The 204,607-nt window shown below is 39.6% G+C and overlaps 6 protein-coding genes across 19 annotated transcripts; all 6 read right to left on the minus strand.

The window, feature by feature from the left end:
• Positions 1 to 2,246: 2,246 nt before the first annotated feature.
• Positions 2,247 to 7,263, minus strand: isl2b (ISL LIM homeobox 2b). Of its 5 annotated transcripts, none has more exons than XM_067593076.1 (6): positions 7,117 to 7,263; positions 6,529 to 6,718; positions 5,840 to 6,102; positions 4,289 to 4,572; positions 3,366 to 3,533; positions 2,247 to 2,990 (listed from the first exon to the last, which is right to left on the minus strand). In XM_067593076.1, the coding sequence occupies exons 1-6, from the start codon at positions 7,172 to 7,174 to the stop codon at positions 2,874 to 2,876; spliced, it is 1,080 nt and encodes a 359-aa protein (XP_067449177.1). In that variant the 5' UTR covers positions 7,175 to 7,263; the 3' UTR covers positions 2,247 to 2,873. The 5 variants fall into 5 exon arrangements, with proteins under 5 accessions (XP_067449177.1, XP_067449162.1, XP_067449169.1 ...); XM_067593061.1 differs by having other exon boundaries at positions 4,277 to 4,572; XM_067593068.1 differs by having other exon boundaries at positions 4,289 to 4,575.
• Positions 7,264 to 21,184: 13,921 nt separating this feature from the next.
• Positions 21,185 to 74,254, minus strand: LOC137184950 (transmembrane protein 266-like). The gene is made up of 11 exons (XM_067593097.1): positions 73,585 to 74,254; positions 72,427 to 72,591; positions 60,540 to 60,731; positions 41,077 to 41,231; positions 39,604 to 39,677; positions 37,739 to 37,795; positions 37,359 to 37,497; positions 29,640 to 29,755; positions 26,930 to 27,125; positions 23,287 to 23,349; positions 21,185 to 22,805 (listed from the first exon to the last, which is right to left on the minus strand). The coding sequence occupies exons 2-11, from the start codon at positions 72,438 to 72,440 to the stop codon at positions 22,168 to 22,170; spliced, it is 1,644 nt and encodes a 547-aa protein (XP_067449198.1). The 5' UTR covers positions 72,441 to 72,591; positions 73,585 to 74,254; the 3' UTR covers positions 21,185 to 22,167.
• A 580-nt stretch (positions 74,255 to 74,834) lies between these two features.
• On the minus strand, positions 74,835 to 81,542 carry fbxo22 (F-box protein 22). The gene is made up of 7 exons (XM_067593112.1): positions 81,332 to 81,542; positions 80,944 to 81,076; positions 80,328 to 80,412; positions 79,226 to 79,321; positions 77,583 to 77,735; positions 77,314 to 77,473; positions 74,835 to 76,828 (listed from the first exon to the last, which is right to left on the minus strand). The coding sequence occupies exons 1-7, from the start codon at positions 81,460 to 81,462 to the stop codon at positions 76,435 to 76,437; spliced, it is 1,152 nt and encodes a 383-aa protein (XP_067449213.1). The 5' UTR covers positions 81,463 to 81,542; the 3' UTR covers positions 74,835 to 76,434.
• Positions 81,543 to 82,231: 689 nt separating this feature from the next.
• LOC137184960 (tropomyosin alpha-1 chain-like) lies at positions 82,232 to 91,678 on the minus strand. 8 transcript variants are annotated; one of them, XM_067593149.1, is made up of 10 exons: positions 91,373 to 91,666; positions 90,795 to 90,920; positions 88,483 to 88,616; positions 87,638 to 87,755; positions 87,463 to 87,533; positions 87,230 to 87,305; positions 87,053 to 87,115; positions 86,722 to 86,791; positions 85,978 to 86,056; positions 85,313 to 85,549 (listed from the first exon to the last, which is right to left on the minus strand). In XM_067593149.1, exons 1-10 carry the CDS (start codon positions 91,484 to 91,486, stop codon positions 85,546 to 85,548), a joined length of 855 nt encoding a protein of 284 aa, XP_067449250.1. In that variant the 5' UTR covers positions 91,487 to 91,666; the 3' UTR covers positions 85,313 to 85,545. The 8 variants fall into 8 exon arrangements, with proteins under 8 accessions (XP_067449241.1, XP_067449263.1, XP_067449258.1 ...); XM_067593140.1 differs by lacking the exons at positions 85,313 to 85,549; positions 85,978 to 86,056 and adding an exon at positions 82,232 to 82,936 and having other exon boundaries at positions 91,373 to 91,663; XM_067593157.1 differs by lacking the exons at positions 85,313 to 85,549; positions 85,978 to 86,056 and adding an exon at positions 82,945 to 84,523 and having other exon boundaries at positions 91,373 to 91,671.
• A 4,424-nt stretch (positions 91,679 to 96,102) lies between these two features.
• On the minus strand, positions 96,103 to 192,379 carry tln2a (talin 2a). 3 transcript variants are annotated; one of them, XM_067593196.1, is made up of 58 exons: positions 192,189 to 192,379; positions 168,006 to 168,053; positions 150,243 to 150,414; positions 148,925 to 149,022; positions 147,661 to 147,790; positions 147,372 to 147,524; positions 146,395 to 146,537; positions 145,210 to 145,337; positions 144,683 to 144,746; positions 144,444 to 144,548; positions 141,002 to 141,157; positions 140,065 to 140,166; positions 139,242 to 139,318; positions 136,141 to 136,321; positions 135,774 to 135,887; positions 135,516 to 135,624; positions 134,612 to 134,820; positions 133,273 to 133,371; positions 132,727 to 132,894; positions 131,485 to 131,619; positions 130,046 to 130,205; positions 127,521 to 127,687; positions 124,830 to 124,958; positions 123,741 to 123,854; positions 123,404 to 123,517; positions 122,782 to 122,916; positions 122,337 to 122,465; positions 122,085 to 122,187; positions 121,013 to 121,221; positions 119,682 to 119,801; positions 119,326 to 119,523; positions 118,981 to 119,120; positions 118,256 to 118,349; positions 117,949 to 118,038; positions 117,717 to 117,839; positions 117,465 to 117,608; positions 116,586 to 116,747; positions 116,153 to 116,293; positions 115,803 to 115,984; positions 114,476 to 114,608; positions 113,876 to 113,977; positions 113,392 to 113,562; positions 113,016 to 113,162; positions 110,174 to 110,275; positions 109,202 to 109,321; positions 108,765 to 108,911; positions 107,477 to 107,643; positions 106,309 to 106,492; positions 105,858 to 105,983; positions 104,364 to 104,480; positions 103,925 to 104,110; positions 103,623 to 103,730; positions 103,222 to 103,327; positions 102,335 to 102,459; positions 100,103 to 100,291; positions 99,834 to 100,016; positions 99,513 to 99,638; positions 96,103 to 99,109 (listed from the first exon to the last, which is right to left on the minus strand). In XM_067593196.1, exons 3-58 carry the CDS (start codon positions 150,376 to 150,378, stop codon positions 98,981 to 98,983), a joined length of 7,629 nt encoding a protein of 2,542 aa, XP_067449297.1. In that variant the 5' UTR covers positions 150,379 to 150,414; positions 168,006 to 168,053; positions 192,189 to 192,379; the 3' UTR covers positions 96,103 to 98,980. The 3 variants fall into 3 exon arrangements, with proteins under 3 accessions (XP_067449297.1, XP_067449307.1, XP_067449316.1); XM_067593206.1 differs by lacking the exon at positions 192,189 to 192,379 and adding an exon at positions 191,767 to 191,928; XM_067593215.1 differs by lacking the exon at positions 192,189 to 192,379 and adding an exon at positions 181,655 to 181,728.
• Positions 192,380 to 195,398: 3,019 nt separating this feature from the next.
• Positions 195,399 to 197,994, minus strand: ddx28 (DEAD (Asp-Glu-Ala-Asp) box polypeptide 28). Its single transcript, XM_067593224.1, has one exon. The coding sequence runs from the start codon at positions 197,765 to 197,767 to the stop codon at positions 196,082 to 196,084; it is 1,686 nt and encodes a 561-aa protein (XP_067449325.1). The 5' UTR covers positions 197,768 to 197,994; the 3' UTR covers positions 195,399 to 196,081.
• Between the last annotated feature and the right edge of the window lie 6,613 nt (positions 197,995 to 204,607).

A 204,607-nucleotide genomic window follows, 5' to 3' on the forward strand; every position in this document is an offset into this window, starting at 1 on the left:
ATCACTAATTGTCCTCCTTCTTTCTCTCTGATGGGGATGACTTTCCTGTTCTAAATATAGTAAAGAAGACACCACCAAATATGTGTATATATATATGTATGTGTGTTTGTGCTCTCTGGGATCACCTCTGTTTATTTTGGTTCTTGTTTAACGCACTGAGGGGAAACGCCCATGATAGACTTGATAGGTCATATGGCCTACAGGTAGTCAAACATCAGTTTCTGGGCGTCAGAGGACGTGATCTTTGGCCTGTGTGAGCTACCCAGACAAATAGGAATGACTGGAGCAGAAAATATTAGATGGAAAATAAACTTCACCTTATATAAATGTTGTTTGTGGTTTTATTTGAAATAGCTGTGAATGTTAGAGCGCATTTTTGAGAACTCCTGTTGTTAAAACGGTTTTTTTCCCATCATATTTTATCTTGCTGTAATTTCCTGTATAGACTGTAAATTAGATTTTTCAAAAGACAAACCTTTTTTGAAATAGCTTTTTTATTTTTTTTTATTTATTTTTTTTTTGTGCACGAAATTGAGAACCAAAGCGGCAACTTGAGGTAATTTTATCATAGTGAAAACGACATATTTTAGTTCATTTTGATTTGATCTCTTATGTGAGCCTTTTGGGGGATGAATTATATACAGTAAATTAGCTGTTTTGGAAACATACTGTATATGGCCTCGTAATGATTTTCTGCTAGAGGAGAGTTAATAGACCTGCATTCTTGTCTGTAAACGCCATTGTTATTCTGTCGTTATCTCTGTTATCTTAATCTACCCGCATTGTTTACTTATCTTATTTGAAATAGCTCAATTACAAATCTATTATCTGTCTCTTGTCATTCAAACTTCCGATTAACACACTGTCAGTGCACTAAAAACGAAAAAGAATGATTTTTTTTCTCACAGTAAAGGACGCGCACAGTGTAACTACTAACTAATAAATCATTTTGTGTATTAATGAGTGTATTTTGTTAATTACAGTAAACTGGGGAAATCAGTGCAACGGGATAATTCAATTTGTTTCCTGTGAGAATCGGTCGTTTTAAGAATTAAATATAAAGAAATATAATTGTCTTGACACTAACGACATGTTTTACTTGTTTTGCTTTTTTATTTGAAATTCCTCAAAACTAGTAAAGCTGCACTGAAGACAAGTGAAATGATCTCACCTGATTGTGAAACTTTCACTCGTGGATTCATTAAAAAAATATCAGAGCAGATTTCAAAGCATAAAAAATACAGTTTTGCAGCTTCATGTGTGAGCAAAATAGTGTGTATTCCAATAGCAGAAATTAAAATAAATTATACCTTCCTATCTACACCTGAATAATAAAACAGGTTTAGATTTGGCAGCTCTGTTTGTCCTACACAGTGTAAATGGGGTCAGTTCATTTGGTCCGAGCTGTTATCTCGGCTGATCCGTGCGCAATAACGCAATTCACTGAAGGAAAATAAACCGAGGAGGAGAAGTGACCCTTTACGAGCTGCTCTCTGCTCTCTGCTCCCCTCACTTACAAGGGGCTTTGGGGAGGGTATGTGTAAGTGTGTGTGTGTGTGTGTGTGTGTGGGAGGGGAGGAGGGGGGTGTTTAGTTAGTTTGTTGTGGCTTCAGTCAGTGTATCGCTTGCAGGTGATGCCAGCACTAGATAAGAGGTCGCCGATCCCTGCGCGCTGTCTAGACCACGCTTGTGACTCAACCAGAGTAACTGGACGGAGCACAATTTACAGCACATTTTTGCCCCCAAGATAGTAAATGACCACTGGCCGAGTCCTGCTACATTACCAGAGGGGGAAAACACTGCAGATGAAGGGGCTGATAAGACAACAGCAGAGCCTTTAGGTTTCAATTCAGACAGGCCAATTTGATATAAGCTGAACAGGACAAACAACATTCAGTGTGTAACCTGTTTTATTTCTTAACGCTGTGAATCTATTCCTCAAATTGCCCTGCTTTGCGTTTCTTGCACGTTTCCCAAATCAGAAATGACTTGCTGTCGTGCGCAGTAAAGATCTGGTGACTGTGTATTTGGATTTGGATAATGAATTTGACTTAAATCACCATAAATGCGATTTTAAAACATCTGCTTTTTACTTTTGCAGTGAGAGGACTTTTTTTTTTTAATTTGCTCGTTTCGAAGCTGAATTTTGAAATAAATTAAATTATCTACACACTTCTGAAAACAAAATTGGCTGAACAGGGCGATATAAGAACTACGCCTGTACAAAGACTGGTCATCAAGACACGTTCTGTATTCAGCTTTTTATTATTTTTTTATCAGTTAATAATCCCTTATGAATCGCTTTCCTAACAATAAATAATATAACAATAATTTACTTTTTTGTCCGAGAAGCTCAAACAACCTGTATCCTGCCCTTAAGATAAAGTATTTTACAACACGAATTAATTTCAGATTATCATGCTCTGACCTTAAGACAAAGACAAGAGTCAACCGGACTCCACAACGCAACAGCCTAAATGTATCAAAAAAAAATTCTCATGTTGAAGAAACAAGACACAATATGATCACAATGAAATCGAAGAATGTCCATCTGTCTCGACGTGGAAATGTTTCCAATTCGTTTCTGAGGGAAGGTTTGTTGTAGTATATCCATCGGGGGTTCATCTGTACATCTCTCCATATCGAGTCATCATGCAACAACATCTGTCCTGCTTGTCACTGAAATCTCCAGAAACTCGGAGTCAATCTATCGGTTCTTTCTTCGATCAATCTCCTCCATGTCAGGGAATAAAAACACTCTCCTCTCTGTATTTTTGGGCGATGTGATGAGCTGGTCACATGCAGGGGACCGGGATCATGCTGCAATTGTACTTGCAGGGGATGAGGGGACCGACAGGTCTGAGGGCCCCGTTTCACGTCTCCACCGGGCTGGGTACCATACTGTTGGGGGTGTCCGGTAACTGAGAGGACAAAGAAGTCACGTCGCTGCCCGAGGAGTTCCCGAGAGAGCCCGATTCAGAGAAAGACACCTGAGAAGACAGAAACAAAGTGTCAGAAAATACAACAAATGTAGGGTTTTTTTGTTTTGTTTTGTTTGGGTTTTTTTTGGAAACTTGGTTATAAAGACATTCATCATCATCCCTTTCTTGGCTGTTGGTAATTATAGTGTGTGTGTTTGTGTGTATGCGAGGTATTCACAAACACAACTAAACTCAAATTATTTTTGTGATAGATAGATAGATAGATAGATAGATAGATAGATAGATAGATAGATAGATAGATAGATAGATAAAGCTTTGTGGCTTTGTGTGTGTGTGTGTGTGTGTGTGTGTGTGTGTGTGTGTGTGTGTGTGTGTGTGTGTGTGTGTGTGTATGTGTAAGTCAGTCTGTCTGAACACACACACCAGTTGTTGGAAGGCTGGCTGGTCCAGGTCACTCTGCAGGGCAAATTCACTCAGGGCCTTCCATGGAGGCTGGTAGGTCTGAACCTCCACTGGGTTTCCCTGCACCGTGCTCTCATGTCGGATAGGACTCCCAGCTACAAGAGGCGTCCCTGTGAGGCCCTGCAGGTTCTGACAAAATGTATAAAAAAAACAGCATGAGTGTTTGTCTGTGTCCCAGAAGAAAGCATCTGTCAGCTTCAAAAGAACTGATGCACACATGTGCACACATATGCACATTCTTTCAAAACAGTTTTCTTTGTGGGTTACTAGTACATTATCCAAAAAGCTCCTCTTGGAGCAAAGACTATGTTCAATTATGTTCACAGAGCAAGAGGTGTTTCAGAGATGCAGATCAAAGCTGGTTGCAGAGGATGTTTTTTTTATCTTGCATTCAAAGCAACTGAAGCCAAAGCAGTAGATTCATTATTCACTGAACTAAAGTTTGAATAAAGCATTTGAGCCAACTGGAAAGTTTCCTTCTGTTTCTCAGTGTTAGGAAAGTCAAAACTTCACTTTAGAAGGGAATAAGAAAATTATAGGATTAATCACTGCCAGGGATTTACAATGGTAGGAGGAAAAAGGGGGAGTGACCTATGATCTGCAACTAGTGATAATACCCATCAGTATAAACAAAAAATCATGATATTTTCATCAAAAACATCATTAAGCCACATGTTCATAAGGTTTGCATCTGTTTGCCACTTTTTTACAACACTCTCCTGCATTTCATTAATACAGATGCTAGCCTCAAATAGAAATAAAACTGGGTAAATTGGGTTCACATTCATGGTCATGATTCTAAATAAGCAAACAGGGTTAAAAAGAATTAATGAAAAAATAGTCGTTTGAAGTAATCAAGTGGTCAAACTTACGAAGATGCTTACAGTCTTATCACTGTGTTGCTGCTGCTGGAGCTGCTTTATGAGGATAGATTTCTTTTTGTCTTTGCAGCGCTTGTTCTGGAACCAGACCCGGATCACCCTGGGGCTCAGGCCGGTCATCTCTACCAGCTGCTCTTTCATCAGCGCGTCGGGCCTCGGGTTGGCGTTGTAGCAAGTCCGCAACGTGTGGAGCTGCTTCTCGTTCAGCACCGTCCTGACCCGCGTTGTCTTCTCCGACTGCTTGTGGACGTGGTTCCGATGCGGGGCCTGCCGCACTGTCACCGGGTCTGCTGAGGGCGGAGGGAGGGAAAAAAATCTGTCAGAAACTTTATACGAAGGCCTGAAAGAGCCTGTACAATTTCTGATACAGTTTCTTAGCAGCAGCCTATTAATCTTAATCTGTACTGTTTTGCATTGTATGCTATCTTGGATTGTTTTGTTTCATGCAGGAAAGATAATTATATTAACAATTATTAATCTGTCATGATTTTTTATGAGGTAAATGTCAACAATAGCTTAAAAATAATAGGCTCAGGAAAATTAATCCTTAGGGAGGAAAAAAAGAAATTAATATTTTTCTGAGGGTGCTTTCGTTTACTGCTGGTTATTATAGGGTTTCTAGGTGTTTAAGATTATATTTGATTGAAATGACATTTGAAAAATTACATTGGCTACATGCAGCAGCCTGCATGGGAATAAAAACGAAATTTTAGCCCATTAATTGGACTATACAGAGGTGCATGTAGGACAGATATTTGCACTTTACAACGTGTCTCTCTTCTTGCATTATTGTCTACTTTCAGCCTGTAATAATCATTAACCGTGTTGCCGTAAAATAGGAGGCTATTTCCCACCATATCTCTTCTAAAAATCCAAAGACATAAAAAAAGGCAACTGCAATATGAAATTTTGTGTGTCACCAGGCCTGTGTCAGTGCACTGAGCTGTGTAAATTATTTTCAATTGAGCGTTTTAAGTAGGAAGTTGTTGAACATTATTCACACATTTGCTTTGTTCTCGTTGTTGGCAGGCGCCGTTAGGATGACAGCTCTGCACACACACACACACACATACACACACACACACACACACACACACACACACGGCCGCGACTAAAATACCAGATTATTCAGATAATGGCAACAGAGCAGGTTAGAGCTAATGAGATCAATTATGAAATTAGCCTGAAGAAAGGTCGCTGCAGCACACACTCACTCACACACACACACACACACACACACACACACACACACACACACTCACACTCAAAGCCTGACAACCCCAAAAACACAAGAAAATACAAAAAAACGTGAAAATCTTTTCTTCTTTTTTTCACAGCCTATTTTTTGTTTCCTTTTTGAGTGTAATTAGTTGTAAAATATGAGATTTTCTTTGCAATCAGTTAATAATATAATGATAATATTAATTTAAACAGTTGAGATTCAATGGTCTTCTGGTGTTGTTTTAACCAGTCCATTGGCTAAAGTATAAAATAAATGTTTATTAATAATTACAACAAGAGCTATAATGGCAATAATAGTAATAATGATCTGACCTGCCAGGTGCAGCGGTCTGTTGGAGTGGATGTGTCCGGGGCTGATGGGGCTTCCTGCGGAGCTTCTCTCCAGCAGCAGGCTGTGGTCCGCCCGGCACAGCAGCTCGTCTTCCCGCAGAGAGAACTCGTCTCCCGGCAGGAGCTGCCTGCTGCACACCGAGCACCGAAAGCACTCGATGTGGTACACGTTATCCCGAGCTCTCATCACCAAATCGCTGCTGCTGAATCCCAGGTTGCATTTTGCGCATTTAATTCCAAACAGCCTGGAAAATTGAAAATTGGTGGAGGAATTAAAAATGTTAAAAGACACAGTGAACAAAAAAATGATCAGGTCAGATATGAATTGTAGGCTGATTTTTTGTAATGCTAATAAAAAAGAAATTTAATTTTGAATGGATAATAAAATTGTAATGTGTGTTTTTTTTATTTTGTGCAAACTGCTAACTAGTGCGATCCGATGAACTGTGTGAGTATAAATATTATAATAATAACGTTTAATAATAACGTTATTCTGCTTTTCGTGCATTTTTTCCCTTTTTATGTCCAAATGTGTCATTTTTTAATTAGGCCTATGCTATAAGCTTCTAATGGATATAACTTCCAATTGTGTTTTGTTTAATTTAACTTTAGGTACAAAAATTAATAACTTTGCTTCAGCCTATATATGGGAAATATCTCCAAACGCCTACCTTACATAATCTCTTTTGCAATAGGTTTTGCCGTCCCGGACGAAACAAGTGCAGGTCTCATCCAGGTACTGGCTGCACTCTGCACACTTCAGGCAGGCTGCATGCCACTCCAGGTCGGGAGAGACTCTCAGTATGTACTGGTCATGGATCTGACTTCCACATCCTACACACATCGCGAATCCTGGCTTCTCTGCAAAGAACCCACGGCATTGTAACCACAGACTGAAATACAGCCAAAAAAACACACTATCACAAACAACTGCAGCATTTATTGTATTTTTTACAGTCCAGCCAGTATGTCTCAGTTTTACAGTTAACTCCTCTTTTTTACAGGCTGGACAACTCTGAATGTTATGTAAGAGATGGAGACTTCTGCCAGTATTCGCAAAGTAAAACACGGAATTGTTGCAATTCTAAAAGCGCCCTTAAAATGCACGCACAGTCTCTGAGTAAATCTACGCATTACTGCATAATTTAGAAAATGACTTTATCGCTGCACAGCTGAATATATCATGTAGCCCATAATGTAGCTACGACGAGAACAAAATCTGTCACTTAAAACTCCAGCGAGCTGTTTGGCTTACTTACTTTTGGAATGATCCCCCATATCACCCAAGAAAGAAGAGCTGAAAATAATATCCACCATACAGGACGGATAGATGGGACTGTGGTAGATGCAGAAAAGATGTGAAGAGATGACTGGCCCTTCGGTTGCCTCCCTGATAACTTGTGTCTCTCCGGACAGGAGGAGGAGGAGGAGGGGGGGCGGAGGGGGGGTAAGGAGACTGCAGGGTCCCACACGCTGCTCCTCTGACGTCATGACGTCTCTCCAATGGCGCTACTGCATCCCTTTCTCAACCTGTAAAAGAATTAATTCGGTCTATATTTATGTATGACAAAGGACCAATAATAAAGATATCTATATTTTGTTTTCTTTCTCTCTCAAAGATTCAAGAGAAGGAAAAAATAACATATTTAATCTTTTTCGTTCAAGTGTTGTCTATGCACTCACATTCTGTCTCCTCCATCATCCTGATTATCATCATCGTCTGTACACTAAAAATGGTGTCAAAGCTCCTGCATCTAACAATATTTACCACCACCACCAAAAAACACAAAAAAACAGAATGAAAAGAGCAAAAATAAACCCCAAATTTGTTAACGTCAACCAATGGCTTCATTTCTTGGAGAAAGGAATAACTGATGATTGACAAGAAATACATTATTAGGGTATTTGGTCCATGTGATAAATTATTAGACGCCAGTTATCAAACTGTCAAACTGATTCAACGTTTGACTGTTGTAGCATTTTCATATTGCCATAAAACAAATGTCTATATATTTTGATTCTATCTCTCATGTTATTGTTGAAAACATTTTTTTTTTTTTTTTTTTTTTTTTAAATCCCATTTCATGCTGGGGAAATTATTTTTGGTTAGAATCCAAGCATCTCAGTGCTAGTTCTTTGACATGCAGGCAAAACAGTGCAGATTATTGTCTTGATGATATTAAAAAAGCCTTTACACACCAAAACGATAAATTCTTGCAGTAATTTGTTTTGGGGCATAAATTGAGAAGGATCTGAAGACAGTTGACAAGCCTCCACCGCTCATCTGTTGGAGAAGGCCATCTACTGGACACAAAGCAGAACTACACTTTATCTGAGAAAAGTGTGAGGGAGATTTTCACTTGGAAAAACTGAACATTGACTGAATTGTTGTTTGGTTTTTTTCATGAAAATCTGTGTTGTGCATTACATAAAAAGCCAGTGCAAAACGAATAAAATCTATATTTTAATTCTACCTATATGGAGTAGGAACGTAGTCAAATATTCAAAAAATAGAGTTCTAAGAGACATTTTTCTGCACATTTTCTTCCTCTGGCCACCACAGGTTAAACCAGTATACTCAGAAAAGAGGAGAACTGCGATAAAATGTATGGACCTATTCCCATTTCTATATCTTTAAAACAATTTCTTTGCCTGGTTCGGGACTGGTCCTGACTCAGGAGTTGACCTGATTGCCTTCAGCAGTCAGACGAGTTTGGGAAGGTTGGTAAGAAGAAATAGTATGTAAATGTAATTCAGTCATTGGTGTGTCTATTAATGTGGTAATTTTGCTTCAAGGACAATGTGTAGTTAACTATCAGCTGTATTTTTATAGGGTCAAACCATGGTAAAATCAGGATATGCATTTGGGGTTTCATCCCTCAATGCTCTCTTACAGATGAGTTTAGGTTGTTTTGAGTTTCGCCCATTAGCAGAAAATTGAATGTACTGCATTCATGCCAACCAAAAAATACATTAGTCTGCCACCTGCCTCTAGTGTCAGGCATAAATTTGAAAATAAAAACCCTCTTCAATTAATTAGCTTCCTAGTTAATTATATAAAATGTTCTCAGTTTGAATCAGAAGATATCACAGATTCATAGTCTCATATCCAACAACATGCATTTTGTCACTTTGTTTGGCTTTGGCACAGCTGGGTTTATTGGCATTATTGTTGATTAAACCAGTTTTTACTGCCATGATAGACGCATGTCCAAAGACCTCGATGTAGGTTGTTGCCTTTCACACCAACCTGTGTACTGCAGGGTAAAATGCTGTCACAGTATAGTCATAGAGGTAGTATTATCATGCAGCCTTTGCTAAAAGATAATTGGAAATTTATGGTATTCTGTGAAAGTTCTCTGAAGCAACGCAGTGAATTCAACTTGTTAAATGGGCAATACTCTTTCATTCATCTTAATCAGCTCTTGTGCCATGCATTAAACTAGTTAGCAGTTTTTAAGCAAGATGGGAGGAGAGTTATACTGTTCCTGATTGCTGGTAGAAGCTGTGTAAATGTGGACCCGCAGTATGATCAGGGCCTAAAACTAACCGCAGCTGGTTCAGCTTTATTCAAGTGCACTGGTGATTTACACAGATACACTGTGCATTCTGTATCGCTTGTCTGTGTCACCATTGGCTCCTGTGTCTTGTGTTTTGTTCCTAATGACATCAAAAATAGCTTGCAGAGACACATTACGTCATTTCAAAAAAGCAATGTAGAAGACAATAAGAATATACAAACAGATGTTTTTACTTTAGCTATAATTAGACCAAAGATGACATGAAGGCAGTGAGTTCAGTTAGGATGCATGGCATCACTTCAGTGAGGTCAAGTGGATGAAAAAAATACAAGTGACACAAGATTATTCATACCAAGGCTTTTTACCAGCTAATTTAGTCATCTCTATGTGCTGTTTTTTGTTATCAGATTATATTTAGAAAATGATTAATCTTTCTGTTGGCTATAAGTTCCGTTTGTTCTAATGAGTTTTACATAAATATGAGATACCAGAATAGAAACTATATTGCTATAGTTCATTAAGCATGCTGTTATAGTATATGATATGGTATATCATTTGTTATTATCATTTGGTATATGGTCGACTATCTCCGGGCCTCTCTGCCCTGTAAAAATTTGAATCTGTTTTTGGTCCACGGAGGACTTAATGCCACAGATTTTGGTGATTCAAATTTAGTTTAACATCATACACATCTGTTCTGGAACCTCTGCTTTTGGAAAGATGAGTTAGATCATGAGTAAAAGCTGTACTCCTGTCGGTGGCAAAAAGTGATTCATTTAGTGATGCAGTTCTCTCATTTTCATGATACACATGTCATGAATTAGCTGTTTTTCAGGCCTTAAAACTAGATATTATAATTTGTATAAGTGTTATAGACCTGACATTTTTTGAAGTGTAACGTCAGGGTTAGCTGTTGACAGCTCTTAACCTATGTCCTGGCCTGAATAATTTACGACACATAAATCAATTTAAATTTTGTCTTGTTATTATTAGTATTAGTATTAAAATGTAACATTTTAAATATACTTATGAATATCAAAAAAGTCGCTATATACTGTAGTTTTACAAAGAAAGTTTTTGAAAGTTTTAGTCAAATTTTATAAATCCAGACTGACTCTCAGTACACAAACAATTCTGTGTAATTCTGATGCATTTATATGAAGTGCCTGGGCATGCATAAAAAATCAGATCAGTATTATGCATATTGGATTTTGCATCTAAGTGACCTCATTTTTTGATCTGTGTGTTCAGTAGAACTGTCAGCTCACAGATCTAATGGCATTTCAATTGAATTAAGATGCATTAAACAAAATCTTAGGTATTTTATCCAGCTTATATTGACTGAAGCTGAGTGATCTTTATTTCTACTTTTATGTCTTACTATAAAAGTGGTTTCAATATAACAGAAATCTGTTGCCGAGATCTTTCAAACTGGTCTGTAAGCATGTGCTGTCACATGACCTTTTCACTCTGCCCTCATAGAGCTCATTACAACCATTACTTCAACTTTTATAGCCGCAGTCACAGTCTCAGTCACTGTCACTTAGAGTCTGTAGCTTTCTAAGCCTAAAATGTTGTGCTTCCTTGTACAGAATCTTCTCCCCAGAGTGTCTGCTAAGCTGGATGTGGCTACTGTCTCAGACATCACTGAGGTCAAACCCTAAGACACTTTTGTCAGGACCCCTGTATGCAGGTGAGGCTCTTGTTGTGATAAATGCAGTAAATGGCATAAGCAACACTGAAAATGTAAAGAGGACTTAGGAAAGGCTCACACCACACTAATGGGTGAACTGATGCCTTTTTAACACCATCCAACCATTTACTCAAAGGGTCTTTGTGGCAAAGTCCTACTCACAAGGTTGCTTCTTTGTGTTTTCTACCTTTCTTTCAATGGTGAGTTAGAACCCATCATACCCATAATAAAGTATAGACTGAGCAGGTTTATTTAGTTTCATACTTCCACAGTATTGTAACTATATAAGTACTGTATGCATTAAGTATCATGCATTTAATGATCCATTAAAGCTTTTGGCAAAGTTTTGGTTCATGATGGTTTATTACCTGCAGCGTGTAGCCTGTGCAGCATACAGAGCAAAATACTAGATATAGACTACATTATTATAACTGATTGCACTGTTTGACTAATACAATAGGTCAAGGTTTAAGTGTACGGTTTAAGCGGGTGTTTCATACATAAAGATTGAATATACAGTGACAGAAAATATCACATGCAGCATTATTGTTTGTGACCCTGTTAATGAGTACTAGATCCAGCCCAGCCATCCTAGCTGTCACTCCAACATAAAAGCCTCCCAGAAGAATCTCTAATCACAGTTTGATGGGGCCCATTAACCTCATGAAATATATATGTGTGACTGAAATCATCCACTTAAACTTTGGCAAGAGCCAAATGTTCTTGTTTGGAATTCGGGGAGCAGGGGGATGGGGGTTTTCCTGGGCTGCATTACTGAACTTTTCACAGTGACTTATTTTCTCTTGAATGTTTTAGAGTTCTATGGCGCTTTGCCTCTATTGTCAGACCTATAAGTAATTTACAATGGTCGTCCCTTCGAACTCCCCAGGCTTGATTCAGTTGAAGTTGTGCCAGTTTGTTTATGTCTGTTGGAACCTCTTTTTTTAACATTAAAAAACACAATCCGACCCTTGCCAATACACTGAATACATGTCTTAAGTGCCTACTTATTAACTGGCTTGCTGTAATTAGGGTGAGGGAGATGTGTGAGATCTTGTTGCTGCCTTGTGCACAGTGAAGTGCACCGAGAGGTTCAAGGTTTTCACAGCATTTGAAGCTGCACCTGTAAAAGGAGGAAGTGCTGCCATTGAACAGGGTAATAAACCTAAATTTATTCATTCATTGAACCTTTTTAAAGTTGTACAGTTTTGCAATATGTAATTTGTACAAGCAATTTTGTTAAGCATTCATATAATTTATATGTCTAATTAGGGTTAATTTAAGAAGTAAAACAATTTATGATAAATTTAGATACATGATAAATGACTTGATAAATTAAAGAAATTGAAAGAAACCAAGAGAGAATAGCCAGCTGTATGACTATGATAAATTACAACTTCAATAAAAGAATACTCTTCCTTTTAAGAAGACATTTGTGTGTAATTAAGATATCAAAAGCCATACTTCACTTTATTCTTATTAATTTATTTACAGTTTCCTCACCTTGTCCTGTGGGGCATTTCCAGTGGCTCAAGCAGATCCTGACAAGAAACTACAGACCAAAGCTGAGGCAGAAATTTTTTACTTACATTTTCTGAGAATGACAGCCTTTCTTTATTTTTGTTTTACAGCATTAAATACGTGTTCAGTTTTGGATGTGCCACATACAGTTCATAAAAGGCAGGAAACATTTGGAACTTTATATTTCTTTTCAATCTTGAGCAAACAACCATTTTTGTTACTGTTACATATTGTATCTATTATATCTATTTATATTATAGTTGACCTTTCTAAAGCCAAATCTGTAACACACATTCAGCAGGCTGAGAGATGTCATCACTGCACAAGTGTGATTTGTTTATTTATGGCCTATTTAGGCCCATTGATGTTTTTTAAAAAAGCAAGTTTGCAGCAGCAGTGCTAGTATATGCAGCGTTAGTACACATGGTCTCAGTGGGTATCAACGCTCAAACCTCGCTTCAGCTGACCTTTATGTTTTTATATTTATTCAAGATGAGGCCTGAAGAGCAGTGACAACTTAAAGCTGCTGTATGAGCTGGCTGATAAACTGTTTTTGTGCTTTTATCTGTGACCAGTAAATTTCTTCTTGTGTGTGTACGACAGTTTTATTATCCCATCTCCATTGAAATGCATTGGGAGCTTCTAGAGCTTCTGTAGATGCTGGCTTCATCCCCAATGACACGCAGGTCAGCCAGACGGGGAAGATTGTTGCGTCTATAAGTCATTAATCACATAAACGCTTTGTTTGTTATTCTCTCACCAAGGGATCCATAAATATTATATTTTGATAACCTAAAAGACTGAATTGCTGAATTTTTGTTTTAATCATTATATATTTTGTCATTTGTATCAAGTTTTATGTTAACTTATTGTCGACCTTTTGTTTGTAGATAAGACAATACAGGCATTATATATAATGTATACTATACTATAACTGAGGCAAACTGGTAGAAACACAGGGGAAAAAATGATGACACTGATTGTAATACTCATAAAAATGAAAAAATTGTTAAACATAAATATTTTTATTAAAGGTTTTCTTCAATTGTCTTGATTTGGCACATTTTGTTAGATTATAGCACTGTTTATACTGGTCTTTATTACAATGATCAGCAGGTGTTCGTAACACAACAGGCTGGTTCCTGCAGGCATTAGCATCATTTAGAACAATTCTAAAACCATTTAGTATGTGACTGTGCAGTATGATATGGTTTAATTGTTTAAATTTGAATGTTTAAATAAGTTCATGCAGACAATTTAGTTTACACTAGCTGTCAACAAAGATATGAGCCCACTGAAATGTAGTTAATGGCTGGTTTAAAGCTCTAAATGATTTACCAGAACCAATAGTGTGTTGGCTTAAAGTGCTTTGAGTCCGCTCTTATGCCCAGAGTCAGCCAAAAGTGAAATTAATATAAGCACTCGGGGTATAAGATATTAAAATGTGTAAACAGATATCTCCCCAAATCATTTTGTAATAACATAAAGACAAAAAGATCAAGTATTACTTTAAAGACATAATTATTGTTCAGTATATTGCACAGTAAATAGTTTTTATATATCACAACAGTGATGGTATGTCTGTGCACAGTTATTTATTTTGTGACAGGTCCTCAAAAATGCCTCAGCAAGAAAAAAAAAATCACATCCTCATGCAAGCAAGGCCATTCAGAGAGCTGAACCATGTTGCAGATTTATAATTCATAATTCTTCAGAGTTAATGCAGTATTCACATGATAATTAGTATTAATTTTTGATTGGTGCCCCAGGGCAGCTCTGCATTGTTAGGCTGAAGAACCTGTGCCATTATTACCTTATCAGTGTAACTGTCAGCCGCCTGTTTTATTTTACAAATGCACATCTTGTATTTTATTATCAGCCGCTCTCATCAGCACAGAGCAGCAGTCTTGTTGCTTATCAATGGCTTTAACAAGAAGCTGTGTCACTTAAATGAGGAAAGAGGCTTCTCTATTTGGATGAGTCAAAACAATGCTATCACTTAGTGTGTGACGCCTCTCCACGCACTGAAACATGTTTTTCCATTAAAACTACTACAGATAGAGACAGAACTGAAATATTAAAAAATGTAGTCTTTTTATAATAATAATTAACTATTAACAGATTCATGTTCATACAGTAAGTTAGTAATAAGTGTTTTTGCTACAGCAGGCCCTAGGCTATTATTGTTATTATTATTGTTATTATTTAAATTTGGTAAGATGGTTTCAAGCATGAGTAATACAAAAAATAATACATTTATTGACATGGAAAATTCTCCTTATTTGTCTTAATTTTTGAAGACAAAGCATTGCATACATTTTTGGCTGCACAACACAACCATAAGTGCTTCTGGGTAATTTAACATAATTTGTATAGAGTCAAGGCTTTAGTCTTCTGCCATGTGCTCTACAGTGTTCTGCTTACTGACCAGCTGATTAACTCAGTTGTGTCACAATCTGCATGTTTTGTAAAGCACTCATGTTCTCACACCTGAGGGAAGCTTTGCTGTGTGAAGAAAGAGGTTTCAGCATCACTTTGGGGTATTTTATTAACAAGACAGCAGGTGCACGACTCCCTGACCTGCTCTTTCCACCAGCTGTGTGTGTGTGTGAGTGTGTGAGCATGTGGAGACCAAATGGCTAACAGCCAGAGCTCTGGGAAAACTGACCAAGCTTGGCAAATTGACTGGTGATTCTGGTCTTTTCGCACCAAAAGCTGCCTGCTGCCTCAGTCGGCTACTTTTCAGAGGAAACTTTGAAAAGCTGTTTGTATGCTGCTGGATACTGAAGGCTAAGGGGCGTGCTTTTCTTTTTTTTTCTGTCTCTCAAGTGAAAAAAGGCCCTCTAGATTGACAGCGCCTTTCATACTGTATTATCCGGCCTGGCTTTTAACTCCAGGAGAACTGTGTTCACAAATTGATGCTCTGCTCCTCTGGGGCTGTAGCTGAAACATTAAATTGTACTGAAATATTCATATGTGAGTGCATTTAGCTGAGAGCAATTGATGTGCGACTCCCCAGAGGCGAGATGGAAATGTTGCAGGGCCCCAGCACCCGCTGGCAGACACCCTGAGCTCTGGCCGGGACAGTGATTGTGATTTAGCCGAGGGTATCTAGTCAAACTAAGTTTAAGGCTACCAGATTCAGGAAGGCTGATGTTAGTGTCTGCCCTGGTGGCCATAGACACTGTGAGATACAGTACCTGGCGTATTGTGCTGCAAACCAGTCAGCAATTTGGAGGCTTTCTAGGATTTTAGGACAAAATAAAAATATATATGGAAAAAAAGAGAAGTTTATGACCACCCCTCTCCTCAGTTAGAACAAATCACTCACTGGTACAAAAATCAAAATTTAAATAATCAAATAGACTCTGTGGAAACTTTTGAACATTTCAGTGTGTTGTTGCTTGTCAACTAGCATTAGATTGTTCTTCCTAATTTGAGATTATATTTGGATACAGTGAACATTTTTTACTTAACACACACATATTTTGAAATTATAACTATAAATGAAAATGTTCATGTAGTTACTATTTCTATTGATGCTATTATTTTCTATGAATATTTCTCCATGTTTGTTTGTTTACATGCAGGAGCTCAGTTGCAGTTTCCATCTCAAAAGCAATGCAGCATCTGACTGGAATAAAAGACAGTACAATATATATTGTATAAATATATTCATACAGCACTGTGTATTCCACTATTAATATAGCATAAACTCCAAACTCAAAATTCTTATTTAATTCAAAAAGTTTGTTTAACTTAGTGCATGGAACAATAAAAAAAACCCATGTGAGTTGGAGGTTGAGAAAAATTGTGAACATATTTGTTCACATTTGGAATAAGAATTAGTTTGTACAAACTCAGATCTCTCAAAACAATGTTGCAATAAATGTATGTACATTAGAGTAAATGTTTGGTCAGGGTGTTTATTATGCATTGTTGCAGAAGTAAGACATGTTCATGGCTTCCGGAGGATTTTTTGAAAAATGTTGAATATGTGGCAACAATCTCCCTGAAGAGTTATGCTTTTTACTGAAAAATGTTTGCTAATTTACCCTTCACGCAGCAAGCCATGCATAACTACATACTTACACGTCAGATTGCTGAATTAATTTTGATGTTCTGTAGATTATTTTATTCAGTTCTTTGGAGCACAGAGTAATGTAGCGTCCCCTCTCCCAGAGGACCATGTCAGTTGTGTCCTCATGTTTATCAAATGACTTACTACGATTCTTCTTCTTCTGATTGCTTATAACATATGCAGGAGCAACAAGAGAAATTATCAGCATTTTTTTTCTCCTTTTTTTTTCTTTGGAAGAAAATACAAAAAACATACAGCAAAGAACTTCACATTAGACAAATCTGAATCGAGAATTTGCTTTTGATTCTATTTGTGTTTATAGTTTATTGGCATTCACATTATTCTAAGATGATTAAATAAATTAGCAAATTCAACATCTTCTGTTAATTTGCTACAAACTGATTTAATAATTATATATCTGAAGAGGAATTATGTGATTGAGCTTGGTCACTCAGTGGGTCTTATTTTCAGTTCTCTTTTTTTTTTCTGTTGTTGACCCACTTTTACCTTGAGAAGCGTAACAAGCATCTGAGGGAAGGGTACCAGAAGAAAACTGTTTTATGTAAATGCAAAAGAAAAAAAACTTCTGTAGCCATGACAACAGTCTCCTGAGTGGATTTCTTCCACCAAGCGAACTTCTCGATCCTGTGCACTTAAGAAGTATGTTTCAAAAAGAGAACCTGAGAAGCTTTTTAAAGACTGATGTATAATTTATTTGTATTTTTCTCCTGCTTCGGAGCTCCTTGAAAGAGTGTCCTGTGTGCGACGTGTTCTGAATCTGTCAGACCATAGCAGTAATGCAGTCATACTCCCACATCTATTTGTTCTCTCTCAATGAGATTGACCCTTTTAAACATGCACCCAGCTGTTCAGTGCCATACGACTGTATTCTAAATCTGTTCCACGCACTTGAAAGGAAAATGCCTCATAGGCATCTTTAATGTCAATCAGTAAAAATTCTGTCCCAATATTTCGGTTTCCATCACATGGCTTAGTTATTTAGATGATATAGGCAGACTCATTGTACTAACAAAGCAAAACAAGTCAAAATTTGAGGTTTTAGCCTCTACTGCATCACTCCAGTAATATTTATTATTTTATTTGGTTAGATTTCTTCACTAGACATTTGTCAGATATTGGTCATGATCAGATGGAGATGTTGACTCTTTACAGACAAATTATGATAATAAGAAATCTTCTCTAGGTGAGGAGGTGTGATAAATCTGTCTGTTGACAAGGAGCTACTGAAATTAGCCAGAAGTATAAAGTGATAATTAACTTTGCAATAATGTTTCCAGTTTTCAGTTTGCTTCAGTAGCAATGCAAGGAGAATTTTTTAATAGATCCAGTTGCAACTGAACTATCAAAAGCAGTTATTTGAAGGTCTAAATGAGGGCAACATTAAAACTTAATACAATGTTTACAGTCTTTTGTATTGCAGAGCTACTTCAGATGTCAACCTGTAGGTTGACCTAGATGACCTTACTAAGTTCTGTAGTCAAACACGTCACGCTTTTATTTCAGTTTGACATAGGGTGACATCACTAGTGCTTTTAAGGTGTCATACAGAATAAGAGGTCAAGGAATTGGCTTAAATCAAATGTAGTAAGTGTTTTTGTGGTTAAAACGACAATATCAAAACAACAATATATGATTCTGTTGTAAACTTGTTTCCAGCAGGATAGTCATATTCACTATCTGTAAAATGACAGGGATGAGAAAAATATTATCTTAACCCATAGCTATATTGGCTAAAAATACAATAAGATCCAGATTTTAAAATAAACTCATATTTCATCCATAATGTCTGTGTTGACGTCTTTTTTGATCTGAATGGTCCTGACAGCTAGATGGGGCTCAGAAAATTATAGCACATAATCCTAACATGACCCACCAAACTAGGTGTGCTTTTCTAATAGTCATGTTTCAATGGTTGTTTGTTTTTATAATTTGTAAATCGAAAGAATACCTAAATTAAGTCAGCCTTTAAATATTAAGGTTCTCCTCCTATAGGATCTTCTAGCAGTAATTTCTTGTGCTCTGAGTTTAAAGAAATATCATCTTAATGGTAATGAAAGCTTTTAGATTAGCTGCATATGTGACACTGTTATTACAGACCAATTTTATGAAGAATTTAAGTAGACTGGCATGAGGGAAGTTGTATTTTATTGTACCTAAGACTTTGCAGATGTAATCTTATCTCCGAAGCCATCGGTTTCCTCTGTTAATGAGAATGAAAACAATGATCATGTAATGTTAATGCAGTTAAAGTGACTCCCTCTGTGCCATTATTAAAACATTTCAATTATTAAGTGTCTAATGGTCACTGTTAATTCACTTAGCTTCCTGTGAGTGTGACAGGGACCGTACCTCTTGGTTCATCGGAGACGTCCCAAAAGCAATTTACTTCTTAGCATGTCTCCTGAAGACCTGCTCTGTGCCCCTGCCTGTCAAAATTTAACACTTTACTCAGACTGCTCTGGTATGATACATATTGACAAATTGGGTTCATATGAATCATTTAGGCACATCTTTCATTTGTCCTTAATGACAAGCACAGACATCACATTTTTCTTACAATTATTAGCAAAATGTACATTCCCACAGATACTTTTAGTACAAATAAAGAGCTTGATCAATGAGTGGTTTTGCTCAGAGAGGAGTTGGAAGTTGAAGCTCATCAGTTATCTCTTCTTTTACACGGCTGGTTGAGCTGGAAGGGGTTCAGATTAGAGGCACAGCATCTCCACTTGAGACATTAATACCGAGGCAGCCTTGACAGAGCCAGGGTTTGGCACCCATATTCGACAGGATTCCTTTGTGTGTTTCAAGAGCCAAGCAGATCATTATTTATTTACTTGTTCCATGGCATGCGATAGGCATTGTTGTTGTTTTTATAAACTAGATTGATGTGATGGGTGGACTAATAGCTAGTAGGTTGCAGATCCAGGATATCAGCTTACATGTTGCTTACAAAGCAGCTGAAGGAAATTAGGTTTTGGAACCTCTTTCTGTCTTTCTTCTTTATTTTTACAAATTTGTTTTTACAAATTTGATTTTACTTCAAGCAGTGACAGAGACATGTTTGCTGTTTCAAGCTTTTGGTTTTACTTTAAAATCACTAATTCTTTTTTTTCAGTGCAGTTCCTGATGTTGGTTTTAGAGTATACAGAAAGCTTGAAAATCAAACATGACTATGTCATTGTTAGGAGTAACTTTATTCAGCAGAACTCCTTGGTTTTGAAATAAATAATTTTATTTGAATATATCCTGTTGTAGCCCGCTCCAGGGATGAATGAAGCACGATCACTAGTCAATTGAATCCATAATTTGACTCAAATTCACTAACTTAATATTTGAAATATCAAACAATAACTTCCCATTAGTGACTAGTAAATCTCCCAAAAAGAAATGCTTTTCATGTATTTTAATTTTTACGGTGCATTTGAAAAAGGTGCTTAATTTTTAGATGCATTATCTGTCATTTTATATTTTGGAATTCCATTTTTTTAAATGAAGTAATTGTTTGTAAGTAAGCAGCCTCTTTACACAGGACGTTTCCAGTGTTGACTATTGGTCATCAGCATTTACCTGTGAAAATGGAAACTATGCTGGACATGGGTTTAATGTTGCTTAAATACACATCCCAAGACTAGTATGCAGAAGTTCAGACAAAAATCTAGTGTAAAACTCTGAATTTGGATTTTAAATATCCCATATGTCATCACTAATTTGGTCTCAGTTGGACACATTTCTGACTCACACACCCATAAATGGGAGAAAAGGTTGTTACACAGGATGAGTCTTCAGTTTTGTTTCTCCAAAAATAGCTACAGACAGCAATCTTGTGAACTAATACTGATATTTATCACAGTTACTTGCGATATTCCTGTTAAGTCATCCCCATATGTACTGCATCTTTTACAAATGAATTACAAAAACAGTCTACAAACCCTGTTCTGTAAATTAAGTACCTAATTCTCAAATCTTAAAACACTTGCTGAGAGCTTAATTGCAGCCATAATAGTTATTAACAATTAAAACATTCTCTGGATACTTGTAAACATTTGACAAGCAACAAAATGGTACAGCAGTTTATCTTCTGAATTAATGATATGAGAGAGTAATTATGGGGGTTGATTCTTCTCGCTACACAGTTACAATGACTTGACCAATTAGCAGTTGCCGTGACAGGTCTTCCAATCTTAATAACCTTGAATAATTTAGATTTCTTTTTAATCATATGCAAATAAGGAGATGAAGCCAATGAATTAATGTTGTACAGTGCAGTGTATAACAATGAGCCGACTCACTCTACCAACAGGATCACATGTTTTGAGGCTTGTGTCACTGTTTGCTCTGTAAAACTGTTTTATCCTGCTATGGTATCTTTAGTACAGTTTTAAATCACTTAACATGACATATATTTATAAGAGTCAGTAAACTGAGAGCGGTTAAGGAAATACTAACTTTTATTTTTGCTATTTTCATTCAAATGACAACACCTGCATTTGGCAATTTCTTCCTCCATATCAAGTTTACAAAAGTGTCTGTAAACATTAAAGTGCAAAGAATTTGCTTGCCATTTAGGGCACATATCTTTTAAAGGTTCATGCTACAAGCACACCAGTCTAGTTTCATTTGAAGAATCCAGTCACTTACCTTTTCATTTCATCCACACAAATATACCCTACTAACTTTTTTTATGAACAAGTAAAACAAAAATGCTATTCAATAGATTTTGAAGATGGTTTCCAATCAAACAAACAGGTGACAGAGAGGCAAAGGTAAAAAATTGGCTGTTTGTATAGTTAATCCAGTCTTGTGTACCCTGTGGCTGTTAGAACAAAGAACAGCATGATTAATGTCTAAAGTTGATAATACAAATTAAAAGAAACAAAATAACAAGAAAAATGCAATAGAAAACACTCCTTTTAACTGCTTGAAACTCCAAGAATAGAGAACAGTGTCTTGGTTTGCAATACTGTTCAGCATTAAAGTTTTTGTTCAGTATATAGGCTTGAATGGCCCCTTGCTGGTTTTAATTCATGTAAAGTTCAGTGCATTTAGGACCTATTCAAAGTGAGAATTCCTGATGAAGAATGTGCTCAAGAACACATTAGAGTCCCCCTATCTGGGATGTTATTGTCTTTGTTGTGCTATATCAGGGCATTTCTGATTTCCAACATCCATCAAGGAGGAACAGGGGAGGTTGGACAGTATGAAAAAGGGCCTAAGAGATTTTATTGTCATTTCAACCATTGATGACTGAACATGTCATGTTAAGGAGCATCAGTGTTAGCTGGAGGCTAAGGCTCAAGCTTGCTCTGAATTGGCTAAGATTGGATTTACACAGCAACAGAAAAAATCCAATTTTTAAATCCTGCACAGTCGCTCTCACAAAGTTTGACCTGCCACAAGAGTGCATATATGTGCCAAACATGGTAGCAGTGAAAGAGGAACGTCTTTCATTCTGTTTCTGTGTAAATGCAGCTTATGTGTCAGGCATGTGGCCCAGAGGTGTGTCAGCTGGTCCCAGGAGCCGGTACTTCTCCTCCAGAGAGGGCTCAGTTGTGCTGCCCTGCAGGTGGATCAATGGCTTGGTCTGCAACAGCACACAACCTCTTCCACGGCCTCGCCTCTCCTCTTGGTTCCTGCGATTGAAGATGTTTATTCTGTTGTCCAGCTCAGGGCTGGCTTTTTCTGAGCCAGTAGGACTGGGAAGCTTAAGGTTGACAGGGTCCACTGCCAGGCCCTTTTGAGCAAGACAGGAGTCCTCAGAGAGAGAGGAGAGTAGCTCCTGTACAACCATGCTGGGGTCCCTGCAGGGGTCCTGGCCTGAGAAGGAAGGCGGGCAGCAGCGATGGGAGCTGTAGCTCAAACTGAGGTCCTGGGCTGTGCTGCTGCTGCAGTCTGTCATAGATGAACCCGGTGTGTGGCTACTCAGGCTTTGGGGGCGGGCTGTCAGGCTTCCACTGGACCGTGATATGCTGGTGGAGACATCACTTATGGCACTGCCCACTCGCTCCATAGCAAGCATCGGGTTTGACTGGATGGGATTTGGATTGGTGGGGAGGTGAATATCAATGGCTGCCGTGGTGATGACCCGGGCACCTAAACCAGACGCCCCAGCTTCATGAAAGACATTTTATACATTTAGAAAAAGTCAAACAAAACAGACTAATTATGTAATTGTATGACTTGTGCTGCCGAGTGAACGTCTGAGACATTTATTCAGAGTGAAGTTCCTAATTTTGGCGAAAGATAATAGTAAATTTGAGGGTTTGAGTAATGTTATACAAAGGACATCATGAGTAAAGAATTAAGGTTTTTGTCTACCAAATGTCAGGGTAAATGAGATTTGATTTTACATTTAAATATTTATCAAGATTTCCAGCTCTCTGCTGGTCCAACAGCAAACTACTTGCTGCCTCACCAATTTTTTTGCTTTATATACAGCCAGACCAAAACTATGACTTATTGGCATCTTAACCAGTTAAAACACTTGGAGTATCTCCTCCTCTAAACTTTATTTTCTTGTATAAAATGTGCTATAATGTATAAGTGCATAATAATGTATATATAATAATGTGTGTGTGTGTAAGTCACTTACCACTACTTGCCTCACTATAGTACTGGCTGATGTAGTTGTTCATGTCATCACGTACAACTGGATCTGATTTAAAAGAAGAAGAAAGAAGTAAATAAAATTATTATTATTTAAGTTAAAAGAAGTGCTTAATCATAATATCTGAATATGTGGATGAAAAAATATCATGGATGATTTTTTTTTTTTTTTTAGTATTTTCGCATTTCTGGCTTTGTTTTACTTCCTAAACATCCACTCAAGTCCATGCATATTCAAAAACTCATCTCTGAAGCAAGCATGTATTTTCTGTTTTTTCTGTCTACAACCTTTCCCTACATAAACCCTTGCTGAACAGTGGGTAATGCATCATTTACTAAAGTACCAAATCCATGGTGCAACCAGTGACACAAGATCATGGAATAGAGTTCAGAGCAATCAGTAAAAAACAGATCTTAAACCACCTACAGTAGATAAAAGATTGTTTATTATGCACTATTAATAGACCTAACCATTCTTCATCTCTACTTGCTAAATGTCACAATATGGATTGATAGATATCTCGAGAGTAAACAATCACAGCAATAATGATATTCATAATATTCACTATACCATTAATTTTCCCTTAATATACTAAAAAGTTAAAGGATGCCCATTATCCCCATAACTGTTTCCACTCTTCTTTGAACATATGGCTGTAGTAATCATACTGCTGTAAAATAAACTTGTATGCAGATGATATTCTATTATACATCACAGACTCTCTACTGTTTCCTCTAACTGACCATAAAATTCAAAATACTTCCAGCTCTGATTCCTCCTTTTCAGCAATCCACAAAGCCACACAATACATGCATAAACAGACACACTGGAAGTGTTGTTGGGTTTACTCACATCTGTTCTGTGCTACCCTGTAATATTCTGCTCTGCTATCCATTTCCTGTACTGTATCAAATCTGCCTGATGTGCAAAATATGTATTTTGTCCCTGTTATTACTATTAATACATTGTTATCACCGTTTTGATTGCACTGTATGGTTGTTTAAATTTTGGACAGGACATAAAAAGTTAAATTTTTAATATAGTGTGACTATAGAATGCACCAAAAATTGTAATAATATAGCAGGAAGTCACACCTCAAATTAGAGTTAAATATAATGTGACGGATAAATGTTCCTTAAATTCTGAGTGGCAGTGACTGTACTTGGTGTATGTGGACTTCACACCTTTTATCTGTAGGTACTTTGGTCTATTCCAATACTAACTGCACAAACTAGTCCAAATGGAAAATATCTCTTATGTTAACAACATAATATTGACAGAAAGGACCTCTGCCCCAGGCCACAGGTGCTTTATAGGCAAGTTGTAAGGATCCTGCACTGCTTCGCTGTGCATTAGCTGCACCCTAGTGCACCAGGAATAAACTGCGACAGGGACAGGGTGGGGTTGGTTTCAAGGATGAGAGAAATGGGCGAGAATGAGAGAGATAGTGGGAGCTCTTTGTTCAGGCAGCCATCCCTCCAGTGTAGCAGGCCTCAGTGTGCATGGTGAATGGCTGCGATCTGTTATGCTCTTCTGCTCGCTTGATTGGTCTTGAGCTCACTGTCCACCGGCTGAGTGCGAACCCAGAGTACCCTGAGTGCTAGCCCCTGTCCCCCGGGACATGCTGCAGACTCTGATGGGTAATTTCATTTATTTTTCAGTCTAAAATATTAATCCCTGAGCCACCCCTGGAGAGGAAGCATTGCACTCACTAAAACAAGACTGAGACAATCACTCCACAATTAATAACACATGAGTCTTATAGGAAAAAAGAATGGGCTGTCCAGCATACATAAAAGGCTTTCCTCCTCGTTCTGTGACAGCCAAGTTACCAGGCTGTCATCTCTCTGTGTAAAAGGAGAGGTGACATGCTGAGGTCCTTTTAGTTCAAATCTAAACTATAATTTTTATGGGTGAAGTATCAGTTTTACACCACTACACGGTCAAGTAGTATGAGAGTAGACCCCAGGAAGATTAGCAACCACTGCAGCTAATGCTAATGCAGATACATTTACTGAACAGTTACCGATTATTTAAAAGTAAAAAGAAACAGACTTTGATTTTATGACATATTTATCTCTTGGTTTGCAAGATTCATATATGCTCCAAATAGGCTCCTTAATATCTTAAAACATATGTTTACAGGGTGTTTTGCTTGGACAATTTGGTAGATATAGTAGTGTAATTTGAAATGTTCCTTTAAAACCAAACCTACCTATATTTCCTGGCTGCAATAAAACTGTTCTACTGTTAACTGTTCTGTCACTACAATCCTCTTTCCGCATCTGAGAGAAAACTCCACTGGCTCATTGATTAATTGTCACTGGATGTTCTTAAAAATCTACATGGTTTGGTACTTTGAAGGTGGCATAACCCTTTAATCCCCTGAGACATTAATTCTTATGAAGGCCACTACCTTGATAAGAGTTCTTGATAGTTTGATGGCACCCTGTAGGTGAGAGCGAGAGTCCATTGAGGCAGTGTGTGCAATATTTGGCAATACAACCAAACTTGACTTGATTTGAGGTGACCAGACTTGAGCTGAGCCCCATGGCCTAGGCCTAAGTGCTCATCCCAGTGACCATGTTTCTGTAAAAAGCCCCACTTTTTTCTGAGAGGCAGATTTCCCACTATGCCCTTGGGGTAATATTGTGGCCACTGTGGAGCCTCCTGGTGCCCCATTGTGGTTTGCAGGTGAAGGGGGAACAGATGTTGACAGAGGCCCACTCTCTCCTAACAAGGCCCAATGCACAGAGCACTCTGTACCTGAAATAGCCCATGTGGTCTGGGCTGGCTAGGTTGGCTTCGCTGTGAGGGGGGTGGTAAGAGAGATAGTTGGGGCATGACAGAAGCCCATCCAGGCTGACGTAGTGTCAGAAAACATGCTTGTTTTCTCCAGAATTCACCAGATCCTAAAAGCCTTTTTGCCCTCATATTGATCCCACAGTGCCTGCGGTCAGATGGGTGTCGTGTGTGAGGCTAAGAGCTTGGCCTCGAAGATGCTCCAGGGCTACTGCTCCAGATTAACTGTACACTGCTCTGCATCCAGTTCACCTGATGTTACACTGTTAGGGACTTTTTGTTCCACATAATTATGTACATGCTTTATGCTGCTCTTCTCTCCTGGTTTGTCATGCTGCTTTCTCAAGCAAACACAGCATCTGACATAATGTATATTCAAATAAGCAATATTTTTGAGGCTTAGACAATTTGGTAGATATGGCAATTTAAAATTTTCCTTTCAACCAAATCAATCTTTATTTTCTGGTTGCAATAAATCCCTTCTAATGTTGACTGTACTGTTGTAGTACTGTGTACTCTGTCACATCAGAGAGAAAGCTCCTACTTCATTAACCAGCTTGCTGCAGGTAATTTTGGAACTTGGGAGAAATTTTGGAGCCACAATTTGTAGCAGAGGGCATTAAAGACATGTTTTAGTTTGTATATTCTTCATGGCATAACTGTAAGTATGTCTTACTTCAATTGCTTTACATTTAAGTTCATTTAGCCTCAAAATGCATCACAAACTCATATGATATCCGCAGTTTCACCAAAACAGTTTAAGAGCCCATTTCTAATATCCCACAACTCAGTCCTTAAAAACAGTGCTTTAGAAACTATACCATACCTGCAGTAGCATGGGGCTCCCTGGGGTTTCTCTGGCCGCCCTCGTCATCAGACTCCCCGGGAGTCAAGCCTTCTACAACTTGAAAACTCCTGCCCTGTTTGCCCCATACATGGTGGATCTGCATGGCTGCTTCACGCTCCGCCGCGAGGTCCAGGTCCTGCTGGGCCAGATGGGCCCTCAGCTGCCTGATCTCAAACTGGAGATGTTTGGTGTGTGTGATTGTGCATGTGCATAGAATAAGAGAGAAATAAGGAATGAAAGGAGTGTGAAAGAACAATCAATGTAAAAAGGGATTTTAAAAAAGGATGAGTGACGAATTTGAGAATGGAGATGAAAAAAGTAAAAGAGCAGAGGGAATGCCAGTGAAAGAAGATGGAGAACAAGAAAGGATGGAGTGACAAAAACACAGGATGAGGTGAAGGGGGAGAGAATAAGTGATCTGCATATCTTTCGACACTAAGAACATCACAAACACTGACAGTAATATACATTTTTAAAATAAACATAAATTATATTTTACACAATCTGTGGAGTAATGTAGAGTAAGTAAATAACTTTATTTATATAGCACCTTTCAAGATCAGAGGTGTCACAAAGTGCTGCACGGAAGAAATAAAGCATAAACATACATACAGACATAAAACAATAAAAAAAAAACAATAAATAGAAAATAGAAAAATTACACAAGGGCAAGTCTGAACAAATGGGTCTTGAGCTGATTTTTAAAGGTGTCCACAGTGTCCACAGATCTTAAATCCTAAGGGAGAGAGTTCCAAAGTTTAGGAGCCACAACCTCAAAAGCACAGTCTCCTTTAGTTTTAAGCTTAGATTGAGAAACAACCAGCAAACCCTGATCAGAGGACCTTAGAGACCTGCTGGTGACATACAGTAGGGCTGCATTAGATCTCTAATGCAGGCAGGTGCCTGACTGTGCAGAGCTCTATGTGATCACAAGAACTTTGAATTCTGCATTCTGCATTTAATGGGGAGCCAGTGAAGAGCAATCAGAATCACATGAGACCTTTTGGAGGACCTGGTCAAGAGTTTAGTAGCAACATTTTGGACCTGTAAATGATCCTGGGATGTTTTGCGGAGGCAGGTGAAAAGGAAGTTACAATAGTCTAGACGGGATGATATAAATGCATGAATTCACATTTCTATCTCTGCTTAAGACGCAATGAGCCTGAGCTTTGAGGTGTTTCTCAGCTGGAAAAAACAAGAACGAATCAGACACTTGACATGTTGGTCCAGAGTCAGAGTCTGGTCCATAGTGACACCTAGATTTCTTATTGAGGATTTAACTGACAACGTAAGAGACCCAAGACCATCGTCTGTCTTAGGGACAACACTAGGAGGGGCAGAAATAAAGATTACAGTTTTTTCTGCATTTAACTATAAGAAATTATCAGCCATCCAGTTTTTTGCAGAATTTTGGGAGTTATTTAAAACTGTCAATTTAGCTACATTTATTTAACTAATTATTTAATTTAGCATAGTGAAAAACAAGGTTTATTGCTGGTGAACGTTTTTCAATATTACTCCGAGTACTAATTATTTACAGGGTCATTTGCATAATAATGATGATTCTCTGTCTTTATTTCAAGATTTCACATCAAAGCATTAATAAGAAACCACTGCAGCAGTAAACCTATTCAAATGAAGCAAATACAAAGTAAAAAAAAAAATAACACTGTAGTAACAACTTTTACAAATTATACACATTTATAGAGAACTTTGGTTGACAAGAATCTGTGGAAGGATCTGATCATTTTCTTATGATACTTTATTTCTTTATTTTATTTATGTTTTGTCATTTGAGAGTGAAATCTTTATCAATATTTATTAAAGTCTGCATTTTCCAGGTAGTTAGAGGGTGCTCTGAGGATTCATGATAAAATGTGGGGAAAGAATGGATCAGTTTGTTAGGTATTGCTGCCCTCCTCTGGTTGTAGATGGATTGACAGTTTCTTACTTGGCCAAGTAAATATGTGTTTGTGTGGCCTTGATCAGACTGTTAGTGTAGGAAATCATTTCATGATAAATCTACAGACTGCTTTTATCAAACAATTAATTGCTATATGACTATAAATTCATTATAGATGGGCCATAAAGCAGTTAGAAACTTTACAATTAAAATGGAATTATTTTAATATTGACATGCACGTATATAGGTTGTGTGAATACTATATGTGCAAACTGATTTTAAAGATGTATTCTACTCAAAAACCATCTTTTGAGTATTAAACATACCCTGTAATCAGGTTGTTAAAGTTTGTAGTTTCGTCCATCAAGGAGAACATTGGTTACAAATGGATTCCAATGGTGTCCAAATTTCAAAGCTTAAAAAAGTGTTAAATAGTCCATAGAAACTTTTCAAACTACTCCTTCAGCATACTCCACTTACCCTCTCTCTACCCACATGCTGTATGTTGCAAACCCATATTTTTGCCAAAATACAGCAAAAAGCTCAACTTCTCTTTCAGTCCTCTCACAGAATCATGTCAATGTTTTTAGTAGTCACACATGTTGTTTGTGCATGAGGGCCCACCTCCTGCTCTTGTTATAGTATATAACCTCAGTTTGGACAGGCTATGCTTTATATTTTCTTCTCTTTATGTTACCTTACAAGCTAATGTTGTGGGTAAATCTGATGTGTATGAAGAACTGCAGCCTGGCAGAAAGGCTAAATGAAAGGGGCCTAGGTACTTACAGCCTGTTCCTGGCAGATCTGAGTGAGACGTTCCAGCTGCTCCTCTCTCACAGCCTTGGTCTTCTCACACTGCTGTATTTCCAATTCCATCTCAACTTTGACTTGTAGCACATAAGCTAAGATGGAAGCAAAGAGAGGAAAAAGACAGGGAGACATGGGCCATTAAAATACATGAGTGAATGGTCTGAAAATGATAACCAGGTATTAAGATTTACAGAGACATAAAATATTTTTAGGTGAGGAAACTGTGGTTAAGATACTTATGGTAAAATACATAAATTTCTGTCATCATATATGCAAATCTCATTAAATTCTAGTAACCAGTAACTCTATACCCATACTGAATGAATTCAGCAAGGGGCCAAAAAATGTTCCACAGGGAATTTGGTTTGTGCCGACACGAAAATGTCACATGGTTTCAGTAGATGTTCAGTCCAAGTTTGCACTGTGAACACCATATTCCACGTCATCCAAAATGTCTCTACTGAGGTAACATCTGTGGCCTGTGTACAACATCTAGAAAAACTAAAGTCACAGTCCTGGAACACTTGATGATTGAAAAGATGGACAGGGCTCAAATTTTTGACTTTCATTTTTCAAAACAAAAAAAGGTTGCCTGTTTATTTTATGTCATTTATTTTTTATTTTTCATTTTAAAAAAGCAACAAAAATCTATTATGCAAAAATCAGATACAATATACAGAAATTATTATTAAAATTTTAAAAATATATATTATTATTTAATTACTTATTATTAATTTATTACTAATTTTTATTATTTATTTAAATTATTATTAATTATTATTATAGCACAAATTCTGCTTATTGTTGTTTTAGTTACTTTAAGCAGTTCATCTGCAGGTTCTGTAAATTGGTATCTTAACTTTTGGTGACCAGAAGCATCTTCTAAGCTGTCACAGGGCAGCTAATTTACCATAAAACACAATCACAATGTCTTCTAGGAGCAGTACGCAACAAATTTTGGATGTTTCTGACTGACATACTGTAAAATCCATGGAAAATCATGTTAACTGTTCTGCACTTTTATTTTTTAAGTTATTTTCAAGAAGAATCCTTAAAAAAGCAAAAACAATGAGCCTTATGCACCATGGACATCAAGATATCTAACTGTGCACCGTCAGCGATAACATGTAGCCACAGTATCCTGTACTCAAATGATACTCAAATGCTAGTTTGCATACCAATATGGATATCCTTCTACTCGTACAGTTTTTGTCGTCACATGGCCATCTGAGCTTCATCCTCGTGTTGCTGGTTGAACCACTCTTCACCTTTCAGTGATAAACAATAGTGTGATCTGACATGACCTTCTTCCTACTAAAGTGTTGAACTGAAGTGTTGCCAGCATACTTTGACCAGCCTTGAATCAATTTCATCAACTCTCACCATCACTCACCAATATTTTTTTCACACAAAGATGCAGCTGATTGGTTGTTTTTGTTGTTGCTGCTGTTTCTTTTAATAAATGTATTTGATAAATGATAGAAAATATAATGTGTCAAAATATCTAAAGGGCAGACAGGCTGGAACTGATACATTTCGCACAAAATATCCCATATCTTGTCTTGGTCAATTAGTAAATGCACTTACAATCTGTCTGCATGTTTTATTTATACATGACACACTTTCTGGAGTAGGATGAGAAGGTGTACCTAAAAAAGGATACTGAGAGTAAATTTGGATACTTGTTGTCGTCACAATTGGCAGACTATCAGTCCCTCACACCTCTCAGCCATCACATTTGTAAGACAGCCACATGCTGTCTCACATGGTAACATTATGTATCCTGGTGGAATAAAGATAAAGAGGTGAAACAAACAGTTATTATACTAGTCCTATCTGTAAATCACTGTTACCGTTGCTGTGATTGTGGATCTGAACTTTTATGAGACTCTTCTTCTGGCTTTGTTAAAACACTGACAAGAAAATGAATCAGCCTTCCCTGTACAAAGGGGGGCAGCAAAGCACACAACCATCACCGCATGCTCCTTGTATCTATTTATAGTCTTGTTGGCAATCACACATCACAAATGGGGGGACAGCAGATTAAATCAGTCCAGTCAGAATTCAAACAAGCATGAAGCGTTCAATCAGAAATGTATTATTTTGCTATAAAATGTGTTGTAATAATGCATTTATGTTCCTGTATCTTATATCTTCGTCAGTGTGTGTTTGCAAGCATAGTTTCCCTGTATTTCAATACTGATGTATTGCAAAGACCAACTGACCAATTAGGCACTGGTGTCTCATCTAGCTATGTTTATTGTCCCATTTTGTATAATATATCACAGTTCTTATCAACATGTATATATACTGCACAACTTTTACTTGCATGGCAAATACAGCTGACTTTCGTGTGATGGCTTTGTGCAAAGCATCACCATTATTACAGCTAGCAAAAGTTTTTTTTTTAATGTATTCATGCTTATTTATACAAAATGAACATAAACAAATACACCACAGATGGGTTCTGAAATCAGTGCAGAAGATGGAAAAGAAGATGTCCAAGGCATTTACAAAATGATTTAAAAATAAACATTTAAAATCCTTCATCTACTGTATTTAAAAGAGGAAGTGGTCGCATGTCGCAGCTTCCCCTGCTGCTGAATGGTGCCCATTGCAGCCACAGGTTGTACAACCTCTGGACACAGCCGCGTTGGTCACTCTGTCTGACCGGGCGGATCATTCTGACCTCCTTCCCACCTCTAATCTTGCTGTGTAGAGCAACTACAGAGACCCTGAGTTCCTTTTAATTGGGGATTCAATAATCGGGTTTGTGGAATTACTGAGGGGAATTACCTACTGTTTTTCCGGTGCCAAGACTTTAGATATTATTGAAACCATCCCTCCTGTCCTAGACCATCATCCCACTGTCTGTGCTGTTATTGTTCATATAGGTACAAATGACATTAAGCTCAGACAATCTATAAAGCTTCAGCAGAACTTTGAGCTCCTTGCAGAAACAATTGAAAGTCTGGGTAAACAGTATATCTTCTCCGGACCAATTCCCATACTGAAGAAAGGCTGTCAGTGGTTCAGTGGTCTTTATGGCGCTAACCAGTGGCTGCAGAATGTTTGCGTTGCCACTGGTTACAGCTTCATCAGTCATTTTGATTCCTTTTGGGCAAGGAGAGATCTTTTCAGAAATGATAACCTTCACTCCAATAGGAGGGGCACAAGCCTGTTGGAATCTAGACTTATCTCTCACATTAGTAGTCCATCAACTGACTTACTATCCCCACATAGACCACCTAATCCTGGCCCTGTATCTGACATCCCAGTACTCCTCAATAACAGGCCACACACTCATCTACCTCATAGATCTGTTAACATGGATAACCTCTCCCTTGTTCACTGCAGCCGCACTGTCACGGCTAATAATCAATTAGAGCACATTAGCTTTGCTTTGCTCAGTGTCAGGTCACTATGGCTAACAAATCTTTTATATGCAATGATCTCATTACTCCTTACAATATTGACCTTTTCCTGCTAACAGAAACGTGGCTGTATGATGGTGACAATGTTCCTCTTGTTGAATACTCCCCACCAGGTTATACTTTCTTAAATGAACCCAAAATAACCAGACGTGGGGGTGGTTTAGGGGTGTTATATAAATATAGCTTTAAGGGTTCTAGATCTGATCTTGGTTTATTCTCTTCCTTTGAAATTTTTTCTTCTGCTTTGAAAGGGTCAACACAAATTCTCTGTATTTTAGTATATAGGTCACTCAAGTCCACTGTAGGTTTTAAAGAAGAATTTTCTAAACCTCTGTCTATTGTTATGCCTTAATATGATAATGTTCTGATTCTATGAGACTTTAATGTACACGTATGCTGCCCTGAGAATCCCCTAGCTTCAGACTGTTTAAGTGTGATAGATTATTTTAATCTTGTTCAGGCTCCAACTGAAGCTACACACAATAAGGGCCACATCCTGGACCTGGTTTTATCTTCTAGTTGTTTACTGAATAACGTGCTATGCAGGGAAATTGGGGTTTCTGACCATAAACTTATTTTGTTTAATACCTCATTTTCCAGTACCATGAGCTGTGATGCAGAACCCACTTGCTCTCATTTTTTCAATTCATCCTCAGCAGGTAAATTTTGCCAATCCCTGGCCTCTGACCTCCAGCTCTGCTCCTCAATGAACACCTCGGCTATTTTAAATTCTTTTAATTCCACTTGTGTAAATATCTTAGATAATATTGCTACTGTTAGGCTTGAAAAGCCTAAAATACCATCTCAGCCCTGGCTTAACAATTAAATCTGTTTAAGGAAGAGAACTTGCCGTAATGTTGCCAGAATGGAAATGGAGGGCTATAAAACTTTCCACCCACCTTGAAAGGCTAGGGATCTCATGAAAATTTTTAACATGGAAGTTAAAATTGCACATACTAATTATTTTTTGGATCTTATAACATAAACGATTCTTTGATATTATCAGCCACCCCACAAACCCTCCCCTTCTGTTTATTGAGCCCTCAGTTGATAAATCTGAGGAGTTTTATCATTTTTCTCTAATAAGGTTCAAGCTGTTTGAAATGCAATTATCCTCCTTTCTCAAACGCTCCCTAACCTCTGCTATAAAACACTTTGTACCCTGCTACCATTTAAGTCAGTCACTACTAACTATCTAACCAATGTTAGTACTAAAATGAAATCATCCTCTTGTTTCATTCTTCCAACTCACTTCTTTAAAGAAATATTTCATTCAGTCTCCACATTTGTCCAGCCATTATAAATTCCTCAATTTTAATTGGTCAAGTGCCTGATTATTTTAAATCCGCTACAGTTGCACCACCACTTCAAAAAGCCATCTCTTGATCCATCCTTTTTAAACAACTTCCGCCCAATATCTAAACTTCCCATTCTGGTTAAGCTCTTGGAAAAAATAGTTGCTAGGCAGCTCATCGAACATATAAATAGCAATGGGCTCTTTGATGAATTTCAGTCAGGGTTTAGGGCGGGTCATAGCACTGAGTCAGTGCTTCTTAGAATTCTTAATGATATTCTTTGAGCAGCTAACAATGGCCAAACATCTGTGTTATTGCTTTTAGATCTTACTGCAGCTTTTCATACAGTTGAGCATGTGATTTTAATTGAACATCTTAAGCATTGGGTTGGCATATCAGGTACAGTTTTAGATTGGTTTGATTCCTATCTTTCTAATAGGAAATTCTGTGTGGCCATTGGTGACTTTAAATCCTCCACCTCCCACTTCTCCTATGGAGTGCCTCAAGGGTCAGTCCTTGGCCCTTTATTATTCTCCCTTTATATGTCACCTCTAGGTCAAATCTGTCTGAAGTACAACTTCAGTTTCCATTTTTATGCAGACGACTCACAGATTTATTTCTCGTTTGACTCCAACAACACAACACAATTGTTCAAAATACAATCCTGTCTTACAGATGTTAAAAACTGGCTCACTCAAAACTTTTTTTCAGTTAAACTCGGATCAGAAGCCTTTATCATAGTTTCAGACCCCTCTAACAAGCACTTCTCCTCTTACTTATTCTCTCTATCCTGTTGCATCAAAACCCAGTGCAGAAATCTGGGTGTTATCTTTGATAACAAACTAAACTTTGACCAGCAGATGAAGTTAGTGGTTCAATCATGCTTTCTGTAACTTCATAATATCTCGAAAATTAGATCTTTTTTATCCACTGGGAATCTGGAAACTGTCATCCACACTTTCATTACATCCTGCCTAGACTACTGTAACTCACTTTAGTCCTTTCTCACTCAATATAACCTCTCCAAACTTCAACTAGTTCAAAATGTTGCAGCAAGACTACTCACAAAATCCATTAGAAGATTCCACATAACGCCTATTTTAGCATCCCTACACTGGCTACCCATACATTTTAGAATTGATTTTAAAATGTTAATGATTACTTTTAAAGCATGTTTGATGTTGGCCCCTGACTATATCAATGACTTACTAACCCCTTACGAGCCTGAATGCAGCCTGAGATCTGAACCTGAGAGGTCTGTTAGTAATTCCTAGGTCAAGGCTAAAAACCAGAGGAGACAGAGCCTTTGGAGTCAGGACCCCACGACCTGCCAGAGGAGATCAGGCAGGCTAGACTGTGTTTCTTCTTTTAAATCTCTTAAAAATGCACTTTTTCAGAATTGCTTTCTCTTGAATTGGTTATTCTTCCATTTTTACTTTACTTGATTTACTTTTACTCTGTTTTGTTAATTCACATCTCACTTGTCATTATTACTGTAGCAATTCTACTTTTTTTAAATTTTTATCTGGCCATTTCTCTTGTTTTATGTCTTTGTCAAGCACTTAGTAACTTATTTTTGAAAAGTTCTACATAAATAAAGTTATTATTATAATGATTACTATTATTACTGTATTTCTCTTGGAAGATACAGTGCATTTTGGTCAAGCTACAAGAATAGCAAACCAAGCTACCTAATTCATTGTGCAGCAAATTGTTTTGAAATACACTCACAGAAATACCAATTAAGCCACCTATTTCCTTTTTCTTCTTCTTAGAGATTGATATTTCCTACCTGATGTATCACTTTGCAAATAAATTCAACTCAGTTTTTCCACACCTCATAAATTGTGCTGCAGTTCACTCCCTTTGTATTCTACTCCCACTGGACTGACACAAACATTGCCACTATATACATCAAGCTAATTCTGTGAGAGACTCAATCTCTCTCCTACAATAACAGAGCCGGTCCCTCAGCCGTGCATTTATTGTTTTCAGTGTGATTTTTTTCCTCTGAGGTGTGTTGCTGCCAGCCTAACAAGAAAACTCAATCACTCACAAATATCAAACCCAACAGGTCGAGGTGTGCGGCAGGAAAATCAAGAGTTCATGCAATGGAAACCAGCACTGCAGCTGCATGTTAAGAAGCACACCGCTCCAAGGAGTTGTGCTCCTGCTCAGTGTGTTTCACCAGAGTAAATCAACCACACTGAATGCTGTATTGTATTACTAACCTGAAATGTTGTTATGAAGTGTTCAATATATTTGGTCCGTCAAAGAATTTATTCAGGTATGACTAAGAGACTGCATTAAAGCCATCCTGAATATTTCTATTTCAGATCTTCTGTGTGTACAAAAAGAAGTATATAAAATTTGTATTCCTCATTGAGGCTGAATGAGTAGAACTTTTTTGTCTATTAGGAAATATGGAATTGCAGGTAATTGTTTAGTACAGATTTAAGGGGACATATTCTGGAAAACAAGCCTTTGCTCCTCCACTTTGTCTCACTGAACATGAACACATTGCGCACTGAGTTCCTGTGTGGTTTGTGTGCAGCTGATCCTGTATGCAGTCAGAGGGCCGTGGTGAGGGTGACCTCCGAACAAATATCGAACCGGTCTGCATTAGCATAGAGGAGAACAACCACTATATTCATTATGGCCTCTCTGAATCTACTTAACCAGACCCTTTCAATCGATACAAGTTAGAGTAGCAGAGTGGCAGCAATTTACTCTGAGGGATGATCAATAGCTATATTGCTCTGAATAGTAAATCATTTGTATAATCATGGAGAGAACAGGGTCACTTGGCTCTTTCGAGAGCAGCTGATTTTTATGCATCTGTGTGATCCTATTAAGTTACGAAAGATTGAGTATTTCCCTGAGTTGGTCAACAAAATTAATTTGTCCCATATTATACCCTCTTGATAAGACAACGTTGGTGGACACAAGGTTTTTGCCTGCCTCACCATCAATGATCCTCTTGACCCTCCAGATGCGTAGTGTGATGATGAGGCTGATGGCATCCCAGGGGCTGCTGGGCCCGTTAGCCACCGTGGAGGCCACCATGGGGGCCAGGGACAGCACGATGACAGCACCATCAAACACCTGAGGAGACATACACACAAGTGCTAACAAAATTCAAACACTACCCCTGATGGATTTGGATGGATTGAAGTTTATTAATGTATACATGTATACTATATAATGTACAGTAGGTTGTTTTACATGTAAACCTAAGTATATAATATAGAAACAGGTATCCAAATTAAAAATAATATCTGACATTGGCAAAAATTCAAAACTTGGCATGAAGATCTGCCAATAAACACAGAATGCCAGCACAAACCTCAACTTTGTTCTCTATGTAGTCCCAGATCCCGAGCACTACAATTCTGAAGACAGTCTAAGACAGACAGAGGGAGGGATAAATGAAGGCATTAAAATAGATAGGTGAGAGAGTATGCTGGTACATATAAAAAGCTCTTGTGATATTCTCAGTCTTTTGAGCTGCCATCACATCCAACAACCTAAGTCAAGATGTGTGAACACAGACTAAAAACAGCGAGCAGGCCTGTGCAGTACAGTTTTCCCACTCATATCTTAATCTCTTTATTTCTAAATACTGATAGATAGAATCATAAATATGCAAAAATGCAAAATTGGAAGCTAGACTCATTGAAAATAGAACAAAAATTAAAAAGAATAACTATTTGATTAGTGTAAAATAGGTTGAAGCTACAGAAAAGTAAATTCATGTACACATATAATATTATTCGTTTGCCTTTCACACATCACAGATACAACACAGAGATAGAGAACAGTCCTTTTAAAGCGTTTACAGCTAATTTATTGCATATAATAATCCACTTTGATAAAGCTACATTTTGTAACAAATCTGTTCCCTCACACTGATCTTTGACCTACAAAAGGAGGGTGCAACGCTTGTAATCTGATCACCTATCAAATTCTAGATTGCACTCCACAAATGTTGTCAGATGCAGGGCCCTTTGTTGAGCGGGGCCATTGATTTACACTCCAATTAGCATGGTGTGTCATGTACAAGTGGTCCTGCTAATCCATCATCTGGAGCGCCTGTTGGACACCAGTGCCGGTGTCAAATGAGAAGTGCAGGGGCTCCACCCACATGTTAGAATCCTGTTCTCTTATTGGTGCAGAGGGACCAGCTGGTGATAGACTAAATCTATCTAACACCATTCCCCGATGACTCTTCTTCTATGATGTCAGTGGGCGAGGTGTTTGGATGGATCATATCACTGTAACCCCATCCCCACTGCTCATTAAGCTCAGCTTTAATTATTGCTATTGCTGGCTCACTGGTAATTAATGTTTGGTTTAGGGCTTTGGGGCTGAGGCAGTCAAGGTAATTGGTTTGCACTGGAGTAGAGGCCAAATTCTCCCCTCTCCATTTTGTTTTTCACAATTCCAGAGTGACAATATAAGAAATTATTTTATCAAACAGTGGCTCAAATTTTATTAAGACTAATTACAATTATGGTTTAAACAATAGACATTTTACTAGCCATCCAGCCTAGTATTTCTGAAGCTAAAGCTAAATCCTGACTAGCCGAATGAACAATAATGAGAATCAAATGGCAACCACCTACTCTAGTTCCCTTAGGCCTGTACCTGGTGGGCTTTGCTGGAGATAGGACATAATCAGAGTTAAAGAAAGTTTTGTTTTGAGCAATTCAATTATGAATTCATGCTGTACCAGTCAAAAGTTTAGATACACTTTCAACTGTGTCCAAACTTTTGGCTGCTACTGTATATACATTTCACTCAAAACCAAAAATGTCAACCTCAGAGTGATGCTAGAGGAAGAGTCAGGGGATCACCAAAGTCAGTGGGATATATCCTCATGAAAACATAAAAGTGTAAAAGCCAAACTTCATGACAATACATCCAATAGTTGTTGTGATATTTCAGCCTGGACCAAAGTGGTGGCCAGGCAGACCGACCATCATTTCCTACAGTAAAGCCACGACACTAACGTGGCTAAAAAGAAATGCAAAATGTCAGTCCAAATATCAGGGCCTTTGTGCCCCTGATGTACTCTTGTGAACTTATAACATCATGTAAGAGACCAAGAGCAGAGAGATAGGAAAATAATAAATCTTTCAATATGAAAAAAGATTTTTATTAAAGGTGGTACCAGAAATAACATGTAACCCACACAGTCAAACACGTTACCTCTGAAAAGAAGAGTGACAGGATGATAAGGCTGATCCAGTGGATAATGCTGGCAAACTGGAAAGCATTGGAAACTGTAGAGACAAGAAATGGGACAAAAATTAACTTTCAAAGCTCTACACACACTCTGCTTATTGTTATTTTAGTTACACAACAACAAAATTTAAAAAGCAGTTGTTTTATTTCTCTTTGTGTCTTAGCTTGTAATTTGTGAAAGAAATTGTGTCTTGACATTATGTTCATCAGCACTTTAGCTCTTTCCATATCTTCCATCCTTTATTCAACAGTCTCAACCTGTATCTACACCACTAATCTCTCTGTGCACTCTCTCGTCACTCCTGCCCTATTGCTCACTTCTCTATTTGTCTTGCTGGACAGGCAGTGGACAAACCACTAGATCACAATAGATCTGAAGTGACTTGAGTCCCGCAGTCCCCACAGTGAGACTCAGGTATCATCAAAGCAGAACACTGGCCAGTAATCGATGGAGATGTGTGCCTGCTGCCATTGACAAGAGACTGGGTTCATTATCACCTCTCTCCATCACTCTCCATCACAAGCATTTACCACCGTGCACCACCAGCTCCTCTGAGACTGGCAAGACTAAAGACAGCGGTGATGGAGAGTGTGGACACCAAATGCATACACATGATTGTTTAATTTAATATGGACATCATTTCAGGTATGCAATGGCTATAACACATATATAGTGTACAATAAATCACATGACTGTTCTGATGTTTTCAATAACACTTACTCATGATGTATAGAGTAGAGTATGTCACTGGCACAGCACTCAGTACATTCTACTTCATATAGTAGTCATATTCACAAATAATTTAGGGTCCTCAATTCACTTGATTGTAAATGTTTTTGAAGAAAACATTCACACACAGAGCTGATATTTGTACCTCAGATCTTAGTTTAAGGAGATCCTTCTTGTATTTTATTATTTCAATCAGGGTATAATGAATTTAAAACATTTATAATAGTCCAAGAGGCAATGTTGCAAATCTACTTTGCCTGTAAACTTCACATTTTGCATGTCAGTCCCTTCTCCCTCTCCCCACGCTTCCTGTCTAGTTCTACTGTCTCTATCAATAAAGGCTAAATAATAAAAAAAGATTTACCTGTGACAAATAGCTAAGTAGACGTACACTGAGTGATGGGTAACTTTATTAATGACACATGTTGTTGATATTTGACAGCAGGTAGGTCACAGCATAGGAGCAGCACCAGCAGAGTTTAGTAAGGATGCAGTTTAATGCTCAAGGACACTACATCACTGAACTCCCCACAGCTCCAGTGGAGCTGCTCCTGCAAGTTGCACTGGATGCCTCCCAGGTGTTTATGAATGTTACACTGTATTGCTGGAGAAGAATATGCATGCTTAGTAGACCTTTCCTTGGCTTAAAAAACAGAAAAAAAAGTGTAATAAAAATAAATAAGTTAGCAGCCATGCACACTATTTACATTGTAGGAGTTTGGTGTCTATGAGCAGCTCCAAAGACAGGAAAAGCACCACCAGGATGACACAGGCCACCAGGATACAGTTGAAGCCAGCACTGAGCAGACAGACCTGCCACAGGGCCACTCGACGGCCGCAGCATGGCTTCAGCCAGTTGGACCTGAGGAAAGAGAGAACAAAGAGTAAGGTGTATTTTTTTCATAAGATAAAATAGATCAAAGCAGTATTTACAGTATTTATTTACATTTCTGTATTTCTACATGTCAGAAAATTACTAATCTGGGATCAAACACTGGATTTTCCAAATTACAGATTATTTTAAACAAGATAATAATTCGTCTTTTAACTGAACGTATTCACACTATGGATGTGACAAATGACCCCCAGTGAAATAATAAGCAGTATTTAGTCTGATCCGGATATTTGAACTCCCTGACATGGCCAACAGAGGGTAGTAGTTTACAAAGGTGATGTCTGTTTAAATCTAAGCGAGGTTCAGTGGTGACGGCCAGAGCAAAGGGGTAAGTGTGGTCAGAGACAGCATTGACAGAGAAAGGGACAGTGAAGCTCTGTGAACTGGTGACTTAACCGTCAGCCGTATCTGTGATTGGAATATTGATGAACTCCTTTTTACACAGCAATGAAGGGAGTCAGTGTAGAGGATGCTGCTCAGAAAGAAGGATTTCACACTCAGCAAAATCAGTGGCCTGAGACCCCAGTGAAAGTGGGATACATAGACAAAAAAATCTAATTAAAATCTAATTAAATTGGAATACATGCCACATAAGTTAGAAACTCTAAACTGTTTGATTGTAAAAATGTGACCTAAATGCTCAATAACACATTAGGTGAACATTGTTCCAAAAGAAATAATTTTTTGCCAGGTGCTGAAAGAATCCAGCATTTTCAGTATTAAAATGTCTGGCAAGATGGCTCAGCGCTATTTGGAAACAGTAGGCTAGTCTTACAGACCAGTTACTACACAGCCTGACAGTAGGAGCTGAGAGAAACAATGCCTCTCACCAGTTCTCCAGCTGGAGTGGAAAGTTGGCTCTGCCCACTACCTTTCCCCTCTCCCCATGCACTGGCATGGAGTAGACAGACATTGGCAGAGCATTTCTCTCCTCTGATCATGTCTTCATTCCTTGGCATGGCGCTAATATGAGCTGCAACGGTGGCAAAATGGCTCTATTTTCACCGTGGTTTCAAAACTGATTATACTGTAGTCATCATGGGAGAGACTGGATATGTTTTAATACCAGTTGTGGCCTATTAAACCAATTTCACTTTCTCAGTTTCAAATTGTTGGATGATGATATAGTCCTCTTCTTGAAGTTATTTTTTATAAGAGCTGCATTTGGATAAGGATAATACAAATGAAGCATCTATCATTGACTCAAAAGTCCTACTTTTACCTCCATGTTTGATCCCAAAAGATATTCTAAGGTCTTCCAATTAACAGAGAGAAGTTTCTCTTTGTTTTGTTTTTTGATGGTATACAGCAGATGATTTAGAGGAAAGTATATGGGATGGACAGTTTCTTGGCTGGCTATAAGAACATCATGATAAAACAGATCTGGAGCATTTGGTTGATTTGATACTGTAGCAAAATGATCCTCAAGGGAGACATTTATTTTACGTGTCACCTCCTCATTTCTGCATGTTTACTTCTGCTCAGTCATTGAAAGAGGCCACACATGTGTCTTTTTTGTGTGTCTCTTTGGCTATTTGATCACAGAGAAATGTTAAATTTTCACATAACCTGTACAACAAAGTTGTCTATCTTAATTGAATTGAATTGAAGGAAAACATATCATCATGACATACTGTATTTTAGCATAGTTCTGGTGACAGGGCCTTACAGCAAGCAGAGATGATACTAGACATAATCTAACACTTTGTGCATGTTTAAGACTGTCACAAGGAGGATTGTTGGGCTATAATGGCTGACATAACATGTTTTCACCAAATTCTATCCAGAAATTTGTCTAACCCTACTAAAAGACCATTTCTGAAGAATAATCTGCTGAATATCAGAAAGAAAACATTTTCTCCCACTTAACTCTGAGCCATACATTTATGTAGTAATGAGGGAAATGTTTTCAGCAATTGTCGAGTTGATCACTCCACCCTCTCATTGGTTTTTCAGAGGGAAGTAGTCGTTAAAGCCTGGCATGGGCAGAGCCACAAGTCTGTAAACAATGTACGGCTAATCTAATAAAGGCGTAATCATGCTGATAGCAATCATCTTCTTGGCTTTGGGTGGGGTAGCGCAAGTGTGCGAGCTCCAGATGGTGTAGAATCTGCTCCACCAGAGTCTTGGCGAGACTCGGTGGATGCCAGGTATCGTGCCATCCTGCGTAACAGTTTACATGCCAGGACACCTGGGCACCTTGTCTACAAGCAGACCTAAGCAAAATAGCAGTCAACAATAACTTCTTTTTTTTTTGCAGCTGCTCTGAATATCTTTTAAAGCAGTTTAAGTGACTACAATTTAAATATTTTAAACTTCAACATTTGAAAATAGTGAAAAATCCCAAACACATATTTTGTATTTTGTTATATTTACTGTAGATTGATGGCATGATCTGAGGGACTCTTGACCTGATACTGAACTTAAACTTGATCCCACTTGTGTAACGTGAGTGAGTTTAACATCAAGCTCTAATGAGCTCAAATGTTGATAACTGACTTAAAAATTCCAAGAAAAAACAATATGTAAAACAGGATCAAAAGCAGCTTTAGAGTGATGCAGCATTCAGGCTCATAATGTCTTTGCAGCTGTATCTTGCAATAGTGTAATTTAAAAGTAATGGATCAACTTGCAGAGTGACAGTAAATACTAACTGCTGCTCACTACTACAATCCGTTTCACTAAAATATCTACTAAATGGAAAGTCACATTATGCTAATATTCATGTCAGCAATATACAAATGAAATGTGAGGCAGTTGTGAATATTATGAAGACAATCTGGCAGTTAGAAAATCAACAAACTAATAATTATAGGCAACAGTGTAAAGGCACTTATATATTATATTTTACAAGTGCAATAAAAAGATTTATGTTAATTTCACTGGGAGACTTAAAACATTCAAGTTTTTGTTAATAGGATCATTAAACAAGGAACATATTGCTTCTTCGTTTAAACAGGAAGTGAAGGAGTGATCTGCTTCAGTCATGCATTGCTTTAAATTTAAATATTCACCGGCTGCTTCTGATCTGGTTCACTAGAGCAGTTGGATGTTGATGCTGTGCTGAAAGCCATCTTGACAGTAGTAGAAGTTGAGGAGAGTAACTCATTCACCCTCTCCACTCACATTTTCCATGACACTCTGTGGATTTTCATTAGTCAACTCCAGTAATAACCTTCTCTAACCTTTGTGAATTTATGGCTACACAGCATTCAGTCTCATTTAGTATTATAACTTCGAACAGAGTGAATGGAATATTTGATACTGTGTGCTTTCTAAAATTAGCTCAACAGCAAAGGTAGTTTGTTGTTGAGTCATATTAGTGCAAGTAAGACTGCAGGGCAGCTTTGTATTTTTTTTTTTTTTTTTTTACATTAAAGAAAACGTGCACTGGTAATTCTACGCATTTAAGGCACCAAACATTTTTGTCACTGGTTCAAACAGCCTCTATTTTCAGAGGTTATGGTTCCACCATATGATTAAATAGTCCATCAAAGTGCATCTTATATCAAATGATTTCACGCTTCATTCAACTGCCGCAGGGAAGCAAAAAATAAGAAAAACTGATACCAGAACAATAAAGTTCATTGAGCAGGAATAGTAAAAAGAAATGGTAAAAGTGAAATACCCTCCTCGCAAACTTTCTCAGGCTTTATTGACTCTAGGAATCATGTCAGAGTGCAACCAATCACAATGAACGCCACTGAATAAAAGAGCCCAGTTTTGGGAGAAATTTATTTTTTTCCCCTCCATAAACCCCAAACAGGGAAGCAGTCGGGAATAGTGAAGCCATGAGTCCAAGCTCCTTCAACGCACCCCTAACAAAAAGGTCTCACAATATCATTTTTATTTTTCATATTTAATTTATCAGTTATCTGTTAAATACCTTCTGTAATTTTTTATTCCTTGCATGAGGATCTAAATGCTGCCTTCTCCATACTTCTTGGAATAAAGTGGTTGAGAAATATTTATTTCTTTTTTTATTTACTGGATAAAAAGCAGTACAATTTAAAATATAGAGACTAAAAATACTAGAATCAGCCTATAGAATAGCCACTATGTGTAAGTTTGAAACTGTAGAATGTTTAGTTTCCAAAACAGCCTTAGGGTTGGGTGATCATAATAATAAGAAGCCAAAGCAGATCATTACTGTGTGAATATTAACATATGCATTGTGAAATAAGGAGGAATGCAGATATACACACCTTTAAAATACCCTGGAGATGAATATTGATGCTAAATAAACTGTACATTTTAATCTGTGTATATGGAAAGACACTAATTTCACTCAAAAAATACAAAAAAGGGGGGTCACATCAGTTACAGCCATGAGGAACCAGTCCCACATGATTGTATATGGTCAGAGAGATTGTTAATGCTGTGTTAAGTGTTAAACCCTTGTTGTAAGTGTATTTTCCGCATGTTAAATGGAACTAAACTCACCATACAGCATGGCCTTCAAAGTCTACACAGCCTTGAAAAAGGCATTCATGAGTTTGTCTGTCTTTAGGTAAATAGGAAAACAGTACAATTGCCCCCTATATCCATTGTAATCCATATCTTTCTTGATCATAGTGCATTGAAGGCAGCATCCTCACCAGGATCAGATCTATCATCGGAGGATATTAAAACAAGTCAACAAGGCAATAAACCAGTGAGTTACAATCTGCCCAGAATCGATAACATACACCGTCTTGTCACAGGCTAACTGCACCACACAGGCCAATACATCACACACACTCACATATGAATAAGGAGCCTGAATTCACAAGTAGGAAGTAGGAAGACTTAGCTTTGATATATAAGACAAATGGGCTAAATTCAGTGAATGTGTGTGTCCTTACTTCATGTCATGCCAAAACTAGCCCAGCCCAGAGGGGACGCAGTCAGACACTGCTGGTGACACATGCAGTATATTAATGAGTCTTATTAAAGCAACAGAACAGTAGCAAATGTTTCTCTGACCCACTCGGCCCTGACGGCCTGACAGAACCACCTGGCCCAAGTCACTAGTAGACAAGTGCATACAGTGGACAAGGTCACCTCTCAAACTGGTGGGATTTTCACATTGACGTTTTTCACAACCTAAAACTCATTTTAGTCAAATTGCAAGATTTTTTTGAACACAAACATGGAGTATAAAATGTCTTTTTTTTTATTTTCTTGCTCTGTAAATCTTCCCCTCTTTCTCTGTCCTCTCCTCCTCTTTCTCTGCATCCTTTCTGCTGCCAGTGTGTGTTGAGCAGGTTTATATAGCCGTCCATGTTTCCAACTGCTGGTGAGATTGAGTGGAGCTGGACAGGGAAACAGAGGAGGGAGATTAAATCAGGGAAGGTAATCGATACCAGCATGTCGAGTGAGCCACCAAACACTAGGACTGACAGATTCACAACACCTGATGGTCTCATCAGATAAAGTACTCCAGTGGGGTCGGAGATATTGCTTAAACATTTATTCATCCTTAGGCCAATAGACAAAAATAGAGAATCCTTTCACTCAAATACTACAAATAAATTGGGTATGATTGAAGGTTTCTTTATTAAATATCATGTCTTTACTATTTTTACTCCTCACAATTTTTCTACTTTGCCTTTTACAGTTTCTTGACCAAACAATATCTTTATTTAACTCTGGAAGGGGCAAATGTTGCCAAATGTGTCAAAATATCCCTTTTTACATCCACTCTCTGTTGAAAAGTTGTCATATTTTATAAAATCACACAAAGAAGTAGTAGTATTTAAGTATTTGTAATGGTTGCATCCCTGCTGCACAATAAGATATAATGGAAATGCTTATGAATTACACTCAAATAAGTGTGCATACCCTTATACTAAGGATGTGCAGAGAGCCCAGTATTTGTATCTATATTTGTTGAGGCAGTAAAATTATTTATATTTGTATTTGTAGTCGAATAAAAATGGAAATTGTGTGTTTCTTAATAAACTACCAGGTCTCAAACTCAAGTCTCCTAGATCGTAGACAACTGCGCTGACTACTGAGCTAAAACCAAGTGCATCACAAATGTGCAAACAGACCTGTACTTATTTATACAGCCATAACACAGAGACAGCACATCGTGTAACATGTAGAGAAGAACTTAAAAGGCGATTCTTGCTTTGCAGTTTTCATTTATTGCCTATTTTTTACAACCTAATTTTGTGGAAAGGAGAAGGGGAAGAACAGGTTATGGAGAGTCCCTTGAGAGCACTTCACATGTGTCAGTAGTTCAGCTTTATCTCTGGGGAACACCCCCAACTCCGGGAGTGATGTCTAAATTAGGAAATGTGCATCATGTAGCAGGTGGATGTGACTCCCCTTGTTAAGACCTGCTGATAGACGTAACAGCAGAGCAGAGGAGAAAATCTGAGATAGCGATGTAACCAACCTGCACGCCAGTATTTAACATGTTTTGTTTTTTGTTTTGTTTTTTCTGAAAACAAATAATTTAAAATATTTGTATGAAATAAATGTTTGTAAAAAAAAACAACTCACTATTTGTGCTTTGCCAAATAATGTATTTGTACTTATACATTAGAAAATAACATATCCAAACACTTTGCACTTTAAAAAACTGATGTTCAGTAGTCAGATTCTTGGCTACACACTAGTGTAATGAGTTGGGGCAACACCTGTTTTAATTTGAATTTTTACTTTCAACTTATTAGGTTCTTCTTTTACTGGAGTTCAACTATAAGCTCATTACCAGAGGTGCTTTCAAACTAGTGATGACAACCAATCTATTTAATTTATTCTAACTCTTCATTGAATGACATAGCAAGATCCTGGTTGGCATGAACATGTTTAAAGCTCCACTGGGTAATTTCTGACCACTAGAGGTCAGAAAGTGACTCCAAAGCAAACTCATAACAACAATTCTTGGCATACTAACTCAACTTATCATGTCCTGTTGGATTACTTACGCATCGGCAGAAACAGAGCATGGTACACTTCCCTTTGGTGCCCTCTGTCAAATGTATGGTATATTGTTTCTGTGAAGTCATTAAACAAGTTTTTGTGCACTTCTCTTTGACCTCACTTCACAGACTTCTTAAATTACTAAGCAAAAACATACTTTATATTTTCTCAGATACTGGACATGAACAGTAATTTGTGAGATACTAAAGAATATCATGTACATGTGTATAGATGGTCGCCATTAAGGTTTTTTTAGTCACTGGCAATAAACACACCATCTTTGTTTATTCGTTTGTGTTCGTGCCAAACCAGAACTTGCCACAGTCAGTGCCAGCAGTGGCTGAATATACAGCCAAATAACATGCTGTCAAAAAGTACGTTTATGCTTATGGAATTTGTTTTTAACAAGAAAGAAGAGATAGGACCAGTGCAAGAAGACCCTCTTCTTCCTGAAGGAAGTTTTACAAGTGTCCTTTAAAAGCAAAATCACAGTGTGTTGATGGCGAAGTCAGTCTCACAAGACAAATATGACAAAGCAGACACCAGACAGGCAGCATCCTATCCTCCCCTAGAAACAAATGTGTCTCCAGCAGTCTCCACATTTAACCAATGCACGCGCACACACACACACACACACACACACACACACAAACACACACACATGCACACACAAACACGATGCTTCATGCTACAGCAAGCATGGAAAAGGGGGAGTACCAACTAAGCATAAAATACATGCTGAGTTTCTCTGATGCTGTCAGATTGCAGGTAATTAATTTTACATTTGAAAGGTTCCCTATTACCAATGCCTGTGCATCATTGATCACAACACATCAGCAGGGAAGAGGCAAGCCCCAAAACTCCTGCAGCACTTTCACTAGAAACACAACCAAAGGAATAAATGACTGACCCTGAAGTAAAGATATACATCTCTGAGAAAGATGACTGACTCCTGCTCAGAGAGTGGCTCTTGTTGTTTTTTTAAACTCTGACTCTGGCAGTAGCTGAAAGGAAAAATGACAAGTGAATTATTAGTGTACAGTATTTGCTTTCATACATCAACAAAAGTGTCAGGCAAAGAAATTATGTATTCAAATTGTTAATTTGTTTATGTGTGACAGTTACATAACAGCGTCTTAGTCTCATTTCAAATCATGCCAGCAACAATGGCTGATACTATGCTTGCTAGTACTGTAGCAACTTAGCCAAAGAGTGACAATAGCACATCAAATGTTAGTATATGGAAGGCAGTCTAAAGCTTAATTGTGGTCATTATTGACCAAACTAAGAGTTTTTATAATGTGATCAACATCCTGGTCAGAATGTCAGTGTAAAACTTAAAACTTCTGTTTATCTATTACCTGATACCTTACTTACTTTGTGCTACTTACCACAGCAGCACAGTAAACCGTAAAGAAGTGCTAACGTTATGGCCAAAATAGCTTCAAATCCAATGCTGAAAGATACTTTTGATGCTACACACATACTAGATTTTTGGTTTTATTGGAGATGCCCCTGAAGGCTTAAAGTTTACTCCAAGCAGACCCCCATGTGCAAAACACATTGAACAAGGGCAAGTGGTGTTCAGCCTTTCTTCACAGTCCTGTGGGAGCGCTGGGGAAAGACTCATTTGTATGTTACAAGGGGACAGGAAGGTCATTGTGTATGTGTTTGTGTGTGTCTGCATGGGCATATTCTGTATTCTGTGTGTGTTCGCATGTGTGCAGCTTATCAGAGCTAGTCTATACCGGTATACTCTCACTATAGACTGCAGCTAGGTATGGATCTCAGTTGAGGTGGAGCTCATTTAAGATGCAGCAAACAAAACTCAACAGTATTCTTATTTCACAGACAAGAAACACTAATGAGACTGTGAAGATAGGAGTACATAGTGAAGGCAAGACATTCAAATATTGCTATGTGAAATTAACTTTAGTTAGCTTGGTCATTGACTGGTGCTGCTGTGATCCTTCATCTCTTAGGGATCTACTATACTGTCACTAATAGTGTTGTATATGCACTTTGAATTACCTTGTTGAAAGGTGTTATACAAATAAACTTGCCTTGTATATTACAGTACAAATTCATTTTACATTTCATAAATAAGCAGCGACTATAGTATCTACAACTCCCTTTATGTACGTGGCTGTAACATGAGTGCTGAGTGATCGGTGTGTCTTAGGACAGAGCTACCAAACCTACAAACCACCAACTGCCTCCTCCCACAGGTGATTGGTAATGACAACGTGTAAACAATGCCTGTGGATTTTTGTTAGTTGCCATGTCAAGATTTCCAAGAGGAAATTTTTGAGTTTACCAGCTTCTGAAATGTTTTAGCTACTTTGAGTGCCAGAAATCAAATAATAGTTGTGGATCCCCACTATATTGGGCTGATAAAGTCAAACCTTTTAGATTTCACTGGCACTATTTAATGTAGATGGAGACATGTTTTATATGTATTTTTGGACCAAGACCTCATGGTGCGAGTATGTGTGTTTGGGGTTAGAATGAATGTTGTTCTTAGCCAGGGAAATGATCTTTTAATACAAAAGTAAACAGAGATAGATCAACTTACATCTGCACCAAGGCCGTCAAGCTGGTCTCCACCATAAGGGTTTTTGCTCCAGCACTTGATCCCTCTGCCTCTTTGGCCAGAAAAGCAATCTCATGTTTTTTATGTCTGTGAATATTAACCACTCGGTGCCTCCTCTCTGAGGTGATTTACGGGCTGCGTGTGAGTATAGGGATTACATAAGGGCTAAATATGGGCTGTCCAGGTACAGTGTGTGGACAGCAGAAACAGAAAGATGTATATGATGTCTGATTACTATTGTTCAGGTTAATTAATGATGGTCAAACTTGATTCGGTCAAATAGTTCTCATGTTTTATGATTCATGTGTAATGGGCTGCTAAAATATTGGTGTATTTATAGAGGGAAGAATAGCTGCGCTGCATGATAAATTACAAAATTACTCATCATTTGGATATATATCGTTTCAAAATCACAAACTATAAGCACACTTTATGCATTTTTTCTAAATAATTTGGGGCATCTCTGACGTGAAAGGTTCGTCCGTGTACATTTGTCCCCGAGACAGACAGAAAACATTTATTTGAAAAAACAATGAACATTTAGCTCTTTCACTACATTGGCCCGCAGCCATCCCTGTGGCAGAGGAATTAAGAAGCCTGGGAGATAACAGGGAGGCCAGTCACTCCCCGGTCGCTGTCTCAGACAACTTCCTGTGCTCTCTAATTAAATCAGGCCAAATTGGCTCAACCGGGTGACAGCCTTCAGAGAATGCATTATTCTAAAAAGCAAGACTTCAACATTTAACTTTTTTTTCCCCGTCTTCTAACAAACTTGAAGCATGTAAAGTATAAATGATGAACCCACAGCTACTTAGTGAGGAAGTACAGCGTTAAATGTGACCCCCCACGTGGCAAAAGCAGTTCCTCAGTATTCCTTTAAATAGTGTGATCTCAAATCTCAGACCACCTTTCATTTGCTGGCCCTTTCTTGTAGTCATACAAGGTGTTAAAGTTGTAAATAATGTGGCATGCTTTAACTGACCCTTTTATGCAAAAATGTCACTGTTTAGTACATGTTTCAAAAGAAAAGTCTCAGAAACACTTCAAACAAAAAGAGCTGGTTGTGACTACATACAGAGAGCCGTGTTGACTACTTCCTAAAACTTGCAAATGGGCCAGTAGGTATTTCCAAAATAGAACATTTGGACCCTTGGCCTAAAGCTGGTGGGAGGCAGAGGGTTGGAGCTCTTGTTTTTTCCTCCCCCCACCCCCTTTGCTCACTACAGATTTAGATGAACCATCTGGTCTAGGTACCTAACCCTGGACTCCTCGCACATTTGGAACAGCCGTATCAGCAACATATGCTTCTGTCTCCGTGTCTGGCAACCACACACCCATCACTGGGATGGGAGGTGACATCATACCACTGCTCAGGTGTGCACTTGTAATGGCATTGGGGGTTGGGGTGGTCCAGTGAGGCAGTCTGGCAACTTGAATCTTAAGTCATTTCTACACTGCACTTTTTTAACCAGGTGTTATCCTCTGTCCTCAGACAATAATGAGCCCGGGTAGTTCCCCTTGTCCCTTATCATACTGTCAACATCATACTGTACCACCTGATTTTTTCCATACTATTTGTGTGGATATTATACTTCACAGGTTGGCAGCAAGATATACGTTCAGGAACTAAGCAGGTATTGCTGCAGCGAGTGGTGGCTCAGGTTTTTACATAGTATTTTAGGGGTTTAGCTTAGGGTTCAATTTCAGGGCTACATTTTATTATATGTTCTATTTGTCCTGTAAACAGAGTTAGACTTACTGGCACAGTGACTCTAATAGTCACCTGATTTTGTCACATTAATCAGTGAAAGTCTGCCTTCATGCTTTTTGTCGCTCTTGCCTATAGATTTTGGTGAATTTCCAAATTTGTCATGTGTCCATGTCATAAAATGGTGTTTTATTCTCACAAAAATGAGTCTCCATCTGTTACAGTTTCTAAATTACAAAATACCTATTGAATTATTGAACTTTCAAAACAAAGCAGAATATGATTTCTGGCCAATTGCTGCAAAGATTTTCAATAATTTGTATGATTGTTCAATATGTCACAAGTGACTATTTAACTGTCAGTTCCAACCATCAATACAAGCCGTAGATGAGGCCTCCACAGCTCCCTGGTAGTTTTTTTACCCGTGACAAAGTCACATACCAGCAGCATCCTGCACAAATACAAGCTGAAATGCACCAAAAGAACCCTTCAACCTAAAAAAAGTGAACAAACAAACAAAAGCAGTTTGATGACTAGGGGGAGAGTGGGCGGCCATGAAAGTGCTGAACACAAGCCCAAGCCACCTTGGTCCTCCCTGCATTTTTCCTAGACAGGAAGATGGATGGGCCCAACTCTATTAATAACTACACTCCACTTACCATGGCGCCAAAACTGCTAACACTGCAACTGCCCCCTGATGCTAGCTAGAACAACCACCTCCCACAATGTCGCCCACTTCTCTCCTGATAGGAACACTGTGTAAGGCAACAGTTCAGTAAACGGGTGCCGGAAATCTCCAACCTCTCCACCTTTCTTCACTCGCCACATGACCATGAACCTAGAGGCTCCTGAAGGCTTGTCAAGGTGCCTATGGAGTTTCGGTTGGTGAGATGCATTGACAAGTGTGTGGAACACAATATAGAGAGAACAGAGCCTGCTTTTTGGCATTTATTTAGTTACAATGCAGATTGGCATTCAGTATAAGAAGACATACTTTGTGTGAAATTGAGGGCAGAAAGAGATGGAAAAAGAAAATAAGAAAGAACAGAAGAGAATAAGAAAGAGGAGAGTGAATGCACATGTGTAGAGAAATCTGGAGTGATATAGAAATATGTAGAAAAGTGGTGAAAGAGAGAGAAAGAAGAGCCTAAATCTAAATGAAATGCGCAGAAGCATCAATGAAGGAGCACTATTGTTCCTAATGAGGTGTGACAGCCCAGTATAAACTGGAATATGAAGTGAACCATGATTACAGAGGATTAGATAACAACCACTACACAGTGCAGTGAGAAAAGCTTTTCAGGCCTGGCCTTGTTTCCTCTCTCGCAGCGTATAAATACTCTGTTTGCTGTGTTTCTGTTCATGCATGCACATATTTGTATGTGTGTGTGTGTGTGTGTGAGAGAGAGAGAGAGAGAGAAAGAGAGGGAGAGAGAGACAGGGGTTGTGTGTGAGTGACTACATTGCCGTCATGTGAAGCGAGGGCAGCACAATATACAAGAGATAGCAGTAAGGTCAGCTCCACCTTCACAATGCTACAGGCTATGATATGCAAACATGGCTGACAGTAGGTGCTTCATCACACAGTGGCAGCTTGACACAGGAGCCTTTTCTTTTGATTAATCCCCCCTGCTTGCTTCCCGCTATGAAACATGCTGCAACCTTACAGTATAGACAAACCATGACAGCACAAAGCTTTATTCATTAAAGGTCTAACTCATGAAGAAAAATACAGTCTACAAATTGTCTCCCGCTGCCAACATGTAAATATGTGATTTTTTCTTCCCTGCTCTTTTTCTCAGTTTTAATTTGTAAGGTGACAATATTTCAGGGACTTGTCAATGAAACTGATTATGCTACAAGCTGTAACACATTACAACAGAAAAAAATATCAGTTTGCATATTTTTCATTTATACCCACTCTCTTTCGGAAATGAGAAGATGAGAAAAGTTTTGCTGACAGCGAGACATTCCCCAAACTACGGAGCCAGTGAAAGTACTTTCTGCCCCTCAACCAATGAACCGTCCCCATGTTGATGAAACACCTCTAGCGTGGTGGTGACAGTCTCACTTTCAGGAACGAACGCGCTCATTCTGCCAAACATCACTATAGAGCATGCCTAAACATTTCCCATGCACAGCTTTCTTCATGACGCTCCTTCACTATCTCAGAAAGCCAATGAGCCAGCTAATGCAAGCTGGGAGTAGAGGGGTGTGTGTGGGGGGGAGTCACAGTGGTGGCGGTGGTTGCAGGGCAATCCACTTTCACAGGTAGAGTCAGTGAAGCAGCCAACAGATTCCTCTCCCACATACATTTTCATTTTGATGGCTGTGGATTGCCGTCCCACTGCCGCTGTCTTGCCTTCTCTCAACTTCACTTCATCATTCCACACCCCCATAAAACAGGCTCATTTCCCCTGCCCCATTTCTTTAAAGGTGAGTTTAGCAATCAGTCTTCCTGCTAGATGTTCTCCGATACAGAAATGCACACTAGCTTTTCCTATCAGCATTCTGAGAGCAAATATGGACCTGATGGTGCTTATATACTGTTATGACCCAACAAAGTCAACTAACAGGTAGATGATGATGGTGAAAACGCTGATTTAAGAAACTGCAGCCGGAGACCGTTGGAAAACATGATGATGGTGCACGGGCGTGGTGTTGGTGAATGTCATTTAAGGAGGCTAATGGCCGCTGTCTGTTTGAAAGGTAGGTCGATTCAGTAATGAGGAGACGGAGGCACAGGCGTAATCACCGAAAGCCCAGCGGTGCTGAAATTCACAGAATAAAACAGAATTGGGTCCTAGAGGGCAGCGGGCTGACTGACACATTGAGTGAGATGCTTTCACTACATCTCACTGATTCTAATGACGTGGCCTTAATGTCAGAGGAGGCTTCTTTTCTTCCCCTGTTCTCAGTGTCTCTCTTTCAGGGCTGGTTTCTCACTGCTTTTCTTACCGTATTGCATATTTTCTCTACCTATCTCACAGGCTGACAAAAACACCTGATGTGATTGGAGACCTATAAACAGCAAGGGCTCTTGATATTTCACCTCTATTATCACAAAGAAGAGGGTATAGGAACATCCTAATGAAACCTCCATTCAGACACAACAAGGCCTGGTAATAGTGATTAATGTGAGAGATTAGTATAGTGTTTAAGGTATAGTGGAGATGTAACGTACTAAGTACACATTACCAGAGCTCATGCCTGGTGGATTTAAATGGAATTTCATTAAAGCTAAAAGAAAGAATGATGATTTTTACAACTCCCACTGGCAGCATTTTTACAGGCAGACTTTTCGCACTAATGACTTGAATATGAAATAGTGACCCCATCACGCTAAGAACAGTTTGAGTAAATTGAGCTCACTGGAAAAATAACCTTCACAGCAGCGACTAGTAAATCTGTTGTTAGAGCCTCTTACAGCAGGGGTTCTAACCGTTTTCAGCCTTGAGAACAGAATGGGGAATTTAGTTTCTTGCCTTCGGACCCAAGCTCATTTAAACATATTGGTACTCTAGTTTTGTGATTACTCAACAACAGGAGGCCTGTGACCCAGTTATTGGCCAACTCTTAGTTTAGGAAACACTGCCTTACAGGTATTTCACAAGTTGCGCTACAATAGGAAATGCTGCATGCATAATTCATTGCTGTACACCAAAGTGTTTCCCAACAGCATTCCACAGGACAAGAAAATATACTGTAGCAAGACAGAGAGGATGTGGCATCAAAGCACAATCACAGCAACATACACACCTCTATCTATTATGCATAGGGATGGAAATACATGCTATCATTGACCCTGATATGAAATAGGACACATGAGGGTTGTACTGATTGTGACACAAGCACGGCATGAGTGTCGGCACCGCCCACTGTTGACGGTATGTCTGTTAAATCCATCTGTTTCTGGCCATGACTGGCTAACTGAAGGGAACCAATGGAGTGAGACCTGATTTGGTGTCAAACGGAGTACTTGGATGAGGTTGTGTGTATGGTTATGGTGTGTGTGTGCGTGTGTCTGTTGGATCCTGTACTACAGCTTATGGTGTTTATGTGCATCCTGGTGAGAGCTTGCGCTAAGAGCCAGGTTTGAGTCACAGTTGCTGGACAGAATGGAAAGACTGGACAGTGAGCAGGTTTTGCACAGCGAAAAGAAAATCTGTTAATATTGTGACTAATCAAAAGGACAGCTGTGATGTGACCTCATATCCATATGCCATATCAACATTTCACACAATAATTTTAAAGTGGAAAAAACAAGGACCAGCATCACAAGTCTAAAGTGCATTTGACTGAAATTACTGCACAGACACTCCTCTCTAAAACTCGTGTAATTGTTACTGTGTTTCCCCTTTAATGTATTTTACTATCTATAAAATTCATCTTTATTATTTGATTTCATGGTGCTTTATAATAAACATGAACTTGAACCGTATGGGCCCCACAAATTAAAGATTTCTGTGTGTGTGCAAGGTGCAGTGGAGGCTGATGTAAAAGTTTCCTATCATACAATCAAACAGAAATTTCAGTCAAAAGAAAAGTATTGTATATGATTCAAAATAATCAAAAAGTGAGCCAAAATAAAAAATTCACAGTTCAGTCAAAATACAGTCTACAAGAATTTGCAGGTTTTGAATGACCTCAAATTATAGATAGCACTTTGTTAAAGACATCAAACGACTGGAAACGTGTTACAGTACAACCTTAAACAGCCTGCATTTGATCAGCCATGAGATCCATTGAGGTAATTGAATTTGAAGGCATGTACAGTTAGACAGTACAAAAGACTTACAAGAAATTAAGTGTATGATATTATCGGCTTCTGGCTCATGCGCTGCAAAATGTCACTTACTATAAAGGCTTCGATTGTCAGCAGGCAGGGGGTGAGGGGTGGAGGAGGGCAGATATTTAGTTTGAAATGATGAATTGATCTCAGTTAACTTGTGGACGCCAGACAACCCAGAGGTTGTCAGTTAATGATAAATAGACGTAATACTGAGCAACGGGGACAGCAAGTCAAGGACTTGGGGAGGGAGACTTAATACATGATGGATGATAATCAGGCATACTATGTGGCATTTATGCAAGCGTGATGGGGTGTGTGTATGTGTATGTGTGTAGCAGCTCCTAGATATAAAATGTTTATAGAGAGCAGCTTCAGGTTCTTGTGCCACAATTGCCATTCCAGTCTTCTTAATAGGGAAAATATTGCACCCATGCATCATGTCAAGAACATTTTGACATCCCTCTAAATATGTATTATAAACATAAAATACACTACACATAAATATAGACTCCAGTGCACCAGTTCATAAATCTGGAAAATATGCAAATACCCTACCATACATTGCAAAATAGCACCAATGATGACATGCTGAACAAAAAGTTGATGTAATGAGATAATACATATTTACAATTAAGAGGAGTTAGTAAAATGTTTGCACAGGCTTTTCTATATCAATACTGGAAGTAGGGAAGGATTGTAAAATAATGATAAATAGCCTTAATGTGAATTAAAGTGTTTGTTCTTGTTTCACACACAAAGTGAAGAGTTCTGAGACAGAAAATTTTAATCTACATCTTCAGCACCTGGTAAAAACTTTATTTAACTCTGGTTGATTTTTGTTGTCACTGCAATGATCAAAGTGTCCTTATATTATTGCAGTCAATTTCAGCTGAGATTGCACAAAGATAGATGACATGGTTCAAATAAAAGGTAACATGTGTGACCACTTCAGAAGACTGATAGTACAGCCACACTCAGTAACAGATGAAGAAAAGACTCTCCTGGAAGTCGCAGCTCTCCCACGCTTCCTATTTGCTCGTGACTGCACAGTGATGCCTCCATGTTGGATACTGCTGATGGTGTAAACGTTACATAAATAATCTGCGGTCAATATAATCTTTCTTCAGCATGTCTTCAGTACAGTGTGTGCAACTTTCAGACAAACTCTTTTTAATGTCTTTTTTACCTTCAACACAAATCAGACTGAGACAAAGAAACATCTTTTCCATCCAGTTGGCTGATAGTTTCAGCATGTATTGCCATTGTACCTGTTCATATTAAAGCTGTCTGTTTCACCATCCATGTATAATGCATGTCCACCTCTTGACCCCTTCCAGCTACTGTCCCTATGTTCTCTGCAAAGACCACTACAAGCTGTGCACCTGCTCTCTCTCTTTGTGTATTTTTTCTGAACCCTGTCACTGCTGACGGGGGAAGATCAGTAACGTTTGCTTTGCATCAATCAGGTCTTCAATATATTCGCCATCAGGAGAATTTGAAAGATGGACATTTCCATTGTGGAGCTGTGTGTTTTGATACGACAGGTAAGAATGAATGGCTCATCACTGCTGTCACTGGCTCGTAAGTCTGATGTTTTGGTCAATGTAATCACCTCAGGGAGATGATGACGAGCTCTGAATACTAATATGTTTCAGTGAGGCATTTTACTCTGAATCACTTTTATATTATACTGTACATGTAAGTAATTACTCTTAAATAACAATAATCCACATTAGGGTATACTGTTTTTCCACACCACCCACACATTAAAGGAATGTATCAAAATACTTACAGAACCAGTCAAAAGTCAAAAAAGGACACACTTTCCCATTCACTTGAATGATAAAGTGTGTCCAAACTTTTGAATGGTACTGTATTTTGAATCAGATGATGCTGCAACTATTATGCATTTAAATTAAATTTGCATAAGGTTTTAGAAGACTCTTGGAAGAATGCAGCAGTAAGCGTAATGTCATAGTGCTCATCACTGTGATGTCTGCATTTGTTATTGGGATGTATGTGTGTTTAGTAAGTCAATACCATAGCAGCCGTTTCATTTGATATTTTTGAAACTGTATCAGCCTAATGATAAAGTTAATTTGAGCAGATCTCTGTTGGCTACTGATGAATTCTTGGAACTTGTACAGGAACATTTGGTCGCAACCAACTTGAAACAAGTTGTATTTAGAGAATAGTGTATGTTTTATAATCATAAACACAGGCCCTTATAAACACTGTCATATACAACATGAACCATAACACATCAAAAAATCTCAACCATGGACAAAGCCAGTATCAAGAATCAAGAAAAAAATGGCCTGAACATGTCAAATTAGGAGCCAAAATAATTTGACAAATCCTGCAGCAAAAGAAAACAGACAAGCAAGCAAAAGATCACAAACTACAACCACTGCTGTGGTAGTTTGTGTTTGATAGACACTAACAATATGAGCAGTTTAAGAGACTGACAAATATAAACTCTACCAATTATATAGTTTCTCAATATTTGTTTAAATCATATCATTCATTTTTTGTAGAGAAGGGTATTCCGATATGATAATATTTCTGGCGTGTGCAGTGACTTAATGTTGTGCACTGACAACAAGTTGTCTCAACAGCAGGCTGTTTGTTTGCTGAATAGAACAATGCCTCTGATTCAAAGTTCTCATAAAAGACATATTTTTAGTTGTTTAGTTTGTGACACTATGATGTGAAATCAGTATTAGCATAATGGTGTAAGAGTGAATATCAGGAGAAAGAGAGGGGATGACTATTTAAAGCCAGTGGAGATAAGTGCTTGACAATAATGTCATCAGTAACCAAAATCTGGCCAGTTTTTCTGACAAATATATGATGAAAGGATGATAAATACACACTGGCAATGAGGACAGTTGACTTCCTTAAACAAACCAGTGCTCATAAGATGCAGGAATGTGTTGGCTCAACACTGACTGTGAGTGTATTTGTGCCACTTGGGAAAAAAAAAAAACAACACAAATGATTTCAGAATAGTCACCTCGAAAAAATACCACCAGTTTGTCACCCACACCTCCCTGTTGCCAAATAGTTCACAGAGGCAATTCATCGTCACTCTGAATTCACCGAAAAAAGCTGTTTGAAACAAATTCATGATCACATGTGGCACTCGCTCTTGTCTGATGTTTTGTTCTCCTTGGGGCAAACCATACTTTAAACAAAGAAAACAAAACAAGCAAATCCATCTATAGCACAGAACAATCTCTCTTGCTGTTGTTTTTTCGCACTCACCCTTCCCTGTTTTCATCTTCATCTGCGTTGGAGAGGAGCTGCGAGCCAGCCAGTGAGAGGTCCAGAGCTGCGAGGGGCAGATCTCTGTAGCCAAAACTCACCAGCTGGACTGGAGGAGCCAAGCACTGGTTCTCATCCTCCACCGGCTGGGAGATGATCTCCAAGTCCGACAGACCTGCCTGCTCCATTTCCCTAGTTACATGCCAACAGACACACAAAAGACACACACAATAACAGAGAAGAAACAGAACACAGAAAGGCACACATTACTATAAAATAAGAATCAAAATTCTCAGATGTGTACAGAAATATTGCATTATACAAGTAACATGAATTTAGAATTGATGCTAGCGTGGAAATAATGAAGGAGTAGACGCAATGTCTGACATTTTGAAAGACTATATTCTTTGACCATATTATCATCCACTCCTTCAAATAATTTCTTTAAATAAAGATGGTACATTAGTGTTCTCAGAAAGCTACTTTTTTTTTAGCAATTCAAGTAAATAGTTAAATAGTTATCAACTACATTATAATGATAATTATCATAAAAAGTAGCCGACACTGCCAAGATAGCAGGGCCAAAGAAGAGAACAGTGTGTTGAAGAAGCGTATATACTGTACGTATGAGCACAAAAGCAGTGCAGATAAAAAAGATCTTAATTATTCAGTCCAGCAACTTCCCTAAGAACACAGTCTTATTTACAGTGATGGCCTCAGGGAGTAAACACAGGGTCAGGGAGGGTTACACACAAACACCCACTCAGCACCAGGGAACTACTGAGCACTCACACACAGCTCTCCACTGTTGAGCAGCAGAGGAGATGCAGGTTCAGTACCTTGCTCAAAGGAACTTTGACCTTCAGTCTGAATGCGGAACAGTCTGAACGCAGCCTTATACCAATTAATTACTAGCAGCAGTTTTTAGTAGCAGAAATTTGAAATACTCAAGTAAAGAACAAATACCTCCAGGTTGTACCTAAGTATAGTGCTTAAATAAATGTACTTTACTTTCCACCATTGCTGCCTGATATACATTCATCTCACTGTTACACTGGAGACAGTGTAACTCTAAAGGTTTCTCTGTTTCACTGTAGGACTGCTGTCACTGCCTGATTCTGTGTGTGCGTTTTTATCTTTGTCGATGACACAGGCATTCAAATTACAGCTTTTAAGTGATAAAATGACTAAATTAAGTTTTAGTTTAGGTCTGGCCTTGTTTATTGTTGTTTACTGTTCATTGCAATGTCTAGCCAAGTAGTTACCACATTTTTATTCAATACTTTCCATGGATTTTATTGTAATTAATTCAGTTTACAATAAGGGCTTTGAACAATTTGACCGGAGAGGCTGCAGAGAAGGTTAAGACTCATTTACAAATGACATGTTGGATGTTAACCTAACAACCATGCCCACCCTCCTCAGTGTTCACATCAGCAGACCCCCTTATCCACTTAGTGTCTCTAAACCATAATATCTAAACACATTAAGGTTGTTTATTTGTGGGCCAGCAGCTTGTAACCCAGCGTGCCCACAAGCCCCAGTTGTGTAAAAGCTGGGCCATCTCAGTAGAGCGTGGAGGTGGAAACAAATGCTGAGTGCAGCTGCAGACTGACTGTGTGTGCCCTGTGGTGTGTATTTTTAGACCAGAGCAGATGCTGGTGTATCATGTCTGCTGTGACGTCATCGCCTCTCCCTTTGTCAGCTGAGTGGATCCCCACTCTCCTTCAAACGTCAAAGGAAGTCAGGAAAGGGGTGGATGGGGAGGGGAAACTAGAGTGGGAGAAAAGTGGGATGATATCATGGGTTATACAAGGAGGACAGGGGAGGGCAATAAAAGAAAAAAAGCAGCTATGAACAGTAATAGAAAAGGGAAAATTGACTAGAGAGAGCAGGCTGAAACCAGAAAGAGACTAAAGTGAAAGAGACAAGGGGGTTAAAGAGGAGCACAAGGGTTCAGGATGAGGACTGTAAGTGAGAAGTGGAGGTAAAACATCAAAGGTAAAGGGGAAAAGGTAAGGGTCACAGACAGGGTAAAGTGGAAAAGAAAGTAGAGGAAAGGTAGAGATCCTGAAAAAAGTAAGAAATAAGTAAAATAAAGTAAAAAAGAGAGTAAAGAAAATGCTGGATGACGACAACACCCCTATAGTTTTACCCCACCTTTCCAGACTGTTCCAAGTCTTGTGGGATATGACAAAGTTTATCTGTCAGTCATGGAACAGGGGCTAGATATCAAATTCCAAATAAGCAAAAACCATATCTTTAAAGGATAGAACCTCTGTATGTCTGTTTGTATGTCTGTATGTATGTCCTTTGCATATCTCTTAAACTGTTCATCTGATCGACTCCACACTTGGCGGATGTATGGCTGGGGACCCAAGGGAGAACAGTGTAGAATTTGGTGCAATTTGGACACTCAATATGTTTAATATTAATAAACTCTGAATAAACCAGCGATCAGCAAGCCGCTCTGCTCTGTGCAGGGGTAGGGCGGAGCTTCAAGACTCTACCAACTGACTCCAGTATGTCAGGGAGAGACAAGAGACAAGGTGGTACATGAGTCAGAGAAAATTGCTCTAAAAAGAGAAAAGGAGACAGCGAAAACAGAGCTTTTGATCAAGAATGGACACTTTTACCCTATTTCTAGACAGAAAGCTTAGCATTAGCAGCACATTTAGCAGTTCATCAGCAGCGAGTGACTAAACAGGAGGCATTCAGGTACATAGTTGAGTGTAAGTCACCCACGTTTTGGAAGCACTCAGAGCTCAATACACAATGACTGTAGTTACGCGTGTAAAATAGAGCAAATACTTCCATAGGCAGTTCAAAACGAGCACTGCACTAGTATTTATAAAAGGACAGTAAAAACCATATACTTTTGTGTGCATCTTTCATGATCATTTATTTTAGCTCGTGTCTTAGAAACCCAGAGGCACCATAAAACACAAGGAATAACTCAGAAATGACTGTAGTAATGGTTGCATGGAGAAAGAATACCAAGGATATTCCCAGCAGCAATTTGCCACACTTCTTCTACTCTGTGTTTCTGAATTCTTCACTATCTGTCCTTCCTCCTCCCACAGTCAGCTTCAAACTGCTGTGACAGACCACACTGAGTGACCTAAAACATTCAGATGAGGGACACACAATCTAACAGACGGGCATACCTTTAGGAAAGGACAGACAGGTAAACAAACAGACAAGACAGATAGATATGCAGACAGATAACAGATAACACACTTACCATGACCCCCCAGCCCATGACACATTCATGGTTTATTAAAATATACAGTGATAATGTCAACGCCAAAGGGCCTTTGATGCAATCTGGAGTGACCTGAGCTGTTGGAGGGCATCGTAATCTCTAATAGTGAATGTAGGATGTGTGTGTGTGTGTGTGTGTAAGGGTAGCCTGTGATGGGAACCAAGTCAACAAAGCCACCATGGCTGATCTGATCTGATTCACAATGACCCCTAACACTTGGAACCAACATAAAATATAACACTTCCTCCACTTTCACCCAAGCTACCAAACAGCACCTAAGTGATCCATGAACTTATATTTCTTTAACAGGGTGACCATCTAGGAATCAAACACTAGTAATCAAAATTGTCCTTATACCAGTAGGAGATTTGATTACTTTGTAATCACACAAGTCCTAGTAGTACAGTTCCTTAATGCTGGTAAAATTGATCTATAATTGCATTTCCTCCTTATTTGGAAAGCTCTTGCTCCAAAGAGACAAGATGGCACCGAACATAAGCAGCAACTCTGGGCTTTCAAACTGGCTCCAATGCAAACACCTCACTGCGTCCATCTTTATACAGTCTATGGTCCAAACAGATGGTAGGATAGTGGTGGTGCTTCTGTTATATGTACATTAAAGAAGAAGGACAGTAAGTACGTAAGTAATGTAAATAACCTAAAGTTGTGGCTCAGGTTGTCATAGTGACACTTTAACTAGCAGGTCTCAGTAAAATCCCACCATCAAATGTTTACTGCATCAGTAACCTGAACCAACAATACAGCTGGGCAGCCTCGCCACATTCAACCCAACATGTGAACAAATGTAAAGATTTATATCATCATAAAGATGTAATGGTGTGTGTTAAGGCTTCTTCAAAAAGTAGAGGTGGTAGCAGTTCCCAAGAACAGTATTGTCTCTGCATGTATAGCATACAACAGCATCATGTTTTTCAGTGGGTTGTTTTTTCGTTAATAAAAAGCCTTTCTCTCAGGAAGAAGTGTTATTGCAGTCTAGTCTCAAAGCCGCTGCCCTCATCCCAATTTGATGGGATTGTTTCCCTGGGCAAGAGGACCTTACATTTCTTTGAAGATACATAGTCTTTATAGTCAAAAAGATAGTCACCGGAGGCTAGGATGCTGTTTACTCATGTACAGCGCAATATGTATTGTATGATTGAAGAAAATGGATATTAAAGGAAAAACAAGACTGTCACTTATGAGTTTCTGTAGGCACCAGCTTTTTCTTGTCTGTTCAGGAAGTATTGTATGATTTCAGGGATGTACGTATACCTAAATAAAATAAAATAAAATGAAACACAGGAAAAAGGTGTGGTTAAAAACTACCAGTGCTGCTTTTTAAAAAAAAGACATCACCCAATGCAATGTGTCATTATGTGTCCCTCTAAATGTGTGTCAGTATGGACTAATAGTATGTTGTTTTAACTGTGGAAGGTGTCAGTTTGCCTCCATGACAAATCCCCACACACTTATTTTACTTGGCAACAAATTGATTCTCACTCAGACTGTGGATGTACAGTATAATGTCACAGAGTGTTGGCCTGATAGATGTTGTTTTCTCCGCGCTTCTCCTACACATCAAATCTCATCTATACCACCTCTCATCTACAGCACAGCGGCAGATTTGGCCGACTTCCCAAACAATCGGGAATGTACACATAACTACTCATGACAGACACAAGCTGTCCAGAGCCCGCCAGGCCCACAGCTTACAGTAATGTACCCGGTGCTCTTGGCTTCCAGTCAAGGTATCAGGAAAAGGTGTTGAGTTTCTTCAATGTTCAGCAAAGTTCTTATGTGAAGGGTTATGGGGGTTAATGTATTGTAGGATTTTGTTACATCTAAATGAATGTTTGTCAGTAATTGATATTGATGAACATAAAACATTTTTATATTACAGTATAAAGTGGAGGAATATTGATTTATAAAGTGAATAATTATGAAAACATCACAGAGCATGTTCAGAGTGATGGAATATAAACAAATGATGCATTTTTCTTCTTTTTTAGATTTGTTCAGGATAAAGCTGTAAAATCTATTTTGTCTTGCTTTTTTCAAAAGACCGAAGCAGCGTGCTACCCTTACAAATGACATATTCTTTACATTACTGCAAGACAAATTGCGGTGCATACAATAGCACTGCTGACTGCTGGATGTGTCATTGGTTTTCATTCATTTCAGTGTGGTATGAAAATGTGCTTGCAGAGACTTATAATCCATTATAGTGATCAGCATATAGTATCGGTTTTATTTTGTCAAGGTAACATTAATGTTGCCTGGTAATGAGAAAACTTTACTATTTACAAAGTATACCACGTGCATGTATGTAGACTAGATAATGAGATATGAGAGTTAGCTGCTGAGGAGCATTGCATTCAGGACCTTTGAGGCTGAAAAAAAACAAACCCTGAAAGCACAATAAGTAAACATGAACGTCATGAAAATAATATGAATTAAATAGCTCCTTGCATCAAAATGGTGCCAGTGAGCAGTGCTGTTGTGATACTTCAATAATGACTTTAATGCACAAACTTCCCAACAATGTCAGTGACAAAACCAGGAAGACAAATCAATCTCTGCTTCTAGCCAAGTACAAATATAATTACACATATTATTTTTGCTGTCTTAAATACAAATAGTGACCTTTCAGGAATACCCCTGATGTTCTCATCTAAAAGAAAGTGGCAATTGCAAAATTCTGAAAAACACTATTTCACGGAAAGACGAGCAAGTCTGCAACTGCAGAAGAGCACCCACAGGAAAGAAGTGATATTCAGGGGAGTAGAATCCCCTGGGGGTGGCAGATAAAATTAAATAGTGGACTGTAGTGTTGTGGGCCAGGTAGGAAAGGTCATTATGAGACAAAAGTTGCTCAAGGGATTTCACTGACCAAAACAGAAGGTCATGTAAGTAACTAGGAGGCAGTGGTGCTGAAGAATGTTCTTCATCTGATGACTGGAAGTGTCTCGCTCGTGACTGTCGTGACCCCTGTGCAATAAGCTAGACTTACAAGCAGCCTTCAAAACAGGAAAATGAATAATCTGGCTTTGTTTTTAAAATATTTGGGACCAAAAGAAAAGAGAAGATTGTGTAATGTCACTATCTTTCTTACTTCCTCGCTTCCATTCTACAAATAGTGTCAATAAATATATAAATAAGTTGTCACAATCTAAAATATAAAAACTTAACTACAAAGTAAGATAATTCTGACAAAAACTGGACTATCTGATTACTTTTGAATCAATCTGACCCAAAGTACTTTCAAGTAATATCTTATTTAAACTTTTATTGGACACAGTTCATGAATCATGAAATCCACCTACACTCTGCATTATGAAAATAAGATCTACTATCCTGTGAAGACCCACTACAACGTAGTCAGATAGGCAGTGATACCCTACAGTTTTGGGTTAGGAACTGAATATGGTGTAGTCAATGGATTGCTGAAACTGAAATAAATAATGCTACTGTCTGCTTTTTCATGGCTTAACATATAGTTTAAAAATATGCATCAATCAAGAAAATTAAACATAAAAACTATGAGCCATAATATATTTCTTTAACTGACAGAGTTTCAAACATAACATAAAACTAGGTATTATGCTGCCTGTCAGTTCCCCTTGAAAGGCCCAGTGGCAGCTTGGAAAATACACTTTCTGGAGGAGTAAAGAAAATTTATTTCCATGCAGGCACATTTTATCCTGAGCCACACTCTGTCCAAGGCCTCTGTGGTCTGCAAGCTCCACACACATACGCAGGTTAGATTAAGCTGTCTGCGCATAACGCCTGAAGATTTTAAACACACTCAAACTTGGCCAGAGCATGGAGGTACAAAGCAGATGTTCTCTGCTCCCAGCAGCTGCTGCGGAGAACTTTGGAGAAGCTGGACATCATTGTGCATTAGTGTTACATACTCATTGCACACAGTTGGTGAAACAGCCAACAGTGTTGCAAAAAACTGTTCTAAAGCTTCTAAAATATATTCAGAAACAAGGTCTGAATCAGTTTGATGACTAAATATGATAAATATCTTAGCATGTAGACATTTCACACTTCATACAGTCCTTGTTTGTGTGTTTGTAGCGGCACCATGAGCGAAAGAAGAGTCTTTGTCTTGCAACTAAGTAAGTAAAGCACAGTGAGTAATGTTTGCCTTAGCTGCTGATTCACATACATCGCAATATGGATTTCACATCAAAAGATTAAGATGAGGCAAAGAAAGACTGTCAGCTGTTACCTATGGGACTTTATCGGCATCCAGATTAAACGACACTAAAACAGTGATACCAGCAGAAAAAAACACCACTTTTCTTACCAATTGCATTATGGTCAGTATACACTTCACTTAATTCATTTCTTAATGTCCTTCTCCCTTCTCTTTTGTATTTCTTAATTACAACTAAGGTGCCTTAACCATGAGGGTATTCAAGACAATAATGTGGGGGAAAAAAACTTGGTGTTAAACACGATGTTCATGTTGTAGAACTGAACACTTCTACAGAATTTACAAATTGCTTCAGGTAATTTCTCAGAACACTTAATTCAACTTCCAGAGAAACTTTCATAATTTCATGCCAGTGGCTATTAATGAAGTCTGCCAGGCACATTAGCTCATTAATAATATTACAGATTAAACTATGATGAATTGGTGGACTGCACAATGGACTGTTCTGGCCCTGCTGTGACCAGTCTCTTATCTGACCTTTGCAGATGCAAGCTGCAGAAGACACGGGAGACACAGAGATCCTCGTGGGGCAGGACTAAGACAGCAGATGTACAGAAGCCTTCTTCATAATGCAGAGGTCCTGATCTTTTTACAATGTGTCAGTATCCAATAATAGATTATTTTAATTTCTACAGACACTTAAGGGAATACGGGTCTTGAAACACGTAATGACTGAAAAGATAGATTTCTATAGACTTGTGAAACTGACTTAAATGACTGGCTTGTTTCCTCTCTACTGTGTTTTTGCACAGGGCAGACATAACAAGACATGCAGTATATTTTGTACATGTGCTTTTGAAGTGTTGCCTAATGCATCTTGAGCATTACGCAGGACAAATTCATAGCAACAGTTATCTTACAATGTTTTGAATGTGAAATTCAGTAACAAGTGAGTGAATAATTAGAATTATAAAGACATTTCCTGGAACAATTAACTGGAGAGCGACTTCTCCTCGGATAAGTCTGATTAGTCGGAAAAGGATAATGTTATGATTATATATGGAGGAAGCTGTAATGATATAAATGATCATGTCAAAAAAATTAAAAGTCAAGCAAGGAACTTTAGCCTCTAACTGTCAAAGATAAAGGTATGTTGAAGTTTTAGAGTATATGATAACACACAATGAGCAGTGACTGTAAGACCATGCATGAACTGAACATACTGACCGACAGATATTACTGATTTTCCTGTCCAGCTAGGAAGCAATAGCTGAGACTAAATGTGTTAAAATCATTTTCCCCTTTCGAAAAACAGAGCAGCCCTCATGCATGTCATAGAGATCTCCTAACCCAGATTTCTGATATCCACGGCTAATAAACCACGGACATTTATGCCCGTGTACTTATGAAAAGAGCCAATTAGGCAGAATATCGGGCCACTTGTAGACAGCGTTTCTCCCAACAGGCAGAATCTCCCACCCTCTGAACAAAAGAGGCAAAGCTATCCAACCTCTCCTACCTCCCACTGGCATTGAATAAACAACAGGGTAAACAGTGACGTGGGGAGAAAGATGAATGATCTTGTCCAGTGCCGAGGACCCTTCAGAATCTTAAAGGGAAAATCCACCCAAAGGTGTAATTTACTGTATGGATCATTTGTATGAAGTTGGACTCTTCACAAATACACAAAACATGAAAGAGTTTTTTCTCTAAAGCTTGAAATCAGAGTCAAGTTGCAAATCTATCATTAGGAGACAAAATATAGAATTGATTAACAAACTAGCCAGTGGCTCAATGAAGCTGTTCTTAGGCACAGCCATGCTTTGAGCTAAATTCTAACATGCTCTCAATGTCAGTGCTAACATGCTGATGTTTAGCAGGTATAATGTTTCAAATTTTCTCTATGTGAGTTTAGTATGTTAGCATGGTAACATTTGCAAATTAGCACTAAACACAAAGTACAGCTGAGGCTGATGGAAATGTCATGAGGGTGTTTGGATGAAAAGTCAGGGGACCAATTACAGTTCATCCTGAGGGACACATGAATGTCTGTGCAAAATTTCATGGCAATCCATCCAATAGTTTTTTAGACACATCACCTGAAACCACAAATGTGAACCTCATGGTGGCACTAATGTCAGGGGATCCCCAAAGTTGTTAGGATTCATCCTCATACATAATTTCATGGCAATTTTGTCCGATCGTTGTTAAGATATTTCTGGACCAATATTTTGGATGGATCAACCAACTGACAAAATGACTGACATCACCATTCCGAGAGCTAATGCTGCTGGCGTGGCTAAAAATGAGAAAGTGGCAACGACAGGAGACCAATTTATGATCGGCTTGGGTTACTGATACAAATACCAACAGTTATGAAGCAGAGACTATGTCAGGCTCCTTATATAGAATCAATCTGGATACTTTGCATAAAAATAAAGGTTGGTTTCCCTAACCCTCACCAACTTAACTATAAACAACTAGTGAGAAAATATAGCTTAAAACACTTTTGCACAATAAAATAAGTTAGTCTTTGGTGAATGCCTGTGTTTGTTCCTCATTGGGGAATATTCTGTGTATTGTATCTTAAAGACATGATCCATCATGATCAGTTTTCCTGAGTTAAAGCTTTTTTCAGTTGAGCTGTTTAAAGCAATTGCCAGCTTTAGTCACTCTGTGTTAGGATACATTTCACCTTAAACACAGCATGATATGACATTGCTACTGAGACCCACTGAGCTGGGCTCTGTATGGGACCCAGAGCGGAACTGGTTCTCTTATAAAAGCACAAATGGAGCAATGATTTAGGGCTATTTATCTAGGTCAAGAGAATAAATGCAGCTAGTTAAGATGAGACAAATTAGAAAGTCATGATACGCCAGCGGAATCATGAGTTGACAAAGAATAATGATTTTCAGTGTTGTCCCTTACCTCTTACTTCATCTTCACACACACACAAACATAGACACAGGCGACAGCACGTTCCCTAGTAATGCATCAGCTGTTCTCAGTACACACTTGGAGAGCACAAATTAAAAATGGAAAGCTAGAAGAAAAGTGGAGGTGGAGATGGTTTGTTGGAAAAGGGTGTTAAAGGCATTCTATGTAGGATTTTCCTATACAACAATGTATAGACTCATACAAAAATAATCCCTCTCAATCATCACTTATGACCCACTAGAAGTGTGTGGCAGTGTATGTATCTGCAGAGACTCTGCCCTCTGCCTGTATTTTCTTATTACATTGCTGTGTTTGGGACGTTTCTGGGCGTCAACCTTTGGACAGTGGGTGTGTAGGGACTCGGGACTTGTAGCATAGCGACCAGGTTACATCACTGTCTCCATCTCTCTCCTCTGCTCTCTTTCTGTGTCATGGATGTATAAAGAGAACAGGTTTGACTGCTTGACCAAGGGTGGGGTTGAGCTCCACACACACACACAGAGCAGAGAACCCACAGCGGACAGGGTAAAGCTGCATTCACACCAAATCTGGCAATGCGGCACCTTACCGCAGGGTTGTGCGGAGGTGCGGGCGTGTTTATTTGTGTTTTAGAACCTTACCTCCATGAAACAATCAGAAAATAACGTTTTATTTATCTGATTCACAGTTTTGTTCTCGCTACCGCTGCTCCCTCTCTTCATTCACTCTCTGGTTTGCTAGACCACCATTGCTCGCTCTCTCTCTCTCTCTCTCTCTCTCTCTCTCTCTCTCTCTCTCTCTCTCTCTCTCTCTCTCTCTCTCTCTCTCTCTCTCTCTCTCTCTCTCTCTCTCTCTCTCTCTCTCTCTCACTCCTGCTCTTAGCTCACTCTGATGTCGTTGAGCCGGGGAGGAGGAGCCAACTTTGAATGTTGTGTTTGCAAGCAGCAACCAACAAATCTTGCCTTTAAGTTGGGGTGATCATGGATAATTATCATTTCATGCTGTTTCACAGAAAGGATGAACATAGCGCTCTGTATATATGTCTGCAAAATGGATGCTCTATAGCCGGCATTATACAATGTGTGTTTGTGTGCATCTGCATCTCAGCGTGCGTCTGTGTTTAGCATTCAGAGTGACGAGGGTCAGAGACACCTCAACGCTAGCAGTGTCTGAGTGAATAAAGGTCATTATTGTAGAAATGGAGACAGAAATCAAGGAAGCAGCGAAACAGATGAGACTAACTGAAATGAGAAAAGATGAGAAGATCTGAACAGAAAAGTCATGCTGGAGAAAGAAGTGTAATGTGCAGAGAGAGTGGCCTATGTCCTACACTGTTTAGTTCTTCATTGACCTTCCTTACTGAAAACTATCAATTTCTGATATTTGAAGACACATTTTCATTTATATTCATTTACTTTGACCCATTTTTGGGATCCAAACAGGAAAGCAGCTTTTCACACTGGTTGGAAGAGATGAAGGTATGAAGAGAGTGTGAGGAAAAAGAAGGAGGAAAGATCAGCGGTGTAAACTGTACTTACTCAGCATTAGCCATGTTGCGGGATGATGGAGAGGAGAGATGTAGTAGTGGTGGTGGTGGTGGTGGTGGTGGTGATGGTGGTTATCACAAGGTTTCCACTCAATTCTGCCTGTTTTAGTGCTGCAGTTCACCTTTTCACCTGATAGACGTTGCTTTCATGTTGAACCTGGGAAGAACAAGGACAGGAATGTAGGTGAGGAACTTATAAAATAACAGTTATTACATAGTGGCACAAATACGCTCATTTGCCAGTTTATTGTGTGAAGCAACTGTATGTAAAACTAATGTCTAATACAACCCTACAATAAATACTACCTTCATGAAGGTTTTTGATGAACGTGTTTTAGAGAGGTGTTGATTCAGATAATTTTGAAGGCTGTAGTTTGTAGTGCTGTTGAAATGTATTGTGTTATACAGAGAGGAGTTCTAATAGTGAGAGAGGAGATATTTTGTCCACCCCACTTATTATCAAGGAGACAGTTTTGTATCTGTAATTTTTTTCACTATCAATCAAAGCAGTATGCTGATTTTTCAAATACAATGGCAACTTCCGACATTAGGGACATTTGATAGAGCAGTTTTAAGAAAACTGGCCAAACAAGTGAAAATTCTTCACAGCCACAGCTCATAAATTTACAGCTTCCAAGAGGATTGATCTCGTTTATGCAGTGATGACAAATAGGAGCGAGACTTACAGCTTTCTTCACACTTTATCCTCGTTTAGCTTCAATAAGAGTGACTGTGGCAAATATCAAACTTAAGAAAACCCTAACACTGCAGTTTTATAAGTCACAAATGTTCTTGAAAAGTTGAACTCAATGAAAATGTAAAACAATGTTAACAATGGACTAAATTGAAGAGTATGACTAAGTGTAGAGTCACCAAAAGACTATATAACCTCACACACAAACTGACTTTTACAATCAAAACTTTTAATCACACCACTAAAACATTAAACTTCTTGTGGTTGTTGGATTCAGCTCTCTACAGACTCTCACATGCCTGCCATCAAAGTAATAATCGCACCGGGTTTACAATACTTGCTGTTGTATCTGATTCCAGAGAACAGAAACTAAATGAAAGTTGTGGGTGAAACTGCTGAAAGCTCCTCGCTGTACATAAAGTAGAATGAATTATTTATCAGGACCAAAGCACCTACCTGTGTGAGATTTACATTGTTGATGGGTAATTGTGCTTCCCGCTGCCCCCTTGCTGATAGTAATGTCTCCCTCGGTGGTGATCAGAGTAAGTGAAGCAGCAGCAGGCTCGCAGTGTGTGTGTAGGCTGCAGCTATCCTTAGCACTTTTGCATTGGACGAGCACCGCTGCTGCTGCTGCTGCTGCTGCTCCCACTTGCGCTGCTTGGATTTCAGTGCAAAACCAAACGAGGGGTTGAAGCTCAAATGCAAGAAGCATCGTCACTCGGCAAGATCATATTAGCTTCTAAGTGTATCAGAGCGATCAAACGACGACCTTTTTCAGTGCAATCTCCTCCTGGCTGAGGGTTGTAAGTGTGAGCTGCTCCAGATCCAGATCCAGGTCCGCTCCTCAGCAGAGGGCTTCCCCGGCGAGCGCAGCGGGGAACCCTGCGAGAGGAGCTGTCCAGGTGCTGAAACGAGCCCGACGAAGCCTCGGCTCTCCACCGAGCCCCTTCCACAGCAGCAGCCGGGCAACACAGGGCCAATTTCAGCCAAACGCCATAAAAACATTGACGTTTTCGTGCCGGAGACTGACTGTAGCCAATGAATAGTGTGACATTTGCATCGCTCCGGTCACGACATAGCAGTCTAAAAATGTTGGCCGTGGGGTGGACGCGTGTGTGTGTGTGTGTGTGTGTGTGAGAGAGAGAGAGAGAGAGAGAGAGAGAAAGAGAGAGAGAGAAGGGGGGGAGAAAGAGAGAGAGACCCAGTGAATAGATTTTCTGTTATTGATTGAGGCCAATTTGAGAGCGTATTATCGCCACAGATGATTTTATTAGCTTTACGCCTGGTAGGTCGTCCCTCTCCATGTCATGAGCGTTTTTTTATGGTTTCCCAAAATAAAGATACTATGGGAATATAAATTGCCTTTACAGCAATTGGCTTAACCGTTTGTCATTCATTGGGATTAGCCAGTCGATGGTTAAAGCGTACATCAATCAATCTCAAGCGTCTCTTCCTTCATTTAAACACGCCTGGACGTGGGCTGCTGAACATGTTATAGGCTGACACTCAGATTTCAGAGTGTGCGCAAATAACGAAGAGTGGTGATATGAATTAGCTGGAGTGGGCCTGTAGTTACAACCGAGTAAGGATGCGTAACGCCCAGTGGGTTCAGGGATTGTTTTTTTGTTTGTTTGTTTTTAAGGCTGCTGTAGTGGTTTCAACAGTGGGCTTAAAAAAACTGTAAAAGAAAAGTCAAGCACATTGAATCTATATATTGAAAGCTTTTAATTTATTGAGGAAAAGGAGCAAAACAGATATGATTTGGCACATCCTGTAGAAAAGTGCATTAACACCAAAACAACTTTGCTCAACGAGCCATTAACACCACTAACTTATAATACAGGTAACCTACATTTCCTCTTCAGTAACTATAAGGGGAGATGTGTGTATTATGATTATGATACAAAGGAGGAAGATACTCTTGGCAAAAAAAGTAAAATATTGGAGCTTTCATGAAAAGAAAACAGCTTTGCAACAACCACTGTTGCACCTTTTATAGAAAAGCTGAAGTCAGCTATTTTCAACATAACAGAAACTACATGACCAACAAACATACATATACTGGAAAGTATACCTGTATCGCATCAGGATATTCTTGTTAGTGAGGAAAAAACAACACAGGGCCGTCTAGAAAATCATCTAGATATGAGCTGTGTAGCATTCAATGGATTTGGTCAGAAGCCAATTTACAAAAGGCATCTGCTTAGTTTTGAAAGCTTCTTCAAATGTGCAACTAGGTAGTTAGTCTCAGACTATACTATCAAGATTTCAAACCATTTATAACTTCAGCAAATAATACCAAGTACTCAGTCTTAAATATCAAATCTATCTTTTTTTTTTCCAGATCTTGGACGGTTCATCTTCAATTTCCAAACACCAACAACTGTCTCCTAAAGTCAGGAATTGTAGAAAAGCCGACAGTAAAGTGGGGTGAAACAGTTTCTGACAGTCAATGTCACTTACACAGTTTAGAATAAATGTTTTCTCTTTTTAAGCTGCAGAAGCTAAAAGAGATGAAGTGACCATTAAGCTCAACCATTAACAGTTGGAAGCAGGTAGCAGAAGATAAGTCATATGGACAAAAAGAGGCACTCCAAGATTCTGATTGACTTCCCTGTGCCCAACTGAAAAACGGTAGATAGACGTTTTGCCTAATGGTATTAATTTGCAGGCTAACAAGGATTATTTTTTTCCATTGGTAAGACAAAAGTGTAAAAACACCTCAAGTGTAAAACCTACATAACGAGGAAGAGCATTCAAATCAAGATCGCCTTGATTCTGTGGAAGAAGGACCAGGCTCTTCTTAATTACATGAATAAAAAGTGCCTTTGCTGAATCAACAACTTTAACAATAGCTTGGGACACAAGTGTGTATAATTTACTCATCTGCAAAGCAAACAGACCATGAGGTTAAATGTCAGGGGGAAAGATATGCCTTGAATGTGTGCGGAATTTGGGGGGAAAAAATATATATATATACATATTTTACAAGAGTGCTTTAACACATTTGAATGTTAAAAGAGATGATCATTATTGTCCTATCTTAACTTTGTGAGACTCACTAGTTTTAATATAAAGCTGTGTTTACACACAGGCTCCAATGGACACAATTTCCCCAATGTTGCCATTATATTGATGGCTGAAGGGATAATTTCCCTGCTTTACGAGCAGAAATGTGACAGAAATATTCTGAGTCGTGATTCGAGTGACACGCTGCAGAGAATATTTGTTGTTCCCGACTGCTGTTCCAACCAGGTCCGTGATGGGTCGTCTTTGTTCCCGTCATTGTCATTGTGGGTCAGTCAGTCAACCTAGATGGACCAGGGTCATGACTGTCGTGTACTCGTGCTGCAGACCGTCGATGTCGGTGTCGCAAAGCGTGTAGTCATCCTTAATGATTCGGTCGCAGCCGATTTCGCCGTTGCCGAACAGGCCGAAGAGCGGAGTGTTGGGGAACACCTTGCGAAAGGCGTCGGCCTCCACGTTGGTCTGGTTGTTGTAGTAATGCTGGCCTCTCCCCACGCAAGCGAACATAAACCCCAGGGTGTTCCTCTCAGGAATTTTGGCCGCCTTCAGCCTCCTGATCGTGGCTTCAGCCGCCTTTGAGTTGCTGATGTCTTGGTCCAAGAGCACAGATGCCCCCTGCACCTTAGGGCCACTCAGGGCCAGGCCAACCACGCCGTATGCACCTTGGCTACAGCTACGGAGTGAGAGATGATGGAAGAAGGAGAGTGTGAATATTGCATAAGAGTGAGCTGTAAAATTTCCACTAATTTCCACAACACTTTCAGTTTAAAGCTGCAAGTGTTGAAATCATCACTACCAGTGTTTATAAATTCAATCAAGACATGTTGGTGGTGACATAAATGGCATAAGTTACAGAGAAATACAGAAATCCAACTTCAATATGATGTGAGATTAAACTAAATGGTTGAAAGACAACAAGACCTTTTTATGCTCACAGCAAATACTGGGTTGAATTACTGCTCCAATGCTTTAAACAGGATTTTCCCCAGTGTCTATGAAAACTTCTACAGACAAAACCACAAGTGAGAAAGCCTTGAAATATTTTAATTTTGGGAATTTGCAGGAAATCACTTGCAACTATTAACTATGTATTAAACAAACCTTCTTTCATAGATTGCTGAGAAATAACCTTGATTTAAGTGCAAGACAGTAACTCACCAGTGTCTGGAAGGAGAGAAGACACTTTCTACCAGTCCTCCAGCGATGAGAGCTTTGCTCTTGGCCAGAGGTTCCAGTATCTGGTTGAGGAAAGGTCCGGATTTATATGCCTCATAGACAAACATTAGCACCACCCTCAGCTCTGGGTTGTCAATGAGTCCTGCAAAGAGAAAGCACAAAGAATAAAGAACTGATACAAAAGCAAGACATTACAAGCCTTGCATTTTTCAGTTTAGATAACTGAATAATTGTTGTGGGCCTTCATTTACCTGCTTCTTTCAGTGCTGTTGGGGAGATGGACTTCTTGCAAAAATGAAAGGGCTTGATGTTGACACCTTCCATGCTGGGGAACATGATTGCAAAGCCTGCCTCCCCCTCCTGATACTCCTGGGGAGGGCTGGAGCAAGAGCCACTGGGAGTCACTGCACAGAGAGACAATCGTGAAGTATCATAGAATGGTGAGTTATATGCAGTCACTTACACACGACAGGGGGACTCCTCTCTTTCTGTTGGTATAGTCAGTTTTTAGGAGTCAGCATCTAGTGGCTATTAGAGGAACAGCAGCTCAAGGTACTTTGGCACTGGATCCACCAGTCAACAGTGGTGTTTGCCGCTGGGTTGGGACTTAGAAAAATCATGACAGCATATACTAACCACAGGAGAACTTTTTTTTTTTTTAGCAAAGAGGCACAGTCTTCACAAGTAGACCCATATCAACACTGACCTGAAAATTTGACAAGATATTTGCACAACACCACAAATTACAGCCTTAGAAATGGGCAGAACATTACATAAACATTAGGAAAATCAACAAAAAAATATGATTTCACTTCTCTTAATCAAGGACATAATCATAGGCACTTATATAGAGGTTCTGTTGAGTAGATAGTTTAGCAGATGAATGTGCTACTATGCAAATGAAAGAACATGAAGCTGCACCGTCGTATACAGGATTATAAGACAGGCAGCCTCATTCACATCTTCAACACTTTACATTTCAGGGTTTAAATTTTTTCTGAGCTAAACCCCTGGTGTGCAACAGACTTTGTACATCACAAAAAACCTTTCATTGTATTCCAAATGAGCAAATACTGTAAATTAGTATCTAATTTATCCCTATCCTGCACTTCTGCTTATGGAATTCATAAAGGATAATGCAGAAATACTATGTCTTGGTGTATCACAAGTTGTCTTTGTAATACTGTGCAGTCCTCTGCAAACTTGCATAAATGACTCATAGTTGTACTCTAAGCTATATGGAAACCAGTTACAAGTAATCTGTAGATTCACCCTTATCCAATCAGCGATTTCATTCAATTGAATTAGAGCTGCGTGGTGACTCTGTGGTGACCCTCAGCTGCAATAACACAAAATGAATGTTATCACAAACAGTATAGGCTACCGTTAAACCTGATAGACGATGGGAGCCTGACAAGCCATCATCTTGAGGAAAGAGAACGTGGCTGATGGAGAGTCACTTCTCCGGAGGGTTGTGATTATATGGAGAAATGGGAAGCACAGCACCAGAAAGACTAGGCAATCTATCAGAAGGAGAGGAGGGGGGGGGGTGGCTGCCAGCCACCAGTGGTGCTTTCCAACCAGGCAGCAGCAGTGGGGATTAATGCAAAGCCCTATCTGCTGAAAGGTGAACTATTCCTCTTAGATATGCTCAAGACGCTTTCTTTACAGCATCCAAGTAGTTCTACATGTTAAGCATGCATATTCATACCATTAGAGCTGCAGCTTTGAGGCTCTATTAAGAAATATCTTTTATGTTTTAACTAAATGACTCCTGTAATGTGAAATGGCTGTGGCTCCCAATGATTTTATTTTGGAGGATGTGGGGATTTATTTTTAATATATTATATATAACTGAAGAAATATGAGTGAGACATAAAAGAGGATGACTTACAGACTATGCCTGGTGTAGTAATGCCCATGATGTCACAACCTTTGGGGAAAAGCAGGTTCAGTTCTTCCGTGTCTGGACTGTGGCGACTCTTCTTTGCTTTGGAGTAGTTAAGAAAAAAAAATATGTTAATGTGGAAGGTCACCGTTTTACATATTTATCATTTTAATCATAAATTAAGAATATATTGCCAAGATTATGTGACCATTTTAGATTCAGATTATATGAGCAAAGCACCATTTTACTAGCAATGAGACTGCTAGTTTACTTTTCTTAGTGTTGCAAAACATTTCAAATATTTACAAGCCTGAATTTTCTATTTTTGATTGGTTGGCAGGAGTCTGTTAGTTCTAGTCAATAGTTTAACTGCAGTTCTAAACTGCAGGTAACCACAGCAAGTCTGATTATGTTTCACACTATGTTACAAATCAACTCTCACTGTCTCGCTACTGAAATAAACCTTACACTGAGAACCTTAAACTGACTAAACACATCTTGAACACATCCTGCCTTGTTTTTGAATAAGTTCTGGCCATGATAGTGGTGCCATAATACTCTAATACTACTTAATTTTTTTTTTTTTTTTTTAAATGGTCATGTGATAAAAAGTGCAAGTGCTCAGTCAAAACAAAATGACAGAAGTTCTAAAATGTCAAGAACAAGACAAGATACACCACTGCAAGTGCAGTGACAAAGAGGAACTTTGGCCACAAGCCGAAACTGACCAAAAGGGAACAGACACACAGCAGGCTAAAATTACTGCTAACTGGCCTGCAACATGATATGACCCAACTCTGCATGTTTGGTGATTAAAATGATCAAAATTGTATTCAGTTGTTTACTCTACTTTGTCAACTTTGCCCCTTTTAATAGTACATTTTTCAAACAGGAGTCTAAAAACACACAGATTAGTTGCACAAATGGATTTTAGACAAAGTCCCTTGTTTTGAAACAACATGACGCCATCTCTTTGTTTACTTTCCTAATACAGGATATGTCTCTCTACTACCACAATTGTAACAATAATGAATGACACATAGATGTACATTGATGAACATAACAGATTGAAGTACAACAGCAGTGTGTTATATTATTTAATACCAACCTTTATTTTGCCTGTTGCAATAAGCTCCCCAGAAGGTCTCACAGTCTACCATTGCAAGAACGGTTTTGGGAAGGAGAAATACTTTCTGTGAATAATCAAAAGTAAAGTGCATAAAGTGTTAGAACAGTGTTAATACATGTGTTTAGTGATGTCTAATGTGATTTTTAAGTGGCTACAATACGTTGTGGAATAGTATACCACATCTTATTTGTTGGGTTTATCATAATATGTCTTTGAATGGCCCAAAACATGCACTTTTCCACTTTATAAGTAACGTTAAGGCTGTTAAAATAATCATATTCCTAATATAAGCACAACAGTATCATATATATTCTGTATAGGCTTGTTCCAGCTCTGTATTGAGGCTTTAAAGTTTATTTTTCAGTTCCTGATAACAAATTTTTCAGGTTTTCACCTGAAAAACATATCTAGTCGTGTGTGTATATATCACGCAACTCACCCTACAATTACTACTAAAAGGGTTTTTGCCATACTTTGGCATTTTGTTCTATTTATTGTTGTTCTATTTACCATTATCCATTTGCCAAATAGGGTCCTCCTACACAAAGTTTCTCTACATTTTACTGTCCAAAACATCCCCTTTTCTACTACTTACCTCCACCTCCTCAGCCAGGATGCTGCAGAGAGCATGGACCTCTGTGTTGGAGAATCCACAGGTTGACACCCAGGTCAACTGCTGCTGAGTCCTCAGTACTCTGCGGGCACAGTTCCTCCACAGCCTGCACACACTGAGGAGACACACACATTCAGCATCACCTGCTACTAGAAACTTGGCAGAAGAGTTAGCTATTAAGTTCCTGCTGCTATCAAACAGCTAGACTGAGCACCTGCAAGCAATTACACACCAAGTACACCGACTACAGAAATACTCCAGCTGGCGCATTAGCTTTCGATCTGCCCTGAATATCTTATCAGAGCAGTTTCACTTCTGGTCGACAGCCATTAGCGTTAGCCGAGTTCACTATTTAGCAGACAAAACACACCTTGCGATCCGTAGAAGCGATTTGGTCGGTACGAAGGTGAGAATTCTCTCAACCACTTCAGCAACATTGCTGAGCACGTATGCAGCCTTGCTGTCTTGTAAAGTCGCGTCAAAATCCGGATTTTCACACATATTTCGCTCTCTAGTCGTCGGGGATGTCCCAGCACGGCTGCCCAGCTGCGAACTTTCACCTCTGTTCCTCCTCCGCTGCGGAGGAGCTGCGAGCTGAGTTTACACACCGCCCCCTGCGGCGAGGAGGTGCTACGGCAGTTAAAGCCTTTGCCATGTGTGGCTGAAGAGCCTCTAAGATTATTATTACACCAAATTACATTATGAGTATATGTAAAAGGCAATAGTGACTTACAAGGAAAATATTGTTTAAAATCTTCGCTGGTTCTATTATTTCAAACCATGAGAAGTTATGTATTTGTATTTAGGCATACAATTTTTTATATAGTGTCAATATCAGGAGGAGGTATGGGGATAATGCAGTGAATGTGGTGGTACCCTTTTTTTAAAAAACTGAGCCACTGTCTCTCAAAATGTCTGTGCACGTCACTGTCCTTAAGTTTTGATAAAGGGTGGATTTTTGGGGGGATGTTTGGTAGTTGTTTGCCTTGTGGCCTCTACCATCTCCCTTCGCCCTTTTTAAGCCTAACCAAGTAGTTCCCAACCTTGGGATCAGGATACCCAAAGATGATTAAAGATGTTAGAGAAAAGATATTTCTGACACACAAAATATTTTTTATTTCTACTGACAAATTTCTCATTTGCCATCGTATATTTTCCCTGTTCTCTTTTCACACTACTGACAGGTACCAATGAACCATTTTTGTTAACCATTATTATATCAGAGCATGGGCAACCTTTCTAATAAAGCCAGACTTTGAGTAAATTATACTTGATTCAACCATTTATTTATGATCTTTACATTTTCAAGATAAAATGGGAGACAAAAAACAAACCAAATCATTTTTTGAAAGAAAAAAAAAAAATCTAAATTATGAACAGAAAAGTGAGTACAGTGTGCAAACATTTCTTTCACTTAGCTGGAACAATACAGTACATTCAAGCAACTGTGCTAAGAATTACTTCCTTGCTAAACTGGAAGTGAACATGATCACCGACACTGAATAAATGTTGACAATACAGGAGAAACAAAGATGCACAAGCAACTTTACGAAAGTACACAGAATAAAAAGTCCCTTTTATATAACCTTGGCTTAACTTACAGTATGGCTTTGTTCATGATGATTATGTGCAGTATTTTTCCCAAAAAAGTGCAAATTCTCCCAACATATACATACAAACTTATTAAAGTTATACAGTGAATTGTATCTGCCTTTTGGTTACAGTGTGCAACCGAACAGTGTGCTACCTTGTAGAGAGCTTGTTTCTTCAGGACGACAAGGTCGGAGGAGACATATGAACACAAAGCCCCACATTATTTGTAGCACCCATATATGGGGGGCCGGCCATATTCAGAGCAGATGAGGCAATGTGGGGAGAGGAGCAGAGCTGAGTCAAATGTTACACATCTCCATTAGAGTCTGATCCAGCATCTGCTTTACACGCAGGTTCTCTTCTTTAGCACGTGTGAGTTTATCTGTTAATATAGCATTGCATCGGTTAAAATCATAAAAACAAACAGCGCATGGATGCACAGAATAGAAACAGACAAAACTCTAGTCCAGGATAATAGACAGTGTTAGACATGTGCTGGATACTGTTACAAACCTTATGAGTGTCAGAAATTTTGCTTCTCTGTACTTTTTTTCCCCCCACGATAACAGAAGTTAGCATTCGTTAAGTAAGTGCATATCCTACGCTCAAGATACTGTCTGAGCCAGTTTTACAAACTCAAGTTTCATTTTGATATTAAACCTTTCAAAAATCAGACTGTAAATATCATACTCAAGCTATGGACAGAGCTGTAGTCACGACTGCATGAGCTGGTTTTAGGATAAAAGAATGAGTCTAAACAAGATTGTTCTTTTTGGCCAAAGTCTTTGGTTTGGCAATGGATTTAAATGATGCTTATGGCCTACAGCTAAGCGTATCTTCCAAGCAGTTTCAGGTCAGTCAATAACAATTTGGCCTCAAAACACGAATGTGAGCACTGATTTCACCTCAAATTAGACACCTATATGAAAAACTCCTCTTTTACATGTCACCAACACTCTCCCTCCACAACTCCCCTCAATGTTGTCCTGCAACAGCAACATGTCACATTCCTTGTTTTGTTTTGTTTTACAAATGCTGCACTAAGTGACAGAATTGAGAAGATTGAGCCTTGCAGTGGTTCAGGCAGGCAACTCTGTAGTTTAAAAAGCAAGTGTCCCCTTCTATATTACCAAAGTTAAAAACCTATAACAACTTGGGGGTCCATACAGGCGGATTTGGTTCAAACTCTCTCTGCATGCACTAATATTCAGAACCATATCCTCGCAGCTTAACACCAAATTACACTCCGTCCCTTTATATTTAGGTTAATTCAGATATTTTTTCTCATTTTAAGTGTTTATGCTAATTCAAATATTTACGGTCAAAACACTGATGCTAGTGTCTTGGAAAAACTAACTCCGATTGCAAAAAGACAGAGCAAGTCTGCATTAAAACTAAAATAATTGGTAGTTTGGTGATGATCAGTTTAGACTTGATTATTTTTGTTGAAAACTTGTCCTTTTTTCTTGTTAGCCATTACAGGATTACAGATGTGGATTCAGGAGTGCAGAAAGGAGTTCTAGACCCCTTAAAGCATTTTTTGAGCCTGTGGGCCACAAGAATCATCACCAGCTTTCATCCAATGAGCAACAGCACCGTGCAGATATCAATGAATTTGTGCTACAGCCCTGACGATAACCAAGAAAAAATATCAGATGCTTTTGGTAACTTTTCATAATCTAGAGTTGTCTGACCTTCCCTCTGAAACTGTTTGAGCATGCATAATGTTGAAAGTCTTACAGTTTTGTTCCTGTTTGTTGAAAGCATTACTTGGTTTAAGCTGCGTGTCATAGACACAGTTGCCTATACTCTTTAAATATATATCACAGCATTAGACAATATGTCTGGACATTTGAGTTTCAGAAGAATGAAAGCATACAAGAGGCCGTTCCGGTTCACGCCTCATTTAAGGCTACTCTCAGTTCATTGGTCAGAAGACGGTTTTTCTCAAGCTGCTTGTATAGATGGTCTTGACCGTCAGAAAGCGGGTAAGAGAAAAGGAAAAGAGGAAGTTAGTACAGAAGACAAAGAGCAACCGCTGCTTTGAAGCTAATCATACAACCAGTGTTAAGTTTGTATTCACGCTGTTGAACTGTCAACCTCATGAACATGACAAACTAAAGCAACTCACTATTATTCGGTCACATTTCCGAAAAGATCTACCAAACTGTTGCAAATACTTACTGTCCTTGTTAGCCATAGCAACAGCACTCATTATGGTTCTGTTGGTGTGAAAATTATTTTTTCCCCAGACACACTGAGAACAGCATGAAATAAGCCTACATGTTGATAAATGCTCATTTCAGATCATACTGGAGACCAAAACAGGCAGCACAGTAGCTAACATTCACACTGATACTTTTTTGAAGGAGGCCAGAGACCTTAAAGATGATTGTTTCAGCGCTTTTAAAAATAAAATCCCTAATGATGGAGTTGATCCTCTTCAGAAGCAACCACACTGACTGACTATCAAAGCAGGTTACCTGTCATGACTGTTATATTCCAGTATTCCTCTAATTCAGAGAAAAAGAACTATATATTTCAAGTGAGGACTAGTTTGTTAAGTAGAATGAATTAGCAGCCCAGAAATACTGTTATACCAAATAATCGGCCTCCCGAACAGAAAAAGGAACAGTTAATGGGAGAGGAGCTTTAGAGTTTATTCGAAAGCTACTCAACAAAATAAATTAAACACATAGAAGACACAAATCAAAAAAAGTTGGGACAAATGGAAATGAAACATCTCAGGAGAAAGGGGGAAGGGCTGACATAGATGGAAGAATGTTTATTTTACAGAAAGCAATACGGCTCAGAGGTCTCGATAAGAGATGAACAAAAGGATGGCGGCAGCGATGGTCCAATGTGCAGTAGTGGCAGGGCAGTAAAGAAATACAGACACAGAGGAGACAGAAAATTGGGCAGCGCTGCACAGGAGAAAGATGAAGACGCTCAACCAGCGGGTGGCTTCTGGGGGTGAAGGGGTGTAAAAATTTAGCTGTGAAAAAAGGAGAAAATCAAAAGCGTTGGAGGGAGAAATGAAGGAAGAATGGAAGATAAATGACATGCAGAAGCAAAAAGGGTAATAAGGGATGCAGATCTAAGCCAGAAAAGCTAAAAGATGAGAATGAAACTGATAAAGAAATGTGGCTGTGGTGCGAAAAATTATCAAAAGGAAACTAAAACTATAACTACATGCTGTTAGTAGTTTCCTACATCAACAGATCTGTGAACTCTAGCCTAAAGTGTAATCAAAAATACCTACAAAACGCCTTAATTCACGTGCAAACCAGTATTAGACAGATGGAAGAGGAGTAAAAAAAAAACTCAAACATGCCACAAGAGGGAGCTATGCTACATTGGTGAGAGTGGTTAGGGATGCTGAGGGCTGAGACACAGAGCAAACACAAGCCAGTGGTGAATTACATGGAAGTCATGTCATTGAGGGCGTGGTCCAGCTCCTCGCTGATGGCCTTGTACTTCAGTTTCTGGGCATACAGCTCATCTATTGTGTGGTAATTATTATGAGATGGCAGTGAAGGATTTGCAATAAAAAAATAAAAAAAAAGGGAAGACAAAAGAAAAATAATAAAAGTCAGAGAACAGAAGTCAAAAAGGTAAACGCAAATAGAGAAACTGAGAAAAGAGGCAGGACAGAAATAGGAAGGGTGCATGTAACAGCTGCTGATATTGTGTCAGATTCCTGAGGAGTCACTGAGAAAGTGCCTCACATGTTCCATGACCCTGAGAGGACTGATTGGGACTAGCTGGCCTTGAACACTCAGTGTACCAGAATGCCAAGCAGCATTGTGGTGAGAAATGTTGCTGCCAATGTGAATAATATCACGCCGGCCTCTGTTGATCGCTGCTTTGTTTTTTCCCCCCCAGTAGACAACTGACAGTGCAGATAGTGCAGATGTTTGTCCTGAGGACTATTGACCACCCTGCTGACCAGATAAATAACCCGACACTGTGTAAATGTTTACAAAAAGAAGTAATTTGCTCTTTTTGGGGATTGTGAGAAATTTGGGAAAAGTAGTGTTACCTTGTGCTGCATAGTTGAGTACATTTGTACATCACAACTGCTCTGTAACAAACACGCCCTTACATTTTGTGAAAACAATCTCTGCCGTTGCTTAAAAAGCAACTGAAAAAATGAAAGATTCATACCCTCCAAGTCATCAATGGTCTTCTCAAGCTTGGCGACTGATCTCTCAGCGAACTCAGCACGAGTCTCAGCCTGAGTGAAAGAACACAGTCAAACATTAGTAGCTCCCCATTAAGAGGTTCATAGAACATTACTGTGTTTCTGGCTAGGGCCCTTCTGGACACTTAAAGCACTCAAGTGCTGTAAAGGAAAACTAATTTAAAAAAATACCGTCAATAAATTTATTTGAAGTAACTCATGAGTCAACATCAAATCAAAAACCTTATTAAAAATACAACAGGATGGATATCTCACATTTAACTAAATGAGTCACTGGTGATTTAGTTAACTCACCTCCTTCAGCTTGTCTGTAAGAACCTTGATTTCCTCCTCGTACTTGTCCTCCTTCTGCGAGTACTGTGGTTGCATACAAAGGGCAGAGTTAGGCAAATATCACTACTGTGTTAATACAAACAGATTTCAAGGGTTTATTAATGTGGATTATCTGCCGTGCATCTTCTTCTATCTCACCTTCTCTGCCTGAGCCTCCAGAGACTTCAGGTTGTTCTGCACAGTTTTCAGCTCCTCCTCAAGCTCAGAGCATTTGCTGACGTGTTATGGTTTGGTTGAACAAGCGGGAAGAGACATGAGACGAAATATTTTATTACAACAGATTATAACGGAGCGTATTGTCATTTAAGGTTGTGAGTTAGTGGAACAGATGAGGGGAAAGGGAAGAATGACAAGAGGAGGGAAGTTCTTACCCCTCAGACAGCTCAGCACGTTCCTCTGTACGTTCCAAATCACTCTCAATGATCACCAGCTTACGGGCCACCTGAAGACAAAGTGCACATTGGTGTCAGCTGTCACATTAAGGAAAAGAATGTAGCAAAAGATGAGCTCGGGGCTCAGAGCGCAGGGAACATCTCAGAAACTTGCCTCCTCGTATTTGCGGTCAGCCTCCTCAGCAATGTGTTTGGCCTCCTTCAGCTGGATCTCTTGCAGCTCCATCTTCTCCTCATCCTTCATCGCTCTGTTCTCAATAACCTTCATGCCTCTGAGGGTGAAAAAGAAAAAAATAGTGAGGTGATTAAGTCATGAGGACCATAAACGACAGAAGGCCAATAAGTTTAGGAGTGTGGTGTGTGACAACTGATCAGCAATTTGTCTTATAAAAAGGACATTTTTTATGTAGTTTAAAAGAAAGTTTACCACAGTATGGTTCTTAGTGAAGACTTGAATTGGTGGAGGAGGACTACACAGGCTTCCACAATAGTTTTATTTCACTATCCAGACCAAACATCTGGGTGCTTCACATACACTGGCATATTATGGTGGCCAGCACACTAAGAGCATGATTCACTTGTAGTACTAAAAGACAATCTAAGTTTCCAGCAAAATGCTACAGGTGTGCCACTTATACTTTTGGTCAGGAGTGATCATGCATCATTAAAAAACAAATCTGTATGGCAATAATTGTGGAAACAGCATTGAATACTATGCAAAACATAATCTGTGAAAAACTATTTTTCTATCAGTATTCTTCTATGTATTACACACTTCTGCACCATTGTTGCAATATAACTTCCAGCCACCAGTGGCAGCACTGAGGGAGTGTTAGAGGAGTGGTACTCCAGCAGCATGGATCATGAGCCATCCTTTTTTTGTTGGCAAGAACTCCAGATTTATCACAGTGTGCAAGTCACAAAATGCATATTACACTTGTTTCAGCTGCAGCATAAACCCCGGACTAAAAGCATGGTGTATGAGTGCAGTGTGCCCACCTCTCGCTCTCATCAGCAGCCTTCTCAGCCTCCTCCAGCTTGGTCAGAGCTGTGGCCAGACGCTCCTGAGCACGATCCAGCTCCTCCTCAACCAGCTGGATACGTCTGTTCAGGGAAGCTACATCACCCTCAGCCTAGGAGAGCACAAAAACACTGAGTTCAGTTTATTTGTATGACCTGACATCACATACAATGTTTGCAGGCTTACAGCATCCTCAACCAGACTCTCTGAAGAGCTTGGGGCTGGGGTCAGGAACACACCCAAGGAAGGAAGGGAGGGAGGGAGGGAGGGATGGATGGAGTCTTTTATAAACAGGCTAAGCGGTGGATGGTGTTTCTCTTCTAGAAACACACATCTGAAGGTAATGTCCATTAAAAGGAATTGTTAGAACAGTTTATTAACCTTTCTCCCCTCTATCAAGTCATTCCCTAACCTCACAGTCATTTAGTTGTCTTGCACCACATACAAATTAGCCAGAGAAACATGGCTACAACTGGGTATTTTGGAAGGGAAAAATCAGCTCCCCTGTGCTCCACTTAGGGGAATTGAACACAGGAGAGGATTTTCTCTCACAGGACCTTTGCTGCTGCAGCAACACTAGCCTAGCCTACTTGTTACAAGACTGTTAGTTTATTCGGGATGTGTCGGGTGGAGTCCTCTCATCTATCCATCATTACGCACGTCCTACTGTGGGCTAATTTCAAACACATCCACCTGCTACCTGACTGTATTCAAGCACAAACCGCCGCTGTCTGGGCCTAGCAGCCACGCTTTTTTGACCAGATTTGCGCCTCTAATGCCGCCGGTAGTCTGAGGACTAATTGCCTTAAACCATTAGCAGCGGCTTACTGCTTCCCTCGAGCTCCTCTCCAGGTTCAGGTCCCGCTGCAGTGCCGCCGCCCGCTCCTCCGCCTCGTCGGCCTGCTCCTGCAACGACTTGATTTTCTTCTTCACAGCTTCCAGAGAGCTCCCACCGGCCATTTTTTGCTATTTCTGTTTTTTCCTCTCTCTCTATCTGTCTCTGTCAGCTATGCTAGTTTCCTCTCAGCACAGTCCGGGCTACCTCCGCGCAGACACACACCGACACACACACACTTTGATCCCTGCCCCCCACCGCCTTTAATCAACCGCTGATGAGGATTGGGACGTGCCACCCAGCCCGGAAGTAACGCATTTTGCACGCAAATTATTAAATTTATGAACTGAATTTTAAAAAAGAATTGTATTGTTTTACAGTCTTATTTCAAATTAAAAATGGTCATTTTTAAAATACGCTTGGAAGAGATACAACCTACTCAATTCATAACCTGTTTTAAGCGCATCCCCTACTGGTAAATTGAGCTGACCCTATAAAATCACAGCAGCAATATTAACAACCTGCGTACACATTATTATTATTAGACTAATTTAAACACAGTGGTAGTAGTGGTTATTATCATCATAATCCCCAACTGTTTAACTTATGTATCATTGTGTTTGCAATAACTTTATTTTATGCCGTTAACATCCTTATCTGCAGGCACAAGACAGTTGTTGTTGTTGTTGTTGTTGTTGTTGTTGTTGTTGTTGTTGTTTGTTCTCTGTATATCTATTCATTGCGACTTAACTATGTAATTTATTTGTGATTTTCTATTATTCACGAATACACTTTATTTTTGTATGGTGTATAAAGAGCCTCTATTTATTGTTTCTACACATTGTATATAGAAGATGCTCATATATGTATTAGTATGTTTTAGGCTACATCCCTTCTGAGGATCGATGAAGGCTTTCTAATCTTATATCATCCTTATCTCATTAATGTAGTCGTTGATGTCGCTGACTGTGACGTTATCAATTAGGCTTAATTGATGTGACATTTCAAACATGCAATACACTGGTAATTTAATCGGGGTGGGGGGTCGAACATAACTGCAGACACAGTACCAACTGAAACCGGCACAAATCTGTCAAGTATTTTACTGGTAAAAATATGCCTGTAAAATGCGCGACTGAAACCCTACACTGGTTGTCAGATTGGTGAATGGCTGCGGAATGCACCGGTAAGCCAGTAAGCGGTGACCTTACCATATAGAGCACATGTGCTAAATTTAACTTTTTACATATTCATCCTATACAACCCAAGGACCTCCCCTAATTGATTATTGCATAACTTGATCATTAGAGATCGGATTAGATCACCTCTGTGGGGAGTGGTAATCTTGCTTAGCTAAGGAGATCAAAGGGGGTGGTTCAAGGTCAAACCATTAGGCAATGGGCGTCCCATTGGTGCTTGTCCACCAGTCTGGGGTGCTGTCAGCTCTAAACTCACATCTGTGGCTTTCTTCTCAGCAAGCTCCAGTTTCTCCTGGGCATCCTTAAGGGCTTCAGAGTACTTGTCCAACTCATCCTCAGTTGCCTTCAGCTTCTTCTGCAGTGCTACCAGGTCATCCTCAAGCTGGGACACAGAGAAACAAGAGATTTATTTACATTGAAAACAGACACCATCAGGATGTAGTATATCCAACATCAAGTACGCGACACCTCATAGCGTCTGCAAATAGGCCTAATATATAATTGTGCCACATAATAAACAGTACATCAACCATTTAGAAAGACAAATATTCTTAAAAGTAATGACAACTAGTCTTAAGTTATTAAACAGTATGGCTAAACTACATGGAATCCAATAGTTAAAATAAAATGTTCTCTATTGTTGCCAACTTCTTGCATCCAAATATGAATCAAAATGACGCAAAAAGTAAAGATATTATGATTCTTAAAACCTCTTTCGATCCTATGAGAGTCAGTCCTCACTGACAAAACACAGGCATGCAGGACCTACGCAGCGCTGTGCCATTGGCACCGGTGCGCAAAAGCATCAGAGTGGAATTCACAGTGGATGCCGACCTGTTTGCTCCTGTCCTCGGCTGCCTTCTTGTCTGACTCGGCCTGCTCAGCTCTGTCCAAGGCATTCTCCTTGTCGAGCTTGAGCATCTGCATCTTCTTCTTGATGGCATCCATGGCTGCTTAGTGTCGGGGGAGTCCGAGCAAACCAAAAACAAAAGCAACTGAGTCAAAGGATCGGAGCGTCTGAACCACACTGATCACCAAGCTGGAGTGCGAGCTCGTTCAGGCTGTAGTGAGTCAAATATGTATTTTAGCAGGGCAGTTACTGGATACCCATTACTTTTTTGGAAACAACTGCAGCTGCTTGCCAACGCGGGACCTTTCTTTTTTCTGAAACTCTTCAGTGATTCGCTGTTTCAAGACATTTGACCACTTCTGTGACTATACATGGGTTATGGACGTCAGAAAGGCAACTCCCCCCTTCACACCAAGACGTCTACTCATATTTCTAAAACCCTCCAATTGACAGGCAGGAAGTAAAGTGTCAGGACTCAGAGGTAGACCTCCACTGAGGGGGGGGGGGGGGGGGGGGGGTTATTTGGGAAAAACATGCTGATAATAGTGACCTAATTATCACCCTGAGAGATCACCTAGAAACTATGAGAAAAGGCACACAAAAAATACATAATTTGGCAAATGTTTTAAAACTTTAGTTTGCTTCTATCTAGCTGTGACAAAAGAAAAAAAATAGTTTAATGAATTGTGTCCTCAGGAGTAACACATTTATTGTTCTTTTAATATTCATCCAGCAATATTTCAACAGAGATCAGCAAAAGAATTAATTGTTACAACACTCAGCGCACCAGAGCTATTAAGACAAAGCAAATATATGTGATTGGATAAGCCCCTGTGAAAGTTCCTCTCCCTCCAAGGGGTGTCATATTAGCCAGTACAGCTTGTTTGTCTTCCAGGGATCATTTCAGCCGCTCCCTCACAGCATAGTTCAACATCCGAACAGCAATCAGATAGGCTTTGCTCACTGTAGAGGTATATCATCAAGCTTGTCCAACTCCTCTCTTAGTTAATACATGCCTGAGAGTTATATCTCAAATGGGCAGCAGTGAATATGGTGTCGTGCACAGTAGAGGATACAGAGGCTTTGGCATTTCAACAGCCCCCTCTGTGCCTCTGTTATAATTCACAGGGCCACCGGTTCAGCCGCAGCTGTCACACACACAACCTGTGGTCGGGACTGGAGGAGGGTTGTTTAATAATAGTTTACTGTCGACTACAGTAATTAATTTCTATACATGTAAGAGAAATTAGACCAAGAGAAGAAGAGGAAATCTCCAAAGATCATTAAATATGAGCTGAATGGCTGAAATGAATAACTAGTGTCATAGTATGGGATAGTATTGGATATACATTACTGTTATGTAACACTATATGAACAGCACTGCCTTGCTGGCCTAAAGCCAGATCAGCCCCAAATGAGTCTTTGGACTTTATCATCCTCTCTCTCTCTCCCCTTGTCCCCAATGTTCTGCTTGTGTTTTGTTGAGTGCATATTTTTGGGATCTTACTCCTTGGAGAACACCTGCTCGACTCTGTCCTCTCTGGCCTCATGCCCTTAGTGACCACTCCCCTTACTGAGTCTGACTTTTAGAAAAGGGGGATTCAATGCCTTTCAAATAGGACTTTGGTGCATTTGGAATTGGTAAGAAAAAGTAAATGATCAGTCATACAAAAAAACTCTTGGCTATCACTTTTAAATTTTCCATGTCTTGGTAGATACTGTATATACAGCGCTGAATAAGTCTTGACTCAGTAATGATAGCGTAAATGCTTCTTGGTTTGAACAGGTGAAGGAAAAAAACTTGCAGAGGATTCAACAAACTGCTACTTTTAGCTGAATTATGATGTGATAATTTCAGATGTTTCCTACTTGATATGTTTGTTCTTTATTCATTTGTTTGTCCCATTTTCTGCTTTTTTAATCCTATATTTCATCACTTTGGTGGTCCAGCCTGATATCCTTTCTGCTGAGCTTTTTTAAGACAGTCAGCTGTCCCTGTGTTGTCATCCCACCATGTGTTTTGTGGACTGTTTAGCAGCCAGCCAGGCATGCCTGTCATATACAGAGATCAGAGAGGCTCATGGCGCAATCCATGTCACCCTAGCACTGTGGATAGAGAGAGATGAACATTGCCACACTGTACCTGTCCAACAATTAATGATTTACTCAGATTCAGTTAGGGGTTTGATTCATTGGTCAGGAAATACTTCCAAAATATGTTAAAAGTTCAGATAGATGTCTTTTTGACACAACATTGTATGTGATATTTATACTTTAGCAAAAATGTGAATTTTATAGTATTACAGCATTTTTGCCTACAATGAAGTGGTCATCTTCACAGTTCTGTGGAACCTTTTGTCACATTGTTTTATTCATACCAACCTACATATCTTCAGTTTACACACATTTTCCTTTCGCTGGCCATTTCCAGACCTGTGTAAATGTGCTTAAAAAAAGATTTTATTTCTCAAATACAAGTGTCTTAAACCAAACTTCTTGAGTATTCTTCAATGGAAATCAATTGCGTATTTTTATACAAAACATCTCTTTTGATTGGTCTGTTCACCCAGAAATTCCTAATATCAAATGATTGCTAAAAGATAAAGATGAAGCCTTTCAAAAAATTCCTCCTGACAGTGGAGAAAAAGTTTCATTGTGTGGCAGAGACGCTGTTAAAGCCATCAGTCAGACACAGTGTGATAAATGAAACACCCCACAGTATTCCCAGAATTCCCATCATGCATGGAAGCATGCAAGCCTATAACAATGATGTTATGGCTTCTGAAGAGCCACATGTGAAGTTTAAAGAGCTCTGAAATTGGATTTGATTAGGTGACATTGTCTGTTGATGGCTCTGTATGCATCACTGATTTACTGTCGTGAAAAACTCATAAATCTAAACACAGAGTCTTTGTTTGTGATGTTCTCTGTAACTGTGGGTTTTCTACCATGTTGCACTGCCAAAAGAATTTAACAATTTGTAGGTGTGATGGGAAAATGGCCATCAGCAAGCAAGCACATGCACAGTTAAATCAAACTTCAGTGTCAGCCAGACATGCTATTTAAACAGTTCATCGTAAATGTGGTGAGACAGCTGGATGAGCAACTCCTAGACCAAAAAAAAAAAGAGTATGACGATGATTTCATGGTAAGCGTCTAGACTGGAATTTCTCACTTCCTCCTCAGTTAAAAGTATTGTGAGAATACATTGGTGCTCCACTCAACCCGTCTGAGTCACACATTGTCTTTTACTGTGATTCAAATTAATTGAGCTCATCATATCGGTGTAGATGTGCGGAGTTCACATGTGAGGTCATGTAAATATATCAGTGTGATGAGCATGTTTACTTCTGTGCGTACAGTGTGTAGGATCACGGCTCCTCGGCTCATTACATTATGTCATTGGTGTGTCATTTTCCATTGGTGGAGTAACAGCAGCCATCAACCTGATGTGACATTGATCATTTTATTGAAAGGAAGATGTAAAGTAATAATAAGCTGTGGCTGAGAAAAAAATTAATTAAACTGTTTGTGCCTGTGGCGCCTTCAAGTCAGGGCAGGTAATCTTGGAGTGAAAACAAGTGTCTTCAGTTGATGAAGCCTTTAACCTTGGTATTTAGCTAGCTGTAGTCATCAGTAACTGTACCCGCTTTCTGACTTTTATTATAATTAGATTTAGGACAAAAATAATGGATGAGTTCTATTCTATCAGCTGCTTGGCCACATTAAATTGAATGCTCTAATTCCTTAAGCTAAGCTCCTGGATACAGGGGTTTTGCTGTCTCCCCCTCAGCCAAGTCAATTTAACAGGGCCTCTTGTTACAAGTCAGATGCAACAGGAAAAGAAAGAACAAAAGGAGTCACTGAGATTTGGTTTCTCTGACTTGCATCTACAGTAGTAGCATTAAAGAACTGACTTAAGGAGAATGTGGCAGAAAACGGATTCCAGGGTTTAAAAGCAGTGCCGGGAGCAGCTGTGCCTCTTGTAATTGACATTGCCTCCTCAAATTTTAGAGCCGGACAAATTTAGCATGGGTCTCAGTGCATAGCCTGGACTCAATATAGCTTCAGGTTTTGTGCTGACTTAGACATACCATCTTGTCCTGACACTAAACTAACAGACACATGGAGGACCTTGATCGCTTGCCAGAACTCACCTCTGTGTTATTCGCTGGGACTGGAGAAGTAGTGGTTGTGCATTATGTTAGTGCTGCTGTTGAAATATTGTGAAGACATGGAGAAAATATACTGAATACTGTTTCAGATGTGTGAGCTTGAGAGGGATGTAATTATGCCCTTTAAGCTTCAAAATATTTTGAAGTGAAATCAAGTGAACATCAGTTTTTTTTTTATATAAAGATGTATTCAACTCTGTCTAATTACTCTTGACAGCTGGGATGTGACGAAGGGTGAGATGATTACGGAGCTAAGTAATCTTGATTAATTTATGTGGCTTGTATTTATTTATTGTGATCAATAAATTCTCTTTCCCCTTGCTCAAGCTCATTTCACAATCTTTCTTCAAAGCCAGGTTAGATGCACATGCACAGTTTTATAGTCAAATTCTATAACGTGAGACTAATGCAGCTCTCAAATCTAAAATTTGTGTGTTCATACACCAGAAAGTGAGGATATGATGAAGTGTAAAATCAAACTGCAACTCAGATTGCGCACACACACACACAAAATCAAACACAAGAAAATCAAGACACACTTACATTGAAATGCTTTATTTTCAGTGAATACAAAAAATAGTTGTATCGAGGCCAGATAAATATCTTTTATATTGTATGTTATCTTTATTGTAGCAACTTCATAATTTTTTTTTTTATTTCTGCTTAGGGTAAAACATATGGAACAACTTCAATTACTCCACATCTTTGAAATGCGTCACAACATCTTAATGGTGACAGATATATCGAAATGTTCGTATCACATTTATCTTTCATAGAGGCTTAAAAGCACGAGAGAGAGAGAAAAAAAAAAAGCCCAACCATAAACTTTCTGTGACTTCATAACATACAATAAAGCAGTTGACAGACCCAAATCTCCAGTCTGTTGTAGTGTAGAAGCACTGTGGTACATGCCCATGGAATGCAGTACAAAAATGTGTTCATATATATATAATATACATACTTATATTTATATATATATACTGATGGTAAACTTTAAACAGCAACACATTTTGTGACTGGCGGACAGTTCCTCCGTCATCCCCTAAAAGCCTTACATGTGGCAGAAAGAGAGAAGATAGAGGGGATGCCGCTGGTTCAGCACTTGAAGGAACAGTATGTTAACAAATGTTTGAAACCCCACAGACATGAACCTACATTCCCAAACAATTGCTTGTTCATTAACTTCTATTAACTGATGAGGTGAAACTGTCACTCAAGCAGACCAGACACTGTATGGGCTACGGACTAAGGCACTAATAATAACACTACAGACTTGACTGATGAGCAGTGGACGCGCCCCCCTCCCCTCCCCTGCCACACACTCACACACAAAATACAACGCCAGAAAACACTTCTGAATTCCAGACTCGACGAAAAAGTAAAGATCTGTCTGTAGCTATTTGCAGCTGTATACTGTCTGTACTGTATGTGGAGGTCACAAATCACTCAGTGCATCCTTAAAAGTTTCATTCTGTGGCTGTATAAACAAGAGATGCATCTGAAGCGCAAAGCCATGCATTTTCACAGCAGGACCTAATCTTACAACATACTGTAGTTTAATATTGAAAGACAGCCCATATAGTAAGACAAAGGAACCAAACGCACTACAATCAAATTCGGTAAACAAAAAGGTTCTTCTATTGCAGCAAGTAGTATATTCAGTCAAGTCGCACCAAAGAAGCACCCTTAAATTCAGAGACTGGCGGACGACAAAGAAAGATAGAAGTGATTAGTGTCGTAGTCAATTCATTTCAAATGTACCTTGGAACTGCAAATTGCACAACCTCAAGTCTGACAATGTTTTATTTGTTAGAATGAGCTTATTGCTAAGTGATTATATTCTTGAATTTTGATTTTGGTTCCTGAATTGACAGAATTGGAGGTGAACTCCTGGCGATGATTGAGTATTGCTGAGAACATGTAGTGGGGTCAATGAAGAGCAGTAAAGTAAATCCGCTGGGAGACAAAGCACACAGAGTGCATATAGTCGAAGCGGCACCGCATTGACATTCAGCTGATTCAAGATGTCTGAGGTATTTCCAGGTATTCTTATTTTGCATGTTAATGTAGCCAAATTCAACCTGCCTGGTTACCCAAACTATATTTTATATTGAGAGCAAAATAAGCACTCAATTATACAATATCATCTCCTACATTATTACTTGCATTGTACAGGGTGTAAGGGAAACCAACACTGCCCCCTAACGCACCATTCATGTTATTGCATCATGGTCAAATCCAGTTTATACTGTATGTATGCATGTCTCAATACCTGAAATGTTCAGAAATAAAAAAAAAAAAGACAGGAAGGATTGGGATCGGTTTTCTTGCCTGATAGCTATCTGTAGCACCACAGGCTCTGCTAGTGACGGTAATTAACTGCCCCTGAAAGACCCCTCTCTGCTAAAAATACTCTGAAGTAATAAATATTCCTTCTATGTCGTCCTGTGTAGAAAAGCATTCACATGGTAACATAATGTAAAACATCGTACTGGGGTCTCAGCGGCTGCACACAATGACACCTATATTCAAGGGTTTGTTTTTTTTGTTTTGTTTTTTTTTGGACGAACATGCAGAATTTGTTGTACCTTAAAAAAAAAAAGAAAAAGAAAAAAAGATGGTAATTTAGCATGTAGAGCCCATTAATACCAGCATAAAAAAGTCAAATAAGAAAGTATGATGCTCATATTACTGTCTACATTACAGAGATTTCCAAAAAAAACAACCTTCCATTATTGAAATTTACAGTATGGTCCAAGAAACACCAGTATGCAAAACATCCTTCGTATTAGGGTTAATGACCACTGAATTACAAGACACGCCACGGTCATGTGATTTACATGATTCGAACAGATATTAAGGTGCCGGATTGGATGTGAACACGTTTCACAGAGCATAAAAGGCCCACATTCATACAATATCAGAGTACCGAGCTGAAATCATTTTGCTATGTGACAAGAACGGCGATACAATCAGTTCTTCATCTTAAGAGTTTATGAACTAGAGCTGCAATTTATAAAACAAAGGAGAAGCTTCTGTGCAAACATGAGAGCGTATGAGCTGTACTGTTTGTCCCGAGCATGTCACATTCTTTTTGAGATTACGTCAGTCAAAGCAGTTTATGTTGAGTTGTTTTCTTGAAGTAGTCAGTTCCACACAGTAGTATTTCGAACTTTGCAGCAGTTGACTTTAAGACCTCCCCCGTGTGATGTGATGTGGACGGTGTTCACTGCAGACTTGGGCGTTACTGGTTTGTTAAAAATCAGTCACAACATATCTGAAGTTGCTGTACTGTAGGCAACGTACTGTACCTGTCCACGTGCATTATTAAAAAGGACGTGAATCTGCACACAAACACAGATGTGCTCCTCAGACTGGGTTCAAAGCGTATGCATCAGAGAGGGCTGCTTTGCTTCGTTAGTTGTTGTCCTCTCGTAGCTCGCTGGGCAGGAACTTGTACTGCTGCTGCCTGATCTGAGCTAGTTTCTTCCTGGCTTCTTCCAGCTCTCTCTCCTTCCTCAGCATCTCCTCCTGGGCTGCAATGATCTGCACAAACAGACAAACATTTCCTTTACTTCACAGCATCAAACATTTCAGCTGTTGGATTATAATTGTTTTTTTTACCTTTAATATTTACAGTATGCAGTGTATCCCCACCCAAAACCACCACAAGACACTGATTATAGTAAATATTGACACATGTCATATTTTTCAAATTTTACTCAATTCCCTAAAAAAAAAAACAGAAACTCACTCATCCCTCACCTCTAATAGTAATAAAAAGGTCAATAGGGGCAGAATGTGCAAGCTGTTGTAGGATTAGAATAGATCTGTAATTAACTGATGTAACACCTGATCATACACCAGCACCAAGTGAAAAAAGAGAGGAAAATTGCCATCTAAACAGCAGGAGCTTATCATAACATTCACTGCTGTTTGACAGTTTTACCTGTGCAATTCCACCCACAAACTTTGTCTTGACCACCACGTTGTCTTCATCAGATTTATCGAATGCTGCCTTCTGAGCCGCCCGCACCAGGTTGTCTGATGCCTTCTTCACAGCATTCCCTGCAATCTGTTGGAAGAATAGAACATCAGAAAAAAAAACAGCATGAAAAAGCAAGGAACACTTATGATTTTTATACGATACAACTCTGCAGCCTAAAAGACAGCTATAGTAGATATGAACGCTGCCCTTCTCCATGTTAAGGAGGGCTGATTACTGCAGGAAGTGAGCTAAATTGCGGTCTTGTTTGGAGTTTGTCTGTACCTGCAGTCTCCTCATGGCCTCAGAGTCTTGGTCAGCCTTCACCTTACAGGCCACCAGCAGCTGTGCAGTGGAAGCTGCCACCTGTTTTGCTGAGGAGATGAGTTTCTCCTCGCTGGCGTGGCCTTGCACAGAGGCGTTGGCTGCCTCACACAGGTTGCTGGTTGCTGCTGCTACCATACGAGCCTGACAGAGAGAAAAGCAGAGGAATAAAAGTTTAACTCGTTTTGTTGGCAAAGTTGTGAATGCATAAAATGACCTTTCATACTTACAGCAGAGATGAGGCCCTGGGACCACTGTCCATCGTCAACAGCATTGGCTGGAATGGAGCCCACTTTGCCTTGAGCTACCAGCTCTCTCTGGGCAGCTGAAGCCGATTTGACCAAAGCACTGGTGGCTGCAGCGATGGACTTGGCTGCCTCCAGAATCTGCTCCTCGAAGTTCAACGTCTCGTCCGCTAGCTGAGGGGAAAGGAAACCAGTCAGTTAACCAGGCTTGAGTTTGTATCTTTTACTAACAAAACATGAATCCAGTGTTCATTTCAGTGAGTCACATTTGATGATACGAAACTCAAGTCGGAAAATAATTTCACTGAATGTAACCATATTCCAATACTTCAATTTATCACTAAAACAATAGTGCAGAAGTATTATACTGTCCAAATAACAGTTAAGTCTAGATTGTTGCATTTAAATAAAATGGATTTGATTCAGCACCTCTAAGTGCCATTGCCTATGTATGAGAGACTTTGTGATAGACATCTAATTAATCATTTTCTTGTCAATACTGATGTAGTTTGTGACCAAGAAAAACAAAGATGTCTCCCAAAAGCTTCACTTGGCCAAATACAAAACATCTAATTAAAGTGCAACAGCTGATAAGAAGCTACTGTAGATGTAAACGAAGAAGAAACAAGACTCAGTGTTACTGTACACATCCAGTTCTACTCAAGTCTGCCTGTTTAAACACACACACACACACTTCCACACACAAACACATTCACACCACAAGTCTGTAGACAGAGCGGGACACTGTAGGAATATGTTTGATATATAGTTGGGACTGAATAACAACCTAATATATCAAACATATCAGACAGAGCCCTGCAGAGAAGGCCTCCGGTGGTGGGGGCAGGCAGGGAGGGAAGGAGGGAGGGAGGGAAGGAGGGGGTTAACTGGGAGCCAGAGAACGTACAGTTTACTGGGTCAGGCTTTATCTAGAACTACCACAGATGGATGAATGGGTGGAGGAGGAGACGGAGTGGCAGATGTGTCGTATAGAAGACTATATGGCCAAAGATAATCTAATGTGGATGCAGTGCGGGAGGTTTCAGTGAGTTTTCACGTTGTATCAGATAATCAGCTACAGTGAGAAAAATTAAAATGGTAAAATTTTAATGGACATGGATACTAAACTGGGTAAAAAGTGAACATATTAGATTGTTATGGGCAGTTCACCTTAAGAGACTCTGATTAAGTCAGTCTGAAATCGAGGTCAAAGAAACTTAGATGGGAGTATGTGAACAAGGAGGAGACAGCACAAGAGACAGAGCACCCTTTCTGTGAATGTCACAACAAAACGTGTCATTTTGTTACTGTGAAATCACACTAGCTCCCAATATTAACACTGAGACTTAAAGGTGCCCTGTGGACCAGTCACTCGCCAAAATGCATTGTGTGTATCCTTGGAGTCTAATAAATGTGTTGAATGCATTTCCTTCCACATGAAACATTTGAAAAGCCATGCTTCAAAAAAAGTATTTTAAATCATTCATTGTTTACATTCATGTTAACTAGCTTCTTCGTACCTGCCTTTGCTAACACATTGTTGCGTATCTTGACACCAACTGTCGATCGGTGGAATAATGCGAGAGCATTAGCAGGACCACGTATCATGTCACTCCCATGCATGTGTGCATGCATGTGTATCATTGTGCATGTGTATGAGGAAAACTAAATGAGGAGCCGTTCATAAAAATCTGCTCCTTAGCACTACTAGAGGTCAAAAACTCCACAGGGTACCTTTAAATAACTACAGAACACAAAACAGAGATGCTAACAAATAGGCACACAACACTGAAAAAGGTTAAGGAAAAAAAAAAAGACTTTGCTTGGAAAAGTTGTCTCATAAATAGAAAATAGAAAATGAAAAAAAAAAAATCAACTGACATTACACACTTTAAATGCCATGTGACTGCATTTTTATTGGCATCTAAGAATTGAGATATAAATCTACTATCTACTATGAAAATTCCCTTTTTTTTTTTTTAAAATCATACTGTCCTGTGATGTAGGATATCACATTGAATATTTTCTTATTTGGCTAGAAAAGCCTATCACAGGCCTTGTAGCATTAAAACACTACACTGAAAACAGTACAAAACCATCTTTTCTACAGCGCTGTAGCTGTTTTAGAACAACCCTCTGGTGATATAATTATCTCCGTCTTCACCTCACCATACACTGAAAGAGTCCTATTGACTTATCATCCATCTAGTCACTCACCTTGGGCTTGGCTCGAGGTTTGAGCTGCTCCAGCTTCTTAGCTGCCGCTTCGATGGATGCCGCTGCTCCAAGCAGCTCCGTTTCTGCAATCACAGTCGGGTCCTCGGGGTCAACCCACTCCGAACCTGAGGCACGCATGCACACACACGCAATTAAGATACAAAATTAAAAACTGTGATACTGACAAAAGCTTCAGAGAGCAGTGTGTCAAAAGATCATGCCTCACAACAACAGCACCAACACTGTGATCACACAGAAAAACCGAGTGCCACATATCACCACATCCCATGCATAGCTGATGAAGGCCACACACTGCCATTCACTGCAAGATGGAGTGATTTTTTTTGATTAAATGAGATGGCATGTAAAAACAAAGCATGATGGATGGAGCTGACTGTATGTACTCGGGAAGCTTGAGAGCAACTGAATTTCAAGATGAGATTAAATGGATTGATGTTAGCGCTGAGAAGAGAATGTGTTGAGCAGCTCACAACTGGTGAAATCAGTCACAGTACAGAAAAACAATGCTAACTTACCTCCATCTGTGGCAAGAGAAGGAGGACAGGGATATTACCAAATGTTTCTTTAAAGGAATGTTTCTGTTTCTCAATTGTTTGGGAAATTAGAATGTTTGTCTTTGGTTCAAAGAATGATCTGGTTGAGAGACAATTTTCCTGGGAAGAAAATAGATGTAGCAGCCTCCTACTCAGGAATATAAACAACCACTACAACTGAACACGGTTTGCAAGATTTTGTTGGAAGCTTCATTAGTAAGAATATAGAAGTTACTACATCACATTTAACACTGTAAAATGAGTCAGTGTGTGAAGTCAGGTGATGTGCTCACTGTGTGTGTGTGTATGTGCAGGTGTGTACTTGGCCATTACCTTTCATGGCCTCTGCGGTCTGGATGAGCTCTGTGACGGCTCCTGCCACTCGTTTGGAGCAAGCCGCCAAATGCTGCTTCTGTTCTGCGGTGGGCTTCTGCAGCACCTGCACGCACACATTAAACACTTGAAAAAATGTACAACATGGACCACATTCTCCTGGTTGCAGGCTCGACCAAAAATGAGCTAATGGCCTTCACTGAAATTGCTAAAATCAGGGGAATTATTGCACTGCAAAAACAAAAACAAATAATTCTTTCCAGATTTGAACAAACCTAAACTAAATTACAAAATGTCACAAAAAGACACCAAATGTCAGACCGAATTACAGAGATATTTGAATAAAATCATTCAAAAGCTACATGCAGAATATTTCCAATTCCCAACAATGTACAACTTACCAACAGCACTTGTTCCAGTAGATCAATGTATCCAGTTGTACACTCTGATCCGTACGTCAGTGCTCTCTTCTTCACCTCAACGCTGACCTCTGCATGATAGGCCGCTTGCTGAAAGACAGCAAAACAAGGAATGTTGACCTTTAGTTTATAGGTAAATTGTTGTTGCAAAACTGTTTAAATTTTGGTTTAATTTTTAGAGGGAATAACTGAGGTAAGCCAGTTCTTACTTACATATAGTATATACAGTATTGTGTATCATTTAACAACATTAAGACATTATATGTAAGGTAAAAAAAAAGAACCTTGCAGGTAGTAAGCATGTCTGAAATGGCCTTGCGGCTGAGGTTGGCTGTATGGATGATGTCCTCCTGCCGGGCAGAGTTCCCTGCAGCCACTGCCTTAGCGGTTGCCATGGTGATGCCCTTAGTCATGCGAATGAACTCCTCAGGTGTGGTCGTCTTGTTGGGAGCATCCTTGGATTGAAACAGCTGGAAGCAACAAAGAGAAATTTGACTGGGATGCTGATAAAAGCCGAATCTGAACAAAACAAATAGAATGTTTACTGTGTCTGCCCTTTAACGCTACAAAGAGCACATGGGAAGGTGTTTGTTTTAATATACTGAGCAAATGTTATCTGTATTTACCGTATTGATATTAGTGATTCCAGACAAAGACATCGAACTGATATGGCATTCATACATCACTGTTGTGTAACATCCATCCATGCACATGTTTCCTCACCGCCATTTCCTGTTTGATACACTCAATTGTGGCCTCCAGCGCTCTGGTGCCTCGAGTGGCCTCGTCCTCCACAGCCTTGACCGTCTTCAGCAGGGACGTCACATTGGTCACCATCACCTGGCAGAAAACGAGGACACAAAATATGAAAAAAAACAACAGAAAGTCATTTAATCATATCAATATTTCTAAACAGCAAGAGCAGTAAAACAATAAAACATTGTTTTTATGTCATGACCATCAAATTCACAGGTTAGACGACAAACCCCATCTGAGTCTCTCACACTATATACACATAATATAATTTGATCCATTTCAACTAAAGAGAAATAATAATAAATAAAATAAAATAAAATAATAAATAATAAAAAAAACAAAGTCAAGGATAGACATAACTAAAAAAAGAGTAACAAGTTATGATCTGTAATATCAGTCATGATTTATAGAGTCATCAGTAGGACTGCTTGCATTATACATGTCTACTTCTTAATTACAATATTGCACATGCCATACATTGTAAGCATATTTTGCCCTATATCATGTGTAAGTGAGCTCAAGAGAAGTGGCTTCTTCTATGATTAGAGCTTGGCACATAACTGTGAGGATGTACTACATCAAACTTAGAGATAGGGGGCGCTCAGCACCCATAAATTCTTATAAGACTTTTTCACCTCAGGATCTAAAACAGTGAGAAACATGTTCTTATAACACACTTTGCTGTCACCGACTGCGAAGCTGGCTTTTTTTTTTTTCAGTTGGAGGTGATAATGAGCAGTGAACAATCATGAGGATTTTATGAACTGTGGCTCTGAAAATCTTCACTGCGTATGTGTTGAAGCCGAGGATTCAGCTGATTTATCTGGATTAGAAATATCCCACTTTCCTGTTATCCGGAGCATCTATTCACTGGCTATTTACATTACTGTGACACAGACCTCAGTTGAACTTGTCTGAACACGGTTTCATAATAGCAAGAGGGGTGTTGCGACTGATTAATGGCATTGCCTGGAGGAGGATGTCTGCTACAGTATACAGTACATATGTACAGCATGTCTTCAACTCTGAATACACAGTTCACCGTAATGCCATGGTGGCGCATAACAGATAGTGAGAATATTGTATTTCAGGTTAGTATGTTGATAGTGCGGGTTGGCAGGTTGGGCAGGGGAATGAAGACAGGGTGACTACTTTCATGTGCTCAGATTTAGGACTCATTAATAGACCCTTTTAATAACAGCTATACTAGGAAATAAGACTACTTTCATGATTGACAAAGACAAAAGCAATTGTTGTCTGTCAGAAAACATAATTCTGTAATTGGTTTGATTTCTTACAAGATTAAAATACCAAAGAGACTCAACATTCTGCCTTCTAAAATATTTCGAAATAAATTAAATACATAAACCCTTCTGAATATTTAACTATATTGAAGCTCACTGGAGACGTTTACATTAAATAACATGGTTTCAGGACCTGCAGACACCCTGATCTCCTCACCTTGGCAGCACCCTTCAGCTGGTACATAGACGGATCATCTGCTGCCTTGCCAGAGGCACACTTGGTGGCACTAATGAGCTCAGCCAGAGCCTTGGCCACATCTTTGACAGCATTTATCAGGACCACCTAGGGAAAGGACACAAACAAAGATTTATCAGCAAGCAGACTGGGGAAGGGACAAAACCATGAAAGGTTATTGCCATTCAAAACAAATTTCTTTTTGATAAGAGACTCACTGAATAATAAGACAAACAAAACAGAGGAAAATAACGAGATTTAAAATGTGGCATCTTATGGTCCTTTTAATGGCCCAGGAACTACCTGGGGTGTAGTTTGGACTGTCTGACTTGCAGTAGAAATACTAAAACAAATGCACTAAAGTGACTTTTTAGTTTTGAGTTCATTAAGACTATTAAGTTGAAAAGGCCCACTAGAGACCCGCCTGGCTAACCTGCGTCTCAGGGTCATCAGAGCCAATGCTGGTAGCTCCCAGTTTGACCACATCTGTGAGCTGGGTAATAGTTTTGGCAGAAGATTGTGCAGCCTGAGCCAACTTGTCCTGACCGGAAGCTGCACCTGACACCAGCATCTTTGTGTCCTCAACCAGAGCTTTGGCTGTCTTCAAAATGTTTTCCCTGAGAGAGAAGATTAAGAGGCAGTAAAGGAGGAAAGGGAGGAATGATGAGTGAGAAAAAGAAAGTCATTATTTAAAGGAAAGACACAAGCAAAGCTGACAATGATCAATAATTCACCTGAGCTTGTATGTACAAAAGCTTATTCTAGCAAAGTGTCCGATGATTGAAGCCCTGATCTACAAGTCTTAAGCAGAAATTAAATGTAAATGCACATTGAATCACATCTCCTTTCAAATCAAAGGCGTTTGTACATCAAAGCTGGTGCGAGCACAAGGAGAATAGGTAAGATTATGCAACGAGTCAAGTCCGTTATTTTTCTAAAATTGACAAGGGAAAAGTGTAGGAAGCTACTGTAAAGTTTTTTCTTGATTTGTAAGGGAGCTGCATGAAATAATTTGAGATAAAAAGTGATTCCATTCCCTTTCATCCTACCCCGGCAGGGCTTATCTACATTCTCTACAATTTCACTAACCATTATCTGTAAGGATGTACTTTATTAATAATTTTTGGTCATAGCATGTAATATGGCAAGTCTTGCCTTGGATTACTAGATAACTCTCTCTTTGAACTCCATTCCTTCAAAAACAAGTTGAACATAAGCCAAACCCTTGTATAGGAACATTTTACTAACACATTTGCACAACAATGAGGCATTTCAAACGATAATTTCTAACTTCTAAGTAGTCCCTTCTATTTCAGCACCACGGGAACCCTTCAAGTGAAGTCTTTACTCTGAGAGCAAGAACAGTGAGAGATGTGACACTTCCTCCATCTTTCAAACCCTGAGGGTAATTTGTAGTCTCTAACTCAAGAGATTTTCTCTCCTTGTTCACCAGCTAATATGTCATCCTGTCAGTTTTAGATGAAAGATAACCGGAGGGCAGGCTTTAGACTCCAGTCAGGTCTTGTACTTGTAGACTTAGTGATGTCACCTCACACTCGTATATGCATACAGACACAATCGGGCACATTTCCAGCTCTCACCTGTGGTCGGCGAAGGACTCCTCGTTCTCTGCGTTGAGGGTGCCGGCAGAGGCAAACATGATGGTGGTGTCCAGATCGGCGATGATGCCGGACACAGCGCTGGCTGCTGTGATGCAGGCCTGTGTGCCCTTGTTGCCTGCTTGGAGGGCTGAGAGCACCAAGGACACCTGAGGATACACACAGATACCACAACCTATCATCATACAGGTGAGGATGTAAAGATGTCTTGACATCAGGCAGAGACTGGCTGCTGCTGAACACACCTTTACTGGTCAAAACAGTGCAAAAAAAAGAAAAAAAAAGCAATGATATGGATTCTGATGAACACCTCTAGTTTGTGTTGTTTGTGATATACGTACATCTCTTTGGAAAATGATAAATAATGCCTTCAAGAGAAAAGTAGTCACAAGAGGATTTAAAAATTTATGTGACAGCAAAATATTATGTTGGAGCAAAGCAGCATGCAACATCACTCACTGAAATGAGTACACGTCAATCTAGTTCTGACTTCATTTGTTTTCCTGTGTGGCAGTGGAGAATAATTAACTGATGTTTTTGGACTCTTGCTACTATGAAAAAGGTATATAATATCACACATCTTTAGAAAAAAAAAGATTAAAATGGTCAGAATCTGGGATCAGCATGAACACAGAGGACTTTGTTTACTTTCACCACAACGCCCCAACTGCACATCTGTACATGGTTGCTGGACTGATTCAATATGATCTGTGCAATACTTAAGCATGAATTATTAAACCAGACTGCAGAGAAATGTATTTTGCCAAGGACTATGAATTAAACAGTCAGCCTTTGAAGCATAAACATGCCTGTAGCGAAGGCTTTCTTCAAAAATTCTCTAATTTCGGAGGCATGTGATAAAATGGTTTATAGCACTAACCCTCTTAAATTGTTGATACCGTGACAACAGAATCACTTGGCGTGAACTACACAGCTAGAAAATAATGCTTTATTATTACAATGAAGAACAACACACACAGTTGATTTGGCCCCAGAGATAGTTTGATGTGGATGAAAGCAAATCAGGGAAATCTGCAGTTCTGAGTGAATTGGTATAAACATAATTAACACTGATGTACTTTTGATGAAGGAAGTAGAAAACTGGCCTCCTTGTGACAGCCTTGGGTTAATGTACAGGGCAACTTAGATAAATAACTTGAGGAGTAGTGTGAGTAAATCAGACATGACTGACACAAATATGTACGTTTCCAGCTAATAAAAAAAAAACTAAATTCTAACTCCTAGATCTTTTAATGATATAATGTCGTACCTTCTCAGTGACTGTGCGGGCACAGTCGATGAGCTCTCGTTTGGTAATGCTGTCAGAGGGAGTGATCTGCAGCGCTCCGGCCTTCTGGACCAGGAAAATACAGCCATGACCAAGATCTTGCACTCGAGTCTTGATCTGGAAACCAATCTGGATAACACAGAGCACAAATACAGAACAATACAAATGTATTGAGTAATTATTTATATGCAAAAATACAGACTTGACAGGTAGAGGACAATTTGGATAAAGATAGGAGAATATAAATGATGTGTTTCCTGTATAATAAAAGTTCATTCTCCATTCATTTACACACAGCTAGCAGCGTTGTTCCAGCCAATAGACAGAAAAAAAAATACATCTGTCACACTGATGCAGCAAAATTGTGTAATGAGTAAGACAATTTGTCTTTGGGTGACACCCAGGCCATCCTCCCTCACCTCCTCTGGCTCAGCTGTGTGAGCAGCCAGTCGTCCCTGAACAGCCAGCTGGCTGTAGTCCACGGTCACCTGAGAGGCCAGGCCTCCGAGCTCGTCTGGACACGTCACTGATTTGGTCATCTGATTGAAAAAACACACACTGACTGTCAATCCAAACTAAGGAGATGAGTTTACTTCAGGTCAGGGCTGTAAAGCATTCTTAGCAGGGACTTTTCTTTTTCAGCTCACTCTAATACCTTGAAGGCTATGACGCAGAAGCACTGCCTATTATTCTGTTCCATTACATTACAGAAAATATCTTTCCTTTTGAAAACAAATTGAAGAATTATTAAAAGAATAACTACATCATTTAACATCTAACTACAAATTCAACAGGACAAACTCGAAGATATACTCAAGATTTATAGTTTCAATGAGTTTGAAATAACATTTCATGGCGTCAAGTTGAGTTACAATAAGGGAGTCTTTACATAATGTTTACACTAAATTTGTCATCAAAGCAAGAGGTAATGAACAAAATTAACCCTTAACTTCATAAGATATACTGTATTAACTATGTGGGTAAGTATACTTGTGTATATATATATATATATATATATATATATATATATATATATATATATATATATATATACACATATACATATATATATATATATATATACATATACATATACATATACATATATATATATATACATATACATATATATACTAAGTATAATAGTGAATTAGCAACAATCAACAGCCAAATGCACCAGACATTACATTTCTACCAGCTAATCATCACAGTTTGCTGTTTTGGTTGTATTTACTTTGAGTGATTTGATATTTTTGAAAACATTTGGAGTGAAAAGTATAAGTCAAAGAGTAAGTGAAATTATTTCCAACTATTCAACAGTAATGCATTCACATCTCACAGTCACATTTCCACAATGGTTCACTATTTAAACAGTTATTTTGTAGGCTTACCATTTCCTGAGCAGTGACAGCAATAGCCTTGGAGTATTTCACCATACTAGTCTGGTAATCCACAAATGATCCCTCAGGTTCAGGTGGTGTACCCTCATCCAGCTAAAGAAAGAGCACAGGAGTGCACACAAACACAAACACAGACTGTTAGGATGGCACAGCAATTTTCATTTTAGGCATGATTACTTTGCCCTTCAAAAAAAGATACAAAAAAAAAAAAAAATCAGTAAACATGAAAACAATCATTCAGCTCCTTAGTTGCACTGACATGTTAAATCAAATGTACCCTTCAATTAGAATAATTCTTCCAGGTGCTCAGGCAGCAGTTAATCTGCAAACCAACATAATGTTATTTCATATTCAGATAAACACTCATTGTAAAGAAACCAAATCTAGTATATGATTACAGGTTTAAAATGGCATCAACTACAAAAACATTTGATCACCAGCTTGCAATGCATAAATCATGTTTCTGCCATCTCTGCTAAATTAGACAGATCTCAACACATCTGAGCGTCATGGCAAAGCCGAAGAGACGAGAGAGATGACACCATGTGGGAAAAGCATGCTGGTGCTGAAATGAATCTGCAATCGCAAGTACATGATGTTTGCTTTGCCCGCTGAGCGAAACAACACCTTAAAAATCTGCAGTCTTGACTAAGTGAATAAAAGCTGAGCCTTTAGAACACGTCAGCTGAAACCGCAGCAGAGAGTGACCATTATGTCGATGGATTATCTGAGAGGATTATCTCCATTTAATCAACTACTGACACACACCTACAAAACAAACCACTTTCATTAATTATTCATGACAAGCAACACAAACAAGGTGCAAAGATGCTGTGACCCACACACACCTGAGCAACCTTTTCACTTTTTTTTGTAATAACTCTCTCTTACAAACGCGAGCAGCGGTGTTAATTAGTTGATGCTATTCTTTGTCTGTACTTGAGATAAAAGGCTTTTTCTAGCTTCGCACCTTATGTTTGCCAATAGTTTGACTATTAATTGGAAGATAGTCCAAATTACTAATAGGCATGTTGACAGTCAAAGTTGCTCTGCCTCAGTAGCTTGTATTTTGTATTAATATTTTAAACTTTTTATGGCTCAGAGGAGATACAGAGGCTGTAATCAAGACGTTAAATGCAGAAACAGGAAATCATGGGTCAAAAGCAAAGAAAAAAGGAAATCGTAATTAGAAAATGTTGGTTGTCTGTATAGATACCAGAACATCCTGGAAAAAGATTAAAGGCATACTATGCAGGATTTTCCTAAAAAACAATGTATAGATTCATAGAAAAATAATCCCTCTCAATTATCACTTATGACCCACTACAAGTGAGTGGCAGTGTATGTATCTACAGAGACTCTACCCTTTGCCTGTATTTTCTTATTATTTTGCTGTGTCCAGGACGCTTCTGAGCATCAGCCTTTGGGCAGTGGGTGTGTAGCTCCCAGTCAATAACAGCACATAGCACGTGAGGTTGGGACTCAGAGTACTGACCAGGTTACCAAGTCTCTGCCTCCGTCTCTCTCCTCTGCTCTGCTCTCTGTCTCTGTGTCATGGATGTATAAAGAACTGCAGGTGTGTCTTCTTGACTGAGGGCAGGTCTGAGCTACACACACTTGCAGAGCATAGAGGCCTAAGGATGAAGGATGAAGCTCTGCATTCACACCGAATCTGGCAATATGGCAACTTCTCGCAGGGTTGTGCAGAGATGTGAGTGTGTTTATTTGCGCTTTAGAGTAATGCTTTATATATCTGATTCATGGCTTGGTTCTCGCTCAACCACTGCTTCTCTCTCTCTCTCTCTCTCTTTCTGTGCTCAGCTCACTCTGGTCGAGCTGGGGAGGAGGAGCCAACTTTGAATGCTGTGTTTACAAACACCGACTGACAAATCCTGCATAGTATACCTTTAAGAACATTTTCTTTCCTGCCAGTTCCCCTGTAATCACTATCAACTTGTTCTCTTTACAGCACTTTGGCTTTTTCCAATTGTAACGCTTGCCCAAACAACATATTTTCCATTATTATATTTTGCCAACAGATTATGCTAAAATGGCTTTGTGTTGTGTAGTTTCAGGCAACCACATTGGTGGTGCATTACATATAGTTGTAACCAAACTCTTTGCCCTTTTGCAGTTATTCAAGGTGAAAGGTACTGGGAGAATGTAGGAAAAGTCACAATGACCCCTTGATTCAGCAGGGGTGCCATGATCACCTTAGGATAAAGATAGATCATTTTTATCAGATTTGCAGCCATATTGTGTTGGACACAAAAGTGAAGACAGGACAGAGCTGTCAACAAATCACCAACTGGTGGTGAACCAGATAACATGGTGGTGAATAACCCAGTAAACCCAAACTCTGAGAGTAAACTGGGCATGTCTGGATAAGGCATTTGTCTGGAAACATCTTCAACCAACTATAGAAGTAGTTGAGGAGGTTAGGGCAACTGGAGGCACCCCAGAGCACCACCCTAGGAGGAGACCCTGGACTAGGCTCAGAATATGCTGGAGGGACTATACTGTACATAAATAACTCATCTGGCCTGGGAACACCTCGGGATCCTGAGTTGAACCTCAAGACATGGCTGGTTAAAGGCATTTCTACTTCCTGATGATGGATGAGAGGTGGAGAAAAGATTCAGAAAGGAGAGGACTGTCTGTAGCTGCTATTAAGCCTTATTAAAGATTCAGAGTGCCAATTTAAGTAACCGATTACATTTCAGGCATCCAGGCAAAAAGAAAGCAAATAAACACTGTACTGTGTGTTCTAATCACCAGTTTTTAATCAAACATCAAACGTCCTGTAAGACCCACTATGCACAGGGGCACTCACCTTAGCCATGGCATCTGCGATTGAGTCCACCATACCTCCCACCATGCCAACTTCACTGGCAGCCTCATTCAGCGTCACCATAATGTCATCAACTGCCTCCTTCATGAGCTGAGCTGCCTCTGCTATGGCATCATGGGTATGGGATGCCTGTGAGTTGTGACAAAAAAAACACAAGCATTTGTTAAATATTCTTGAGTGTATTACATTAATAGATGGGTTTGTGCATAAAAAACTACTTTAAAATGAAAAACGAATCATAGTTTCAGTGGCATCCCAGTGTCACACATTACCGAGACGTGAGAGATTCCAAGATACCAGATCATCTTTCCAGGGGTGGAGGAGCAAGGAAAGAGCGTGTAAAGTACAATGGTCTTACCTTTGGGTTTCCTCCACCTTCCTTGGCAGCATAGAGCATCTGCAGAGCGGACTCAGCCAGGGTCTTGGTTTGGTCCAGGAAAGTCATCTGCTGCTGATGGTCATTCAGCTTGGATGCCACACCCACAGAGGCCTTGATCAGTGGTTCAAAGTATCGTGCCAGCTGGGTCACCTGAGGTGAAGGGTACAAATTTTTATGAGTTCTGTGAAAAGAGTAAAAAATGTGGATCTTTTTCCTCAATGAAAGCAAATGCCACATTTTCAAATTGACAAGAAGAGTTTCAGTAAGTGAAGTAAAAAAAATGGAAAAAAAAGAATATAATAATGTAAGATATTGTTAGAATGATGTTAATTTTATTTATATCACCCACTCCTTACATGTGGAAATATGTTACACTGTTACCATAATAACATAAAATAGTACTACTTTGTTTCTTCACAATTACGGCATTAAAATAAAGTCATTAACTCCTTGTCCCACATACCTTGTGTCCTAGTTGGGAAGCTTCGCCTCTGGCAGCGGTGGAAACAGGGTCAATTAAATGGCCAATTTCCTGCACGGTGGACGTCAGCTGCTCTTGCAGGGCCTGAAGAGAGGAATTAAAAAGAAATTCGTTTTTGTGTTGCTTTTTATGGGAGACAGAGGTCCATTCAAATGAAGTCAGCTGGAACCTGCTACAGAGCACCACGCAGGGGACTTACAAAGATATTTGCCCCAAGCTACACTAGGTTCTGCTATGTGGATTTAAATTCTTCATGATTCAACAAAACCGCCAAAACCTGTTCTATACTGAGTTCTGGCTTAAAATCTACCAATATAAGGCATATGAATTCCTGATTTACCTAATTAAAATCACCAGTGTTAGATATTCAATTTATCAGGAAGACACAAAAAGCAACAGAAGGACAAGCAAAAGAAAAAACAACAATCTGACAATAAAGTTGACTGCGAGAGAGAGAAAAACTGAGCGATGGAGACAAACACCCAGACAAGGACAAGCAAATAGAGACAGATGCAAACATAAAAAAAAAAAAACAGTAGTTGTCTGTGGATAATGTCGTGCCATTTTCTGATGGTTACTTACCTCCAGTGAGATGTCGTCCCTGCTGGGTAAGTTCTGGCTGACTGCTGCCAGAGAGGCCTGCTCAATGTCCCGGATACATTTGTTGATGTTATCAATTGACGAGTCGCACTCCCGCTGGCCTGGGGCTTTGTCCCTGAGAATAAAAACGGGAACAGGAAAAGAGCAGCAACAGAAAGCAATAAAATGGTTGGAAACCAAAAAATGAGAGCAAAGTTAAAGATGATGTATAGGGAGGAAAAAAAGGACAGAGAGGGCGACGAAGAAAGGATAAAAGCAGAAAGACACATCAGAAGACAGGAAGAGAGAAGAGAAGTGCAAATGTTAACATAACTAACACTTATTACAATACAGACAGGTTCCAGGATGTCTTTGTAACATCTTTTCTTCTGGATCCCTCATCTGATTTCCACTCAACTCACATCTGCTGAATTAAGGCCTGGAGGGTCTTGCCACTACACAGGGAGATCAAGCTGAGCAGCCAAATTAGATTTGAAGCCTCTGAGTGGTCTGGGGCACCGGCCACATGGGCAGAGTAAGTTAGTTAAACATCAATTTCCATGCATGATGGCACACTGAAAGTGAAACTGAAATAAAACCCTCAATCTTTGCATGTAATGAGACCAACAAAATAATGAGGTTTGCTTTTAGAGAACAGAATCCATTCCTGTTTGTGTTCAGTGTATCACTGAATACTATTAAAAGCCCGCGTCAAACTCCCAGCACTCAATTTGCAGTCTAAAAAGGAAGACTGCGATAAGGGCATCAGAATTGAAAGAGATGCTAAGCCTGCCGCGCATGAATGCTAATGTGCAGATGTTCTGAGCCGAGCGAGAACCTTAACATTCAGAGCATTTGACACTGGGAATTGGTTCCTCATGGGCATCAGTTTTGTTCTGATCAAGGTCAGGTACAAAAGGTGTGAAAGAGAAGATTAAAAATGTAAGCTGTGGAGGTGTGAGAGCAAGTATTTGTTACACTGTAGTATGCCATTTGGGCATCGTTTCTCAAGGATGCTGCATTAGTCTCACAGGTGTTTTAAAGAGCTAAGTATAAAGGAGTATTTGATAAATGGAGGAAAAGGCTGTAAAGTGAAAACATAATTCTGATTTTCTTTAACCTAAGTTGTACATTTAAACTATTTAACAACATCACTGCAGAGAAATGGAGTCTAGAGGTATAAAAAAATGGACAAAAGGATTAAAAATGATGAATTTTAAGATGAGAAAAGGATGTACCAATATTTGAAAATCAGAAATGTTGAAGGATCACCTTTATATACTGTTTTTTGTCAGCTTTTCTGTTCTGTTTAGTGTATTTTGTCACTCACCGAATGGCTGTGATGAGACTCTTGATGGAGTCCGAGACGGTGCGAGAGTGACCGGCTAGACCAGACCAGGTAGGCGGGTCTTTAGGGTTGATAACCAATGAGCGTGCAGTCTTGAGCAGGTGGGTTGAGCTGTCAAGCATGGATCGTGCTGATTGGAGGATGGGCTCCTGTGCTGCAGAGCCCTACAGAAAAACAAATTTAACTTGAGCCAGAATGTATATACCAGCATTTATTATAACATCCTTCTGGGGCAGCATAATCTTCAACTTGCTATAATACTTCTACTTATCTAATAATAAATGAACAGCTGTCCATGAATACTACAAACTCTAATGTTCACACAGCCTTACTTCATTGCTGATTTGAGCGGGGATGCTGGCAAACTCTGGGTTGGAAGCAAATGTTGTCAGGTTTTCTACAGCCTCGATTAGCGGAGCTGTGGCGACTCGACACTTATTCCTGTTCTCTTCTGAGAAATCACCATCTAGAGCCTGCAGAGGGAGAGAAACAGAATATGAAGGTACATGAAACAAATCTAAGTAGTGTCTATTAAGTAATCCAACCAAGAATCAAGAATGAAACAAATCATTGACAGTAGTTTGAAGAAAACTACATTCTGGGAACAAATATGAGCTGATGTGAATCAATCAAAAAATGTTTCAGAATTGAATGACATCAGTCAGAAAGGATATTACTGTCAATATTACATCCATATCTTTACTGTTATGTGCCATTTCAGGGGAAAGAGTCAACTTTGTGAGAAGACTGGCAAAGCAATCCTACCTTGATGGTTTTGACCAGGTTGGCAGTGCTGTTGGCTACCTCCTTGGCAGACTGGACAAAGTGCCTCTTGGCAACTGGGTTGGTTGTCTTAGAGGAAGCTAGACGGCAGGCGTTGCACAGTGCCGAGGTGTGTTTAGCAACAATTGTGGCTGCTGAGAGAACCTGCAGCGTTATAAAAACTAAAATGTTAAATCAGCAACTGAGGTTTTACAGTATCTCAAAGGTCTCCACAGCACTCATCAAAGTTGGAGGGCTGTATTTGCTATTATACTAGCTTGCATCACCCCTTAAAACTTTTGCTATAGACTGGAGAACTGGAAACTGACTTGTGTAAGAGTGCTATGGGGGCCATACAATCAGTTAGACAGCTGTTGATGAGGAAAATAAAGGTGATAATGAGGGCAATATTAGACTTTCAGACCTGCAGTGAAGGTGTCAGGCAACAATGAATATATTGAATATATTATACTATTACACCATTCTGGGAGCTATAAAAAACGATTTTAGTGAAGTTCTTGATGATATGGGGGTGAGTAGAGCATGGCTGAATTTGTCTTTTTGAACTGTTTCTTTAAACACAAAAAGCTGGCTTTGTTTAAACATGAAAAATGTCAACATATGGTATGGATTCAGGAATATTTTTCATAAGAAAATCTGCCTTCACTGTGAGGAGTAAAACAACCAATAATTGAAGCCATATAAAAAAAAAAATTAACACTAATCCATGCAACACATGGACCTAAGAACAAATCATGCTGTGACACATCTTTGCAAAGTGAAGATATCCTTCATGTTGCTAACACCAAGGCCTGTTGTAATCTACATTTGACAGTTTATTGGCAGATATGTATATACAGAAAATATTGTAGGTGCATGTACCTGGGAGGGGCTACTGTCTGGGTCTACGAGATTCTGACAAGCCATCTGGATTGCCTGGTTGGCTTTAGCAAACTGAATGGGATCCACCAACCCCTGGTGCCCTGCGTGACTGTTGGGATCAGACACACCCACCAGGTAAGAGGCCTGTGGGGAAAAAAACTCAATCATCAACATTCAGCACCATCACTAAAAGACAAAATGACCCATTTAAGAGCTCTTTTAGAATGAGAGATTTATCTCCACATGCTGTACCTGTCCGGCAGCTTCAGTGAGGCCACACAGGGCCTTTGAGGCTGATCCCACACAGTCTCCGAAAGCGGTCACATCTCCCGTCTTACAGTTCTGAGAGATACCTGCCATGGATTCTCCCAGGACCTGGACAGAGCACCAACAGAACGATGAGGGAAGAAAGAGTGGAATGCTAAACTCCGTCTGTGTGCAGAGGTCTTGGTGTTTTGATCACTCAGTTGATTTGAACGCCTACCTTTGAGTTCTCCATCACACTCTCGATGCAGTCGAAGTACGAGAGGTCACTGACGGGCTCGTTGGGGTTGTCCAGCATTCCTCTGACAGCCTGAGAGACAAATGAGCAGTACCGCACTTAAATCAGCAATTTATTTTCACAAAATTCATTCTTGTTACTGTCAGGGAGAATTACTTGAGCTTTTTTTCTTTTTGGCTACGACTCAGATGGACCGTGGTAAATAAGCTTAGATTAAAACTCCCACCAAGCCTTTGTTGATATGAGTGCTGAATGTTCCTGCATCACAAGGTGGTTACATTTTGTTTACCTCCAACTCTCTCAAGGCGTTGTCACACTCCTTCTGGCCAGGAGCCTGCTGTGTACACAGCGTGATCAGCTGGTTAATGCTGTCAGTCACAGCTCTGAAACAAACAAATAAAACAGAAAAAAAACTACACATTAATCCTTGATGTGTGGTACAATCAGCACCATTAAAACCTTTTATGAGTAAGTTACGACTTTAATGGTGAGCAGATGTCCCAATGCATTTTGGATATCATGAAGAAATAGACTTGGATAATATTCCCATGTCCCAAGAAGTCGTATGAGTTACTTAACTGCTTAGTGATTTGAAAACAATGGTTTTAAACATTGGAACTCAAATATGTAAAAATAAAAGCAGATCTGTAGCTTGTTTTTCATACTGAATGGAATAATCCTGCCTTGATTTGAATGGTAATTTCCATAACTAATTGCTTGTTACCAGGCGTAGGATGCTCAGATCTTAATATGCATCATCAGAAAATTTAAGAAGCAGCACCATCACACTGACTGAATGAAGGTCTTTCAGACTGGCAATTTTCTTGAGAAGTCAGAATGAACATAATTCAGTCTTATGCTTTGCGTGTTATGCAATCAGACTGCATCTTTACAATCTAAATAGGAAATACCTAGACATAGAGCTTCGAAGAAGATAAAACAATATATACAATTTGAATAGAAACATTAACCAAACACTGTATGTCTAAATGTGTGTGTGGTTAGTTGTGGTACCGTGCAGCAGCTGCGAGCAGGTTCTTGGCATTTGCTGCTGCAGGGTCTACAGACAGACTCTTAGCAGCCAGCAGCAGCTTGCTGGAAGCCATAGAGATGTTCTTCAGGTTACCGATCACCTGCACCTGGTCATCCTTCTTCTGAAATGGCAAGTCATAACATCAAACACATGTCAACATGTGGAAATATTTTCAAAATAGTGTAAACTCCTACTGTATCCACTTGCAGTTCTGAGTAGTCATCTGTTCAGTAATATATATTTTAAAAGTGCTACTGTTGTCTAAACTGAATGAAAAAAGATTTTGATGTTTTTGTGAAACTGATACACAGTACAACAAAACAAACCTGAGTGTGCCCGGCCATCTCGATGCCGGCATCAAGGAACTCATCAAAGTCATGGCTGAACTTCCCAGAAGCCACTGCCAGCTGGCTGCTGGAGCCTCGTGATGCGTGGACCACCTCGCCTGCTGACTGGTTCAGGTCTGCTGCTGTTTGGTTCAGCTCACTCTGAGCCTCCTGAAATGACTTGGAGGCTGGAGGGATCTGAATGGAGGACACAGAGAAGAGGATAGATGACAGAAAATCAGAATAATCACAAATCATATCAGAGAAACAACCTCCAAGCTGTAATATATCAGCACATTGTTCTATGTGTGATGTAGTTTTATACTGGCAGAGCTCTGGTGAGTCACAGCACTCACAGTTTCTATCAGAAGCTTCTTGCTGGCCTCGCCGATGCTCTTGAGAGCCATGTCCACATCCTTCTGGCCAGGCAGACAGTTGACGCAGTTATTCAGGGAATGAGACACAGCTTTGGCCACCTGGAACACACAGCAGGTTCAAGGGAAAGCAGGTTAGAAAGTGTTATCCACACAAGAGCATGTACAGGTGACCAGGTTGAGCTAGAAATCTGCATTCAAAATGCAAATGAGCAAGGCAGTCATGCAGATGAACTGATGTCACTATTAGAAAGGAAGTTTCCATTTTTTTTCTTTTACAAATATGGACAAGTATGTCTTTGTGTTCTGTTTGGTTGTGCAACGGAATGCAAATGGAGCTGTCACATCACAGAAGCCAAAACAGAAGCACATGACAACTTGAAACAGAGCAGAGAGAGGCAGTTTGCACTCAATTTCAGATGATAAAATATTATTATATTAGGCTATTTTTTCAAGATAGAAAAAAACTGCCTCATCTATGTATGCACATATTAATTTATCTGTATTATTATGTCTATTGAGAAACACATTATTTATTAATTTTGTGGAGAAAATATGAGAGGGACAAGGCATAAATAAATAAGCTACTTGGCCTATAAATATGCCACCAGGTTTATTATAGGAGTCCCTTGCTATATTTGACAGGTGTTCAGTTTCATGTGTTACTGAGCAGATGTAGATATTTACCCAGCTCAGACCATAAGAAAACATAGCAAAGGAAAAAGGTGCTCTATATGGCTGCATGTTTCATTCCTTACAAATAAACAGATAGTTTTTAGTCATCTTTAAAAGTCACAATAATTGTGTAAATGTAAAACACAGCAGAGAAAGTTCAATAAAATGTTTAGCATCATTAAACTAGGCTCATCCAAGAGTTTCAATTTCAAATAAATGTGTTTGATATATAATATAAATTAATATTAATATATTAAAAATGTAACTAAAATAAAACATCAATGACACACATATACACTATGGTGAGAAAATGTTATATATGCTATACATTTTAAATGAACTAAATGAGATGAGGAGGTACTGAAGAGTAATTGAAGAATGACAATTACAAGTGAATCTCAAAAAAGTCTTGCAGACTCACAAGCTGTGAGTATATTTTTTGACAACTTGCAGAATCGTCTCTGCTGTGACATTTGGTGCATTTAGCTCGCTGGCACAGGTGCTGTAGTCTGACAGAAAGATGCCGCTTGAACTGAATCTTCCAGCCTGCAGCATCGGGAGTCACTCGTGGTGTTAAAAAGCACAGACATGCACACCCCCTACCCTCCATACCCTCGAGCAACCCTACAACATCTCACCTGTGCCAGCCTCTGCTGACTCTCAGCGTCTCCGGGGGAAATCAGTGCCTGCTTGGCCTCATGAATGAGAAGCGCTGAGCCCTCCATGACATCACGAGCAGAGTCCAGCATGGCAGCAGCAGCCTTGGGGTCTGTGGTGGAGGCAGCCACGCCACGGGCTGCCTGGGCTAGTGTTTTCAGGGCCTGAGCTGTTTCCCTGGCTGCTATTCCTACACATAGTTAAGATGTGACAGACGACAGCTACAGTCAGACAAAGCATTGCAGAAGCATTGTTGATCATTTATACAGCTATGATATTTTATTACAAGGTAGTATAACTATCATATGTTAATTTTACAATCCGACTGGCTACCTATTTGTACAGAATGTTTGTTGAATGTATAAAACATAATTTCTCTGTCTGGACAAATGTGTTGCAGCCAGCAAAACAAGCAATTTGGTCCCTGAGTTGTTTGCCTCACAGGATGGAAGCAACAATGAGACTCCCAGTCCCATATTATATGTTATATTTAGCAAGATTACTCAAGGGAAGGAAAACAGGTTTTCTCCTCAGGTTCTATGGAGAACTATAGAAAGATTGAGGCAGACAGAGAGACACTGTGAAGGTAATGAAAAGGTCTCCTGGAAATACTGAAGAGATCAAACATCGGCAAGATTAGTATGTTTTACGAAAATCTTTATTTGGCTTACTTTACCCTACTGCTTCATATAAAGCAGTCTACGTAAAACACTAACTGAGATCAGGCAAAATATTAAATGACTTTTACTGCTGTATTATTGAGTTATTTGATTGAATTATTCAATCATATCTCCAGCAGTTCAAGTATTTTAAAGTCATGTGAAAGAGAGAAAGAAGCTCACAGTGTGCACTGCGATGCAAACAGTGCTGGTAACTGCAAGGATAACCAGTCTAACCCGTAAAAGTTTAGGATCAATTGACATTGGCATCAATTCTCATGGAAATGCTAAGCAAAAAGTCACCAAAATTGATAGGTTTACGGATTTACGGTGCGATACGGTTTACATAACGTCCACTCCTTGGCACATTTTTGCAGAAGTCAGCAAAACCAACCTGTGTAGTGTTCATTTCCTTGTGCAGCGCAGGTGAGCAGCTGAGCCATAGAGGATCCTACTGACTTGGAGGTGCTGCCTAGATCCTGAGCACACTTCTCCAACTGAAAAATAAAACAGCAGCTTTATAAATAAGCCAATAAAAATTAAATATTAGGCTGTGAAACCATTGCATGTGGTCAATATCTTTTGAATATCTAGATCAAACTTAATGCAAGTCAAATCAATCTTAGGAGTCTAAAAAGTCTCTTACTGATTCTCCAGGTAGTGGTTTCAGTTGGGCATTAACGGCAGCCTGCTTGGCATCCTGCAGCTCACTTCTCAAGGTCTGGATAGCAGTGAGCGCTGAGTCGATCTCCATGGGGCCGCAAGCTTCATGAGCCTAGAAAATAAAGTAACTCTCACAGTGCACTTGCTTACAAAAGTTATTACTTACAGTATGTTTTGCACTTGTAAGTACTCATCCTTTAACAAAACATATTCTGTTGTCAGTTCCTGCTAGTTACAATCTCTCTATTTTTGTCTATTTCATGATTTTAGAAATTAAGGTTATTATAAATGATCCAGAGAGGTACAGTACATTTCTGGAATGATGCAAATGTGTCAAGTTTTTGCATGCAAGCTCTTGTGTGTAACTGGAAGTGACTCCCTGCATGCCCTGTTATACGTATGAATGCCTCCGAGCATTTGTGTCCTACCTTCTGTGCAGACGTCCTCAGCTCAGCCAGACAGGTGGCCAGGTTCTTGGCACACTGACCCAATTGCATGGCTGCAGCCTGATCCGTCACCGTGGGAACAGATGACTTGGCCGAGGTCACCATCTTACTACCGGGCTGCAGAGAGGGGAAAAAAGTAAAATGGGTTTTGATAAAACAAAGTCTAAAATGTTTGATAAAAACATATTTTCCCTTGGAGCAGCAAGGGACTATTTAGAAAACTAAATGTTGCTCCAGGCAGCAATGAACATAGGTTTAAATTATATGGTGGCAATTTCACCAATAGGTACATGAATTTATGCTCCTGTATCAGCTCTAAAAGTGCTACTTAAAAACATAACCCCACCACTGCAGTGTGTCTATCACACCAAAAAGAGGTTACAGGCCTATTTTTAATGGGTCCCCACATGGAAGAAACACTATTTATACTTTTTTCAGCCTGGTTCCCAAGGAAGAAGAGAAGTTATTCACTTTGAGTATGGGACATAAAAGTTTTAACAATCCCTTCTCAAAAGTAAGAAATGGTGGGGCGTGTGTGTGTGTGTGTGTGTGTGTGTGTGTGTGTGTGTGTGTGTGTGTGTGTGTGTGTGTGTGTGTTTTGCACCTGTAGGAAGTTCTGGCTGGCGATGATGAGGGCTAGTTGTGCACTGAGGTCTTCTGGTTTGGCCTGACTGCCACGCACCCCCTGGACGAGCTGTGGGATGTGGTCAGCCACTGCCTATACACAAAAAAAACGCATACACAAGCATAAATACACAATCAAGACTGAGACAGTATAAAATCCTTCTTTTTATCATACTGGTCTATGTACCATCAAGTAAGCAATTTACACATGATATGGTGACATTATGCAGCTGATAAGAATAGGAACAGTGGTGTGAGGAAAGATTCATTAATATATAAAACAAAGAAAACCTAAAAAAAAAAAAAAGCATCCCCACCTTACAGCTCTGCACCAGCTGCTGGTGAGCAGCAGTGTTCTTGTTAGAGGCGGCAGCATTTTGAGCAGCAGCGATGGTCTGTGTGGCTGCAGCCGCAGCTTGCTTGGCAGCATTCTGAAGAATATTAAGACATATCCACATGTAAAATATAGTAACCGTATTGCCTGTATCAATCCATTTTCAAGTATCCATTCAAAAGGCCTCTAAGGTCACATCTCTGACCGGATGTTAAAAGATTCTAGTGTCGAATGTGTGGTCTAAGTGATTTTAAATTACAGTCCTGATAATTTTTCTATACATGTTTGTATTTCCTTACCACACAATGGTACACTAAAAGCATCTCTGGCAATGTAAGCTGCACTAAATACATTATTAAACATCCATGTATTAGAGTGTACATACAGCATAATAAAAAGGTCTGTCCTTAAATACTCAACTTCAAATTAAGGTCTCACATCTTGTTTATTCAAAACTAAGAAGTTATTGTAGATAATAAAAATCCTAATATTAAATATAACTCATAACAATAGTGAAAGTAAAACATGCATACAACCGCACATCATAACAGAATATAATATGATAAGGGACGACCCAGAAACTCTGAAACCCACACACTGAAACTCTGTTAATGAGTTAAACTGGGCCATGAGTCAATGAGTCCCACCAATTTTCCAAGTTAAGGACCATTTTAAAAAGTGACAAACCTAAATTTGTGTAAAAATTTGACATTAAATGGGAAATGATATGCTACTGAAATCAACATGTACTGTAGAAACATGGCGGTGCAACATGGCGGACTCTGTGGAAGAAGACTTGCTCCCTAGGTAGATATAAAGGGCTCGTTCTAAGGTAACAAAAACACTATTCTTATTTTCAGGTGATTATACACCAATTAAAACATCCTTATGAATATTATATTCCATTTGTGCCAAGTCGGTTCCGCTATGCCACTAAATTCTACACACTGAACCTTTAAATTCAGGAAGAAATTACCTCATTCTGAAGTTGCTGTTTCACTCAGGTCAAAGTGTGATAAGTGGATGTAACCAAACAGTGTATGCAGGTAAAAGTTAAGCCATCATCACTGACCTCCAGTCTGTTGATCAGCTTCTTCTTTATGGCGTTCTGAGCAGCAGCGTTGGTGGCCACACGCAGCCCCTCTGCAGCTTCCCTCAGTCTCTGCTGCTGATCCTCGTTCTCTGGGTACGCTGCTGCACCCTGAGAACACACACACACACACACACACATACATGCACGAACAGTGATCAGCATACATGACTTGTGAGCCAGGTGGGTCAACAGCTGGTATAGAGCAGGGAAGACAAAGAAAACAATGCATTCAGGTATATTCTTGGATAATCCAATTCCAATATTCCCTGACTTTCTATAGTCTTTTAAAAAGCTATTTCATGTTAAATTTTTGCCCTATTTCTTTTTTCTGGAAAGCAGTAACATTTCTGAGTGACTGTTAACATTCAACACATCACACACACTCCTACTGGGACAAGCAGAAGACACACCTACACAGCTGCCATCAACAAATACATATAATCTTAGAATATCCAATCGGTGTACACAGATCTTTAGAAATGACGCAGACTTAATCACTGCACTCAAACTCAGCTGCAGCTCCTCTTCGCTCAAACAATCAGTGCTTTGTTAACAGCTGAATGTTAAGAGATGTTGTTAATTCACATTAGCAAGCAGACCTTTTTATCTTGCTGTTTGTGTATCTAGCAGTACCCAAGTTAACTGGGTTGTGTGGAGACCAATATCACTTAGCGCCTCAGTGTCTCCTGCTGTTGGAGAGAAAGCTAAGCCCGATGCCATTAGGTTAATTAACTGGGAACTCAGTAGCTTCACCTGCAGCTACACAGAGAGGTGGGTGTTTACGCAACTGAAAATCCATGTCATTAAGGTTATTTTTAACCCCACAGCTGCTGGTGGCAGAAGTCACGGAGATATCGCTATCAACAAGGCACACGAGTGTACAAACAGAGAAAAAAGGTTGTTTCACTGTTAAGTAGTTGCATATTTTGTAAAACGATGTTAGTGACCAGCTTCATGTCAGTGGAGTTTGCAGCTGTCATCTGCCTGTTGGCAAGCGCTGACACCACTTAAATAGAACAGCTAATTTGCATAATTATTAAAAAGTGCTGATTTCCAGAGGGACTAAGGATATCACATGCAAGAATTCATCATAGGAAACTAGCCTTCAAAAAGGGTCTGTTTTACACTGATACAGTACATGCATAAAAAAGTAAACCACAGCAAATCACCTAACTTAAGCATTAAGTAAGAAAAACAAGTGAAAAATACGTCCTAAAACTATACGACAAAGGCTCAATTAATCAGTTACCAAGGCAACGGCTGGCTAAGGTCTCAGCCTCCACCGACACAGATAAATATACAGCTGTGACGGGTGATAAGTCTGGCATCAAACTCGACTAACCAGCTGGAAGGCGTCATTTAATTTTCATGGTGGAAGTGGAGAGCTATTAATATCAATCTGTGATTGGGTAGACAGATAATGAGAGTGATGTAGGAGATAAAGAGTTGAGAGAGAAGAAGATGGGGGTCAGTGGCAAAGCTAAACCTCCCCTGGAGCAGTCTGGGAGGAAAGAGTTTGATGTCTTCTTAATCTTAATCATGTTTCACTGAAAACTTGAGGCATGAAGACTAAATGGATGATAAATCTCAATGTTGCTCTGACATGTTATTGTACAGTTCAAACTGAAAGGTCATATCAGACCCTGCATAAATAAATGATAAAAAAAAAAAAATGGGCCGGATGTCAAATTTCAGTTCATTAAAATGCATTCAACGTTGAAAGATCGACATAGCACATGGTGTGAGTAAATTTGTATTTCTTGAAGTTTGTCATCAGGTTTCTTATTTTATTTAGAGGAATTTGTGGCTGAGGGTACTACAAGTTGCCTTCATTATCTACTAGTTTTACAGTAATTCTACAGTAATTATTGTAGAAACCAAAAGAAACAGATGCAAAGCTTTAACATGTATTGACCCATTCACATCAACAGCAAGCACAGCTTTTGCAAGTCTTCGCTTTGGTCAGAGACCAGTACAAGAGACAAATCCTGGATCTGCTGTATACAGATGAAGTAATGAAACAAAGACACAATGAGAGCATGCCCGGCCTTTCCGGATTCTTAACGGAAACCCTAAATTCTGACAACTAATTTAAATTGCATATCTTAAACTAAAATTCTACACACCCACAAATTCGGTCATAAATTTCATCTTTCCATCTTGGAAAGTTGTCCATGTATGTAAATGTTGACTTTACCATATAATTAGAAAAATTACAATGTAAAACCCCTTTTAGAAACACACATTGTGATTCAGATGTTAAAGATCAAATTAAAAGATAAGTCCATGCCATCAATCTTTATTACAAGGAAGTTTTAAAAGGTTATTTTTTTGGTGAAAAAACACCTTAAGTGAATCACTTCCCACACTGTCATCCTTTCTCTGTTTTGCAAACACACGCACACCCGCTTGCACATACACCCCACTCTTTCCCCTCTGCTGTCACTGAAAAGGTCACCTTGTAGTGCAGCTAAACCCAGCGCTGTAGATCTTTATCTGGTCTTAAGAAATGACAATCCAATGATTAAAACCGAAACTTTTAAAGAGTTTGAAGTGGTATACTATACAACGTACTGCTTTTTGTTGTCAAAAGTTGAGCTGTGAATGAAAAAAAAATCAAAAAATAAACCTAGAAAATATGATATACTTTATGTTTCGTAGCCCGGTTACCTTTGCTGCCTCCACCATCCTTGCAGTTGCGTCAGCCAGCAGTTTAGCAGCTGCCAGCAACTTCTTAGAATTGTCGACATCCACCTCAGCTTCAGCATCAGACCTCATGGCGTTCACCAGGTCTGAGGTGGCCTGAGCCAACACCCGAGCCTGACGGACCATCTCTCCTGAGAGGAAGAACAGTGGGGACAGAAGACAAAGGTGGGGAGAGGTGAGAGGAAGGAGAGAGGAAGCGAGAGAGCGAGAGAGAGAGAGAGAGAGAGAGAGAGAGAGAGAGAGAGAGAGAGAGAGAGAGATGAGAAAAGTGCAAATGTATGAGTCATACATAGAGATTATTCAGGTGACACTTATGTAAAAAAAAAAAAAAAAAATGTAATTGCTTACTGCTATCCTTTTGTAGCAAAACCTCCTGAGTTGATAGTCATGAACAATTCAGACAAAAAAAAAAAAACCTTAAATCCATCTTCATTTCTTCAACTACTTGTAATAAAGTACTCACTACTGTATGGTTGATAACGTTTTTAGGAATAATGATGCAAGTGATAGAGTGCTGGCAAACCGACAAATATTTCAACAAGACTACATTGACTTTAATTTGATACCCTTTAATCCTGTATCAGTAGGAGAAATTTACTTGTTAAACTGGCTGATGGTGTGTTGACTCATACCGGGACTGTTTGAGGTAATAAGCAATAGCTAGCAGTTAAACATGAACATTTGAATGTCACCTGGTGGGAGAAAACAGGATGCAAAAGAAACAACGTGGCTGAATTTCTCACACTGTTGTAATGGTCTCCCTAATTAGATCTGTATAACACCGGTAGCTGACTGACTAAAACAATTGGATGTAACTATTCCACCAGCCCCGGTGTGTCTGACTCCCTCTGAAAAAAAAAAAAAAAGAAGAATCAGACTAATGAGGTAAGACAAAAGGGATGGAAAGACACAGTGTCTAAATTCTCTCTGTCAAAGCAGACCTGGCACAACACAAAAGCTATCTGGCAGCATGCCGCTATAATTCATGTGAATATCTCAGCTGATGTGCCAACACTCGACTACAGAAGGATTCACTCCTTTTTTTAAATTCGTCACACCACAAATTTTTGTCCCATTTTTGTGCCAGGTGTGACATAACCTGACATATCTGACACCAGTTCAAAGGCGGTATTCTCCAACTGGCTGTGTGTATTCAGGCCTCAGCAGAGCAAACAGTCATTCTACTGGTCTATCAAACCAATCAATCCAGCCAAGCTGACCGCTGGGCCAGGACGTTCTTTCTGCGCCGCTTTCTATCTTCCCGTCTTTCACCGCTGTCAGACTTGTTAACATCACTGTCAGCTTCTCTCTGTGGCTGCACCAGGTCTGACAGCAGTCCATTCAAACCCACCATCATGCCACAGAGGAGAAGATGGATGAAACAGAAACTGATAACACAGTAGACATGTACTGAGAAACAAAAACTTTAGAGCTGTAGTGGCAAGCAAGTTTTATAGCTTAGATTAGATATAGTTTGTGCTTTTTCATCACTTTTTTAAACCAAGATATATGGCTAAGGCAGGTCAAATTTAGCCACATTTTAGATTAAATTTCAAAGTACGACAGGTGCCAAAATTATGCCATATTTAACTAGAGACTCTGTGGTGGGTTGCACAAAGTACTGAGACAGGAGTGGCTGGTTCCATCAACCTTGCCTTTATCTTTTATAGTTTCTTAGGTTTTATTTTTGCCTAGATTATTGATAATTCTATAAAATTATTTAATTCTTTATTTTCAAGTACCAGCTGTATTATCAACAAGATGAGTTTAAATGCTAGCAGGTTTGTTAGGCAAAGAGGTGCTTTCGGCTAAATGCTAACATCAGCATGCTAATGAAGACGCTGCTAAAATGCTGATGTTAAGCAGGTAATATTTACCATGTAAACAGTCTTGGTTTAGCATGTTAGCGTGCTAATATTTATAACATGCTGTATGTTATAACTGTAATTATAATTAATTGTAGTATTGGACAAATTGTGTGCCAATTATCATGGCAAAGCATACAAACCATACAATAGTCGAAAAGACATTTCACTCAATACCACAAATGTAAACCTCATGGTGGCACTAGAGAAAAAGTCAGGGGGTCACCAAAGTCATTAGGATGCATCCTCTGAGGACCATGATTATCTGTACTGAATTTCATGGCATTTCATGCAATAGTTGTTGAAATAATTTAGCCTGGATCAAAGTTGACCAACTGACTGACTGACTGACCAAAATAAAAACTAGAACCTCACTGAAAGTAGCTGGCTGCAGGTTGTGCTTTACTGCCAATGACTGTTTAATCCATGATTGCTTTTTAAATCAAAAATACATTTTCAGTAAAAGGGCAATTAATTAGGCTGTTCCTTAACCTAAGTACCGTACATCATTACTTAATCACAAACAAAATTGCATCAAGGTCAATATATATTCAATATTTTATTTTTTTAGCCCCTAATCTTCCCAGCTTTTCATCTCCAAGCAACATCCTCTTTTGAACTCACCTGCATCTCCCATTGAGCTGAAGATACTCTCAGTGACGGTCATAATGGTGTCTGTGGCCTGGTCGTAGCGCCCGATAGGCTCTCCCCTTGACGTGTACTGCCGGACGTGTTGCAAGAGATCTCCCAGAGCCTGACTCACCACGCTGGCTGCTGCACTCACCTTCAACACAGGAGATGTACATCATCAATGTTAGTGCTGTGTTTCTTAAGCTGCATTATTCCCTTATTCTTATTCCAGCAGGGTGGAGAGAGGCACACTGGACTCATCATCTTCATTGCTTCTTAAGCCGTGTGTTAGTGCACAAACAGAATTCCCTGAATTAAACCGTATGTCTCCGCCAACCAGTCAAGTTGCAGTTTACATCCATGTCTGTTCAGACTCATATAATATTAGTGAAGACTTTGAAGGAATTAAATAAAAAGGTATTAAGTGTATTCTCCTTGTATGTATTCACTTGCTTGGCCAATAAAGCTGATTCTGATAGAACACAAAGTTGTAGCCATGACAGTAGATGATGCTTCAGATATGGATGTTGCGGCAAAGAAGCTACAAATCCTAACACATCTTCAACCCGGCAGCAAAGAATATCTAAACAATCACCACAGTTTCAGAGTGGGCCCCCAAAGATTAGTGTCACCAATTCAGCATCCAACCAAATGTGAAATATGGTCACAATCTCCCCTTCTGTTCCTGAGTTATGGTGTTGAATAATGGCCAGAAAACTGTTTTTGCAGAACATTATGATGCCATAGTGAAGTTGACCTTTGACCATTTGGATATAAAATTTCATCACTTCATTATTTTATCCTATTGGACATTTGTGTGAAACTTTGTCATACTATAATTAGCGTATGAATTCTTGAGTTATGTCCAAAAACGTGTTTTTTGAGGTCACAGTGATCTTGACCTTTGACCACCAAATTCTAATCAGTTCATCCTTGAGTCCAAGTGGACATGTGTGCCAGATGTAATGAAATTCCCTCAAGGTGTTCCTGAGATATCTCGTTCAGGAGATTGGGATGGGTGATGTCACAGTGACCTTCACCTTTGACCACCAAAATTTAATCAGTTCATCCTCGAGTCAAAGTGGACGTTTGTGCCAAATTTGAAGAAATTCCCTCAAGGCATTCCTGAGATTTCGCACTCACAAGAATGGGATGTACAAACAGACGTATGTAAGTACAGACAAGCTGAAAATGTAATGCCTCTGGCCACGGCTGTTGCCAGCATGGAGACATTAAAAAATGTCTGATGTAGCTTACATGACAAAAAGCTTGAGAATCAGTATCCTAGAAAACACACCAGTCAACTCATTTGCTGCTAATTAGTGTTTTCTGGGTCAAACTCGTGATACAACTTGTTACAATATTTTCTGAAACAAAAAGGAGAAAAACCATACATGGAGGACCACAGTTAAGTGCACAGCAGTCAAACTTACCTGTTTGAGGAGCTCACCATCCTCTGTGGCTGAGAGGCAGGCCTGGACACAGCTCTCCACTGAGCGATCCACCAGCTTTCCAGCTTCGATTAATTGCTCCTGACAAACAGGGGAACTGATGGTGGGACTCACCACCTACAACATGGAAGGTAGAGAGAAATGAAGGTGAGGAATTGGAAGAAAACAAATAGTTATGCAATAACAAGGACATGAAATATGAAAAAGAATAATAATAATAATGGCATCATATGGGGCAAAAATGATCCATGTGTGAGAGGCCAAACTTGAAAATTCCAAAAATATTCAGTTTTCTATCATAGAGGACAAAGAAAACACTATAATGAAAATAATCTAAAATAATTATTAATTATTGCACATTAATTTTGTTGATTAACAAACGGATTAATCAGTTAATCATTCCAGCTCTAGCCCAATATAATCTGCATTTAACTTCCCCAATGTGACTCAAACCATAAAAATCTTCTACGTTGGTATAAATGCACTGCGATAACAGTCTTTTCATCAATAAATTACAAATCACATTTCACAAAAGAACAGAGGAAACAAAGATTAGAGAAATATCTTTCTGAAAGGGATTCTTCAGCAGATGGTTTTCATCACACTACCATGCAGAGAGGTGAGGATTTGTTTAGTAAATGCAACTATTCAGATTGGGAGCCAAGAGGGCATTTAAACTAATTAGAGGCATGTGGGTTGTACAATTATGGATGCACAAATGACTGTGTATTTAACAGTGCCTTAGTGCATTCTCATATGTTCACACTCCAAAAACACAGTTTCTTAAGCTGCAGACAAATCTTAAGTTATTAAAATATTTGAGGACATAAATATCTATTTACCAAACCTCACTGTAAAGTCTGCTTGAGAAATGGTGAAATAGCAAATGGGAAATTATTGTCATGCACTTCACCAAATAGCTTCCCAAATAATAATAATAATAATATTCAAATCGGAGACAGATCTGACATAATAAATTAAAAAAAAATATTACAACACCAGTGCATCGTTTTTAAGTATTTGCATATCTGCTAAATGTATTTTTTGAGAACTGAGTGCATGTTGTACAAATACTTGATGTGATGTGAGCCGTTTAGTACAATAAGTCTCACATTTCATGCTTGGGAACATTGGTGAATGTTCAGCACACACACTTATTCACAAAGCACTCTTGTTTTAGTGGAGAGGCAGGTTAATTTATAACATTTGAGCATGTTCCTGTACCTTGGCACAAGCCACCAGCTGGGAGGTGGACAGGGCACACTGGGTAGCTGCAGCAATTACTCGGTTTTGAAGAACGGTGTCCTCTGCAACCTGGGCCACATTCTTGGCCTTCAGCACCAACATGGCTGCGGCGTTGGCCACGGCTTTAGCCAGATTCATCAGGATATCCTGCACAACAGGTAGCAAGGCAGGAAGACAACACAAAACATCTCATCAGCAACTTTATATATCTTTTGTACACCTTTTTTTTGCCACTCTCTTAAACAGATTAAGCAATATTATGGCATTAGCATTTGGATAGCTCAGACTAAAGTAAAATGATTTATGCCACAAAGGTTATATTCGCAGTTGAGCAATCTGTTCAAACTAAGAAACTCAGGTTACATAATGAAAAAAACTTGTTTGAATATACTAGTGTTTACTCCATCTTCCCCTGGTTACAATGTGTTCTTGATTAGCTGAGCAGCAGTTCCTGGATACCATGGTTTTCTCTGAACACTTCACTGAGAGCAGTGATTATGACAAATGGATGGAGTGCAGTTTTACCTGGAACCTCTCGTCTGTCTCGCTCTCTCCAATCTGGCGCAGGAGGTCTCCACTAGCCTGGCCGATGCTGCCTGCTGCCGTCAGCACAGTCTGTCTGGGCTGCAGACACACACACATACACACACACACAAAGCAATCAGGATGTGAAACTGCATTTAGAGGCCTGGTTTGAAACAGCATCATCTTGCATCTTGAGATATGGCTTCTACTTAACCTGCACAGTGTTTTAATGTGCTGTATGCTGCATCAGTGCTAGAGTGATTCATAATATTCCTACACAAAGACACAGTTAAGAAAGAGAGCCTACATGTCTTCATCTAAGGAGCCTACAGTCACATGTTATCTGTCCAACAACCAGCATCCATAATGCACAACTTTATAAAGCTCAGGGTTCTCCCTAAGATAGATAAACCTGTGTATTATGTAGATTACCAGCCCAGCACTGTACAGTTCATTAACTCCTGAATGTTCCAGACAACCCCCCCCCCCATAACTCCTAATAGACACTGGTCAGAACATTAAAGTCCTGCAACACAAGTAGATGCACAGTCTCACAAGTGAATTATTCACCATGTGTGTTTTGCAGTATTTTTAAGCTAGCTGTGTTTCCATTAAAAAACAGCACATGTCTGCCAATCAGTTCAGCCTCAGTCAGAGGTCTTTATTCAGACCAGCCAGGACAATTCAGTTAGCTGAAGCTGGCCAGCAGCACAGGATGTTAATATAATTACGTGGAGTTTTGGAAGACCAGGAGAGACGCTGCATTATTAAGAGACCATACATTGTCTCAGGGTCGAGCTGCTCTGCGGCAAATTTAATTAACTTTTTAGGTTGTCGTTGTCAATTTGGGAGGAACAAAGCATTTTGTGTGAGGACAACAAAATACAGACTAAATCTGGCATTTCAAGTAAAACACATGGTGAAAAGTTTGGTTGCTGCATGGGCTCAAATCCAAAGTCAGGCTTCATTTTCACAAGTTATTCTCCATTTTGTGACTTTTTCAACAATTTACCCACTTTATCCACTTCTCTTCCTCCATTTGGTTTGAGATCAACATCATTCATTATGTCCTTCACACATTATTTGCTATGTTGGACTTGAACATGAACAACAGATCTGCATCTTTCAACATGTCTGGTGTGCAGATGGCTACAGTAGGAGGGAAAGGTACTGAATACAATTCTGAATGTCCGTTTTCAGGGGAAAAATAGATAAGTATATAGACAGACTGATAATTCTAAGGCTGTAATGTACTGTGCATCTATTAAAAAGGTGAATTTGCCATGTTTGACTTATGAATTAGTATTATAATCTCAGAGTTTGAAGTTTCTTTGCTCACCTCTCCAGATGCCGGCTCCACAGCCTTCAGCAAGTCAGACACGGCCCCTGCTAGTGTCCGGGCAGCCCTCATCAGGTCGTTACCTCCGCCCACCTCATCCTCCATCAGTGCAGCCAACAGCTTCACACCCTTTGACATTTCTGTCAGGTTGGAGGAGATGGTGGTGATGGCGCAGCCCACTGCTGTGTAGTCTGTGTCAGTCGGGTCGCCTATTGGGGACAGTAGGAGGAGAATAAGAGAGGCCATCAGAAAAATAAAGCCCTTTAATTCAAACCCCCAAGACAGAAAAATGCAAAATGCTCTCAAGTAAGCATCCTTAAGATTCACTGATATGTATAAATTAATCATTCAACCAAGGGTCAACATTTTGCTTTCGAGTATAATTAGAGACTCTGCATAAAACACATCAGTCCATTTAAGTAAGCACTGGGAAATACACTTGAGAAAGTAGAGAAATTAGGTATAAGCTGTTATCTGTCTAAAGCACAGATAACAGACTGAAACCAGCAGACTGATCAACTGACTTTAACCTTGAACGGTTCAGAATTCACTGTCCCATATTCACCAAACCACAGCAGGAGATGAAGGAACCATTAGACTTCATACAGGATCCATAATGCTGTTAATGAGTGTGAGACTAATGGAAAGATTCTGCTTTAAAGTTGTTAATTGGCCAGATCAATTAAACCGTGCAGAAAAAGCATCCCTAAAATTACTCATAAAAACTCTGGGCACAGGTCTTAAGACTTTCACTTCCATCAAGGGTTCCTGAAGGACTTAAACCATTTTATTTACAATAAATGCCACAAATGCTACAACAATGTGTAATGCACTGCAGCCTTGCTCCACTGTCATGCTGTCAGGGTTTTATCATATTCTGCTGAGTCATGCTAATGCCACTGACCAGCTGTGAGGTTGACGACAGAGGCCGTTCCTGCAGTGATGGCGTCGACCTGAGAATGAATCTCGTGTTTTGATTCGTCCATCTTGTTCTGGATCCACACCTTGGATGCCTATGCACAAAGACAGAGGTAGACAAGACCTAAAGTCATTATACTGCATAAATAAAATGCACCAAAGTGACATATTACCATAATGTATGTTATGTATGAGTGTGTTCTTGTCTTGTTGGTTTTTATATTAACCATGTGCAGCCACATACCATGTCCTGTCCCAGTGGTGGCAGGTTGTCAACCTCCCCCAGGTCAATCTGAGCCTTCTGCACAGCTTGCATACTGGTGTTGATGGTTCCCATCAGAGCCTGCTGTGCTGAACTCTAAACATAGAGGAAAATAAATAGATGTGTCTTACACAATTATTTTACAAAAAACCTTGCCAAAGAAGATTCTTGTCCTCAGTTTAATTGTTTGCATGTAGAGGGAGCAGCCACAAGGAAGGTAAAAAAAGGTGACATAATGGAGGATGATGATACTTATGTCCAGTTTTACCACATGAAACAAACTTATACCTTTAACAGAAAGTCTTAAATGTAAAATATACTAAGCACCATTCTGCTGTACTCTTCTTACCAGCGGTGGCATGTGTCCACGGTGCATCTGACCCATTGTGATCTGCTGCTGAGCAGATGGCATGGTGCCCATGCTGAGTGACTCTGTGCCAATGGAGCCAGATCGGATCACCCCTGGCAGCGCCACGGAGCCGTGCTCCACCCGGCCCACGCGGTTAAACTGCTGCTGAAGGATGGTGGACCTGCAGGTACGTAAACAGGCAGACAGTTAATACGGCTTCTAAAAAAAGGTTTATGGATGATCACCATGTCTTAAAAAACAATTATGCAGAGTGGTGCACACAATAAGAACAATTCTGAAGTCACCTCTCATAGGGAGAGTGTGGCAGGTTATATTTACTTACAATTTTTTGCATTGAAATCACACTGCCATTGAACTTTTCATCTCATGCGGAGCAAATCTCAGTTTATCAGCTTGCTTGATAACATTGTTTTAGTTGCACACTTAGTAGCGCCACACTTGCTGTGCTTGGCACAAATTATTTAACAGAGGGAAAAGCACTTTTCAAGGTTAGGAAATTACCAACTTATAATAGCACTGTTTGCTCTAGTCTTTGTGCTGCCATGAAAATAGAGCACATATACCTTCTTTAAAGTCACAGTGAGACTGAAGATAAAAGTGTCTTTAGCTTCTGTACTGTGAGTTATTTAAACATTAATTAAATCCTTCAGATTTTCTGACTGGACCGCTAAATGGTGGGCGTGGCTTAGTGAATTCAGGGCAATAGAGAACTGTAGAGGACTGTTGACCTCCACACAAACCTCCCTTACTGGTGTTGTTAGATCAGGAGGAGGATGATGAAGGAGAAATAGTAAATTAGACCAACATTCTTTAAGAGATGGAAACAATACTGATATCCAAACACACACCTCCCCTTATAGTATTTGTTCTGCTAGCTACCACAACATAAAGTCATCAAAGTGATGAGTCATCAAACATATGAAAACCTTTTACAGGAAGATAGAATATACTCAAAAAATAAGACATTTTTATATAAATTTGGCATATAACAAGAAATAACACATTACATTACACTACATTTTTCATTTAGCAGACGCTTTTATCCAAAGCGACATACATCTGAGACTTATACAACACAAGCAGGGATCTAGTCAGGACAGAGCAACACGAGTAAGTGCCATAAAGTTGGGACCGATAGGACGTAGATGCCAACAGACAGTGCACCAAGGCAACGCATAGATTGCATAGAAGCAAGTTGGGTTTTTTTTGCATTTTTGTTTTTTCTCTACCTACAGTCCATCAAGGGCAGAGGTGTTCGTGAAAGAGCTGGGTCTTAAGTCTTTTCTAAAGATTGAGAGGGACTCTGCAGATCAAATAAAGTTTGGTAACTCGTTCCACCACTGGGGAAGAGTCTAGCTAGTGACTTAGGGCCCTGTTGTGGTGGTGGTACCAGGCGCCTTTCATCGGCAGAGTGTGGTGAGCAGGAGGGAGTGTAGACCTGAATGAGGGAGTTCAGGTAGTCAGGAGCCATTTTAGTTGTTGTTTTGTAAGCGAGTGTCAGGGTTTTGAATTAGATGCGGGCAGAAACTGGGAGCCAGTGGAGGGATATCAACAGTGGGGTGACATGTGCTGTTTTGGGCTGATTGAAGACCAGACGTGCTGCTGCGTTCTGGATCATCTGCAGAGGTTTGAATGTACATGCAGGGAGGCCTGCCAGTAAGGAGTTGCAGTAGTCAATGTGTGATATTACGAGAGCTTGCACCAGGAGTTGTGCTGCAAGCTCAGACAGGTAGGGTCTGATCTTCCTGATGTTGTATAGGGTGAACCAACACGATCGAGCGACTGAGAGCACATGAACCTTAAAGACACATGATTAAAACTGAGTCTTTTTACTGTGTTTTTAAGACTTAATGATTTCTCTCATATAGATGTACAAACTGGTGGTTAAAAACAAAAAACAGCCAAATAATAATCTAACAAAAAATCTAAAAGCTGAGTAAATGCATACTCCAACATACATACATACATACATACATACATACATACATACATACATACAGGAGCATGATGTACTCAAACACACCATCAGCCAATAATCAGCTTGCTAATAGAGCAGAAGTCAAGCAGTGTCTTAGGAAAAAGCCGAAACAGTGCAAACACTTAAAGACAAGAACACAAACTGTCACGAGAGGAAAAGTATCTTAATGAAGACAAGAAGAGCATGTTTCTGCTTCTTGGCTGTGTGTGCAAGTGTGTTCATGGGAGAGATTTCACACCAGGCAGTGTGGCTGTGCACATTTGTGACAGTGGGACACTAACACAAAGCAGAGTGACACTGCAGAGTCTTCTCACTGTGCACTTCTGGAAGACAAAGCTTTGTTTTGTTTTTCCTCAGATAAGGCCTTCCCGAGTTCAGCTTGTTATGTGTTTGCAGTATTAAAGACTTTTGCCTTCGGCCCAGTGCATGAGCCCAGATAAAAGAAAAATACAATAACAATTGCAGCAAATACTCTCTCAGCTGAGAGCAGGAAAACAATATCAATTGAGGGGAGATGGGGGAAAAAAGGGCTTTAGTTACAGACTGAGAGTCCACTGTAGATAAATGAGCTAATACACATCTAATCAGGAAATGTTCAGATAGAGCCTTTGCTTGTCCAGTGCAGCAAAATTTCCTCACATAATGATTATCTCTCGGGATAAAGTCCAACTAAGGAAGTGTTCATGTGGGGAAATGAGGTCCTGGAAGATGGATGTGTGAGGTGCGGTCGAGGTCGGTATTGTGAAGGAAATTGAAAAAGGACCCAGTCTGAGATTGTGCTTTGCTAGAATAATATGCAATAACTTTGTGTGCTGCTATTGTGCTCATAGGCAAACCATCATCACAGCACATTTTACAGTATATGAGTATAACACAATAACACACTGCAGGAGTTGTATGGGAATTACTGTAAGGATTAATTATATCTATTATCTCTAAGTGTAAGTAAGTCTAGTAGTTTTGATTTCTTGCCTTTATAAAGCTTTCTCTGTTGTTACTATGATTTCACATTAGTTTTTGCTTTAAAGTTTCTCAAAGATGGAATTTAGTAGAGTAGCTCTACCTGTGTAATGGTTTTTAAAAAAAAAGTTACAGTACATACTTTTTAGGGGACACAGATTCCTCAAGCATGGTTGACTCCTCATCACCTTCTAATCCAAAGCGATCCTTGCTTTGCTTCTGCAAAAAAAACCAACAACAACAAGTATTTGTTTAATAAAAGGAGTCTGCAGTGATTTTAGAGACGCTACCCTAATGCTTTCTTTGTTAAAATGTCACATTTTGTGCGCCGCACAAAAGACAACCTGGTCCCAAATTCATCAAGCGACTTAGAGAGAGGAAATTGGTCTCTGACACATATTTGGTCCTATTTTTAGAAACCAGATGAAGGTCATTTAAACAGAAATGTCACACCAAATGAATATTAAATAAACCAGCAATAAGCAAGACAGAGTGTGGAGGTTTTTCACTTTTATTTAAGCCACATTTTCAGGTATGCAGATACATATTTTTCAGTATTTTGAAGGCATTAGGCTTAGGGATGACTGTCCTCACCTAGGAAGGAAAGAAGGGAGGCTCAGTTGTGAAAAAAGGGAAAAGAATTGTCTTCTAATAAGCTAACACTTACTCAACTCATAATTTCAGGTCACTTGAACTCATGATTATAGTTCTAATGCTTCTGAAGGCGACAGTTGATTATAATTGGGCTGACAGTAAAAAGGTCAGCTGAAATACGCCTGATGAGTTCTTACAGTATACCTGCTTTGCACTCCGTCAGCTGTCCTGTGCTTCTTTTTATTTAACTGCAGCTGCACCACACAGTAGCCAGGGTGCATCAAGCATCAACAGATCTGAGACCTTATCTGCCACAGGAGGATATCGATTCATTATGATTCATCTGTGTCTCCGGAGATAAAAGGTCTCACCTTTTTGAGGATGATGTCGATGTAACCGGCAATGAGCTGGGAGATCTGTTCCCCTTCAGTGGTCTGAACTGAGTAGTAGCTCTCCTGGTACTCCCCGAAGTCCTACACACACACACACACACACAGAAAGTTACCACTGCTGTGACAAACTGCTGCAACACACAGAGAGTCAGATTAACCCAAAAACCATCTCAGAGCACATTTTATGTTAAAAACAGGGCAGATTTTTTTCTTTTATTAGTTGAAAAAACATGTGAGATGGAGTGATCTGTGCCCCTCATACTGTCATACTTGAAATACAAATCAATCAACCCCCTGCACTCATCCAGCTGACATCAGATCAAAATATACAACTCCTTCAACAATGAATCTTTTTTATTAAATCCCAGTGTCACAATAACACACAGACTAAACAGCAGAGCACGCAGCTGAAATAACTGCAAGAAAAGGAGGCTGTGTTAATTTAATAGAGACAGTACATCTAACAGATCCGCAAGATTAAATCCATGTTGTTCATTGACTGCGGGTGCTGACACAAAAGAGGAATATTGACAGGGAAGACAAAAGAGTCTGTTCAATAACAGAAGTGCACGGCGGAATGAAAGGACAGGCAGACTGAGAACTGCAGCGATTGTTTTATGGCCACTGCGGAACAGTTGGTTTTACTGGGAGCCTGTCGTACTTATTTACAACTAGAGTTAGACTGCCTAGTTTGGGCAGATTGAATAAAAGATAAAATGGATGCAAGAACAAAGCCAGCAGTACCCAAACATTGTGTATTCTTGTGAAAGAAACTCTTCAGAGAGACCTAAAATTTTCACACTAACTTGTAGTCTGAGGCGAGACCAGCGTCCAGCCAAACGTTGCAGGTTTTCACATTAAATCGTTGCTGTGGTTGTAATTCTGTGGATGCTTTGTAAGAGCATGCGAGTCTTACCAGGGTGAAGCTCTTGGGTGACGCCGCCCACCTCTTCACTGTGGTGAGTGGCCACTCCTGAACCACATCTTTGGTCTTCTCATCCACTCTCATCACAGACTCTTTGGTGATCCCCAGGAGCCGCGGTACCAGCTTGTTCTTACTCTTCATCTTTTCCTGCAAAAACATACACTTTATTTAATCCTCAAAAACTTTCCAAACCTGACAAATACCCTGACATTAAGCAGAAAACTTCACGCTAAACAAACACTGAATTAAACCGGACCACAGACCAAAGGCACTTGGTAATCCTGAACTTGCCAGTTTCCTTCTCTTAACTGAAAGCATCATATTATAAAGAATCTCTAACAATTACAACATTCTGCAGCCATAATTATCAAGGACAACCCAACAATTTCTGTGGTTGATTATTCAGTGACAAAAACAGGTATTAAGTTAAAAAAAAAAGTAATATTCTTGACAAGATGACACAAATCTTTGTCTCCTTTAGTGTGCCTTACACTGAACATCCTACACCCTAAATGGGCAGTGACTAGTTCATTTCACAGTCATATTATTACCAAAATTTAGTTTGACAAAGCATCACTGTACTGACTTGAGTTGACTTTCCCTGCATTCTTTGCTAAATATTTATAGAGCTTAGTCTTTGTATCTCTCATCACTTATGCAGTAAAGGAAAGGAAGCCAACTGCTCCACATGACTGGACTTGAATGAACCTTGAAAGAACAGAGCGAAAAAAGCCATTATACTTAGATGAAATTAATTTAACAGAACAAGTGATTTCACTTGAAGTCTTTTACCTGTTTTAAAAAATATTAATCAAATCCTACACTGACAATACTTGTCCCTGCAGGTTGTCTCACTGTAGGTTTACAAAAGCCACATGTTGTGTTTCATTATTTATTACTGTTTTGATGTCTGCTTTCATCCTTTCAATCTGTACCTCCATTGAAGCCTTGTGTGTTTTAATGTTATTTGGTCTTTTAATTGTATTCGTATTGTATGTATTTATAATAATTTATAACTTGTAGCGTCTCTGCTTTCATGAGCTTGTGTTTACAGTACAGGGCACTCATGCAAAAGAGAGTTAACTCTCATTGGACCACCCTGTATGAACGAAGGCTGATTGAGTAAATGAAATCAGGCGATAAACCTACAGAAAAAATAACCCATGATGCAAACAAACCATTTAAATGTCCATTTCATTCCCTTCAGCGAGCAATTTTTGCCCACATTAATTTTGTTTAATTTTCATATTCGCTTGCCTACTCATTGCATTTGGAGAACAGGACAGATTAACAATTCAAGACACAAAAATTAAACACACAGGCCTAACAGCATGAAACTCTCATTTTGCTGTCACACTGATCCGCCAAGATGGGTATTCATCTGTCTAACCAATAAGAAAACCCAACTTTTCCCACTTAGTAATTAAAATGTTGTGTCTTAATCCATGTCTTTGTCTGCCTGTCAACAACTCTCAAACTCCACAGTATTCACTAAACCTCTAATGTCAGACTCTCTCTGAGCCCACAGACGTCTTTTTTCTCTATCTCTAGCATGGAAAGAGCAAACGTCTCTGCAGGAGCTGCAGTCCGTGAGCAGATGGACAGAACGTGATGGGCTGTGACGTGAGGGCAAAGAGGTGAGTTGTGTAAATGTCCTGGAGGGCCTGTAAACTCTCTGGGGCCTCCAGGGGTTATGGGTTAGGGACTATAGGCTGTGTTTTTTTTTTTTTTTTTCCTGCGTTATTTTTAAGATGTTTCTGCTCCACTGGATTATACTCAAGGATGACCGAAACGACAGAGGTGAGAAGATAAGATGTCAAATGGATCATGGGGAAAGCAGATCCAAGACCAGGAGGTGCATAATGGTTTAAGATTTGTGTGTCTTATGCTTAAAAAGGAATAAAAAGCAGGGTGCGGCGTGGACTTACAGGACTTTGGGATGTGTGGGCTACTGTAAATGAAGACTTGATGAGGGGAGCTCCAATCTAATAGGGACTGTTTTGGGTTGTTTTTTTTAATACTTCATCTTTGCCCTTATCCTCTGGCGCTGAAAGCTACTGATGAAAAGCCAGAAGCTGCCTGGCAGAGTCAGCACAAGCAACCTTTATTTCAAGCAATTACCGGAAATGATCTCATTTTCTATGAGAGCTCAGCAGCAGAGTCAGAAGAGGTGACAACTGGAAAGCAATTTATCGATGCAGACGTGGACAGTTCCAATGTCTTTATGCAGTTAGTCTTGGCAACAAAAGATGTGTGTTATCTGTCACTCTGGGTATAGCAGCTCCACTGGTAGTACAACTGGAAATCAGCAAATTGCTCCTATCAGCAGGCATCCGCTGGCAGTCAGACTATTTGGGAGAGTTAAGTGTCCCGAGGTTTGCCTGCACGATGTCTCCTTCATTCACTCCACTTCCTCCCTCTCGCTCTGAAATAATCTCAGCGCCACACTCGGCTGCACAGGCAACATTTGGTTTTCTTCCAGGTAAACGCTGAACTCCCAGCAGACGAGGTGCTGCCGGCGAGTGTGTGTGTGCACGCCTGTGTTTGTATGTGTGTGTTAGTGAATAGCTGAGAAAAAGATAGAGATGTATCCCTTGGGGTCTCTTCCCTCGTATGCTTTTGTTTCTATTTCTGTTTCCATATTTGAAGAGTGAAAATGGTTTTGTATATACTCGGTTTCATCTAAATAATGCTTGAGAATGGTTACGCTCACCAATGATATGCAGTCTACTCTGAATTCATTATGAGATCATCTCAAAGAGCAGGGTAAAAGTATAATTTATATAACAAAAGAAAAGCAATTTTTAATTTTGCAAATAAGGCTTTGAGGGAGTAGTTATATTAGCATGCACAGGTGCAAAACGTGTATTCTTTTGTTCTTTGTAGGCAATTCCAGATGAGTATTTTCAGATCCTTCTGTGCAGTCTCGTAACGTTAAAGTGTCATTGTTTATTACAGTTATATTAAGAATAAAGATTGTTTTTGCCTAATACTTGTTAATTTTATTATATTACATAATGTTTGTCTTGTTTCTAGTATTTTTTTTTGTAGTGTGTATATAGGAAATGGCCAGCAGGATCTTTCTTTTGTTTGGGTGACATGAAAAGCTTTGAAAGTTCAGGTGGACCCCGAACAATTACCCCACCTGCTGGGTAGTTCCCTTCAACTCCCTCATCCAGTTAACACCGAGCCCAGGGACAAGATTTCACACTCAAGAGATAAAAAGCTCAAACTACATGTCCAAGTTATTCCAAAATCTCAAAAGCCTCTCCTACTTTAAATAATTCAATTTAAAAACGAGGAGAGAAGAACTCCAGGCTAGGTTTTTTTTTACTTTGAGAGCAGAAGATCTCTTGAATAAAATGGTGCAGTGGTACTTGATAAAAATGTTGTATTTTTGTAAAAAAATCACAGAAATAAACGTTCAACTTACTTTGACCAGGAAGAAAGATACTCCATATGTCCGCAGAGACCTTGCAAGTTTCACATATTTCACTTTTGCTTCAATCTCCGTCATCTCTCCGCAGTGATTGTGTTCCTGTAAGTAGGTCAAACATGTATTCATCTGTCTGGACATTTGGTGCACAATTGTTAAATAAGTTGAATCAAAAAAAAAAAAAAAAAAAAAAAAATCAATATCTGCATTTATTAAGAGAGAAACCATGACAGCACCTGGAATACTTTCTTCTCAGCTCCTCGCTGCTTTATATATTCTTTGGGTAGAAACTCCTTCAGGCTAGGAAAAAAATGAAAAACAGAAAGAGGCTGAACTTCATATAAAAAGTATGAGTTCTTCAATTTTCTGTTACAGCCTTAAAACTCTCAAGAAATCTCAGTTTCATACACTGCCAAGGCAGGATTTATAATATGAACACAAATATTTCTATCAGTACTTCCATGGAGGACTGGATTTTTTTGTTTGGAATTTTTTTTTTTACTTTTAGTCCACTTTATTCTAATCAAATGAGTTCTACACTAAATGTCTGAGAAGAATCCAGTGAAAATTCATTATTTACTTCTGGAACAGGTTTAAAATGAAGGAACAAAACACATTTTGCGAGCAGAAGGTCTTGGGATGACTCACAGCTTGTTTTATTTCTGTTTTGTGAGTGATTTTGTTTACTTGAAAATGCTGCACTAGTCAATGTGAAATGACATGTTGCACCACTGGGAGATCTGCTTGTGGGTTAGATGCTTACTCTAAGAATCCAGGTTTGTGTTTGTGCTCTATATGAGGTCCAAACTGGATCTGGGCCTGAATGCCTCCAAACTCACAGGCCTTGTCAAATGATACAGGGTGAGAACCGTTCAGGATGTCATCGCGGGCCTGAAAGACAAATGAAACCTTCCATTAGTTATGAACAGCTAAAAGAATTTAGCTTAATGTTGGCTTGCACTTGCATTTTCTTCTGTGAACTCTTACTCCTCTTCAGTGGTGGAAAGTAACTAAGTACATTTACTCAAGTATTGTACTTAAAAACCATTTTGAGGTACTTGTACTTCCTTTTTCTGCTACTTTATACTTCTACTCCACTACATTTCAGAGGGAAATATTGTACTTTCTAGTCCACTACATTAATTTGACGGCTTTAGTTGCTTTTCAGATTAAGATTTGACACAAATCTTAAGATTCATTTTAAGATTAAGATCTGACACAATGGTATATACACAACTGTATATAAAGTAGTTGAAACTAGCTCCACCTCCAGCAGCTACAACAGTAACATGCCGCTCTAACACTGATGCTTCAGTATTAATAATCTAATGATGTCATATATAATAATATATCAGTCAGAGGGACCAAACCACCACTTTTACTTTAATACTGGTACATTTTGCTGCTAATACTCATTATGTGTTTTTCATTTATGTTTTTCATGCAGGACTTTTACTTGTAATGGAATATTTTTATATTGTTGTATTGGTACTTTTACTTGAGTAAATGATCTGAGTACTTCTTCCACCACTGCTCCTCTTCATACAGAAATGAGTCAAAACCTACTGGTGCTCTGGTTTGATATTTAATGAGGATCAACCATGCATTTCTCAATTCACAAGCCATCTGTCACTGCACATTTTGATAGCTGCTTGTAGCCATTAGGGGACTATGGGAAAAAATGACACAGTATATCGTCTGGTTTGTACATTCTCATGTAGAAGGAGGAGGGGAGACTTCAGACGAACGTATGTATGTTAGAACTGGTTGGAGTGATGATGTGCTGTCGACTCTACTAGACGTATCTGATTCGGCTTGAGGCACAAAAATTGTACCACAGTGCTTCTGCAGCTACAAGAGTCATTAGTTGGTTTTACTAGAAAGTGAATAAAGAGAAGCTGTTAGAAAAACAAACAGAGGCATTAACGTGGCAGAGTGAGAGTCAGACCTGTACGTAAAGCAGGTTGAGCTGGACGGGGTCTCGAGAATCCACGTTCTGGTCCGAGTAGAAGAACTTGCGCCTGAGCAGAAGCGTCTCGTTCTCGTCCACGCCCTGCTCTCTGAATGTTCTGCTGTGGTCCAACCAATTCACTGACAACACAAAATACAGGCACAGGGATTAAAATTATACCAGTCGCTTCTATAAAAGGCAGACAAATAACCTACACTTTAGTTTTATTTACAGGGTTATTTTCCAATATGTGTGGTTACAGCAAAGACCGATGAGAACAATAAGAATGTGATAAAGGTATCTGTGGATTTGTAAGAATTCATAACCGGAGTAATCCATTCCAAACAGCCCTTATTCATTTTCTGGTGGCAACATCCACAGTGTGCTCTATGTACTAGACTATGATCTGACTGGCAATTTTTTTTAGATCCTTTCTAAGCTATGCATAGAGTTCCCTAGACCTTACAGTTTGGATTTTGCTCTAACATTACTGTGAACTGCATAATGTTATAAAGGACAGGTGTATGACATCGTATTACATTTGTATCTAATGTAATAGGTTCCAGATATATTGCTGTGTTATCAAAGGAAACACTCTCTGTGCTGTCAAAAATGCCAAGTATGCTTAAAAAAAGATAAATTCAAGATGAGATATACTGGTGTATATCAGATGGTCTTTGGGTCTGAGCACATTGAGGAGAAATGGATGCAAGATGGGAGAGCAAAGGGCTAATCTGATGGTAGATTTCACACGCAACTGTTAAAATGGTTATTGAATGGTCACCGTGTGCTGAAAAATATTTTTTATGTTTAAAGAGCAATACGTTTTTGTTAAGAGGGGAAAATCAACACACCAATCAGGGCAGATGTGCAGTTGTTTTTAAGCACAGATGCTTTAATGAGAAACAAATGAGCGCCATCAACTACGCCGTCAGGTCACATGTAATTCTACTGTACTTCCGCACTGAACTCACAGTCGTCGTCTGTGTGTAGTTTGGCTTTCAGCTTCTCCATCTTCCTCTCGTCACGTAGCAGTGTCCTGTCTTTCTTCAGCGTACCCATCCCTTCCTCTTTCTTCTCCTCCACCGTCTCCTGGATCAGAGAGTATTCCTCATAGTTGGTGATGCCTGTAAATCGAAAGAGAAAAACATCCTCGTCAGATTTGACATGTTTAGATCAAATTTTTGTCTATATGTTTTAAATACCCAATGAAGGACGAGTGACAGTTTAAGACCTACACAGCGCCCATCTAAATTACTGTACCTATTCTACTGCATATAGTCACAAGCAGCTCTCCCACTGTTTTGGAGTCGTCGACCATGATGGTTTTAACAGCCCCATCCAACATTTTGATTTTCTGGGGCCTCTGCTTCTTCTTGTATTCAAGGATGTCCTGCTCAGGAAAGAAAGCAACCGAGAACCAAAAAGAAGAATCAAAAAGACAGGAATTCAGGAATTAAATGAAAGAGAGATTGAGAGAGAGAGAGAGAGAAACAGAGAGAGAGAGAGAGACTGAAAGTAACCACTGAGAAAAATGATCAAATGCACCGAGGTTGCATGGTGAGAGGGGAGAATATAGGCCAGAAAACCTCATTTAACGGCTGCCTATCACAGCCCGCTGCTCCCTTCCAATCACAACAATGAGGAGAGATTTGGTTCAGAATAATTGGTCACAGTCATGCCTTCTACCTGGGTTGCCTTTGGTGGATTTGAAGAGGAGAAACCATTTAGAGCTGCAAAACTAAAAACCCACAGATGTATGGAGTTGGTAGAGCCTTTGGCAGCAGGGATCAGACACTTTGAAACAAGCTGGAAAAAAAAAAGTCTACAGATGGCTGAAAGCACATCTTTAAAACTCACTTTTAAGTTCTCATTTTCTAGACATCCACTTTTATCCTCTGCGTTTATTTTCTCTTTTTCTTCACTGTTTTTTACTCATTTGTACTCCTCCGTATGACTTGTCTATAATGTATATTGTACACTGTCTTTGTTCTGATGTATTCAAATAAAAAAAATATCATTATATTGCACTTGACCCCATCAATTAACACTGTGCTATTAGAACATCTGGATTCAAGCATGCTAGTTCTCAGGTTACTATACACATGATCTGGATATAAATGCAAATGTGCTCAGGATATGAACCTGAGAGTGTGTGTGTGTGTGTGTCTGTGTGTTTGTGTCAGTTGCGCACATTGAGCTCCAACGTGTGCTGTTGATGTGTTTGTCCGGGTCAATGTTATTCACACATCTCCCTCCAGGGTTTCAGTCACACATAGTTCTCGGTGTAACCCGGTGAGAGTGTGTGTGTGTGTGTGTGTGTGTGTATGTACGTTATTGTTATTCTTCAAGTGCTCACTTTAACCTTTGCCACACACTGCTCAGGATAAACACTCACTCCATGGTAACAGTCATAGAGTGTTTGATTGTCTATATAAATATATGTGTGTGTGTGTTTGTGTGTGTGTATATACTGTATGTGTGTGTTTGTGTGTGTGTGTTGGGTTCAACAGGTTTATATATTTACCCCGTTGCGGAGCATGTAGTAGTCCAGAGTCCTGCCAGACTCCAGCCAGATGCCTTTTCTGGGGTCTTCATCAGACAGAAACAGACCGTAGTCCGAAGCTGCAGCAGTGAGAAGAAACAGCAACATTTTAGAGACTATTGTGATGCAAGTTATTTTTTATGCTGCTATCAGACTACATGACATCAGCTCAATAATGGCCTGACCTGATAGACATGGGGTGCTGGGAAATAAATGTCAGGTGCAACAATAGCTCATTTTACTCTGCGTAGTGTGTCGTAGTGGAGGACAAAAATGTTCCCATCTTCTTGCCTAATTTGACAACTTCTACGACATGTTCTGCCCACAGGAGCACAGAGCGCTCTTCATGCACATCTGTATACATGATGTTGCAACAAGGAGTCATATGGCAGGTTGTAAAAGACGGCATGATTGATATGGGCTCAACAGGTGGGCTGCCATGTCTGTCGGCCAAGTTACAGCAAGAATCTGTGACTCCATGATGACCTAATCACAGACACAGTGGCCATCTCAGAAGGAAAAATTATCAGATAAGTATTGGGTCATGTTTGAATGTAAATGTAATGCTATACCTTACAAGATATATTAACCTTATAAGGGGTGAAACGGTTGTTATTTACTTAGCTTTCTTATTTATTTTTATAAATATTTTGTTGATGTCAATGTTGTTGACAATGATCTTTTAAAAATATTTATAGAAATTATTTAGATGTATCTAAAAAGATAGAAAAGTAGCAAGAAAGTGAGGGAATTTGGAGGGAAGCGTTGTTGTTTTGTTTTTTCCTGCCAAATTCTGATTTTTATGTGCTTTTCAAACCTATATGATGGAAAAGTTATCATAAAAACATTCTTGGAAGAAAAAAAAAAGACAAAAGTGTTGAGTAGTCTGATTCTGGCATGAGTTTATCAGACAGAAAGGAAGGGAATCTGAGGAATCGTGATAGTACTTGAATATAAATCTGCACACAGATTTTACTGTTCTTAAATCTATAATGTTTTGTTCCCATGTTGAAAGCACCACATCCATCCTCAAAACAGTTGAATTGACATATTAACGTGCCAAATGAGATTTGACTTGCACAATTCTGACTTGAATACAGCTTTGAATTATTGTATTTAAACTATTTGAGTTGTCACACCCAATATATTTTGGTCTGCTGTTCTCATCTTTGCCAGAGCTGTGAAAGTCTCCTTCTTTACCTTTGAAGACTCCTGACTGATCAGTGCCAACAAGCTGCTTTATTCAGGCCACACCTATGTATGTGGCGCAATCTGAATGTCATTATTTTATCATTCTCACCCTGTCCGGTTTGAGCCTCAGGAACCCTCTCTCTGATGATCCTACAGGCATCGTAGATGGCTGTGGAGGGCTCAAACTGCATGGTCTTCACTACGTTGCATTGGCGAACGCAGATTTTCAGCGACAACACCACCATCTTGGCGGGCGGTGGGGGCGGGGGCTGCAGCTACACCTGCATACGGAAGCACAGAGAGGGAGAGGTTGGGTTTATTGCGTGGCACAAGTCCAGAAAATACAAAACTTGAGCACAGTGACAACACTCATTGACCATGATAAATGAGCCAGATGTTAGAGGAGAAGGAATTCTCTCACTTTTTACACTCATAGTTTAGATAACTATGATTTTGGAATGTGAATACCCTGGCATTACTGCTATGCTTGATATAAAGGGTGACATCTTTTTTACTTTCCCACGAAACTAAAAAAAAAAAAAAAAAAAAGGCACAACCTAAAACTGGTTTTCACTTCACACGTCTACTTTCTTGTGGCTGTTGGGACACACACACACACACTTTGCCTTGCACTGTCGTAAACAATGAAATTTTATGAATGTGAAGAAAGTGTTAATTTATGCATAGTGAGGCCATTGTTATGCTTCAGACTACATGATCACATTTTTAAAAATCGGCCCATCTGGTCCTGGCTGGGGACAAAAACAATGTCTAAGAGAATATTTGGGCAGGAGAATTTAAAAGGTAAAATAAAGAAACAAAGCTACAACCACAACATCTAGAATTTAACAGGTAATCCTCCTCTTCTTTCATACACTGATAATAATATCCTGCTTGATCTATTTCAAAAAATGAAGGCAACTTTTTGTATCAGATTATCATGTTGCTCAAGCAAGACTAATCTTTGTATAAACTACTAAAAATTTTTTACATAAAAAAATTCATTTTCAAGTCTTAATTTAAGCATTTCTCTGGTCATTTGAGTGTATGATCTACTTAACTTTAAGAGTTTTAAATGATTATCTTTAATTGAAACCTACTTAATTTTGAAAATGTCCATATTAGTTACTTGAAGTGGGAACTACTTTGTTTTTCCAAAGACCCCATTTACATTTATATCTGCTCAGATTTATTTTTTTCCAGTGTATTAGGTGGGTCAAAAACCAACCACTAGAGCTGCAAGGATTAAATCGATTAGTTTCCAACTATTAATCTCCATTTTGATAATCGATTAATCGTTTTGAGTCCTTTTTAAGTCCAAAAAAAAAGTCCAAATTCTCTGATTCAAGCTTCCAAAATGTGAATATTTTCTGGTATCTTTAGTCTATGACGGTAAACTAAATATTTTTGGGTTGTGGACTGTTGGTCAGTACAAAACAAGACATTTTCTGACGCCATCTTGGGCTTCGGGAAACAGTGATCGACACTTTTTCATCATTTTATAGACCAAACAATTAATCAATTCATCGAGAAAATAATGGACAGATTAATCAATAATGAAAATAACTGTTAGTTGCAGTCCTGCCAACCACTGCTGAAAACATAACATTTCTAAAAACTTAGCTCTGTTTTCCTCTTGCTGTGACAAAGAACATCAAAATGAGCCCAAACAAACATCATCATCTTCACATATACAGAGGCAGCAAAGCAATTTCCAGCTTATTATCCTCCAAATGTAAAGTCAGCATGGGTCCAACTCTGTTAAACTACCAGCATGCCCCATATTCTCTTACTGCTTATAAAATCTACAGTTACATCACTAAAACACCCTGAACAACAGATTCAACAGAACCGCCACCATAACAATCTTTGAGTTAGTAAACCTGTGTTTTATATATATTACAGAAATCTATAATTTACCAAAGAAATGGCGAGAGCCAACACTGCTGTGATTCACAAAGATTAAATGCAGGAAGAAGGAGAAGAAAGCGGTGACCTCCCTAACAGAGCACCTCCTGTCTGGGTGCGATAGTAGCACAGTGCCCCTCTGTGTCCGGGGTCAAAGTTGAGAGGTCAGTCCTGGCCACGGCTGAAGTACACAGGCAGCCCCCCTCATCTTTCCCGCTGGCTTCTGACCCTGACTCACACACAGAGAATCTGGTTCCTATGTGAAATGTGTTCACACACTGGGGTGAAGGTGTTTGTCTGGCACACAACGTTGACACTCTGCTGCAGTATCCTGAGTCGAACCATGGTAATAATACAACTAGACGTTGTTTTACAACTAGACCTTGTTTAAAATATGTATGACAAGTTGCCAGAAGAGAATCTATCATGCTAATGTGCTGTTTTCTCTCAGTTTAGCATTTATTTGCACTATAAAACACTTCTTCTTTGAATATAAAATTAACAAACCAAACACATTTTAGGCAGCCTTTCAAAGAAGCAGTTCATCACCTTTTTTTCCTTTCAATTTCATTTCCAATAAAATAAAATTCGATCTTATTTTGGGCTTAATAGCTGCCTTCATTGATGCCATTCTTCTTAGTGCAGCCTGTAAATTTGTGGCAGTTATGGCTTTGGGCTCTGTCTCAGTCAGTCAAGTACCTCCGCAAACCTGTTGTTGATGGTGGTTGGACCGAAGCCAAGAACTTTTCCGACAATTGGCTCACAAAGACGATGTACAATATAATCACACACGCTGTCAGAGCCTGACAGAACGGCATCCTAAAACTGATATAACCTGCAATTCCCTTGATTTGCCAGCATGAAGAGGCCTCTCCTAAAGGCAGGATCATGACACCACAAAACTCTCAGCAGTGCCCTTAAAGGCCAAGTCCAAGAGCTAATTCAGTGAATGAAAGCAACAAAAGCGACTTTGTGGAAACACTGATGGGGCTGATGGTGATTTACAAGTACATGGACACATTTTTGGAATACTACAAATTCTATATCATTATATGAAGCCTCAGAGTTGGTATGTTATCTTTTTGTCCTCCTCCTTTCCCATTACGATTAGATCACAGACTGGAGCCTCAGATATCTGGGTTTTTTTGGTTTTTTTTACCTATGGGTGTTATTTTTTTTCGCCCCTGCAAACACACCATGCAGAACCATAAGAGGAATACTGTGCAATTCCTCTTTTAGACCGTAATCGCTGCATTTTCAGCCTCTATAAGCCTGAGGAATGGTCAGGCAAACAGCAGGAAGAAGTAAAGAGATAAGAGGGAGCGATGAGGACAGAGCATAATAAAGTAATAATATGTTGATGTGGTTATCAGTGGATCCACCAGCTGGACTACGGAGTGGGAACCAGACAGCTCATTTATGGCACTGAAATCTGCACTTTTGGATTTTTACAGTATTTTAATGGATTATTATCTTTTGATATGACTAATGGTTTTAATTACAGTCTACCGTGACAGTTCAAAATATATATAACCCTTCTTTTGCAAATCCACCCCCCAATCTTTTTTTCTTTCTGGGGCAGTTTCTACACACCGACTGTTGTATTTGTGATACTGGTATGTAAACCTGCTAATCAGATAAAGATGTGACCTGATCTGACGTGTGCTGAAAGGATGACAGCTGACTCACCATGCAGCTGTCCTAATGCTATGAGTCAAAATGTATGCTGTAAATATGTGCAGGCAGGACGTAGACAAAGATCATGTACAAGCCCTGTCATTGCTCTGTTCAGTCACATTTTGTTACCCATTGTGACCAAGTTTGAGCAAAGCAGCAACTAGCAGGGCTTGAGGCTGAAGCCAAAGTAGAAGTAACTTAAAAGTACCACTGACGGCTGCTAGACGCTGGCTCCAATTGACTTCCCATTCAAAAAAAAACGTCAACTTCTCTCTAGAATTAGTCAGTAACTTTTCTCAACAAGTTATTATGGTCACTAAATTCAGGCTCTCTGCTAAATGTGCTGGAAATTATTGCTCTGTTAGTAAGATTTGAAGGCTTATAGTCACTTTGATATCTGCAGTGTGGGCATTGACTGACATTTGTGATTGACAGTTTGTTCACCTGCTGCTCTCCCCAGCTGTGGGAACCACTGAGTACAGACTATTGTCGCAATATTTCTGTAAGTTTAATGTTACTTGATTATGATACCAGCCCTGTTGGAATAAAATCCTCTTAGCCTAATATGAAAAATGGTTATGTCAGACACTGTGGTTTTATTTATCCTTCCTTAAACCATGTTGAGCCCTGATGTGAATCCTCTGAATTATAATTTCTTTAAAGGCGCAGTGTGTAGAATTTAGTGGCATCTAGCAGAACTGACTTGGCAGAAATGGAATATAATATTCATAAGTATATTTAAATTAGTGTATAATCACCTGAGAATAAGAATCGTTGTGTTTTTGTTATGTCAGAATGAGCCCTTTATATCTACAGAGGGAGTGGGTCCTCTTCATGGATGTATTATAAGAGATGGATATTAAAAATGGCACCCATTCAGTCCTATAAGAATTGCTCCACTGGCGCATATGCCAAAAAAAAGTTTCTGGCTTCCGGGTTTGTTTCCACATTGTGCAGCCCACTGAATATGCGCAGTAGTGTTTCTCCCACTGGCCACACCAATGAGTTCCTGCTCAGCCCATAGACTTTACATTGTGATGACGTCATGGATTTTTAAATCGCTTTTCTCGGCTCAAGGAAAGTTTTACAAATATAAAACTTCCATGGATCAAAAGTTCATAATAGAAAGAGTCATAATTGTCTTTTACAATGGTGGTATATGGGGAAAATACTTTTTGGGCTGCAGGAGGATTTTTCGCTGCAATACCGCAAGTGGCCACTGGGAAAAATTGGCTGCAAGACTGAGCGGCAGCGCCCTATCCAGCTCTTATTATACATCCATGGTCCTCTTCCACGGAGCCTGACATGTTGCACTGCCATGTTTCTACAGAAGCCCAGAACAGACAAACCAAACACTGGCTCTAGAGAGGGCCTTTTGCATTTTTTGCAAGGCTGCCATAGGTTCTCCTTAACTTGTCCTACACTACTTGGAAGGGGAGGGGGGGGGGGGGGGGGGGGGGGGGGGGGGGTATTCAGTTGGTTGCGGTCTACAACCTCACCACTAGATGCCACTAAATGCTACACACTGCACCTTTAACGTCACACAAACAAGGCATTTACAATAGGGAGTTATTAATTCCATAAACAAACATTGAAAATAACATTTTCAGCTTGTTTAACATCAAACTTTTTAACTGATTAAATACAAATCAAGCATAACAAATAATGAGCTTATTTGTTAGTCGGACACTCATATAAAAAACAAATGAAAGTAAATCCCTCCTTCATCCTGCATCAAGAAAAAAGCAGCGTCTCTGTCAAAGCTGGATTACCACCAAAGCATCCTATCATACATTTTCCTTTCCCTGTGATGAGAAAGGATTTGCTGAGATCAAATGTGATTGTACAGGCCCCAAAACACTTGAGTGCAACCAACTAATTAGGCTGCAGTGTGGGAATGTGACTCCGGTGTGCATGCAGCAGCGACAAAACCCCCTCAGTAATCATGTATGGTCCTAATGCAATTCAAAAGACACTGTCTGTTTAGAAAAAATAACCCTGATTTTTATTGTGAAAGGGAGTGTAAAATGTGTCAAAGGAATCACATTATAAAATGTTTTCATTTATTAAGAGAGGATCTTTTCACAACAGTAGTCACAAAACACTGGTACTGTTATTATCAGTGCACTAATACCATCTATTCCCAACTTGAGGGTCACAGGATACATCTATACAATTATGGACTGGATAGAAAAGAAGAAAAAAAAAAAAAAAAATCAGGATCAGGAAATGATGTTAATTTTTTATACTGTTCAATAATCTTTGGTCTTTTCTTGGGAAATATCATTATAATTATATATTATATATAATAATCATCTCTCTCTCCCTCTAGAAATATATGAAATTTAACAGTCTGAGAAGTGAAAATCACTCTTTGGTTGAAGCTCATACATATTAATGTAACCTGGACTGAGGGGTCATATGCACACATGGCTTCATTTTAAGGCAAAATAAAAGTTGGGAACTATTGCTCTGCAATAAGCATCAGCATGATAAACCACTGTGAGTGAAAATAGTAGTTTCAAGAGAAACCATGACTTTGTTTGATAAATTTGTTAAAGATTTTGTCTGAATGACATATTGTTAGTCATACTCAAATCTTAATTAAAAAGGGAAAATGTGGAATGGAAAATGTATTTAACCCAATAACTTAAAATATAAAACTCAGTTCCATTATCCAATCCTGGATTTGGCATTTTAAAATGAACAAAATAGGCTTAACAGTCGTTTCAGGTGAATTAAGACTAATCAGTGAAATTTTGGAATCAACTTATGATTGTACACTGCAAGAAACAAATAAAACCAGCAGAAATACTACATGAGAATAGTTGGCTGATGAATCATACAGTTGCAACTTGAGTGCCAGTTCACATTGACCATTGTTTTGCCTGCATGCTTTATTAAGAACAGAGATACCCTCCACAACATCAACAACCTTCTGCGGTCGTTTGTCATTTGAAACTAATGCAATTTTTACTCCTGAAATTAGAAGTTAAACAAAAGTAGATGCTTGAAGCAGACAGAAGGGACCGACTGGCCTCACACAGTGTTGCATGGGAACACACACGCACACACAGACAGAGCACATACAAATCTATAGTCATTAATACACTGTACACTCCCACACTGTAATACATAAGCAGAAAGCATCCCTCCTCCTCCTCCTGACTTTAAACCCAACTGCACCAGTTACACCTACACTCCTTTGATCTACTGCAGGCTCGCATAACAAAGAATATTCAACAGTACCGCTCTGCTGTGAGCAACATTTTTCATGTAGTTCACACCAACGACAGCAGTCATGCAGGGTGACTTTAATCTGAGCAGACTGGCCTTTTAAATTATTAGTTTTAGTATAAGTTGAATAATTGATGGGAATTAATAATAATAATTAATAAGAGATTAAAATACCTGGTGACCAGGACTCATAAAATATGTGTTTATAAATGCTTCATGCTATGATAGAACATTTTTATTGTTACACAAAATGATTTATTTGCATCATTATTACTCATTACTCAATGTCCACTTACTAGCTGTTTCCTGAGCTTTCAACCACATCTCAAGAGTCTTCATCAACAGATGGAGTTACACGGGAGCTATCACATGATCAACATTCCACACTTAGGTCACATGGTGACAACTGAATCAGTAACCTCCATGACAATTAAGCAATCCCCATCTGCTGATGAAGACCATGAGATGCAGTTGAGAGCTTGAGAAAAAAAGCTAGTTAGTCACTGCTGTACTGTAGGTTGTGGATTTTCAAAGTGAGGACTAAAGTAGCAGGGTCCCCAAATTCAGGAATAAATTCTTCACAGAATTGTGCTTAATTTAAAAAAAGATCATCAAACAATGACAAACCCCTGTCTTCCTACTGTTATTATGCCATCTGGTATTACTGTCATTAAAAAAAGAATCAGTCAGGGACAGTATGATCAAGCGTTTCAGAAGATAAACACCCAATGAAGAGCCCAAAGACGACAGTTCAGCTGCCAAATAAGAGGTAAAGTCTGCAATACGTTTCACTGCCGTATAAGTAGAGCTAACGAGTGTGTAGTCAACAGCATACAAGTAGCTGAGCCCTGGAGGTGGTTTTTACCCTCGTATCAAATTCGCTGCACAAAAAAAGCACACATCCAAGATCGACTTCTACCTGCTGCCAAAAACGCTGTGATGGTGAGGCTGCTAGGAAAGTTGATACAGTACTACTCTTCATCAACAGCGTAGCCAGGAGCACAAGTGAAGGGACCACCATTTGTCTCATTCTGAAGGAGGTCAGAAGCACTGAAGCAAGTCACTGATGATATGCCAACAGTACTTTTTATTTTTAAGACATAAACTTACAAATAAAGTAAGCAGGAAAGTAGGAAATAAGCAGCTGAATACTGTGTGAAATCCTGATTTTACTCAGTTATGCTGAAGACACTGACTGTTAAGATTTAATTCAATACTTACAAGCAAACTAAACAAGATAAAAATACATCAAGCTAAGCACAAAGGTCAACAGATGTCAAACAATGTGAGCTGTAGATTTAGTGTTAGTTAAGCATTGAAGTTTTTGAGTCAGTAACTTTGACACAGATACAGACATCACACCAGAGGAGGACAGAGAGCAACTAGGAGCAAGAGGAAAGCAGGTTATATTTTGCCAGTGAGCGCACACACCAAATTCAATTTCATTTGGGGAAAACTGCCGGCCTAAGAGTCACACAAAAGCTCATGAGATAAAAGGAAAATGAGACTGAGCACTGGAACATGTAGCTATTGTTCAATAGATCAATGAGGCAGAGCGATGCCTGCTGGGAATGCCCAGGCCCTGTTACAGTAACATGGCCTCTAATCCAATAATAGAACGGCCCACAAGTCAAACAGGCCAATCCTGGAGTTCTGGACCAGAAAACATATTCAATATTTGGCCTGAGCATGTCAGCAGCCTAGTTTCAACATCAGGGCCAAACTGGGCTAGCATGGGCATGATAATTAGTCTTAACTGCTTTCTTTGGTTTACCCTGGAGCAGCATTTCTGTGTTTAATTTAGCAACTAGTTGCCTCCAAAGATGTTAAACAAAACACATCGTTTTCTAATTTGCAGTTAAAAGCATATTGTTCCTGGCCTTAGGTGATGCCACTTGGCCTTGGATAGAGGGAAAAAAAAAAAAGGCACATGTGGACACCGAACACAATATAGCCTTATCATATGACAGCGGCTTTCACTCTGACACCACACATGCCCTCGGGAGATGCACCGAGGACGAGGCCTGCTGGAAACTCAATCTTGTTCGTTTTCAAAATGAACACGAGTGCAGAGAAACTCCATCTCAAATGCTATATTACATGATAAAACCAACACCAAGACGCAAAGTTTATATTAGACTGTCTGCTACCAGAATCTGTGGAATGCAAAAACAACATATTTTCCTCCAGAACGCTGTTGTGACACAAGCTTTTTTTTTTTATATTATTCCCGACTAACAAGTGCACGGGGGGGGGGGACTAATTTGCTCCAGGAGCATGTCGCATATTACGATCCATCTATTTTATATGCACTGCCGCTGAATGATAATTAGGCTGTGCAATGCGCCACTTTTCCAGGCTTCATTGTTACCATCCTGAATGGGTCTAGTTGAGTCATTATGAGGGAAATCTGTTTCATAGGAACTGGTCGCACCGGCGTTTATGACCGCAAATATCACAACAGATTATATTCATTTCAGTCCCCTTTGTTGCTTTAGTTTTATTACACGTGAAGCCAGACAGTAAAGTTTCTTATCTTATCTTGAAACCACTCACAGAGAAAAGTTGTTAAAATAACATTAACCTGACTGCTTTCTGGCTTCTTCTATTGTTTCTCATCTTTATTGGCACTTTCAAGTGTTCTTGTGTATTTAATCAGTGTTTTCTCAACTGCACACCCTCCCACATATACACAGGGCTGGAAGTCTTTATTCTATAGTGAATCAGTTTCCAACTGTTAACCTATTTAATGCAATTAAAAAAATAAAAAAAAAAAACACTCTTAGCTGTGAATGAACCAGTGTTTGTCATCACAGCTGTCATATCCATGCAAAGACAGCGTAAACAAGACATTCGAGACTTGCTCTGACTACTCTTCAGGCAGAAATGGAACTGATCTAAAGCATACAGTCTTAGTCACACACGAGTGAGCCGGCACAGTTCAGAGTGAGGTCATGATCCGGCGGGCTGAATGGGGCAGCGATGGCCAGTAGGTTAAAAGAGTGCACTTGGGACTCCAGAGCAACTGGAAAATGCAGGGCAAGAAACTGATTAAAAAAATCGCTCTGCTCTTTTAAAGCGCATTCGAGTCGAAATCCGCATGAGCATCGAGTACAGTTCAATTGAATTATTTCTTTAAAATAGTTTCTCTGTGGAAATGAAGCCAGACTGAAGGCTTTGAGATCTGCCAAAGAGTGAACACTGCAGAGAGAGTTGACAGGAATAAGGAGTCAGTTTGGAAGTACATACATGCACCAGGTTTCGAGATAAACTTGTCGATTGCGGGGACATTTCTGACAAAGGCTTGTTGGGAGTGACTGTGACTGTGGGAGGGGCAGAGTAACAAAGATGTAGCATGTGAAACTACAAATTAAATCAATGTTTCATTATATGTCAGAGGAAAAAGGCACATTTACAGCAAAAAAAAACATCTAGTGTTTAATTACTCTTCACTGTGGCACAGTTGTCACCAGACAAACATGTACACACAGATATGAGACTAAAAACACAAACACACCTCTACTTGAAAAGGAAGCTACATGTGAGAAATAAAGCCTGTTCGGATAATTATCCACCTGGTTGGTGGTGGGGTCAGGTGACAGACTGCATACCTCCTGAGTGACAGAAACAGCACGTCTGCTTGTGTGTTTTTCATGTGCACATTTGTTTGTGTGTGTGTGTGTGTGTGTGTGTGTTTGTGAGAGAGAGATAGCCTGGCAAACGGCTGAGGCAGACAGGTGATGCGTCTCTGTCAGCAGCAGCACCAACGCAGGTGTCGGATTTCACGGAGAGGAGAGGCTTCCAACACTGCCTCTAATCTAACACACAGCTTGTTGCTAATGCCTCATTCAACATAATTTAAAATAGATTCATATTCAATTTGGCCTCTCAACCAGAAGAGGGAATCAATTTGAAATTTAAAGCCTAACTGCAGTCACCCCCCCATCCTTTTAGCACATGTAAATTTATCCTAGAGATACCAACTTTTATGGGTACTTAAGAGGGGAGGGAGCTCACATGAGACGACACGTTTATGAGCCACCAATCAGTTAATCTTCTGTTACAACCCTCGCTCACTCCCACATTTTGGTTTTCCCTTAAAAAGGCCCGTCATTTTTCTACTTGAGGATATGTTCAAACACAAGTTGCCATGGTTACAGAGGCTGGTTGTGGCCTGACTAATATCTGATCTATTTTATAAGGAATGAAATGAGAAAGCACAAGAGTTCAGCTGATACGCACAGTTTCATATGTGAATCAAAGCTACTGCTGTCTGATATCTTGAGTTGATATTCGGCATCTATAAAACTAACAAATTTCAATCCAAAAATTGAAGAAAGTCATATTATTTAATGTTTACTCGAGACTTTTGTTCTGGTCAGTGTGAAAAGCCTCTGAGGCTGTATTCAGACCATAATGGAACACTTAAAGATCCACTAAAACCCAGACTAATGAAATCCTTTCAGTTTGGTTTGTAGCTCCTAAAGGCAAAGGGAACCAGCTTTCATTGCCTGTTTCACAGACTGACATCTGTGAAGTGGTTGTGAAGTCCATAATGAAACTATTTCTCAGGTTGGAAATCCTAAATGAATGAATAAACTAAGAATGAAGACATTCATTAATAAACCAATCCCTTAGTTGACGTTAGAGAGGGACCTACATACTTTCATAACTGGCGGGGTATTAATCAACCTGCTCTTATGTATGAACAACAAAAACAAACAAGTCATTCAAACTCCAAACACACTATGAAAAGCAACTCATTCATATTGTTGCACTTGGGCCAACACATAAAAAGTGACAAATAGTAACAAATGAAAAAATGAGAGCTTGGAGGGAAAAGTTCAATCTTTGGCTCCTTCCTCACCTCCACACAGCTGGCCAATCACGGCTGGCATGAAGTAGGTGTGGATGTGGGATTGAGGGTTTTGGAAAGTTACAGAAATTGTTGGACGCAGCCGCCAAATTCTAATGTCAGAAAGGTGGAAGGGGTTTCGGAAACTGTTCAGCCATTTGACAAACACTTCTATAAAAGTATACCGACACCTTAAGCAGTAAGGCAGAACTCTGAGAACACGGGGTGTAAATCACAGTTATTGGAGAAAAAAAAATCCATATAGAAATTCACAGGTATTAACAGTATTGCCATAATCCATCTTCCTGTTCCAAAATGACTGGTACTTGCTGCCTGTGGCCATGATGGAGGATCAAAACATCACACGTCCACTTTTTAAAGGACATCACGAGAAGGAGCCCTGTGTGTGGCACCAAAAATATACACTGTGTATCTACTGAGTGGCACATACTTTCCACGTGCAAAGCTGCAGTCAGCTCCGAGTGGTTCGTCATCCACATACACATCAACACTTTCCTGGCACAACAGCGTGCCTACATCGAATACACAACAACGCAGTGAATAAAAAAAGAGACCACAGTGGAAAACAAATGACTGGTAAAGAGTCAAGTTGGGCCCCCCTTTCATTAAAAACAAAGCAGCATCACTTCTGCCTTTGATGCATTAAATGCTTTACTCTCTGCTGTTGCATCTTAAGAATCTGCAGGGCTCCATCATGCAGGAGCAGCACTCTGCAACAGAGTCACGTGTTATTCTTAAGTGCTGATAATGTGGAATGTGTAACCTATTAAAGTAACAACTTGTGCCGTAATACATCCATGTCAAGTCTGTTCCATCTCAATACTTTGGAGCCGCAAGATGCTGACATGAACGCTGCAATAACGCAGTGCAGATTAATTGTGATCCCTTCTTATTCTTTTTGTGATCCCATTTTTCTTGCAATTCTACGCATATTGGACATTATAGATAAATGCATCAGTCAGTCGTTTGTAAAGCACTTTGTCTTAGATGAATACTTTGATACAAAACTCACATGACAACACTACTTTGTCTAATTGCACCGAGGCTGAGTAATATTCATGAAGGAAAGAAAAAAAAATATCAATCACCAGACAATACACACAGCATCAGCATGTGCATCATTCTATTATTTCCCATGCGGTTCCCCTGTCTGAAAAAGCTATGATTTGGCTGTAACCCGAGATCTGCAATTTTTGGTATGAAAAACGGGTTCTGGGAGAATCTATCAAATGACTTAAGTACAATAATATTGTTAAGTTAGCCTACAATAGTGTGAATGACAAAAAAAATTAATGGAGTTAGTCAGACAGTCCTCCAGCTTGCCAAGTATGTATTTCAGGGCCTTTGGGGCTGTTTTTTTTCTAAGCGAATGATAGAAATATGCATCCTTGCTTGTGAGGTGATCTCTGGTCAGCAACTGTGATATTTTTAGTCATCTGTACTGATGTCACATAAACATTCCTAAGCCTTCAAGTTGCATGGGACAAATCATAAGAAGACGGGGAATCGATAAAACCTGCCATGTACTAAAGGTCCACATAATCTCTGTGCTTTGGTGTGCTTTTAACGGTTATTATGGGGATTGTGCTTCTTATGGGACTTTCTGGTTTAGTTAAAGGCCGGGATAATTCTGGCTGTCGGGCCGGCATTTAGTCTGAGCCCTTTCCTCAGCAATAATTCCACTGCCCTCTGCAGTGTGAGGAGATCTCTGATTTGAACACTGTATGGGTGAGTCATACTTGCTATGAAATTTATTTGAATGATTATCAGATTGTGTTCCTTTTATTGCAAATTTGTAATGAGGACATTGATCTGAGACAGTCCTGCTATATAAAAGTATTCACATCATCAATATCAGGAAAATATTGGGCAATTATTAAGAATGAGATATCCTCTTATGATGGCCCAAATCCCTCTTCGAGATGTTTGTACTTTTGTTTTGCTCAAAAGGGGTCAGATATATTGAACAGCATCACATACATATCAGCGGCTCTGCCTTCAATGCAAAAATATCAGGGCCAGAAAAAAAAAGATCCAAAGGGGAGACCCATGACAGCCGCCTACACATGAATGCCAAGGAGGCCAAAAGTTTTCCGGACACCGAGGCCTGTTCTATTTGGCAGTGATGCAGTTTGGGATTACACAACGCTCCCGATGGCACAGCCACTCTGCCTGGAAAAACAGGTGATTCACTACGTTGGGTGCCAGCCAACTGCTGTGGTGACGGCCTCGGTCACCCCACTAGGAGCCATGATCACTGCTTAACAGTAAAATGTCTGTTAGTGGAAGGAATGCAGTGATAGCATGGAAGAGTCAGTGTAAAATGTGGTCAGGAGTCAGTCATCTTCCGGGCTTAGAAAGAGAGGCTCAGAGCAGTTCTCATAAACTAAAATGAATAGCAAGTTGACAAATTGAATGATTAGTCACATTGCAGCCCTGAGGCACACATTTTAGTAACAGCTAGAGCATTCACCAGGTGAAGCAGAATTAAACAACTGTTTTTCATGATTAATTGGGGGAAAGCTGTGCATACTTAGAGTGATGTAAAATCTAATTTAGGAAACACTCACTTTCTGTATGCTTGGAAAATGGCTGTAAAGGTTTGTACATATCATTAACACAAGACATTGTAGTCATCTTGGATTCATGATGGTAACAATGGATGAAACAATGGTGTCGCACCATCATTCTACCTCTAAAACAGGTGTTAAATGCATATTCTTGAGCAATTTGTTGGTAAAACTGACATTTTTAGCTCCATCACATACAAGAATCTTGGGGTGGTCCGTGGATACAATACCCCTTCCTAAAAATCTCCGGGCCGACTGAAAAACTAAATTAAACACATCTGCTCTGCTGAGTGTGACATCACCTCCTTGTTTACCGAGCACAGCTTATTTGGGGAAACAGTTGACAGACGAACCACATCCAGCAAATCCATAAACAGCCAGCACAGATAGCTGAGTAACAGGAACCACAGTAGTTGTCATCGGCTCTGATAAATAAACCTTTATGAAGTGCAGGTAACAGTGCTGTGAAATGATGCTGCTCTGGTGACTCAATATTTCCACGAGATCTGGTCAGAGTCAAATGTGACCAATGCCATTACAGTCACCCTGGTGAATGAAGTCTGTGTCAGCGACGACTGTATTTGATGCACTGGTACAGGATACAGAGCATCATACTGTACAACGAACAAACATGGATATAACTGGTATTAAAATACCAATATAGGTCATTAAAATCTGATTTCATGTAATGTCTTACATGTCTATGTCAACAGTCCAGAGTACAGAATACAATCAAAAATACCAATGATGAAACATAGGAATTTGTAATAACCTGTAACACTGATCACAATCCACTGAGTTGGAATCTGGGTGCAGTCCCAGTCCGGAATAGTCCAGAGGAATACAATTTGTGAGGAACTTCTAAACAAGAGATTGTTCAGGCTGGAAATGGACCATTTTAGCCATCTTCAGCACAGACATTTCTCTCTTTAAAAAAAAAAACAAACAAACAGCTGTTTAGTTGCACTTAAATTATACAAGTGAGTGATCCATTTGGCAAGGAAGTAGCTGACAGTATGACACCACAAAGAAAAATAACCGAGCTAATAATCACTCAAGGTTATGTCATGTGGAAAAGTTGAGATGCTTGAAATGTCATAAACCTACTTGCATAGTAATTAAACTTACCATAACTAGAAAAACAAAGACGAGCCAGTTCCAGTTAAAAGCTTTATTCCTCTTGGCGGAGGAAGTTAAACCTAAAATCATGCCTGCGACAAAAAAAGATTATTGTTAATAAATAACTAAATTAGGTTTGCAGATGTCCAATCAAATAGCAGAGCTCGCAGTAATTCATTTATCTAAAAGAAAAAATTGATGTCGCTACAACATATGTAGCTGATTCCCTCAAAAAAGGGCAGATTATAAAAAGCTGATCTGCTGCTAGGTCCAACCCTGGACCAAATATAAAAACACTAAATCAAACATAAAAATGAGTTTAAAAAGTGCTTTTAAAGTATATTAATGATCATTCCCTGGGAAACACTAGCAAAACAACACAGGAAAATGTGACATTAATTTTGAATCAAATATGGAACAGAAATCCAAGTCAATGGAAAGAAAATTAATTTCAACAAAATAGTTTTTGTCTAAAAATGTTTTTAAAAAGAATAATTTGGCAGTGGCAGTAATTCATTTGGACAAAAAAAGCAGTTCAATACTGTAAACATAGCGTCATGATTTACTTTCAGCGCTTTGTCCCACCACAGTTTCATAAGCTCAGCCCACGCTTGACTAATCAACCATGAGCAAACAGCTCCGATTTGTCAACAGACTGGACAGTGAACAGCTGGCTGAGGCCGTGTTGACACTGGTTGAGCACAGCCATGACACATACAGGAACAAGACAGCAAAAAAAAAAACTTTTTCCCACCAATAATCCCATATTGTGAGATTGAGATACAATGCTTAGAAAGCCTGAAACACCTAAATACACAACAGACACCAATGCTGTCACAGTTAGGGGTGTTTCTAACCCTAAACTTCACATGAAAACTTGTTTTCTGTCCTGTGCCTGTCCGACCACCTGCAGCAGTGCTAAATGCAGTCAGAGACAAGAGGAAAAAAAAGGAGCACATGTCAGCACTTAAATATTGACGGACGAGCCAAAGGATCATTTGCATTCTGCTGCTTCCAAAAAACAATTTAACGTGCAGTCTTATTGTACTTTTAATGTGCTTCGGATTAAGTTCGGATCTGGCTGCTTATTGAAGCATGGCATGAGACAAATCCACATTAGAGCTCATTAATTGTTAGAAAACTAAAATGCACAGCGACGGTAACCTCATTTGTGGAGTGGAGCATGATTACAGTGAGTGGCTGGGCACCAGATGCTGCCAGTTTAATTGCCCTCTGCAAGCAGTTCATTGAGTCCGCTTGAAAATGTAGATTAGTATATGTACTGTCACAGAGTGATGCACAACCTGCATGCTGGCATTCTCTTCACTTATATTAATGACCTAAAAGTGATCCAAATAAGCACCATTTCTTCTCTTGTGTCCAGACAGAGTATACGTCACATGGCCTTTGATAGAGTGCACCTGGCAAGTGGCTTTAAACCAGGTATGTCTGACATACACATTCTGTATCACTCACACACACACACACACATACACACACTTAGCCTTGCAAGGTGAACACAAGTAGGGAGGAATGGTTAATTTAGGTTCAGCAGCTCCCAGGATTGATAGGATGTATAATTTGAGAGTTATCACACTCTCACACAGGAGATGTTCATACAACACAAGCCCAACATTTTGCATTTATGGCAGCCTGCTGTCAGAGTATTTGTGAAAGTGAAGAGAGTGAATCATAAAGACAGGAAAAAGACAAAATAGCAAACTGTAAGAGCAAGAGAATGTAGAGAAACTGAAGCTACTGCTGCCATTAAGAGCAGCAGAGAAAAGAGTCTGCAGGGCAAAAACTACCATTAAGAAAGCTTCTCAGTTTTAACCCTTTCACAATCTTGTTTCTTTATGACTCCCCGGCAGCCAGCGCCGGGGAAAGTACTCCTTATCTGATGTAAGACAAACATACAGCACTCATGTCAGAACCTACACCTGCGATTGTACACCGCCACTGACATTGACGCAAGCACGCACCTGTCCACTGTAACCCGGTGAACCATGTTCCCACACATTCTCAATGTAAATCAGTTACTAACAACGTGATACAATTCATGTGAATTTATGTGAGAGCAGGCTGGAGAACTTACAAGAACTGTTACTGGCAAACGGGATGATATCATTGGCTCTGAGTCAAACATTGTCAAAATTGTATCGGCACAAGATTGACCTCTGCATGGCATCTTTCAAAAGTGTAGTGTTTCTGTTACATTCATTAAGATTTCACAGTTTAACTCAACTTCATTAAATGCCAAATCACAATTTGCCAAATCACACATTTTCAGCTAGTTCTCTTTTCATGCGTTAAGTGATGCTGCACACCATCTGTAGTGCTGAAAATACACACATGCGTGCACGCTGCAGCATCCAGAGCTACAGAAGCTTTCTCCTGAGGGGAGAACTACAGTGAAACTAACTGTTCATGACATTTTCTAGTCTGTCTATATGCTCTCATGTCTCCGTGTTTATCAGCTTCTTACCTTATTGCTGAGGAAAATGCCTCCTTTGATGTCTGCTGATCTTCACAGCTGAAAAGACAAATGGTGGACATTTATGAGACAGATGTACAGAACATGTGAATGCAGGTTTAAAAGTAATAATCATGATTTTCTTCCTAACACAAATGTAAGAAATTCATCTCTCTCTTGCTGCTTCATAGGATGTCCAGTCACAAAACGCTCAGCACCATATTTTGAGATATTTGTAATGGGCTATGGCATATGTTACAATACAAGAGGATAAGATACACCGAAGCATTATGCAAAATATAGCCACAAGCGGCAATTGGTGGCTTCAAGCTTTTTTGCAGTCAGTAGAAGGAAGCAGCTCATTCAGCCAAAATTAAAGCCATGAGCAGCAACGAGTGGGTTTCAGGCTCCGCAAAAAAAAGGTGAGAAAAGTCCCTTCAGCTAGTTTAATTCTGTTTAAAGAAGGAGTGACACCAATCACACGCTTGTTTCATCATCAGCGTCCGTTTGTCCCCCCCTTCATCAGATGTGAATGAAACTGTGTGTGTATGTTGAGGAGATAGTGCAAGATGTCTCCAGTGAGTTTAATCAGGATCGCGCAAAGGCATCTTGAGTTATGAGCAAAGATGTGATAGGCCACGCTCACTTGTACAGATCAATATGGCACTTCAGATTTTGGTTAATATGCACACCAGTTTTGGTGAAATTCTGTCCACCGGGTTTTCAGATACACAGTGGCGCCCCCTATGGGTCAGGCTCAAAATGCTTTGATAGACCTATTCCCTAACACGGACTGAAGTTTTGCACCAAAGTTTATGATGATTGGTCAAATGGTTAATGAGTTATGGCTAATATTTGCTAGGCCCCGCCCTCTGTGAAGATATTTTGGTCGATGGCAGCCATGTTTTTCAGCCGATCTTACTCATTTAGAGTAGAAATGTGTATCTCAGTCCCACAAGGCTCTATAATAAATGTGATGTTGATTGAGTCAAGGTGTTACATGACTGTTTTCCACATTATGCAAAGTAGCGAAACATCCATTATGGTGGACTTTTATGGTCTAAGAGGCTTTTTTGAAGAGCACATTGAGCTGGACTTGTGTGTGATATTTCTAGTGAATTGGACATACAGTGTGAGGGATGTGGCATTTCCAATATTGAATTACAGCGCCACCATCAGGCCAATTGGGCTCAAATTTCTTGGGAAGCACGTGCACATCATTTTAGAAGCTTGCTCTCAAGAATAAGGAGGCAGTTACAGCTGTTTAATTGGATGAATGAAAATTTCAAAGTTCATCACAACAACACAGCAAAGATATTACAGTTCTTATTTTCTAATTCTATAGTTTCTATACCAAGATAATGCTGAGGATCTCCACCAATGCAACAGACTGACAGTTGTTCATAAAGGAGCACACATTTAAGAGGAATATGAATTATAAAATAGTGATTTCATAATAAGTTTGCATTGTTAGATAAATAATTAAAAACACATAAAATATGATCGATTTTGTTTCTGTGTCACCTGATCTGGTAGGAGAGATAGGAGAGTGCGTATATCTGGGCAATGGGCAGTTTTCTAAACTGTTCCAACTTGAATAGAGTGTTTGTCTACATGGTGGTGCTCTGAGCAAATATTTACTGAGAGATTTTGCAGAAAGAGTTTGGAACAGAGATGTTATCAGAGTCACTGAGGGCATTTTTTGAGTTGATTGTATCTACGTGGCTACATTTAGCTCGATCAAACTCAGATGTTTTGGTTTTTTTTGTACGTCACTGCACCCCAGGTACAGTACAGCAGCTTTCAGAAACACCCCACTGTGCTCTGAAACACTGAGACCTGCTGCAGTCACATGATGATGTAACAACCACAGAGAGCCATGAACAAATAAACAGCAGTCAGCAGGTTTGATTAATGATATCCAATGAATGACAGCATGAAATCAGTTCAGCTTTGTGGGCAATGTATATTGACAATTTAAACAACCATTATTTAACCATTTAAAGTGAATAGTTTTGGAAGCTGTTACTGTCGAAAAAACAAACTAAATCACTGTACCAACACTCACAGTGATAACTGTCATGAAAAATAGTTTAAATTTGAAGTGATTGGCTATTTATAATTATCTGACACTACATTTCACGCTTCGACAGCATTCAACAATAACGATGTTGGGACGTGCTTAAAGTTTTAGCTGTAAGATTCAACATCCTGTTCACTAACGGCCAGCTGTGGGTCGTTTTACTAACGTGCTAACGTGCTAGCTGCTCGTCTGTAAATGAGGTAAGGTCATCAGCTAGGCTCACCACTGTGTTGGTCTTTTTGAACAGCTAAAAAACAAAACAAAAAACAATCCACACTCTTTATCTTTTCAAAAATCAGAACTATCGAGTGGTGTTTCTTTCCCAAATGAAACCACATTAATCAGACAATAGCCAAGAGTGCCATTTAGTGGTTTGGTCAACTTCCAAGAATGAATGTTAATTAGCTACAGCTGACTGAACTTGCAGCGATAGTTGTTGTTTTTTAGCTGTCAAAATCAATGGTTTACCTCACTCTTTAAAATGGTGATTTCAACTTCAATTGCTCAGCCCTAAGCAGGACTGTATGTAAAAACTCTTTACAGCACATTACAGTATCTTATGGAAACAACAATTAACTATAAAAAACACAAAGAGCCCATTCTGTAACAACAGTGACAATGTCACATGTAGTCATGTATTGTATGGTCTGTAGTCAGTTTACTATTCTGCTGCAGTCTTAACTTTCCAAACACTGTTGACCAGAACAATCAAAACTGGGATAACTAGAATATTTCACAATAGGCAGTGAGGGTTATTACACCTGTCCAGGCTGTACAGTATAATGCCCCAGAGCCAGAGTTAATGGCATGGGTTGCAGCCGCTCCTCTGACAGGCTGGAGACTGATGGGGGACAAGTGAGACACGCTCTCAAGGTGGATCACTGGACAGAAAAAACTCTGCAGGCTCTCACCGCCGTGCAGGTCTTCTCTCCCGTGGGAGGTTTTGCACGCACTGCAGTTACAACAACACTCACAAACACACTCCACAAGACTGTGGTATAAGCAATAATGCATCAGCAATGAAGTACTTTGTTTTCATACACAGCACAGGTGTGATAGGACAGAGTATTTTTCACACAAAAAACAATATTGTTGCATCTTAACCCACCAATTAATCATCCAAGAACAAAGAAATCCAAACAATGTAATGTTAGAGGGTCAAATCAAAACAGCTGCATTCTGATGACATCGAACACTGGCTCGCACCGAAAACCGCTGTTAACAATCTATCCGGCTTCTGATTACTTGCTTACTCATCAGACCTCCTCAGAGTTCAGGCTTTAGCTCCAGCAGCTAGCAGCAACAACCTGTCCCTTGAGCTATTGACTTGCTGACATTGGTGGAGCAGGAAAAGGTTTCAGGTTTCTCACAAGGAGGAAAATGATTCACATAATGACTCACTTTTCAAATTCCACAGAGGAGGTCAAATAAATGACAGGTTCCTTTAATATCTGTCCATTATAGAATGATGATTAAAAAGGAAAAAGGAAAGTGGCACAAATCGGAGTCATGCAGGGTCTGAGTCTGCTTCCATGCTTTTGTTCGTTGAGTTCACTGAGTTCACAAACACATGGATGCTAAAAATCATGACTTTTAAGTTTGTTCACCCCAGCGAACTCACAAGATGTTTGTTGCTTTCACAATTTATGTCAAATTTTATTTTGATTCCACAATGTTTATATTCCATGATAATAAATGGTTATTAAAGTGCAAAATGACACAGCTTCAGGTTATATTAAACCCACTTAAAAACAACAGCACAATAGCAAAATGAATCCCTGGAAAGTCAAAATAATGTGATAATGGAGACATGCTGAGCCTTTTGCCTCCAGGAAAGTAAACGTGAGCTACCCGCATTAAACAAAACACGCTTGAATAGAGACCTTATCTCAACAGAAACTTTACAGACATTTGCATTCCTGTGATTGTCTTTTCTATGCCTGAGGGGGAACTCTCCATTTAGGAGACACCACCTAGAGGTGTAACGAATCTAAGAGGCCAGTAGTTACTTTGTGCTTAAAAAAAACAAAAACCTGCATTGACTCTCAGAATATGTTGGTAGATTTATTCTTAAGATTTTGTGATAACCAAACCAGTCATGACAGAAATAAATGACAGGAAGTAAGGCTGATGAAAAACTGAATGAGTCTGGGAAACTGCTCTCGTCCCCTGGGGTTTCCAGAGGTGGGGCGCAGGGGTACATCGCCAGTGGCGATCTTAGGAAGCACAATGTGCCACTTGAGAATTCATTGTTCCGTCCATCCTGCGGTTTCATTAATCTCGCGCTGCAGAGGAGGACAGAGTGCTCAGACAATATGGTGCCAGGGAAACACCTTGCTCTGGCCCCAAAAATGAAGCTTTAATAAAGCTGCCCGCTATGACTTCTCAACATCACATACCATCAACACAGCTGGATTACACCATGATATTAACAAAACATCGGTGCAAGGGTCAAAGTGGCAGCCCAGTGTTTACCGAAGGTGTGTATGCGTGGCGATAAAATAGTGTGCCACAAATCTTTCAGCCATCAAGCAAAAAAAAATATACATTTGAAATCATATGATCCTGTTTTATCGGACACACAGTTGTTGCCACTGAGCAGCTCCACTAAAACTGATGGGGGCTGAGTGTTAAGTTCCTTGCTGTAGGCCACCTCAAAGATCAATGGAAGCTGCTCAGTGAGAGGAAAGCATTACTCATTCCCATCCACATTCCCCCCCGGAAGTCTTTAGAGATTTGCACAAACACTCTATTCCATACAAACTAGCTTCTCTAAACTTTTTGATTCTCACTGCCCTGATTAGAACATCAAACCAAATCCCAAATTGCAATTCTCTTTAAAAAAAAAAATCCCCAACTGATGCACAACCTAGGCTGAAAAACTTAAAAATAACACAGGTACCACCTTTCCATCTTAAATACATTGCAGCTTACCATCCCTCTGGACACCATCCAAATTGTGGATCCGTTCCGACATTCTTTAATTTAGTACACATTAGCCTGACAACTGGCTCGGTGCAGTCGTTCTGCTGGGACATAACTGTCACTATAACCACGTCCTTGAGGCATTAAACTGTAACATCAAGGACAGTCCAATCATTTCATTCCACCAACATCAGCAGCAAACCTCTCCTCCATCAGCTCGAGAACAGCGCATCAATGAAACCAAACACTACGGCTTAAAAATCCCTAAAAACGCAAAGATAGAGTGACCCCTTTCTGTTCCGTACACAACTCTTAAACCACAGAAAAGGACACTTTAAGAGCTGAGCAGGGTCAGCTCTTACAGAGAAAACAGAGTGAAATTTGAGGAGCAGCACAGAGGGGAAAAAAGTCTAGATGATGCAGCTACTTTCTGGCTGTCAGTAGCAGGGGATTAGAGGTCCTAAATCATAGCAAACTTCACAGCTCAGCCTAGCAGCTCAGACTGACTGACTGACTGAAGCCCACTAACTAATTGTCTGGTGTCTTCCGCCACTCCCATGGATGAGTAGCAGACCTAGATATGCAATTAGCTAAATGAGTCCATGGGATCTGGGCCTAATATATGCAGGTGGGGGTGGGGGTGAGGGGGTTCCTTGTGTGGTAAGGGACTCATTACCCACTGCCCTCTCATTGGGAGCCACCTGTCTAGAGCTGCACTCATCATATAGCACACATTAGCCTCTAAAAAAAGACCTGTAAAAATATAGAGACAAGAAAAAGAATGGAACTTTACCATTATTACAACATAGCGCTGTTAATGAATGTGCAAAACACCTAGCAAACGTGCTAAATATACAAAGTTCCAGTATGCAAACAGTCATATTTGACAACTACCTGTGTGAAGCAGATAATGTAACCTTTCAGTGCAAATGCCAGATAGAATTTCACTTATTTCACAGACAGTGGAAGTGATTTAATGATTTTAAGTTAATGATGCCTGTTTTTCACCAGGAGCCAGCAGCGCTCCCAATAACAATAATGCCTCCATCTTTATAAACACAAACCATCTGCTCTCTCCGGGTTTGCATGTATGAGTAAGCAATACATTTTCTACCGCAATAGAGACTGTGGGAAATGCAGAAAATGAAGAAGAAAGGAGCATGAGGTTCAACGCTGAAGACAATCAATCAGTGACCTGCAAAAACAGGGATCAGGATGAGGTTTTCAAAAAACTGAATATCTGTTGATCAATGCTCAATGGCAGAAATATTCAAGTATCTGAGTATCTACCCTTGTAGTTTTGTTTTATCCATTGATTTTTTTTTTAAAGATATCCAGCTCTGAGACTTCTGCCGCTCCACCAATAAGAGGGAGGTCAATGGAATTTCATTTGTTGTGCTCAAATCCAAATGTTACTCATAAATTAATATAAATATTCCCAGAGCCTCATCTATACCTCTTTGGGGTTGGTATTCTCTTTCATTAGTTCTTTATTTTTCCCTTTTTGGGGGGGAGTTGAGGACATCTGGAGAGCAGCTGTTGCTTTGCATCACATGCTAGCACACACACACACATACCAACAAACACACACACACACACACACACACACACACAGTTGTTACATAGCCCACCTCATCAGAGGTTAAGGGGTCAGGAGCCCTGTGTCCAGACGCACCATTTAATCTGCTCGAGGTATAGACAATCTCTGGAAATCAAACACCATGCAGCTACATGTACTCACCAAAATAGGCACGGATACACACAAATGGACACACACACACACACACAGCAGACAGAGCCCCTCTCGTCTCTCTTCTATACAAGGCAAGCATTCGACCCTCTCTCTCTCTCTCGGGATGGTAGAGATCCTCAATGATTAGTCCTGCCCTTCCAGAGACGAAGGGAGGGTATGGCTACTAATTCAATTACACAGACCCTCGTCCCTGTTCAACCCAACTCCCAGTTCCATGAATGGAATCAAACCCACCCAGCCAACTGTGGAGGGAGGGGAGGAGGGGGGGGGCAGAGGCAGAGAGGCAACCCAGCATGTTTACATTTGTGATTTACATTTGGTTTACACTTGTGCTTGTGACTGTGTGTGTCCTATTGCTCTTTGGCAGAACAAACTGTAAACTAGCATGAGACAAGATGAAGTAAGAGTTTCATTATGCTGTCCGTCTCTCTCTGACAAGCAAATATAAAAAAGGTGAAAAACACTATTTTTCAAGGTTTGCTGGAAGACACTTGCTATTAGAGCAGAGCATCAGCGCTAGAATTTGGGGTGAAAGATATTCATCTGGGCAAACTATTTCCATACCACGAGGTTAGGGAGGATTGGCATAGGCATAAACCATGACAGCAAATAGACCAAGACTGCAAGACAAAATCTAAAAGGAAAACACAAAATTGGAAATCAAGGGATTATATGAGCTGCTCTTTGTAGCCTTAAAACAAATCCCCATACCACTTCAAGTGATTGCTTTCTGAAGCCTACATTCTGCAATAATAATACAAGGGAATTGCATTACAATGTTCCTCTCCTCTGTAGTGATAAATAACAAACGATGGTAAGTCTGTCCCAGTTACTACCCTCTGAGCAGCAACCGTAACCGACTGAGAAAAGCGTAACACAATTAAATTGTAACAAAAAGCCGAGATGAAATGTTAAAATTACGGAGGAAATTGATCATTAAGATAATTCACTAGCTGATAAGAGTTCATTATGTTCACAGGCACATCTTTTACAGGACATATTAGCCGGATTTTTAGGCAGTTGACAATTTTACCCGCTGCTACGGCCAATATTTCCAGCCTAAATCTTTAACTTGTTGTGCGTTATCACTCATTTCCTTTTCATTGCTCAATAACAATCACCCATCCCTGAAAGCAAACGTATGACCTTGTCAAAATGCTCCTTCCTCTTTCACCATCTTAAGAGCTGAACAGAGCAGTCTTTCCAGAAAAGCTGAGAGCTGAGAGACAGAGAGGGTTTAAAGTGTCACTGTCATCATGGGCGAGGCTGTCATGCACCAGACTGGGTTTAAATGACACTGAACACACACACACACACACACAATTGCAGACTCAATGGGGGTCAAACAGGTTAAAGCCCATCGCCTCTTCAATGTCTGACAAATGAAGAAAATACTACAATTATGTAATTTAACTTTGAGTAACTGAGGAAGAAGACAACCTGCTTACATGCAACTTATACAGGGATTTCAAATCAACTTTTCCATTGCAGGAGATTTACTCAAACATGCAAGTATAAAGTATCAGTTCATATCATACACTTATTTCTTCTACCTATCCTGCATGAGATTTCTAGTGAAGCTTACTAAGGTTTAGAGCTGAAAGGTTGGGACCCTGTCCAATGTTTCAATCGGATCGTGTTGATCGGGGGAGACACCAGCTGCCAAGCGGTCGTGGCATAGCAGAGCAGCTTGAATCAAATCCCACTTTCGCACTCCATTGGTACAGTATGATAGATATTGTTCTCTGGTTACAGCGCTTGGTCAATTTGCATGAACCCATAACATCCCAGCGCTGGAGCTAAGATCTCAACTTGTAAACCAAGTATTAAGAGTTGATAAAATATCTATGTGAACAGTTGGTTGAAGTTGCCAAAAGTCATTATTGGGTGCATTTATAGCTGTATTGTGGAAAGCAGGAACAATGCAGTTTTTACAGTTTGTGTTAGCTGTGAAACACAACTGAGCCATTGAGCTCTGGATGTATCCCATTACTGCTGATTAAAGCCCCACTAGAAATATTAGAACTGCTTGAACAGAAATGGCACCGAACCTAATGAGAATGCTGCATAAGTTACTTAAGCGAGAGTACCATTAACTTGCTTGATGAAAGAAACTTATCCTGTACAAGCCTTTAATATGCTGGCCAGTTCATCAAGGCTGCACTCTCATCCAAACAAATGATCCATAAAAAAATGCACAGCCTGCCACAGAAGTGAGTACATTATTTACAAGACACAATAAATCATCAAAGCCGAGTCTAAAAAGGCAGCGTCTCCCTCTGGCAGGCCTGCAGATTAGGATGGAACAGCCCTCTTCATGAGCTACCGACCTAATCTTCTTTTACATCTCAGCCGTAGAGATATGGGAGTCCTCTAATCCGCTCTATGGGTGGACAGCTGTGAGCAGACTGTCTGCTACTGTAGCTCCAGCAGCTCTGGCCGTCAAAACCCAATTTGGTTAACAGCTATATGGATTGACATACATTTTAATTAGGATAAGCGCCGCTCTGCCGTTCCTTATCTTTTCCATTAGCAGCTTTTGCAGTAAAGGGTTTTCTAAATGGATGAGTGCCTTTCTAGGTGTGACACTTTCCTAAAGCTCTTTGAAAAGTCCACTGCAATTCCATTGCAAGTTGATGTAATAACAATTCGAGGCAGGTAAGGCGACCGCCAGGCAGGAGAACCAATTAAAAAGCAGGCTGGTGGCTGGGCAGAGGCTCAGGGACACTGAAGGAGAAGACATGACACAAGAGTTAAACTGCCTTACAGGGCTGCGGCTGCCTATTGTGGGTGAACAATCCAACTACTCCAAGCCCAGTTTTTTCGTGCTGTCTGCAAAGTGAAAGCCTGGCCCCTTTGCTTGTCAGTTCTATTGTTAGGAGCAGGCAGGAGCCGCTCCCAATCCACCTCATACACATTAAATACTCTGCATTGTTTGGAGAGTCAGATGGCAACGGCAGGCACGCAAACTTGCAAAAATGCAAACACACCTATTTCTTTTAAAAATCCAATCCTAGGAAGAGCCTGGAGATAGTTTGACATGGTTGCAGCTAATTTAAATGGCAAATAACTTAACCTTGCATCTAAAGAAACAGTGTAGAAAAGACCAAGTCCTCAGAGCCATCAGAGCTCACAGAGGAAGCAGCATCATAGTCTATTAAATCCAATGAAAGGGCCTAGTTTTAGCAGCTGTAATACATGGTTTCACAGTCATGTTCAACAACCTGTCCTTCAGTCACTGTCAAGGGTGAAACTGCTTCACCCTTCCTTTTCAGCTTCTAGTATAAAACACGAATGTTATCATTCTGTTTGAAATCTAGCCCCCTCACAGATTGTATCCTCACATCATGTAACCTAACACACTTTCTATTTGTGGAAAATCCCTCCTGAAAATCAGGTCTTGGTCAGACATTTTAATAACTTAAAATTAGTTTATAGGCTAAACTGCATGACAAGATATCTGTGTCAGAACAACTTTTCGCCACAGAGGAAACTACAAAATGTGCAGTCATTATTTGATTAGTCTAATAATCTAATGTACCGAAGCGTATTTGAGATACACAGATGGCACAAAATGGTTACAGCATTCACAGCATTTCCCAGCAAATCCTCTTGAGGTCTATTTTTCTCTTTTGCTATTGTGGTAAACCTTCTAACTGCACATGCACAATTATTTCTCATGATGTGTCTTTGCAGGAAAGTGACAATGATACTTAACTCCAGCTAAATGAAGGTCATGTGACCTATTTCCAGTCATCATAAATCACACAGTGGATGTTTCCTTGCAACAGTCCATTTTTTAACCAGACACACGCAATGAAAAAAAATTCTAAATGTCACTCAGGCATCAATACACCAGCCTTCATCTATTTACCAGATGTGTGTGTGCTGATTTACAACCCAGCAAAGCAACCTGTGTCATTTCATCCCTGTGACTGGGTTGCAGCCGAGGTGTTGACATGCTTGCTAGCCACTGGGTTGAGAAGAGAAAACGGGCGGGGTGGTGAAATGGAGATAGGAGATGAGAGGAACTAAGAGAGGGGTAGATTCAGGTGGCAGAAAAAGAAAAAGGGAGTGAGATAAAGAGAGAAACTGAGGTTGTAGACTGAGCTGAGGTTTGGGCGTGAGGTGGGGGGGGCGGGGGGTGTTGCAGAAGGAGGGGTTGGCCGCTACAGTTTCCTGCTCAGTCAGCAGAATGGGGCTGATTCCAGGACGGCTTATCTTTCAGCAGGAATACCACAACCACACCAAAGGCAGGGGCAAGAGTGAAGGAAGAGACCAACGCTAGGAATTACATGCATGCTGCAGACTGCTGGGATTAATACAGTGAAGATGACAACTCTCAAGAGCAGACTTTGGCACCGACAAATGCCAAAAATGCTGCACAAAAGGGACAATAAATAGTATTTTATTGTCAATTTTGGGCAGCTATGTATGTTTAAGCTACATATACATTATATCTTTAAAATAACAGTTCCCAGTTTTGGGAAATACACTTACTTGCTTTCTTCTTGAGAGTTGGAGTAGAATATCAATAGTCTCTCATCTCCATGCGATAAATATAAAGCTAGCACTAGCAGACGATTAGCTAAACTTAGCATACTGTGCTTGGCTGAGAAAAAATTCCAACACATGACTCAATTTCCTCTTCTTTCATGTTCTTATACTCCTGTTTGTGTACATATAAAAGAAACATGATATAACGTTGTGAAAAATGTTTTAGGTGTTGGCAGGTTGGATCAGGCTAGCTGTTTCCCCCTGCTGCTAAGCTCGGCTAATCGCCTACTGGCTCTAGCTTCATACTTAAACCTGCAATAAGAGATTTTTTGACATCTTAGGGAGAGTGAAAACAAGCCGTAAACACAAAATTGACATTATCATCTTTTAAGTTTATAAACTTTGAAACAGGGAACATTTGCCTATTCAGACATAGCCTATATAGAGCAACATTAGTGTTCAAATGGAGTCATTTGTGTCCACCAGATGAAATTAAGCCCAATAGACTAGCCTTTTTAGCTCTGTTTTTGGTCTCCACCAACTCCTGAGGGAAATGTCCAGCTCCTTAGCTACTAAATACCCCACTATGTTAGCAAGCTAGTCGCTATCTGTGTCCGTTTGCCGTTTCGTGCTCGCAGTTAGCAACAGTGTTTGTTTGTTTTTTCCTGAAAACAGATGCCTGCTGTAACCGAAAATGACACAGATAGCAATGGGAGTGAATCAAAACAGAAAAGTTATAGTCCAGAAAACCATGGGTGGCTTTCAGATTACATCATTTGATGCATCAATCTTTCTCATCTAGCTGTCAGCAAGAAAGCAAATAGACATATTCCCAAAAATGTTCATTTCTTTCATATCTCTATGTCCACCTGCATATTAACACCATACCAAACACAGCATGCCAAGTGCCACCTCTGCATCCACTCCTATAAAAAAAAATGTGTGTTTTTCCTTCATGTAAGCACAGCCAGCTTTAAAAACAGCCCTGTAGGGTCAAGGAAAGCTCAGGAATGCATGGCAGTCCAAAGCAGGCAGGGATGCCAGGTTGTTAAGGAGTGTTCACCTGCTCCCACAGCTGCATGAAAGTAAAAGGCTTGGCAGCACAGTTCACAAAACTCCAATCACAGAACAAGCTGCACTTGACATTGGGGAAAACAGATCAAAAACAAAAATCCCATTCCCCCATCTGCCACTTGTAACTGGCATTTAAATCCATCGTCCTAGCAGCGAATGTTGCCAATTCAAAATCAGCACTGAGTCTCTCCATGAACATTCGTTTAAGAGTGGCCAGCAATAAATTTCCCACCTGGTGTTTGCCTACCAGCCTTACAAACAGAGATAATCCTCCAGCTAATAGAGAGGACGCCTGACTTCAACAGCATAAGTAACAAACGAGGAACTCAGTCCTTAAAAGGGAGACATCGTTCAATAGTGTTGTCAAGGAGGTGGAGGAGTAGGTGGGGTTGTCCCCAGGCCCCCAAAGTAATTTCCCTGAGGGTGTGCTCTGCTCTGGGGAGATAACCCAACTGAGGACAAGGCTGGCATTCTACACCGAGTCCAAAAGACAAAACGCCCGAGTCCATCTAAAGAGAGGAATCTGACAATGCAGCATTTGTCTCATTGCCAACTGGAGAACAAGCTCCCCATAGACACGTCAATATGAAACACTGTGCACACACAAACTTAAAGTTCAGAAGATTACTATAAACAATCTTGTTTTAAATTGGCAAAGCATAAAATACTGACATTGGATTATCTCAATTAAATTCCAACTGGGAACAGAAGAGATTATGCGACTGTTTGCAAACAGCAGCCTTGGAAAATAAGCATATAGTGCTTATGAATCATCACATCCCATGCTTTTCATTAATCCCACACAAAGCAATGCGTCAACAAGCTGAAGGTAAGTCCTTGTGCATCCAGTTCATGTAGAGTGCATTCACTGAGCAGTATAATTCAGCTGCAAACTGCACACCCATGGTGATTATACAAAGCTGACAACCAAATGTGAGCATTGCAACTCATGACTTAGCACCGCCTCCACGACTGCCTTCCACCACCCAAACGACAACTATACTCCTGATCAACCTAAGCCTTGTTAATGAGTTAATTAAACGTGTTCTCCACAGACAGACGGTCTCATTTTAGTTTTCTAAAATCTCCTCAGCGATTCAAGTCTCTCCTATTGGAAACATATTGAAACAACGTGTGTCATCGGAGATACAGGGGCACTCCTCATTTACTATTGTTTTCAAATGCAGATTATAAAAATCAAACACCTTAAACTGAAAAATTAAGAATTACACAAGTACCTCCTTGAACAACTTAACAGCCATCTGACAGCTTGCTTCTAGGAAAGTTACGAAAGCTTAAATGAGAATCAAACAACCAAGACACACTTACTACTACTCCTAAACTACGAGTCATGCCAGAAGACAGGCAGGCTGCAGCAGGTGGATGGCCTCGCTCCAAAAGTCTCCACCCAGCTCATAAGTCTACTGACAGCAACCACCAGACTGGAAGTCATTGTGAAGCAGCTAATGTAACCACTGTATGCTTGTGGCTAGTTGCATTAGTGCACACTGCCCGTAGCACAGCGCACAAATAAAAGGCTATTTTCAGCCACTTGATTAACACTGAGCCTTCCATATGTAATGTAAGCCAGCTGCCATGCTCATAACGCACAAAAAAGGAGCAATGTTTACAGCTCTGCATAGCAGAGTGCACTCTGCTTGAGTGGTGTTTCATCTTCCTTCTTTCTGTCCCCGTTTTCTACTCTGAGAGGCCTGGCAGCACTCCCATGTACTCTCCCTTCACTAATAAACAAAGAATGGTTTCCCTTATATAGCTTTATTCACTCTTCAACCTCCACAAGCAATATCAGAGGCTTGCAGCAGGGTGGTGGGAGAGGGGCGGCTGGGGGGGGGTGGGGGGGGGGGGTACAAGCAGGTCTGTTCCAGACAGAAAGGTTTCGGCCAAGGGCAAGGAGCACTGACAGTATGATTGTGTAACAGTCATACATTAACAGCTACTTAAAGTGCTATTTCTGGTGCCATCCATCTGCAGAATTTTGCAGTGTCAGGTTTTTATGCTTGAGAGGGAGACACATAAAACATAAAGCTATATGAAATAAGCAAAGCATCACAAGGTCAAGAAAAGTAAAGAAACGTTTTCTTATAGAGAGTAAAAAAGGAAGGAGAACTTACTGAACTAATTGCTCTTTTCATATAGTATCACAGGAGGAATGAGAGATGACACTCATCTTGCCATTTTGCCAAGTGTGTTAAACACTTTCACCTGCTTGTGGTCAGATGTCACTATGTGTGATGGAGCCATATTTGTCAACATGGATTTTGCAGTCTATGACAAAATCATCTGGGGGGGGAAAAAAACAAACAAACAAATGAAGCACAAATGGAAACGGATGCAAAGTACAGCTAGCAAGCATCTGTCAGATCTGTCGAGTCAGATCTGTTACGGGCTTAAAGCAGACACTGACATCTGGCTGAACCGTCTCATCAGAGAACAATATACTTTATACATATAATTTTAGCTAATCATTTTCAGTTATCACGCAAAACTATCACCTGTTGCAGGGCCTCTCTGTGTGGAGTTTGCATGTTCTCCCCGTGCTTGCGTGGGTTTCCTTCGGGGGCTCCGGTTTCCTCAACCATCAAAAACATGTATATTAGGTTAATTCTCCTGTCAGTCTCCCTGACCAAGTCACTAGCCTAGAGCTGGAGTGGGTCCCCGGACACCGCCCAATGACTGCCCACTGCTTCTCAGGGACAGGTTAAATGCAAAGATCAAATGTCACCATGTTGTACTGTGTTCATGATTGTATGTATGTATTGTTCCTGGGAGTTTAAAAATCTTTAAGAATCTTGCAGTTGTAGGTAATGTCTGACAGAAAGATTTGAAGCTGAATTAGCTTAACATCTATGCATGCAATGTATGCATGTATATGCAACGATTATTTTCATTATTGATTCATCTGCTGGTAATTTCCTCAATAAATACATTAATTTGTTTGGTTGGTAAATCAGAAAATAATGATAAAATGCCAATTACAAGTCCCCAAAGTCCAAGATGATGTCTTCAAATATCTTGTTTTGTCCAACCAATTGTAGAAATTGTTTCAGCTCCACCAATTTTGCACTTTAAGATCAGTTTTCTAGTCATAGACAATAATACACAGCCTGTGAAGAGTTGTATAATAATATACTCCGTGGCTCTGGAGAGAACTTTTCATAGTCTGAGAAAATAACTTACCAATAATAAATGATAATAATAATAATAATAATAATAATAATGCCAGCCTGGGCTTTGAGACTGCATGTTTCTAATGGAGAGCCTCTCCTCAAAGTGGTGGTTGGGCATTTGAGAGACAATGGTGTATACCAGGCAGGGAGGATTGAACATTTTGGCTTTTGCTGCTTAGAGTTTAACCTTTTTTTTTTTTTTTTTTTTTTTAAATCTGTCTCTTAGAAGTCAATATTAAAATATGTGAAGTATTCCTTTAAGTCTTGTCTGCATTGTGATTAGTTTACTAAAAGAAATAAGTAACACTCATTATTTTTAGCTGAAAATGTACAGTACCACCTGAACACAGTATGGTAAGCTCATTTGTTTTTTAGCCAAATTCTTTGGTTATATATCTGCCAATGGCCATAGTCAAACAACATTACACATTTAAGCCATTGTTTTAGGCACTGGTACTTGTCACTTTGTTAAGTTTTGACATTTCATGGTGTAAATATTAAACCAAGTACATCAAGCTATTAACTGATAATTGACTAAGGTCAACCCCATCCAGCATACATTGCACCAAATGCCAAGCGTACAGAAATACACATTTCATAATGGCAACTGAATGCAAAATGATCCTACAAGACTAAATGATATAAGTGCGAAACTTGAACTCAAACAAGCTGTCCATCACCCTCACATCTCTGGAGCATTTCATCCTTTCTATTCTGCAACACTGGGGACCATTTCAGCCCCCCTGCCAGGAGGGTGGCCTTATACAGTGGGGTTACTCTCCATACAAGTTGGCGGCCAAACATTTGGAGCAAGAATTTATCCTTATGGGAAAACCAAGAATAGATGCCCCACAGGCTGCAGGAGGGCTGAGGAGCAAGTGAAGGGGGTGGGTTACATTTTCAGCACTCCCAGAATGTTCACTCACCCCTGCTCGACAAAGCTCCGAGCTGCTCCGCACTCACTTCCAGGGGAATTCCAGCACAGGATTATTTTCCACAAACCACAACGTCATAGGGACAAAAATAATTTGATGAGTGCTACAAATGTTGAAATTTGTCAACAAACAACAAACATGTTCAGTAATGAGAGTACCATTTGTTCATGACTTTGGGACTTGATATAGTTACAGCCAACTGCTGAGGGATCTTCAAGGCAGCAGATGCAGTCATGCTTGCTCTCATCTTTAAAATGAAAAGGATGGGCCATCTACTTTTTTTTTTTTTTTTTTGTTACCATCTCATTTGGTCCTCTCGCACTGTGATTGATATCTACTGTTTACATATGATCTTATACAGGTGCATAATGCATGGTAAGACTACACACTTCAATAAAAAGTCAACTTGCAAAAGAAATGAGCCTCTAAACATACATAAAATTTCTCATCAGCACACAAACACACTGTCGATATGTTACAGAAGTTACAAGTAGAATCTAGAGCACTTGTTGAGAGAGTGCTACATGATTCACTTCCTCACTGCAGACTTTCTGACTCAGTCTGGCAATGCAAACCAGCAATCTCCATGTAACAGGCATGCTTCTGTAACCTGTAGGCAACTACTGTATTTTGTGGTTACTTTGGCAAGATCAAATAGCTCCCGAGAAGTAGTAGGAGTAGGGTAGGTGGCAAAGGAATTTTACAGCCTGCGGCAAAATAAGGATTAATAAGGGATTCCATGTAAAATGTGAAAAATACAGGGTGTCATATAGTGACATGGTTCACAAGGGTGTTTGGCCTACACGTGGTTCTGTACAAGACGGCCAATCTACACTCTGTTTGCAGTGCGGTGTGCTTATGTACTGGCAGCAGCAGACACCTGATTAGGTTACATTTCTGCCCTGGTGACTAAGAGGCATGAGCCTTGAGGTTGCAACCATGGCAGCAGGGATTTCTGCCAGAGATGCAGTCCAGTAATAGCTGAAGAGCTCAGCTGCAACCTGAAACACATTTCAGAGCAGGTCCACTCTCTGCCGGGGGACGAGATGACGATTCGCTTTTGGCCAAAACCCCCTGAAATTACAAGCTGAGGTTTTAAAGTGAAATTGGATTTGATCAATTTTACGGATATTTGTGTGACTCAAAGAATCATTTTATTATGTTAATAATAAGCTCAGATCACAACTCACTAATGCTGTATTTTACAGTGGTTCCACAGGAAAAAGACAAAACAATTAAACAGTTTCATCACTCACATTTTGACCGTTTATCAAAGGTGAACAAAATCAGCAAGAAAAAGAGTATTTGAGAGTTTTAGTGCAATATTAGCATAATCGTAAAAAAACTATCACTGAACCAAAGGAAAGAGAGACCAATTATGCATAATTAATAAAATTACCTGAACAAGAAAGGAGACTAAAGTCCAAGGGCAATTTTAACATCAACAGCAGACAATTAAACAATGTTTGTGTTTACATATTTATAGCCAAACAGCTGTAAGAGACCCCGTGACAAACAGTTCGGGAAAGCTAATAAAGAAGACACTTAAATTCAGAAATAGCTGGTGTTCATTTCAATGTGCCAAACTTAACCAGGGGGACTTTACCTCATTTCACCACAGGGATCTTTCAATTTTCATTTGACCATCTGATCAACACTTTACTCACACACTGCATTTAAAACTCTTATGTCACATAATATAAGCTTGAGTGTCCTCAACAGCGTTCAACTGGGTGGCAAGATTCTCAGCTCCTATGTCACCACATGACAGGGTAACTCATGAGGGTCGCTTATACAAGCTACTTAAAACTATGAAATATAAATACGCAAAAACTACACACAGATCTCAATCTATCAAAATTATTATGAATGCGCTCCATGTCCACCTTAATTTTGCATTTCATCGTACTGGGGTACCAGTTCAAATGAACAACTCTGTTCAAAACGTCTACCAAGTTGTAGGCAGCATGAGTTTTCATCCCCGCCGGTCACTATGACAACCACATTGGCTACTGCTGCTCAAGACTGCTCAGCCTGACAAAAAAAATTTGTATTTTTAAACTAGACTGGGGGGTCCGCAGACTTACATCTCAGCATGTAGTACCACATATGGAGACTGCTGCAAGGTGCTGGTTGCTCAGACAGACTGCTCCTCCTGAAACATACTTCATGTTTAATTATAGACTGACAAAAAAAAAAACCCTGCAAATGTTTCCTATCCGCGAGTCATGCAGAGTATTTAAAAGCAATTAGCAAAGGCCACTTGTGCAGAAATTGTTGTTCGTCTTATTGGCAAGGAACCATTGTACTGGCTTATTTCTGATACAATTTACATTGGATGGTGGATTGAGTGGGAGGTGGACAAACAAGAACTCAGTAGGAGGTGGAGAAAAACAGAAAATAGATGGGATGTGTCAACGAGGCAGCTTCTGCTTGATACATCCAACAATGACCAGCATCCAGAATGTAAACATCATAACTTTGGTTGCATACTTCAGTGCTGATGGGCTGGATGGACAGACTCTTGTCAGTCTAAACAGCTGCCAACATTCAAACTTGTACATTAGTCTACACATGGCTAGTTATTTCATTGTCATTGACCTTTAGAAAATGTAAATTTGGCTCAAACCTGTGACAGTTGAAAGTTTCGTGAGCTGGTTGCGTGTTGCCAATTATAATTCTCCAATATGAGATTGGAGCTAGGACAACGGAGCATGGAAAGGGATACAAGGCTTTCTCTGTCTGGAACTATTAAATACTAAGTGAGTACTGTACACTTAGAAGGGCCAGACACAGGGGCCCCTTTTTCTAGAGGAAGCCTTGCTTGGAATCTTGTGATTTGACTCTTATGTTTAAGGTTACGCATGCCTTGGCTCGGTCACAACCAAGTGTGAAATTCTGTGATATTGTTAACTTGAACTAGGCCAGACATTCCTCAGCCTCCATTCAGACCTTTTTCCCCCCCTTCACACTGCAGAACTCTACACATGCTCATCACCGCACCATTCCCAAAATCTGTGTTGGCTGCATTAAACCGCAAAAACTAGAGAGCCACTCAAATGTAACAGAAAACTTTAAGTGTATGTGGGCTTGACAGCAGGGCTGCAACTAACGATTATTTTCACTACTGATTCGTCTGTCATTTAATTGATTAGTTGTTTGGTCTATAAAATATCGGAAACTGGTGACAAATGTCAATCACTCTTTCCCAGAGCCTGAGATGACCTCCTCAAATGTCTTGTTTTGTACAGACATTCATTTAATAGTTTTCGTCTAATTGATTAATCGACTAATCATTGCAGCTCTACTTGACAGTAAAGGTTGCCTTAATCTGTTGACCACTGAGAATCAAGATTTAGTCACTTCGTTGCTAAGTGTGGCAGAAAAAAGGCAATCGACAACTCAAAGGTTATCACAGGATCACAGTTATCACAAGGCTGCAGTTACGATACTAAGAATGCCAACACAAAGCAAAGGTGACAGAACTTAGGGCTTTTGTTAAAATATGGAAAATTTTACCATCAGCCCTGCATACCACACATTTACTCCATAATCATCAATCGCCAATTATTTTGATAATCAGTTAATCGTTCTTAGTTCCCAAATTATCTGGTTCCAGCTTCTTAAATGTGAATATTTTCTGGTTTCTTTAGTCTTCTATGACTCTATAAGTAAACTGAATATCTTTAGGTTGTGGACTGTTGGTTGGGACAAAACAAGATATTTTAGGTTGCATCTTGGGCTTAAGGAAACCGTGATCGACATTTTTCACCATTTTTGGACCAAACAACCCTTCGTTCAATTGAGAAAATAATAGACAGATTGATCGAAAGTTAAAATAATCATTAGCTGAAGCCCTATACTCCATCATTGAGAAGACAGGTTATCTTATCCTAGGGGGCCCATCCTGGTTACCGTGCGAGGCATCTGGATTCGCAATATCACGACATCACGATATCACGTGAAAATCCATCTAATCAGGCTTCAAGTTATGCAATTGTGTCCGAACTACCAATCAGTGTTCTATGAGGATCTTGCATGATCTCACGAATCCAGCTGCCTCACAAGGTAAGACGATGATTGACAGATGGTTCATCCAACCACCTGCCAAGTATGCTTTGAAAGTGACTGCCCTTTTCCAAACAGTTTCCCAGGACAACTTCTCAAATGGTTCTGTCTAACAAGCCATCTCACACGTCACATTAACATCATGGATACACAAGGTTAAAATTCATAGAGGACAGAGTGCTTCAAAATATAGGCTAAATACAGTAAATCAGGATATCCTGGCTAAATATTCAATGCTCCATTCACTGCGGAGACTGACTGACAAACCAAAGCATGTGATCATGTCCGCATAAAGTCATTATTCAGCCTTTTAATGTTTACCCTACTAATTAATGCGCAGAGCAAGCATGAAATCTAAATGTAAATAATGATCATCTCTAACTGCATTATCACATCAGACCAACATCACTCAAACAAACAGCTAAAAATGATGGCAATTATTTTTGCCAGATTTTGGCAACCGGGCACTGATGCCTGGTTACCAACCTGGCAACCCATTTGTTTCAGGCCCTGAGATCCATGAAAAAATACAGAATTAATTCCAGGTGATCAACTGAGAGCTGCGCTAGGAAACAAGCAGAAGAGAAACTGACTTTTCACATTTATTGCTGCATTAACTGCAGACAGATTAAGGTTATTTCAGTACAACTGTGGAACTAGTGTCTGTAATTTTGCAAATACTCTCTCAAACGTTTAACATGTGTTATTTTACCAGGCTTCCTCTGCACAGTTTGAATTGTATCCCTCCAGTCGAATGGAAAAAGCCTTTTGTCATCACAACAGGTTCCATGTAAAAAGAAGACATACAGTTTACAAGCTCGGTGTTTCCTTTCATTTACAGCAGCCCTCACTGTCTCTTGCAGGAAATGATATGAATTACACTTGCTGTACATCACTACTATGACTGGTGATGGTAGTGATGATGGTACTGACACTTCTCCCTGTATCCTGTTTTTTTCTTCCTAACAGACCACAGCAGAGCTACCTGGCTAAGCATGACATGACAACAACAAACTCCTGGCTCCCCCTCACATGTCCTCTTGTGATTAAAGTCTCATTATGGGTTGCTCATTACTTCCTCTCTGTGGTCACCGGTGACAGTCGAGGCCTGTTTTCATGCAGAACAAAATGGACAAATCAATAAATTAGCCATATGCTGCTGATGAGTAGCCCTTGCACTACCGGATGAGATGGCCATGAGCCAGAAGCACATTGCCATCGAAAGTTAGTCCCCTAAGGATACAAACCAAGCTGCATGACTATCAGAATATGTCAGAGCTATGTGCTACCGAGTTCTGTTAAAACAGTCATTTAAAGATAGATATTTCTCCCTCACATGCAAGGCGTAAGTTAATTAGGAGTAGAATCATCATTTCATGAATAACTGATTTACAACACTCCTCCTCTCATTCCACTGATTTGAGCACTAAATATCAGGAGCTGCTAAAACATTAAAGGAGAGTATTTGTTGATCACTCTGCTTTGAGAAAATGAGGTCCCAAACTCTAACAGCATGATTGACGTTTAAATGCGTTCTCTAAAAAAGGTCAGTGCAGTTGCTAATATAATGAAAAAGCTTTTGATTGGTGCTTTTATGTCAGGAAAGCCAGATAGAGTTTGGTCAGTTTAATAAATGATCGGCGCCCGTCGCCGGGTGGCAGAGCTGCATACTAAACACTAGCGGCAGCAGCTGATACTAACAGTTAACTATGAGGCTGGAGGAGAGAATGACATTTTCACAGAGATGAAACAGAAGCGTAACTGATCAGCACCGAAGAAAAAGGGGGACCTGGCTCATTAAGACAAGATCTGCCATTTTGAAAGGACAGGTTTTAACATGGGGCAACTTGAGGAGATACGGTGACATTCTCTTTTCTTCACACCTTTATTAAATATAGATTTTGTGGGAAGTAGATTTAATAACACTGCCAACTGTTCCCATGAGAAATGCTGCCAAAAATGGATCTCAAACACACACACACACACACACAACACAGACTGATGTCAGGACATAGCTTGAAGATGTGTAAGAAACCAGTCAGAGGAGAGCACTCGCTCCTGAGGCATTACACACACATATTGGAGCCTGCAGCCTATAAGGTCATGTGTCTTTTTCTGACAAGCCAAGGTCTAGGCAGCCAGTAGGGGAGTGGGGAAGAGAGTTAAGGGAAGAGGGGACGATTTACTTTTGCCCATTAAACTGCCAGGGAAACTCAGTTGCACATCAAACATTTCAGACATCTCTTGCTCCATCTGTGCCCCAGCTCATATGAGCCTGTCATGTCAGTCTCCTAAGCAGCTCACAGTCCCACACTAGTGAACTGGAAATTCATTGGCTGTTGACTGATCCACACCTCACTGCTATACTAGTATTGATCCTTGCGCACAAACTTGGGCGCACACACACACACACACACATACACAAGTGATCAGTCAACTCACTGACAAATGAGACACATTATAAATTATTTTCGATGTTCCCTACAGTGATAATAAAAGGCAAGTCATTGCTATTAATTATGCCGGTAGCAGGACATCAGTGCCTCGTGTTTCTATGAAGGGGTGTGGCAGCAGAAGCCGACACAGGCGCACATCCTCACAGTTTCAGAAAACATAACATGCATGCATAGCCGCTGTAGCTGCGGTGAATCCATACATCACATGTGTCGCACTTGACGTTGTTTTTTTTTTTTTTCAACGCTGCTTCTCCTTTACACCTTGACCGTGATGCGATACGCATGGGTGCAGGGAATATGGCAATCACATGCACCGCGACGTGGACAAAATACGCTGGGAATAAACACCCACGGCTGAAAAACACTGGTCCCCCCCACCACCCCCTACTTACCCACCCAGCCACCCCCTTGCAAGCTGTGTGATGAAGCTATGGTGAAGGTATAATGTCTTGATTGGAAAATTCACGACCTGGCTCCACGCGTGCACAGGTGGCCGCCCTTCCATGTGTTTCAGACGCTGCATTCTCGCATCGGGAGAGGGAAGAAAAATAAAAAGTTGGAAACAATCCCTTGTGGCATAATATAGTGGCAGCTTGACTGAGGGGGTAACTTAACATGGCGGAGGCTGGTTTAGCCTGACCAGTGCAATCTAACTTGCAGCCTCCTCCGTGAACTCTCCATGCCTCTTTGACTCTGCACACCCACATACACATACAACTACAGCCTCAGGCTCAATCCTGCAGCTTCAAAAACAACAGCTTTGCCAAAGAGGGAAGAATAAAGAAGATCCTCACCAGGCGACCCATGCGACCCCCTCCAACCCCCCTGCAGCAGCAGCCCTGTGGTCTCTAAAGTCGCCACAAACCAACCAACCGATGTCAGAGTCGACAATTAAAAGGCTCCACAAGTTTTGTCGATTGAAAGGCGCATCGCAGCCTCCGAGGCACAACTTAACAGCGATCCATTCAAAAAGCAGACCGGAGGTGCTGAAATGCGGTGCAGCCACAGAGAGGCTGGGACACACACACACACACATAACACATACGCGCGCGCACACGCACAAACACATATACACACGCACGCGCGCACATACACACACGCAGCGTGCAGTTTTAATATAAAGCTTGGTCGGAGAGAAGGTCAGACAGATTTCTAGTGGCTGCTGCGGGGGGGAGATGAGCAGCAGAATAAGCCGATTACAGGGTTGTACACCTACCTTCAGGTCCTCTACTGGGGCATTTCAAGCAGTCAACCCGGAGAAGATGCACATTTGCCGACAGTCAGTAAAAAAAAATATCCTCCGCGTTGAGGGAAATTTCCAAGTGGCTGGACAGTGTGAGCAGCGGCAGCAGCAGCAGCGGCGGCTCTCTCGCTCTGTGTGTGTGTGCGTGTGTGTGTGTGTGTGTGTGTGTAAATGGGGAGGGGGGAGATAATCCTACCGTATGGCCAAAAGGAAATGCGTCATTATTAATGGACCAAGCAAGCGTTTTGTAGTCCATTTTATACACCTACGCTGTCCACTGGGACTACACGTGGGGTTTATATTTTTAAAAAAATCATTTTCTGATGTAGGATGATTTTAAGAGCAAATACCTCACCTTAACAGGTTTTAAGTGGCAGGGATGCATTTTATTTTTTATGTTTTTATTAATAGCACCTGTAGCAGACCATCATGTTAAATATTTGTGATAATGCCCTGTAAGTTTTGTTTCTAAACCAAAAAAAAAAAAACAAAAAGGGGGGGGGGGAATCAAGCTGAATCCCTGTGAAAGGCATCCAAACATGCACGAGCTGCTCAAATATTTGAGAGGAAGTTCAGAAACGTTGATTGTTTGTCTGTAGGCTGGGAGTGACGAGCAGGTGCTCTCTAGCCTTCTTTATGCTTCTCCCTTGCTTTGTCCAACCAACCAACCAGCACCCTCTTAAAGGACAGGCTCACAATTTTCCAAGTCTGTCCTAAAACAATTGTCAGGTGCCCAAATGAATATTGGTATAATTTGTTTTTGCTGTAAACATTCATCCTGTTCAAATTGGCTGTTAAGAGATGCCTTCGTAATCTACTTTCAATGTAAGTAATGAGAGAAGAAATGTATTGAATAGTTGATCGAAGATAATATGAGGTTTCAGCCATCCAAATTAGTCAAGTCAAGTCAATAGCTTTCACAGTTACTGACTTTTTAAGTGCCAAATTCCTTCTTTTTGTTACTATGCTTTTGCAGCTGAACAGGAAAACACTGTCCTTCAAGACATAGAGGGAAATGTTCTTTTTTTTCTCCAAAAGACTAATTGTGGAAGATATCCAGCTAAAGCCTTGTATTATCACCAACTTTAGAATTTTTTTTTTCTCAAAACAAGGACTATGTCCTCCCATAACTCACATTGTGCAATACAAACAACTTTATTAATCCCACAAGAGGCAATTTGTTTGGAGCAGTATGTTGCACACACAACACAATAATATACAAACAAGTATATCATAAGTGCATTTAGAGGGGATCTTCTAATGGCCAATATGAACAGGAGGAATAATTACAGTGAGCAAAACCTTTTTCAATGTTCATATGGGTACCTGACAGTTGTTTTTAAGGACCTTAAAAATTGTGAACCTATGCTTTAATGGGTCTACTCCAGCAATTTAATATTGAAATTTCATAATGACTGGGGATGTGTGAGAGACAGATTTTTTAAAAAGAATCATCAAAATCAAATCAGCAGAGGCTGATATATATATTTTTACTTTTGCTCCCTAGAATGCACAAACTCCAAAAAGTCTGGATCCTACATTTCCCATAATGCACGGACCCTCCCTGCCTGGTAAATGCCCACATCTTTCAAACTCTGCACCCCCAGTTTGTAATGCAGGCTCTGTTCATTTATTTGTAGTCTAGTAGAATCCCAAGCTGATATAATGATGACATCACTATGACCTCATCAGAGTTATTTCCATAACCTTGATAAAACTCCTCCAGAGCCACAGAAGATATTAAACAACTGTTTTTACTGGCTGTGTAGTACTCGGATGAGTAGGACTGACTGAATATTATGTGTGAAATTAGTGGAGTGGCCCTTTAAGGCTAAAATATGTTGACTATAGATCTAGTCTATAGATTGTAGGCTTAAAGGGCTAAAACTTTGACAAATACAAGATATTTGATTTTATAATTCATTTGAGAATTTAATTATGTCATTTTAGCTGGGGTCAGTTTGGTTAAGGCAGGACAAAAATAAAAATTGAGGGATTGGAGGCATTCCCCCTCTCATGCTATAAGTGGATACTGGATCCTTGTTGTCAGGGTACAGTTGGGTGAAATGTGAACCTAAAGGGGGGGGGGTCAAGCTTAAAGATGTTGACCCCAACCGGAGATGGACAATCACAGCTAAATTCCAGACATTCTGATGGAAGCCCCTTGTTACTGTCAGAGCCGTTAACACGTCTGCCTGTCTGCCTCACACTGAGGACGCTGTGCTCCTATAATCCCTACACTTCCACAACCACTTGAGCATATATCAGCAGGTACGTCACATGTCTGAGGGACAAAAAGGCCTTTTAAAAATACGAACACACGTCGTCGTACCAGAACATCTCTGGGGAGACATTTCTGCTTGGGGGCTTATCGTTGTCTGTCCATATATCATAAAAACACTTTGCATCATAATTGAAATTTACAATAATACCCAACTGAACCAGTTTCCATAACATCAGGCTCACAGGAAAAGTTATTATCTTTGAAATAAGATCTCAAAAGATGTTCTTCACTCTGGCAGATTTTCATGTTGACACTTTTTTTGCGGTTTCCTTTCAACAAGCACTCACAGGCATGGAAGAAGGGAAAAAAATCCTTTCAAGTACAGCAGACCTACCATCAACAGTGGAGATGTCAGGTTTTGGCCTGTGTTCAAGATTCATGATCACTGCTGTTTAAATTGTGTCTGTACTGCAAGCATGAGAGGAACAGGAATTCACATAACATTTCAGAAACAAGCTGGTGGACTTATGACTGTTTCCAGTTGATCGGTGACCATGCGCCAAGTCACCTGTACTAATCATAAAGAACAAAAATGTGCATACATGTTTTGCTCTACAGTATTAACCTACAAGTAAGGCACATACACTAAAATCAGACAAATGGCGCCCTCTTGTGGCCAAACATCTGCAGTGCTGGAAAAAATATTTAGAGAAGAAAAAATTGAGTGGCAGTTTCACTCATAATGTTCCATGACATGATGTTTATAAATGTAAATCATACTTAGGTTTAGGTGACAGCTCAGACAAACTATGACATATTTGTCCCATTTCGCTGTGCTTTCTAGTTCAGTGCAGGAAGTCAAATGGCTAGTAAACTTTACAAATTTACAAGGTCCAATTCTTGAGTCTCAAAGTTAAAATAATGGTAAAGTAAATATGAAAAAAAAACATCAAGTATGAAGAATATACAATTTTATTTGAAGCGAAAACAATCTTAATATAAATTCTACATCAGTTGATTGGTAATAATAATAATTATAATATATTTAGTATAAATACATCACTGACAAGCAGATTCATTTCTATAAACATTTACATCAGGAAATAAAAGCAACTGACATTTTTCCATGATGGCAGCCGTACATTATATTTAAATAAAAAGCTCTCACTGGGTGTTTTCCATATTTCCCCAATACTGTGATTTACAATATGTTAGTGCTTTGTACCTATTAGGACTAAGCACTTACACTACAGATAAGCAATTTCAGTCCATAGCTTGGGAAAAAACAAAACATGTTATTTACATTCAAATGATCCCAGTTTCAAATGTTTGAATAGGGGTAAGGTGAATTACACATATCCTAATTGAATCTCCATCCAAACCAGGACTGAGCACAACTGGGTTATTTCATCTTTCATAAAACTATTTGTCTTTTTGTTAAGTCACAGTGCAGGAAAGAATGAATGGAGTAATGACCAGCCAACTACAGTTTTATTGTTTTGAGCAATCAGTGCAAATGGTGCTTGCCATTTCTGCTGAAAAATCACCTGTTTTGTACATTTATAGTGTGGCAACCCAACATCACCCATACAGTAACAAACTCCACAGGCTGCTTTTCCACGTATACACATGCACAACACTTCTACTCCTCTGGCTCTACTATTTTGGGTTTTGGCTCATGTATATGAGATTCCATTCCTGGCAAACTAGTTCTCCTACGTGCAGCGGTTTCAATTTTCTGCACCAGCTCCACATCCCAGGGATGAGTGACGAAGCTGAGCACCTCCCCGTCCTCGACCCCTCCTGCCCTCCCCACCCTCCCTGCCCTGTGGATGTAGTCTGTGTGAGATTCTGGGAAGTCATAGTTGACAACCAAGCGCACCCGGGATGTGTCCAGGCCACGTGAGGCAATATCTGTGCATATCAACACATCTGTCATGCCCCTCTGGAAGGAGCGGAAGATTCCTGCACGCACAGCAGCGGGCATCTCCCCTTGCAGACGTGCGTGCTGTACCCCCATCTCCTCCAGTGAGTACCCCAGCCAGTTGACGGTGGTAGACTTGTTGCAGAACACTACAACAGCACCCCCTCCTTTTTCCTGCTGGAGCAGTTTCAGAGCTTGGTGGAGCTCCAGGACCTTGTCAGTACCCTTCACCTTCAGGAATGTCTGCTTGACATGCGGCATGAGGAAGTGCAGCATCTTGCTCTTGATAACCACCATGCTGCCAAGGTCTGTCACCTGGCTGAGGACTTCCCCGACACCACCAGGGAAGGTGGCCCCCACAACTAGCAGCTGGGCTTTATGGCCAGGGCCCTGTGTTTCCCTGGGATTACTCGCGATGTGGGTTTGGTGCAGGATGCTCTCTAACATGTCAGAAAAGCTGGGGTCAAACATAGTGTCAGCCTCGTCCACCACCAAGAATCTCAGCTCACTCAAGTCCAGGCAGCGTCTCCGCAGGGCCTTGACCAGAGCGCCTGGTGTGGCCACTAAAATGTCCGGGGAACCTCTCTTAAAGACCATCTTAATGTGTCCTACACCTCGTCCACCACCCACAGTGCTCGTCTGCAGGCCAAATGGAGCACACACGGTCCTGGAAACAGCTGCCACTTGCTCAGCTAGCTCTCTGGAGGGAACGAGAACCACAGTGCGAATCTTTGCACTTTCACCGTACATGTCTGATGCCTTTTCTGCCTGTAATTTGTGAACAACAGGCAGGAGGTAACTCAGTGTTTTTCCACTGCCCGTCTCTGCCGCACAAAGAATGTTGTGACCTCTCATAACCTTTGGGATGGTCTGCAGTTGCACAGTAGTGGGTTTAGTAATGTTGATATTGTCCAAAGTCTCCACCAGTTCCTTGCAGATGCGAAGATTATCAAATGTCACCGGCGTTTTCTCATCAGCATCCTTCTTCTGCTCCTCAGCAACGAAAGGTGCAACAGCTTTGAGGTTGTTGATGGTGAAATAGTCGCCGAATGATCTGTTGTGTTTCCATCCTTTCGAGCAGAGAGCGGGCTCCTCGAACTTCCCCAGTATGTATCCGGCAGACTGGTTCAGCTCGGGATTTCTGCTCTGGATCAGGAGTCTTCCAGCTTTGATGGTGTTGATCTTGTTTTTGCCTCTTGTCTGCTTCACGTCCTCAACGCGCTTCTGCATGTACCGAGGAACACGAATAACTGTTGACACTGTTTGACAAAAGCGAGTCTGAATGACAGAGCAGTGGACTCGACAGCAGGCCGACACGTTAATAACACCAGGATAGCAAACCCCGCTTGAGCAGAGAGCTCTGGACGCAACTGAAGCAAAGTGTCCGACCTTCACACACTGCATGTTGCCGCTGGAATAGCCTGCTAGCAGCTGAGCGTTAGCAAGAAGAAAAACGTGAATGAACGACTAAAACATGAAGATGAAACCAGTTGGTAATATTTTACAACAGTCACTCTAAATAGTCTAAAAACAACGTCAATCTGTCAGCACATATCCGCGGAATCGCCATGCTTACTCGGCGAGCGTTGATAACGTCATGGGGCGTGAAGTGATGACGGTTTTAGAAGCGCAGCCTTATTTTTTCCTCCCCAACCCGCATTCTTCGAAGACCCGCCCTACTCTATCTCTGATTGGCTAGTACTCGTCACATTCGTTGGTTGGGTTGGTTAGAGTAAGAATATCAGGGTCAGAGCCAATCAGAGGCAGAGTAGGGCGGGTCTTCACAGAATGCGGGTGGGGAAAAAATTATGCAGAAGCGCAACCTATAGATTTGCGATTATGCCAATATTTTTTTCTTATTCTAGATTAGTTGTGTGGGAGCTGCTTTGCACCATAGTGTGGGATAGTTTCGCTCTTTATCGCTCTTTTCGCTCTTTATTATTATTATATATTTATTCCGCCGTTTTTCGGCGCCTAACTAGTCCTACAAGATTTGTCGTATCAACTTCATTTCAATGTCAAATTGTACATCCCCATAAGGAGATGTATGCTATTACTTTTATCATCTCTGGCGTATTCCGTTGATTTTCATATAATTTTTAAAGCATTAAAATTTATAATGGAAAGTCAATGGGAGCAATGTTTGAAAGCTCATATCTCAAAAACTAAAAGTGCTTAAGTGTTCAAATTTGATTGACAGGTGGCCTATGTGGAAATACTTAACATATTTTAAAATGGGACCTATAGCGCCACCATGTGGTCAGTTATTACATGTTTTACGTTTTGGCTTATAACTCATGAACCGTGAGGCCTATCCAACCATTTTTTGCACAGTGTATTACTTGGATGGTACCAAGTAGACTGATATAGGCCACGCCCATTTGCGCCCAGAAAATTTTTCCGCCATTTTTAATTTTTTCAAAAACACATTTTTTGCTTCTTTTGGCACATTTTTCATCCAATCTTCACCAAACTTGGTAAATGCCATATTTAGATGATACTAAACAGAGCTTATATCTTCATTTTTTGGTATCACTTACCGCTTGTCTGTAATTGGTTACCAAACATTTGAAGGCGTAGCCTGATGCATTTAACGAGCCATAACTCTTCAATGCTGATTCGGATCAACACCAAATTTGAGAATCTTATTCAGTTAATTACAGTGCACCATAACGTAAAATTTGATACAATTCTGTCCACAGGGGGCACTACTGTAATATTATAACATGATATTTCTACAGTTCTGTTGTCTTCAGTGAAATGAAACTTGGTATACAAGTTCTTCATGTCTATGTGCACGACATAGTGAAACATGGTGCCAATAGCCCCACCTTGTGGCCATTACTGTAACACCACCATACTACTTCTTAATTTAATATCTCTTAAATTCAACATTCCATGGTGACCAAATTCAGCAAAATTGTACAGATGGGGATTCTGAACAAGAGTGTGGTATTTATTACAATTGCACCTGTAGTTGGCGCTACAAAAGTTTGAATAATAACTGCCGAAACAGAAATTTACAGCGACAGTAGCAATAACAACAGTGGCAGCAGCCGACAGTGGCAGCAGCCGACAGTGGCAGCAGTTGCGTCTGGCGGTTTGCAGCTCCCACAATTTCTTTAGAAATTATCTAGTTTATTCTACCCTTTCTAAAACACCTTCACCAACACCATCATTTGAACTTTTCCTGATTGAATTTAGAAAGTATTTTGAGTCTATCCAACTTAAAAACAATAAGAAATGTGCACATACAGTCAGTATGCTCCAAGATTTTTTTTTTTAAAGAGATCTGATTTTATTGTCTACTTTTTCTGTTAGGTTGTCTTTATATCTATTTATTTATTATTATTACTCTTATCCTTTGTCCTGTTACCATTTTGACTGTATCAATAAACTGAAAGTGAGGTCATGTCCTTTATGTTATCTTTACTTTGTTATGATGCCTAATTGTTTTCTATTTCTGTCTGTCTTAATGCCGCACATGTTGTATGTGACGCTTTCTATGAATAAAGAGATTAATTCATTTCAAATTTGTCAGCAAATTTAAATTTATACGAGAGTATGAACATATATGTTAACAGAACCAAAATGACAGTTATATAAAGAAAACAGTAAAATGAGACTATACTATGCTTCATTAAATAGAACAAATTAAATACATAGATTGTAATTAAAAGGTTTGGACAGCTGTTTTCTTATTTAATGTTTGCATTTCTTGAAAACATGAAACATTAGTTGAAAAACAATTACATTAACAAAGGTTAAAACATTTCTATATATAAATATCCTTGTTAGGAAAGAAAGGGCTTTAAATATATATATATAAATATATATACAGCATATACACACATATTATTGCATGTGTATTGGTGTGAGCATGAACAGATTTGATGTATCTATGATAATGTGATGTATCAAATTACAGATACAGAGGAGTTTTTTGTCTGTGACCCTGACAGCAGCTAGAATACATTTTGGTCTTTTGAAAAGGAGTGAACAATGTTTGTAAATCTCTCAATCATTTCCTAACTGGCCTGAATTGAAGAACGACAGACCAATTAACCATCTTCAGACAAGTATTGTCTCCATATCTGGGACACTGTCTTTTCTGTATTCAAACTCTTGTACATGATATGCCTGTTCTAACCATGAGTAGTGCTGAGTGAATCAGCACTTCCTGCAGTATAATAATGTCAGAGATTATAATAGATTAGGGAAGGGTGAGAAAGAGTTCATTGACATAACAGTGAGTGTCAATAACTGTCCACATGACTCTGAGCTCTGACCAATCCTCTTCAGCAAAGGCTGAGCCTAAGGCAATGTAATGAATAAAATACACTTGTATTAATCTGAAAATTGTTGCATTGCCAAAGGTATCAGATCAATATGTTGTTTTGTATGCCTGTCCTAGGGGTTCTTAAGGGGTATAATCCAATATTGCTGCTTTGCCTGCTTTGCCACTGGCTGTGTAAACTAATAAAAAGGAGACCAATCTCACCAGGCATGCATCCAGAGGGTCCAAAGGGGGGGACAGAAGTCTGGTATATTATTGATTTCATTCATGTATTTTGGTTCATATATTTTATCTTCCAATCATATTAATTTCTGTAGAGGAAAGTTGTGTTTATACCTGGCATTACAAAAGAAAAATAGCTGTCTGCATCATTGCTGCTGTCAGCATTGATTGTACATCAGCTACTGATGTACAGCCCTTCCCATGTGCTGAATGAATCAGCACGCTGATTGATTTACAGTAGGTTCAGAACATCAGGCACACTTTCACCAATAGACAGTTTGTCACATGTTGGCCAAACCAATGCTGTGGTAGCCTGAATCCCAATGAACTAAGGTCTTAGGTGAATGTTTCTGAGGAAGAAATAAAGAGACAACGGAGCTTGGCGTATGCTGAAAACTGCAGTATATGTAAACCTATTTATTTAATACACATCATATTGGCTAAATTCCCACTGCATATAATGTCCAGACTCTAGGCTTGTGATTGACAGATTGGAGGCAACTGCTGGACTCACTCCATCAGTTTCAGTTTCACAGACTGAACAAAAGAGGGCAGCATAAAACAACAAGGAAACGTTCAAGTCACCTGAAGTCCTGATCAGGGCTTTGACAGCAAGACTTTGTACTTTAAGTCTTTCAAGTCTGCAATATTTCTTTCACATGCCTCCAAAAGAAGTGAAAGTTTTTCTATCATTATTTATTCTATAAACTGTATTCAACATATTTTCACCATTTCATTCTGCTACAATATTAGCAGTCAAAAGTAAACTGCACAAAAGTGAAGATATACACTGGCAAGTAAATTACAGAAATCTTTACATTTTGAATATTGGAGAATTTACATGAATCATAACTGTTGTTCTACAAAACAGTATCATTCTCTCAGTGAGCCTATAATTCCTTATCAGTTGACATTCTGGTACAGGATTGTATGCAATTTGTTACTTGTTGACATTTAGTACAACATTGCGCTTGTTGTCAAGGTGCCGTGTTGCATTTCTGCGGTGTGTGCAAAACCCAATCCTTGAAAGAATGACACCTCTCAAACAGGACCAGTGTGGGGGCAGATGCTGTTCTTTTTTTTCCTTCATAACTTTCTTTACAAGAGCATAATATCACAAACCACATCTACAGCCTCCCACACAATTTGTTTTCTTTATCTTCTCCCTTCAAAGGTCATCAGCGAAGATAAGAGACGCAGGTAACCTGAATTAGACTCGGGTGGGTCTGGAGACACAAGTGCTGCACAGGAGAAAGTTCAGTCATGTCATGTGACTGCCACATAATATGATCATTTTATAATTAAATTTAATAAGAGGATATTTATGACAAAGCTGAATGTGCAGTGAAGTATTGTTTGAAATTAAGTTAATTACCACTAAAACCTTTGTTTGTGTCGCCCCTTCTCACATATTGTTAACACACGATCTAGTTATTGTATTTCAGCAGGATAAAACTTAAATATTAAATGTTTTTGAACCTTTTTTTCATCAAAACATTTGCAAGTCAGTAACTTTACTTTCATTCTGTGCTTTCAGGTTTTTATGTATTGCACTCAATTCTTTATGCAAAAAGGTAAAATAATCACAGAGTAGCCTACAGGTGGATGGCACAATCAGGAGGACAGTCCTTTTAATATTGATTTGATTCTCTTTTTGTTTTTAAGGAAACCTCATGGAAGGATTTGCTATAAACTTTATATGGTCTCGTCTTTGGAGAGCATCATTGAATTTGGACTGGAAACGTTCGTACTTTCACAGTAATCAGATGTAACTGTTGCTCAGAGTAGTCCTATCAAGTCATGTTTAAGTAATGTAACTGTGCACTTATAAAAGTATTTATGTGCTATCTCTACCTATTCAATTTTGCAAAAAATATGAGTGAAGCATATGAACTTAATTTGTTGTTAATCTGTAGCTACAGTATGTAGACCTACTTAATGTCTGGATGGCAGTATGAAAGGGCAGGATAGCATTACGTTGCATGAAGTTTTGAAGGGAAACTGAAAATGTATTGATGGAAGATTATAATCACACCAACCCATTTCGAGGAGAACAAGTTTCTGTTGGGCTGAACTTGTCCGTTGGGGAGAAATTGCTTCAGAAGATGGCATACAAGTCGAAAGCTTTAAACCTTGTGCTTTTGCTTGGAAATTAAGACCACAGGAAATGTGATATTGATGCTTTCAGATGCATTTGTGAGCTGAGCGACTGTCTGTACGCCCACATGCATCTAGCATAGGTACATGTTGTGTGTCTGTGTCAGAAAAATAAGAGGGTGTTGTCTGCTGTGCATGCGATTTGTGTTGAGAATGGATTGATTTACATCAAAATAAGCTCTTGCAGAAGTTATTTTCCAGCAAAGGAATAAAATATCTTTGGTGCTTTTTTGTGCTTAATACTGTGTATGTTTGGATTGAATATAGACAAACAACCTAATAGAACCTAGTTATTTTTTCAAAAAGAATGTATAAATGTACTCATTTGTTTCTTTTATTGCAAGTTGATCATTAAAGAAACAAAATATTACGTCATTTTAATGAATCTATGAATGCGAAGTAGTTCTGATGCACATGATAAAACTTGATATGTTTTATAACTCCGCTTATCAGTGTTGTAAGAACCTTTGGTGAAACATTAAAAACTTGCTTGATAGAGGCAGATGTTCTTGATCAGCTGCAAATCTGTATATGTGTGTGTGTGTGTGTGTAGTACAAGTACAAGTAGAGGCCATTGCAACAATAATTACTACCTATATGCTGCCCAGAAAGCAATTATAAGATTTTTTTTTTTAAAATTCCCTATATATTCAATGTATACTTCCCACATCAACAAAACAAAGACTCACACTCTTAACGACAAAGCAAAAGAAGACAGGAAGACAAAACATAATGATAATAAAAAAAAAACATAACATACCACAGCAACACACATTTATCCCACACATCAAACAAACAAGCTCAACCTCAGTATCGTCATATCTAATCAATTTAAATGACACATGTTAAATATAAATAAACATACGCATACATCGCCCCAGAAAGCAATTCAATTCACTTACATTATTTTCTAGACAAACAAGTTGCATGATTGAGTATTACAAGGAAATAATAGAATACTAATACAGATGCTGTCAGACAAGAAGACCATCAAAGCCACAACACATTAAAGCTTTAGAGTGCATCAGCCTCTGTGTTGTTAACCCAGTAATATGAGGAGATTGATGAGTTAGATAGAGACACATAGGTTAAAGAGAGTGGAACAGTCCATATAGACAGATTTACTACTGCTTTATTCGAGCCGCAGAGTTACTCTTGCCCCATCTGTGGTAAATGATTAAACGATTAAAATAAAACCAGTGACAGCCCTCCATTCACACAAGGGTATTCTTCAGATTGGAGATATACAGCAGTTTGTGTGGTATCACAATTTTCTACAATGTTTATATTAACCTTATTATACTTAAGGTAAATGTGAAGGATGAAGGGGAAACTATTCATTGGCTTGTCAGGTTTACATTTAACAAAGTGCTTATTTGAAATCCAGGGGTACACACATCTCTTTGACTGCACATATACATAAACTGTAGACATTTTCAAATGGTTGGCTCACATTGTGTTTATCTTTTCAACCATTATTGCACTTTTGGTCAACATTTTAGTGCAGTGTCTTGGCATGAATAATCCCACACGATCCTACTTGATGTCAAGCACTGTGCAGGATCTTC

Source organism: Thunnus thynnus, chromosome 1, assembly GCF_963924715.1.
Source record: "Thunnus thynnus chromosome 1, fThuThy2.1, whole genome shotgun sequence".
Classification (NCBI taxonomy): Eukaryota; Metazoa; Chordata; class Actinopteri; order Scombriformes; family Scombridae; genus Thunnus; species Thunnus thynnus.

Bases quoted from the DNA above. Each gene is read 5' to 3' on its own strand.
- ddx28 (XM_067593224.1), bottom strand. From the start codon at position 197,767: ATGCAGTGTGTGAAGGTCGGACACTTTGCTTCAGTTGCGTCCAGAGCT.
- fbxo22 (XM_067593112.1), bottom strand. From the start codon at position 81,462: ATGTGTGAAAATCCGGATTTTGACGCGACTTTACAAGACAGCAAGGCT. The intron at 80,413-80,943 runs GTAAGTAGTAGA...GATTATTCACAG, and splicing joins TCCTGGCTGAGGAGGTGGAG to AAAGTATTTCTCCTTCCCAA. The intron at 77,474-77,582 runs GTAAATGAAGGC...TTCTCTTTGCAG, and splicing joins AACAGCACTGAAAGAAGCAG to GACTCATTGACAACCCAGAG.
- LOC137184960 (XM_067593124.1), bottom strand. From the start codon at position 91,486: ATGGATGCCATCAAGAAGAAGATGCAGATGCTCAAGCTCGACAAGGAG. The intron at 90,921-91,372 runs GTCGGCATCCAC...TCTGTGTCCCAG, and splicing joins CCGAGGACAGGAGCAAACAG to CTTGAGGATGACCTGGTAGC. The intron at 87,756-88,482 runs GTGGGCACACTG...TTTCACCCTCAG, and splicing joins GCTGCTGATGAGAGCGAGAG to AGGCATGAAGGTTATTGAGA.
- isl2b (XM_067593053.1), bottom strand. From the start codon at position 7,174: ATGGTGGATATTATTTTCAGCTCTTCTTTCTTGGGTGATATGGGGGAT. The intron at 4,576-5,839 runs GTCAGATCATTA...CTCCGCCCTCAG, and splicing joins CAGACCGCTGCACCTGGCAG to CAGACCCGGTGACAGTGCGG. The intron at 3,534-4,276 runs GTAAGTTTGACC...ACATTTTGTCAG, and splicing joins ATAAGACTGTAAGCATCTTC to AACCTGCAGGGCCTCACAGG.
- LOC137184950 (XM_067593097.1), bottom strand. The intron at 39,678-41,076 runs GTAAATAGTGTG...TTGTCTCTACAG, and splicing joins AGACACCAAACTCCTACAAT to TTTCCAATGCTTTCCAGTTT. The intron at 22,806-23,286 runs GTAAGTGACTTA...TCTTTCATGAAG, and splicing joins CTATAGTGAGGCAAGTAGTG to CTGGGGCGTCTGGTTTAGGT.
- tln2a (XM_067593196.1), bottom strand. From the start codon at position 150,378: ATGGTGGTGTTGTCGCTGAAAATCTGCGTTCGCCAATGCAACGTAGTG. The intron at 124,959-127,520 runs GTAACCGGGCTA...GTGTGTTCTCAG, and splicing joins GGATGGTGGAGGCAGCAAAG to GGTGCAGCAGCGTACCCAGA. The intron at 121,222-122,084 runs GTTGGTTTTGCT...AACTATGTGTAG, and splicing joins AGGAAATGAACACTACACAG to GAATAGCAGCCAGGGAAACA.